The sequence below is a fragment of the Crotalus tigris genome, unplaced genomic scaffold (genome assembly GCF_016545835.1).
Source record: "Crotalus tigris isolate CLP2741 ecotype Arizona unplaced genomic scaffold, ASM1654583v1 scf7180000018941.1685476, whole genome shotgun sequence".
Classification (NCBI taxonomy): domain Eukaryota; kingdom Metazoa; phylum Chordata; class Lepidosauria; order Squamata; family Viperidae; genus Crotalus; species Crotalus tigris.
In genome coordinates, this window is record NW_024097285.1 from 1359795 (window position 1) to 1620919 (window position 261125).

Below are 261125 nucleotides of genomic sequence, written 5' to 3' on the forward strand. Positions count from 1 at the left end.
TCATCTCTTAATAAAGATGCCTGTTGGAAGAGATATTCCAAGAGTTCTGTCTTCTTAAGATGTAAAGTGGGGTGGATCCTTACATTAGGACACTATTATGATGGCCAAAGAAGTTACAATCTAATAGTCATGATTCCTGTGTTCCCAACCAAACCTGGCTGCAAAGATTAAACATTTATTGAGTTTTATATATTAACAAGTAGGAGTCCCATATTTAACTTCTTAGAGGGATATAAGTTGTGCAGGTATGGGAAAAGAGAATTTTGAGGTAAGCAGCAGTTTTGGGAAGAGAATTCAGACATGTACCGAAGACTCAACTTAGATTTTAGGGCCTTGTAACTTATTAGAGAGTGCCTTGCCTTCTTTTCACATTTACAATCTTATAAGTCATAAAAAGGAGGGTTTTGAGAAATTCTGAATTCAAATTTTCTACAAATTATACATGACTCCTGCTAGAGTACTTTTCTACCATGATCCAATCCCCATCATGTCAGATATGAGTTTCATGCAATGACATTCTCTTTCATAATTGACTGAGCATTCCCTCTCTATTTTTTCAAAAATAAAAAATGTTCCAAATCTTTCAAATACATTAAATGCTGGGACTTCCCTATTATCACACAGGATAGCATGTAAGAATGCTGCATTCTCATAAGATTTGTCAATTTTGCCAAGTTTAGCCATTGAAAATGACTTTAAATGACTTAAAAATGAATTAATTTTAGGTTGCTTGTGTCAAAGGTTTAGGCATTCCTGGTCAAATTCTATGTTTCAATGAATCCTTGAATGAACAAAAGCTGAGTGTCATGATTCCGATAGATGAAACCCATTAAAGACCTTCAAGGCAAGAATTCTTCCTTAAAGAACATTTTATTCAGGAAACAAAGTATCGGCACTACATAGATTCCCTTCCCCCAGATACAAATTGCAAATCCTGCCCCCACAAAGCAGTCATAAATCCTTCAGGTCCCGTCAGCCAGACAATGTCGGCTGGAGGGCCCTTGGGGAAGGGCCTTTTCTGTGGTGGCTCCGACCTGGTGGAATCAACTTCTCCCTGAGATTCGAACTGCTCCCACCTTGCCGGCCTTTAAGAAAGCCATTAAAACTCTCCTGTTCCGGCAGGCCTGGGGTTGATGTCCCCGGGGGGGGGGATACGATTGGGACATGCTGTATGAATGCACTTATTTTACTGTTTTATTGTTATATTTGTTGTTTTAATTTTGTACGCCACCCTGAGTCCCTAGGGATTGGGCGGCATATAAATTTTAAAAATAAATAAATAAATCACATTCTCCAATTAGCCAGGAGCACAGGCTCTCTCCCCAGCTCCTCAGCCCACCAAAACATTATCAGTTTGTGTCCTTGAGTTCTCACGGAGCTGTATTGTTATTATGGCTAGCTGAGCTCAAGCATTCACTCCATCCCCCCTTCAACACTTAATTTCCAAACAGAAGAAAAAGCATATTAAAAACAAAGTAAAAATGGCTGTAATTTCCATCAGTTGTCAAAGCAGGAACATCCAATGTTACAGCGTTGATACTGAGACAACCACTACATAGTACAAAAATACATTCTTCTGCAAATTTGAATGCATATTACTATTTTTATGTGTGGTTGTTTATAAATTCAAAATGTGAAAACTGAATATAGGAAGTGTGAAAGATTGAAGGGCATTTACAACATTGCAGTATGCACAGCAGTGTGCCTATCCTCTGGAATGAAGTTCTTCAAGAGATTTGGGTGATTCCCAACTTAATAGCCTTTAGGAAGCCTCAAAGACTTGACTCTTGATTCCCCTTGCAAGTTTTATTGTTGGTCAAATTTGCCATCTTGTTCTTCATCTGTTTTTACATATTATCTTTCTCTTTGAAAAAGAAATCTTGGATAGGCTTGGTGAAAACTGAAAATTTAGTTTTTCTCTTTAAAGACTTAAAAATCAGGTGAACTTGGGATGTAGCTGTATTTACAGATTTTTTGTTCTTTTCTTTATGTGTTTAAGTGTAGTAATGTTTTTTCCTTCCCTTTGGTGCTTGTTCATGTTTATTTTATTTTACATATGTTGGTTTGAAAATGGATTAATAAAAATTATTTTTTTTAAAAAAAAAATCCTCATTAGCTTCATTGAAGTAAATCAACTTTGACTTTGTGCCATTTTTTTTCTCCTTCCTTTTAGATGTTTAATCTAATTTTAATATAAGTAGTTACATTACCTAAGCTTCTTGTGTTAACCACCGGGGTCATTTTGAACTGAGCAGCCTTATAAATTTATAAACAAATTCAGTCATCTAGTAGTTAAAAATAAATGCCTTTAAAATGCCTTTAAAATTCAGTTTCAATTCAATGGATTAACATGATGTTACTGCAGTGACAGGAAGCTTGTCTATATCTTCCCAACATCAAATGGTTAAGGGCAAAAATCCATTGCTAAAAAAAAAAAAAAAAAAACACCTTTTCAGAAGCCCTGCAATTTTTTTCTTTTGAAGTCCATTTAGATCTTTGTTCTCTTGCAACATTTTACCAGGCTATAAAGAAAAGACTTTTGTTCAAAGGAGCTGGAACACTTGACACTTAATCTTAGTCAGACTTTGGACTGGTTGGTCAGGTTTATTTATAAACCAGAGACAAATGACAAGAATGTATTTGACTGATTGAAGGTATTCAACCACTTCTCAGCTGCATGAGACATCCGAGCAAGAGGAGACAGCACTGAACAAAAGGAATGGCTGAAGAAAATACAGTAATCTCTCTTGAGCTGAAAGAGAAAGAAGGCTTGGACAACAATGGCTTTCTTCAGGGTGAGGAGCTAGATCTCAAAGAAGCAGCTGAAGAAGGGTTACCAAGGGCTGATCCTCTCATCATGGAAGCAGAAGCACAGGAAGGATTAACTCAGCAACCTTATGCAGGAATGCCCAAAGAGGTGCTCCTTCAGTACTCCACGCAGGCACGCTACAGGATTACCAGAGAAATACTCTTCTGGTTGATCATTGCAGCTTCCTTGGTGCTTGTGGCAGCTACGGTCACAATTATTGCCTTGTCCCCCAAATGCCTTGATTGGTGGCAAGCCAGCTCAATTTATCAGATCTATCCCCGCTCATTTAAAGACACTGACAAAGATGGAAACGGTGATCTCAAAGGTGGGTACATCCAACTGTTTGAGGGATGGCAGCCTTGCTGTATTGTATGTTTTTAAAAGGAACTGAGTTTTAGAGCTCTTTTGTCTAACTATGTTATCAAATTCCCAATTTGGAGGGAGAAAGAAATTCTACAGTAAGAAACTTTGCAGAAAATGCCTTTAAAACAAAGGACCAAACTTGCACGCTCAAAGCTTCCCAAAGGCTTGAGGGTGATTCCAAAGATTCCTATGTTTATTAACAAATTGTAAGTTTTAAGATGAGAAGGGGGAAATTACTATCACATAACTGGAGAGTGGTCCTTATATTTAATGCTAATTCAATATAAATGTAAATGAAATCAAATTTAACTTTTGTCTGGGGCCCATCTGTTAATTTTGTGAAAAGCAACTTCCATCAGGCCATCTGAAATCTAAATATGAATCTCAGCCTAGGAAAGTTGTCCATTCCTGCTTACTAATAAAGGTTAATTGGAAATAACTTTTGAAAAATATTCATCTTAAGATAGGTAATGAAGTAATTTTCATATTCTCAAATGCTAGGTTGAAAACAGTATAAAAATCGTACAAGACATATGTTCACAACATGGATGTCAATTTCCTATCGGAATCTCTCCATTACTAAACTGTATTTCCCAACATCCTTTACTACTGACCAAAGCCCCTGGAGGTACTAGGAGTTGTGGTTCAGCAATATTTTGAGGTTGCATATTTTGTAATATTGCATCAATCCCTTGAGCATTTGGGGCATCCCATTTCTTGTTTAAGTTCATATCCAGTGAACAAATGTCAGTTTATGCTATATTAACTCAATTACCTTAAAATTAATCTTCCATTTTATGTAAGTGTGCTGAGGAAAATAACCCAAAGTGTGTGAGATATGTAGGCAGAGTAAGGGAAGGCTCAAAGAATCTGAAGTAATGACACAGTATAGTATCTATTTTCACATTTCACTAGAGGGCGTTAAGGAGGTCTAATATCCTTTAAGAAGCTCCTTCAACTTAGTTCTCGTGGCAATGCAAGGTGGATTACAGTTAAAACAGCTGCTTGTTCATCTTGATCAGTACCACCACTGTAGAAATTGGCAGGGATGGTTTCCTCAAGTTGTTTTAACTTCCCCATTCAGTATTTCTAAGCAGTCTGAACCACTGTTACATCTTATTTTCTTACAGAATTATTCTGGGTTACTATAATTGATTTTTATAATTAAGTAGTAAGAACAATGCTAACTTCATACATATTAGATTGAAAGGTTATTTCTTTGTAGTTTGATGTATGAATGTCACAACTGTGACTATTTAGTATTCTATAAGCCATGACACAATCTGGGAATCTAATTTCCCCAGTCTAATTGCATCTTCTATCTACTGGTAATGATTCAATTCTTTAGAAGAGCTTTGATTTGAGATTTACAGTATTGTTTCACTTTTTTCTTGATTAGGTATCCAAGAAAAATTAGATCATATACAGTATCTTAATATAAAAACAGTCTGGATCACATCTTTTTATAAATCACCTATAAAAGACTCTGGATACGGAATAGAGGATTTTCAAGACATTGATCCTATCTTTGGAAGCATGAAGGATTTTGAAGATCTGACTGCAGCAATTCACGATAAAGGTTGGCTTTATTGTTAAGAGAGAAGTACTACTTTCCATTCTTTTATGCCTAACTGTATACAAAGTTGGCTACACTCAGTTCCCCTTGCCACATCTCAAAAACCTTAGCTGGTTTCCATTCAATTAATACTTGGAAGAATGACTTGGTATACAAGAAGTGGGAGTTTTGCTTTCAAGTAGCAAATCATTTCCATAACACATCATGGATGTGTTCATAATAATTAGGGACAGAATTTGACTCAAAGGAGACTTCTTTATTATTATAAACAGTTAAAGCTCAACCTGAGTAATTTTTCATGTTTCTCCTGTGAATGGAAAAGGTAAAGATTCTCTTAGGTCAAGTTCATGTACAGGTCCATGTAATATTTTTGGCAAAAATGCAGAAGTGATGCTGTTTTTCCAGTTTTAGTCAACATTCAGGGATTTTTCCCCATTTAAATATTAACTAGGTTCAATCCTGCTTAGCATTTTCAAGATCACCCAAGATTTGATCAATACTATAACCTATGATATAGGATTGAATGCAAAAAGCCCATATTGTGAAGAAAGGTTTCTACAGGCATAACAAGTTATTATCTGCCTCTATCATCTTTTTTTAAAAATATATTATTTGTAGTGCCCACATCCTGCCATTCTAAAAGTCTTTCTGTTTTCTAGACTGGGTTTTTTTTTTAACAGAAGGATGGAGGAATGAAAGGCGCATTGTATTAACATGTTAAACTGCAAGAATTAATGATAATTAATTCCAGTTCTCCCCAGACTAGTAACACAACAAATCTTTTTTGAAAGGATGCTTACAATTCTTACTAACATCATTTACCATTTAGCCTTATTTCTAATCTCAAGTTTCTTCAGGTGCCTCACATGGATTAGTTCAGTAATCTGCAGCACACTTGTATAAGGGGCTTGTTGATCTCAATTTGCTATTGTGCATCTTTGCTTTTAAAATTAAAATATTTTACTTCTTTCTGAAACACAATGCAAGTTTATATATTGCTCGGCTGTTTGACATACTATTCTTTGTATCATGAATTGAAAGGTTTAAAAGTGATAATGGACCTAATACCCAATCATACTAGTGACAAGCACAAGTGGTTTCAGCTTAGTCGGAATCGGACTGGAAAATATACGGATTATTACATCTGGCATGACTGTGCTCATGTCAGTGGGATCACCACTCCTCCAAATAACTGGGTAAGTATAAAGTTTTGATCGCCTGGCAATCATATAGAAAAGTAATCCATCAAAGAAAGGGACTGAGTTACTTGGCAATAAACTCACAGAATTTCTGGAGGAATATTTAAACTAAACAACGGGGACAGTGAGTTAATTGATACAGAACATCCCTGTCCCCGGCAATCAAAAAATTATAGGGTTAGCAGTGCATGTAACATAGATGTGTGTGTGAACAAGAATATCAACTTTGCTGTCAAGCAAAATCAAGCTTTTAATAGCAAGTGCCACACAAAGTGGACTAACCAAACAGGTGGTAAGAAAATAGGAGAACTCAGGTACCACGCAGGTTATGTAGAAAGTAAACACAGAGTCAGTCACAAAGGACTCAACTGTCTATACACCAATGCACAGAGTATGAACAGTAAACAGGGTGAACTAGAAATTCAGGTTAATGAGGGCAGATATGATATTGTTGCCATTACGGAAACATAGTGGGATGAAACCTACAAATGGAACACACAGCTAGAGGAATTTAAATTATTTAAAAGAAACAGATCAAATAAAAGAGGAGGTGGAGTTGCTCTCTATATAAGAAATAACTACATCTCTACAGAAATAGAGCACAACAATGATGAAAAGTGTCTTGAATGCATTTGGGTCAATATAAAAGGGGAGGAAATGATATTGCCATAGGTGTATACTATAGGCCACCCAACCAAACAGAGGAAATAGATGAAGTTTTTGCTAGTCAGCTAACTTAGGTATGTAGGAAGCACATCAGAATAGTAATTGGGGACTTTAATTACCCTGACATCAACTGGGAGACAAACTCTGCACCAAGTGGAATATAAAACAGATTCCTGACAAACCTAGCAGACAACTTTGTCTCCCAAAAAGTAGAGAAGGGAACTAGGGGATTAGCCATATTGGATCTAATCCTCAGTAACAAGAGATGAAATGATAGAAGGTGTTGAAGCCACAGGAACCTTGGGGAGAAGTGATCATGCAATATTGGAATTTAACATTATGAAAGCACAAGCAATAGAACACAGTCAAACTAGAGTCTTGGATTTTAAGAGAGCTAATTTCAATAAACTTAGAGAGAGCTTGGGAAGGATTCCATGGATGAGAATCCTCAAGGGGAAAACAACTCAAGAAGCTTGGGAAATTTTGAAAAGTGAGATAATAAAAGTCCAGTCTAGCACAATACCAACAAAGAAGAAAAATAACAGCTCTCAAAAGAAACCAGCATGGCTGCACAAAGAACTCTCTGATAAATTGAAAGATAAAAAGGACTAGTATAAAAAGTGGAAAAAGGGGCACATAACTAAAGCAGAATATCAGCAAATAATCCAAGCCTGCAAAGATGAAGTGAGGAAAACTAAGGCTCAAAATGAACTAAGGCTTGCGACCAAAGTCAAAAATAACAAAAAAAGCTTCTTTCAACATGTAAAAAACAAGAAAAAAGTGAAGGAAATGATTGGTCCATTGGTGGGGGAAAGTGGCAAGGTGACAAGCAACAGGGAGAAAGCAGAACTATTTAACTCATTTTTAGCATCTGTCTTTACAGAAAGGGAAAAAACAGTCCAACCTATCAAAAACAGTACCATAAAAAACAGATTAGAAACACGTTAAGATAGGCAAGAAAATGGTACGTGAGCCTGTCCAGCCTAAACGAGTTCAAATCACCAGGACCAGATGGATTACACCCCAAAGTTCTCAAGGACCTGGCAGATGTGATCTCAGAACCATTGAATTATATTTTTCAAAGATCCTGGAGCACTGGGGAACTACCAGAGGATTGGAAAAGAGCTGATGTAGTTCCCATCTTCAGAAAAGGGGAAAAATAGATCCAGAAAACTACAGACCTATCAGCCTGACCTCAGTACCTGGGAAGATTCTGGAAAAGATAATCAAATAACGAACCAGTGAACACCTAGAAACAAACAAAGTCATTACTAAAAGCCAACATGTCTTTGTTAAAAACAGATTATGCCAGACAAATCTTATTGCATTCTTCGACCAAATGACAAAATTAGTGGACCAGAGGAATGTTGTGGATATAATTTACTTGGACTTCAGTAAGGCATTTGATAAAATAGATCACAACCTACTACATGATAAGATAGAAAAATGTGGGTTAGACAGCATCACCACCAGATGGATTCGTAGCTGGCTGACTGGCCCTACTCAGCATGTGGTCCTCAATGGAACCGCATCTACATGGAGGGAAGTGTATAGTGGGATGCCCCAGGGCTCTGTTCTAGGCCCAGTGCTCTTCAACATCTTCATCAATGATTTGGATGAGGGGATAGATGGGGAACTCATCAAATTTGAAGACGACACCAAGCTCGCAGGAATAGCCAAATCCAGAAGATAGGCTTAAGATATAGGAGGATCTGGACAGACTTGAACACTGGGTGCTATCTAACAAAATGAAATTCAATGGTGAAAAAAGTAAGGTTCTACATTTAGGCAATAAAAACCAAATGTACAACTATGGTATAGGTCAGGGGTAGGCAACCCAAAACACTCAAAGAGCCACTTGGACCCGTTTCCCACCAAAAACAAAACACCGGGAGCCGCAAAACCCTTTTGATATCTAAAATGAAGATAACACTGCATATATCCTTTTTTACCTTTATTATAGGTGTATGTGTGTGTGTGTGTGTGTGTGTGTGTGTGTATGTATGTGTATATATATATATATATATATATATATACACACATATACATACATACATACATACATACACATACACATACACACACACATTAAAAATAAAAGTAAAAATATCACTCTTGGGAATATCCATACTATTAAAACAATGATCACCAAGAGAATGCTTTAAGAGAATAAAATTACATACACACAAAGGTAAAAAAAGGATATATGCAGTGTTATCTTCATTTTAGATGTCAAAAGGGTCTCTCTCTGTGTGTGTCTCTCTCCCTCCCTCCTTCTCTATCTGACCTTGGTCTGCCACTCCTCTTCCCCCACTCTCTTTCTTTCTCTCTCTCTTTCATCTCTCTCTCTCTCTCTCTCTCCTTCCCTCTCTCTCTCTCTTTCTCCCCCCCCCCCTCCTATCTGCTGCTCACCTGGCAAGCTTCAAGCTGTTGTCCAACAAGCTCAGGGGTAAGCAACCTCGTCTCTTTTATGACTCATGGACTTCAACTCCCAGAATTCCTGAGTCAGCCTAGCTGGGCTAGCTAGCTCTCTCCTGCCCTTCCTGCTTCCTGCTTCCTGCAGAGACGCAGCAAAGGGAGGAGCTCCGTCCAGTAAGCTTTTCAGCTCCTCAGCACTCTCTTTTACACATACACACACACACACACAAAAAAAAAACACCACACACACACACACAGAGAGAGAGAGAGAGAGAGAGAGAGAGAGAGAGAAAGAGAGAGAGAGAGAGAGAGACAGAGAAGCAGGGAAGCGCAATTGCCTCTCTCCTGTCTCTGTCTCTCTCTGCAAAGGCAGAGGAGGCTGGGAGCCACAGGGGAAGGCTCAAAGAGCCGCATGCGGCTCCGGAGCCGCAGGTTGCCGACCTGTGGTATAGGTGGTACCTTGCTCAATAGTAGCAACTGTGAGAGGGATCTCAGAGTCCTAGTGGACAATCACTTAGATATGAGCCAGCAGTGTGCTGCAGCTGCCAAAAAAGCCAACACAGTGTTAGGCTGCATTAACAGAGATATAGAATCAAGATCACGTGAAGTATTAATACCACTTTACAATGCTTTAGTAAGGCCAAACTTGGAATACTACATCCAGTTTTGGTCACCACGATGTAAAAAAGATGTTGAGATTCTAGAAAGTGTACAGAGAAGAGCAACAAAGATGATTAGAGGACTGGAGGCTAAAACATATAAGGAACGGTTGCGGGAATTGGATATGTCTAGTTTAATGAAGAGAAGGATGAGGGGGGACATGATAGCAGTGTTCCAATATCTCAGGGGCTGCCACAAAGAAGAGGGAGTCAAGCTATTCTCCAAAGCACCTGAAGGCAGGACAAGAAGCAATGAATGGAAACTAAGCAAGGAGAGAAGCAACCTAGAACTAAGGAGAAATTTCCTGACAGTTAGAACAATTAATCAGTGGAACAACCTGCCTCCAGAAGCGGTGAATACTTCAACACTGGAAGTTTTTAAGAAGAGACTGGACAGCCACTTGTCCAAAATGGTATAGGGTTTCCTGACTTAGCAGGGGGTTGAACTAGATGACCCCCAAGGTCCCTTCCAACTTTATTATTGTTGTTGTTATTATTATTATTATTTAGGTGCTGTGACAGATCTGGGGTTGGCAATGTATTGGGTTCAAATATTAGCTTCAAATACAGAACTTACAAATGGGGTATTTTTGCCCTCCATTTCAGATTTTTCAAATTCAGTTTGTACCCCTATTTGTGAAGAAAATCAGGATAATGTGATTTTCGACAAAGCAACATAAATAAAATAGTAATTAGAAGCAAACCAGTTTTCTGTATACTCTAATACTTAAAGATACCAGGCTAGAAACCAAAAGGCAGCGTGTTCTAGACCCATATTAGGCATGAAGCCAGCTAAGTGACCTTGGGCGAGTTACTCTGCTTAGCTCTAGGAAGGAGACAATGGCAAATCAGTTCTGAAAAACTTTGGCAAGAAAACTGCAGATTTGTCCAGGCAGTTGCGTGGAGTCAGGATTGCACTGGCACCCACATACTAAAGATCACTGGGGATGATAATGGCTTTGATTAAGTAGTTAATAAATAAGCTTGTTATAACTGCAGGAAAGAAAAAATCAGGAAAAATATGCACCATAGAACTGTTGTGTATTGCTATATGCTGATATGCACTAATTACTAGGAAACAATATTTTCTTTTATGTCTCAGCAATAAATAAACAGTCATGGAAACAGTCTGTTTGTTCTTAACAGTTCAGCTTTGCTAATTTGATCACAGTTGAAGTAAAAACACTTACACTGATTATGTCTAAAACAGACAAAGTACCTAACTGCTTTACCATATACCAAATAGAACTAACCAATGGTGAAACAGTAAAGAGTTCATCTTGCTCCAAGAAAATGGTTATTTAGAAAAAGTCTACAGTTTTCAGTAGAATACATTATCAATTAATAGCCCAATCATTAAGGCAAAAAATAAGTGACTTGAATTCTACTTGTAGGCAAAGAGTGCACTGCTGTGTAATATAAGTAAGCCAGATGGAATGGTTTTTCAGAAGACACATCTGCAGTGACATTTTTAGTCATTACAAGCATTGATCTACAAACTTTCCAAAGAAGAAAAATGCAGAGTTCAGCTACTTTTGAAGTAATTTACCTTTCAAAAAATGCATATAGTCACTAAGTGGTTTGCTTAGTGAAGCATTAGCGTTGCTATTTTTCCTACTTTACTTGCTCTTAATGCTTTTTGTGCCTTTCTTGTTATGTTCCTCCTATCTCTGTGCAAACCACTCAGCAGGCAACAAGCCATGTCTCATGACTAATTCTTTGTGAGATGCCCCTTCATCTGTGGATATCTCAGCCCAGTGCCTTCACATCACAGCAGTCTCCTCTCTCCACTAGCCGTGACATCCAGAAGAAAATAAATCAACCCATTGTTAAATCATTCTTTTTTGTGTTCTAGAATGCTAATTTGTCAGAACATAGTTTCACTACTTTGAGAATGGGAAGTTCAGGAATGACAGTTTTGGAAAGCATTGTTCCATTTTTCTATAACATTTCCTTTTACAACATTGTTTAATGTCAGAGTATGCTGTAGCTTGTAGTATCAGGAATAGAATAGAATAGAATAGAATAGAATAGAATAGAATAGAATAGAATAGAATAGAATAGAATAGAATAGAATAGAATAGTTGGAAGGGACCTTTTAATCCAACCCACTGCTCAGGCAGGAAACCCTACACCATTTCAGACAAATGGCTGTCCAATCTCTTCTTAAAAACTTCCAATGTTGGAGCATTCACAATTTCTGGAGGCAAGTTGTTCCACTGGTTAATTGTTCTAACTGTTGGGAAATTTCTCCTTTGTTCTAGATTGCTTCGCTCCTTGATTAGTTTCCATCAATTTCTTCTTATTCTGCCTTTAGGTGCTTTGAAGAATAGGCTGCCCCCCCCCCCTTTTTTGTGGCAACCCTTAGATATTGGAACACTGCTATCATGTCACCCCTAGTTCTTCTTTTCATTAATGTAGACATACTCAATTCTAGCAACTGTTCTTTATATGATTAAACAACATGTTAAGAATATATTGTATTTCTTATGCAATCAGGTGAGCATACTGGGAAATACCAGTTGGCAGTATGATATTGTGAGGAACCAATGTTATTTTCATCAGTTTGGAAAAGATCAGCCGGATTTAAATTTTCGTAATCCTAATGTTCAGGAAGAAATGCATGTAAGTATCGATAATATTTTTATTGTTAAGATTTTCAGATGGTTTCCAATCAAACAATACAATTTGGAAGGACAGGGAGGAAGGCAACTGAAGACCACTCTAACGCTTTAGTCTTCTTTCCTCAATAGGTTGTTACCATTACTTGCTTAAGAAGCAGCTTCTTACAAAACAGGAGCTTTATCAGATTGGATGTCGTGGTCCCAAATCCTCTGCTTAAATTTGCCCACAGTTTTATTGAGGCCAAGAATGGATATTGCCATAACCAAAAATCACAGTATGCAAAATTATAGTTTATTTGGGAAAAAAGGAATTATCTAACGAAGTAAGTTGGATGTAATAGAAAAGAATATCTGAGGCTCAGGATTGGACCATGGGGTTTTTGCTGCTCTCTGGATTAGAATCTTTGCTTGTAGATGTTTCATTATCTGACTAGGTGACATTACTGGTAAAGTTATTGGGTAATGAAACATCTGCATGCAAACAAGCAAGCTCAGCAAGCACCAAGAACTCCATAAAATAAGAGGGATCAAAGAAGTTCCTCAAAGGATCTTCTGTGAGAAGTATCGAAGGTCTCAAGCAAGACCCAAAGGAAATGCAGCCTCGTTCTAGCCATCTGAGAACATTGAGTCGAATGAGGAGCATGTCTGATAGTTTTTAGGAATTTTAATTGGATGTTTCCAAATCTGTCTTTATAGAAGCACAAGATGCACAAGCACAAGTGAGCATACCATATAGGATCAAACTCAGATCTTTAGCTTTTTAGCTGCTTCAATCTACTTACTGCAAGGATGTAGTTGCTGCCATTTGACATGTATATTTGGTACTCTCAAGGGATGCTTCTTGAGCTCTTGTGTTAAACTCACTTGCCTAATTAATCCAGTAGTAGAAGATTGAAAATGAACACCTAGATATTTAAAGGTTTTAACAGGCTCGGTAAGTCTCTCATTAATTGGAGATGTAAAGCTGTTTTTTGAGAATACTACAATTAAATTGCCATTGAGACTGTCCTTTACTTAAGAGGTAGTTGTGCCATGATGGAGATCTATTATCAGTTTAGGTTAGGTTTAAAGGTTTCTCCTGTCCAGTCATGACTGACTCAAGGGGGTAGTGCTCATCTCTGATTCTCAGCCAAGGGAGCCTGCATTGCCTGAGAGACTTTTCCATCATCATGTGCCCAGCATGAAAATTCGCAACACTGTAACCTTCCCACTGAAGGAGTATCTATTTATCTACTCACATTTGCATGTTTTTGAACTGCTAGGTTGGCAAGAAGTGGGGCAACTAATGGGAGCTCACCCTGTTGCGCAGCACTCAGATCTCAAACATGGGCTGTCGGCTTTCCAGTCGACAAACTCTATGTCTTCAGCTGCTGAGCCATCTTGCTCCCTATCAGTTTAAGGAGACAATAATCAATCAATGTGGCAGTTAGTTTCCTCCAGAGCCTTCCAGGTAGTATGGAATCAAAGGCCAGCCTAAAGTTAATGAAAGCAACATAAAGAACTCTTTTTGATAGACTGAAGTATTTCTCTGCTGGATGTTGTTAAATTATAAATTGGTCCATTGTTGAATGTTCAGTGATGAATCTAACCTGCTCAAGGACCAAGATGTTCTCTGCATGCAATGCACTAGATTCATAGCCGCATGAGTCTGGAAAAAGAAATGATTGCTTTCAGAGTGGGACAGCATGTCTCTACATAACCAGTGTAGAGGAACAATGATGAGAGACAGGTAAGTCTCCATCTCCTGCTTTCAATCAGCCCTGAAGCATCTGGTTAGTCATAATAATGGTGGGCTATGATGGCCTACGTCCAATTCAGAAAGGCTATTGCTTCAAACAGAGGTACTTTCTATGGGCGCTTTCTATTACAAAGAGGCTGTTTTGATGCTAATTTTCCAAATGCAGAAACGTCTTCCCTGCAGCCTAAAGTAGTGTACTTTAAGAAAGCTAGTTTCACAAGTTCTTTTCTGGTGGAATAGAGTTTAAAATTAGAAAGGACCAATGAGTGAAATAAAAACCATTTTGGCATAGTGCTTAAAGGCAATTTGGAGACTGGGAGTTCCAGTCCTGCCTTAGACATGAAGCCAGCTGGTGACTTTAGGCCAATCACTTTCTCTAATCCCTAGGAAAAAGGCTTTTTCAAACCATGTTTGAAAATCTTGTCATGAAAACTGCACAAGCTTTTCCAGGAAGTTGCCAAGAGTCAGCACTGGCTCGAAATACAGACAAAAAGCCTGTGAAATAGATGTTCTTAAATCTCAGCTCAGCACAGTGGCCAATACAGAATGTTGTACAAAATTGCCAAGAAGCATTGAGGCTTGTTCCCTGAATCTAAGAAAAGAACGAGAACACAAATGAAAGAAAGCTAAAAATTGCAACGTTGGATATTTAGAACACAATAAGAAATGTTCTTGTAAGCATGGCAATGTAGAAATGAGCAAACCCACTAATTCTTCTTTTGCTTTTTATTTAGGATATTATTCAGTTTTGGCTTGGCAAAGGAGTTGATGGATTTACCATCAGTACTGTTAAATTCCTCTTAGAAGCAACACATCTGAGAGATGAGCCGCAAGTGAATAAAAATCTCCCACCGGTAACAGTTTTTCAGATTCGTCTTTCCATAAGGAACAAATGCTTAGATTTTATTGCATTTGCTGGGTGCTATATAATTCTTTATCAGTTGTTAGGCTTCTGTCAATATAATACAGTGATTTGCAATATATTAAGAATGATTGGAGTGTATTTGGGGGACATACAGTATGTGCAAATTATAAACTACAGGCTGATAAATGTCTGTGGAGATTCTTGGTCATCCAGGTCATGATTGTCTCAAAGGTGCTTTTTCAAAAGGCAACTGGATTTTCTTAGTTTTTCCTTGAAGACATCTCGCTTCTCATCCAAGAAGCTTCATTGCCTCTATTAGAGGATGGTGGATGATTTGTGATGACAGGAACACAGATTAATTGGTGATACAGAAACAGTAAAGATCAGCATGAGCTGTAAAATATTAGGGTGGGAAGATTTAAATAACAAACTTCTACCAAGAAGGAATTTAGACAATAGAATCAGGAAAAGCTACAGATAGATTTCTAGATAAATATATGCATCGATATACATGCATTTATTTTTTATTTGGTTTTCATGCCTGCCCCCCCCCCCAACTTATGAATACTCTGGGCACAGATGCATGTTTTTGAATATATCCTGGGAGACAAATAGCAAGAAATGGGTTGTTTCCAGTTGATAAATAAGTTCATGTCTCTGTCAGGCCAAGCTTGACTCCTGGGGAGTCCATGAAGGTTTTTACTTTGTCAGTGTTGGAAACAAATTGCTAAATAAGAACAAGCATTTTAGTCAAGTCCAGGAGGCCTCTTTTGTATTCTTATAATCTTTGTTTATGATTTTGAAGAGCCACAGCAAAAGCATTATTGCCTTTCAGTGGAAGGACCAACACTGAGGTTCAGCTTCACAGACTTATAGATTAAAAGCTAAAAATCCTAGAGAACCTTAAGGTTAAAGAGTCCAGCCCAAAACTATTTGGAGACAGAAAGTCATCTAGCTTATAAACATAGCATCCGACTTGCATTTCTTGCACAATATAGGAGATACAAACAGGTTTGCTGCAACTCTGGGTATATCATATGCTGCATTTTGTAAGACATTTTTTGGTTCTTATGAGACTTCTTTCAGAATATATTCCTGGAAAATTCTCAAACTAAACTTTCACAAGCAGGATTGTCAAGTGGGATTTTCTGAACCTACCAGAAGGTACTGTACACCTAGGAAGAGTAGTTCTTGGGCAGTTTAGGGTCATTGGTGGTCTACTACAGGAACGTCACTTCCCACACTGGGAAAAGTCCCACTTTCAAGCTATAAAAGTACAAGCAGTCCTTCAGTTACGACCGCTTGTTCTGTGATGTTCAAAATTACATTGGTGATGAACAAAGGAGTCTTACAATCGGTCCGTGAAGTTGCAGCTGTTGCAGCATCCCTGCAGTCATACTATTGTGATCCAAGTGCTCAAGACCCAGTTTGCCATTACGGCATGGCAGCAAACTGCAGTCATGTGATTGCCATTTGCAACCTTCTTTGCCAGCTTCCCACAAGCAAAGTCAAATTGCTCCTGCTGATTTTTCTCACAAGAAGCCCCGCTATGGAGTACGAGATCCCAAAGTAATTCCAAGGCTTATTTGTGCTCAGAAATACCTGCCAAGGGTCGCAACTGGCCTGCCCCATGGCCCTTGTGGCCTGCACATGCTTAGCCTGCCAGCCCACCTGTGGTCCCATTGGCCCACACACACTCTATGAATCTGCTGTAAAAGAGAAGTGGCCCTGATAGTGTGTATTTGGACTTTCAGTTTTAAAAGTGCTCATAATACAGTATAAAGCTCTCTGAGTTTTGGGAATTGAAAAACAGTATGGGTGTGTGCCAAATCCACCTTGTGAGCACTTCTTTGAGGTTATTATCACAGGAATAATTACAATATCCCATTGTTTTGTCAGGAAAACATCACAGCTTATGCTGAACTATATCATGACTACACTGCTACCCAAGTCGGCTTGCATGATATAGTTCGCACTTTTCGGCATACCATGAATAAGTTCAGCAGTGAACCTGGTAGATACAGGTAAGCCTATTCATTTTTTATCTGTTAGCCTCACCTTATTTATCTTGTATTACTCAAAGCTGCAACGTTCCCAGGTGTCAAGTTTCTCCTCAGCAAACTGAACAGATAAGCAGCCACACAAGGATGCCAAAATTTCTGTTTCTTATAGAAAAACTAAGAAACAAAACAGAATACCAGTGACTGTTGTATATCAAATATGAGTTCTATTTATACTGCAATTGATATTCAAATTCGTCTGCCACTCTCCTGTCTGGTTTGTGTTACGGAGCAGAAACCTCCCTCTGTTGGAAGGGACAGTTTCCATCTGCTCTGTGTGAGGCTCTTTGCTGTTGACTGTGGGAAAATTACCTTTCATACCCATGAAATAGGTTGATAATGTTAGTAGCAAAGTGCAGTGCTAAGGGAAACATTATAAGAAGGTGGGCTGGATTGTTTGGTAATTTTGGCCTTTCAGGCATTGGAGTACATCTCCCATAAACTCTTGACTATCACCATGCTCACTGGAGCTAAGTGTCTAAAGTTGTAGAAAGCAAATTCTATAATCTCAGCAGCATTTGATATTTTAAATTATGATTTCAACAGAGCTTACATTGTAACCTAAGTGGCATACTTGCTGCCTACCCAGCAAATATATACATACATACATACATATATATTTGGATTGCTAACAAAGAATTAAGGGAGAATGGAATAGCTATTTCGAACTTTGTAGTTCTCATCAACCAGACATACCCTTCTGAGATTCGAACCTGGGCTGTCTGCATGTTAAGCAGCTGTGTTAACCTCTAGGCCACAGGTTCTTTCTCACTTTGTCAGCTGTGTCAGGGAGGGAAGAGACAGGGGGAAGAATTACCTTGAGTGCTTTTTGAAATATATTAACAATTACACTAAAGATATGATCCCTGGGTATATCTGACTGAATTTGGCAAAGAGAAAACACCCAATGACAGCTACACAAGTAAAAAACGCAAGAAAGCAATCATTGCCAATAAGAAACCGGCAATTGAGAAACAGCCTATTGCATCAGACCCATTGACAAGATCTAGGAGCCGAGTGCAGACTCTGACCAATCTATAAAAGAGGACTCTCCCACTGACCGGCATTTTGAGCCCTGATGATGTCAGCAGTCGCTGACGAAAGCTAGGCGTTTTATTATTAATTTTTATGGTGATTTTATTGGTATTGTATTAAATTTTACTAAATTTTACTAAAAATTTTAAATACTCCCTGGTGCTCACGTTTATTTGCTTGATTATATATATATATATATATATATATATATATATATATATATATATATATATATAGTGTGATAAGAAATAAAATGAGCACCAGGGTAATATTAAAAACTATAAAAGATTTAATTAAAAAAGCGCCAAGCTTTCGCCGTCACCTGCCGGCATCCTCAGGGCTGGTGCGCCAGGAAGTGAGAGTCTCTTTATAGGTATGTCATTGCTTGCGCGCGGCTCCTCGACCTCGTCATCGGGGCTAGTTGGTCCAATTGCCTAGGGCTGATTTGTTTTTTTCTGTTCCTTTCAATTACGTGTTTCTCCTCATCCATTTTTTTGCCTTCTTTCAACTCCGGGGTAGTTAGGTGAGGGTCTCTATTACTTCGATGCTTCCTATATTGTGGCTCTTCCTTGGGGTTGGATGGTAATGCGTGTTTCATGCTCTTTTCACAATTATCCCTTATCCAATTGTCCTTTTGGTGATTTTCCCGTTTGATTTTATTGTTTTTACTTTTTACATTGCTCTCATCTGGGTGGACCTGTGAGTTGTTCCGAGTTAAATATGATCTGGTAACAGTCCGGGGTCGGGTAATAGGTTGTTTTGTTGTAGGGGGGGGGGCAGTTTCTTGGTTGTCATTATATCCAGCTGTTTTGCGCGCGTCCTACTGCGGGTAATTGGTCTGGGGGGGTCGTTGGTGAGATCGCGTTCATCCTGGTGACCGCAATGCTTCTTCTCCGCTTCCCTTTTCTTCTTTACGCTGTTAATGTCTATATGTACGTCAGGGAGGGCTTCGGGATTCACGGCTGTGGGGCGCAATGGTCCGTTCCTTTGCTCCTCGTCAGTCTCGCCAATCCCGTTCTTCCCGCTGATCTCCTCCCCCTGCCTCTCCCTTCGTTTCAATTTGCTCTTTTCCCTTTCCTTTTCCCCACTGACGTTCACAGGTCTATTGTTATTTACATTTTGTAAAACCTCCCCTCCCACTTCAGTTGTTCTGGTCGAGTGGGGAGGTCTCATTTTCCTCTCGGGATCAGTCACTGCATTCCTTTCTATGTGCGAGTATCTTGTCCCATTCTGGGACTCCTCCCCACTTTCATTGATCGTATCCTCTTTTACATTCATCCCGGTGCCTGTGCCTACGTCACGGGGGTCTTCGGGATTCACAGCTGTAGGGCGCGATGGTTTGATCCTTTGCGTCTCCTCAATCCCGTAGGTTTCATCCTTCTCGTGCGTTTCTCCCCCCTGCTTCCCCTTCCATGTCGGTTTGTTCTTTTCTTTTTCTTTCTCCCCAATGACGTTTGCGAATCTATCATTGATTACATTTTGTAAATTCTCCTCTCTCAATTCAAGTGTCTTGGTCGGGGAGGGGGGTTTTACTTCCCTCTCAAAGTCAATTAGTGCATTTTTTTCTATACGTGAGTAACCTATCGTATTCGGGAGTTCTTCCCCATTTTCACCAATTACATCCTCTTTTGTAGTCCTCTCAACATCTCGGGTGTTCATGAAGTCAAGGTTCTGGTTCTTGGTTTTTACTACCCCTTTGATCTTTTGAGGTTGTGGCACCATTGTCTCTTCTTCCCTGATATCACTGCGGTTGTTATTAGTTCGTCGGGGGTGTTGCTGCTGATTAGCTATATTCCACGATCTTAAAGCTGTATACGCCGGGCACAGGTCAACACGTCTATTAATGGAAGTGTCATCCGAGAGCCATGCCTCTTTAAGTAGGCGGCCTCCCTTGGTATTGTCAGTCGCCAGTACGCTAACCTCATTGAAGTTGAATCTGTGGTCCCATTCAGCCATGTGTGCCCATATCTGGGAGTACTGGTCTCCTCTTTTCACTGCTAATTTATGTTCATGGACCCTGGTCTTGATTCGTTTAGCTGTCTCCCCAACATAATTACATTGGCAGTCCATGCAATCAATCCTATAGATGGCTGCAGATTTTTCAGTGCTGGGGAGTGGGTCCTTTGGGCGCATTACAGCCGCCCGCAGTGTTTGATTCGGTCTATGGGCCACCTGTATATTGTATGGGGCCAAGATCCTTGCTGTAGCCTCTGAAACGTTGTGGATATAGGGGAGAGCAACACGTGTAGTTGTCTGGGGTGTGAGTTCTTGAGGTGTGAGGTTCCTTTGAGGTCTAGATGGTTTGTTGGCCCAATTAACAAACCTGGCCGGGTATCCATTGTGTTTGCACACTTGGAAGAGGTACTTCCTCTCTTCCCTCCTGGCTTTGGCAGTGCTGCAGTGTGTCTCCACACGTTTAAAGAGGGTTCTAACACAGCTGACTTTATGGGTCATCGGGTGATTACTCTCAAAGTGGAGAATCCTGTCTGTACATGTTGGTTTTCGGTATACCTTGGTAGTCAGACATCCGTTCGGCTGGCGCTGTACTAACACATCTAAGAACGCTAGGTTGCCCTGATTCTCCTCTTCCATGGTGAACTGGATGTCTGGGTATACCGAATTCAAGATACCCATAAAGTCAGTCTTGTGCCGCCTCTTGATAACCACAAACGTGTCGTCCACATAGCGGGCCCAAAATTTTGGTTGGTATTGGGCCATCGCTATGTGTTCTAGTTGTTGGAGCACTACCTCTGCAATAACACTGGAGATCGGTGACCCCATCGGTGTTCCTTTAATTTGTTCATATATGGTACCCTGAAAGGTGAAATAGGTATTAAGACAGATCCCCATCAATTTTATGAGATCTTCCGTTTGAAGGGAATCTTGATGTTGTCCCTGGTCTCCCTGATTCAGTCGGTCTCTTAAAATTGTGACCGCAAGTTCCTGCGGGATGGAAGTAAATAAGGACACTACATCAAAGGAGACCATGAGTTCGTCTTCTTCCACCTTCAGGGTCCTAATTTTACTGAGGAACTCTTCTGCCGATCTCACAGTTGTACTGCTCTCATTTGTCAAGTGGCCAATACGTATGCTCAGCCACTTGGCAAGTTCAAAGGTGGGTGTGCCCCTGAATGCGACAATGGGACGGAGGGGGACATTGGGTTTGTGTATCTTTGGCAACCCATAAAATCTGGCGAGTGAGGAGTCGCCAGGGCGCACTTTTCTCAGTGTGTCCTCCCCAATCCTCCCATTACGTTTGAGGCTATCAAGGAGCTTGTTAGTGCGATTCTTTAACGTAGTGGAGGGGTCTGTATTGGTTACTCTATAAGCAGCACTGTCTTGGAGTAGATCTAGGGCTTTACTCACATACACCTCTTTGTCTAAGACAACAGTTGCTCTCCCCTTATCAGCTGGAAGGATGACAATGGTGTCATCCTTTCTAAGTTGATTCAGGGCTACTCTTTCTTTCATCGACAATGTTTGGTAGCGCCTATGGCTCATGACTAGGCTTGTGACCTGTTGCCTGACCAAATTCCTATCCTCCTCTCCTACTCCCGTACGAAGTAGGGCGGGCTCTAATGCTGCCACAAAATCAAGCATACTCGCATCTGTGAGATTATAATTTATATCTCATTGTAGTAAGGAAAATTGTGGCTGGCTTAGTGCCTTTGAGGATAAATTATGCACCACTCTTCCCGGTGGGGTATTATTACGAGACTCACGTAATAGGTCAGGCAACAGGTCACAATTTGGTCAGGCAACAGGTCTACATTGGACTGCCAATGTAATTATGTTGGGGAGACAGCTAAACGAATCAAGACCAGGGTCCATGAACATAAATTAGCAGTGAAAAGAGGAGACCAGTACTCCCAGATATGGGCACACATGGCTGAATGGGACCACAGATTCAACTTCAATGAGGTTAGCGTACTGGCGACTGACAATACCAAGGGAGGCCGCCTACTTAAAGAGGCATGGCTCTCGGATGACAATTCCATTAATAGACGTGTTGACCTGTGCCCGGCGTATACAGCTTTAAGATCGTGGACTATAGCTAATCAGCAGCAACACCCCCGACGAACTAATAACAACCGCAGTGATATCAGGGAAGAAGAGACAATGGTGCCACAACCTCAAAAGATCAAAGGGGTAGTAAAAACCAAGAACCAGAACCTTGACTTCATGAACACCCGAGATGTTGAGAGGAATACAAAAGAGGATGTAATTGGTGAAAATGGGGAAGAACTCCCGAATACGATAGGTTACTCACGTATAGAAAAAAATGCACTAATTGACTTTGAGAGGGAAGTAAAACCCCCCTCCCCGACCAAGACAATTGAATTGAGAGAGGAGAATTTACAAAATGTAATCAATGATAGATTCGCAAACGTCATTGGGGAGAAAGAAAAAGAAAAGAACAAACCGACATGGAAGGGGAAGCAGGGGGGAGAAACGCACGAGAAGGATGAAACCTACGGGATTGAGGAGACGCAAAGGATCAAACCATCGCGCCCTACAGCTGTGAATCCCGAAGACCCCCGTGACGTAGGCACAGGCACCGGGATGAATGTAAAAGAGGATACGATCAATGAAAGTGGGGAGGAGTCCCAGAATGGGACAAGATACTCGCACATAGAAAGGAATGCAGTGACTGATCCCGAGAGGAAAATGAGACCTCCCCACTCGACCAGAACAACTGAAGTGGGAGGGGAGGTTTTACAAAATGTAAATAACGATAGACCTGTGAACGTCAGTGGGGAAAAGGAAAGGGAAAAGAGCAAATTGAAACGAAGGGAGAGGCAGGGGGAGGAGATCAGCGGGAAGAACGGGATTGGCGAGACTGACGAGGAGCAAAGGAACGGACCATCGCGCCCCACAGCCGTGAATCCCGAAGCCCTCCCTGACGTACATATAGACATTAACAGCGTAAAGAAGAAAAGGGAAGCGGAGAAGAAGCATTGCGGTCACCAGGATGAACGCGATCTCACCAACGACCCCCCCGGACCAATTACCCGCAGTAGGACGCGCGCAAAACAGCTGGATATAATGACAACCAAGAAACTGCCCCCCCCTACAACAAAACAACCTATTACCCGACCCCGGACTGTTACCAGATCATATTTAACTCGGAACAACTCACAGGTCCACCCAGATGAGAGCAATGTAAAAAGTAAAAACAATAAAATCAAACGGGAAAATCACCAAAAGGACAATTGGATAAGGGATAATTGTGAAAAGAGCATGAAACACGCATTACCATCCAACCCCAAGGAAGAGCCACAATATAGGAAGCATCGAAGTAATAGAGACCCTCACCTAACTACCCCGGAGTTGAAAGAAGGCAAAAAAATGGATGAGGAGAAACACGTAATTGAAAGGAACAGAAAAAAACAAATCAGCCCTAGGCAATTGGACCAACTAGCCCCGATGACGAGGTCGAGGAGCCGCGCGCAGGCAATGACATACCTATAAAGAGACTCTCACTTCCTGGCGCACCAGCCCTGAGGATGCCGGCAGGTGACGGCGAAAGCTTGGCGCTTTTTTAATTAAATCTTTTATAGTTTTTAATATTACCCTGGTGCTCATTTTATTTCTTATCATGAATACTCCCAGGGTTCATGTTTTTAAACTTCTCAAGCATATATATATATATATATATATATATATATATATATATATATATATATATATATAAAAGCAAATTGGAAGTGAAAACACCAGCCTGAAGATGAGAAATGGGACTTTGTCGAAACGTCGCCAAGACACATCCAATTTGACATGGGAAAAAACCCGAATAACCAAAGACCTACATATATATATATGTAGCAATTATCTCAAATCCTACAGTATTCACCTATTATACCTTCTTTGAAAGGAAAACATATTTAAATGAATAAATATTCAGCCAGCTAGTCATTGCATGTTGAACTTAGTGTCTCATTACTTATTTTTATAACATGTTTTATTACAATTTCAAGTCTCGTTCTACCTGATTTTTAAATTTTGCCAGGTCCAAAATTGTTGCTGATATTAATTTCAGTTTCAATTCACAGTCAATAAGAACACATATTTTAGCAGGATAACTGATTGATACCATGTGTTTCCAGTAAGAACATAGAACAAGTATGTCAAACTTGTGACGACGTATCGTGACTTTTTCCCCATTGCCAGCAATGGGGTGGGCGCGGTTTTTGGGATGATGCGTCTGGCCTGCGGGCTGACAGTTTGACATGCCTGACATAGAGGCTCTACCTCTTTAGGGAATTAGCTACTTGTCTAAACTGTTTCCTTTTTGGAGTTAGTTAAGCTAAATTCTTAGGAAGCCTCCTGTGCTGATTCAGAGGTTAGAACCAAAGGCAATTAAGCTAGTGATGGTAGCTGCTTTGGCCGGAAGCTGGAGGAAAAGGGCTGGCAGTGACAGGCATGTGGCTCATCATCTGTGACAGACATTGATGACATGCTTTCTGTCAGCATCATGACCCAGCATCTGTCAGGCTGGCAGCAGATGCTGTCCTGTCTGCTCCTTTGACTGTCTATGAAGATTCTCTATCATCCAGGTCATGATTGTCCGAAAGGTGCTTTTTAAAGGGCAACTGAAATTTCTTGTTTTTTTTCCTTGAAAATATTTTGCTTCTCATCCAAGAAGCTTCTTCACTTCTGATTGAATGGTGGGGTATGGAAGGATTTATACTCTGGTTGTTAGCAGCTAACGATCAGCCTTCAGTGTGCTAGTGACCCGATGACTGCAAAGAATATAAATCAGAATGTAAACAATATAAATCAGAGCAATACTCTAACCATTATAACTTTAACTCAGGGATTTTTTTTTTTTTACATAGAGGGTGTAACTATTCCAGTACTTTATCATGCAGATCATTTTCATGAGAATGCAAACTCTCCTCCTTTGCAGATTTATGGCTACAGAAACAATTGAGAACAAAACTGAAGATACTATGATGTATTATGGGACATCATTTATTCAAGAAGCTGATTTTCCTGTTAATTTCTACCTCAAGATCATGGAATCAGTTTCAGGAAATGATATTTCTGAAAGCATAGCTTTGTGGATGAAGAATATGCCACAAGGAAAATGGCCAAATTGGATGGTAAGTTTTTGGTTTGGAGGACTTTTGACATTTTTAGTTTGCAGTATAACCTTTTATGTTTTTTTAAATCAAGCAATATTTATTCATAGTAAGGATGCATAATCCTTTCTAAAACGAACAGTCCAAGATAAAGAGGACATAGGGGGAAAGTGCCAAAGCAAAACTAAAGTTTTATTTATGTATTAATCAAATTTATTTGACTGCCCATCTCACAGAAAGTTACTTTAAATCAAAATAAATATGCCTAAATTATATGGAGTATGCATATATTTGTGTCTATGTGCACACCAGATATATTTTCCCATGGTCTGTATTACATGTTTCCCTGTCAATGCCTCTATCACATTAAAGCTAACCAACAATTCAGCAAGAATTTTGGGCAGATGCCGAGAGTTGCACCCAACAATTTGGGGGGGGGTCATATATCATATATTGTATATACAATATTGTATATTGTATAAGGCAATCATTCTTTGTTTTCTATGTTGTGCCTTTGTGTAATGTAATGAGACAGTTTAGCATGTAGTTTGTAGCTTTGATAATTCAGTGGCATCTGACTCTGCTCGATAATTTGGGGACAATTTATGTCCTACCATCTATAGAGCAAAAGCCCTTTCAGTCGAAAGCAATACAAAAAAATAAGTTGTTGCAGATTTATTGTTTGTATAATTTTGGGATCTCTTATGTGGTGAATGAGGGAGAAGAGTCTCCCTTAATTTTATTCCCTAAACAGTTGTGTAGAGGAGGGTGATCTGATAGACAATAACTGGTCCAAACCTCAGTAAGGTCTCATAGCTGAGAGGGATCTAGGACAACTTGGCATAGCCAACTTGCCACGGAACAACTTGCTGCAGGACAAGAGTTACCCTAATGTCAAAGAGATCCTGGGATAGAATCATTAAAGAAAGGATGAAAAAGGAGGGACAGAATGAAATGTGAATGACAAAAAAATAAAATAACTTTTTAATTATTTTAAATACTTAAAATGAATTGTTGAATTGTCCCACAGCAAGTGGTCCTGTGGTGAGTTGGCCATAGCAAGTTGTCCCATTCTGAGCTAAGAATTCCTCTATCAGAGCAACACTTTAACCATTACATCAGTACTCAAGGAATTTTTTTCATAGAGGATGTAACTATTTAAATATTTTATGGTGCAGATCATTTTTATAAGAATGCAAACTTTCTTGGAAATCAGAAAATTCAAATATTAACTGCAAACTAAGATAAGAGAGAGCAAGATACAGTCTACTTCAGTTTTAGTTGTTTCCTTCTGGAAATAATTTACCCAAAACATATATTATAAGGCAATATTGTCTGCTTTCTTAAAAATATGAAATTATGCTTGAAAGGCACAATATGTATGATTTTATTGTATATTAATTACAACAACAATAACAATAATAGTTTTAAAACAGTTATATCCGGTGTAATGGTAGAGAAAGAGAAAAAAGTTGACATGAATCTGCTAATGATTGTACTTATGGTTTAGCACAGGGGTCCCCAACCCCCAAGCCTCGGCCCACTACTGGGACATGGCCCATTCACAACCGGGCTGCGCAAGTCGACCTGTGCAACTTGAGTTGTGCGCATGCATATGCGCTATCCTGCTGCTCACAATACCTGGTTCCACTCTCCTTCCCTCCGCTGGGCTGCAAAGCCACAAAGGTTGGGGACCACTGGTTTAGCATGTCCTAGCCAATTTTAGCCCATCAAGTGATAATGAATTCTAAACCTGCTGCATGAATAGTTTATATAATTTGAATTTCCATAAATAATACAAGATTGTACCCTAGGAATGAAATAATGTGTTATTTAATTTTAGGTTGGAGATTCCAACACTGCTAGAATATCCTCTCGGATTGGAAAAGAATATATAAATGTCATAAATATGCTTCTTTTAACCCTTCCTGGAACACCTGTAAGTTATTATGGCGAAGAAATAGGGATGGAAGATGCAACTTCAGGAACTGTGAGTTAAAAATTCTACTTTTTAGTCTCTTGAGAGGTTTGTTATAGAGGAGGTAAAATCTAGTAATGAAAAGGGCCTTTCCTCAGTCTTCTGCCCTTCAGCTGTTCAGGACTTTATCCCTCATGATCAACAGCTAACATGGTTGGCTATTATAGGATTTGTCTTAAACATTGAGGCCGCTGCCCCATCTGCCATAATTACTCCCCATGTCACCACTGAAATGCCCACACTTTCCCCCATTCAACAATTCCCTCTCCCCACTCCAAGCTGAAGGAACTTATGTAACCCAACACTAGCAAATAGGATATAAAAGCTGCCAACCAGGTTATATTTCTTCTGTAAACCATTCAGCATCCAGGCCCGAGCAGTGCCTCCATCTCACATCATCCACACTACCAATCCCCACTTCACTCTATTCCAGCCCCGCCCCTTCCCCCTGCATCCTGGTCTCATCTGAATCTCACATCTAATAGGCCTGGCAGGCAAAACCTTTTCTCACGTCAGTTCCCAAGATTGATACATAAGACTAGCCAATCTCGTCAATCCCACTGCAAAAAGTCAGCCTTGCCAGTACAGAACTTCTTACTCTGGTTTCCAGCAACCACAATGGAATCCGCATACATCAATCTTGAGAACCCAGCTCTGGATCCCAGGGAGAAGAGAAAGGAAAGTTACTGTTCTATCTGTTCTCCTACAAAACTACCAACTTGTTCCTCTCTCACTGCTGCCATTCACTGGAATTCTCAGTCCTAAATTTCTATCAAGGACTCTTGCTCCTAGCATGCTGAAATCAATGCCACCTTGTTGTGCCAAAATGCTTCCACAAAACAAAACCACTGCTCTTCAGACATTTTCCTCACTGAACCACTATGGCTCCAGGAACTGGCTAGATGCCGCTCATTAGATGAGCCAGAAACAGCTTCTGTAGACATTTGCATAGATTAATACCAATCTTGGCCTTGGAATGGATGGTGAAGTATGTGAAACTTAAAAGGTTTTTTACAGTTAATTTCAAAATCTTGATATATTCTTCTATAAAATTTTAAGCACCCAACAAGAAATATTCTTTGAAGTCCATCTAGCCCTTTAATTTAGTGTCTCCCTACCAGGAAATCTCAACCCTAATTGTCCTGGTTGGCAAAATACAGCTCAATCTCTAGAGGCATGGAGGCTACTGTAGGAACCAAGGTCAAAATGTGAAATAGATTTTCTAATATTTTTCTTTATCATACCTATTTGGGCAAACAATGTGTCCTAGATCAGGGGTCCCCAACCTATGGGCCACAGCCCACTACCAGGCTGCGGCCTATTGGCCACTGGGTCATGTGAGTGGCTGGCCGCTGCATGCCTGCATGCAGAGTCATGCTTGCATGTTTCTACAAGCATCATAGGCACTTGCGGCCCCACTCGTGCCTTGATCCCTCTCACGTGAGCGCTCATGGCCTCTCACACAAGCAACAGGTGTTTGTGCATGCACATGTGTGCAAGCATGCATTTACCCCTCCCACAAAACATCCCTTCTTTCCCCTCTCCCCTCCGCTCCAGGCTGCCAACCCGGAGAAACTCTGTCCTAGATGGCTCCAAATAGTATTCATTTTTGAGCTTTTCCAGCACAGATGATGGTAGCCTTTGCTGCTGGCTCTCTTACCCACCCCGTTTTATATTGTTTTAATGTATTTTATTAATATTTATGTAACTTCCTTTGATATATGACTATACAGTAAGTAAGATATAAATGTACATAATGGATAAATGCACATTCAATTTAGTACTGAATAGTTCCTCCTCTTTTTAGGCACCTTTTCTAGAAAAAGCACCAATGCAATGGGATGATAGCCTTCATGCTGGCTTTAGTGAGGGCAACTCAACATGGATAGCAGTAAATCCTGACTATCGAAATGTAAATGTGAAAGTGAGTATAACATCTGAACATCTACATATATCTATCCCAACATGCCCCCAAAATAGTTTTGGCTCAACTACCTCAGAACACTCCAGATGGTACAATATGGAATGCTTTGTTATGGTTTTGAGGGCCTCCAGCAGAACACTTGTCTCTAGAGTATCCAATAAATTCTGCAGAAATATTGTATTAGTCCCAAAGTGTACAATAATGGTGTGCTTTTATGCATTCATTTTATTCAAATTTATCTGTAGTATGAAGACAGGCAATAAATAAATAGAAAATCCTAAATAGTATTTATACTACCTGGTTTTGGTAGAGTTAAAGAATATAAAAAAACTTAGTAAGCCAAGCATTTGTTTGTCATTAAAAACTAAAATATCCTCTGATGTCTGAAATACAGTACAGTGTAGTTAAAAAAAACTTGATACAGGAACTTTAGGGGAGAATTAATAGAAGATAAAGTGGGGAGGATTTTTTAAATTAATACATTATCCAACTATAGGATGTCTTACAGTGGTACAAAAACAGTGTGTGTGTTCCACACACAAACACAATTTATTATTATAGCCAAAGGCCAACACAGTGTGTGTTCCAAAGTAATTTATATTCTAAAATAGAAAACACAGTAGAAAGTTTGCTAAAATACAGGATAGGAAGGATATACAAGTAGTCCTCAACTTAAGACCACAATTGAGCCCAGAATTTATGTTGCTAAATGAGAAATTTGTTAAGTGAGTTTTGCCCCATTTTATGACTTTTCTTGCCACATTTGTTAAGTGAATCACTGCAGTTGTTAAATTAGTAACACAGCTGTTAATTGAACCTGGCTTCCCCATTGACTCTGCTTGTCTGAAAGTCACAAAAGGGATCACATGATCCAGGGACATTGTAACCATCATAAATATGAACCAGTTGTCAAGCATCTGAATGTAAATCATATGACCATGAGGATGCAGCAATGATCATAAGTGTGAAGAATGGTCACAAGTCACTTTTTTCAGTGTTGTTATAGCTTCAAATGGTCACTAAATGAACTGTTGTAAATCGAGGACTACCTATAGTCAAGTTACACTATATGTTTGATTATAGAACCTTACCAAGACCCCAGTGAGGTTTATGTAACAACAAATGAATAAGGTTTCAGCATTTAATAAATTGCTAAATAATGATTTTCCTTTATTACAGATTCAACAAAATCATCCAGATTCCACACTCAACTTGTACCGACAACTCAATTCTCTTCGGTCCAGTGAGCTTCCCATTCACAGGGGATGGACATGTTACATATGGAATGATACCAATGTCTTTGTTTATGTAAGAGAACTTGATGGGTTGGATCAAGTGTTTATGATGGTTCTAAATTTTGGAGTGGGAACCGTAACAAATCTGCAATCTTTGGTTCCTGGTATTCCTTCAGAAGCTAGTATAAAGCTAAGCACTATTTTTAGTAATACTGGGAAAGTTGTAAACATGAAAAAAATTGAAACGCAACAAGGTGAAGGACTTATATTGGAATATAGGGCAAGCAAACCATTCCATGGGATGGACAACTTCAAAGAGAAGTGCTTCATTGCAGAAAAGGCATGCTATTCCAGTGTCTTTAATTTACTTTACATGTACTGTTAAATGTCATTATTTAATCCAAATCCATTAGTTCATGATTACATGTTATTTCTTTGCAAAAGATATGCCAGCTTATTCATAGATTTCTATAGGCTTGATCTAATTCTAATGGGAGAGTTAGAATTACTTAAAAAGTGTGAAAATTAACTCTCTAGTAGTTACAATGTACTGTTTACTGCAGACTTAAGTTTAAATGGTTGCTTGTAAAATTACTTTCCTATTAATTGTAAGCCCTTTGAAACGTTCTAGGTGGCTTTTCTAGTTCTCCCAATTCTCCCATTCTGCGAAATTGTGTGTTTCTATTAAATATATACCATATATTTTGTTTCTTATCTAATGAGGGGATAAAGATATGATGGTAACTTTAAACTTTAAAATAATAAATTCTCATATAATATTCATACTACCTTAGATTCTATAATATGCTAGATAAACCTGACCTTCAGGGCAGTCTGCTAATTTGGACTGGTCCAGACTGCAGGTGTTAGGATTCTTGAAGAATAGAGGACAATTTTGATAATATTTCGTATAAAGAGTTACTTATTTGGTCGGGTACTGATTGGCAACTAAAGTCTTCAGATGTGCTAAGGCAAGAAAATATTTTACAATCATGGTTTCAATATTTGCAAATAGTGGAGAGGTGGACCTTAGATAAGAAAGTGGGAATTACTTTAGCAGATGAAAATTTGGTAATTCAGATTAAAGATCAGAAATATGCTCATATTAAAAGAATTTACAATGAGTTAATAAAATTGGATTCGGAAACAGTTAGTAAAAGATTGTATGATTAAATGGGCCCAGAATATTCAGGAACCGATTTCATTGGATTTATGGGAGGTAATTTGGATTAGAAATGTTAAATTTACGCAGCCTCAAAATTTGAGGGAAAATTTTTATAAAATGTTTTATAGATGGCATCTGGATCCTAAAAAGTTGTCTTGTATATACCCGAACCTGCAACCTAAATGTTGGAGATGTGGTTGCTTGGATGCAACCTATTTTCATGTTTGGTGGACTTGTAAAAATATTAAAGCCTTTTGGATTATGATTTGGTGTAACATTCAAAAGGTTTTTAAAAGGAAAATTAAGTTTACTCCCCAGTTATGTTTTTTGGGGTATTTTTGTGGATTTTGATGCTAAAGAAACTATTTTAATGTTGAATTTAATAACAGCAAGATTATTGGTGGATCAATATTGGAAGAAGGACTCTCTTTCTTTAGAAGAATGGGTATTTAAGGTTTCTAATTTTGCAGAAACGGCTAAAATTTCTGCTTATTTACAGGACCATTCACAAGAGAGATATGTTATTGTATGGAGAAGATGGATAGAATATGTTCAGAAGAAATATGGAACTACAAAGTTTCATTTATTTTATGAGTAATGGATTTGTTTATAAAATTATGATGTTAAAGTTTGAAGAGAGTTAAGGGTTAGTATGATTTTGGTTATTGTATAATTAGTAAACTTAAATAGATTATGTTTAATATGTTTGTATAACCCTGTACTTGGCTCTGGGAAGTCGGGGAGGGAGGGGGGGTGGGGCGAGGATGGGTTGAAGGTTAAATAGCTCAGATAAGTAGAAATAGTTTTATTGTATATGTTTTATTTTGGAGAGAAGAATTGCTCGGGCATTTCTCCTGGACTGCATCTGGAATGAGAAGATAGGAGGAAGGGGAAGTAAGTAAGTAGGAAGGTTGAGGAGAAGGAGGAGAGGGGGAGAGTGAAGAAGAAGAAGGAAAGAGGGAAGTGAGAGAAGAGGTTAGAGGGTGGATGCGGTTTGGGGGGAAATGGGTGAGCAATACTGAAAGTTGTGTGTATAAATTTATTTTATCTGAAGTATTTTTTATGATGTAATGTAAAATTGAAAATAAAAATTTTTTTTACAAAAAAAAAAAAAGAAAAAAAAGAATAGAGGGCACTGGAACATACCACTTCAATCCTGTACTTGTCAGCTTCTTTCCAGGTTCATTTCATGATGTGTATTTGATCTTCAAATCAAAGAGTAATAAGATCAAGGAGTTTTTATTTCTTCTGTCTGCAAACCCTATTTTAGTATAGATAATAGTTCCTTGCATTTCACTCAACAGCAGAAAAATGGCTTTTTCAGTTATTTGCCATAGGTTTTCAAATAACGTTCCTAAAAGAACTTAGCCTTCACTGGCTGTTTTTCGGTAAATGATGAAAATAATTATATTCAAGCATTGTTTTAAATTGATCAGTTTTAACTGCTGATTTTTAGTCCCTTACTTTGGTTGTATTTTCTGCTTTCTGATTATTGCTTATGAGCCATCTGCATATATTTCAATATAGGAAAGGAAGACAAATTCAAACAATGATTTTATTGAGGTTAACAAATAGGAAAACACAGGATAAATTTAGTTTCAAAATAAAAGTTCTAGAGAAATCACATGGGCAAGTAATTCTGAATATTTAGCCAAATCATTTTCTTCTCCTTTGGGTAAAGGACAAAAATTCCAGCCTGACTTCACTCCTGCTTGTCAAGTCCAAGCTCACTATATAGAAATGCTAGCTGTGTTGCAACCTAAAACAATTAAAAATAGTTAGTAAAGAACACAGTACTCATAACTTTTTGCACACTTTAGAGCTGTATTTTCAGCAGCTCTTTCCATCCAAATAGATGGGCTTGAAGTGCTGTTCGTACTCCTGTAACACTGGGATAATCATGGGGGTTTGTCTGCAGTCTGAAGAGTAATCAGAGTTCTTCCTGCCAAATTCTCTTTAGAAAATGGCAGCTACTGTAATGGGCTTTTCACTGATATCAGGAAAGCTTTCTGTGAATTGAGCATTACTGTCAAGTATAACACAGCTTGTGACCAGAACAACAGCAGCAACGCTGAAGCTGGTGTCACAAAATGCTTTCAAAATTGCTTTGCTTCTATCATAGCTGTGGTTGAAGTACTTTCATGTGAGCATGAGTGTCTTCTATAGTAGGTAAAAAGTTCACAACTACACTTTAAAAATATTTAAACAGAATAAGAAAGAAAGAATGATGCATTATTTACATAAGCTGTGTTTTTACATACTGAAATCTATAAAAGACTGCAAGTTACAGTTTGGACACAATTTCTCATCCCCTTGCTCTTCTAGACATTCCATCAACCATCTCAACAGATTTTTCAAGAAACAAAGAAGACTGCTGTTGTGGAGAAATCAACATAGACCATTGCAGTATCTTTTCAACAGCATAATTTTTCTACTGAATATAAAGCTTTTATAGGCAGAAGGATCCTTTCTACCCCAAATGACAGATTCTGGATTTTACACTATATAAAGTGCAAAGTACAGTCCTGATATACTTGTAGAGAAGCCCTCATAAACTGTTACTACCAGCCAGTTAGTGGGAAGATCTTCCTCGGTCACTATAATATAATCCAAGAGGCTGAATTCCATCCAGCATCTCAAAGTCAAAATGATTTAACCAATTCACAGTTTCGTGGGAAGGAAAATGAATGAGTCTAATCTGTGTGCATCTTTCCTCCTCCATCCCAGCTGCCCCATCCCTTTTCCTGGTAATGATTAGTGCTATTGGTGATAATTTGATGTGTACAACACTGGATAGGGAATAACATTTCCCAAAAAATGTTTATTTCAAAAATATTTCATGTATTTCAGTTAGTAGATTGTGATAAAATAAATTTTTATGTTGGTGAAACCTAGAATCCTTTCTCCATGACTAGAACGTGTTCCTATTTATAAAAAAAGAGCTACACACCCTAAAGGGGGGGGGGATTATGATTTAGTAGGTGGAAAGACTTGTATATACAGGAAAAGATACAGTATCTCAGAGGACTAACAATTATCTTCACAGGTTATACTATAAATTTGTGACACTCTCCATTGTAAAGGATATCCCTACCTGTTTTAAAGAATCCTCATATGTTGGAGAACAATGGTTGCCTCCTGGTTGAACATCTAAGATAATATTAGACATCTGAGTTCCTGAAATCAAAATATATTAAATGCAATCTACATTAAAGGGACAAGAAAGATGCTATTCTGAAACATAATAACCATGCACACTGATAACACTGAAAGAAAAGTATTTTGCTATATGTTTATGGAGATTCTCCATCATCCAGATTATGATTTGTCAAAAGGCAACCAAACTTTCTTCTTTTTTTGAAAATGTTTAGCTTCTTATCCTTCTTCAGAACTGAAGAAGCTTCTTGGATTAAAAGCAAAATGTTTTCAAAGAAAAAACCAAGAAAGTTCAGTTGCCTTTTGAAAAGCACCTCTGGGTATTTTTCAATAGCTCTTTGAACAATAAGAGCCGAGGTGGCGCAGCAGTTAGAGTGCAGTACTGCAGGCCACTTTAGCTGACTCTGTTCAGCAGGTCAGCGGTTCAAATCTCACCGGCTCAAGGTTGACTCAGCCTTCCATCCTTCCGGGGTAGGTAAAATGAGGACCCAGATTGTTGGGGACAATGTAAATATATATATACATTGCTTACTGGTGTACACCGCTTAGAGAGTGCTTGCACTTAAAGCGGTATATAAGTCTCATAAATAAATAAACACTTACTGACTGGTGGTATGAAGGAAATAATTTACTAGTGTCCTCTACCTATTTATTCCAATTCATTTTTACAACAGAAGAGTGTTTCAGATACGTTTTGAGGCCAAAAATGTGATTCAGAGGATAAGGTTTCTCAATAACTACTATAGGTAGTCCTTTGAACGTTCATTTAGTAACTGTTCAAAATTATGATGGCGCTGAACAAAGGGACTTAAGGCCCCGACTGAAGCTGAGGCCGCTACACTGTTCCTACAGTCACATGAACAAAATTCAGGTGCTTGCAATCCGCCCTCCCTCATGACCAGAGGAATGTTGCAGCAGCCCCCCTGCCCATCTTGGTCTCCATCCCAGCCCACTGGGTCCCACACCCACCTCCCCACTCCCCATCACGGCTTAGTGCACTTATCTAGCCTATAGATCTCCTTTGAGAAGCAGCCACTCTGCCGTGTGACCTTGCTAAATAGATGCTGAGTGGTACCATCTGGGAAGCAGGCATAATTTTGGGAGTGGCTACAATGAATTGTGGCCACTCCGAAATGGTGCCTGCTTCTGGGATGGTGCCATGTAACCTCCATACTGTATAGGGAGGCCGAGGGGCAGATTGGCTGGATCTCTTTCCTCAACATTATCGCAGAGGTAAAAATTGATAAAATGACAAAGATTGAATTGAGCCAAAAAAAAAATCCAAGGAGGATTTTCAAAACTACTGGTCCCCCAAAGTGTAGGATGCATGGAAAACACCTTTTATACTTGTTCCCCTAGTTTAATATCTCACAATCATTTTTGTATAATTGAAATTATTGTGCTGTGTATTCTCACCTTGGAAAGAATGTGATTGGTGTTTATTTCTGAATAGAAATATGTTCCTGTTATTGTCCATAAGATTTTTATATTACTTTTCAATAATTCTCAAGCACTTCATATATGGAAACATATCCTTTATAATTGATAATCATGAGCATAGTTTGCTTATGCTAGTGGTTAGTATATGCTGGCTAGAAATTCTCCCCTCTTTTTAAACAGATGCACACAGTCAATATTCTTGATGAATCATTTGAAGTTAGATATTAGTTGAAGGATTAATTGAGGAAATCGTTCTATATTTATCTATCTATATCTATTTTTCAACTTTGAATTAAAATTGCATATCAATCAGGGAAAAACAATGGCATGCTAAGTATATTTGCAAACTACACGAATGTTTAAATGGGATATCTGCTTTAATACTGAAATTCTGTTTAAATATTAAGACAAATCTCAGGGGCTGCCACAAAGAAGAGGGAGTCAAGCTATTTTCCAAAGTGCCTGAAGGCAGGACAAGAAGCAATGGGTGGAAACTAACCAAAGAGAGAAGCAACCTAGAACTAAGGAGAAACTTCCTGACAGTTAGAACAATTAACCAGTGGAACAACCTACCTCCAGAAGCAGTGAATGCGCCAACATTGGAAGTTTTTAAGAAGAAATTGGACAGCCATTTGTCAGAAATGGTATAGGGTTTCCTGTCTGAGCAGGGGGTTGGACTAGATGACCTCTAAGGTCCCTTCCAACTTATTATTATTAATATTAATAATATTTAAAATTAATCAATAATTTGATTAATTTTAAATATTATTAATATTAATAATAATTAATAATTTGATTAATTTATCTATTTCTGTGTTAATAATTTCCTCTATGTATGCAGATTAATTTCTGGATGTTACAACTACTATATTTTATGTAAATATTAATTTATTGCATGTAACACATACTATCTTTTCCAATATAATCAATATATGTCAACATATCAGGGTATGTATATATACATCGATCCCTGTTCCAAAAGGAAGAAATATGCTGAAAAATCCAATCTAAAAAGAGTCACTTAAAGAAAACTATAATTCGTCTAATTTAGCATCATGACCCTAATTTGATAAATCATATTTCACTGAAGAAGAAAAAAAAGAGCATGAATATATATAGTCATTCCTTGCTTCATCCTGTGAAAGGTTTGCTAAATTTTATCTCGTTTCTTAACTCAAATTATCTGCTAGGAGGCCAATGAATTTTTTCCCTTTCTCCAATTCTTGAAAGAAGGGAATAATGTTGCAGTTTTGCTCTTACTCCTAAATTGGACTTTTAGTTTTATGGAAAACATATATATCATGACTACTTCCATTTGCTTCTTTCTGGTGGATTGGGCAAATGTGTGCAATTGTTTTATTAACCATATCCCAATGTGATCTAGAAATTAGTGCTACCTTTATAATCTGAATTGTTGGTTTCAGCATGATCTTGTAGAGCTTTTCTAAGTTTATTGATGTATCTTAACAATCCTGCCATGGGAACTCGTTGATCCTTTTCAGAAGCTGTGATAAAAAGAGAAGGATAATTCTAAAAAGAAAAAAAAAGTAAGAGCAGGGAAGAAAATGTCTGAGTTAGCAGGATGAAATTACTGATACCAATCTGTAAAGGCATTAATTTTTAACTCGGTGGAAGTTGCTTTACCATGTCTGCAGGAAAGAAGTATTAAACAGAGTTAATTAATCTATCTAGACTGTAGCTATAGCTGACAATTATGGGAAGATCTTATCTCTGACTTGATAAACAGCTGCCAGTTGTCTTCTATTGAATGTTCTCCATAAACTTTTTATCTGAGACTAGAAAGAAGTTAAAATATAACTTTGGCTCTGATTTTAGCTCTATCCTAGCTGCTACTCTTTCTTCATTTGGAAATAGATAACCAAGCAAGTCAGTTATCTGAGGGTAAAGCCAGACAGTGTTAAGCTTATGGTGCAGTCATACCTATTCACAATTGATATGGGAAAGTTACCTGTTTGCTCAGAGTTATACAGCCTCCTTAAATCCCTTCTATCAGTTTTGCCTGCATTGTCATTGCTACCCCTCTTGATTAGACTGTAGTCTGACCGCAGCATTGTAGTCCATTGTATTTTGGCCACAGTGATCTAGATAGCATTACCAAACCAGATATCCTGTACCTGTACATTTCATTTCTTTTTTATGAGTGATAAGCTTTCCATTTGTCTCTGTTAAATTTTACTATCACTTTTATTTATCAATTAATTTCTGCTTGTCTCTCAGATTTCTCTAGACTATTTTGAATTTTGTTTATATTTTCCAGGGTATTAGGTATTCCATCTTTAGGTATTCTGCCTAATTCTATATCATTAGCAGACTTGACTACCTTTCCTCTTCATGTAAATAATTAATCAAAATACTGAACAGCGGAGGATCCATAACTGATTTTTTTTAATCCCTACATTGGCTTCTTCTCGCCTCCATTCCCTTCTCTCCATTACTGAAACTGTTTGTAACTATGCTTTTGGTATCTTCTCCTTTAAGAACTCCCCCCTTTCTGACTTCCTTTTCCCATTAGTTACTCTTGCCACTGAATCCTACTTATTACTGCTTATTGAAATCTGCTTTTTAGAAATACAAGTTATATGCTTCATTATGCTTAATTTTAGTTTCTCTTCATTTTGAATGATTTCATTAAATTGTCTGAACAATTCTCTAAATTTAACATTTTAGTTATGTACAATGCAATAATATACTTAACCAGCACAAAATGCAATAGTACCTGTGGCTTAATATTTTGGTATGGACAATAACTTTTAATATATTCTTTGCAAGCCTCATCTCCCACTGGATCTCCCCATTCTTCTTGTTCCTCAATAGTTAAGGGGAGATAAGGGTCCAGCATTGTATTTAAAATATCCAGAAAAGGTGCCTATGAACAAAATAAAAACGTTTTTTCTTATATAAGTTTAACACGAGTGAAGCAGATAACAGAGATAAGCCTGGTATTTTCTAGTATATTTAATTTGTGAGAAGTTAAAGATAGAACTTTGGGATATTAGCAGTTAAAGATACAAGAAAAAAGGCAACTTCTTTAATCATACATAAAGACTAGAGTAATAATCAGCTAAGCCAAAGTGTTTTTAACCACGAGTAAAACATCTGCATTATTCCTCACTTGCTGTAATGTTCAATTGTCCTGACCCATGATTCAACTACAGATGATTCTGCCTGTCCTAGAACAGCATTACTTCACTTCTTTTATCAGTTTAATCTCTTAGTATTGTATCTCACACTCTAATTCTTTATTTCCTCAAATTTGAAGGAGCTATTTTCTCCTTGAAAATCTGGTTAAGCTCAATACTGCCAAGTCTAGATGTTGAGGGCACTTGGACTACTTCCTTCACTGTTTCTGCTAATGATTTGTCTTCCCATTACTTCCATGCCCAGTTTGCTCCTTATCATTGCCAAATTGCTTAGGGCTTAATAGAAAGAAACAAGAGGAGGAAAACAGCAGGGGCAGATGGTTTAGCAGGCCACCATTTCATAATGGCAAGAGTCTCCGTAGGTGGTGGAGAATGTCAAACCTGTCAATGTCAAATGTCAAGCTGGTCCTTTTTCTGGATATAACCATGAAAGAAATGGGGAATTGTAATAGATTATATAGAAAGTATTAGCTTCAGAAGAAAGCTGATGCAATCCATCTTGTTACCTACTGAGCCAAACACGCATAGGATACTACTGGAAGGCAAAACCTAAACTTTGTTTTGTTTTATATAGTGTGTGTGTGTGTGTGTGTGAGAGAGAGAGAGAGAGAGAGAGAAGAAAAAGGAGAAGTTTAATAACTCTTGATGTGAGAGGCAATGATTCTCAGGATTAGAGACGTTAATTATGTCAACAAGCAACCACTGCTCAGCTTCAAAGCCATGAAGTTCAGAAGAGAAAATCCACTGAGGCAGAAAGAAAAATTAATGGTTTGAAATTACTGTGAGTAAAGGAAGGAACAACAGCTTCACACTGATGGACAATAATCAGTTTTATGATGTTTTGATTCTAATAAACAACACTGTTATCAAATTGAGTCACACTATGGCTGATATACTTTAACCTGATCTGAACATGGCAGACTAATTAAAATATATCATGTCAGGGAATGTGACTTACATCCAAAGCCTGAACTTTGTAACAGCATCACTTTAAGTACCTCCCTTTGTCTGAATTGGTATAGGGTTTCCTTCTTGAGCAAGGGGTTGGACTAGAAAGACCTCCAAGGTCTCTTCCAACTCTGTTATTCTATTAATTTGCTTCAGAGAGTGCCCAGAGACTTTAACAACAAGAGCTGGCAATGGTCAAGAGCAGGAAAGTTGAAGAAAGAGACAGAGGCTAATTCTGACTGCACAAGGCCAAGTCTTAAGGACAATTGCATACAGAGCTAGAATTGAGAAGACATCAACAGACAGCAAATTCTGCCTATGGAAAGAAGTTGAAGAACAGTAGAAACCTGGTTAGCTACTGCGAGAAGATCACGCAGACTGACTACAAGCAATGGCATGACAAAGTAGCAACAATGGTGCATCGGAAGATCTGCAAGAAATATCATTTGCCTGCAAGCAAGAACTGGTGGGATCATAAAATAGAGAAAGTCATAGAAAATGAAGAAGCTAAATTGTTCTGGGACTTTAGAATTTAAATAGTCAGGCACCTGCCACTTAACACCCTAGACTTAACAAATGTTGATAAGAAAGACAAAAAAGTCTGGACAGTGGATGTGGCAGTAACTGGAGACAGTAGAATAGAAGCGAAAGAACTGAAGATCACAAAATACAAAGACCTGGAAACAGAAATAGAATGGCTATGGCAGAAGCAAGCAAAGGTAGTACCAATAGTAATAAGATGCCTTGGGTGCAATCCCAAAACAACTGGAGTATCACTTGAACACTGTCAAGCATTGACAATTTCACCATCCGTCAATTGCAAAAGGCAGCTTTATTTGGTAGTTTCTATCCTGTTCCGAGTAATACATCCATACAGACAATATCTGTAATACCATCAAACATTTACATCTGCCTATCCCAGGTCCTTGAAAAGGATTCGATAGGTAGATAAAAATGCCAAACCGTCTGAACATCTGGCTGAATGTGCGATGAATCTTAATTATAATAATTGCAGCAACCAGATTGGAAAAGAGTGGACCACAATATTACAATGGATATTTTGATACAATATTATGTCTATAATGAAAAATATGCATAGATTTCTAATTGCTTTTCAGATACAATTTAAGCTATTTGTTTTAATTTTAGACAGCACTAGACACATGTACTTGAGTGTTCCTGGACCTTGGTATGGCTTATCTGTCACTTAAAATAGTAGAAGAGACATTTTAAAAGATATTTCTGATGTCAGAGATTGTTCTATTATCACTATGATTTATACTTTATTGTATTTATTTATACTTCAATAGTTTATTGAAAAAAGTCTTTGAATATTAACCTGGAAAAAAGCAATATAGTGGATTTAAATCAAATATTAGTTATCTTACCTGTAAAACCACAGCTCTGATAAGATGAGGTGCAATATTGCAGATGGCCCCTGCAAGAATTCCTCCAGCACTTGTGCTCATTAAGGCTGTCTGCATAGGCTGAGAATATCCAAGTTCATGCAATAACTTGATGCAGGCCTGGAGGTCTTGGATACCATTATGTTTTTTCATCATACAACCATCTTTATGCCATCTCAAGCCTAATTCTCCTCCACCCCTGACAATGAAAATAAGAGTAACAGCAACAAAAAATCTGAGGCATTTTATTCTCATCCTAATATTTATCCAAGAATATTAAATATATATGTGATTTGATCAGAAATGCCTGTTTTAAGTGTTAATATTTTAAAAAAACATTAAGCTAAAGAAATAATAATCAAATTGGCTTGCACTCTCTGTTTCTGCAAATGGAGGACAACATAGCAACTGTTTTTGATTTTCTCTTGGATAAGAAATTATATCCCTTGCTATCAGTACCAAAAAAAGCCATGGATCTTGCAATTCCCAATGTATTGCTGATGGTGGAGAACACACATTCTTGCAAACAAGCTCATCACACTGGTCCTTTTTGTGATAAACAACATTACAGAAAGAAGTATGAAATAATAAAAAAGTAGAATATTCTTTATTGAATTGAATATTCTTTACTGGTCAAGTGTAATTGGATACAAAATGAATGTATCTCCGATGCATAAGCTCTCAGTGTACATACAAACAATGAAGTGATAAGTCACAGATCAGAAATTATAAGATACAAACAACAAGTGATCAATCATAAGGAGAAAGTAATAGGAAAGATAAGAAGATGAGAAAACGAGAAAGATAATAGCAATACAGCCCTACTACATGCATAAATATCTTAGGCATAAAACAGTGCGGTGTTTAGCAGTCTTATGACATGGGGGTAAAAACTATCTTTGTGTCTAGTTGTTTTGGCATGCAATGCCCTATAGTAGCATCCTGAAGGAAGAAGTTGAAATAGTTTATGTCCAGGATGTGAAAGGTTTTTCGATATTTTCTCAGCCTCTTTCTGGTTCGTGCAGTATACAAGTCCTCAATGGATGGCAGGCTGGTTACAATTGTTTAAGTAATGCACAAACTCCAGAGAACATGAAAAACATGAAGAACTATTAGATATTAAGTAGAACCAGAGATGTAAATGTGCCAGGTGGAATGTTATACAGCTTTCCCTCTTTGCTCAGTGCAAATTCTCATGCTTATTGGGTCTTCTATACATAACTTTATGGCTGCAATGTTAACAGATCATGTTTCTCCAACCTGGATCCAAAGGTGCTAATATATTTTTGGTGTTATACATGATCAGTTATAAAATAGAGTAAACCACTAGTAACATTTGGATAGAAGTAATTAAAGGAGTGAATACATTCAATTAAAAGCACATACATAATTTTATTTAAAAAAACTATTTAAATTTCAAAGTATCAGTTTTAGAGCAGGGCATAATCTTATTTTTAATACATTAAAATTATTACATTCTAGTATTTCTTTTAAATTGGATTAAGGATTAGGCATTCTGAAATATTCTAAGCATACTAATAAGAAAAAAATTTGTTAAAACATTATGTAGTTTTAAAATTTTAAAATATGGATAACATTTGCTTTGGAATTATTTTCCTTCAGTTGAACTATTTAGAATCAAGTAAAATAGCTGAAAGTTTACTACATGATATTAACCACTGGGACAGTATAATTTTTTTCAGTAAAAAGTAGAGAAGCTAAAAATAGAATTTACTTGTTATACTTGATATTTAAATAGTATTTAGAGGATAGCAAATATATCCTTTATAATTTCTGTGCTTAGCTGAATATAAATTATTGCTGCGAATGTACATTATAATATTTCTTAGAAATTAAAGACATGCTAAGAATTGAGTGACAGATATCAAAAAACTTTTAAACATGGTACTAAACCATAGAACTAAACTGTGTTCTGATGAAGTTAGAATTCATACAAAGAACATTACATTATTAGCAAATAGTATACCTGAAATGATCAGCAACAATGTACATTACAAATAACTGGCAAAAACATTTATGGGAAAAAATTGTGAATGGAATCAAAATTGTTGTGGCTGAAGGAAAAAGCTAAAACTTTAAACAATAACACCATCAGGCACAAACATATTCACAATGAAATATTAATAAGGAAATCAGTTTTATAATATTACAGACTTACCTAACATGACAAAAAGCTAATATCCACCCATCCTTGATTAACATTAGATTCTCTGCTTTAAATGTCATGTTCAAATCTATTCCATAAGCTCCATAGACATGAACCAAAAGTGGCATCTTGTGCAGCTGTGTAGAATTGTTTTTATAAAAAACTGTAATTGGCACCCAAGTTTCATCCTGCAAATGAGGAAACATTTCACAATAAAGCATATTTAGAAATTTGCAAATTATAAAATCAAAAGAAAAGTTCAATTTATATATTTGACATGTTTCATTTATCCTAGCATTCTTTGACATTTTGTACAAAACTCTCAGAAAATAAAAAGAAACTTGGGATTGCTACAGGATTTGTTTACCAATATAGAATATAAAGCTCTTTAAATACAAATCATGAGAAGTTTATAAAACATGAAAGCAGCACATTCCTTCTGCATCTTCTGCATTGTGATCTGAACAGCTTTACACTCTTCACACTAAATGTGAATAAAAACGTAAATGTCTGCTAGGAATTCTCTGCTATATGACTGAAAAATACAACAGATTGCACCATTATTTTTCTTATTTCATAAAAGCTCATGAAGAGATTCAGTGGGAGATTATTATCATACAGATTAAGATTTGTATATGTTAACACTTGCTTTATTTGGGGGAATTTTTCTCCGGAAAGCATGGAAAACAAGACCATTTCATTTGAAGTAAGGCTTATTGGGAAAAAGCATAACAACTTTGTCTTCATGTTTCTTAAATGTAGGTCTTACAAAAGAAATATTAACACTTCAGAAATAGCAATAGCTCTACTGATTAGGGCATCTAGTAGGGATTTTTTTTAAAAAAAATTTCCTTCCAAATCCTGTTTACAAGAGGCTAAGAAGACAAGAGCTTACCTTGCTCTTAGCTTCTAGACGTACAGTTTTACAATATGCTGTAATTGGTACTTCTTGCTCAGTAAATTCAATAAGGCTCTTTTCCATCAATGAATATGCAAAACGAACTGGAGATTGAAGAGGAGACATGAGCCAAAAATAGCAAGTGTTGGCACTAGAGTCGGAATTAGATTCCAATTCTAGTGAGCAGGCCCAAGCAGGTAGCTAGAAAACAACAGAAATTATTAATATTTACTCAGTCTTTTGATTTTTTTTGTTGAACTATATGCTATAGTTTCCAGCCCGATAATAGAATTTACTGGCCAAGAGGTGCTCCACTTGCCCCAGAAAAAAAGCTGGGCTGATGGCAGGACCCCATTATAACAAGTGCAACAATTCAATTATTTTCCCTAAAAGCTACTTAATGACATTCAAATAAATAATGCAAATGGAATTAAACATACTATTTTGAAATCATCAGAGGTGGCAAAATATTAGGCAATGTCACCAAAAGTGATATTTGGGCACCAAAAATGTATTTAAAATGCATGATTTATTTCTTATAAGGTTCCTCCTTGTACTCTTCTAGGTTATCATAAAGTTTTAAAAATCTTTTTTCCTGCCCCTCTGTCTGCTCGTTCACTCTATCCAACTTGAAATCCAGCCAAGTCAGTGTCTGTTATTGCACTGAGGCCTTGCATTGGCTTTGGGGTGCTCAGCCACTTACAATCCTTGCCTCTGACTCTGTTCCCAGCGTTAGCCATTGTGAAGAACAAAATTATTTTTTTGGCACAGCTATATTCGGAAACTCAGGGCTATTATGTTTTAAGACTTAACACTCCTAGAAATGAAAGGAATCAAGATTCATTCTCTGAGAGCAGCAGGGTCTCTTACCCACTGCTTACTTTCTTTTAAGAAGTTCTGGTTACTGGGTTGATAAAGGCTTTTGGAAATTGAGGCAGTCAGAGTCAAAAAGCTTTACACAGAAAAACTGCACTCTGTGTAATTGATTAAAACCTGAAGAGGATCAATCTAAAAAGACTAAAAAACCCTTATAAAATGGGCACTATATTTAACTTGACTGCTACAATTAGCAAAGTAGAGAGTGTATAAGTTTACCATCTTATTGAAATCATGCTAAGTGAAATTTAAAATATTTGCAGATAATTGAATAGTAAGGCAGGAGTTAACCTGTGTTTTCAAAAGAGCCCTTTGGTGTTTAAAGTTACAGAAAACCTGGCTAAGTAAGATGATGCTCTAGAGTCTAGACATAGAAATATAATGAATTTTAATTGATCCAGGTGTTAACAAAATGCTTTTTTAAAATGCTTAATTAAAATGTTTTTTCATGATTTGTCTATAATCGTATGCAAAATGTCTACAATTTATTGAGTAAAATTTTTATAAATCAAAGCCCACTAAGGTTTTATCTTATGTTTAATGTATGTATAATATACAATTATTTATTTTGTTTTTGCTGTAAAATTTGATGAGTATTGGGTAAGATTAATTTCTCAAAATGGTAATTGAGAAATAGGTCTGTTAACTAAGATTGTCAATTGTCAAAGTTGCAAGCCACAATCTGCTTGCTCTGTGTCGGCAAGTAGGAATGAACTAACAGAAAATATGCTATGGATTTGATAAGGATATGGATATTTTTTTATGCCATTACTACATTAGATTCTAAGGAACTAGGAAAGCTGATGGTATAGTCCCATTTTACAGAGTAGCTATTCTTTAGGACTGGTGCTGAGGAAATGTGATATTTTTGCTCAAGTAGCAAAATATTCTGACAAACGATAACTACAGAAACTGTAGATAATTTAGCCGTACTAATAACGATCCTCAAAGCATGCTTGGAATCTTAATTGTTACTCAACAATTATGATATTGATAGTCTAATGATAGTTGGGTATATGATCCAAGCCAGGGAAAAGCATGAAGAAAATAATAACCATATTAATGGCACAAATATCCTCAGCCTATTATGTCTACACCCCATCCAAAACACAATAGGTTAGTTCCCAAAGTATACTGTGTTGAAGATTATGACAGTTCTAATTTCAGAAGTTAGATACTTAATGTTTAAAAATGCAATGTGGGATAACTGCCTTACTCTATGAATCAGCACCCTCTAATTAGCAGCATATGTAAAGGACACAATTTATTTTTTTATTAAAATCCTTCTTCTCTGAAAACCTTAGGATAAATACTGTTTATCTTACCCTGAAGTTAACAAAAGAATTCATTTTGAAAATTATTACTATTAAAAGTAATACATGTAGTAATTTAAATATTTACCTTAACATTTTCAACTGTATTTGATACAAGAGAAATAATATCCAAATAGAGCTCACCACCAAGTTTTAGAAAGATAATGCAGTGATCTCTGAACATATCTAAGTCGATTAATTTGGCATTTTCATGTACTGTGTAAATGGGCTGCCAATTCTCCAAACTACATGAACCAACTGGAGCTTTCATCAGCTGTAAAACAAAGAAAGTCTGCATACATATATGAAAAAATGAAAATTTCCAACATTTAAACATTTTCAATCAAATTTCAATTTTCTTGTAAGAAAATGCTTCCATAAGCATTCAATAACTTGAGTAATTAGTTTACTACCAGCTTGGATAGTTTAGGATATTCTGGAGAAGGAACTACCTTAGCTTTTCTAAGGAAGGTAAGGAACTTACCTTCCTTAGAAAATAAGGAAATAAGATAAGTAATTTTCATATTTTCAGAAGAAAATGAACTTATGCTCTCTTTTATATTATCTTCTTAGTAGGTGAATGTCTATGCTTGCTAAATTTTGAGGAATAAAATAACCAACACAGTAATACATATTTTTCAATGTTGGCTTAAGTACCAGTCAGAAATCAAAAAAATATCCAGCTAAGCAATGCTGTATTTCTTTTCCAGTTTTTTGGTATTTTCCAAAGCTCCTGTACATCTCAGCAGGAAAGATAATAAAGAGATGAAGCGGAGGTCACACGGATATGAGCATTATGGAGAGAAATGATAGAATTTTTGTTTTAGAAACAAGCTATACAGTAAAAACAAATGTAATGATTACTTTGATACGATTTATCCAAACTATATATATCTCAAAGTTTCTGTTTTTGCATGAAGAATTTAAATAAAATGATCTTATGAATGCAATGCGATAATTGGGTACATTTTAAAAGCATATATAGGAAACATGAATATTATATGCAAGGTTTGACTATGAAACCAAGTACAGGCTTTTTTTTCCTTTGGAAATTAAAATAAAGGAGCCACTGTGGTATGGTGATTGTTGTTGGACTAGGAATGGTTATACATAGATTCCCTTAGACATGGAAGCTAGATGGGTGTCACTGGGCCAATCTTAGATAACTGAAAAACATCTATCTAACCATCACTGGATCAGCAATGAACTGATTTGGGCTGATAATAAATTATTAAAATATATAATGTGGTTGTTTGTCTGAGCCAAGCTTTCTAGTTCCCATACCTTGTACACCACAGGGTTTCCATATGTAGTAAGAATATATAGCTCATTGTTTCGATGCTCAACATGATAAATGATATTTTGGGTTCGTTTTTGCACAAGAACAGGAGATTTAAAAGGGCGACGACAATCTACCAACCATACTTCAGAGGTGGTCTTGCTATTACTATTTATAGTAATAAAATGTTTATCCTTTGTGCGGTAGAGATCCACGAAGTACCTTCAAACAAACAACACAGAGGCAATAAAATAAAATAACATGTCATGATGTCATAATTCTTTGGATGGCTTATGCCCGGGCCACAAATATTCAATTAAAAAACAACAAAACACCTCCTTGCTTAAGATAATACATGAACTTCAGCCTGTTTTGAGATGTTGCCCTTCAACAAGGGGCAACACAAGTAACTTCAACTAGTGAGAGGTCCTTGGTGCTCTCTGAGTTTTGTTTTCTTGCACATGTTTCAATACTGCAAACTAAGTAACATAATCAGTGCTGATAATGTTATCTGGTTTGAGTAATGAAATACTTGCAAGAAAACAATCAAGCTCAGAGAGCACCAAGAAACCCTTATTTTAACCCTGAGCTACAAATATTCTCCTTTATCAGGAAATGTCTATGGAGATTCTCAGTCATCCAGGTCATAGCTATCCCAAAGATGCTTTTTCACAAGGCAACTGGACTTTCTTGTTTTGCTTTGCTTCAAAGAAAAACAAGGAAGTCCAGTTGCCTCATGAAAAAGCATTTTTGGGATCCTTCTTTTGGAGCAGCTCAGAATTTAGTAAGAACCAAGGTTTGCCTCCATGCATGAGGCAGGATGCACAATTGTTTAGGTGTTCCTCAACAAGGATGAAAGCAAATTGTGGAGAAAGAACGCTTTAAAGAATTCTGTAATAGGGCACAACCAGATAGGGTATAGAACTGCTGGCACTTGTAATCGTAACAGTTACAGAGGTTGTACTGAAATGATTTAATCTGGGGGAAGGTTGGATCCGAAATGCCCCTTTCTACCTTCTAATCATGTTTTTAATCCTGATAAATGTAAGCTATAGTTTTTTGTTGTATTTAACAGGGAAAAATGAGGCATCGTTTTTAAAAATAGTCTGATTCTATTTCAAGTCCCATAATGAACTAACCTTTTAAAAATCTATTCCTTTGGAATTACCTCACATTGTGTTTAAACCATAGTTTGCTTAATTATGATTTGTTCAATAAGACAGAGTTGGCTGGATTCCTATCTCAATAAGCACAAACAGCTAATTATATTACTACATAACACTGGGAATCAGGCACCTAAGCTGGCACAGAAAAGAAGCTAGGCTACTTCCTATACTTAGCCGCTTGAACAAATTGAACCCAAGATTATTTAGCTAGAAATGGGTTTCAGATTAATCCATCACACCAGTTTTATTATTTATATACATGAATATGTTTTGTTGTTGTTGTTATTATTATTATTATGTACGCATTATTTATATACCTGAATGTGCAACACATTCTTACTAGGCTAATCCAAGTGATACACTCAACTTTATTAGCATCAATCCACAATGCTTTTTAAATGGAGCATGTGGCAGCAACGTAACCTAATTTTTTCTATTGTTGCACTAATGAATTTGCCACAAAAGACCATATGGGCAATAGCTTTGGGATAAACCAAATAATTCCCTTCTGCTCTCCTGACTGTTACTTCAAAGCAAAATATGCCCATTATAGTTAGGGAATAGATCAAGGATTTCTGACTACGTTAAAAATATATGTTTCCTGTTCTCTTTGCAATATTGGTTGTTTCACAATTATTCCATATGTGAGTAAAGTATTATAAAGGTGTAAGCCAGGGAATTTTCCCTTCAGTGAGAAATTTTTGCATTTACTGAGTTGCTACATAAAACTTTTCTAGTCAGTTTTCTTTTGACTATTATCAAAAAATAGCAGTTGCTTTCTGGATATTTCCCCTATCTATATTTATCAGGTTTAATACAGAATTATACATAGAGAAAGCAGTTAACTATATCCGACTTACCTTGCATCACTTTCTGTATACACCAGTCCAGAATGCTTTTTATTAAAATCAGACAAGTATACAGAATGACACTGAAGATTCTTTTGGATGGTATAGAACAGAATGTCATGTGTAGCCCATTCTAGACAAAAAAAGAAAGTTTACTTTTTGCTAACATAAGATATGATTAGGAACCATAAGGCTATTGTATTTAATAAATCCAATATAAAATAATAAATTGGAAATGAACATGTGAAAAATACCTATTTGGGGGATTCCTGGACATGCAATTGAGGGGATTTCTAAGGGGATGAACTTTGAAAAAATTCCGTATAAAGAATTACTTATTTGGTCAGGTACTGATTGGCAATTAAAATCTTTAGATGTATTAAGGAAAGAAAATATTTTACAGTCATGGTTCCAGTATTTACAAATAGTGGATAGGTGAACTTTAGATAAGAAAGTAGGAATAACATTAGGAGATGAAAATTTGGTAATTAAGATTAAAGATCAGAATCAGGCTCACATAAAAAGAATTTATAATGCGTTAATAGAATTGGATTCGGAAACGGAATTGGTTAAAGATTGTATGGTTAAATGGACTCAGAATATCCAGGAACCGATTCCATTGGATTTATGGGAGATAATTTGGATCAGAAATGTTAAATTTACACAGGCTCAAAATTTAAGGGAAAACTTTTATAAAATGTTTTATAGGTGGCATTTGGATCCTAAGAAGTTGTCTTGTATGTATCCTAATTTACAGCCTAAATGTTGGAGATGTGGTAGTTCTGACGCAACTTATTTTCATGTATGGTGGACTTGTAAAAATATTAAGGCTTTTTGGATTATGATTTGGTGGAACATTCAAAATATTTTTTAAAAGGAAGATAAAGTTTACTCCCCAATTATTTCTTTTGGGTTTAATTTTTTTTGTTAATTGTCAATAAAACTTTTTCAATAAAAAAAATCACCCATGCACAATTCTAGAGTTAATCATTGATTAAGATTAAATTTAAGATGAAAAACAATAAGAGATTAATGCAGTTTTTTTTTTAAAAAAAAATTCCTGCAGAATCAGTGTGCCGTAAGTACTACTGTGCAGGATGTGTTTCTTTCTGGACTGCAACTGTCAGTCTTTCTATTTCTTCTAGTGCCCCAACAACAGTATTTTACCACTGTGAAAATAAAGATGCCCAATATCTAGCACATTCATTACAGCTTGGAGTTGTATGAATTCCATTACTCTGATGGGCTATTAACATCTGTGATATCTCTAGTATCTCTAGTATCAATTGTCACAATGCTTTTCCCCATAATTATTTACAATAATTGTTACTGCTTGTTGTTTTTGCATATGATTTCTCTTTAAAATGTCCTTCCCAATATGTATATATGTTTCAGTTTAGGACATTTTCAATATTTAATGAAGTGGACTGAAATCCAAATAATAAGACAATATGAATGTTGGATTAGGATTAGGAAGATCAAGGTTTAAGTTTTTACTCAGCCATGAAAATTCAGTAGATGAAATTACGCCAGTTACTACATTTCTATCCAACCCAATTCACAGGTTTGTTATTAATGGCCCAAAACTGGAGAGTATTATATATAGTTCCTTGAATTCCGGACAGGCAGAATACAAAAAAACAAAAAAAACCCTCCAAAGTGTGTGTGAACGTATGGGAAAGGTATGTTTTATTATATTTACACTAGAACTTTACTCTGCTTTAACACCCTTCTGTACTGGCCTTTTGGTATTTTTTATAGGAATACTTAATACCTTAGCAAATAGAAATGCCAATATCCTTTGAAAAATGCCGTTTTAAGCAAGTTTGTTTCCATTGTTTGGAAGAAGAAAATTTCAGCTGCTCTTAATTTCAACACAAAACCAAAGTGTGGGTTTTATTATGGGGAATGATTCATTAAAACTAGTGAAACAGGCGGCTTCTTAATATAGGATTATACATATCCAGATTTAGAAATATCTGCAGAATCTGAGTGTTTCATGAGAATAATGAAATCAGCTTTGTGAACAAGCGCCTGCTCTTATGTATTCTGAAATCAAGATACATGTATAAAAAGTGTGGAACTTGAATTGGGATACTGTACTTGTTTTCCCATTTGCCCTACCTTATACCCCACCCCACTCCAACTTCAGGATATTTGGCAAATCTAAAAATTATGAAACCACAACCAAGTTGATTTAGTATATTGTAAAAGTCGTCATCAATTTGTTGCGAAGTATGAAAATTAAAGACTTACACATATGCAAGGAACCAGGTTTATGAAGGCTGCATTAGTCTGGCAAAACAGATTTATTCTAGGGTTATGCAAATCACTTGGCAAGACTCTAAGACAAAGGCTACTCCAAGAAGAGTTTAGGCAATAACTACCGCTGAAAGGCTTGATTCAGCACTTCCATATGGTTTCTGGGTTATTTCCCCATGTGCCTAAGATACTTTCACCAGGATGCCCATTCCCTTTTTACTAAATGCTTACCAAAACTAAATGCATTTGGGATAATACATTCCACTTTTGATATTGGATGTAGTTTCACAATAATACAAGCACATTCTTCAGAGCTTGCACTTTTAATTCCAGTAGCCATATATCCATGGTCTGGGGAAATTCGGATTTGCTGAATAAAAGAATTTTCAAAAGGTAGAGCTTCTGTGCTAAGTAATGCTTCATAGTTCTCTTCCTCTACAATATATAAAACAGTAATGTTAAAATGGGAGAATTAATACAAAGAATCATCTGTTGTTTTGATATACAGCTGAATGCGTTTATACATATAAAGTTTTGGGATTAGTCTTGTATATACAGGCCTTGATTGTGCTAAAGTTAATCAAATTCAATGGTAAGAATTTGTGACTAATTTAATTGTCACTGCTTTAATGGATGTGGATTGATTGATTAAGTGCCAAGATGGTATTGATTTTTAGCAACCACATCAATTTTCTCCATTAATCAACTGATTGATGGATAGATGGACCTTAACTACAGTGAAACTGGCAAGACTGTGGTCATATACTTTTTATTTCAAAAATTCTACCTTAAATTTTGTGCAAAAAATGAAAACAAAGAAACTGAGTTTGAATGTATTTTACTCCCTAATAACATCCAAATATACTGGCAAAGTAATGGAAGATATGACATCACTTTTTAAAAATATAACACAAAATCAATAGGTTATTTTAAGTACATTTTGTCCCATGCTCTTTATTTTTTAAAAAATAAAATGGCCACCATATGAATGTACGTGTATATATATGGTATATGCTTGTATGACTGGCTGGCTAAGGAATTCTGGGAGTTGAAGTACACACATCTTAAAGTTGCAAAATATTGTTCTATAATGTTTTAAAGGGATCTCCTATAGTTTATTGCTAAATAAAATTACAAACCTAAAAGACAGAATTGCATGGACATTTATGCTTACTTTTAAAAAACTACTTTGAGTGAAATTTACCCCTTAAAAACATTCCCTTGAAAATGGAGTTTGATTCCTGGAGTAAATGGAATTGGTTTAAGTGTCCAACTGTCCTCTCTGAGATTCACAATCGCTCAAGTTACTTACATAAATTCTGAATAAAACATAATTTTAAAATAAAAATAACTAACGCCCAAATGCAAGTTCTTACATTTTGTAGTATGAGACCTAAGATACATGGCCTCCTGCTCAAGCTTCTCTCTGACTGGTTGTGATTCTAACCAGTTTTGTTAAGAATAACATATTCTTTTTCCTGCCTAATGTAATACACTGTCTTAATAAGACCTCACTGAAAGTTTCTTTTAATTTATTAAAGTTACATACGCAGAGACTAAAAAAAATTAAATTTAGTAATATAATAATCGTACCTACTTCTCCTAGCTTTGAACGAAATATGCAGCCATTTTCTTCAAAGTAAATATAGTCTCCAAACTTTATCTGTTTAACATTAACATAAAGATGGATCCATTACAAAGAATGAAGAATTATGTCATTATCTGTAATTACGTTTTGTCAAATTCCTGCACAATAAACTGAGCTTTTTTGAGATCCATGGAATTAGAAGAAAAATATGCTCCTTCATATTCCTCATGTAACATGAAAACTATAAAATTTAGCACTTCTCTCCAAGCTGTCTTCCAGATATACTAGGACTACAAGTTTCAGTATCCTCAGTTACTGCCAGGTGAATATTCTGGGAGATGTAGTATTAGAATCATAGAATCATAGGGCTGGAAGGGACCTTAGAGGTCTTCTAGTCCAACCACCTGCTCATGGCAGATCTTATATCACCCCTGACAATTGGTGGTGCAATACTTTCTTGAAAACTTCCAGCGATAGCACACCCACAATTCTGGTGTGTGTGTGTGTGGGGGAAACTGTTCCACTGATTAATTGTTCTCACTGTCACTAAGTTTCTCCTTAGTTCCAGGTTGGATGCCTCTTTAATAAGCTTCCACTCATTGCTTCTTATCCTGCCCTCAGGAGTTAAATTGACCCCTATCTCTCTGTGACAGCTCCTCATGTACTACAAGACAACTATCATGTCACCCCTAATTCCTCTCTTTGTTAGGCTACATACACATAGTTCCCTTAACCTTTCCTCATATGATTTGAAGAAAGCTGCTGTAAAGATCTAGTAACTCAAAGAAAGTCTTTGTTTATACCACTGATTCTCAACCTTGACCACTTTGAGATGGGTGGACCTTAATTCCTAGAATTCCCCCATCAGCATTCTGAAAGTTGAAGTCTACCCATCTCAAAGAGGCCAAAGTTGGGAAATACTGGTTTATACCATTCTGAACACTTGATTTTTATTCCACTATCATCACATTTCAGTCAATAGCCTTTTCATCTCTCTCAATTCAGTAATAATCTTTATGGTAATACAGGTAGTCCCCAAATGACTGCAATTGGCACAGGAAATTCCATCACTAAGTGATGTGATTCTAAAGTTAAATGTTACGTGATGGTGCCATCATATCACATGCCTGCGGTTGTTAAGTGTAACATCACATGAACGCAAGTGGCAACTTCCATTGACTTGCTTGTTGGAAGCTGGTTGTCTAGTTCGCAAATGGTGATCACATCACTGTAGGACAATGTGACTGTCATAAATGTGCAATTGTTGATCTAGTCATATGATCACTGGGATACTGCAATGGTCACAACTTTGAAGACTGCAGGCTATTGTAATTTCAAGTGACCACTGAATGAGTGGTTGGTAAGCAAGGATTAACTAGAGTTGCAGAGTGTTAATCAAACCCACTCTATTGTCTATTATCCTAGGCGCCCTGATTTAAGGCATATATGGATGAACACAGGCATCGCTTCACTTTGTATCCATTGAAACATATATACCACGACCATTATTTGTTTGATTTGTATCCAGCTATCAAATGTATTTCATTTGCTTCTCTTATCCATCCTATCTAAAACATTTATTTTACTGTAGGAACTAATACATATATATAGCTGCTACTAATACTAATTTATGCTTAAATACTTCTCAGTTATTAGAGAGTGAGATAAAGTCCAGGACCGTGAATATATACTATTTTGATTAAGCTAAGCTTGATTCCTAACAATATCATGGACACAGCTATGTGGCTTCCTTGGCAAAAATATGAAACTGTTTGCCATTGCCTTCTTCTGGAATTTGTTTTTATTTATCAGTTATGCAACAAACCCAGTGTTTCAAGATATGGGTACATCTGACTCTGGTTAATTTTCCAAGATCATCCAAATTGTTTACAAATATTTCTATATTCTTGGTATAATTAACTCTGAGATTCCTTCAGATATAAATATAATGCAAGTTTCCATGTTATTTATTAGATTTATAATTTATTCATTCAGAAGCTCTAGGTCCCTCCTCCCATTTTTCCGTACAAGAATAATCATATAAAAAGACTGTGTTGAGAGCACAAAACTGGCTCAGAGTCAAACAATAAGTATCACATTTGCTCTTCATATATTCAGAACTTGGCAGAAACAAATGGAATACAAATGTACAGTATAATCATGAAATGTCTTAAAAACCAAACAGGCAAAAAAAAAAAACAAAAACCTCCTAGTGAAATGCAAGCCATTAAACTTCAATAAATATAAACGGATATTCAAACACTGGAATAATCATGATGGACACATGACAAAATTGTTTTATTTTGATGAAAAAAATCTTTGTCACATTGGTTTTAAATCCTGGTTTGAGGAAATGTATTAAATCTCAATTTCATTTTTCCAATGCACTCGGTAAATAGACCAATGCAAATTATTCTTTCAGTCTCTCAATGTGTAGAATTGGTTTAATAATAATATGTTATAAATTTTTGGTAAGGATAATATGGATGTAATGCACATAAATAACTTTGAAGGTTTAAAGAAGCTAGGTAAATGCAGACACTAACAAGACAAGCATTATCATAGGGACATCTCTTTAAATTATTTTCAAAATATTATTTGAATCAATAACATAAACAAATTAGCAACTTTTATAATACTTACCATCAGGCTATTTAATTCTAATGAATGATTGTCATAGTGTTTTTCTAATTTTTGTTTAATTCTCTCTCTCAAATCTGTGTAGTTTGCTGAACAAACTCTCCAGTTCTTTTGCTCCGATTTCAGAAGATCCTAGTAAAAGATATGAAATGCTAAATGTTAAGAAGCAGGATTTATTTTACAGTATGCAATCTGAAATTATATACCAACTTAATAATTTTGTATATCCTGTTCCAGAAAATTTAGTTAATAACCAAATAGGTTGGAAAACTATAAGAATATTTTTTAAATTGAATGAGTCTTCTTTATCAGTAATATGACAATTTCCTTTGAATTGCAAATAGCAGATTTGGAGAGGTGTTCTCCCCCTTCCTAATTCTAAAAGAATTAATCATTCTCTTCCTATGATCTCAATGCTGTCCAGAGCTACCACTGACTGCTATTGATAATATAAGAATGTGAATACGAATTGTATTTGTATTAGCAAAGTCAATGTTTAATTTGTTCCTAAAATTAAAAAACTTTCTCTATTTTTCCACACAGATAGTCTCACAATATGAGAGCTAAATATGAACAGTATTCAATTTGTTTCCTCATGGCAAGGAACTCTGTCCATTAAAAAATGATATGGAAACTTTGATCTATGGACAATTTATAATATTTTAATACTTGTATACAAATTTAAGGACCAATCAATTGGGTTGAAGTATTCTAAAGTAGAAAGTGAAGAGGAACTAAAGAGCCTCTTGATGCGGGTGAAGAAGGAGAGTGCAAAAGTTGGCTTGAAACTCAACATTAAGAAAACCAAAATCATGGCATCCGGCCCTCTCAATTCCTGGCAAATAGATGGGGAAGAAATGGAGGTAGTGATAGATTTTATTTTTCTGGGCTCCAAGATCACCTCTGATGGGGACTGTAGCTAAGAAATTAAAAGACGCTTGCTCCTGGGGAGGAAAGCTATGGCAAATCTAGACAGCATACTAAAAGCAGAGACATCACCCTGCAAACAAAAGTGCGTATAGTCCAGGCCATGGTTTTCCCAGTTCCAATGTATGGCTGTGAAAGTTAGACCATAAGAAAGGCTGAGCGACAAAGAATTGAGGCCTTTGAATTATGGTGCTGGAGACTCCTGCGAGTCCCTTGGACTGCAAGGCGTTCAAATCGGTCAGTCCTAGAAGAGATCAACCCCGACTGCTCTTTAGAAGGCCAGATCCTGAAGTTGAAACTCACAATACTTTGGCCACCTAATGAGAAGGAAGGACTCACTGGAGAAGGGCCTAATGCTGGGAAAGATTGAGGGCAATAGAAGACGGGGACAACAGAGAATGAGATGGCTGGATGGAGTCACTGAAGCAGTAGGTGTGAACTTAAGTGGACTCCAGAAGATGGTAGAGGACAGGAAGACTTGGAGGAACATTGTCCATGGGGTCACGATGGGTCGGACATGACTTCGCAATTAACAACAACAACAAAATTCTAAAGTAAACTTAATGTGTATGATAACATCATTTGCACATGCTACAATAGTAATGCATGTTATAATCTGCAAAAATTATCTATTCTTCTATTCTTCTGATACACTGCCAAATGGTAAGACTTAATCTATCCACATTAGACAACATAATAAATTAAAAATTAAAAATGTAAAATTATGGCAAAAAATTATATAAACTACTGTATAGCTGAAAAGATCTTAGTAATGTTAAGCAATTGCTTAGTAATAGCAATGCTACTGTATTTTATTTATCTATCTGTATCCCAGTTGTTACTGTTACACATAATTTAAGGTGGTGAATATATCCAACACACATTCATCCTCCTAGTTCCCATTATCAGTCTCTTTCTGATCTAATATAACATTTAAATTGGATTAGTCTCACTTAGTTCCATGTTTTTTATTTCTATAAGCTCCACAGAAGATGGAAACTTTATAGAGATCCCTTTTGATATTCCCCCAGTTCTTACTTCAACATTTTCATTCTATCAACACAAAATGCTGCTATTTGAATTAAATTTCTGACTACAGAATTTAGAAATTGTCTTTGGCAGAAATGAAAAATATATTTATTCTATTGAACTGTAATCTGTCACTGAATTTCCAGTGAATAAACAGTTTTTTAAACAGAGCTGGAATAGCAGAACCCAGTTTTTAAATATTTGTCAAATTTTTGTGTTGTCCATCTCATTGTCCAATTACAACTGAATCCAGAACAGAAGCCCCAAAAGTATCACGCCCTTATAAGCATATCTGAAAATGTATTTTCTGCCTTAATAACTTTAGTGAGTCACTAATACAAGGAAAAAGGCAGTTTTTATTGTGTAAGGGCCAAGATATTTATTGGGCTGAATGATTTATTCAAATAACTCACCTTGCAGGAAAAAAACCTCCATGACTGAATGCTTCCCTGGGAATAAGGAACAATGCATACATTTCTAAAACATGTTGTAAAGAAAAATACTTGTTGCTTTGTTTGGCTATAAAATCTTACAGATGAAGTGGAGGAATATTTAAAGCAGTTCATGAGGTGACCAATACTGCCTTCCAAAAAAGAAGGAAAATATTTAATGCCTGAATACATGATGACAAAATATTCATCTTGCTTGATTCTTCATGCTTATTTAGAATCCAAAGTAATAGCAAATCCAAGTAAACTAGTCGCAGCCAGCAGATGTTTCACTTTTAAATGTATAGACTTCAATTCTATTGGTTCAGAACTGGAAGAGAAAAAAGAAATTATAAAATTTAACGGAAGGGAAATTATAAACAAAACTGAGACTTTTTAGCCTTACTGGTTTCTAAAAACAGTACTTGCATAAAAAAAATAACATTTTAAGAATACTTAATATTATCAAAAGATGTTGCTTCAAATCACTGTTTATTCTTGGTGACTGCCTGGACAAGTCCCTACAGTTTTCTTGGCAAAATTTTGGAGTGGTTTGCCATTGCGTCCTTTCTAGGACTGAGATAATGATCGGCTCAAGGTCACACAGATAGCTTTGAGCTTAAGGTGGGACTAAACTCAGACTCCTGATTTCTAGTTTCTAACCACTACATCATATTGGCTCCTCATTTCCATTTGTCAAAAGATAGGTCATTATTTCACAATCAAAAATCCCAATATAATTTTATTGAATCTCCTTAAGGGTGGCAGAAGAATTGTACCAAGAACTTAAGGAGTAAATGCCAAGAGTCTTATTTGCTGAACAACCAAGGAACCTCACAAGTTCAAGAATTAACTGGCCCAATGTTTCCAATACTGTAATGTCATAATGGTACCAGTGAAAAGGAATGCTGCAGGCCATCAATGACTAGATTGATTCTTTATATCAACTATTTAACTTTATATAATTGTTATATTTGTTCTACAATACTCACAACTCAGATACTCATTTGTCTATCTTTAATCTGATTATTAAAATGTCCACAACATTTCCAGCTTTTGATTCTTGTTTCTTGTTTATCTAATTGAAGTCTGCAGTTCAGTTTTACATACTCTTGCTATCTATCCCTGACTGTTTAGAACCTTCTCTGTACTAGAACAGGAACCACTTTTGGCTATGGTCTGGTTAAAACTAAATGGCAATCATGGTATCCCTAAGGCAGGGGTTTTCAAACTTGGCCCTTTTATGAATTGTGGACTTCAACTCCCAGAATTCCTCAGCCAGTCATAAAAGGGCCACGTTTGAAGACCCCTGCTCTAGAATGGGAATGATCTTGGAAGATAGAAGGAAGAGCCACAACCATGACAACAATCTCATAAATGTGATTTGAATTCAAAAGAGGAGGGGTGGTGAAAACATCTTAGAAGGAACACCCTTTTTTCAGGAGAGTAAAAGTGAGAGACGGGAGGTAGTATTTCTAGATCTGCTTCTTGTTACTTGCAAAGCTGATAGGAAAGTAAATAATAATAATAATAATAATAATAATAATAATAATAATAATAATAATAAAAAATATGGTGAGACGTAAATTTCAGAATGCCATACCGGCTCGGACGTCGCCCGGGTTAACAAGGTCCGCACTAGATATTGGAGTTCCTGGATATCTGGTGAAAAATGGGTTACAGGACTCAGGACTGTTGGCTGAGCAACCAGGGCCAGCAGCTGCAGAACTACTGGAAGAAAAGGTGTTTACCCGTCGCAGATACACAGTGATGGAAAACAAAGAAATAATGATCTGTTACTACAGATCAAGTCCAACAAGACGAGGATATCTAAAACGAATGCACCAATTCTGGAAAGAACAACATCCAGAATCAGAAATAACAGAACAGAGACTAGCAGATCAACGCCGATTTATAACACGAAATAAAGTATTTACAGAAACAGAATTGGACGAACTGCAAAGGTTTACCCAGGGCAAAGAAATCAAAGCCTTACCAGAAGTAATTCAGAATGTAGAGGCAAACCAGGGGGAGTTGGCAGTGAAAGAATCCAGTAGAGATATACAACTGTTCTCATTTGGAAACCAGGCACCTCTTCCTCAGGAAGAACAAAACCCTCTAACTAAAGAAATAAAAGAATTGAAACAAAGAATAACTGAGCATCTAGAACAGCACAAAAACAACAGAATAAGGCTGCCTGCATTGAAGCTTGTTCCAAAGAAACAGCTAGCACAAGCATTAAAAGATGCAAATACTGCAATAGCAAGTATAAGCACCAATTCACTGCAAGAAACAAACCAACTAATGTACAGCACAGCTGCAGTTATAACAGAATACCTGGGATGTAAAATCAACAAAAAAGAAAAACAAACAAACAGTGCACCACAAAAATGGAAGGTTAGACTAGAAAATAAGATCAGCAAGTTAAGATCACATGCAAGCAAGCTAGAACAGATGAAAGAAAAGAAGCTGAAGAACAAGAAGACCAAAGAATACCTAATCAAGAAATACCACTTAGAAACAAGGAAGATCAAGGAAGCACTGGAAATAATAAAGCAACAAATAACAGCTATAGCCAGGAAAATCAGTAGATATGAAGCTCGAATTGCAAACTATAGGCAGAACCTCCAATTTCAATCCAATCAGAAACGTTTCTACCAATCCATCAATGGAGAAACTGCAAGGAATCAGTCAGTACCTGACAAGGAAGAAACAGTGCAGTTCTGGAAGCAGATATGGGATAACCCAAAGAAATACAACAAGGATGCGGCTTGGTTAAAAGAGGTGGATGCAAATAAAACAGAAGTTGAAATGAAAGAACTAGTAATAACAACAAAAATGGTAGAAAAAAGAGCAAAGAAAATCAAAAATTGGTCAGCACCAGGTGAAGATGAACTGCATGGGTTTTGGTTGAAACATCTAACTGTTATACACCCACTCATTGCCAAGCAATTCAACAATATACTACAAGGAGGAGAAATTGAAAAGTGGCTAACAACTGGGAAAACCTACCTAATAATGAAAAATCCAGCAAAAGGGGCAACACCAGGTAACTACAGGCCAATTACCTGCTTGCCAACAACATTCAAATTACTAACTGGTGTGGTAGCTGATGCAGTACAACAGCATCTAGTTGAAAACAATCTCTTTCCACCTGAGCAGAAAGGAAACCGCCCCAATAGCAGAGGAACAAAAGATCAACTCCTAATAGACAAAATGATCTTGGAAAACTGCAAGAGAAGGAAGACCAACCTGAATGTGGCATGGATTGACTACAAAAAGGCATTTGACTCTCTGCCACATGATTGGATAATCAAGTGCCTAGAAATAACAGGAGTAAGTAGAAACATCAGAAAATTTGTGCAAAGATCGATGGCACAATGGAAGACACAGTTGCAGATCAATGGTGAGAAGCTGGGAGAGGTTAATATCAAGAGAGGAATATTTCAAGGAGATTCATTATCACCATTACTATTTGTTATTGCACTGTTTCCTCTGTCAACAATACTGAATAACTCAGGACATGGCTATCAAACATCAAAAACATCTGCCAGACTATCCCACCTCCTTTACATGGATGATCTGAAGCTGTATGGAAAAACATCATCTGAAATAGAATCGCTGCTCAACACTGTCCGTATATATAGCCAAGATATTGTAATGGAGTTTGGCTTGGACAAATGTGCCACACTTACTATCAAACAAGGAAAAATAGTGAAAACTGAAGGAATCAAGATGCCCCACGAAAATAACATTAAGAGTCTGGATGAGGAAGAGTACTACAAATACTTGGGTATCCTTCAAGCTGACAACATCAAGCACACTGAAGTCAAGAAAAAGATTAGAGGTGAATACATCAAGAGAGTGAAGAAGATCTTAAAATCCAAACTCAATGGAGGAAATACCATAAAGGCAATCAACACCTGGGCAATCCCAGTCATTAGGTACACAGCTGGAATAGTGGACTGGACTCAAGCAGAACTAAAAGCAATGGATAGGCAGACCAGAAAAATAATGACAATGAATCATGCCCTTCATCCACGCAGTGACATTGATAGACTTTATCTACCAAGGCAAATAGGTGGGCGTGGAATGCTACAAGTACATCAGATGGTTGAAGAAGAAAAAATGGCTTTGGAAGAATATCTGAAGAACAATGATGAAGATGCACTGAAATTAGTATATCAGGAAGGCTTACTAACTACTGGAGAGACCAAACTGGCCTACAAGAAAGACCAAATGAAGAACAGAATAGAGGCATGGGAAGACAAAGCACTACATGGCCAATACATGAAAAAAATAGCTGGGAAAGCAGATAATAATAAAACCTGGCAATGGCTAAGAGCAGGAAAATTGAAGAAAGAGACCGAGGGACTAATTCTGGCTGCACAAGACCAAGCCTTAAGGACAAATGCATACAAAGTCAAAATTGAGAAGACAGCAACAGACAGTAAGTGCCGCCTATGCAAAGAAGCTGAAGAAACAGTGGACCACTTGGTAAGCTGTTGCAAGAAGATTGCACAGACTGATTACAAGCAGCGGCATGACAAAGTAGCAACAATGGTGCATTGGAAGATCTGCAAAAAATATCATTTGCCTGTAAGCAAAAACTGGTGGGATCATAAAATAGAGAAAGTCATAGAAAATGATAAAATTAAACTGCTCTGGGACTTCAGAATTCAAACAGACAAGCACCTGCAACATAACACCCCAGACTTAACAATTGTCGATAAGAAAGACAAAAAAGTCTGGATAGTGGACGTGGCAGTGCCTGGAGATAGCAGAATAGAAGAGAAAGAACTGGAGAAGATAACAAAATACAAAGACCTACAAATAGAAATAGAAAGACTGTGGCAAAAGCAAGCAAGGGTAGTACCAATAGTCATAGGCTCCTTGGGTGCAATCCCAAAACAACTGGAGCACCACTTGAACACCATTGGCATTGACAAATTTGCTATTAGTCAATTGCAAAAGGCGGCCTTATTAGGAACTGCTTCCATCCTGCGACGATACCTGTAATACCATCAAACATCCACATCTGCCTATCCCAGGTCCTGGGTAAGGACTCGATAGGTAGACAAAATGCCAAATCCAGTCTGAACATCTAGCTGACTGTGCGATGAATGATAATAGGAAATACCTGTCTTCATCCCAATCAAAAGATGGGCCAAGGTGTGAGAAGAGGTCTAAGACATCCACTTTCCCTATGATTCTCCCATTGCTAAAATGGGAATGCCCCTGAAATTTAACAAGCATTGATCACATAGGGGTATGTTTGCAGTAGCGACCAGGTGGCCAATAGTAGCCATGTAGGACTTCACTTCAAGACTTACCTTGATTTGTGGCACACTGACCACTCAGCACACTTGTGACAACAGTTCACTTCTGAAATAGAGCATGGACTGTTGGGTAGAACCTGCTTCTGCAATAGGCTGGGGATGGGCTGAGGATGTCATACTTTAATGTAATATTATGCATTAATGTTCTCGACCAATGTTACTGGAACATCTTCAGCTGTGAAAAGAATATGTAGGTAAATACACAAACTCAATCAGAGTGAATCAATGTAAAGATCTCTCTCTCTCTCTCTCTGTGTGTATCTATATATCTGTATTATTTTATTATTTAATTTATTTGCTACTCATCTCATCCAGAAGTAATTCTGGACAGCTTATTAAAAGCCAATACAACATGCAAGCAATAAATACTCATAATAATAGCAATAATTTACAATTAAAAAGATGGGGAGGAAGGGGGTAGAATGTAAATGGGGAAAATGTGGAATCTTGTCTTAATCCATCAGCCATCTCCAGCGTGATGCACCCCCATTGGGGCCACAGGCCAACTGGCTTTTATGGAAATTCAGAAGTGTGGGTGCAGATCTCAGGGGGACATAATATTACAAAGGGCAATAGCCACAGCAGAAAAGGCTCCTCTCCTGGATGCCACCAGCCAAAATTCCTTGACTGATGGGGTACGTAGCATGCCCTGTCTACTGGCATGAGTGAGGCGAGCCAATCCATTGAGGGTTGCTCAAATAGCCTGGCCATACCATGAAGGAGTTTAAAAGTGATAACCAACATCCTGAATTGCAATTCAGAAACAAACCAGCTGCCAGTGCAGCTCTCAGAACAGCAGTGTAATTATGTGCCACCCTAGGGACCCCAAGAACTGTCTGCACAACCACATTCTGCACCAGTTGGGTTATGAGAGAATGATTGGCCCAAAATCACACAGCCAGCCTTTAAGACAGGACTAGAACTCACCATCTCCTGGTTTCTAGGCAAACTCGTTAACCGCTGCACAAAACTGTTTGCAAGGGGGGTACATGTGTGTACAAATTTGGTACATGTATGTAAAAATAAATAAATACTGGTCCAACAAATTGCAAAAAATGCCTTTCCATTCTAAAAAATCAATAATATATTGGATTTGAGGATTTAGCAAGAGCCTCAAGGAAAAAAGGCATTTCATAAGATAGCAGGGTATAACCCATCTAACAACCTAGTATTGTATGTTTACTCTAAGTTAAGCCTCGAGGAATTTAGTGGACTCTAATACACATGCCTTGCTATAAGCAGTTCATTGTGCAGTACAGCACTGTAGAACTGCATACTTAGTCTCAACTTTTTTGCCCTTACAATTAAATTTATCATTTTGTACTTTATCATAACATTTTAATTCGTAGATACGGAGAAAGCCAGCCTTTTGGCTTGATTTCTCGTTTCAAACTGTTTTAAAGCAAAACAGCAGTTGTCTCTAGTCACTGGAATATATTAATTAAATCAATAGGAATATTACGACTATCTTTTTACCTTTTAATCACTCTGTAAGGAGAAACTTAACAACCCAGAATGAAACATGAATCTCAGGGAACGCGACAACAACTTCGATCATAGACAAGCAGCAACAGAAAAGGCGAACGACGATGACCTGTTAAGCCGGCGACTGAAACCTTCATCTGCGTATACCCCGATATGTTAGAAACGCAATGCTTGCCCACAACCAAGATGGCAGAAGGCAGCGGTTTTCCGGAGTCTTCGCTTTGCCCTTTATCAACATGTCGATTTCCTGTGCCCGCAAATAAAATACGAAATCTCCATTTTGGTCTGGGGCACTGCAACGCCTCTCCTGATTCGCGATCATGTGTGTTTGTTTGTTTTTTAACGTTCTGTTAAAAAAAATAGTTCTGTTAAAAATCGGGCAATACTTTTCCCCACCATGGCAATAAAAGAGATGAGATTAGCTCTGCAGCAAGAAATAATCCTTTACTAACTGCATTCTTTCACGTAGCCGTGCTGTCAAGCATCCTTCCTTGCCCGCATCAAAGATGATTCCGTCATCTTCTCATGCTCCTACTTGCTAAATGGAAGGTTTTAGCAACTCTTGCTATATAAGGTTCGGGCAAAAGCTTCCCATCCCTGACGACTGTTCCTTGTGCTCGGTCGCTACTTTCTAAGGAAGGCGGCCGATCCCTGAGTAAGTTTAGGGTTATTCTTTCTGGACTCCCTTCCCCCCCTTCATTTCTCACGATTTATTTTTTGGCGCGCTCGTTTAAGTTTGAGTTTAGAGCAGCAGAAGAAGAGAGAACTGGCATTAGCATGGCTACAGAGCCCTTCCCGAGCTCTTCTACTCCAGCTGACAGGGCTCAGGCGGAAAACGAAGAGGGAGACGCCGGGAAAAGGAGCAAGCAGGCAGCCGCCAAAGCCCGTTGGACGATTCTCAGACAGGTACGAAAAGTCAACGGCCAGAGCCGCTTGTTTGCCCCCGGGAACCCCGTTGCATCACCTGCCGTTTCTCTAGCATGCAGACGGGCAATGATTTCGCTTCGTTTGAATAAATTATTGCTGCCTCTGTTTGACTGGTGAGGCGGCAAAGCTGATCTCGAATGACGCCCCCAACGGCTTGCAAGCTAATAACTGGCCTTCAGGGCAAAGGAATTGAACCGACGTTATTCTCGTGCTGTTATGGGGATACAGTTCTCACATCTTTTCAGGGAGACCCTGCTATTGTCTGCGTTATTCTTTTTATATTTGATAAGCCCCGAGGAAAATGCATCTGACTGACAGATGAACTGGACCAACAAAGCTTCAGGACTGAATGGCGATTCTGTGTCAGGGGATTTCCTGCTCTGAAATTTGCTGTCACACCCTATTTGCTTTCTAGAATGAAAAGGCTTAACTTGGCAGTTTAAAATAATAATAATAATAATAATAATAATAATAATGATAATGATGATGATGATGATGATGATGATAGAATGACTGTGGCAAAAGAAAGCAAAGGTAATACCAATAATAATAGGAACCTTGGGTGCATTTCCAAACCGTGGAGTACCACTTAAACACCATCGGCATTGACAAAATCACCATCAGTCAATTGCAAAAGGCAACTTTACTAGGAACAGCTTACATCCTGTGACAATACCTGTAACATCTGTATATTTTAGGTCCTAGGGAAAGACTTGATAGATGGATAAAAATACCAAATCCAGTCTAAACATCTGTCTTTGTGACAGCCTGTTTTTATTCCTTTTATAAGTATCTCAAGGGGGCAAATATATCTAACAACAATTCTGTATGGTGGGTTGGGCTAAGAGAAAATGACTAGCCAAAGTCACACAGATGGTTTTTATGCCTAAGATGAGAGTAGAACTCATGGTCTTTTGTTTTCTAGGCTAGCACCTTCTAGGTTTTTCTTCCTTCTTGCCAGATGTTGCTCCATATTGCAAGGCATGCTATAATATATGGAGCAGCACTCATAGAATGTTGTATGAAATATAAGTTGTAAATAGTTCTAGAAGAGATTGGACAACTGTTTGTCTGAAATGGTATACGGTTTCCTGCTTGAGCAGGGGGTTGGACTAGAAGACCCCAAGGTCCCTTCTAACTCTTTTATTCTGTTATATACTGTATGTTTCACAGATCATGAAAGACATCGTCTAACAAAACAAGCATCACATTGCTCCTCAAAAGAAATGTCAAATGATACAGATTCTGGAAAATCCAATTATTCTCTCCTCAATACATTTTCAAACTAATGTTAACTGATTTTTTTACAGTATGTTTTCATTAAAACATTTAATGAAATGTTTATTAAAACATGGACAATGGTTATCCTGTTGCAGCTTCCTTAGTTTGTGACATGATGTTTTTCATTAAAGGTTTTGAAGCAAAAGCCCTTGGAGAATGCCGGCCTTCAGCAAATATCAATAAGACGATTTGCTTCATTTGGTCTCTTCTCAATAACTGAGGACAGTAACATGATAGAAGATGACTCAAGGTCTTGGGTTCAGTACAAAAGTATCTATTATCCTGACTGTATTATATCATTAAGGTAAATATTATTCCAGTTCTGAAAATATTTTCTGTGTCTGCATGTTGTTTATTTTTCTTTTTAAAGTTTTTATTCTTAATGACAAAATTGAATTATTTCAGCCAAGGCTGGATTCAATACTCTATCATCAGTTAAAGTTTTAAGTTGAATTGGACTTTAATTTCATATGCACTGTCTATTTCTAGGATAAATTATCTGTTGCCCTATCAGTTTGGAGTCCTTTCGTAGCTACAAGTGAACTAAATCCAACCCGCTTGATTGCTCTTTACTCTTTTCTAACTCTAACCAAGTGCTGTCCATTAGTTGAGAAGATTCGTGTGCATAGGCTTTTAACAATAAATCAATAAACTTTCACATGTGATTGTACCTGACAATAAGGTAATTTACTGTATCTGACTACTATATCTGAAAATGGAAAACTAAACAAAAAGGAAACAATACAGTTCTGGAAAGCTATATGAGAAACTCAAAAAAAGTATAAAAATGCCAGACAGATAAAAGAATTTGAAGATGAAATTTGGTAAAATCAAATGGAAGAATTAACAATAACAGCAGAAATAATTAAAAATTGAGTGAAGATTTAAAAATTGCATGGCTTTTGACTCAAATACCTGACTAGCTTACATCCAATTATAGCTGAACAATTTAATGAAGTATTGCATTAAGGAGACATCAGCGATTGATTAATTACTGGCAAAAGACCTAGTGAAAGGGACAACACCAGGAAACTATAGGCCGATAATTAACATTTAATTTACAATTAATGTTAGTACTAGAAAGCAAGGTTATTTTTTGATAAAGGTTTGGATGAAATTAAATTGTAATTTAATTACAATTATAAAGCCCTTTGTTTAAATGAAAAACTGTATTATATTCTGGAAATATTATTTCACTTAATCACCCTTTTCTGTTTATGTGCATATAGATTTACCCAATCAGTAAAGTTAATATCAATCATATTGATTCATAATGAGACTTTGCACTGGTATTAATTAATTGTAATTGTAATGCAACGAATCAAATTAAAGTAATTACTGTATATGCCGGCGTATTAGGCGACCCGGCATATAAGACGACCCCCGTCTTTGTTGCCGAGCCGCATTCCTAGAAAGTCGTCTTATACGCCGGAAACTACCAGTATTTCTGGCGTATAAGATGACTTGGCGTATAAGACGACCCCCGTCTTTGGCGCCGAGTTTAGCGCTTGTGGAAGTCGTCTTATACGTCAGCATATACGGTATTTGTATAAGTCTATATAGAGGACTTGTAACCCCACTCCTCTTTATGTCTTTGCTTCCTGGTTTCCAATACCAGACTTAGTAATAAAACAATTTGTGCTTCAATGCCATTGAATTTTTCTCCTTCACTATAAGTTCAGAAGCTAGTTAAACAGAAAACAGCAGTTCTCAGGTTAGACAGAATCAGTGGTGGGATTCAGTCAGTTCACACCAGATTGGCCGAACTGGTGGCTAATTTTTTGTTGTCCAGGCCCAGAATGGACTTCCGGAAGCGGCATCCACATAGAGAACTGGTTGTTCACATATTTGAATCCCACCACTGGACAGAACTGTACTGTAAATACTGAGTGTGTATCTCAACCCATTCTCAAAGTTGGGAAGAGAATTGGGATGGCAAAAGGCAGAAGGAAAAAGCATAAAATTTAAAACCTGTAAATCTACGTCTGGATTACTGTATTCTTCTGCATACGAGCAGCCTCTATCCCTTTTAGGAGATAGTAATTTATCTAGGTGGGTTATGTCTGTGAACACTGAAGCAAGTAAGTTTTTGCATACAGGGTTGAGTCCCCAGCGTGGAAATGTATTGTCATGCCTGGCCCTGGGACAATGTGCCTCTTTACTTTAAGGATCCTCCTCTCTGTACTGATCATGTTTGGGTGATATCTTCAATCTTTAACCTCTACAGAGAGTTCAAGAAATGTGTTTTTCATCTGCCTGTATTGAGTCATTTAGGTTATTACTGTACTATATTTTGTCAAAAAGAATTCAGATAGTAATTAAGGTAGTCCCCTTCCCCCTAGCACTTTCAGGGCTATGTAGTCTTTCGGCATTACCAATTTTTACTGTAAATTTGCTCCTAGTTTTGCTTCTGTAATTAGAATGAGGACTTACTCTACCAATGTGTGTTTTTTTTTAAATGGGATTCTATCTGTAAACAAAGCTTTTCTGATCACATGGATTTGGAACACTTACAGAATTCTTATAGGCTCATACAGCATTAGCTTCAGTGGGGTACATTTCTTTTTGATAGTTTAAATATTATATATTTTACATTCTTATCTTGCATAATATCTGTTAACAATGAAGTAGGAGAAAGAGACCTGAGATTTAAACCCTGGGCTTGACGTATACAACCAGATTCCTGTGTTATAAACTAGTTGATTTTCTTCACAAATGTGGCTTCTTCTAATACCAATAAAACTTTTATTTATTATGGTGAATGTATTGAAGAGTCATAAATCAGACTTTGCCTGTAGTGAAGTATGGCAACAAGTCTGGCTATTACTACTCCCAAGGCTATAACAGGAGGAAACCTTGTGTTACAACACCGGGATTTAAACAATAGCTGAACTCTTGGAATTCTGCTGACCATAGGCCAAGCACCATTTTTCTAGTGTCGCAAAAAAGTTGTAACTGAGAGGAACTAGTTAATTCAGACACTGAATCAACTAATGCAGCAAGTGGGGAAGATTTTACTGTAGCAGGTAGTTCCTACATCTTCCTCAGCCAGGACTGAGCAAACACAAACAAGTAAAGTGAAGCAAGACAAAATTTTAAATAATTTTAAATTTTAAATTAAAAAACCACACATTAACATGTATTTTCTGTCTGTTTATTCCTCCTTAAATGTATTTAAACAGCAGAAGCTATTTAAAATCTCTCTCTTCTTCCCCTATACTTCAAAAATTGAAGCCATATTCATAGGCATTAGCAGAGCTCTACTTTTTTCCAAGAAAAATTGTGATGTATGCAATGTCTACATTCATATTATAGTGAATATGGCCATTTTATAAAAGATGCACAGCTAAAAACATCTCCTTCCAGAACACCAACTAAATGGGTAAATTTAAGTAAGGCTTGAAATGTTCCAAGTCTAAACTATCAAAAAATGAGATTATAGAAACTATATATTTTCACAAAGTTTTCACAGGTTTTCACAATTACTGTGCCTTTTTACATAGTTATAATTTTTCTTGATACTGCAGCTTTAAGAAGCTTTTCTCATTTTCCTGTTTACTTCTTTTTTCATTGCTGTGCTACTTATGTGCTACCTTTGCTAATAGGTATCTTAGGGTTTAGAAAAAAACAAAACAAGCTAATCTCATATTTTTTTCCTTGTTATTCTATCCTTGAATTTCCCCTCTAGATTTTCCATTGTAATTCTAATGGGTTGTCAGCATTACTGGATCTTTTCTCCACCTCTGAAGAGATTCTTAAGAGGTTAAGTTTCTCAGAGCTAGGTTAAGATTGACCTTCACTTGCCTATAAGCATGCATTGTTTGAATTTCTTCCTGTTTACACTTATAAGGTTTGTTAAGTCCTTGTAATTCAATAAGTATTGTGAATAGGTTTGTCTAGCACTGTCCTTAATTGCTCTTAATAGCTCAGTCTTGTGACCATTAAAGCCTACCAAGATGTACTCTCTGGCATTGTTTGTATAATTTCCTCCTTTGTTTGCACTGTCCTATTGTCTTTAAGGCTTACCTATATGCAAAGAATATATTTGAATTTGAATAAAATGCTATAAAGGGGACAAGAGTATAACAAGACAAGAAAAATGTGCCTGTGGTGAGCTTCTCCCAATTATGGAATTTTAAAATAAAGTTCCATTACCTTTTGTCCTTGCTGCTAATTTCCTTAAGAAGATGATCCCACAGGGTCCGAAATGAGGCATTTAGACATTAAGTGGATCGCAAATGTTTGATGTGATGTCATTTAGTCATTCCTGTTACATTATAGACCAAAACAGAAATAGAACTTGCACCACTGAAAACTTAATCAATTATAAATAGGTTGTCCTCCCACCCCGGGAACCTGTTGATACTTCAGTTTGTTGAAACTATTCATGGTTGTTCTTATCTGTGTCTAAGTGCACTGATCCTCTCCTATTCACTATCAACAATCATTAGCAGTCTCTACAATTTTATTTAGCATCCTCATTAAATTTACTAATAGTCCTAGGAACTGACCAGTTTATCAATGCAAATATTCATTGGGACTGAAGAACCTAATCTTTGATTCTATGGCATGCAACACTTACACTTTGTTTGACCTCATGCTTACCTTGCTCATCACCCTGCAGCAGTCACTTCTTACCACAGTGTTGGCCAAATAAATGGATTTTGAAATAATCTTTGGGAAGAGGATTTTCTTGGTGTTTAAGGCTACTTCTCTATTGTACTCAAAAAGAACAGGACCCATATGTGTGGGGTTATATGATTTGTGACTTTCTGGTGTAAGCAAGTTTCTGAATAGAGGACTAGACCAGTTACTAACCTAGTGACTTAATGACTATACCATGACTATATAGTGGTTAAGTTACTAAGTTAAAAAGTGGGAGCGTGTGAATTCTAGTCCTGCCTTAGCCATGAAAGCCAGCTTGGACCAGTCATTCTCTCTCAGCCCAACTCAGCTCAAGAGTTATGGGGAAGATAGGAGGAGGAAAGTATGTTGGATATGTTTGCCACTTTGAATTATTTGCAAAAACTAATAAAGGCGGGATAAAAATAAAATGAATGGCTAGGGAGTTCAGGCTTATTGCTTAGAGTTAAGTCTGACTGGACTTCATAGAATGAATTTGATGAAATCCAAACTGACCTATTTAAAACACAAGCTGCTTATAGTGCTGTGTCAACAGTTCAGTTAAAAACTGTTCCATGCGCTAACCAAACTGGTTTCATGTGGCTTATGTCCAAATTTAATTATTCAGTCAATATACAGAACTAACTTGGATTTAATTATTAGACTAATATAATTATTAGAGTTTGAAATGTTTGAGTTGTGAGATAAGAACAGCAAAAAGCTAAGTGTATCAATGACAACTGAGGGAACACAGAAGAGGGAGGGAAAGAATGGCCCTGGGAATATCAGGAAGTGGGTGGGCCACTGGGATTTGCCACATTAGCAAAGCAGAAAAGGGAGGAAAGGTATAATAAGATGGTTTATGGATGTGGCATGCTTAGAACTGCTTGGGAAGGAGGGGAAATGCATAGCAGCTTTGCCTTCTCACTCCATAAACACCATTTGGGGATTTTGTTTTGGTTGAAGAGCCGAGGTGGCGCAGCAATTAGAGTGCAATACTGCAGGCCACTTTAGCTGACTGTGTTTAGCAGGTCAGCGGTTCAAATCTCACCGGCTCAAGGTTGACTCAGCCTTCCATCCTTCCGGGGTAGGTAAAATGAGGACCCAGATTGTTGGAGGCAATGTAAATATATATATACATTGCTTACTGGTGTACACCACTTAGAGAGTGCTTGCACTTAAAGCGATATATAAGTCTCATAAATAAATAAATAAATAAATCCAGTTTTGTTTCAGCTAAATCATGGCCGATCTGGATTGGATAAGCAGAACTTTTGCAATACATATCATTGTTTCAGGTTTGAAACAAAACACATTTTCCATTTCATGTACTTTTGTAATTCATATGCCACTTTTAAACGAGTTAAATAAAGAATTTAAAACGGAATGTGATTTTTCTTGGCAAAAAGTTGATAGATATCCAAAAGCAGAGAAATCTTTTATGTGTCACTTTACTCACACTAACAAGGCAAGAATGCATTTTCCAGAATGCAGAGGGTCAGATAAGTATATTTATTGCGACAAGATTGTGAAGCCCATATGAAAGAAATCCAGTGATTGCTATTTATCCAATGTGAGTACTGTTTGTAACAATAATTTTTCAAAAATCTTGTACCTCTTTTTCCTTCTACTTTGCTCAAAGGACTGGAAGCAAATTTCTTTTGGACAGTTTTGTTTCCCTGTGTTCCTAGTTTTTGGTAAAAGTCTATTCTAGTATCATGTGTATTTTTGATTATATGAAAACTGTCTACAGAAAATACAGTATACTTTGTACTGTCTATTAATACAATGTCCTTTTTATACAAAGTTTTAATTGTTCATAATTACACAATTATGAATTGTTTAATAATGAATAAATAGGAGATGGTACACAGTACTACCACTTTCCAGTGTTTAAGGCATGATGCAATAGGTAGTCCTTGCTTAACAATTCCAAACAAAGCTGGCAACCTTATCTCTAAGCAAAATGGCTGTTAAGCAAGACATCATGTGACTACAATAGATTTACAAACTCACCTCTGCTGCATAGTCATTAAATGAAACCACAACTTGCCATTTTACCTCCAGTTTTCTATTGATTCTACTTATTGGAAGTCTGAAGTGCAGAAATGGTGATCATGTGACCTTGGGATGCTGCAACTGTTTAAATGTCTACCAGTTGTGAAGTACCTGAATTTTGATCAGGTGACTGCGCGGATGCAATAATGGTTGAAAGTGCAGGGACCAGTCATAAAGTTACTTTTTCAACACGATCATAACCTTAAACAGTTGCTAAACAGAGCAGTCTTTAAGTGAGGACTACCTGTACAGGAAAGGAAACAGTAAGAGAGACAATAACTTCAATATAAAATCCAAAATATCAATCAGTGGAAGGAGCAGTACTAGAATTACTATGTAAAGGCAATGAAAGCCAAAGGAAAATATCAAGTTTTTCACCTTATATGTTGAAGCTGAGAAAATTGTTTCTAGATGAACTATAGAGGAATTCTCTGAAACTTCACTGTGGATACTACCCTGGCCTCACAGAAAGTAGAAAAACTCTTCTGGTCTGAACTGATTCATGTGGGAGCAGGCAGTCTTTTAAGTATGACTTAGCCATTTATGACTTTAAAAAACATAATCAGCACCTTGAATTGCATGTTACATATTCTATTTTTCTGAACCAGTTTTAAGGCAAATGAAAACTATGCATAATTAAATGTGTACTTTACACTTCAGGAAAACTGATACTCAAAACACAGTCAAAACAAGGACTGTGGTAAGATGATAGTGGTGATAGAGAAGGAAGACAACCATGGAACTTAATGTGATTGCACAAAGAATTTAAACAATTTAATTATTTGAAATCTTTTTAAAGTAGCATCTATTATTGGTTGCCCATCCCAAGTCCTGCTGTGATGCCTCATTGTGGTGGTGGTGGTTTTGGGTGTTCTGGAAGGGATTAGTGAAAAATATTAGGCATATTTTCTAGGCTGCCCTATCTATGTTTCCTGGTAAAATACATGGAAAAATCCTATTAGGGAAAATTCCACTTAGGGTTAGGGTTAGGTCACCATGAACTCTGAGAGAAAAATGGAAATTGCCAAGAAGCTCGGAATGCTTGGGAATGGTAAAAAGGAAACTGGCCTTTCTAGGCTGCCCTATCTATGTTTCCGGGAAAAATACACGGGAAAATCCTATTTGGGAAAATTCCACTTAGGGTTAGGGGAAGGTCACCATGAACACGAAGAGTAAAATGGACATTGGCAACAAACAGGGAGTGCTTGGAAATGGTTAGGAGGGTACTGAACTTTCTAGGCTGCCTTATCTATGTTTCCGGGTAAAATACATGGGAAAATCCTATTTGGGAAAACTTCTACTTAGGGTTAGGGTTAGGTCACCATGAACTCGGTGCGTAAACTGGACATTGGCAAAAAAGCTGGGAGTGCTTGGAAAGAGCAAAATAGACATTGGCAACAAACAGGGAGTGCTTGGAAATGGTTAGGATGGCACTGACTTTTCTAGGCTGCCCTATCTATGTTTCCTGGTAAAATACATGGGAAAATCCTATTTGGGAAAATTCCACTTAGGGTTAGGTCCCCATGGACACAGAGAGCAAAATGGACATTGGCAACAAACGGGGAGTACTTGGAAAAGGATAGGAGGGCTCTGACTTTTCTAGGCTGCCCTATCTATGTTTCTGGGTAAAATACATGGCAAAATCCTATTTGGGAAAATTCCACTTAGGGTTAGGGTTATGTCACCATGAACCTGGTGTGCAAAGTGAACATTGGCAACAAACAGGGAGTGCTTGGAAATGGTTAGGAGGACACTGACATTTCTAGGCTGCCCTATCTATGTTTCTGGGTAAAATACATGGGAAAATCCTATATGGGAAAATTCTACTTTGGGTTAGGGTTAGGTCACCATGAACTCCGAGAGCAAAATGGACATTGGCAAGAAACAGGGAGTGCTTGGAAAAGTTTAGGAGGCACTGACTTTTCTAGGCTGCCGAATCTATGTTTCCTGGTAAAATACATGGAAAAATCCTATTTGGGAAAATTCCACTTAGGGTTAGGGTTAGGTCACCATGAACTCTGAGAGAAAAGTGGAAATTGCCAAGAAGCTCGGAATACTTGGGAAAGGTAAAAAGGAAACTGGCCTTTCTAGGCTGCCCTATCTATGTTTCTGGGTAAAATACATGGGAAAATCCTATATGGGAAAATTCCACTTAGGGTTAGGGTTAGATCACCATGAACTCGGTGTGCAAAGGGGACATTGGCAACAAACAGGGAGTGCTTGGAAATGGTTAGGAGGGCACTGACCTTTCTAGGCTGCCCTATCTATCTTTCTGCGTAAAATACATGGGAAAATCCTATTTGGGAGAATTCCACTTAGGGTTACGGTTAGGTCCCTATGAACTCGGTGTGCAAAGTGGACATTGGCAACAAACAGGGAGTGCTTGGAAATGGTTAGGAGGGCACTGACCTTTCTAGACTGCCCTATCTATGTTTCCAGGTAAAATACATGGGAAAATCCTATTTGGGAAAATTCCACTTAGGCTTAGGGTTAGGTAACCATGAATATGGAGAGCAAAATGGTCATTGACAACAAACAGGGAGTGCTTGGAAATGCTTAGGAGGGCACTGACTTTTCTAGGCGGCCCTATTTATGTTTCTGGGTAAAATACATGGCAAAATCCTATTTGGGAAAATTCCACTTAGGGTTAGGTTTATGTCACCATGAACGTGGTGTGCAAAGTGGACATTGGTAACAAACAAGGAGTGCTTGGAAATGGTTAGGAGGGCACTGACCTTTCTAGGCTGCCCTATCTATGTTTCTGGGTATAATACATCAAAAAATCCTATTTGGGAAAATTCCACTTATGGTTAGGGTTAGGTCACCATGAACTCGGTGTGTAAACTGGACATTGGCAAAAAACAGGGAGTGCTTGGAAATGGATAGGAGGGCTTGGAAAAGTTTAGGAGGCACTGACTTTTCTAGGCTGCCCTATCTATTTTTCCTGGTAAAATACATGGGAAAATCCTATTTGGGAAAATTCCACTTAGGGTTAGGGTTAGAACACCATGAATATGGAGAGCAAAATGGTCATTGGCAAAAAACAGGGAGTGCTTGGAAATGGTTAGGAGGCACTGACTTTTCTAGGCTGCCCTATGTATGTTTCCTGGTAAAATACATGGGAAAATCCTATTTGGGAAAATTCCACTTAGGGTTAGGGTTAGGTCACCATGAACTTGGTGTGCAAAGGGGACATTGGCAAAAAACGGAGTGCTTGGAAATTGTTAAGAGGGCACTGACCTTTCTAGGCTGCCGTATCTATTTTTCCGGGTAAAATATGTGGGAGAATCCTATTTGGGAAAATTCCACTTAGGGTTAGGGTTAGGTCCCCATGAACACATAGAGCAAAATGGACATTGGCAACAAACGGGGAGTACTTGGAAAAGGATAGGAGGGCACTGACTTTTCTAGGCTGCCCTATCTATGTTTCTGGGTAAAATACATGGCAAAATCCTATTTGGGAAAATTCCACTTAGGGTTAGGGTTATGTCACCATGAACCTGGTGTGCAAAGTGGATGTTGGCAACAAACAGGGAGTGCATGGAAATGGTTAGGAGGGCACTGACCTTTCTAGGCTGCCCTATCTATGTTTCTGGGTAAAATACATGGGAAAATCCTATATGGGAAAATTCCACTTAGGGTTAGGGTTAGGTCACCATGAACTCCGAGAGCAAAATGGACATTGGCAAGAAACAGGGAGTGCTTGGAAAAGTTTAGGAGTCACTGACTTTTCTAGGCTGCCCTATCTATGTTTCCTGGTAAAATACATGGAAAAATCCTATTTGGGAAAATATCACTTAGGGTTAGGGTTAGGTCACCATGAACATGGAGAGCAAAGTGGAAATTCCCAAGAAGCTCGGAATGCTTGGGAATGGTAAAAAGGAAACTGGCATTTCTAGGCTGCCCTATCTATGTTTCCGGATAAAATACATGGGAAAATGCTATTTGGGAAAATTGCACTTAATGTTAGGGTTAGGTCACCATGAACTCCGAGAGCAAAATGGACATTGGCAACAAACAGGGAGTGCTTGGAAATGGTTAGGAGGGCACTGACCTTTCTAGGCTGCCCTATCTATCTTTCTGCGTAAAATACATGGGAAAATCCTATTTGGGAGAATTCCACTTAGGGTTACGGTTAGGTCCCTATGAACTCGGTGTGCAAAGTGGACATTGGCAACAAACAGGGAGTGCTTGGAAATGGTTAGGAGGGCACTGACCTTTCTAGACTGCCCTATCTATGTTTCCAGGTAAAATACATGGGAAAATCCTATTTGGGAAAATTCCACTTAGGCTTAGGGTTAGGTAACCATGAATATGGAGAGCAAAATGGTCATTGGCAACAAACAGGGAGTGCTTGGAAATGCTTAGGAGGGCACTGACTTTTCTAGGCTGCCCTATTTATGTTTCTGGGTAAAATACATGGCAAAATCCTATTTGGGAAAATTCCACTTAGGGTTAGGTTTATGTCACCATGAACTTGGTGTGCAAAGTGGACATTGGTAACAAACAAGGAGTGCTTGGAAATGGTTAGGAGGGCACTGACCTTTCTAGGCTGCCCTATCTATGTTTCTGGGTATAATACATCAAAAAATCCTATTTGGGAAAATTCCACTTATGGTTAGGGTTAGGTCACCATGAACTCGGTGTGTAAACTGGACATTGGCAAAAAACAGGGAGTGCTTGGAAATGGATAGGAGGGCTTGGAAAAGTTTAGGAGGCACTGACTTTTCTAGGCTGCCCTATCTATTTTTCCTGGTAAAATACATGGGAAAATCCTATTTGGGAAAATTCCACTTAGGGTTAGGGTTAGAACACCATGAATATGGAGAGCAAAATGGTCATTGGCAACAAACAGGGAGTGCTTGGAAATGGTTAGGAGGCACTGACTTTTCTAGGCTGCCCTATCTATGTTTCCTGGTAAAATACATGGGAAAATCCTATTTGGGAAAATTCCACTTAGGGTTAGGGTTAGGTCACCATGAACTTGGTGTGCAAAGGGGACATTGGCAAAAAACGGAGTGCTTGGAAATTGTTAAGAGGGCACTGACCTTTCTAGGCTGCCGTATCTATTTTTCCGGGTAAAATATGTGGGAGAATCCTATTTGGGAAAATTCCACTTAGGGTTAGGGTTAGGTCCCCATGAACACAGAGAGCAAAATGGACATTGGCAACAAACGGGGAGTACTTGGAAAAGGATAGGAGGGCACTGACTTTTCTAGGCTGCCCTATCTATGTTTCTGGGTAAAATACATGGCAAAATCCTATTTGGGAAAATTCCACTTAGGGTTAGGGTTATGTCACCATGAACCTGGTGTGCAAAGTGGATGTTGGCAACAAACAGGGAGTGCATGGAAATGGTTAGGAGGGCACTGACCTTTCTAGGCTGCCCTATCTATGTTTCTGGGTAAAATACATGGGAAAATCCTATATGGGAAAATTCCACTTAGGGTTAGGGTTAGGTCACCATGAACTCCGAGAGCAAAATGGACATTGGCAAGAAACAGGGAGTGCTTGGAAAAGTTTAGGAGTCACTGACTTTTCTAGGCTGCCCTATCTATGTTTCCTGGTAAAATACATGGAAAAATCCTATTTGGGAAAATATCACTTAGGGTTAGGGTTAGGTCACCATGAACACGGAGAGCAAAGTGGAAATTCCCAAGAAGCTCGGAATGCTTGGGAATGGTAAAAAGGAAACTGGCATTTCTAGGCTGCCCTATCTATGTTTCCGGATAAAATACATGGGAAAATGCTATTTGGGAAAATTGCACTTAATGTTAGGGTTAGGTCACCATGAACTCCGAGAGCAAAATGGACATTGGCAACAAACAGGGAGTGCTTGGAAATGGTTAGGAGGGCACTGACCTTTCTAGGCTGCCCTATCTATCTTTCTGCGTAAAATACATGGGAAAATCCTATTTGGGAGAATTCCACTTAGGGTTACGGTTAGGTCCCTATGAACTCGGTGTGCAAAGTGGACATTGGCAACAAACAGGGAGTGCTTGGAAATGGTTAGGAGGGCACTGACCTTTCTAGACTGCCCTATCTATGTTTCCAGGTAAAATACATGGGAAAATCCTATTTGGGAAAATTCCACTTAGGCTTAGGGTTAGGTAACCATGAATATGGAGAGCAAAATGGTCATTGGCAACAAACAGGGAAAATACACTGGGCTGCCCTATTTAAAAATACATGGCTATTTGGGAAAATTCCACTTAGGGTTAGGTTTATGTCACCATGAACTTGGTGTGCAAAGTGGACATTGGTAACAAACACGGAGTGCTTGGAAATGGTTAGGAGGGCACTGACCTTTCTAGGCTGCCCTATCTATGTTTCTGGGTATAATACATCAAAAAATCCTATTTGGGAAAATTCCACTTATGGTTAGGGTTAGGTCACCATGAACCCGGTGTGTAAACTGGACATTGGCAAAAAACAGGGAGTGCTTGGAAATGGATAGGAGGGCTTGGAAAAGTTTAGGAGGCACTGACTTTTCTAGGCTGCCCTATCTATTTTTCCTGGTAAAATACATGGGAAAATCCTATTTGGGAAAATTCCACTTAGGGTTAGGGTTAGAACACCATGAATATGGAGAGCAAAATGGTCATTGGCAACAAACAGGGAGTGCTTGGAAAAGTTTAGGAGGCACTGACTTTTCTAGGCTGCCCTATCTATTTTTCCTGGTAAAATACATGGGAAAATCCTATTTGGGAAAATTCCACTTAGGGTTAGGGTTAGGTCACCATGAACTTGGTGTGCAAAGGGGACATTGGCAAAAAATGGAGTGCTTGGAAATTGTTAAGAGGGCACTGACCTTTCTAGGCTGCCGTGTCTATTTTTCCGGGTAAAATATGTGGGAGAATCCTATTTGGGAAAATTCCACTTAGGGTTAGGGTTAGGTCCCCATGAACACATAGAGCAAAATGGACATTGGCAACAAACGGGGAGTACTTGGAAAAGGATAGGAGGGCACTGACTTTTCTAGGCTGCCCTATCTATGTTTCTGGGTAAAATACATGGCAAAATCCTATTTGGGAAAATTCCACTTAGGGTTAGGGTTATGTCACCATGAACTGGTGTGCAAAGTGGATGTTGGCAACAAACAGGGAGTGCATGGAAATGGTTAGGAGGGCACTGACCTTTCTAGGCTGCCCTATCTATGTTTCTGGGTAAAATACATGGGAAAATCCTATATGGGAAAATTCCACTTAGGGTTAGGGTTAGGTCACCATGAACTCCGAGAGCAAAATGGACATTGGCAAGAAACAGGGAGTGCTTGGAAAAGTTTAGGAGTCACTGACTTTTCTAGGCTGCCCTATCTATGTTTCCTGGTAAAATACATGGGAAAATCCTATTTGGGAAAATATCACTTAGGGTTAGGGTTAGGTCACCATGAACACGGAGAGCAAAGTGGAAATTCCCAAGAAGCTCGGAATGCTTGGGAATGGTAAAAAGGAAACTGGCATTTCTAGGCTGCCCTATCTATGTTTCCGGATAAAATACATGGGAAAATGCTATTTGGGAAAATTGCACTTAATGTTAGGGTTAGGTCACCATGAACTCCGAGAGCAAAATGGACATTGGCAACAAACAGGGAGTGCTTGGAAATGGTTAGGAGGGCACTGACCTTTCTAGGCTGCCCTATCTATCTTTCTGCGTAAAATACATGGGAAAATCCTATTTGGGAGAATTCCACTTAGGGTTACGGTTAGGTCCCTATGAACTCGGTGTGCAAAGTGGACATTGGCAACAAACAGGGAGTGCTTGGAAATGGTTAGGAGGGCACTGACCTTTCTAGACTGCCCTATCTATGTTTCCAGGTAAAATACATGGGAAAATCCTATTTGGGAAAATTCCACTTAGGCTTAGGGTTAGGTAACCATGAATATGGAGAGCAAAATGGTCATTGGCAACAAACAGGGAGTGCTTGGAAATGCTTAGGAGGGCACTGACTTTTCTAGGCTGCCCTATTTATGTTCTGGGTAAAATACATGGCAAAATCCTATTTGGGAAAATCACTTAGGGTTAGGTTTATGTCACCATGAACTTGGTGTGCAAAGTGGACATTGGTAACAAACAAGGAGTGCTTGGAAATGGTTAGGAGGGCACTGACCTTTCTAGGCTGCCCTATCTATGTTTCTGGGTATAATACATCAAAAAATCCTATTTGGGAAAATTCCACTTATGGTTAGGGTTAGGTCACCATGAACTCGGTGTGTAAACTGGACATTGGCAAAAAACAGGGAGTGCTTGGAAATGGATAGGAGGGCTTGGAAAAGTTTAGGAGGCACTGACTTTTCTAGGCTGCCCTATCTATTTTTCCTGGTAAAATACATGGGAAAATCCTATTTGGGAAAATTCCACTTAGGGTTAGGGTTAGAACACCATGAATATGGAGAGCAAAATGGTCATTGGCAACAAACAGGGAGTGCTTGGAAATGGTTAGGAGGCACTGACTTTTCTAGGCTGCCCTATCTATGTTTCCTGGTAAAATACATGGGAAAATCCTATTTGGGAAAATTCCACTTAGGGTTAGGGTTAGGTCACCATGAACTTGGTGTGCAAAGGGGACATTGGCAAAAAACGGAGTGCTTGGAAATTGTTAAGAGGGCACTGACCTTTCTAGGCTGCCGTATCTATTTTTCCGGGTAAAATATGTGGGAGAATCCTATTTGGGAAAATTCCACTTAGGGTTAGGGTTAGGTCCCCATGAACACAGAGAGCAAAATGGACATTGGCAACAAACGGGGAGTACTTGGAAAAGGATAGGAGGGCACTGACTTTTCTAGGCTGCCCTATCTATGTTTCTGGTAAAATACATGGCAAAATCCTATTTGGGAAAATTCCACTTAGGGTTAGGGTTATGTCACCATGAACCTGGTGTGCAAAGTGGATGTTGGCAACAAACAGGGAGTGCATGGAAATGGTTAGGAGGGCACTGACCTTTCTAGGCTGCCCTATCTATGTTTCTGGGTAAAATACATGGGAAAATCCTATATGGGAAAATTCCACTTAGGGTTAGGGTTAGGTCACCATGAACTCCGAGAGCAAAATGGACATTGGCAAGAAACAGGGAGTGCTTGGAAAAGTTTAGGAGTCACTGACTTTTCTAGGCTGCCCTATCTATGTTTCCTGGTAAAATACATGGAAAAATCCTATTTGGGAAAATTCCACTTAGGGTTAGGGTTAGGTCACCATGAACTCTGAGAGAAAAGTGGAAATTGCCAAGAAGCTCGGAATACTTGGGAAAGGTAAAAAGGAAACTGGCCTTTCTAGGCTGCCCTATCTATGTTTCTGGGTAAAATACATGGGAAAATCCTATATGGGAAAATTCCACTTAGGGTTAGGGTTAGATCACCATGAACTCGGTGTGCAAAGGGGACATTGGCAACAAACAGGGAGTGCTTGGAAATGGTTAGGAGGGCACTGACCTTTCTAGGCTGCCCTATCTATCTTTCTGCGTAAAATACATGGGAAAATCCTATTTGGGAGAATTCCACTTAGGGTTACGGTTAGGTCCCTATGAACTCGGTGTGCAAAGTGGACATTGGCAACAAACAGGGAGTGCTTGGAAATGGTTAGGAGGGCACTGACCTTTCTAGACTGCCCTATCTATGTTTCCAGGTAAAATACATGGGAAAATCCTATTTGGGAAAATTCCACTTAGGCTTAGGGTTAGGTAACCATGAATATGGAGAGCAAAATGGTCATTGACAACAAACAGGGAGTGCTTGGAAATGCTTAGGAGGGCACTGACTTTTCTAGGCGGCCCTATTTATGTTTCTGGGTAAAATACATGGCAAAATCCTATTTGGGAAAATTCCACTTAGGGTTAGGTTTATGTCACCATGAACGTGGTGTGCAAAGTGGACATTGGTAACAAACAAGGAGTGCTTGGAAATGGTTAGGAGGGCACTGACCTTTCTAGGCTGCCCTATCTATGTTTCTGGGTATAATACATCAAAAAATCCTATTTGGGAAAATTTATGACTTTTCTAGGCTGGTTAAAATACATGGCAAAATCCTATTTGGGAAAATTCCACTTAGGTTAGGTTTATGTCACCATGAACTTGGTGTGCAAAGTGGACATTGGTAACAAACAAGGAGTGCTTGGAAATGGTTAGGAGGGCACTGACCTTTCTAGGCTGCCCTATCTATGTTTCTGGGTATAATACATCAAAAAATCCTATTTGGGAAAATTCCACTTATGGTTAGGGTTAGGTCACCATGAACCCGGTGTGTAAACTGGACATTGGCAAAAAACAGGGAGTGCTTGGAAATGGATAGGAGGGCTTGGAAAAGTTTAGGAGGCACTGACTTTTCTAGGCTGCCCTATCTATTTTTCCTGGTAAAATACATGGGAAAATCCTATTTGGGAAAATTCCACTTAGGGTTAGGGTTAGAACACCATGAATATGGAGAGCAAAATGGTCATTGGCAAAAAACAGGGAGTGCTTGGAAATGGTTAGGAGGCACTGACTTTTCTAGGCTGCCCTATGTATGTTTCCTGGTAAAATACATGGGAAAATCCTATTTGGGAAAATTCCACTTAGGGTTAGGGTTAGGTCACCATGAACTTGGTGTGCAAAGGGGACATTGGCAAAAAACGGAGTGCTTGGAAATTGTTAAGAGGGCACTGACCTTTCTAGGCTGCCGTATCTATTTTTCCGGGTAAAATATGTGGGAGAATCCTATTTGGGAAAATTCCACTTAGGGTTAGGGTTAGGTCCCCATGAACACAGAGAGCAAAATGGACATTGGCAACAAACGGGGAGTACTTGGAAAAGGATAGGAGGGCACTGACTTTTCTAGGCTGCCCTATCTATGTTTCTGGGTAAAATACATGGCAAAATCCTATTTGGGAAAATTCCACTTAGGGTTAGGGTTATGTCACCATGAACCTGGTGTGCAAAGTGGATGTTGGCAACAAACAGGGAGTGCATGGAAATGGTTAGGAGGGCACTGACCTTCTAGGCTGCCCTATCTATGTTTCTGGGTAAAATACATGGGAAAATCCTATATGGGAAAATTCCACTTAGGGTTAGGGTTAGGTCACCATGAACTCCGAGAGCAAAATGGACATTGGCAAGAAACAGGGAGTGCTTGGAAAAGTTTAGGAGTCACTGACTTTTCTAGGCTGCCTATCTATGTTTCCTGGTAAAATACATGGAAAAATCCTATTTGGGAAAATATCACTTAGGGTTAGGGTTAGGTCACCATGAACACGGAGAGCAAAGTGGAAATTCCCAAGAAGCTCGGAATGCTTGGGAATGGTAAAAAGGAAAGTGGCATTTCTAGGCTGCCCTATCTATGTTTCCGGATAAAATACATGGGAAAATGCTATTTGGGAAAATTGCACTTAATGTTAGGGTTAGGTCACCATGAACTCCGAGAGCAAAATGGACATTGGCAACAAACAGGGAGTGCTTGGAAATGCTTAGGAGGGCACTGACTTTTCTAGGCTGCCCTATTTATGTTTCTGGGTAAAATACATGGCAAAATCCTATTTGGGAAAATTCCACTTATGGTTAGGTTTATGTCACCATGAACTTGGTGTGCAAAGTGGACATTGGTAACAAACAAGGAGTGCTTGGAAATGGTTAGGAGGGCACTGACCTTTCTAGGCTGCCCTATCTATGTTTCTGGGTATAATACATCAAAAAATCCTATTTGGGAAAATTCCACTTATGGTTAGGGTTAGGTCACCATGAACTCGGTGTGTAAACTGGACATTGGCAAAAAACAGGGAGTGCTTGGAAATGGATAGGAGGGCTTGGAAAAGTTTAGGAGGCACTGACTTTTCTAGGCTGCCCTATCTATTTTTCCTGGTAAAATACATGGGAAAATCCTATTTGGGAAAATTCCACTTAGGGTTAGGGTTAGAACACCATGAATATGGAGAGCAAAATGGTCATTGGCAACAAACAGGGAGTGCTTGGAAATGGTTAGGAGGCACTGACTTTTCTAGGCTGCCCTATCTATGTTTCCTGGTAAAATACATGGGAAAATCCTATTTGGGAAAATTCCACTTAGGGTTAGGGTTAGGCCACCATGAACTTGGTGTGCAAAGGGGACATTGGCAAAAAACGGAGTGCTTGGAAATTGTTAAGAGGGCACTGACCTTTCTAGGCTGCCGTATCTATTTTTCCGGGTAAAATATGTGGGAGAATCCTATTTGGGAAAATTCCACTTAGGGTTAGGGTTAGGTCCCCATGAACACAGAGAGCAAAATGGACATTGGCAACAAACGGGGAGTACTTGGAAAAGGATAGGAGGGCACTGACTTTTCTAGGCTGCCCTATCTATGTTTCTGGTAAAATACATGGCAAAATCCTATTTGGGAAAATTCCACTTAGGGTTAGGGTTATGTCACCATGAACCTGGTGTGCAAAGTGGATGTTGGCAACAAACAGGGAGTGCATGGAAATGGTTAGGAGGGCACTGACCTTTCTAGGCTGCCCTATCTATGTTTCTGGGTAAAATACATGGGAAAATCCTATATGGGAAAATTCCACTTAGGGTTAGGGTTAGGTCACCATGAACTCCGAGAGCAAAATGGACATTGGCAAGAAACAGGGAGTGCTTGGAAAAGTTTAGGAGTCACTGACTTTTCTAGGCTGCCCTATCTATGTTTCCTGGTAAAATACATGGAAAAATCCTATTTGGGAAAATATCACTTAGGGTTAGGGTTAGGTCACCATGAACACGGAGAGCAAAGTGGAAATTCCCAAGAAGCTCGGAATGCTTGGGAATGGTAAAAAGGAAACTGGCATTTCTAGGCTGCCCTATCTATGTTTCCGGATAAAATACATGGGAAAATGCTATTTGGGAAAATTGCACTTAATGTTAGGGTTAGGTCACCATGAACTCCGAGAGCAAAATGGACATTGGCAACAAACAGGGAGTGCTTGGAAATGGTTAGGAGGGCACTGACCTTTCTAGGCTGCCCTATCTATCTTTCTGCGTAAAATACATGGGAAAATCCTATTTGGGAGAATTCCACTTAGGGTTACGGTTAGGTCCCTATGAACTCGGTGTGCAAAGTGGACATTGGCAACAAACAGGGAGTGCTTGGAAATGGTTAGGAGGGCACTGACCTTTCTAGACTGCCCTATCTATGTTTCCAGGTAAAATACATGGGAAAATCCTATTTGGGAAAATTCCACTTAGGCTTAGGGTTAGGTAACCATGAATATGGAGAGCAAAATGGTCATTGGCAACAAACAGGGAGTGCTTGGAAATGCTTAGGAGGGCACTGACTTTTCTAGGCTGCCCTATTTATGTTTCTGGGTAAAATACATGGCAAAATCCTATTTGGGAAAATTCCACTTAGGGTTAGGTTTATGTCACCATGAACTTGGTGTGCAAAGTGGACATTGGTAACAAACAAGGAGTGCTTGGAAATGGTTAGGAGGGCACTGACCTTTCTAGGCTGCCCTATCTATGTTTCTGGGTATAATACATCAAAAAATCCTATTTGGGAAAATTCCACTTATGGTTAGGGTTAGGTCACCATGAACTCGGTGTGTAAACTGGACATTGGCAAAAAACAGGGAGTGCTTGGAAATGGATAGGAGGGCTTGGAAAAGTTTAGGAGGCACTGACTTTTCTAGGCTGCCCTATCTATTTTTCCTGGTAAAATACATGGGAAAATCCTATTTGGGAAAATTCCACTTAGGGTTAGGGTTAGAACACCATGAATATGGAGAGCAAAATGGTCATTGGCAACAAACAGGGAGTGCTTGGAAATGGTTAGGAGGCACTGACTTTTCTAGGCTGCCCTATCTATGTTTCCTGGTAAAATACATGGGAAAATCCTATTTGGGAAAATTCCACTTAGGGTTAGGGTTAGGTCACCATGAACTTGGTGTGCAAAGGGGACATTGGCAAAAAACGGAGTGCTTGGAAATTGTTAAGAGGGCACTGACCTTTCTAGGCTGCCGTATCTATTTTTCCGGGTAAAATATGTGGGAGAATCCTATTTGGGAAAATTCCACTTAGGGTTAGGGTTAGGTCCCCATGAACACAGAGAGCAAAATGGACATTGGCAACAAACGGGGAGTACTTGGAAAAGGATAGGAGGGCACTGACTTTTTTAGGCTGCCCTATCTATGTTTCTGCGTAAAATACATGGCAAAATCCTATTTGGGAAAATTCCACTTAGGGTTAGGGTTATGTCACCATGAACCTGGTGTGCAAAGTGGATGTTGGCAACAAACAGGGAGTGCGTGGAAATGGTTAGGAGGGCACTGACCTTTCTAGGCTGCCCTATCTATGTTTCTGGGTAAAATACATGGGAAAATCCTATATGGGAAAATTCCACTTAGGGTTAGGGTTAGGTCACCATGAACTCCGAGAGCAAAATGGACATTGGCAAGAAACAGGGAGTGCTTGGAAAAGTTTAGGAGTCACTGACTTTTCTAGGCTGCCCTATCTATGTTTCCTGGTAAAATACATGGAAAAATCCTATTTGGGAAAATATCACTTAGGGTTAGGGTTAGGTCACCATGAACACGGAGAGCAAAGTGGAAATTCCCAAGAAGCTCGGAATGCTTGGGAATGGTAAAAAGGAAAGTGGCATTTCTAGGCTGCCCTATCTATGTTTCCGGATAAAATACATGGGAAAATGCTATTTGGGAAAATTGCACTTAATGTTAGGGTTAGGTCACCATGAACTCCGAGAGCAAAATGGACATTGGCAAGAAACAGGGAGTGGTTGGAAAAGGATAGGAGGGCACTGACTTTTCTAGGCTACCCTATCTATGTTTCCGGGTAAAATACATGGGAAAATCCTATTTGGGAAAATTCCACTTAGGGTTAGGGTTATGTCACCATGAACCTGGTGTGCAAAATGGACATTGGCAACAAACAGGGAGTGCTTGGAAATGGTTAGGAGGGCACTGACCTTTCTAGGCTGCCCTATCTATGTTTCTGGGTATAATACATCAGAAAATCTTATTTGGAAAAATTCCTCTTAGGGTTAGGGTTAGGTCACCATGAACTCGGTGTGCAAAGTGGACATTGGGAACAAACAGGGAGTGCTTGGAAATGGTTAAGAGGATACTGACCTTTCTAGGCTGCCCTATCTATGTTTCTGCGTAAAATACATGGGAAAATGCTATTTGGGAAAATTGCACTTAATATTAGGGTTAGGTCACCATGAACTCCGAGAGAAAAATGGACATTGGCAACAAACAAGGAGTGCTTGGAAAAGTTTAGGAGGCACTGACTTTTCTTGGCTGCCCTATTTTTGTTTCCTGGTAAAATATATGGAAAAATCCTATTTGGGAAAATTCCACTTAGGGTTAGGATTAGGTCACCATGAACTCTGAGAGAAAAATGGAAATTGCCAAGAAGCTCGGAATGCTTGGGAATGGTAAAAAGGAAACTGGCCTTTCTAGGCTACCCTATCTATATTTCCGGGTAAAATACATGGGAAGATCCTATTTGGGAAAATTCCACTTAGGGTTAGTGTTAGGTCACAATGAACTCGGTGTGGAAAGTGGACATTGGCAACAAACAAGGAGTGCTTGGAAATGGTTAGGAGGGCACTGACCTTTCTAGGCTGCCCTATCTATGTTTCTGGGTAAAATACATGGGAAAATCCTATTTGGGAAAATTCCACTTAGGGTTAGATCACCATGAATATGGAGAACAAAATGGTCATTGGCAACAAACAGGGAGTGCTTGGAAATGGTTAGGAGGGCACTGATTTTCGTGGCCTTCCCTATTTATGTTTCTGGGTAAAATACATGGGAAAATCCTATTTGGGAAAATTCCACTTAGGGTTAGGTTTAGGTCAACATGAACTCGGTGTGCAAAGGGGACATTGGCAAAAAACAGGGAGTGCTTGGAAATGGTTAGGAGGGCACTGACCTTTCTAGGCTGCCCTATCTATTTTTCCGGGTAAAATATATAGGAGAAACCTATTTGGGAAAATTCCACTTAGGGTTAGGGTTAGATCACCATGAATATGGAGAGCAAAATGGTCATTGGCAACAAACAGGGAGTGCTTGGAAATGGTTAGGAGGGCACTGACATTTCTAGGCTGCCCTATCTATGTTTCCGGGAAAAAAATATGGGAAAATCCTACTTGGGAAAATTCCACTTAGGGTTACCGTTAGGTCAACATGAACCCGGTGTGCAACGTGGACATTGGCAACAAACAGGGAGTGCTTGGAAATGGTTAGGAGGGCACTGACCTTTCCAGGCTGCCCTATCTATGTTTCTGGGTAAAATACATGGTAAAATCCTATTTCGGAAAATTCCACTTAGGGTTAGGATTAGGTCACCATGAACTCTGAGAGAAAAATGGAAATTGCCAAGAAGCTCGGAATGCTTGGGAATGGTAAAAAGGAAACTGGCCTTTCTAGGCTACCCTATCTATGTTTCCGGGTAAAATACATGGGAAGATCCTATTTGGGAAAATTCCAGTTAGGGTTAGTGTTAGGTGACCATGAACACGGAGAGCAAAATGGACATTGGCAACAATCATGGTGTGCTTGGAAATGGTTAGGAGTACACTGACCTTTCTAGGCTGCCCTATCTATTTTTCCGGGTAAAATACAAGGGAGAATCCTATTTGGGAAAATTCCAGTTAGGGTTAGGGTTAGGTGACCATGAACACAGAGAGCAAAATGGACATTGGCAAGAAACAGGGAGTGCTTCGAAAAGTTTATGAGGCACTGACTTTTCTAGGCTGCCCTATCTATGTTTCTGGGTATAATACATCAGAAAATCCTTTTTGGGAAAATTCCACTTATGGTTAGGGTTAGGTCACCATGAACTCCGAGAGAAAAATGGAAATTGCCAAGAAGCTTGGAATGCTTGGGAATGGTAAAAAGGAAACTGGCCTTTCTAGGCTACCCTATCTATGTTTCCGGGTAAAATACATGGGAAGATCCTATTTGGGAAAATTCCAGTTAGGGTTAGTGTTAGGTGACCATGAACACGGAGAGCAAAATGGACATTGGCAACAATCATGGAGTGCTTGGAAATGGTTAGGAGTACACTGACCTTTCTAGGCTGCCCTATCTATGTTTCCGGGTAAAATACAAGGGAGAATCCTATTTGGGAAAATTGCACTTAATGTTAGGGTTAGGTGACCATGAACACAGAGAGCAAAATGGACATTGTCAACAAACTGGGAGTGCTTGGAAATGGTTAGGACGGCACTGACTTTTCTAGGCTGCCCTATCTATGTTTCCGGGTAAAATACATGGGAAAATCTTATTTGGGAAAATTCCACTTAGGGTTAGGGTTAGGTCACCATGAACACGGAGAGCAAAATGGACATTGGCAACAAATAGGCAGTACTTCAAAAAGGTTAGGAGGGCACTGACCTTTCTAGGCTGCCCTATCAATGTTTCTGGGTAAAATACATGGGAAAATGCTATTTGGGAAAATTGCACTTAATGTTAGCGTTAGGTCACCATGAACTCCAAGAGCAAAATGGACTTTGGCAAAAAACAGGGAGTGCTTGGAAAAGTTTAGGAGGCACTGACTTTTCTTGGCTGCCCTATTTTTGTTTCCTGGTAAAATACATGGAAAAATCCTATTTGGGAAAATTCCACTTAGGGTTAGGATTAGGTCACCATGAACTCTGAGAGAAAAATGGAAATTGCCAAGAAGCTCGGAATCCTTGGGAATGGTAAAAAGGAAACTGGCCTTTCTAGGCTACCCTATCTATATTTCCGGGTAAAATACATGGGAAGATCCTATTTGGGAAAATTCCACTTAGGGTTAGTGTTAGGTCACTATGAACTCGGTGTGGAAAGTGGACATTGGCAACAAACAAGGAGTGCTTGGAAATGGTTAGGAGGGCACTGACCTTTCTAGGCTGCCCTATCTATGTTTCTGGGTAAAATACATGGGAAAATCCTATTTGGGAAAATTCCACTTAGGGTTAGATCACCATGAATATGGAGAACAAAATGGTCATTGGCAACAAACAGGGAGTGCTTGGAAATGGTTAGGAGGGCACTGATTTTCGTGGCCTTCCCTATTTATGTTTCTGGGTAAAATACATGGGAAAATCCTATTTGGGAAAATTCCACTTAGGGTTAGGTTTAGGTCAACATGAACTCGGTGTGCAAAGGGGACATTGGCAAAAAACAGGGAGTGCTTGGAAATGGTTAGGAGGGCACTGACCTTTCTAGGCTGCCCTATCTATTTTTCCGGGTAAAATATATAGGAGAAACCTATTTGGGAAAATTCCACTTAGGGTTAGGGTTAGATCACCATGAATATGGAGAGCAAAATGGTCATTGGCAACAAACAGGGAGTGCTTGGAAATGGTTAGGAGGGCACTGACATTTCTAGGCTGCCCTATCTATGTTTCCGGGAAAAAAATATGGGAAAATCCTACTTGGGAAAATTCCACTTAGGGTTAGGGTTAGGTCAACATGAACCCGGTGTGCAAAGTGGACATTGGCAACAAACAGGGAGTGCTTGGAAATGGTTAGGAGGGCACTGACCTTTCCAGGCTGCCCTATCTATGTTTCTGGGTAAAATACATGGCAAAATCCTATTTCGGAAAATTCCACTTAGGGTTAGGATTAGGTCACCATGAACTCTGAGAGAAAAATGGAAATTGCCAAGAAGCTCGGAATGCTTGGGAATGGTAAAAAGGAAACTGGCCTTTCTAGGCTACCCTATCTATGTTTCCGGGTAAAATACATGGGAAGATCCTATTTGGGAAAATTCCAGTTAGGGTTAGTGTTAGGTGACCATGAACACGGAGAGCAAAATGGACATTGGCAACAATCATGGTGTGCTTGGAAATGGTTAGGAGTACACTGACCTTTCTAGGCTGCCCTATCTATTTTTCCGGGTAAAATACAAGGGAGAATCCTATTTGGGAAAATTCCAGTTAGGGTTAGGGTTAGGGGACCATGAACACAGAGAGCAAAATGGACATTGGCAAGAAACAGGGAGTGCTTCGAAAAGTTTATGAGGCACTGACTTTTCTAGGCTGCCCTATCTATGTTTCCGGATAAAATACATGGGAAAATGCTATTTGGGAAAATTGCACTTAATGTTAGGGTTAGGTCACCATGAACTCCGAGAGCAAAATGGACATTGGCAAGAAACAGGGAGTGGTTGGAAAAGGATAGGAGGGCACTGACTTTTCTAGGCTACCCTATCTATGTTTCCGGGTAAAATACATGGGAAAATCCTATTTGGGAAAATTCCACTTAGGGTTAGGGTTATGTCACCATGAACCTGGTGTGCAAAATGGACATTGGCAACAAACAGGGAGTGCTTGGAAATGGTTAGGAGGGCACTGACCTTTCTAGGCTGCCCTATCTATGTTTCTGGGTATAATACATCAGAAAATCTTATTTGGAAAAATTCCTCTTAGGGTTAGGGTTAGGTCACCATGAACTCGGTGTGCAAAGTGGACATTGGGAACAAACAGGGAGTGCTTGGAAATGGTTAAGAGGACACTGACCTTTCTAGGCTGCCCTATCTATGTTTCTGCGTAAAATACATGGGAAAATGCTATTTGGGAAAATTGCACTTAATATTAGGGTTAGGTCACCATGAACTCCGAGAGAAAAATGGACATTGGCAACAAACAAGGAGTGCTTGGAAAAGTTTAGGAGGCACTGACTTTTCTTGGCTGCCCTATTTTTGTTTCCTGGTAAAATACATGGAAAAATCCTATTTGGGAAAATTCCACTTAGGGTTAGGATTAGGTCACCATGAACTCTGAGAGAAAAATGGAAATTGCCAAGAAGCTCGGAATGCTTGGGAATGGTAAAAAGGAAACTGGCCTTTCTAGGCTACCCTATCTATATTTCCGGGTAAAATACATGGGAAGATCCTATTTGGGAAAATTCCACTTAGGGTTAGTGTTAGGTCACAATGAACTCGGTGTGGAAAGTGGACATTGGCAACAAACAAGGAGTGCTTGGAAATGGTTAGGAGGGCACTGACCTTTCTAGGCTGCCCTATCTATGTTTCTGGGTAAAATACATGGGAAAATCCTATTTGGGAAAATTCCACTTAGGGTTAGGGTTAGATCACCATGAATATGGAGAGCAAAATGGTCATTGGCAACAAACAGGGAGTGCTTGGAAATGGTTAGGAGGGCACTGATTTTCGTGGCCTTCCCTATTTATGTTTCTGGGTAAAATACATGGGAAAATCCTATTTGGGAAAATTCCACTTAGGGTTAGGTTTAGGTCAACATGAACTCGGTGTGCAAAGGGGACATTGGCAAAAAACAGGGAGTGCTTGGAAATGGTTAGGAGGGCACTGACCTTTCTAGGCTGCCCTATCTATTTTTCCGGGTAAAATATATAGGAGAAACCTATTTGGGAAAATTCCACTTAGGGTTAGGGTTAGATCACCATGAATATGGAGAGCAAAATGGTCATTGGCAACAAACAGGGAGTGCTTGGAAATGGTTAGGAGGGCACTGACATTTCTAGGCTGCCCTATCTATGTTTCCGGGAAAAAAATATGGGAAAATCCTACTTGGGAAAATTCCACTTAGGGTTACGGTTAGGTCAACATGAACCCGGTGTGCAACGTGGACATTGGCAACAAACAGGGAGTGCTTGGAAATGGTTAGGAGGGCACTGACCTTTCTAGGCTGCCCTATCTATGTTTCTGGGTAAAATACATGGGAAAATCCTATATGGGAAAATTCCACTTAGGGTTAGGGTTAGGTCACCATGAACTCCGAGAGCAAAATGGACATTGGCAAGAAACAGGGAGTGCTTGGAAAAGTTTAGGAGTCACTGACTTTTCTAGGCTGCCCTATCTATGTTTCCTGGTAAAATACATGGAAAAATCCTATTTGGGAAAATATCACTTAGGGTTAGGGTTAGGTCACCATGAACACGGAGAGCAAAGTGGAAATTCCCAAGAAGCTCGGAATGCTTGGGAATGGTAAAAAGGAAAGTGGCATTTCTAGGCTGCCCTATCTATGTTTCCGGATAAAATACATGGGAAAATGCTATTTGGGAAAATTGCACTTAATGTTAGGGTTAGGTCACCATGAACTCCGAGAGCAAAATGGACATTGGCAAGAAACAGGGAGTGGTTGGAAAAGGATAGGAGGGCACTGACTTTTCTAGGCTACCCTATCTATGTTTCCGGGTAAAATACATGGGAAAATCCTATTTGGGAAAATTCCACTTAGGGTTAGGGTTATGTCACCATGAACCTGGTGTGCAAAATGGACATTGGCAACAAACAGGGAGTGCTTGGAAATGGTTAGGAGGGCACTGACCTTTCTAGGCTGCCCTATCTATGTTTCTGGGTATAATACATCAGAAAATCTTATTTGGAAAAATTCCTCTTAGGGTTAGGGTTAGGTCACCATGAACTCGGTGTGCAAAGTGGACATTGGGAACAAACAGGGAGTGCTTGGAAATGGTTAAGAGGACACTGACCTTTCTAGGCTGCCCTATCTATGTTTCCGTAAAATACATGGGAAAATGCTATTTGGGAAAATTGCACTTAATATTAGGGTTAGGTCACCATGAACTCCGAGAGAAAAATGGACATTGGCAACAAACAAGGAGTGCTTGGAAAAGTTTAGGAGGCACTGACTTTTCTTGGCTGCCCTATTTTTGTTTCCTGGTAAAATACATGGAAAAATCCTATTTGGGAAAATTCCACTTAGGGTTAGGATTAGGTCACCATGAACTCTGAGAGAAAAATGGAAATTGCCAAGAAGCTCGGAATGCTTGGGAATGGTAAAAAGGAAACTGGCCTTTCTAGGCTACCCTATCTATATTTCCGGGTAAAATACATGGGAAGATCCTATTTGGGAAAATTCCACTTAGGGTTAGTGTTAGGTCACAATGAACTCGGTGTGGAAAGTGGACATTGGCAACAAACAAGGAGTGCTTGGAAATGGTTAGGAGGGCACTGACCTTTCTAGGCTGCCCTATCTATGTTTCTGGGTAAAATACATGGGAAAATCCTATTTGGGAAAATTCCACTTAGGGTTAGATCACCATGAATATGGAGAACAAAATGGTCATGAAACTAAACATGGGAGTGCTTGGAGGTGGTTAACACTGATTTTCGTGGCCTACTCTTTTCTGGTAAAATGACATCAAAATGGCTATTTGGGAGGGTCAACATGAACAAAGGGGACATTGGCAAAAAACAGGGAGTGCTTGGAAATGGTTAGGAGGGCACTGACCTTTCTAGGCTGCCCTATCTATTTTTCCGGGTAAAATATATAGGAGAAACCTATTTGGGAAAATTCCACTTAGGGTTAAGATCACCATCAAAATGGTCATTGGCAACATGCTTGGAAATGGTTAGGAGGGCACTGACATTTCTAGGCTGCCCTATCTATGTTTCCGGGAAAAAAATATGGGAAAATCCTACTTGGGAAAATTCCACTTAGGGTTACGGTTAGGTCAACATGAACCCGGTGTGCAACGTGGACATTGGCAACAAACAGGGAGTGCTTGGAAATGGTTAGGAGGGCACTGACCTTTCTAGGCTGCCCTATCTATGTTTCTGGGTAAAATACATGGGAAAATCCTATATGGGAAAATTCCACTTAGGGTTAGGGTTAGGTCACCATGAACTCCGAGAGCAAAATGGACATTGGCAAGAAACAGGGAGTGCTTGGACACTGACTTTTCTAGGCTACCCTATCTATGTTTCCGGTAAAATACATGGGAAAATCCTATTTGGGAAAATTCCAGGGTTAGGGTTAGGTCACCATGAACACGGAGAGCAAAGTGGAAATTTGGAATGCTTGGGAATGGTAAAAAGGAAAGTGGCATTTCTAGGCTGCCCTATCTATTTTCCGGATAAAATACATGGGAAAATGCTATTTGGGAAAATTGCACTTAATGTTAGGGTTAGGTCACCATGAACTCCGAGAGCAAAATGGACATTGGCAAGAAACAGGGAGTGGTTGGAAAAGGATAGGAGGGCACTGACTTTTCTAGGCTACCCTATCTATGTTTCCGGGTAAAATACATGGGAAAATCCTATTTGGGAAAATTCCACTTAGGGTTAGGGTTATGTCACCATGAACCTGGTGTGCAAAATGGACATTGGCAACAAACAGGGAGTGCTTGGAAATGGTTAGGAGGGCACTGACCTTTCTAGGCTGCCCTATCTATGTTTCTGGGTAAATACATCAGAAAATCTTATTTGGAAAAATTCCTCTTAGGGTTAGGGTTAGGTCACCATGAACTCGGTGTGCAAAGTGGACATTGGGAACAAACAGGGAGTGCTTGGAAATGGTTAAGAGGACACTGACCTTTCTAGGCTGCCCTATCTATGTTTCTACGTAAAATACATGGGAAAATGCTATTTGGGAAAATTGCACTTAATATTAGGGTTAGGTCACCATGAACTCCGAGAGAAAAATGGACATTGGCAACAAACAAGGAGTGCTTGGAAAAGTTTAGGAGGCACTGACTTTTCTAGGCTTTCCTGGTAAAATACATGGAAAAATCCTGGGAAAATTCCACTTAGGGTTAGGATTAGGTTCACCATGAACTCTGAGAGAAAAATGGAAATTGCCAAGAAGCTCGGAATGCTTGGGAATGGTAAAAAGGAAACTGGCCTTTCTAGGCTACCCTATCTATATTTCCGGGTAAAATACATGGGAAGATCCTATTTGGGAAAATTCCACTTAGTGTTAGTGTTAGGTCACAATGAACTCGGTGTGGAAAGTGGACATTGGCAACAAACAAGGAGTGCTTGGAAATGGTTAGGAGGGCACTGACCTTTCTAGGCTGCCCTATCTATGTTTCTGGGTAAAATACATGGGAAAATCCTATTTGGGAAAATTCCACTTAGGGTTAGGGTTAGATCACCATGAATATGGAGAGCAAAATGGTCATTGGCAACAAACAGGGAGTGCTTGGAAATGGTTAGGAGGGCACTGATTTTCGTGGCCTTCCCTATTTATGTTTCTGGGTAAAATACATGGGAAAATCCTATTTGGGAAAATTCCACTTAGGGTTAGGTTTAGGTCAACATGAACTCGGTGTGCAAAGGGGACATTGGCAAAAAACAGGGAGTGCTTGGAAATGGTTAGGAGGGCACTGACCTTTCTAGGCTGCCCTATCTATTTTTCCGGGTAAAATATATAGGAGAAACCTATTTGGGAAAATTCCACTTAGGGTTAGGGTTAGATCACCATGAATATGGAGAGCAAAATGGTCATTGGCAACAAACAGGGAGTGCTTGGAAATGGTTAGGAGGGCACTGACATTTCTAGGCTGCCCTATCTATGTTTCCGGGAAAAAAATATGGGAAAATCCTACTTGGGAAAATTCCACTTAGGGTTACCGTTAGGTCAACATGAACCCGGTGTGCAACGTGGACATTGGCAACAAACAGGGAGTGCTTGGAAATGGTTAGGAGGGCACTGACCTTTCCAGGCTGCCCTATCTATGTTTCTGGGTAAAATACATGGTAAAATCCTATTTCGGAAAATTCCACTTAGGGTTAGGATTAGGTCACCATGAACTCTGAGAGAAAAATGGAAATTGCCAAGAAGCTCGGAATGCTTGGGAATGGTAAAAAGGAAACTGGCCTTTCTAGGCTACCCTATCTATGTTTCCGGGTAAAATACATGGGAAGATCCTATTTGGGAAAATTCCAGTTAGGGTTAGTGTTAGGTGACCATGAACACGGAGAGCAAAATGGACATTGGCAACAATCATGGTGTGCTTGGAAATGGTTAGGAGTACACTGACCTTTCTAGGCTGCCCTATCTATTTTTCCGGGTAAAATACAAGGGAGAATCCTATTTGGGAAAATTCCAGTTAGGGTTAGGGTTAGGGGACCATGAACACAGAGAGCAAAATGGACATTGGCAAGAAACAGGGAGTGCTTCGAAAAGTTTATGAGGCACTGACTTTTCTAGGCTGCCCTATCTATGTTTCTGGGTATAATACATCAGAAAATCCTTTTTGGGAAAATTCCACTTATGGTTAGGGTTAGGTCACCATGAACTCGGGGTGTAAACAGGACATTGGAAAAAAACAGGGAGTGCTTGGAAATGGATAGGAGGGCTTGGAAAAGTTTAGGAGGCACTGACTTTTCTAGGTTGCCCTATCTATGTTTCTGGGTATAATACATCAGAAACTCCTTTTTGGGAAAATTCCACTTAGGGTTAGGGTTAGATCACCATAAACTCCGAGAGCAAAATGGACATTGGCAACAAACAGGGAGTCCTTGGAAATGGTTAGGAGGGCACTGACCTTTCTAGGCTGCCCTATCTATGTTTCCGGGTAAAATACAAGGGAGAATCCTATTTGGGAAAATTCCAGTTAGGGTTAGGGTTAGGTGACCATGAACACGGAGAGCAAAATGGACATTGGCAACAATCATGGAGTGCTTGGAAATGGTTAGGAGTACACTGACCTTTCTAGGCTGCCCTATCTATGTTTCCGGGTAAAATACAAGGGAGAATCCTATTTGGGAAAATTCCAGTTAAGGTTAGGGTTAGGTGACCATGAACACAGAGAGCAAAATGGACATTGTGAACAAACTGGGAGTGCTTGGAAATGGTTAGGACGGCACTGACTTTTCTAGGCTGCCCTATCTATGTTTCCGGGTAAAATACATGGGAAAATCTTATTTGGGAAAATTCCACTTAGTGTTAGGGTTAGGTCACCATGAACACGGAGAGCAAAATGGACATTGGCAACAAATAGGCAGTACTTCAAAAAGGTTAGGAGGGCACTGACCTTTCTAGGCTGCCCTATCAATGTTTCTGGGTAAAATACATGGGAAAATGCTATTTGGGAAAATTGCACTTAATGTTAGGGTTAGGTCACCATGAACTCCAAGAGCAAAATGGACTTTGGCAAAAAACAGGGAGTGCTTGGAAAAGTTTAGGAGGCACTGACTTTTCTTGGCTGCCCTATTTTTGTTTCCTGGTAAAATACATGGAAAAATCCTATTTGGGAAAATTCCACTTAGGGTTAGGATTAGGTCACCATGAACTCTGAGAGAAATATGGAAATTGCCAAGAAGCTCGCAATGCTTGGGAATGGTAAAAAGGAAACTGGCCTTTCTAGGCTACCCTATCTATGTTTCCGGGTAAAATACATGGGAAGATCCTATTTGGGAAAATTCCAGTTAGGGTTAGTGTTAGGTGACCATGAACACGGAGAGCAAAATGGACATTGGCAACAATCATGGTGTGCTTGGAAATGGTTAGGAGTACACTGACCTTTCTAGGCTGCCCTATCTATGTTTCCGGGTAAAATACAAGGGAGAATCCTATTTGGGAAAATTCCAGTTAGGGTTACGGTTAGGTCTCCATGAACTCGGTGTGCAAAGTGGACATTGGCAACAAACAAGGAGTGCTTGGAAATGGATAGGAGGGCTTGGAAAAGTTTAGGATGCACTGACTTTTCTAGGCTGCCCTATCTATGTTTCCTGGTAAAATACATGGGAAAATCCTATTTGGAAAAATTCCCCTTAGGGTTAGGGTTAGGGTTAGGTCACCACCATGAACTCGGTGTGCAAAGTGGACATTGGGAACAAACAGGGAGTGCTTGGAAATGGTTAGGAGGGCACTGACCTTTCTAGGCTGCCCTATCTATGTTTCTGGGTAAAATACATGGGAAAATCCTATATGGCAAAATTCCACTTAGGGTTAGGGTTAGGTCACCATGAACTGCGAGAGCAAAATGGACATTGGCAACAAACAGGGAGTCCTTGGAAATGGTTAGGAGGGCACTGACCTTTCTAGGCTGCCCTATCTATGTTTCCGGGTAAAATACAAGGGAGAATCCTATTTGGGAAAATTCCAGTTAGGGTTAGGGTTAGGTGACCATGAACACGGAGAGCAAAATGGACGTTGGCAACAATCATGGAGTGCTTGGAAATGGTTTGGAATACACTGACCTTTCTAGGCTGCCCTATCTATGTTTCCGGGTAAAATACAAGGGAGAATCCTATTTGGGAAAATTCCAGTTAGGGTTAGGGTTAGGTGACCATGAACACAGAGAGCAAAATGGACAATGGCAACAAACAGGGAGTGCTTGGAAATGGTTAGGACGGCACTGAATTTTCTAGGCTGCCCTATCTATGTTTCCGGGTAAAATACATGGGAAAATCTTATTTGGGAAAATTCCACTTAGGGTTAGGGTTAGGTCACCATGAACACGGAGAGCAAAATGGACATTGGCAACAAATAGGCAGTACTTCAAAAAGGTTAGGAGGGCACTGACCTTTCTAGGCTGCCCTATCAATGTTTCTGGGTAAAATACATGGAAAATGCTATTTGGGAAAATTGCACTTAATGTTAGCGTTAGGTCACCATGAACTCCAAGAGCAAAATGGACTTTGGCAAAAAACAGGGAGTGCTTGGAAAAGTTTAGGAGGCACTGACTTTTCTTGGCTGCCCTATTTTTGTTTCCTTGTAAAATACATGGAAAAATCCTATTTGGGAAAATATCACTTAGGGTTAGGGTTAGGTCACCATGAACATGGAGAGCAAAGTGGAAATTGCCAAGAAGCTCGGAATGCTTGGGAATGGTAAAAAGGAAACTGGCCTTTCTAGGCTGCCCTATCTATGTTTCCGGATAAAATACATGGGAAAATGCTAATTGGGAAAATTGCACTTAATGTTAGGGTTAGGTCACCATGAACTCCGAGAGCTAAATGGACATGGGCAAAAAACAGGGAGTGGTTGGAAAAGGATAGGAGGGCTTGGAAAAGTTTAGGAGGCACTGACTTTTCTAGGCGGCACTATCTATGTTTCCTGTAAAATACATGGGAAAATCCTATTTGGAAAAATTCCCCTTAGGGTTAGGGTTAGGTCACCATGGACTCGGTGTGCAAAGTGGACATTGGGAACAAACAGGGAGTGCTTGGAAATGGATAGGAGGGCTTGGAATAGTTTAGGATGCACTGACTTTTCTAGGCTGCCCTATCTATGTTTCCTGGTAAAATACAAGGGAAAATCCTATTTGGGAAAATTCCATTTAGGGTTAGGGTTAGGTCACCATGAATATGGAGAGCAAAATGGTCATTGGCAACAAACAGGGAGTGCTTGGAAATGGTTAGGAGGGCACTGACTTTTCTAGGCTGCCCTATTTATGTTTCCCGGTAAAATAAATGGGAAAATCCTATTTGTGAACATTCCACTTAGGGTTAGGGTTAGGTCACCATGAACTTGGTGTGCAAATGGGACATTGGCAAAAAACAGGTAGTGCTTGGAAATGGTTAGGAGGGCACTGACCTTTCGAAGCTGCCCTATCTATTTTTCGGGGTAAAATATATGGGAGAATCCTATTTGGGAAAATTCCACTTAGGGTTAGGGTTAGGTCCCCATGAACACAGAGAGCAAAATGGACATTGGCAACAAACAGGGAGAACTTGGAAAAGGATAGCAGGGCACTGACTTTACTAGGCTGCCCTATCTATGTTTCTGGGTAAAATACATGGCAAAATCCTATTTGGGAAAATTCCACTTAGGGTTAGGGTTATGTCACCATGAACTTGGTGTGCAAAGTGGACATTGGCAACAAACAGGGAGTGCTTGGAAATGGTTAGCAGGGCACTGACTTTTCTAGGCTGCCCTATCTATGTTTCTGGGTAAAATACATCAGAAAATCCTATTTGAGAAAATTTCTACTTAGGGTTAGGGTTAGGTCACCATGAACTCGGTGTGTAAACTGGACATTGGCAAAAAACAGGGAGTGCTTGGAAATGGATAGGAGGGCTTGGAAAAGTTTAGGATGCACTGACTTTTCTAGGCTGCCCTATCTATGTTTCCTGGTAAAATACATGGGAAAATCCTATTTGGAAAAATTCCCCTTAGGGTTAGGGTTAGGTCACCACCATGAACTCGGTGTGCAAAGTGGACATTGGGAACAAACAGGGAGTGCTTGGAAATGGTTAGGAGGGCACTGACCTTTCTAGGCTGCCCTATCTATGTTTCTGGGTAAAATACATGGGAAAATCCTATATGGGAAAATTCCACTTAGGGTTAGGGTTAGGTCACCATGAACTCCGAGAGCAAAATGGACATTGGCAATCAACAGGGAGTGCTTGGAAAAGTTTGGGAGGCACTGACTTTTCTAGGCTGCCCTATCTATGTTTCCTTGTAAAATACATGGAAAAATCCTATTTGGGAAAATATCACTTAGGGTTAGGGTTAGGTCACCATGAACATGAAGAGCAAAGTGGAAATTGCCAAGAAGCTCGGAATGCTTGGGAATGGTAAAAAGGAAACTGGCCTTTCTAGGCTGCCCTATCCATGTTTCCGGATAAAATACATGGGAAAATGCTATTTGGGAAAATTGCACTTAATGTTAGGGTTAGGTCACCATGAACTCCGAGAGCAAAATGGACATTGGCAACAAACAGGGAGTGGTTGGAAAAGGATAGGAGGGCACTGACTTTTCTAGGCTACCCTATCTATGTTTCTGGGTAAAATACATGGCAAAATCCTATTTGGGAAAATTCCACTTAGGGTTAGGGTTATGTCACCATGAACCTGGTGTGCAAAGTGGACATTGGCAACAAACAGGGAGTGGTTGGAAATAGGAGCACTGACTTTTCTAATCTATGTTTCTGGGTAAAATACATGGGAAAATCCTATTTGGGAACAGTCCACTTGAGGGTTAGCTTGGAATTTAGGTCACCATGAACTTGGGAAAATGGGTTAGGGTTAGGTCACCATGAGGAGAGATATTGGCAAAAAACAGGTAGTGCTTGGAAATGGTTAGGAGGGCACTGACCTTTCGAGGCTGCCCTATCTATTTTTCGGGGTAAAATATATGGGAGAATCCTATTTGGGAAAATTCCACTTAGGGTTAGGGTTAGGTCCCCATGAACACAGAGAGCAAAATGGACATTGGCAACAAACAGGGAGAACTTGGAAAAGGATAGCAGGGCACTGACTTTACTAGGCTGCCCTATCTATGTTTCTGGGTAAAATACATGGCAAAATCCTATTTGGGAAAATTCCACTTAGGGTTAGGGTTATGTCACCATGAACCTGGTGTGCAAAGTAGACATTGGCAACAAACAGGGAGTGCTTGGAAATGGTTAGCAGGGCACTGACTTTTCTAGGCTGCCCTATCTATGTTTCTGGGTAAAATACATGGGAAAATCCTATTTGGAAAAATTCCCCTTAGGGTTAGGGTTAGGTCATCATGAACTCGGTGTGCAAAGTGGACATTGGGAACAAACAGGGAGTGCTTGGAAATGGATAGGTGGGCTTGGAAAAGTTTAGGATGCACTGACTTTTCTAGGCTGCCCTATCTATGTTTCCTGTTAAAATACATGGGAAAATCCTATTTGGGAAAATATCACTTAGGGTTAGGATTAGGTCACCATGAACTCTGAGAGAAAAATGGAAATTGCCAAGAAGCTCGGAATGCTTCGGAATGGTAAAAAGGAAACTGGCCTTTCTAGGCCGCCCTATCTATGTTTCCGGGTAAAATACATGGGAAAATCTTATTTGGGAAAATTCCATTTAGGGTTAGGGTTAGGTCACCATGAATATGGAGAGCAAAATGGTCATTGGCAACAAACAGGGAGTGCTTGGAAATGGTTAGGAGGGCACTGACTTTTCTAGGCTGCCCTATTTATGTTTCCGGGTAAAATAAATGGGAAAATCCTATTTGGGAACATTCCACTTAGGGTTAGGGTTAGGTCACCATGAACTTGGTGTGCAAAGGGGATATTGGCAAAAAACAGGTAGTGCTTGGAAATGGTTAGGAGGGCACTGACCTTTCGAGGCTGCCCTATCTATTTTTCGGGGTAAAATATATGGGAGAATCCTATTTGGGAAAATTCCACTTAGGGTTAGGGTTAGGTCCCCATGAACACAGAGAGCAAAATGGACATTGGCAACAAACAGGGAGAACTTGGAAAAGGATAGCAGGGCACTGACTTTACTAGGCTGCCCTATCTATGTTTCTGGGTAAAATACATGGCAAAATCCTATTTGGGAAAATTCCACTTAGGGTTAGGGTTATGTCACCATGAACCTGGTGTGCAAAGTAGACATTGGCAACAAACAGGGAATGCTTGGAAATGGTTAGCAGGGCACTGACTTTTCTAGGCTGCCCTATCTATGTTTCTGGGTAAAATACATCAGAAAATCCTATTTGAGAAAATTTCTACTTAGGGTTAGGGTTAGGTCACCATGAACTCGGTGTGTAAACTGGACATTGGCAAAAAACAGGGAGTGCTTGGAAATGGATAGGAGGGTTTGGAAAAGTTTAGGATGGACTGACTTTTCTAGACTGCCCTATCTATGTTTCCTGGTAAAATACATGGGAAAATCCTATTTGGAAAAATTCCCCTTAGGGTTAGGGTTAGGTCACCACCATGAACTCGGTGTGCAAAGTGGACATTGGGAACAAACAGGGAGTGTTTGGAAATGGTTAGGAGGGAACTGACCTTTCTAGGCTGCCCTATCTATGTTTCTGGGTAAAATACATGGGAAAATCCTATATGGGAAAATTCCACTTAGGGTTAGGGTTAGGTCACCATGAACTCCGAGAGCAAAATGGACATTGGCAATCAACAGGGAGTGCTTGGAAAAGTTTAGGAGGCACTGACTTTTCTAGGCTGCCCTATCTATGTTTCCTTGTAAAATACATGGAAAAATCCTATTTGGGAAAATATCACTTAGGGTTAGGGTTATGTCACCATGAACCTGGTGTGCAAAGTGGACATTGGCAACAAACAGGGAGTGCTTGGAAATGGTTAGGAGGGCACTGACCTTTCTAGGCTGCCCTATCTATGTTTCTGGGTATAATACATCAGAAAATCCTATTTGGGAAAATTCCACTTATGGTTAGGGTTAGGTCACGATGCACTCGGTGTGTAAACTGGACATTGGCAAAAAACAGGGAGTGCTTGGAAATGGATAAGAGCGCTTGGAAAAGTTTAGGAGGCACTGACTTTTGTAGGCTGCCCTATCTATGTTTCCTGTAAAATACATGGGAAAATCCTATTTGGAAAAATTCCCCTTAGGGTTAGGGTTAGGTCACCATGAACTCGGTGTGCAAAGTGGACATTGGGAACAAACAGGGAGTGCTTGGAAAAGTTTAGGATGCACTGACTTTTCTAGGCTGCCCTATCTATGTTTCCGGGTAAAATACATGGGAAAATCTTATTTGGGAAAATTCCATTTAGGGTTAGGGTTAGGTCACCATGAATATGGAGAGCAAAATGGTCATTGGCAACAAACAGGGAGTGCTTGGAAATGGTTAGGAGGGCACTGACTTTTCTAGGCTTCCCTATTTATGTTTCCGGGTAAAATAAATGGGAAAATCCTATTTGGGAACATTCCACTTAGGGTTAGGGTTAGGTCACCATGAACTTGGTGTGCAAAGGGGACATTGGCAAAAAACAGGTAGTGCTTGGAAATGGTTAGGAGGGCACTGACCTTTCGAGGCTGCCCTATCTATTTTTCCGGGTAAAATATATGGGAGAATCCTATTTGGGAAAATTCCACTTAGGGTTAGGGTTACGTCCCCATGAACACAGAGAGCAAAATGGACATTGGCAACAAACAGGGAGAACTTGGAAAAGGATAGCAGGGCACTGACTTTACTAGGCTGCCCTATCTATGTTTCTGGGTAAAATACATGGCAAAATCCTATTTGGGAAAATTCCACTTAGGGTTAGGGTTATGTCACCATGAACTTGGTGTGCAAAGTGGACGTTGGCAACAAACAGGGAGTGCTTGGAAAAGTTTAGGAGGCACTGATTTTTCTTGGCTGCCCTATCTTTGTTTCCTGGTAAAATACATGGAAAAATCCTATTTGGGAAAATTCCACTTAGGGTTAGGATTAGGTCACCATGAACTCTGAGAGCAAAATGGAAATTGCCAAGGAGCTCGGAATGCTTGGGAATGGTAAAAAGGAAACTGGCCTTTCTAGGCTACCCTATCTATGTTTCCGGGTAAAATACATAGGAAAATCCTATTTGGGAAAATTCCACTTAGGGTTAGTGTTAGGTCACCATGAACTCTGTGTGCAAAGTGGACATTGGGAACAAACAAGGAGTGCTTGGAAATGGTTAGGAGGGCACTGACCTTTCTAGGCTGCCCTATCTATGTTTCTGGGTAAAATGCATGGGAAAATCCTATTTGGGAAAATTCCACTTAGGGTTAGGCTTAGGTCACCATGAATATGGAGAGCAAAATGGACATTGGCAATCAACAGGGAGTGCTTGGAAAAGTTTAGGAGGCACTGGTTTTTCTTGGCTGCCCTATCTTTGTTTCCTGGTAAAATACATGGAAAAATACTATTTGGGAAAATTCCACTTAGGGTTAGGATTAGGTCACCATGAACTCTGAGAGCAAAATGGAAATTGCCAAGAAGCTCGGAATGCTTGGGAATGGTAAAAAGGAAACAGGCCTTTCTAGGCTACCCTATCTATGTTTCCGGGTAAAATACATGGGAAAATCTTATTTGGAAAAATTCCTCTTAGGGTTAGGGTTAGGTCACCATGAACTCGGTGTGCAAAGTGGACATTGGGAACAAACAGGGAGTGCTTGGAAATGGTTAAGAGGGCACTGATCTTTCTAGGCTGCCGTATCTATTTTTCCGGGTAAAATATGTGGGGGAATCCTATTTGGGAAAATTCCACTTAGGGTTAGGGTTAGGTCCCCATGAACACAGAGAGCAAAATGGACATTGGCAACAAACGGGGAGTACTTGGAAAAGGATAGGAGGGCACTGACTTTTCTAGACTGCCCTATCTATGTTTCTGGGTGAAATACATGGCAAAATCCTATTTGGGAAAATTCCACTTAGGGTTAGGGTTATGTCACCATGAACCTGGTGTGCAAAGTGGACATTGGCAACAAACAGGGAGTGCTTGGAAATGGTTAGGAGGGCACTGACCTTTCTAGGCTGCCCTATCCATGTTTCCGGATAAAATACATGGGAAAATGCTATTTGGGAAAATTGCACTTAATGTTAGGGTTAGGTCACCATGAACTCCGAGAGCAAAATGGACATTGGCAACAAACAGGGAGTGGTTGGAAAAGGATAGGAGGGCACTGACTTTTCTAGGCTACCCTATCTATGTTTCTGGGTAAAATACATGGCAAAATCCTATTTGGGAAAATTCCACTTAGGGTTAGGGTTATGCCACCATGAACCTGGTGTGCAAAGTGGACATTGGCAACAAACAGGGAGTGCTTGGAAATGGTTAGGAGGGCACTGACCTTTCTAGGCTGCGTATCTATGTTTCTGGGTATAATACATCAGAAAATCCTATTTGGGAAAATTCCACTTATGGTTAGAGTTAGGTCACCATGAACTCGGTGTGTAAACTGGACATTGGCAAAAAACAGGGAGTGCTTGGAAATGGATAGGAGGGCTTGGAAAAGTTTAGGAGGCACTGACTTTTCTAGGCTGCACTATCTATGTTTCCTGTAAAATACATGGGAAAATCCTATTTGGAAAAATTCCCCTTAGGGTTAGGGTTAGGTCACCATGAACTCGGTGTGCAAAGTGGACATTGGGAACAAACAGGGAGTGCTTGGAAATGGATAGGAGGGCTTGGAAAAGTTTAGGATGCACTGACTTTTCTAGGCTGCCCTATCTATGTTTCCTGGTAAAATACATGGGAAAATCCTATTTGGGAAAATATCACTTAGGGTTAGGATTAGGTCACCATGAACTCTGAGAGAAAAATGGAAATTGCCAAGAAGCTCGGAATGCTTCGGAATGGTAAAAAGGAAACTGGCCTTTCTAGGCCGCCCTATCTGTGTTTCCGGGTAAAATACATGGGAAAATCTTATTTGGGAAAATTCCATTTAGGGTTAGGGTAAGGTCACCATGAATATGGAGAGCAAAATGGTCATTGGCAACAAACAGGGAGTGCTTGGAAATGGTTAGCAGGGCACTGACTTTTCTAGGCTGCCCTATCTATGTTTCTGGGTAAAATACATCAGAAAATCCTATTTGAGAAAATTTCTACTTAGGATTAGGGTTAGGTCACCATGAACTCGGTGTGTAAACTGGACATTGGCAAAAAACAGGGAGTGCTTGGAAATGGATAGGAGGGTTTGGAAAAGTTTAGGATGCACTGACTTTTCTAGGCTGCCCTATCTATGTTTCCTGGTAAAATACATGGGAAAATCCTATTTGCAAAAATTCCCCTTAGGGTTAGGGTTAGGTCACCACCATGAACTCGGTGTGCAAAGTGGACATTGGGAACAAACAGGCAGTGCTTGGAAATGGTTAGGAGGGCACTGACCTTTCTAGGCTGCCCTATCTATGTTTCTGGGTAAAATACATGGGAAAATCCTATATGGGAAAATTCCACTTAGGGTTAGGGTTAGGTCACCATGAACTCCGAGAGCAAAATGGACATTGGCAATCAACAGGGAGTGCTTGGAAAAGTTTAGGAGGCACTGACTTTTCTAGGCTGCCCTATCTATGTTTCCTTGTAAAATACATGGAAAAATCCTATTTGGGAAAATATCACTTAGGGTTAGGTCACCATGAACATGAAGAGCAAAGTGGAAATTGCCATGAAGCTCGGAATGCTTGGGAATGGTAAAAAGGAAACTGGCCTTTCTAGGCTGCCCTATCCATGTTTCCGGATAAAATATATGGGAAAATGCTATTTGGGAAAATTGCACTTAATGTTAGGGTTAGGTCACCATGAACTCCGAGAGCAAAATGGACATTGGCAACAAACAGGGAGTGGTTGGAAAAGGATAGGAGGGCACTGACCTTTCTAGGCTACCCTATCTATGTTTCTGGGTAAAATGCATGGCAAAATCCTATTTGGGAAAATTCCACTTAGGGTTAGGGTTATATCACCATGAACCTGGTGTGCAAAGTGGACATTGGCAACAAACAGGGAGTGGTTGGAAAAGGATAGGAGGGCACTGACTTTTCTAGGCTACCCTATCTATGTTTCTGGGTAAAATACATGGGAAAATCCTATTTGGAAAAATTCCCCTTAGGGTTAGGGTTAGGTCACCATGAACTCGGTGTGCAAAGTGGACATTGGGAACAAACAGGGAGTGCTTGGAAATGGATAGGTGGGCTTGGAAAAGTTTAGGATGCACTGACTTTTCTAGGCTGCCCTATCTATGTTTCCGGGTAAAATACATGGGAAAATCCTATTTGGGAAAATATCACTTAGGGTTAGGATTAGGTCACCATGAACTCTGAGAGAAAAATGGAAATTGCCAAGAAGCTCGGAATGCTTCGGAATGGTAAAAAGGAAACTGGCCTTTCTAGGCCGCCCTATCTATGTTTCCGGGTAAAATACATGGGAAAATCTTATTTGGGAAAATTGCATTTAGGGTTAGGGTTAGGTCACCATGAATATGGAGAGCAAAATGGTCATTGGCAACAAACAGGGAGTGCTTGGAAATGGTTAGGAGGGCACTGACTTTTCTAGGCTGCCCTATTTATGTTTCCGGGTAAAATAAATGGGAAAATCCTATTTGGGAACATTCCACTTAGGGTTAGGGTTAGGTCACCATGAACTTGGTGTGCAAAGGGGACATTGGCAAAAAACAGGTAGTGCTTGGAAATGGTTAGGAGGGCACTGACCTTTCGAGGCTGCCCTATCTATTTTTCGGGGTAAAATATATGGGAGAATCCTATTTGGGAAAATTCCACTTAGGGTTAGGGTTAGGTCCCCATGAACACAGAGAGCAAAATGGACATTGGCAACAAACAGGGAGAACTTGGAAAAGGATAGCAGGGCACTGACTTTACTAGGCTGCCCTATCTATGTTTCTGGGTAAAATACATGGCAAAATCCTATTTGGGAAAATTCCACTTAGGGTTAGGGTTATGTCACCATGAACCTGGTGTGCAAAGTAGACATTGGCAACAAACAGGGAATGCTTGGAAATGGTTAGCAGGGCACTGACTTTTCTAGGCTGCCCTATCTATGTTTCTGGGTAAAATATATCAGAAAATCCTATTTGAGAAAATTTCTACTTAGGGTTAGGGTTAGGTCACCATGAACTCGGTGTGTAAACTGGACATTGGCAAAAAACAGGGAGTGCTTGGAAATGGATAGGAGGGTTTGGAAAAGTTTAGGATGCACTGACTTTTCTAGACTGCCCTATCTATGTTTCCTGGTAAAATACATGGGAAAATCCTATTTGGAAAAATTCCCCTTAGGGTTAGGGTTAGGTCACCACCATGAACTCGGTGTGCAAAGTGGACATTGGGAACAAACAGGGAGTGTTTGGAAATGGTTAGGAGGGCACTGACCTTTCTAGGCTGCCCTATCTATGTTTCTGGGTAAAATACATGGGAAAATCCTATATGGGAAAATTCCACTTAGGGTTAGGGTTAGGTCACCATGAACTCCGAGAGCAAAATGGACATTGGCAAGAAACAGGGAGTGCTTGGAAAAGTTTAGGAGGCACTGACTTTTCTAGGCTGCCCTATCTATGTTTCCTTGTAAAATACATGGAAAAATCCTATTTGGGAAAATATCACTTAGGGTTAGGGTTATGTCACCATGAACCTGGTGTGCAAAGTGGACATTGGCAACAAACAGGGAGTGCTTGTAAATGGTTAGGAGGGCACTGACCTTTCTAGGCTGCCCTATCTATGTTTCTGGGTATAATACATCAGAAAATCCTATTTGGGAAAATTCCACTTATGGTTAGGGTTAGGTCACCATGCACTCGGTGTGTAAACTGGACATTGGCAAAAAACAGGGAGTGCTTGGAAATGGATAAGAGGGCTTGGAAAAGTTTAGGAGGCACTGACTTTTCTAGGCTGCCCTATCTATGTTTCCTGTAAAATACATGGGAAAATCCTATTTGGAAAAATTCCCCTTAGGGTTAGGGTTAGGTCACCATGAACTCGGTGTGCAAAGTGGACATTGGGAACAAACAGGGAGTGCTTGGAAAAGTTTAGGATGCACTGACTTTTCTAGGCTGCCCTATCTATGTTTCCGGGTAAAATACATGGGAAAATCTTATTTGGGAAAATTGCATTTAGGGTTAGGGTTAGGTCACCATGAATATGGAGAGCAAAATGGTCATTGGCAACAAACAGGGAGTGCTTGGAAATGGTTAGGAGGGCACTGACTTTTCTAGGCTGCCCTATTTATGTTTCCGGGTAAAATAAATGGGAAAATCCTATTTGGGAACATTACACTTAGGGTTAGGGTTAGGTCACCATGAACTTGGTGTGCAAAGGGGACATTGGCAAAAAACAGGTAGTGCTTGGAAATGGTTAGGAGGGCACTGACCTTTCGAGGCTGCCCTATCTATTTTTCCGGGTAAAATATATGGGAGAATCCTATTTGGGAAAATTCCACTTAGGGTTAGGGTTACGTCCCTATGAACACAGAGAGCAAAATGGACATTGGCAACAAACAGGGAGAACTTGGAAAAGGATAGCAGGGCACTGACTTTACTAGGCTGCCCTATCTATGTTTCTGGGTAAAATACATGGCAAAATCCTATTTGGGAAAATTCCACATAGGGTTAGGATTAGGTCACCATGAACTTGGTGTGCAAAGTGGACGTTGGCAACAAACAGGGAGTGCTTGGAAATGGTTAGCAGGACACTGACTTTTCTAGGCTGCCCTATCTATGTTTCCTGGTAAAATACATGGGAAAATGCTATTTGGGAAAATTGCACTTAATATTAGGGTTAGGTCACCATGAACTCCGAGAGCAAAATGGACTTTGGCAACAAACAGGGAGTGCTTGGAAAAGTTTAGGAGGCACTGATGTTTCTTGGCTGCCCTATCTTTGTTTCCTGGTAAAATACATGGAAAAATCCTATTTGGGAAAATTCCACTTAGGGTTAGGATTAGGTCACCATGAACTCTGAGAGCAAAATGGAAATTGCCAAGGAGCTCGGAATGCTTGGGAATGGTAAAAAGGAAACTGGCCTTTCTAGGCTACCCTATCTATATTTCCGGGTAAAATACATAGGAAAATCCTATTTGGGAAAATTCCACTTAGGGTTAGTGTTAGGTCACCATGAACTCTGTGTGCAAAGTGGACATTGGGAACAAACAAGGAGTGCTTTGAAATGGGTAGGAGGGCACTGACCTTTCTAGGCTGCCCTATCTATGTTTCTGGGTAAAATACATGGGAAAATCCTATTTGGGAAAATTCCACTTAGGGTTAGGCTTAGGTCACCATGAATATGGAGAGCAAAATGGACATTGGCAATCAACAGGGAGTGCTTGGAAAAGTTTAGGAGGGCACTGACCTTTCTAGGCTGCCGTATCTATTTTTCCAGGTAAAATATGTGGGGGAATCCTATTTGGGAAAATTCCACTTAGGGTTAGGGTTAGGTCCCCATGAACACAGAGAGCAAAATGGACATTGGCAACAAACGGGGAGTACTTGGAAAAGTTTAGGAGGGCACTGACCTTTCTAGGCTGCCGTATCTATGTTTCCTGTAAAATACATGGGAAAATCCTATTTGGAAAAATTCCCCTTAGGGTTAGGGTTAGGGCACCATGAACGTGGTGTGCAAAGTGGACATTGGGAACAAACAGGGAGTGCTTGGAAATGGATAGGAGGGCTTGGAAAAGTTTAGGATGCACTGACTTTTCTAGGCTGCCCTATCTATGTTTCCTGGTAAAATACATGGGAAAATCCTATTTGGGAAAATATCACTTAGGGTTAGGATTAGGTCACCATGAACTCTGAGAGAAAAATGGAAATTGCCAAGAAGCTCGGAATGCTTCGGAATGGTAAAAAGGAAACTGGCCTTTCTAGGCTGCCCTATCTATATTTCCGGGTAAAATACATGGGAAAATCTTATTTGGGAAAATTCCATTTAGGGTTAGGGTTAGGTCACCATGAATATGGAGAGCAAAATGGTCATTGTCAACAAACAGGGAGTGCTTGGAAATGGTTAGGAGGGCACTGACTTTTCTAGGCTGCCCTATTTATGTTTCCGGGTAAAATAAATGGGAAAATCCTATTTGGGAACATTCCACTTAGGGTTAGGGTTAGGTCACCATGAACTTGGTGTGCAAAGGGGACATTGGCAAAAAACAGGTAGTGCTTGGAAATGGTTAGGAGGGCACTGACCTTTCGAGGCTGCCCTATCTATTTTTCGGGGTAAAATATATGGGAGAATCCTATTTGGGAAAATTCCACTTAGGGTTAGGGTTAGGTCCCCATGAACACAGACAGCAAAATGGACATTGGCAACAAACAGGGAGAACTTGGAAAAGGATAGCAGGGCACTGACTTTAATAGGCTGCCCTATCTATGTTTCTGGGTAAAATACATGGCAAAATCCTATTTGGGAAAATTCCACTTAGGGTTAGGGTTATGTCACCATGAACTTGGTGTGCAAAGTGGACATTGGCAACAAACAGGGAGTGCTTGGAAATGGTTAGCAGGGCACTGACTTTTCTAGGCTTCCCCATCTATGTTTCTGGGTAAAATACATCAGAAAATCCTATTTGAGAAAATTTCTACTTAGGGTTAGGGTTAGGTCACCATGAACTCGGTGTGTAAACTGGACATTGGCAAAAAACAGGGAGTGCTTGGAAATGGATAGGAGGGTTTGGAAAAGTTTAGGATGCACTGACTTTTCTAGGCTGCCCTATCTATGTTTCCTGGTAAAATACATGGGAAAATCCTATTTGGAAAAATTCCCCTTAGGGTTAGGGTTAGGTCACCACCATGAACTCGGTGTGCAAAGTGGACATTGGGAACAAACAGGGAGTGCTTGGAAATGGTTAGGAGGGCACTGACCTTTCTAGGCTGCCCTATCTATGTTTCTGGGTAAAATACATGGGAAAATCCTATATGGGAAAATTCCACTTAGGGTTAGGGTTAGGTCACCATGAACTCCGAGAGCAAAATGGACATTGGCAATCAACAGGGAGTGCTTGGAAAAGTTTAGGAGGCACTGACTTTTCTAGGCTGCCCTATCTATGTTTCCTTGTAAAATATATGGAAAAATCCTATTTGGGAAAATATCACTTAGGGTTAGGGTTACGTCACCATGAACATGGAGAGCAAAGTGGAAATTGCCAAGAAGCTCGGAATGCTTGGGAATGGTAAAAAGGAAACTGGCCTTTCTAGGCTGCCCTATCTATGTTTCCGGATAAAATACATGGGAAAATGCTATTTGGGAAAATTGCACTTAATGTTAGGGTTCGGTCACCATGAACTCCGAGAGCAAAATGGACTTTGGCAACAAACAGGGAGTCGTTGGAAAAGGATAGGAGGGCACTGACTTTTCTAGGCTACCCTATCTATGTTTCTGGGTAAAATACATGGCAAAATCCTATTTGGGAAAATTCCACTTAGGGTTAGGGTTATGTCACCATGAACCTGATGTGCAAAGTGGACATTGGCAACAAACAGGGAGTGCTTGGAAATGGTTAGGAGGGCACTGACCTTTCTAGGCTGCCCTATCTATGTTTCTGGGTATAATACATCAGAAAATCCTATTTGGGAAAATTCCACTTATGGTTAGGGTTAGGTCACCATGAACTCGGTGTGTAAACTGGACATTGGCAAAAAACAGGGAGTGCTTGGAAATGGATAAGAGGGCGTGGAAAAGTTTAGGAGGCACTGACTTTTCTAGGCTGCACTATCTATGTTTCCTGTAAAATACATGGGAAAATCCTATTTGAAAAAATTCCCCTTAGGGTTAGGGTTATGTCCCCATGAACTCGGTGTGCAAAGTGGACATTGGGAACAATCAGGGAGTGCTTGGAAATGGATAGGAGGGCTTGGAAAAGTTTAGGATGCACTGACTTTTCTAGGCTGCCCTATCTATGTTTCCTGGAAAAATACATGGGAAAATCCTATTTGGGGATATTCCACTTAGGGTTAGGGTTAGGTCACCATGAACTCGGTGTGCAAAGGGGACATTGGCAAAAAACAGGGAGTGCTTTGAAATGGTTAAGAGGGCACTGACCTTTCTAGGCTGCCGTATCTATGTTTCCTGGAAAAATACATGGGAAAATCCTATTTGGGGATATTCCACTTAGGGTTAGGGTTAGGTCACCATGAATATGGAGAGCAAAATCGTCATTGGCAATAAACAGGGAGTGCTTGGAAATGGTTAGGAGGCACTGACTTTTCTACGCTGCCCTATCTATGTTTCCTGGAAAAATACATGGGAAAATCCTATTTGGGGATATTCCACTTAGGGTTAGGGTTAGGTCACCATGAACTCGGTGTGCAAAGGGGACATTGGCAAAAAACAGGGAGTGCTTTGAAATGGTTAAGAGGGCACTGACCTTTCTAGGCTGCCGTATCTATTTTTCCGGGTAAAATATGTGGGGGAATCCTATTTGGGAAAATTCCACTTAGGGTTAGGGTTAGGTCCCTATGAACACAGAGAGCAAAATGGACATTGGCAACAAACGGGGAGTACTTCGAAAAGGATAGGAGGGCCCTGACTTTTCTAGGCTGCCCTATCTATGTTTCTGGGTGAAATACATGGCAAAATCCTATTTGGGAAAATTCCACTTAGGGTTAGGGTTATGTCAACATGAACCTGGTGTGCACAGTGGACATTGGCAACAAAGAGGGAGTGCTTGGAAATGGTTAGGAGGGCACTGACCTTTCTAGGCTGCCCTATCTATGTTTCTGGGTAAAATACATGGGAAAATCCTTTATGGGAAAATTCCACTTAGGGTTAGGGTTTTGTCACCATGAACTCCGAGAGCAAAATGGACATTGGCAATCAACAGGGAGTGCTTCGAAAAGTTTAGGAGGCACTGACTTTTCTAGGCTGCCCTATCCATGTTTCCTTGTAAAATACAAGGAAAAATCCTATTTGGGAAAATATCACTTAGGGTTAGGGTTAGGTCACCATGAACATGGAGAGCAAAGTGGAAATTGCCAAGAAGCTCGGAATGCTTGGGAATGGTAAAAAGGAAACTGGTCTTTCTAGGCTGCCCTATCTATTTTTCCGGATAAAATACATGGGAAAATGCTATTTGGGAAAATTGCACTTAATGTTAGGGTTAGGTCACCATGAACTCCGAGAGCAAAATGGACATTGGCAACAAACAGGGAGTGGTTGGAAAAGGATAGGAGGTCACTGACTTTTCTAGGCTACCCTATCTATGTTTCTGGGTAAAATACATGGCAAAATCCTATTTGGGAAAATTCCACTTAGGGTTAGGGTTATGTCACCATGAACCTGGTGTGCAAAGTGGACTTTGGCAACAAACAGGGAGTGCTTGGAAATGGTTAGGAGGGCACTGACCTTTCTAGGCTTCTCTATCTATGTTTCTGGGTAAAATACATGGGAAAATCCTTTATGGGAAAATTCCACTTAGGGTTAGGGTTTTGTCACCATGAACTCCGAGAGCAAAATGGACATTGGCAATCAACAGGGAGTGCTTCGAAAAGTTTAGGAGGCACTGACTTTTCTAGGCTGCCCTATCCATGTTTCCTTGTAAAATACAAGGAAAAATCCTATTTGGGAAAATATCACTTAGGGTTAGGGTTAGGTCACCATGAACATGGAGAGCAAAGTGGAAATTGCCAAGAAGCTCGGAATGCTTGGGAATGGTAAAAAGGAAACTGGTCTTTCTAGGCTGCCCTATCTATTTTTCCGGATAAAATACATGGGAAAATGCTATTTGGGAAAATTGCACTTAATGTTAGGGTTAGGTCACCATGAACTCCGAGAGCAAAATGGACATTGGCAACAAACAGGGAGTGGTTGGAAAAGGATAGGAGGTCACTGACTTTTCTAGGCTACCCTATCTATGTTTCTGGGTAAAATACATGGCAAAATCCTATTTGGGAAAATTCCACTTAGGGTTAGGGTTATGTCACCATGAACCTGGTGTGCAAAGTGGACTTTGGCAACAAACAGGGAGTGCTTGGAAATGGATAGGAGGGCTTGGAAAAGTTTAGGAGGCACTGACTTTTCTAGGCTGCACTATCTATGTTTCCTGTAAAATACATGGGAATATCCTATTTGGAAAAATTCCCCTTAGGGTTAGGGTTAGGTCACCATGAACTCGGTGTGCAAAGTGGACATTGGGAACAAACAGGGAGTGCTTGGAAATGGATAGGAGGGCTTGGAAAAGTTTAGGATGCACTGACTTTTCTAGGCTGCCCTATCTATGTTTCCTGGTAAAATACATGGGAAAATCCTATTTGGGAAAATATCACTTAGGGTTAGGATTAGGTCACCATGAACTCTGAGAGAAAAATGGAAATTGCCAAGAAGCTCGGAATGCTTCGGAATGGTAAAAAGGAAACTGGCCTTTCTAGGCCGCCCTATCTATGTTTCCGGGTAAAATACATGGGAAAATCTTATTTGGGAAAATTCCATTTAGGGTTAGGGTTAGGTCACCATGAATATGGAGAGCAAAATGGTCATTGGCAACAAACAGGGAGTGCTTGGAAATGGTTAGGAGGGCACTGACTTTTCTAGGCTACCCTATCTATGTTTCTGGGTAAAATACATGGGAAAATCCTATTTGGGAAAATTCCACTTAGGGTTACGGTTAGGTCACCATGAATATGGAGAGCAAAATGGTCATTGGCAACAAACAGGGAGTACATGGAAATCGTTAGGAGGGCACTGACCTTTATAGGCTGCCCCATCTATATTTCTGGGTAAAATACATGGGAAAATCCTATATGGGAAAATTCCACTTAGGGTTAGGGTTAAGTCACCATGAACTCCGAGAGCAAAATGGACATTGGCAAGAAACAGGGAGTGCTTGGAAAAGTTTATGAGGCACTGACTTTTCTAGGCTGCCCTATCTATGTTTCTGGGTATAATACATCAGAAAATCCTTTTTGGGAAAATTCCACTTAGGGTTAGGGTTAGGTCACCATGAACACGGAGAGCAAAGTGGAAATTGCCAAGAAGCTCGGAATGCTTGGGAATGGTAAAAAGGAAACTGGCCTTTCTAGGCTGCCCTATCTATGTTTCCGTATAAAATACATGGGAAAATGCTATTTGGGAAAATTGCACTTAATGTTAGGGTTAGGTCACCATGAACTCCGAGAGCAAACTGGACATTGGCAAAAAACAGGGAGTGCTTGGAAATGGATAGGAGGGCTTGGAAAAGTTTAGGAGGCACTGACTTTTCTAGGCTGCACTATCTATGTTTCCTGTAAAATACATGGGAAAATCCTATTTGGAAAAATTCCCCTTAGGGTTAGGGTTATGTCCCCATGAACTCGGTGTGCAAAGTGGACATTGGGAACAAACAGGGAGTCCTTGGAAATGGATAGGAGGGCTTGGAAAAGTTTAGGATGCACTGACTTTTCTAGGCTGCCCTATCTATGTTTCGGGTAAAATACATGGGAAAATCTTATTTGGGAAAATTCCATTTAGGGTTAGGGTTAGGTCACCATGAATATGGAGAGCAAAATGGTCATTGGCAATAAACAGGGAGTGCTTGGAAATGGTTAGGAGGCACTGACTTTTCTACGCTGCCCTATCTATGTTTCCTGGAAAAATACATGGGAAAATCCTATTTGGGGATATTCCACTTAGGGTTAGGGTTAGGTCACCATGAACTCGGTGTGCAAAGGGGACATTGGCAAAAAACAGGGAGTGCTTTGAAATGGTTAAGAGGACACTGACCTTTCTAGGCTGCCGTATCTATTTTTCCGGGTAAAATATGTGGGGGAATCCTATTTGGGAAAATTCCACTTAGGGTTAGGGTTAGGTCCCTATGAACACAGAGAGCAAAATGGACATTGGCAACAAACGGGGAGTACTTCGAAAAGGATAGGAGGGCCCTGACTTTTCTAGGCTGCCCTATCTATGTTTCTGGGTGAAATACATGGCAAAATCCTATTTGGGAAAATTCCACTTAGGGTTAGGGTTATGTCAACATGAACCTGGTGTGCAACGTGGACATTGGCAACAAACAGGGAGTGCTTGGAAATGGTTAGGAGGGCACTGACCTTTCTAGGCTGCCCTATCTATGTTTATGGGTAAAATACATGGGAAAATCCTTTATGGGAAAATTCCACTTAGGGTTAGGGTTTTGTCACCATGAACTCCGAGAGCAAAATGGACATTGGCAATCAACAGGGAGTGCTTCGAAAAGTTTAGGAGGCACTGACTTTTCTAGGCTGCCCTATCCATGTTTCCTTGTAAAATACAAGGAAAAATCCTATTTGGGAAAATATCACTTAGGGTTAGGGTTAGGTCACCATGAACATGGAGAGCAAAGTGGAAATTGCCAAGAAGCTCGGAATGCTTGGGAATGGTAAAAAGGAAACTGGTCTTTCTAGGCTGCCCTATCTATTTTTCCGGATAAAATACATGGGAAAATGCTATTTGGGAAAATTGCACTTAATGTTAGGGTTAGGTCACCATGAACTCCGAGAGCAAAATGGACATTGGCAACAAACAGGGAGTGGTTGGAAAAGGATAGGAGGTCACTGACTTTTCTAGGCTACCCTATCTATGTTTCTGGGTAAAATACATGGCAAAATCCTATTTGGGAAAATTCCACTTAGGGTTAGGGTTATGTCACCATGAACCTGGTGTGCAAAGTGGACTTTGGCAACAAACAGGGAGTGCTTGGAAATGGTTAGGAGGGCACTGACCTTTCTAGGCTTCTCTATCTATGTTTCTGGGTAAAATACATGGGAAAATCCTTTATGGGAAAATTCCACTTAGGGTTAGGGTTTTGTCACCATGAACTCCGAGAGCAAAATGGACATTGGCAATCAACAGGGAGTGCTTCGAAAAGTTTAGGAGGCACTGACTTTTCTAGGCTGCCCTATCCATGTTTCCTTGTAAAATACAAGGAAAAATCCTATTTGGGAAAATATCACTTAGGGTTAGGGTTAGGTCACCATGAACATGGAGAGCAAAGTGGAAATTGCCAAGAAGCTCGGAATGCTTGGGAATGGTAAAAAGGAAACTGGTCTTTCTAGGCTGCCCTATCTATTTTTCCGGATAAAATACCTGGGAAAATGCTATTTGGGAAAATTGCACTTAATGTTAGGGTTAGGTCACCATGAACTCCGAGAGCAAAATGGACATTGGCAACAAACAGGGAGTGGTTGGAAAAGGATAGGAGGTCACTGACTTTTCTAGGCTACCCTATCTATGTTTCTGGGTAAAATACATGGCAAAATCCTATTTGGGAAAATTCCACTTAGGGTTAGGGTTATGTCACCATGAACCTGGTGTGCAAAGTGGACTTTGGCAACAAACAGGGAGTGCTTGGAAATGGATAGGAGGGCTTGGAAAAGTTTAGGAGGCACTGACTTTTCTAGGCTGCACTATCTATGTTTCCTGTAAAATACATGGGAATATCCTATTTGGAAAAATTCCCCTTAGGGTTAGGGTTAGGTCACCATGAACTCGGTGTGCAAAGTGGACATTGGGAACAAACAGGGAGTGCTTGGAAATGGATAGGAGGGCTTGGAAAAGTTTAGGATGCACTGACTTTTCTAGGCTGCCCTATCTATGTTTCCTGGTAAAATACATGGGAAAATCCTATTTGGGAAAATATCACTTAGGGTTAGGATTAGGTCACCATGAACTCTGAGAGAAAAATGGAAATTGCCAAGAAGCTCGGAATGCTTCGGAATGGTAAAAAGGAAACTGGCCTTTCTAGGCTGCCCTATCTATGTTTCCGGGTAAAATAAATGGGAAAATCTTATTTGGGAAAATTCCATTTAGGGTTAGGGTTAGGTCACCATGAATATGGAGAGCAAAATGGTCATTGGCAACAAACAGGGAGTGCTTGGAAATGGTTTGGAGGGCACTGACTTTTCTAGGCTACCCTATCTATGTTTCTGGGTAAAATACATGGGAAAATCCTATTTGGGAAAATTCCACTTAGGGTTACGGTTAGGTCACCATGAATATGTAGAGCAAAATGGTCATTGGCAACAAACAGGGAGTGCTTGGAAATGGTTAGGAGGGCACTGACTTTTCTAGGCTACCCTATCTATGTTTCCGGGTAAAATAAATGGGAAAATCTTATTTGGGAAAATTCCACTTAGGGTTAGGGTTAAGTCACCATGAACTCCGAGAGCAAAATGGACATTGGCAAGAAACAGGGAGTGCTTGGAAAAGTTTATGAGGCACTGACTTTTCTAGGCTGCCCTATCTATGTTTCTGGGTATAATACATCAGAAAATCCTTTTTGGGAAAATTCCACTTAGGGTTAGGGTTAGGTCACCATGAACACGGAGAGCAAAGTGGAAATTGCCAAGAAGCTCGGAATGCTTGGGAATGGTAAAAAGGAAACTGGCCTTTCTAGGCTGCCCTATCTATGTTTCCGGATAAAATACATGGGAAAATGCTATTTGGGAAAATTGCACTTAATGTTAGGGTTAGGTCACCATGAACTCCGAGAGCAAACTGGACATTGGCAAAAAACAGGGAGTGCTTGGAAATGGATAGGAGGGCTTGGAAAAGTTTAGGAGGCACTGACTTTTCTAGGCTGCACTATCTATGTTGCCTGTAAAATACATGGGAAAATCCTATTTGGAAAAATTCCCCTTAGGGTTAGGGTTAGGTCACCATGAACTCGGTGTGCAAAGTGGACATTGGGAACAAACAGGGAGTGCTTGGAAATGGTTAAGAGGACACTGACCTTTCTAGGCTGCCCTATCTATGTTTCTGCGTAAAATACATGGGAAAATGCTATTTGGGAAAATTGCACTTAATATTAGGGTTAGGTCACCATGAACTCCAAGAGCAAAATGGACATTGGCAACAAACAGGGACTGCTTGGAAAAGTTTAGGAGGCACTGACTTTTCTTGGCTACCCTATCTTTGTTTCCTGGTAAAATACATGGAAAAATCCTATTTGGGAAAATTCCACTTAGGTTAGTGTTAGGTCACCATGAACTCGGTGTGCAAAGTGGAGATTGGCAACAAACTAGGAGTTCTTGGAAAAGGTTAGGAGGGCACTGACCTTTCTAGGCTGCCCTATCTATGTTTCTTGGTAAAATACATGGGAAAATCCTATTTGGGAAAATTCCACTTAGGGTTACGGTTAGGTCACCATGAATATGGAGAGCAAAATGGTCATTGGCAACAAACAGGGAGTGCTTGGAAATGGTTAGGAGGGCACTGACCTTTATAGGCTGCCCCATCTATATTTCTGGGTAAAATACATGGGAAAATCCTATATGAGAAAATTCCACTTAGGGTTAGGGTTAGGTCACCATGAACTCCGAGAGCAAAATGGACATTGGCAAGAAACAGGGAGTGCTTGGAAAAGTTTATGAGGCACTGACTTTTCTAGGCTGCCCTATCTATGTTTCTGGGTATAATACATCAGAAAATCCTTTTTGGGAAAATTCCACTTAGGGTTAGGGTTAGGTCACCATGAACATGGAGAGCAAAATGGACATTGGCAACAAATAGGCAGTACTTGGAAAAGGTTAGGAGGTCACTGACTTTTCTAGGCTGCCCTATCTATGTTTCTGGGTAATATACATAGGAAAATCCTATTTGGGAAAATTCCACTTAGGGTTAGGGTTAGGTCACTATGAACTCCGAGAGCAAAATGGACATTGGCAACAAACAGGGAGTCCTTGGAAATGGTTAGGAGGGCACTGACCTTTCTAGGCTGCCCTATCTATGTTTCCGGGTAAAATACAAGGGAGAATCCTATTTGGGAAAATTCCAGTTAGGGTTAGGGTTAGGTGACCATGAACACGGAGAGCAAAATGGACATTGGCAACAATCATGGAGTGCTTGGAAATGGTTAGGAGTACACTGACCTTTCTAGGCTGCCCTATCTATGTTTCCGGGTAAAATACAAGGGAGAATCCTATTTGGGTTTAATTCTAGTTAGGGTTAGGGTTAGGTGACCATGAACACAGAGAGCAAAATGGACATTGGCAACAAACAGGGAGTGCTTGGAAATGGTTAGGACGGCAATGACTTTTCTAGGCTGCCCTATCTATGTTTCCGGGTAAAATACATGGGAAAATGCTATTTGGGAAAATTGCACTTAATGTTAGCGTTAGGTCACCATGAACTCCGAGAGCAAAATGGACATTGGCAACAAATAGGGAGTGCTTGGAAAAGTTTAGGAGGCACTGACTTTTCTAGGCTGCCCTATCTATGTTTCCTGGTAAAATACATGGAAAAATCCTATTTGGGAAAATTCCCCTTAGGGTTAGGGTTAGGTCACCATGAACTCTGAGAGAAAAATGGAAATTGCCAAGAAGCTTGGAATGCTTGGGAATGGTAAAAAGGAAACTGGCCTTTCTAGGCTGCCCTATCTATATTTCCGGGTAAAATACATGGGAAAATCCTATTTAGGAAAATTCCACTTAGCGTTAGGGTTAGGTCACCATGAACTCGGTGTGCAAAGTGGACATTGGCAACAATCAGGGAGTGCTTGGAAAAGTTTAGGAGGCACTGACTTTTCTAAGCTGCCCTATCTATGTTTCTGGGTAAAATACATAGGAAAATCCTATTTGGGAAAATTCCACTTAGGTTTAGGGTTAGGTCACCATGAACTCCGAGAGCAAAATGGACATTGGCAACAAACAGGGAGTGCTTGGAAATGGTTAGGAGGGCACTGAGCTTTCTAGGTTTCCCTATCTATGTTTCCGGGTAAAATAGAAGGGAGAATCCTATTTGGGAAAATTCCAGTTAGGGTTAGGTGACCATGAACACGGAGAGCAAAATGGACATTGTCAACAATGAGGGAGTGCTTGGAAATGGTTAGGAGGGCACTGACATTTCTCGGCTGCCCTATCTATGTTTCCGGGTAAAATACATGGGAAAATCCTATTTGGGAAAATTCCACTTGGGGTTAGGGTTAGGTCAGAATGAACATGGAGAGCAAAATGGACATTGGCAACAAAAAGGGAGTTCTTGGAATAGGTTAGGATGGCACTGACCTTTCTAGGCTGCCCTATCTATTGTTCCGGGTAAAATACATGGGAAAATCCTATTTGGGAAAATTCCACTTAGGGTTAGGGTTAGGTCACCATGAACTTGGTGTGCAAAGTGGACATTGGCAAAAAACAGGGAATGCTTGGAAATGGTTAGGAGGGCACTGACCTTTCTAGGCTGCCCTATCTATGTTTCTGGGTAAAATACATGGGAAAATCCTATTTGGGAAAATTCTACTTAGGGTTAGGGTTAGGTCACCATGAACACGGAGAGCAAAATGGACATTGGCAACAATCACGGAGTGCTTGGAAATGGTTAGGAGTACACTGACCTTTCTAGGCTGCCCTATCTATGTTTCCGGGTAAAATACAAGGGAGAATCCTATTTGGGAAAATTCCAGTTAGGGTTAGAGTTAGGTGACCATGAACACGGAGAGCAAAATGGACATTGGCAACAAACAGGGAGTGTTTGGAAATGGGTAGGACGGCACTGACTTTTCTAGGCTGCCCTATCTATGTTTCCGGGTAAAACACATGGGAAAATCTTATTTGGGAAAATTCCACTTAGGGTTACGGTTAGGTCACCATGAACACGGAGAGCAAAATGGACATTGGCAACAATTAGGCAGTACTTCAAAAAGGTTAGGAGGGCACTCACCTTTCTAGGCTGCCCTATCTATCTTTCTGGGTAAAATACATGGAAAAATGCTATTTGGGAAAATTGCACTTAATGTTAGCGTTAGGTCACCATGAACTCCGAGAGCAAAATGGACATTGGCAACAAATAGGGAGTGCTTGGAAAAGTTTAGGAGGCACTGACTTTTCTAGGCATCCCTATCTATGTTTCCTGGTAAAATACATGGAAAAATCCTATTTGGGAAAATTCCCCTTAGGGTTAGGGTTAAGTCACCATGAACTCTGAGAGAAAAATGGAAATTGTCAAGAAGCTTGGAATGCTTGGGAATGGTAAAAAGGAAACTGGCCTTTCTAGGCTGCCCTATCTATGTTTCCGGGTAAAATACATAGGAAAATCCTATTTGGGAAAATTCCACTTAGGTTTAGGGTTAGGTCACCATGAATATGGAGAGCAAAATGGTCATTGTCAACAAACAGGGAGTGCTTGGAAATGGTTAGGAGGGCACTGAGCTTTCTAGGCTGCCCTATCTATGTTTCCGGGTAAAATAGAAGGGAGAATCCTATTTGGGAAAATTCCAGTTATGGTTAGGTGACCATGAACACGGAGAGCAAAATGGACATTGTCAACAATCAGGGAGTGCTTGGAAATGGTTAGGAGTACACTGAATTTTATAGGGTGCCCTATCTATGTTTCCTGGTAAAATACATGGGAAAATCCTATTTGGGAAAATTCCACTTAGGGTTAGGGTTTGGTCACCATGAACTCCGAGAGCAAAATGGTCTTTGGCAACAAACAGGGAGTGCTTGGAAATGGTTAGGAGGGCACTGACATTTCTCGGCTGCCCTATCTATGTTTCCGGGTAAAATACATGGGAAAATCCTATTTGGGAAAATTCCACTGAGGGTTAGGGTTAGGTCACCATGAACTCGGTGTGCAAAGTGGACATTTGCAAAAAAGAGGGAGTGCTTGGAAATGGTTAGGAGGGCACTGACCTTTCTAGCCTGCCCTATCTATGTTTCTGGGTAAAATACATGGGAAAATCCTATTTGGGAAAATTCCACTTATGGTTAGGTTTAGGTCACCATGAACTCCGAGAGCAAAATGGACATTGGCAACAAACAGGGAGTGCTTGGAAATGGTTAGGAGGGCACTGACATATCTCGGCTGCCCTATCTATGTTTCCGGGTAAAATACATGGGAAAATCCTATTTGGGAAAATTCCACTTAGGGTTAGTGTTAATTCACCATGAACTCTGAGAGAAAAATGGAAATTCCCAAGAAGCTTGGAATGCTTGGGAATGGTAAAAAGGAAACTGTCCTTTCTAGGGTGCCCTATGTAGGTTTCCGAGTGAAATACATGGGAAAATGCTATTTGGGAAAATTCCACTTAGGGTTAGGGTTAGGTCACCATGAACTCGGTGTGCAAAATGGACATTTGCAAAAAAGAGGGAGTGCTTGGAAATGGTTAGGAGGGCACTGACCTTTCTAGCCTGCCCTATCTATGTTTCTGGTTAAAATACATGGGAAAATCCTATTTGGGAAAATTCCACATAGGGTTAGGTTTAGGTCACCATGAACTCCGAGAGCAAACTGGTCATTGGCAACAAACAGGGAGTACTTGGAAAAGTTTAGGAGGCACTGACTTTTCTTGTTGTTGTTAATTGCGAAGTCGTGTCCGACCCGTCGCGACCCCATGGACAACGTTCCCCCAGGTCTTCCTCTCATCTGCCATCTTCTGGAGTCCATTTAAGTTCACACCTACTGCTTAAGTGACTCCATCCAGCCATCTCATTGTCTGTCGTCCCCTTCTTCTATTGCCCTCAACCTTTCCATGCATTTTACCAGTAAACATAGATAGGGCAGCCTAGAAATGTCAGTGAGCTTCTAACCATATCCAAGCACTCCCTGTTTGTTGCCAATGTTCACTTTGCACACCGAGTTCATGGTGACCTAACCCTAACCTTAAGTTGAATTTTCCCAAATAGAATTTTCCAATGTATTTTGCCTGGAAATATAGATAGGGCATCCTAGAAAAGTTAGTTGCCTCCTAACCTTTTCCAAATACTCCCTGTTTGTTGCCAATGTCCATTTTGCTCTCCATGTTCATAGTGACCTAAACCTAACTCTAAGTGGTATTTTCCCAAATAGGATTTTCCCATGTATTTTACCTGGAAACATAGATAGGGCAGCCTAGAACGGTCAGTGCCTTCCTAACCGTTTCCAAGTACTCCCTGTTTGTTGCCAATGTCCATTTTGCTCTCCGTGTTCATGGTGACCTAACCCTAACCCTAAGTGGAATTTTCCCAAATAGGATTTTCCCATGTATTTTACCAAGAAACACAGATAGGGCAGCCTAGAAAAGTCAGTGCCTTCCTAACTTTTTCCAAGCACTCCCTGTTTGTTGCCAATGTCCATTTTGCTCTCGGATTTCATGGTGACCTAACCCTAACCCTAAGTGGAATTTTCCCAAATAGGATTTTCCCATGTATTTTACCAGGAAGCATAGATAGGGCAGCCTAGAAAGGTCAGTTCCCTCCTAACCATATCCGAGCACTCCCTGATTGTTGCCAATGTCCATTTTGTTCTCCGAGTTCATGGTGACCTAACCCTAACCCTAAGAGGAATTTTTCAAAAATGGATTTTCCCATGTATTTTAACCAGGAAACATTCATAGGGCAGCCTAGAAAAGTCAGTGCCTCCTAACTGTTTCTAAGCACTCCCTGTTTGTTGCCAATGTCCATTTTCCTCTACGTGTTCATGCTGACCTAACCCTAACCCTTAATGGAATTTTCCGAAATAGAATTTTCCCATGTATTTTACCAGGAAACATAGATAGGGCAGTCTAGAAAGGTCAGTGACCTCCTAACCATTTCCAAGCACTCTCTCTTTGTTGCCAATGTCCATTTTTTTCTTGGAGTTCATGGTGACCTAACCTTAAACCTAAGTGCAATTTTCCCAAATACGATATTCCCATGTATTTTACACAGAAACAAAGATAGGGCAGCCTAGAAAGGTCAGTTCCCTGTTAAGCATATCCAATCACTCCCTGATTGTTGCCAATGTCCATTTTGCTCTCCATATTCATGGTGACCTAACCCTAACCCTAAGTGGAATTTTCCCAAATACGATTTTCCCATGTATTTTACCAGGAAACATAGATAGGGCAGCCTAGAAAGGTCAGGTCCCTCCTAACCATATCCGATTACTCCCTGATTGTTGCCAATGTCCATTTTGTTCTCCGAGTTCATGGTGACCTAACCCTAACCCTAAGTGGAATTTTCCAAAATAGGATTTTCCCATTTATTTTACCCAGGAAACATAGATAGGGCAGTCTAAAAAGGTCAGTGCCCTCCTAACCATTTCCAAGCACTCCCTCTTTGTTGCCAATGTCCATTTTGCTCTTGGAGTTCATGGTGACCTAACCATAACCCTAAGTGGAATTTTCCCAAATACGATTTTCCCATGTATTTTGCCCAGAAACATAGATAGGGCAGCCTAGAAAGATCAGTTCCCTCCTAACCATATCCAAGCACTCCCTGATTGTTGCCAATGTCCATTTTGCTCTCCCTATTCATGGTGACCTAACCCTAACCCTAAGTGGAATTTTCCCAAATAGGATTTTCCCATTTATTTTACCAGGAAACATAGATGGGGCAGCATAGAAAGGTCAGTTGCCTCCTAACCTTTTCCAAATACTCCCGGTTTGTTGCCAATGTCCATTTTGCTCTCTGTGTTCATAGTGAACTAAACCTAACTCTAAGTAGAATTTTCCCAAATAGGACTTTTCTTGTATTTTACCTGGAAACATAGATAGGGCAGCCTAGAAAGGTCAGTGCCTTCCTAACCATTTCCAAGCACTCCCTGTTTGTTGCCAATGTCCACTTTACACACCGAGTTCATAGTGACCTAACCGTAACCCTAAGTGGAATTCTCCGAAATAGGATTTCCCCATGTATTTTACCTGGAAACATAGATAGGGCAGCCTAGAAAAGTCAGTGCTTCCTAATGTTTTCAAAGCACTCCCTGTTTGTTGCCAATGTCTATTTTGCTCTCCATGTTCATGGTGACCTAACCCTAACTCTAAGTGGAATTTTCCCAAATAGGATTTTCCCATGCATTTTACCCAGAAACATAGATAGGGCAGCCTAGAAAGGTCAATTCCCTCGTAACAATATCCAAGCACTCCCTGATTGTTGCCAATGTCCATTTTGCTCTCCATATTCATGGTAACCTATCCCTAACCCCAAGTTGAATTTTCCCAAATAGGTTTTTCCCATGTATTTTACCCAGAAAAACAGATATGGCAGCCTAGAAAGGTCAGTTCCCTGCTAACCATTTCCAAATACTTCCTGTTTGTTGCCAATATCCACTTTGCACTCCGAATTCATGGTGACCTAACACTAACCCTAAGTGGAATTTTCCCAAATAGGATTTTCCCATGCATTTTACCCAGAAATGTAAATAGGGCAGCATAGAAAAGTCAGTTCCCTCCTAACCATTTCCAAGCAATCCCTGTTTGTTCCCAATGTCCACTTTGCACACCGGGTTCATGTTGACCTAACCCTAACCCTAAGTGGAAGTTTCCCAAATAGGATTTTCTGAGGAATTTTACCAGGAAACATAGATAGGGCAGCCTAGAAAAGTCAGTGCCCTCCTAACCATTTCCAAGCACTCCCTGTTTGTTGCCAATGTCCATTTTGCTCTCGGAGTTCATGTTGACCTAACTCTACCCCTAAGTGGAATTTTCGAAAATAGGATTTTCCCATGTATTTTACCCAGAAACATAGATAGGGCAGTCTAGAAAGGTCAGTTTCCTCCTAACCATATCCAAGCACTCCCTCATTGTTGCCAATGTCCGTTTTGCTCTCCATATTCATGGTGACCTAACCCTAACCCTAAGTGGAATTTTCCCAAATAGTATTTTCCCATGTATTTTACCCGGAAACATAGATAGGGCAGCCTAGAAAAATCAGTGCTTCCTCACTTTTTCGAAGCACTCCCTGTTTGTTGCCAATGTCCATTTTGCTCTTCATGTTCATGGTGACCTAACCGTAACCCTAAGTGGAATTTTCCCAAATACGATTTTCCCATGCATTTTACCCGGAAACGTAAATAGGGCAGCCTAGAAAAGTCAGTTCCCTCCTAACCATTTCCAAGAACTCCCTGTTTCTTGCCAATCTCCATTTTGCTCTCGGTGTTCATGTTGACCTAAGCCTAACCCTAAGTGGAATTTTCCCAAATAGGATTTTCCCATGTATTTTACCTGGAAACATAGATAGGGCAGTCTAGAAAGGTCAGTTCCCCCCTAACCATTTCCAAGCACTCCCTCTTTGTTGCTAATGTCCACTTTGCACTCCGAGTTCATGGTGACCTAACCTGAACCCTAAGTGGAATTTTCCCAAATAGGATTTTCCCATGTATTTTACCCGGAAACATAAATAGGGCAGCCTAGAAAGGTCAGTGCCTCCTAAACTTTTCCAAGCACTCACTGTTTGTTGCCAATGTCCACTTTGCACACCGAGTTCATGGTGACCTAACCCTAAGTGGAATTTTCCTAAATAGGATTTTCCCATGTATTTTACCCGGAAACTTAAATAGGGCAGCCTAGAAAGGCCAGTTTCCTTTTTACCATTCCCAAGCATTCCGAGCTTCTTGGCAATTTCCATTTTTCTCTCAGAGTTCATGGTGACCAAACCCTAACCCTAAGTGGAATGTTCCGAAATAGGATTTTTCCATGTATTTTAGCAGGAAACATAGATAGGGCAGCAATGAAAAGTCAGTGCCTCCTAAACTTTTCCAAGCACTTCCTGTTTGTTGCCAATGTCCATTTTGCTCTCGGAGTTCATGGTGACCTAACCCTAACCCTAAGTGGAATTTTCCCAAATAGGATTTCCCCATGTATTTTAGCAGGAAACATAGATACGGCAGCCTAGAAAGGTCATTGCCCTCCTAACGTTTTCCAAGTACTGCCTATTTGTTGCCAATGTCCATTTTGCTCTCCGTGTTCATGGTGACCTAACCCTAACCCTAAGTGGAATTTTCCCAAATAAATTTTCCCATGTATTTTTCCCGGATCATAGATAGGGCAGCCTAGAAAAGTCAGTGCCCTCCTAACCATTTCCAAGCACTCCCTGTTTGTTGCCAATGTCCATTTTGCTCTCGGAGTTTAAGGTGATCTAACCCTAACCCTAAGTGGAATTTTCCCAAATAGGATTTTCCCATGTATTTTACCAGGAAACAAAGATAGGGCAGCCTAGAAAAGTCAGTGCCTCCTAAACTTTTCCAAGCCCTCCTATCCATTTCCAAGCACTCCCTGTTTTTTGCCAATGTCCAGTTTACACCCCGAGTTCATGGTGACCTAAGCCTAACCATAAGTAGAATTTGCCCAAAAAGGATTTTCTGATGTATTATACCCAGAAACATAGATAGGGCAGCCTAGAAAAGTCAGTACCTCATAAACTTTTCCAAGCACTCCCTGTTTCTTGCCAATGTCCATTTTGCTCTTGGAGTTCATGGTGACCTAACCCTAACCCTAAGTGGAATTTTCCCATATAGGATTTTCCCATATATTTTACCCAGAAACATAGATAGGGCAGCCTAGAAAGGTCAGTGCCCTCCTAACCATTTCCAAGCACTCCCTGTTTTTTGCCAATGTCCACTTTGCACACCAAGTTCATGGTGACATAACCCTAACCCCAAGTGGAATTTTCCCAAATAGGATTTTGCCATGTATTTTACCCAGAAACATATATAGGGCAGCCTAGAAAGGCCAGTTTCCTTTTTACCATTCCCAATTATTCCGAGCTTCTTGGCAATTTCCATTTTTCTCTCATAGTTCATGGTGACCTAACCCTAACCCTAAGGGGAATTTTCCCAAATTGGATTTTTCCATGTATTCTACCAGGAACTATCGATAGGGCAGCCTAGAAAAGTCAGTGCCTCCTAAACTTTTCCAAGCACTCCCTGTTTGTTGCCAATGTCCATTTTGCTCTCAGAGTTCATGGTGACCTAACGCTAACATTAAGTGCAATTTTCCCAAATAGCATTTTCCCATGTATTTTACCCATTAACATAGATCGGGCAGCCGAGAAAAGTCAGTGCCGTCCTAACCATTTCCAAGCACTCCCTGTTTGTTGCCAATGTCCATTTTGCTCTCCGTGTTCATGGTCACCTAACCCTAACCCTAACTGGAATTTTCCCAAATAAGATTTTCCCATGTATTTTACCCGGAAACATAGATAGGGTAACCTAGAAAGGTCAGTGTACTCCTAACCATTTCCAAGTACTCCCTGATTGTTGCCAATGTCCATTTTGCTCTCCGTGTTCATGGTCACCTAACCCTAACCCTAACTGGAATTTTCCCAACTAGGATTCTTCCTTTTATTTTACCCGGAAACATAGGTAGGGCAGCCTAGAAAGGTCAGTGCCCTCCCAACCATTTCCAAGCACTCCCTGTTTGTTGCCAATGTCCATTTTGCTCTCGGAGTTCATTGTGACCTAACCCTAACCCTAAGTGGAATTTTCCCAAATAGGATTTTTCTATGTATTTTACCCTGAAACATAGATAGGGCAGCCTAGAAAAGTCAGTGCCTCCTAAACTTTTCCAAGCACTCCCTGTTTGTTGCCAATGTCCACTTTGCACACCGAGTTCATGGTGACCTAACCCTAAGTGGTATTTTCCTAAATAGGATTTACCCATGTATTTTACCCGGAAACATAGATAGGGCAGCCTAGAAAGGCCAGTTTCCTTTTTACCATTCCCAAGCATTCCGAGCTTCTTGGCAATTTCCATTTTTCTCTCAGAGTTCATGGTGACCAAACCCTAACCCTAAGTGGAATGTTCCGAAATAGGATTTCTCCATGTATTTTAGCAGGAAACATAGATAGGGCAGCAATGAAAAGTCAGTGCCTCCTAAACTTTTCCAAGCACTCCCTGTTTGTTGCCAATGTCCATTTTGCTCTCGGAGTTCATGGTGACCTAACCCTAACCCTAAGTGGAATTTTCCCAAATAGGATTTCCCCATGTATTTTAGCAGGAAACATAGATACGGCAGCCTAGAAAGGTCATTGCCCTCCTAACGTTTTCCAAGTACTGCCTATTTGTTGCCAATGTCCATTTTGCTCTCCGTGTTCATGGTGACCTAACCCTAACCCTAAGTGGAATTTTCCCAAATAAATTTTCCCATGTATTTTTCCCGGATCATAGATAGGGCAGCCTAGAAAAGTCAGTGCCGTCCTAACCATTTCCAAGCACTCCCTGTTTGTTGCCAATGTCCATTTTGCTCTCGGAGTTTAAGGTGATCTAACCCTAACCCTAAGTGGAATTTTCCCAAATAGGATTTTCCCATGTATTTTACCAGGAAACAAAGATAGGGCAGCCTAGAAAAGTCAGTGCCTCCTAAACTTTTCCAAGCCCTCCTATCCATTTCCAAGCACTCCCTGTTTTTTGCCAATGTCCAGTTTACACCCCGAGTTCATGGTGACCTAAGCCTAACCATAAGTAGAATTTTCCCAAAAAGGATTTTCTGATGTATTATACCCAGAAACATAGATAGGGCAGCCTAGAAAAGTCAGTACCTCATAAACTTTTCCAAGCACTCCCTGTTTCTTGCCAATGTCCATTTTGCTCTCGGAGTTTAAGGTGATCTAACCCTAACCCTAAGTGGAATTTTCCCAAATAGGAGTTTCCCATGTATTTTACCAGGAAACAAAGATAGGGCAGCCTAGAAAAGTCAGTGCCTCCTAAACTTTTCCAAGCCCTCCTATCCATTTCCAAGCACTCCCTGTTTTTTGCCAATGTCCAGTTTACACCCCGAGTTCATGGTGACCTAAGCCTAACCATAAGTAGAATTTTCCCAAAAAGGATTTTCTGATGTATTATACCCAGAAACATAGATAGGGCAGCCTAGAAAAGTCAGTACCTCATAAACTTTTCCAAGCACTCCCTGTTTCTTGCCAATGTCCATTTTGCTCTTGGAGTTCATGGTGACCTAACCCTAACCCTAAGTGGAATTTTCCCATATAGGATTTTTCCATATATTTTACCCAGAAACATAGATAGGGCAGCCTAGAAAGGTCAGTGCCCTCCTAACCATTTCCAAGCACTCCCTGTTTGTTGCCAATGTCCATTTTGCTCTCTGTGTTCATAGTGACCTAAACCTAACTCTAAGTAGAATTTTCCCACATAGGACTTTTCTTGTATTTTACCTGGAAACATAGATAGGGCAGACAAGAAATGTCAGTGCCTTCCTAACCATTTCCAAGCACTCCCTGTTTGTTGCCAATGTCCACTTTACACACCGAGTTCATAGTGACCTAACCGTAACCCTAAGTGGAATTCTCCGAAATAGGATTTCCCCATGTATTTTACCTGGAAACATAGATAGGGCAGCCTAAACTTTTCCAAGCACTCTCTATTTGTTGCCAATGTCCATTTTGCTCTTGGAGTTCATGGTGACCTAACCCTAACCCTAAGTGGAATTTACCCAAATAAGATTTTCCCATGTATTTTACCCGGAAACATAGATAGGGCAGCCGAGAAAAGTCAGCGCCCTCCTAAACTTTTCCAAGCACTCCCTGTTTGTTGCCAATGTCCATTTTGCTCTCCGTGTTCATGGTCACCTAACCCTAACCCTAACTGGAATTTTCCCAAATAGGATTCTCCCTTGTATTTTACCCGGAAACATAGATAGGGCAGCCTAGAAAGGTCAGTGCCCTCCTAACCATTTCCAAGCACTCCCTGTTTGTTGCCAATGTCCATTTTGCTCTCCGTGTTCATGGTGACCTAACACTAACCCTAATTGGAATTTTCCCAAATAGGATTTTCCCATGTATTTTACCTGGAAATATAGATAGGGCAACCTAGAAAAGTCAGTGCCTCCTAAACTTTTCGAAGCCCTCCTATCCATTTCCAAGCACTCCCTGTTTTTTGCCAATGTCCAGTTTACACCGCGAGTTCATGGTGACCTAACCCTAACCATAAGTGGAATATTCCCAAAAAGGATTTTCTGATGTATTATACCCAGAAACATAGATAGGGCAGCCTAGAAAAGTCAGTGCCTTATAAACTTTTCCAAGCACTCCCTGTTTCTTGCCAATGTCCATTTTGCTCTCGGAGTTCATGGTGACCTAACCCTAACCCAAAGTGGAATTTTCCCATATAGGATTTTCCCATGGATTTTACCCAGAAACATAGATAGGGCAGCCTAGAAAGGTCAGTGCCCTCCTAACCATTTCCAAGCACTCCCTGTTTTTTGCCAATGTCCACTTTGCACACCAAGTTCATGGTGACATAACCCTAACCCCAAGTGGAATTTTCCCAAATAGGATTTTGCCATGTATTTTACCCAGAAACATATATAGGGCAGCCTAGAAAGGCCAGTTTCCTTTTTACCATTCCCAATTATTCCGAGCTTCTTGGCAATTTCCATTTTTCTCTCATAGATCATGGTGACCTAACCCTAACCCTAAGGGGAATTTTCCCAAATAGGATTTTTCCATGTATTCTACCAGGAACTATAGATAGGGCAGCCTAGAAAAGTCAGTGCCTCCTAAACTTTTCCAAGCACTCCCTGTTTGTTGCCAATGTCCATTTTGCTCTCAGAGTTCATGGTGACCTAACGCTAACATTAAGTGCAATTTTCCCAAATAGCATTTTCCCATGTATTTTACCCGGAAACATAGATCGGGCAGCCGAGAAAAGTCAGTGCCGTCCTAACCATTTCCAAGCACTCCCTGTTTGTTGCCAATATCCATTTTGCTCTCCCTGTTCATGGTCACCTAACCCTAACCCTAACTGGAATTTTCCCAAATAAGATTTTCCCATGTATTTTACCCGGAAACATAGATAGGGCAACCTAGAAAGGTCAGTGTACTCCTAACCATTTCCAAGTACTCCCTGATTGTTGCCAATATCCATTTTGCTCTCCGTGTTCATGGTCACCTAACCCTAACCCTAACTGGAATTTTCCCAACTAGGATTCTCCCTTTTATTTTACCCGGAAACATAGGTAGGGCAGCCTAGAAAGGTCAGTGCCCTCCCAACCATTTCCAAGCACTCCCTGATTGTTGCCAATGTCCATTTTGCTCTCTGTGTTCATAGTGACCTAAACCTAACTCTAAGTAGAATTTTCCCACATAGGACTTTTCTTGTATTTTACCTGGAAACATAGATAGGGCAGACAAGAAATGTCAGTGCCTTCCTAACCATTTCCAAGCACTCCCTGTTTGTTGCCAATGTCCACTTTACACACCGAGTTCATAGTGACCTAACCGTAACCCTAAGTGGAATTCTCCGAAATAGGATTTCCCCATGTATTTTACCTGGAAACATAGATAGGGCAGCCTAAACTTTTCCAAGCACTCTCTATTTGTTGCCAATGTCCATTTTGCTCTTGGAGTTCATGGTGACCTAACCCTAACCCTAAGTGGAATTTACCCAAATAAGATTTTCCCATGTATTTTACCCGGAAACATAGATAGGGCAGCCGAGAAAAGTCAGTGCCCTCCTAAACTTTTCCAAGCACTCCCTGTTTGTTGCCAATGTCCATTTTGCTCTCCGTGTTCATGGTCACCTAACCCTAACCCTAACTGGAATTTTCCCAAATAGGATTCTCCCTTGTATTTTACCCGGAAACATAGATAGGGCAGCCTAGAAAGGTCAGTGCCCTCCTAACCATTTCCAAGCACTCCCTTTTTTTTGCCAATGTCCATTTTGCTCTCCATGTTCATGGTGACCTAACACTAACCCTAATTGGAATTTTCCCAAATAGGATTTTCCCATGTATTTTACCAGGAAATATAGATAGGGCAACCTAGAAAAGTCAGTGCCTCCTAAACTTTTCGAAGCCCTCCTATCCATTTCCAAGCACTCCCTGTTTTTTGCCAATGTCCAGTTTACACCGCGAGTTCATGGTGACCTAACCCTAACCATAAGTGGAATATTCCCAAAAAGGATTTTCTGATGTATTATACCCAGAAACATAGATAGGGCAGCCTAGAAAAGTCAGTGCCTCATAAACTTTTCCAAGCACTCCCTGTTTCTTGCCAATGTCCATTTTGCTCTCGGAGTTCATGGTGACCTAACCCTAACCCTAAGTGGAATTTTCCCATATAGGATTTTCCCATGGATTTTACCCAGAAACATAGATAGGGCAGCCTAGAAAGGTCAGTGCCCTCCTAACCATTTCCAAGCACTCCCTGTTTGTTGCCAATGTCCACTTTGCACACCAAGTTCATGGTGACATAACCCTAACCCTAAGTGGAATTTTCCCAAATAGGATTTTGCCATGTATTTTACCCAGAAACATATATAGGGCAGCCTAGAAAGGCCAGTTTCCTTTTTACCATTCCCAATTATTCCGAGCTTCTTGGCAATTTCCATTTTTCTCTCATAGTTCATGTGGGACCTAACCCTAACCCTAAGGGAATTTTCCAAATAGGATTTTTCCATGTATTCTACCATGGAAACTATAGATAGGGCAGCCTAGAAAAGTAAGTGCCCCTAAACTTTCCAAGCACTCCTGTTGTGCCAATGTCCAATTTTGCTCCTCAGAGTTCATGGTGACCTAACCCTAACCCTAAGTGCAATTTCCCAAATAAGATTTTCCCATGTATTTTACCCGGAAACATAGATAGGGCAGCCTAGAAAAGTCAGTGCACTCCTAACCTTTTCCAAGCACTCCCTGTTTGTTCCCAATGTCCACTTTGCACACCGAGTTCATGGTGACCTAACCCTAACCCTAAGTGGAATTTTCCCAAATAGAATTTTCCAATCTATTTTACCAGGAAACATAGATATGGCAGCCTAGAAAGGTCAGTTCCCTCCTAACCATATCCAAGCACTCCCTGATTGTTGCCAATGTTCATTTTGCTCTCCATATTCATGGTGACCTAATCCTAACCCTAAGTGGAATTTTCCCAACTAGGATTTTCACATGTATTTTACCAGGAAACATAGATACGGCAGCCTAGAAAGGTCCGTGCCCTCCCACCCATTCCAAGCACTCCCTGATTGTTGCAAATGTCCATTTTAGCTATCCGTGTTCCAATGGTCACCTACCCTAACCCTAACTGGAATTTTCCCAACTAGGATCTCCCCTTTATTTACCGGAAACTAGATAGGGCAGCCTAGAAAAGTCAGTGCCTCCTAAACTTGTCCAAACACTCCCTGTTTGTTGCCAATGTCCACTTTGCACACCGACTTCATGGTGACCTAACCCTAAGTGGAATTTTCCTAAATAGGATTTACCCATGTATTTTACCCGGAAACATAGATAGGGCAGCCTAGAAAGGCCAGTTTCCTTTTTACCATTCCCAAGCATTCCGAGCTTCTTGGCAATTTCCATTTTTCTCTCAGAGTTCATGGTGACCAAACCCTAACCCTCAGTGGAATGTTCCGAAATAGGATTTCTCCATGTATTTTAGCAGGAAACATAGATAGGGCAGCAATGAAAAGTCAGTGCCTCCTAAACTTTTCCAAGCACTCCCTGTTTGTTGCCAATGTCCATTTTGCTCTCGGAGTTCATGGTGACCTAACCCTAACATTAAGTGCAATTTTCCCAAATAGCATTTTCCCATGTATTTTACCCAGAAAGATGGATAGGGCAGCCTAGAAAGGTCATTGCCCTCCTAACGTTTTCCAAGTACTGCCTATTTGTTGCCAATGTCCATTTTGCTCTCTGTGTTCATGGTGACCTAACCCTAACCCTAAGTGGAATTTTCCCAAATAAATTTTCCCATGTATTTTACCCAGATCATAGATAGGGCAGACTAGAAAAGTCAGTGCCCTCCTAACCATTTACAAGCACTCCCTGTTTGTTGCCAATGTCCATTTTGCTCTCGGAGTTTAAGGTGATCTAACCCTAACCCTAAGTGGAATTTTCCCAAATAGGATTTTCCCATGTATTTTACCAGGAAACAAAGATAGGGCAGCCTAGAAAAGTCAGTGCCTCCTAAACTTTTCCAAGCCCTCCTATCCATTTCCAAGCACTCCCTGTTTTTTGCCAATGTCCAGTTTACACCCCGAGTTCATGGTGACCTAAGCCTAACCATAAGTAGAATTTGCCCAAAAAGGATTTTCTGATGTATTATACCCAGAAACATAGATAGGGCAGCCTAGAAAAGTCAGTACCTCATAAACTTTTCCAAGCACTCCCTGTTTCTTGCCAATGTCCATTTTGCTCTTGGAGTTCATGGTGACCTAACCCTAACCCTAAGTGGAATTTTCCCATATAGGATTTTCCCATATATTTTACCCAGAAACATAGATAGGGTAGCCTAGAAAGGTCAGTGCCCTCCTAACCATTTCCAAGCACTCCCTGTTTGTTGCCAATGTCCATTTTGCTCTCTGTGTTCATAGTGACCTAAACCTAACTCTAAGTAGAATTTTCCCACATAGGACTTTTCTTGTATTTTACCTGGAAACATAGATAGGGCAGACAAGAAATGTCAGTGCCTTCCTAACCATTTCCAAGCACTCCCTGTTTGTTGCCAATGTCCACTTTACACACCGAGTTCATAGTGACCTAACCGTAACCCTAAGTGGAATTCTCCGAAATAGGATTTCCCCATGTATTTTACCTGGAAACATAGATAGGGCAGCCTAAACTTTTCCAAGCACTCTCTATTTGTTGCCAATGTCCATTTTGCTCTCAGAGTTCATGGTGACCTAACCCTAACCCTAAGTGGAATTTACCCAAATAAGATTTTCCCATGTATTTTACCCGGAAACATAGATAGGGCAGCCGAGAAAAGTCAGTGCCCTCCTAACCTTTTCCAAGCACTCCCTGTTTGTTGCCAATGTCCATTTTGCTCTCCGTGTTCATGGTCACCTAACCCTAACCCTAACTGGAATTTTCCCAAATAGGATTCTCCCTTGTATTTTACCCGGAAACATAGATAGGGCAGCCTAGAAAGGTCAGTGCCCTCCTAACCATTTCCAAGCACTCCCTTTTTTTTGCCAATGTCCATTTTGCTCTCCATGTTCATGGTGACCTAACACTAACCCTAATTGGAATTTTCCCAAATAGGATTTTCCCATGTATTTTACCAGGAAATATAGATAGGGCAACCTAGAAAAGTCAGTGCCTCCTAAACTTTTCGAAGCCCTCCTATCCATTTCCAAGCACTCCCTGTTTTTTGCCAATGTCCAGTTTACACCGCGAGTTCATGGTGACCTAACCCTAACCATAAGTGGAATATTCCCAAAAAGGATTTTCTGATGTATTATACCCAGAAACATAGATAGGGCAGCCTAGAAAAGTCAGTGCCTCATAAACTTTTCCAAGCACTCCCTGTTTCTTGCCAATGTCCATTTTGCTCTCGGAGTTCATGGTGACCTAACCCTAACCCAAAGTGGAATTTTCCCATATAGGATTTTCCCATGGATTTTACCCAGAAACATAGATAGGGCAGCCTAGAAAGGTCAGTGCCCTCCTAACCATTTCCAAGCACTCCCTGTTTGTTGCCAATGTCCACTTTGCACACCAAGTTCATGGTGACATAACCCTAACCCCAAGTGGAATTTTCCCAAATAGGATTTTGCCATGTATTTTACCCAGAAACATATATAGGGCAGCCTAGAAAGGCCAGTTTCCTTTTTACCATTCCCAATTATTCCGAGCTTCTTGGCAATTTCCATTTTTCTCTCATAGTTCATGGTGACCTAACCCTAACCCTAAGGGGAATTTTCCCAAATAGGATTTTTCCATGTATTCTACCAGGAACTATAGATAGGGCAGCCTAGAAAAGTCAGTGCCTCCTAAACTTTTCCAAGCACTCCCTGTTTGTTGCCAATGTCCATTTTGCTCTCAGAGTTCATGGTGACCTAACGCTAACATTAAGTGCAATTTTCCCAAATAGCATTTTCCCATGTATTTTACCCGGAAACATAGATCGGGCAGCCGAGAAAAGTCAGTGCCGTCCTAACCATTTCCAAGCACTCCCTGTTTGTTGCCAATGTCCATTTTGCTCTCCGTGTTCATGGTCACCTAACCCTAACCCTAACTGGAATTTTCCCAACTAGGATTCTCCCTTTTATTTTACCCGGAAACATAGATAGGGCAGCCTAGAAAAGTCAGTGCCTCCTAAACTTTTCCAAGCACTCCCTGTTTGTTGCCAATGTTCACTTTGCACACCGAGTTCATGGTGACCTAACCCTAAGTGGAATTTTCCTAAATAGGATTTACCCATGTATTTTACCCGGAAACATAGATAGGGCAGCCTAGAAAGGCCAGTTTCCTTTTTACCATTCCCAAGCATTCCGAGCTTCTTGGCAATTTCCATTTTTCTCTCAGAGTTCATGGTGACCAAACCCTAACCCTAAGTGGAATGTTCCGAAATAGGATTTCTCCATGTATTTTAGCAGGAAACATAGATAGGGCAGCAATGAAAAGTCAGTGCCTCCTAAACTTTTCCAAGCACTCCCTGTTTGTTGCCAATGTCCATTTTGCTCTCGGAGTTCATGGTGATCTAACCCTAACATTAAGTGCAATTTTCCCAAATAGCATTTTCCCATGTATTTTACCCAGAAAGATGGATAGGGCAGCCTAGAAAGGTCATTGCCCTCCTAACGTTTTCCAAGTACTGCCTATTTGTTGCCAATGTCCATTTTGCTCTCTGTGTTCATGGTGACCTAACCCTAACCCTAAGTGGAATTTTCCCAAATAAATTTTCCCATGTATTTTACCCAGATCATAGATAGGGCAGCCTAGAAAAGTCAGTGCCGTCCTAACCATTTCCAAGCACTCCCTGTTTGTTGCCAATGTCCATTTTGCTCTCGGAGTTTAAGGTGATCTAACCCTAACCCTAAGTGGAATTTTCCTAAATAGGATTTACCCATGTATTTTACCCGGAAACATAGATAGGGCAGCCTAGAAAGGCCAGTTTCCTTTTTACCATTGCCAAGCATTCCGAGCTTCTTGGCAATTTCCATTTTTCTCTCAGAGTTCATGGTGACCAAACCCTAACCCTAAGTGGAATGTTCCGAAATAGGATTTCTCCATGTATTTTAGCAGGAAACATAGATAGGGCAGCAATGAAAAGTCAGTGCCTCCTAAACTTTTCCAAGCACTCCCTGTTTGTTGCCAATGTCCATTTTGCTCTCGGAGTTCATGGTGATCTAACCCTAACATTAAGTGCAATTTTCCCAAATAGCATTTTCCCATGTATTTTACCCAGAAAGATGGATAGGGCAGCCTAGAAAGGTCATTGCCCTCCTAACGTTTTCCAAGTACTGCCTATTTGTTGCCAATGTCCATTTTGCTCTCTGTGTTCATGGTGACCTAACCCTAACCCTAAGTGGAATTTTCCCAAATAAATTTTCCCATGTATTTTACCCAGATCATAGATAGGGCAGCCTAGAAAAGTCAGTGCCGTCCTAACCATTTCCAAGCACTCCCTGTTTGTTGCCAATGTCCATTTTGCTCTCGGAGTTTAAGGTGATCTAACCCTAACCCTAAGTGGAATTTTCCTAAATAGGATTTACCCATGTATTTTACCCGGAAACATAGATAGGGCAGCCTAGAAAGGCCAGTTTCCTTTTTACCATTCCCAAGCATTCCGAGCTTCTTGGCAATTTCCATTTTTTCTCAGAGTTCATGGTGACCAAATCCCTAACCCTAAGTGGAATGTTCCGAAATAGGATTTCTCCATGTATTTTAGCAGGAAACATAGATAGGGCAGCAATGAAAAGTCAGTGCCTCCTATAACTTTTACCAAGCACTCCCTGTTTGTTGCCAATGTCCATTTTGCTCTCGGAGTTCATGGTGACCTAACCCTAACATTAAGTGCAATTTTCCCAAATAGCATTTTCCCATGTATTTTACCCAGAAAGATGGATAGGGCAGCCTAGAAAGGTCATTGCCCTCCTAACGTTTTCCAAGTACTGCCTATTTGTTGCCAATGTCCATTTTGCTCTCTGTGTTCATGGTGACCTAACCCTAACCCTAAGTGGAATTTTCCCAAATAAATTTTCCCATGTATTTTACCCAGATCATAGATAGGGCAGCCTAGAAAAGTCAGTGCCGTCCTAACCATTTCCAAGCACTCCCTGTTTGTTGCCAATGTCCATTTTGCTCTCGGAGTTTAAGGTGATCTAACCCTAACCCTAAGTGGAATTTTCCTAAATAGGATTTACCCATGTATTTTACCCGGAAACATAGATAGGGCAGCCTAGAAAGGCCAGTTTCCTTTTTACCATTGCCAAGCATTCCGAGCTTCTTGGCAATTTCCATTTTTCTCTCAGAGTTCATGGTGACCAAACCCTAACCCTAAGTGGAATGTTCCGAAATAGGATTTCTCCATGTATTTTAGCAGGAAACATAGATAGGGCAGCAATGAAAAGTCAGTGCCTCCTAAACTTTTCCAAGCACTCCCTGTTTGTTGCCAATGTCCATTTTGCTCTCGGAGTTCATGGTGACCTAACCCTAACATTAAGTGCAATTTTCCCAAATAGCATTTTCCCATGTATTTTACCCAGAAAGATGGATAGGGCAGCCTAGAAAGGTCATTGCCCTCCTAACGTTTTCCAAGTACTGCCTATTTGTTGCCAATGTCCATTTTGCTCTCTGTGTTCATGGTGACCTAACCCTAACCCTAAGTGGAATTTTCCCAAATAAATTTTCCCATGTATTTTACCCAGATCATAGATAGGGCAGACTAGAAAAGTCAGTGCCCTCCTAACCATTTACAAGCACTCCCTGTTTGTTGCCAATGTCCATTTTGCTCTCGGAGTTTAAGGTGATCTAACCCTAACCCTAAGTGGAATTTTCCCAAATAGGATTTTCCCATGTATTTTACCAGGAAACAAAGATAGGGCAGCCTAGAAAAGTCAGTGCCTCCTAAACTTTTCCAAGCCCTCCTATCCATTTCCAAGCACTCCCTGTTTTTTGCCAATGTCCAGTTTACACCCCGAGTTCATGGTGACCTAAGCCTAACCATAAGTGGAATTTTCCCAAAAAGGATTTTCTGATGTATTATACCCAGAAACATAGATAGGGCAGCCTAGAAAAGTCAGTACCTCATAAACTTTTCCAAGCACTCCCTGTTTCTTGCCAATGTCCATTTTGCTCTCGGAGTTTAAGGTGATCTAACCCTAACCCTAAGTGGAATTTTCCCAAATAGGAGTTTCCCATGTATTTTACCAGGAAACAAAGATAGGGCAGCCTAGAAAAGTCAGTGCCTCCTAAACTTTTCCAAGCCCTCCTATCCATTTCCAAGCACTCCCTGTTTTTTGCCAATGTCCAGTTTACACCCCGAGTTCATGGTGACCTAAGCCTAACCATAAGTAGAATTTTCCCAAAAAGGATTTTCTGATGTATTATACCCAGAAACATAGATAGGGCAGCCTAGAAAAGTCAGTACCTCATAAACTTTTCCAAGCACTCCCTGTTTCTTGCCAATGTCCATTTTGCTCTTGGAGTTCATGGTGACCTAACCCTAACCCTAAGTGGAATTTTCCCATATAGGATTTTCCCATATATTTTACCCAGAAACATAGATAGGGCAGCCTAGAAAGGTCAGTGCCCTCCTAACCATTTCCAAGCACTCCCTGTTTGTTGCCAATGTCCATTTTGCTCTCTGTGTTCATAGTGACCTAAACCTAACTCTAAGTAGAATTTTCCCACATAGGACTTTTCTTGTATTTTACCTGGAAACATAGATAGGGCAGACAAGAAATGTCAGTGCCTTCCTAACCATTTCCAAGCACTCCCTGTTTGTTGCCAATGTCCACTTTACACACCGAGTTCATAGTGACCTAACCGTAACCCTAAGTGGAATTCTCCGAAATAGGATTTCCCCATGTATTTTACCTGGAAACATAGATAGGGCAGCCTAAACTTTTCCAAGCACTCTCTATTTGTTGCCAATGTCCATTTTGCTCTCGGAGTTCATGGTGACCTAACCCTAACCCTAAGTGGAATTTACCCAAATAAGATTTTCCCATGTATTTTACCCGGAAACATAGATAGGGCAGCCGAGAAAAGTCAGTGCCCTCCTAACCTTTTCCAAGCACTCCCTGTTTGTTGCCAATGTCCATTTTGCTCTCCGTGTTCATGGTCACCTAACCCTAACCCTAACTGGAATTTTCCCAAATAGGATTCTCCCTTGGTATTTTACCCGGAAACATAGATAGGGCAGCCTAGAAAGGTCAGTGCCCTCCTAACCATTTCCAAGCACTCCCTGTTTGTTGCCAATGTCCATTTTGCTCTCCATGTTCATGGTGACCTAACACTAACCCTAATTGGAATTTTCCCAAATAGGATTTTCCCATGTATTTTACCAGGAAATATAGATAGGGCAACCTAGAAAAGTCAGTGCCTCCTAAACTTTTCGAAGCCCTCCTATCCATTTCCAAGCACTCCCTGTTTTTTGCCAATGTCCAGTTTACACAGCGAGTTCATGGTGACCTAACCCTAACCATAAGTGGAATATTCCCAAAAAGGATTTTCTGATGTATTATACCCAGAAACATAGATAGGGCAGCCTAGAAAAGTCAGTGCCTTATAAACTTTTCCAAGCACTCCCTGTTTCTTGCCAATGTCCATTTTGCTCTCGGAGTTCATGGTGACCTAACCCTAACCCAAAGTGGAATTTTCCCATATAGGATTTTCCCATGGATTTTACCCAGAAACATAGATAGGGCAGCCTAGAAAGGTCAGTGCCCTCCTAACCATTTCCAAGCACTCCCTGTTTTTTGCCAATGTCCACTTTGCACACCAAGTTCATGGTGACATAACCCTAACCCCAAGTGGAATTTTCCCAAATAGGATTTTGCCATGTATTTTACCCAGAAACATATATAGGGCAGCCTAGAAAGGCCAGTTTCCTTTTTACCATTCCCAATTATTCCGAGCTTCTTGGCAATTTCCATTTTTCTCTCATAGATCATGGTGACCTAACCCTAACCCTAAGGGGAATTTTCCCAAATAGGATTTTTCCATGTATTCTACCAGGAACTATAGATAGGGCAGCCTAGAAAAGTCAGTGCCTCCTAAACTTTTCCAAGCACTCCCTGTTTGTTGCCAATGTCCATTTTGCTCTCAGAGTTCATGGTGACCTAACGCTAACATTAAGTGCAATTTTCCCAAATAGCATTTTCCCATGTATTTTACCCGGAAACATAGATCGGGCAGCCGAGAAAAGTCAGTGCCGTCCTAACCATTTCCAAGCACTCCCTGTTTGTTGCCAATATCCATTTTGCTCTCCCTGTTCATGGTCACCTAACCCTAACCCTAACTGGAATTTTCCCAAATAAGATTTTCCCATGTATTTTACCCGGAAACATAGATAGGGCAACCTAGAAAGGTCAGTGTACTCCTAACCATTTCCAAGTACTCCCTGATTGTTGCCAATATCCATTTTGCTCTCCGTGTTCATGGTCACCTAACCCTAACCCTAACTGGAATTTTCCCAACTAGGATTCTCCCTTTTATTTTACCCGGAAACATAGGTAGGGCAGCCTAGAAAGGTCAGTGCCCTCCCAACCATTTCCAAGCACTCCCTGATTGTTGCCAATGTCCATTTTGCTCTCTGTGTTCATAGTGACCTAAACCTAACTCTAAGTAGAATTTTCCCACATAGGACTTTTCTTGTATTTTACCTGGAAACATAGATAGGGCAGACAAGAAAGGTCAGTGCCTTCCTAACCATTTCCAAGCACTCCCTGTTTGTTGCCAATGTCCACTTTACACACCGAGTTCATAGTGACCTAACCGTAACCCTAAGTGGAATTCTCCGAAATAGGATTTCCCCATGTATTTTACCTGGAAACATAGATAGGGCAGCCTAAACTTTTCCAAGCACTCTCTATTTGTTGCCAATGTCCATTTTGCTCTTGGAGTTCATGGTGACCTAACCCTAACCCTAAGTGGAATTTACCCAAATAAGATTTTCCCATGTATTTTACCCGGAAACATAGATAGGGCAGCCGAGAAAAGTCAGTGCCCTCCTAAACTTTTCCAAGCACTCCCTGTTTGTTGCCAATGTCCATTTTGCTCTCCGTGTTCATGGTCACCTAACCCTAACCCTAACTGGAATTTTCCCAAATAGGATTCTCCCTTGTATTTTACCCGGAAACATAGATAGGGCAGCCTAGAAAGGTCAGTGCCCTCCTAACCATTTCCAAGCACTCCCTGTTTGTTGCCAATGTCCATTTTGCTCTCCGTGTTCATGGTGACCTAACACTAACCCTAATTGGAATTTTCCCAAATAGGATTTTCCCATGTATTTTACCAGGAAATATAGATAGGGCAACCTAGAAAAGTCAGTGCCTCCTAAACTTTTCGAAGCCCTCCTATCCATTTCCAAGCACTCCCTGTTTTTTGCCAATGTCCAGTTTACACCGCGAGTTCATGGTGACCTAACCCTAACCATAAGTGGAATATTCCCAAAAAGGATTTTCTGATGTATTATACCCAGAAACATAGATAGGGCAGCCTAGAAAAGTCAGTGCCTCATAAACTTTTCCAAGCACTCCCTGTTTCTTGCCAATGTCCATTTTGCTCTCGGAGTTCATGGTGACCTAACCCTAACCCAAAGTGGAATTTTCCCATATAGGATTTTCCCATGGATTTTACCCAGAAACATAGATAGGGCAGCCTAGAAAGGTCAGTGCCCTCCTAACCATTTCCAAGCACTCCCTGTTTGTTGCCAATGTCCACTTTGCACACCAAGTTCATGGTGACATAACCCTAACCCCAAGTGGACTTTTCCCAAATAGGATTTTGCCATGTATTTTACCCAGAAACATATATAGGGCAGCCTAGAAAGGCCAGTTTCCTTTTTACCATTCCCAATTATTCCGAGCTTCTTGGCAATTTCCATTTTTCTCTCATAGTTCATGGTGACCTAACCCTAACCCTAAGGGGAATTTTCCCAAATAGGATTTTTCCATGTATTCTACCAGGAACTATAGATAGGGCAGCCTAGAAAAGTCAGTGCCTCCTAAACTTTTCCAAGCACTCCCTGTTTGTTGCCAATGTCCATTTTGCTCTCAGAGTTCATGGTGACCTAACGCTAACATTAAGTGCAATTTTCCCAAATAGCATTTTCCCATGTATTTTACCCGGAAACATAGATCGGGCAGCCGAGAAAAGTCAGTGCCGTCCTAACCATTTCCAAGCACTCCCTGTTTGTTGCCAATATCCATTTTGCTCTCCCTGTTCATGGTCACCTAACCCTAACCCTAACTGGAATTTTCCCAAATAAGATTTTCCCATGTATTTTACCCGGAAACATAGATAGGGCAACCTAGATCAGTGTACTGTACCAATATCCATTTTGCTCTCCGTGTTCATGGTCACCTAACCCTAACCCTAACTGGAATTTTCCCAACTAGGATTCTCCCTTTTATTTTACCCGGAAACATAGGTAGGGCAGCCTAGAAAGGTCAGTGCCCTCCCAACCATTTCCAAGCACTCCCTGATTGTTGCCAATGTCCATTTTGCTCTCCGTGTTCATGGTCACCTAACCCTAACCCTAACTGGAATTTTCCCAACTAGGATTCTCCCTTTTATTTTACCCGGAAACATAGATAGGGCAGCCTAGAAAAGTCAGTGCCTCCTAAACTTTTCCAAACACTCCCTGTTTGTTGCCAATGTCCACTTTGCACACCGACTTCATGGTGACCTAACCCTAAGTGGAATTTTCCTAAATAGGATTTACCCATGTATTTTACCCGGAAACATAGATAGGGCAGCCTAGAAAGGCCAGTTTCCTTTTTACCATTCCCAAGCATTCCGAGCTTCTTGGCAATTTCCATTTTTCTCTCAGAGTTCATGGTGACCAAACCCTAACCCTAAGTGGAATGTTCCGAAATAGGATTTCTCCATGTATTTTAGCAGGAAACATAGATAGGGCAGCAATGAAAAGTCAGTGCCTCCTAAACTTTTCCAAGCACTCCCTGTTTGTTGCCAATGTCCATTTTGCTCTCGGAGTTCATGGTGATCTAACCCTAACATTAAGTGCAATTTTCCCAAATAGCATTTTCCCATGTATTTTACCCAGAAAGATGGATAGGGCAGCCTAGAAAGGTCATTGCCCTCCTAACGTTTTCCAAGTACTGCCTATTTGTTGCCAATGTCCATTTTGCTCTCTGTGTTCATGGTGACCTAACCCTAACCCTAAGTGGAATTTTCCCAAATAAATTTTCCCATGTATTTTACCCAGATCATAGATAGGGCAGACTAGAAAAGTCAGTGCCCTCCTAACCATTTACAAGCACTCCCTGTTTGTTGCCAATGTCCATTTTGCTCTCGGAGTTTAAGGTGATCTAACCCTAACCCTAAGTGGAATTTTCCCAAATAGGATTTTCCCATGTATTTTACCAGGAAACAAAGATAGGGCAGCCTAGAAAAGTCAGTGCCTCCTAAACTTTTCCAAGCCCTCCTATCCATTTCCAAGCACTCCCTGTTTTTTGCCAATGTCCAGTTTACACCCCGAGTTCATGGTGACCTAAGCCTAACCATAAGTAGAATTTTCCCAAAAAGGATTTTCTGATGTATTATACCCAGAAACATAGATAGGGCAGCCTAGAAAAGTCAGTACCTCATAAACTTTTCCAAGCACTCCCTGTTTCTTGCCAATGTCCAGTTTGCTCTTGGAGTTCATGGTGACTAACCCTAACCCTAAGGGAATTTCCAATATAGGATTTTACCATATATTTTACCCACGAAAAATAGATAGGGGCAGCCTAGAAAGGTAGTGCCTCCTACATTTCCAAGCACTCCCTGTTTGTTGCCAATGTCCATTGCTCTCTGTGTTCATAGTGACCTAAACCTAACTCTAAGTAGAATTTCCCACATGGACTTATTCTTGGCTATTTTACCTGGAAACATAGATAGGGCAGACAAGAAAGGTCAGTGCCTTCCTAACCATTTCCAAGCACTCCCTGTTTGTTGCCAATGTCCACTTTACACACCGAGTTCATAGTGACCTAACCGTAACCCTAAGTGGAATTCTCCGAAATAGGATTTCCCCATGTATTTTACCAGGAAACATAGATAGGGCAGCCTAAACTTTTCCAAGCACTCTCTATTTGTTGCCAATGTCCATTTTGCTCTCGGAGTTCATGGTGACCTAACCCTAACCCTAAGTGGAATTTACCCAAATAAGATTTTCCCATGTATTTTACCCGGAAACATAGATAGGGCAGCCGAGAAAAGTCAGTGCCCTCCTAACCTTTCCAAGCACTCCCTGTTTGTTGCCAATGTCCATTTTGCTCTCCGTGTTCATGGTCACCTAACCCTAACCCTAACTGGAATTTTCCCAAATAGGATTCTCCCTTGTATTTTACCCGGAAACATAGATAGGGCAGCCTAGAAAGGTCAGTGCCCTCCTAACCATTTCCAAGCACTCCCTTTTTTTTGCCAATGTCCATTTTGCTCTCCATGTTCATGGTGACCTAACACTAACCCTAATTGGAATTTTCCCAAATAGGATTTTCCCATGTATTTTACCAGGAAATATAGATAGGGCAACCTAGAAAAGTCAGTGCCTCCTAAACTTTTCGAAGCCCTCCTATCCATTTCCAAGCACTCCCTGTTTTTTGACAAGTCCAGTTACACCGCGAGTTCATGGTGACCTAACCCTAACCATAAGTGGAATATTCCCAAAAAGGATTTTCTGATGTATTATACCCAGAAACATAGATAGGGCAGCCTAGAAAAGTCAGTGCCTTATAAACTTTTCCAAGCACTCCCTGTTTCTTGCCAATGTCCATTTTGCTCTCGGAGTTCATGGTGACCTAACCCTAACCCAAAGTGGAATTTTCCCATATAGGATTTTCCCATGGATTTTACCCAGAAACATAGATAGGGCAGCCTAGAAAGGTCAGTGCCCTCCTAACCATTTCCAAGCACTCCCTGTTTTTTGCCAATGTCCACTTTGCACACCAAGTTCATGGTGACATAACCCTAACCCCAAGTGGAATTTTCCCAAATAGGATTTTGCCATGTATTTTACCCAGAAACATATATAGGGCAGCCTAGAAAGGCCAGTTTCCTTTTTACCATTCCCAATTATTCCGAGCTTCTTGGCAATTTCCATTTTTCTCTCATAGTTCATGGTGACCTAACCCTAACCCTAAGGGGAATTTTCCCAAATAGGATTTTTCCATGTATTCTACCAGGAACTATAGATAGGGCAGCCTAGAAAAGTCAGTGCCTCCTAAACTTTTCCAAGCACTCCCTGTTTGTTGCCAATGTCCATTTTGCTCTCAGAGTTCATGGTGACCTAACGCTAACATTAAGTGCAATTTTCCCAAATAGCATTTTCCCATGTATTTTACCCGGAAACATAGATCGGGCAGCCGAGAAAAGTCAGTGCCGTCCTAACCATTTCCAAGCACTCCCTGTTTGTTGCCAATGTCCATTTTGCTCTCCGTGTTCATGGTCACCTAACCCTAACCCTAACTGGAATTTTCCCAACTAGGATTCTCCCTTTTATTTTACCCGGAAACATAGATAGGGCAGCCTAGAAAAGTCAGTGCCTCCTAAACTTTTCCAAGCACTCCCTGTTTGTTGCCAATGTTCACTTTGCACACCGAGTTCATGGTGACCTAACCCTAAGTGGAATTTTCCTAAATAGGATTTACCCATGTATTTTACCCGGAAACATAGATAGGGCAGCCTAGAAAGGCCAGTTTCCTTTTTACCATTCCCAAGCATTCCGAGCTTCTTGGCAATTTCCATTTTTCTCTCAGAGTTCATGGTGACCAAACCCTAACCCTAAGTGGAATGTTCCGAAATAGGATTTCTCCATGTATTTTAGCAGGAAACATAGATAGGGCAGCAATGAAAAGTCAGTGCCTCCTAAACTTTTCCAAGCACTCCCTGTTTGTTGCCAATGTCCATTTTGCTCTCGGAGTTCATGGTGATCTAACCCTAACATTAAGTGCAATTTTCCCAAATAGCATTTTCCCATGTATTTTACCCAGAAAGATGGATAGGGCAGCCTTAGAAGGTCATGCCCTACTAACGTTTTCCAAGGTACTGCATTGTTGCCAATGTCAATTTTGCTCTCTGTGTCATGGTGAACCAAACTCCTAACCCTAACGTCAGGGAATTTTCCAAATAAATTTCCCATGTATTTACCAGATCATATCTGGGGCAGCCTAGAAAAGTCGGGCCAGCCTAATCCTAACCATCAAGGGCACTCCCTGTTTGTTGCCAATGTCCATTTGCTCTCCGGAGTTAAGGTGATCCAACCCTAACCCTAAGGGAATTCCTAAAAATAGGATATTACCATGTTATTTTTACCCGAAACATAGATAGGCAGCCTAGAAAGGCCAGTTTCCTTTTTACCATTCCCAAGCATTCCGAGCTTCTTGGCAATGTCCATTTTTCTCTCAGAGTTCATGGTGACCAAACCCTAACCCTAAGTGGAATGTTCCGAAATAGGATTTCTCCATGTATTTTAGCAGGAAACATAGATAGGGCAGCAATGAAAAGTCAGTGCCTCCTAAACTTTTCCAAGCACTCCCTGTTTGTTGCCAATGTCCATTTTGCTCTCGGAGTTCATGGTGATCTAACCCTAACATTAAGTGCAATTTTCCCAAATAGCATTTTCCCATGTATTTTACCCAGAAAGATGGATAGGGCAGCCTAGAAAGGTCATTGCCCTCCTAACGTTTTCCAAGTACTGCCTATTTGTTGCCAATGTCCATTTTGCTCTCTGTGTTCATGGTGACCTAACCCTAACCCTAAGTGGAATTTTCCCAAATAAATTTTCCCATGTATTTTACCCAGATCATAGATAGGGCAGCCTAGAAAAGTCAGTGCCGTCCTAACCATTTCCAAGCACTCCCTGTGTGTTGCCAATGTCCATTTTGCTCTCGGAGTTTAAGGTGATCTAACCCTAACCCTAAGTGGAATTTTCCTAAATAGGATTTACCCATGTATTTTACCCGGAAACATAGATAGGGCAGCCTAGAAAGGCCAGTTTCCTTTTTACCATTCCCAAGCATTCCGAGCTTCTTGGCAATTTCCATTTTTCTCTCAGAGTTCATGGTGACCAAACCCTAACCCTAAGTGGAATGTTCCGAAATAGGATTTCTCCATGTATTTTAGCAGGAAACATAGATAGGGCAGCAATGAAAAGTCAGTGCCTCCTAAACTTTTCCAAGCACTCCCTGTTTGTTGCCAATGTCCATTTTGCTCTCGGAGTTCATGGTGATCTAACCCTAACATTAAGTGCAATTTTCCCAAATAGCATTTTCCCATGTATTTTACCCAGAAAGATGGATAGGGCAGCCTAGAAAGGTCATTGCCCTCCTAACGTTTTCCAAGTACTGCCTATTTGTTGCCAATGTCCATTTTGCTCTCTGTGTTCATGGTGACCTAACCCTAACCCTAAGTGGAATTTTCCCAAATAAATTTTCCCATGTATTTTACCCAGATCATAGATAGGGCAGCCTAGAAAAGTCAGTGCCGTCCTAACCATTTCCAAGCACTCCCTGTTTGTGCCAATGTCCATGTTGCTCTGGAGTTAAGTTTAAGGTGTTATCAACCCTAACCCTAAGGGAATTCCCAAAGAGCATTTTCCCATGTATTTTATCCGGAAACATAGATAGGGCAGCCTAGAAATGCCAGTTTCCTTTTTACCATTCCCAAGCATTCCGAGCTTCTTGGGAATTTCCACTTTGCTCTCCGTGTTCATGGTGACCTAACCCTAACCCTAAGTGATATTTTCCCAAATAGGATTTTCCCATGTATTTTACCAGGAAACATAGATAGGGCAGCCTAGAAAAGTCAGTGACTCCTAAACTTTTCCAAGCACTCCCTGTTTCTTGCCAATGTCCATTTTGCTCTCGGAGTTCATGGTGACCTAACCCTAACCCTAAGTGGAATTTTCCCAAATAGGATTTCCCCATGTATTTTAGCAGGAAACATAGATACGGCAGCCTAGAAAGGTCATTGCCCTCCTAACGTTTTCCAAGTACTGCCTATTTGTTGCATTTTGCTCTCTGTGTTCATGGTGACCTAACCCTAACCCTAAGTGGAATTTTCCCAAATAAATTTTCCCATGTATTTTACCCAGATCATAGATAGGGCAGACTAGAAAAGTCAGTGCCCTCCTAACCATTTACAAGCACTCCCTGTTTGTTGCCAATGTCCATTTTGCTCTCGGAGTTTAAGGTGATCTAACCCTAACCCTAAGTGGAATTTTCCCAAATAGGATTTTCCCATGTATTTTACCAGGAAACAAAGATAGGGCAGCCTAGAAAAGTCAGTGCCTCCTAAACTTTTCCAAGCCCTCCTATCAATTTCCAAGCACTCCCTGTTTTTTGCCAATGTCCAGTTTACACCCCGAGTTCATGGTGACCTAAGCCTAACCATAAGTGGAATTTTCCCAAAAAGGATTTTCTGATGTATTATACCCAGAAACATAGATAGGGCAGCCTAGAAAAGTCAGTACCTGATAAACTTTTCCAAGCACTCCCTGTTTCTTGCCAATGTCCATTTTGCTTTCGGAGTTCATGGTGACCTAACCCTAACCCTAAGTGGAATTTTCCCAAATAGGATTTTCCCATGTATTTTACCAGGAAACAAAGATAGGGCAGCCTAGAGAAGTCAGTGCCTCCTAAACTTTTCCAAGCCCTCCTATCCATTTCCAAGCACTCCCTGTTTTTTGCCAATGTCCAGTTTACACCCCGAGTTCATGGTGACCTAAGCCTAACCATAAGTAGAATTTTCCCAAAAAGGATTTTCTGATGTATTATACCCAGAAACATAGATAGGGCAGCCTAGAAAAGTCAGTGCCTCATAAACTTTTCGAAGCACTCCCTGTTTCTTGCCAATGTCCATTTTGCTCTCTGTGTTCATGGTCCCCTAACCCTAACCCTAACTGGAATTTTCCCAAATAGGATTTTCCATATATTTTACCCAGAACATAGATAGGGCAGCTAGAAAGGTCAGTGCCCTCCTAACCATTTCCAAAGCACTCCCTGTTTGTTGCCCAATGTCCATTTTGCTCTCTGTGTTCATAGTAGAACCTTAACTCTAAGTAGAATTTTCCCACATAGGACTTTTCTTGGATTTTACCGGAAAAAAGATAGGGCAGACGAGAAAGGTCAGGCCTTCCTGAACCATCTTCCAAACACTCCCTGTTTGTTGCCAATGTCCACTTTACTACACACCGAGTTCATTTGTGACCTAACCGTAAGTGGAATTCTCCGAAATAGGATTTCCCCATGTATTTTACCAGGAAACATAGATAGGGCAGCCTAAACTTTTCCAAGCACTCTCTATTTGTTGCCAATGTCCATTTTGCTCTCGGAGTTCATGGTGACCTAACCCTAACCCTAAGTGGAATTTACCCAAATAAGATTTTCCCATGTATTTTACCCGGAAACATAGATAGGGCAGCCGAGAAAAGTCAGTGCCCTCCTAACCTTTCCAAGCACTCCCTGTTTGTTGCCAATGTCCATTTTGCTCTCCGTGTTCATGGTCACCTAACCCTAACCCTAACTGGAATTTTCCCAAATAGGATTCTCCCTTGTATTTTACCCGGAAACATAAATAGGGCAGCCTAGAAAGGTCAGTGCCTCCTAAACTTTTCCAAGCACTCCCTGTTTGTTGCCAATGTCCACTTTGCACACCGAGTTCATGGTGACCTAACCCTAAGTGGAATTTTCCTAAATAGGATTTTCCCATGTATTTTACCCGGAAACTTAAATAGGGCAGCCTAGAAAGGCCAGTTTCCTTTTTACCATTCCCAAGCATTCCGAGCTTTTTGGCAATTTCCATTTTTCTCTCAGAGTTCATGGTGACCAAACCCTAACCCTAAGTGGAATGTTCCGAAATAGGATTTTTCCATGTATTTTAGCAGGAAACATAGATAGGGCAGCAATGAAAAGTCAGTGCCTCCTAAACTTTTCCAAGCACTTCCTGTTTGTTGCCAATGTCCATTTTGCTCTCGGAGTTCATGGTGACCTAACCCTAACCCTAAGTGGAATTTTCCCAAATAGGATTTCCCCATGTATTTTAGCAGGAAACATAGATACGGCAGCCTAGAAAGGTCATTGCCCTCCTAACGTTTTCCAAGTACTGCCTATTTGTTGCCAATGTCCATTTTGCTCTCCGTGTTCATGGTGACCTAACCCTAACCCTAAGTGGAATTTTCCCAAATAAATTTTCCCATGTATTTTTCCCGGAAACATAGATAGGGCAGCCGAGAAAAGTCAGTGCCCTCCTAACCTTTTCCAAGCACTCCCTGTTTGTTGCCAATGTCCATTTTGCTCTCCGTGTTCATGGTCACCTAACCCTAACCCTAACTGGAATTTTCCCAAATAAATTTTCCCATGTATTTTTCCCGGATCATAGATAGGGCAGCATAGAAAAGTCAGTGCCCTCCTAACCATTTCCAAGCACTCCCTGTTTGTTGCCAATGTCCATTTTGCTCTCGGAGTTTAAGGTGATCTAACCCTAACCCTAAGTGGAATTTTCCCAAATAGGAGTTTCCCATGTATTTTACCAGGAAACAAAAATAGGGCAGCCTAGAAAAGTCAGTGCCTCCTAAACTTTTCCAAGCCCTCCTATCCATTTCCAAGCACTCCCTGTTTTTTGCCAATGTCCAGTTTACACCCTGAGTTCATGGTGACCTAAGCCTAACCATAAGTAGAATTTTCCCAAAAAGGATTTTCTGATGTATTATACCCAGAAACATAGATAGGGCAGCCTAGAAAAGTCAGTACCTCATAAACTTTTCCAAGCACTCCCTGTTTCTTGCCAATGTCCATTTTGCTTTTCGAGTTCATGGTGACCTAACCCTAACCCTAAGTGGAATTTTCCCATATAGGATTTTCCCATATATTTTACCCAGAAACATAGATAGGGCAGCCTAGAAAGGTCAGTGCCCTCCTAACCATTTCCAAGCACTCCCTGTTTGTTGCCAATGTCCATTTTGCTCTCTGTGTTCATAGTGACCTAAACCTAACTCTAAGTAGAATTTTCCCACATAGGACTTTTCTTGTATTTTACCTGGAAACATAGATAGGGCAGACAAGAAAGGTCAGTGCCTTCCTAACCATTTCCAAGCACTCCCTGTTTGTTGCCAATGTCCACTTTACACACCGAGTTCATAGTGACCTAACCGTAACCCTAAGTGGAATTCTCCGAAATAGGATTTCCCCATGTATTTTACCTGGAAACATAGATAGGGCAGCCTAAACTTTTCCAAGCACTCTCTATTTGTTGCCAATGTCCATTTTGCTCTTGGAGTTCATGGTGACCTAACACTAACCCTAAGTGGAATTTACCCAAATAAGATTTTCCCATGTATTTTACCCGGAAACATAGATAGGGCAGCCGAGAAAAGTCAGTGCCCTCCTAACCTTTTCCAAGCACTCCCTGTTTGTTGCCAATGTCCATTTTGCTCTCCGTGTTCATGGTCACCTAACCCTAACCCTAACTGGAATTTTCCCAAATAGGATTCTCCCTTGTATTTTACACGGAAACATAGATAGGGCAGCCTAGAAAGGTCAGTGCCCTCCTAACCATTTCCAAGCACTCCCTGTTTGTTGCCAATGTCCATTTTGCTCTCCGTGTTCATGGTGACCTAACACTAACCCTAATTGGAATTTTCCCAAATAGGATTTTCCCATGTATTTTACCAGGAAATATAGATAGGGCAACCTAGAAAAGTCAGTGCCTCCTAAACTTTTCCAAGCCCTCCTATCCATTTCCAAGCACTCCCTGTTTTTTGCCAATGTCCAGTTTACACCGCGAGTTCATGGTGACCTAACCCTAACCATAAGTGGAATTTTCCCAAAAAGGATTTTCTGATGTATTATACCCAGAAACATAGATAGGGCAGCCTAGAAAGGTCAGTGCCCTCCTAACCATTTCCAAGCACTCCCTGTTTGTTGCCAATGTCCATTTTGCTCTCTGTGTTCATAGTGATCTAAACCTAACTCTAAGTAGAATTTTCCCACATAGGACTTTTCTTGTATTTTACCTGGAAACATAGATAGGGCAGACAAGAAAGGTCAGTGCCTTCCTAACCATTTCCAAGCACTCCCTGTTTGTTGCCAATGTCCACTTTACACACCGAGTTCATAGTGACCTAACCGTAACCCTAAGTGGAATTCTCCGAAATAGGATTTCCCCATGTATTTTACCTGGAAACATAGATAGGGCAGCCTAAACTTTTCCAAGCACTCTCTATTTGTTGCCAATGTCCATTTTGCTCTTGGAGTTCATGGTGACCTAACCCTAACCCTAAGTGGAATTTACCCAAATAAGATTTTCCCATGTATTTTACCCGGAAACATAGATAGGGCAGCCGAGAAAAGTCAGTGCCCTCCTAACCTTTTCCAAGCACTCCCTGTTTGTTGCCAAAGGCACCGTGGATATTTGGGGTGCCTTTGGTCCTGGCTACCGGATGGATCCTGGCTACGATTTTTGATTTCTATTATAGTAACCATTTTGATATTATTTGTATTGCTATGTTGTTTCATTCAATGTATTCCCTCCATCCTGCAAATGTGCAAAAATGTTACGCCCTCCACTAGGAAGGACGCCTTAATCAGTGAATCAAGATCCCTTCTGGAACTGAAAGTGAGTAACATTAAAGAAAAAACAGAAAAGGAGGAGATGTGGGATTAATTGCATCTGCCCATGGACATCTCCCACAAGGGCCTGAGATAACTGTTTCAGACACAGGATACATTCATCAGCCTTTTGGACAGACTCTGATAAGAACACCTGCAGTAGCCTTGCATCTGGAGAGTGTCTGTTATTTGATATATTGTAACCACCCCTATATACGTCTTTTGATTATGCTGTGTGATGTAAAAACCTTAGTAACAATAAAAGAGGGTGCTGGAGTCAGGTCTGGGCTCTCATTCCGAGATACCTGTCTGCGTGTCTCATTCTCCATGGGAGACCACCACAGCAACAAACAGGGAGTGCTTGGGTATGGTTAGAAGCGCACTGACTTTTCTAGGCTGCTATATCTATGTTTACTGGTAAAATACATGGGAAGATCCTTTTTGGGAAAATTCCACTTAGGGTTAGGGTTAGGTCACAATGAACATGGAGAGCAAAATGGACATTGGCAACTAACAGGGAGTGCTTGGAAATGGTTAGCAGCACACTGACTTTTATAGGCTTCCCTATCTATATTTCCTGGTAAAATACATGGGAAAATCCTATTTAGGAAAATTCCACTTAGGATTAGGGTAAGATCACCATGAAATCCGAGAGCAAAATGGACATTGGCAACAAAGAGGGAGTGCTTGGAAATGGTTAGGAGGGAACTGACTTTTCTAGGCTGCCTTATTTACGTTTCTGGGTAAAATGCATGGGAAAATCCTATTTGGGAAAATTCCACTTAGGGTTCGGGTTAGGTCACCATGAACTCGGAGTGCAAAGTGGACATTGGCAACAAACAGGGAGTATTTGGAAATGGTTAGGAGGGAAGTGACCTTTCTAGGCTGCCGTATCTATGTTTCTGGGTAAAATACATGGGAAAATCCTATTTTGGAAAATTCCACTTAGGGTTAGGGTTAGGTCACCATGAACTCTGAGAGCAAAATGGACATTGGCAACAATCAGGGAGTGCTCGGATATGGTTAGGAGGGAACTGACCATTCTAGGCTGCCCTATCTATGTTTCCTGGTAAAATACATGGGAAAATCCTATTTGGGAAAATTCCACTTAGGGTTAGTGTTAATTCACCATGAACTCTGAGAGAAAAATGGAAATTCCCAAGAAGCTTGGAATGCTTGGGAATGGTAAAAAAGAAACTGTCCTTTCTAGGCTGCCCTACGTATGTTTCCGAGTGAAATACATGGGAAAATCCTATTTGGGAAAATTCCACTTAGGGTTAGGGTTAGGTCACCATGAACTCGGTGTGCAAAGTGGACATTTGCAAAAAAGAGGGAGTGCTTGGAAATGGTTAGGAGGGCACTGACCATTCTAGACTGCCCTATCTATGTTTCCTGGTAAAATACATGGGAAAATCCTATTTGGGAAAATTCCACTTAGGGTTAGGGTTAGGTCACCATGAACACCTAGAGGAAAATGGACATTGGCAACAAAGAGGGATTGCTTGGAAATGGTTAGGAGGGCACTGACCTTTCTCGGTTTCCCTATCTATCTTTCTGGGTAAAATACATCAGAAAATCCTATTTAGGAAAATTCTACTTAGGGTTAGGGTTAGGTCAACATGAACTCGGTGTGCAAAGTGGACATTGGCAACAAACAGGGAGTGCTTGGAAATGGTTAGGAGGCACTGACTTTTCTAGGCTGCCCTATCTATGTTTCCGGGTAAAATACATGGGAAAATCCTATTTGGGAAAATTCCACTTAGGGTTAGGTTATATCACCATGAACTCCGAAAGCAAAATCGGCATTGGCAACAAACGGAGTGGTTGGAAATCGCTGGAAGGGCACGGACTTTTCAAGGCTGCCCTATCTATGTTTCCTGGTAAAATACATGGGAAAATCCTATTTGGGAAAATTCCACTTAGGGTTAGGGTTAGATCACCATGAACTCCGAGACCAAAATGGACATTGGCAACAAATAGGCAGTACTTGGAAAAGGTTAGGAGGGCACTGACCTTTCTAGGCTGCCCTATCTAGGTTTCCGGGTAAAATACATGGGAAAATCCTATTTGGGAACATTCCACTTAGGGTTAGTGTTAGGTCACCATGAACTCGGTGTGCAAAGTGGACATTGGAAAAAAACAGGGAGTGCTTGGAAATGGTTAGGAGGGCACTGACCTTTCTAGGCTCCCTATCTATGTTTCTGGGTAAAATATATGGGAAAATCCTGTATGGAAAAATTCCACTTAGGGTTAGGGTTAGGTCACCATGAACTCCAAGAGCAAAATGGACATTGGCAAGAAACAGGGAGTGCTTGGAAAAGTTTATGAGGTACTGACTTTTCTAGGCTGCCCTATCTATGTTTCTGGGTATAATACATCAGAAAATCCTTTTTGGGAATATTCCACTTATGGTTAGGCTGAGGTCACCATGAAGTCGGGGTGTAAACTGGACATTGGCAAAAAACAGGGAGTGCTTGGAAATGGATAGGAGGGCTTGGAAAAGTTTAGGAGGCACTGACTTTTCTAGGCTGCCCTATCTTTGTTTCCGGGTAAAATACATGGGAAAATCCTATTTGGCAAAATTCCACTTAGGGTTAGGGTTAGGTCACCATGAACTCTGAGAGCAAAATGGACATTGGCAACAATCAGGGAGTGCTCGGATATGGTTAGGAGGGAACTGACCATTCTAGGCTGCCCTATCTATGTTTCCTGGTAAAATACATGGGAAAATCCTATTTGGGAAAATTCCACTTAGGGTTAGTGTTAATTCACCATGAACTCTGAGAGAAAAATGGAAATTCCCAAGAAGCTTGGAATGCTTGGGAATGGTAAAAAAGAAACTGTCCTTTCTAGGCTGCCCTATGTATGTTTCCGAGTGAAATACATGGGAAAATCCTATTTGGGAAAATTCCAATTAGGGTTAGTGTTAGGTCACCATGAACACGGAGAGCAAAATGGACATTGGCAACAAACAGGGAGTGTTTGGAAATGGTTAGGAGGGCACTGACCTTTCTAGGCTGCCCTATCTATGTTTCCGGGTAAAATACAAGGGAGAATCCTATTTGGGAAAATTCCAGTTAGGGTTAGGGTTAGGTGACCATGAACACGGAGAGCAAAATGGACATTGGCAACAAACAGGGAGTGCTTGGAAAAGGTTAGGAGGGCACTGACTTTTCTCGGCTGCCCTATCTATGTTTCCGGGTAAAATACATGGGAAAATCTTATTTGGGTAAATTCCACTTAGGGTTAGGGTTAGGTCACCATGAACTCCGAGAGCAAAATGGACATTGGGAACAAATAGAGAGTGCTTGGAAAAGTTTAGGCTGCCCTATCTATGTTTCCAGGTAAAATACATGGGGAAATCCTATTTCGGAGAATTCCACTTAGGGTTACGGTTAGGTCACTATGAACTCGGTGTGTAAAGTGGACATTGGGAACATACCGATTTTGCAAAACTACTTCCCTTATTTCTCCCATTTCTTGATTAATCATTTTAATGCTGTTAATTGTTTCATGAAACATATGAACAGTCCAATTGTTAAGCAAATGAAGGTCTCTATAGTTCATGGCAACTCCTAGATTGGGTAGAATCCCTCTGCTGATTTGAGTCTCTAAACTACCACCCAATGTTAGGGGTGGATCCGAGGAACCAGTATCATGTTTGTTCCGCAGGCCTCCATCAGGGAGATGAGGCAAAGCATATACAGCAGGAGTCAAAAGACCCAGTGTACAGGTGCCTTTCCAATCCTTAGGCACCTGGCGATAGGCTCTACGGCCACATAGTAGCCACATATCGGGTAACTCATAATAACCCTGGTGAGACTCATTAGCAAATGGTATTATGGATTCCATGTCAAGGCAAGCCATGTAGGTACTGATGTTTGTCCATTGATTGCTTTGATAAGTGTCATTTACCTTAGTAAGGTTACTTTTGATGGATTTGCATCTCTTTGCTGAATTCCATCATTGAAAGGAATGGCATGGAAAATGAGGCCACCACGACTGTCACCAGGAATTTGCATGCAGATCCAACAGTTCGTCGACGTTAAGTGTAAGAGCAGTGCGCCTGGCATCCCGTACAAAAGCATTAAAAGCCCACAGTCCCTGATCCTCATATGCCTGGCTGAGGTGGTGTACGTTGAGCCATATAAGGACGAACACAACGAGCTGGAGTCCAAATGATCTCGCCATGGTCGTCTATTGCAGCATAGCCTCGACCCCAAGTAATGAGAGAGGCAGGCCCTTTCCAGGTGGGATCAGGCAAACGTCGATAGTATACCTGGGGGCGTGAAGAATCTGTGGGAGAAGCAGAAAAATGCCTGCTTGCGGCAGTTGAGCCAGGGGTGCCAGAAACATTCAAAAAGTTTAAGGTAAAAAGTACAAGATTAAGAGTGTTTTGTATCCCAGGCAAGCCGGGGGTATTTTCTCCTTTCTTTTTTGCATGCATGTCTAGAGCCCTTTTTACGGTCTGATTGGCTCGTTCCACGATCGCTTGACCAGTGGAGTTATATGGAATGCCAAATTTATGAATAATAGACCAGCGAGAGCAAAACTGCGCAAAGGAGGTGCTGGTATAAGCAGGAGAGTTATCAGTCTTAATTTCTTTTGGATTGCCCAGGGTAGAAAAAGTACAAATACAATGATTAATAACATGTTTAGCAGACTCACCCCTTTGAGGGGTGGCCATAATAAAACCTGAATAGGTGTCAATGGAAACATGCAAATATTTCCAAGGGGCAAATGGTAAATATTGCATAACATCCATTTGCCAAAGTTGACAGCTCTGCGTCCCTCTTGGGTTGACCCCTTGAGGAACAGAGTGTGCTTGGAGGCTGCAGGTGGGACATTGTTGTATGATAGCCGCAGCCTCCGTAGCTGTTAAAGAAAATTGTTTCATTAAAGCCTTCTTATTTTGATGAAAATATGAATGGCTGTCCCATGGAGTTATGGGAGATAAAACAAGGACGGAAACGTCCTGTTGAGTGGAGGCGGCCGAAGCGGCAGCATCCGCCTTGGCATTGCCTTCGGAGATAATACCAGGGAAAGGTTGGTGACTTCTAATATGAGCAGGAAAAAAACAAGTAGAGCGGGAATGAAGAAGGGATTGGAGTGTGAGAAATAGACTGAGGAGAGAGTCATCCAGTGAGGGTGACACATATGAATCAGATAAAGAGGTGAGAACTTTATATACATAAAGACTATCTAAAATAAGATTAAAAGGTTCAGAAGAAAAAGTTTGTAAGGCCAATATTGTAGCAGCAAGTTCAGCACGCTGAGCAGAAGTTTGAGGAGGAGTAATTTTTGTGTGCCATTGTTCACCCTTCTTCCATACACATGAACCATAAGTCTTGCTGCCATCAACATACAGGGTGACAGCGTTAGGAATGGGAGAGGAGGAAATGGGAGAATGCAGAGAAATTGAAACATTATTAAGGAGTTGGAAGCGAGGGTCAAAGGGAATATGACAGGAAACAGATACTGCCCAGTCAGCAAGAGAAAGTTGCAATACATCTGAAGAGTACAATTGAAACAAGTGCCTTGGGGTTGATTCCCCTTTTGGATTGCAGCTGCAAGAGTGTCCATTTGAAAAGCATTGGTTCCCACAATGTGACAGGCTTTAAGAAAGTCTGCCAGAGTGGCCATGGGACTGGAAACAATTGGTTTAAGAATGGACTGGCAGTCTGCATTTGCATATTCATAAGCCAATTTTATGAGGATTTCATTTGCTGCATCTGTGTTTGAAATTTGATGCTCAATGGCAACTTGCAGGCAATTCACAAAGTCTGCATAGGATTCAGTTGCAGTTTGGTGAATGGCAGAAAAAGATTGAATCGGGGTGCCAGACTCATCAACACGAGCCATGGCAGAAAGAACACAAGCATTAATGATAGGAAATGCAAAGGGAGTAAAAGTTAGAGCTTGAGCATTGAGGGTAGTAAAATTGCCTTCTCCAAAGAGTTGTTCTGCTGTGTATTGTGAACCTGGGTGATTAGCTCTCTTTTGTGCCTCTCTTTTATATTCAGATTCAAAGACTACGTATTGTGTTCCGTTAAGAAGCATGCGGAACAGATCTTTCCAATCTTGAGGCAACATTCGATATGCACTAGCAATTGAATGTATTAGTCCTCTAGTATAGGGACTGGTTATGCCATAATCTTTTGTAGCCTTTTTCAATTCTCGGATCATAGCCAGGGGAAGTGTTTCCCAATTAACAATTAAGCCTGTAGCAGTCTGTTGGTAAGTAACAGGGAACAACTCTGTCTCGGATAGTTCAGAAACGCTTAAATCACCATTATTTAAAGCCTTTTGAAAAGCACCACGGATGATTCCAGGCTGGGAGAGAGGAGGCAACGTGGCAGGAACAGGAGAGGCTGTAGAATTTGCAATGGCAGAGGGAGGGTTAAAACCTGCTCCAGGGGGCAAGGGAGTGGCTAGCATAACAGACGGATTTTTATACGGTGGAGGATCTAATAAAGGCTGATGAGGCAATTCAGCATAGGTTTGAATCAGAGTATAGGCAATTTTCCAAAGGCACAAAATCTCTACAGGGGCTCTTGGAGACTGGTGGAGAACAGTACCAATTTTCCTCCATGTATTTACTTTTAAAGATCCAGACTCCGGATAGGATGAGCAGTTAGCCCATACATAAGCAAGCAATTTAACAGCCTCAGATTTAGAAAGGTGACGGGTTAATTTCTGTTCCTGATCAGTAAGATATTTTTTCCTGCCAAGTAGCCTCAGCTCTTCCACATGCTGCTTTTGAGCGTGAGACATTCCACCCCCCATACTTACGAAGAGGAGTCAGTTGCCAGCAACTTCGTCGGGTGCATCAAGCCTATTCCAGGCAATAAGTAAAGGGTTGGCAGGGACGTATCCTTCAGTGGATCACGTCGGGGTCACCAGATGTGGTGGTCTCCCATGGAGAATGAGACACGCAGACAGGTATCTCGGGATGAGAGCCCAGAACTGACTCCAGCACCCTCTTTTATTGTTACTAAGGTTTTTACATCACACAGCATAATCAAAAGACGTATATAGGGGTGGTTACAATGTATCAAATAACAGACACTCTCCAGATGCAAGGCTACTGCAGGTGTTCTTATCAGAGTCTGTCCAAAAGGCTGATGAATGTATCCTGTGTCTGAAACAGTTATCTCAGGCCCTTGTGGGAGATGTCCATGGGCAGATGCAATTAATCCCACAGTTGCCAATGTCCACTTTGCACTCCGAGTTCATGGTGACCTAACCCTAACCCTTAGTGTAATTTTCCCAAATAGAATTTTCCAATGTATTTTATCTGGAAACATAGATAGGGCATCCTAGAAAAGTCAGTTCCCTCCTAACCTTTTCCAAGTACTCCCTGTTTGTTCCCAATGTCCATTTTGCTCTCCTTTTCATGGTGACCTAATTCGAACCCTAATTGGAAATTTCCCAAATAGGATTTTCCTATGTATTTTACCAGGAAACATAGATAGGCAGCCTAGAAAAGTCCGTGCCCTCCTAACGATTTCCAAGCACTCCCTGTTTGTTGCCAATGTCCATTTTGCACACTGAGTTCATGATGACCTAACCCTAACCCTAAGTGGAATTTTCCCAAATAGAATTTTCCAATGTATTTTACCTGGAAACATAGATAGGGCATCCTAGAAAAGTCAGTTCCCTCCTAACCTTTTCCAAATACTCCCTGTTTGTTGCCAATGTCCATTTTCCTCTACATGTTCATGGTGACCTAACCCTAACCGTAAGTGGAATTTTCCCAAATAGGATTTTCCCATGTATTTAACCAGGAAACATAGATAGGGCAGTCTATAAAGGTCAGTTCCCTCCTAACCATTTCCAAGCACTCCCTGTTTGTTGCCAATGTCCACTTTGCTCTCGGAGTTCATGGTGACCTAACCCTAACCCTAAGTGGAATTTTCCCAAATAGGATTTTCCCATGTATTTTACCCAGAAACATAGATAGGGAAGCCTAGAAAGGTCAGTTCCCTCCTAACCATATCCAAGCACTCCCTGATTGTTGCCAATGTTCATTTTGCTCTCCATATTCATGGTGACCTAACCCTAAACCTAAGTGGAATTTTCCCAAATAGGATTTTCCGATGTATTTTACCAGGAAACATAGATACGGCAGCCTAGAACGGTCAGTTCCCTCCTAATCATTTCCAAATACTCCCTGTTTGTTGCGAATGTCCACTTTTCACTCCGAGTTCATGCTGACCTAACCCGAACCCTAAGTGGAATTATCCCAAATAGGATTTTCCCATGCATTTTACCCGGAAACGTAAATAGGGCAGCCTAGAAAAGTCAGTTCCCTCCTAACCATTTCCAAGCACTCCGTGTTTGTTGCCAATGTCCACTTTGCACACCGGGTTCATGTTGACCTAACCCTAAGTGGAATTTTCCCAAATACGATTTTCTGAGGTATTTTACCAGGAAACACAGATAGGGCAGCCTAGAAAAGTCAGTGCCCTCCTAACCATTTCCAAGCACTCCCTGTTTGTTGCCAATGTCCATTTTGCTCTCGGAGTTCCTGTTGACCTAACCCTAACCCTAAGTGGAATTTTCCCAAATAGGATTTTCCCATGTATTTTACCCGGAAACATAGATAGGGCAGCCTAGAAAGGTCAGTTCCCTCCTAACGATATCCAAGCACTCCCTGATTGTTGCCAATGTCCATTTTGCTCTCCATATTCATGGTGCCCTAACCCTAACCCTAAGTGGAATTTTCCCAAATAGGATTTTCTGAGGTATTTTACCAGTAAACATAGATATAGCAGCCTAGAAAAGTCAGTGCGCTTCTAACCATATCCAAGCACTCCCTGTTTGTTGCCAATGTCCACTTTGCACTCCGAGTTCATGGTGACCTAACCCTAACCCTTAGTGTAATTTTCCCAAATAGAATTTTCCAATGTATTTTATCTGGAAACATAGATAGGGCATCCTAGAAAAGTCAGTTCCCTCCTAACCTTTTCCAAGTACTCCCTGTTTGTTCCCAATGTCGATTTTGCTCTCCTTTTCATGGTGACCTAATTCGAACCCTAATTGGAAATTTCCCAAATAGGATTTTCCTATGTATTTTACCAGGAAACATAGATAGGGCAGCCTAGAAAAGTCCGTGCCCTCCTAACGATTTCCAAGCACTCCCTGTTTGTTGCCAATGTCCATTTTGCTCTCGGAGTTCATGGTGATCTTACCCTAACCCTAAGTGGAATTTTCCCAAATAGGATTTTCACATGTACTTTACATGGAAACATAGATAGGGCAGCCTAGAAAAGTCAGTGCGCTTCTAACCATATCCAAGCACTCCCTTTTTGTTGCCAATGTCCACTTTGCACTCTGAGTTCATGGTGACCTAACCCTAACCCTAAGTGGAATTTTTCCAAGTAGGATTTTCCCATGTATTTTACCCAGAAATATAGATAGGGCAGTCTAGAAAGGTCAGTGCCCTCCTAACCATTTCCAAGCACTCCATGTTTGTTGCCAATGTCCACTTTGCACACTGAGTTCATGATGACCTAACCCTAACCCTAAGTGGAATTTTCCCAAATAGAATTTTCCGATGTATTTTACCTGGAAACATAGATAGGGAATCCTAGAAAAGTCAGTTACCTCCTAACCTTTTCCAAGTACTCCCTGTTTGTTCCCAATGTCCATTTTGCTCTCCGTTTTCATGGTGACCTAATTCGAACCCTAATTGGAAATTTCCCAAATAGGATTTTCCCATGTATTTTACCCGGAAACATAGATAGGGCAGCTTAGAAAAGTCCGTGCCCTCCTAACGATTTCCAAGCACTCCCTGTTTGTTGCCAATGTCCATTTTGCTCTCGGAGTTCATGGTGATCTTACCCTAACCCTAAATGGAATTTTCCCAAATAGGATTTTCACATGTACTTTACATGGAAACATAGATAGGGCAGCCTAGAAAAGTCAGTGCGCTTCTAACCATATCCAAGCACTCCCTTTTTGTTGCCAATGTCCACTTTGCACTCTGAGTTCATGGTGACCTAACCCTAACCCTAAGTGGAATTTTCCCAAGTAGGATTTTCCCATGTATTTTACCCAGAAATATAGATAGGGCAGTCTAGAAAGGTCAGTGCCCTCCTAACCATTTCCAAGCACTCCATGTTTGTTGCCAATGTCCACTTTGCACACTGAGTTCATGATGACCTAACCCTAACCCTAAGTGGAATTTTCCCAAATAGAATTTTCCGATGTATTTTACCTGGAAACATAGATAGGGAATCCTAGAAAAGTCAGTTACCTCCTAACATTTTCCAAATACTCCCTGTTTGTTGCCAATGTCCATTTTGCTCTCCGTGTTCATGGTGACCTAAACCTAACTCTAAGTGGTATTTTCCCAAATAGGATTTTCCCATGTATTTTACCCGGAAACATAGGTAGGGCAGCTTAGAAAAGTCAGTGCCTCCTAACCATTTCCAAGCACTCCCTGTTTGTTGCCAATGTCCACTTTGCACACCGAGTTCATGTTGACCTAACCTTAACCCTAAGTAGAATTTTCCCAAATAGAATTTTCTGATGTATTTTACCCAGAAAGATAGATAGGGAAACCAAGAAAGGTCAGTGCCCTCCTAACCATTTCCAAGCAATCCCTGTTTGTTGCCAATGTCCATTTTCCTCTACATGTTCATGGTGACCTAACCCTAACCCTAAGTGGTATTTTCCCAAATAGGATTTTCCCATGTATTTTACCAGGAAACATAGATAGGGCAGTCTATAAAGGTCAGTGCCCTCCTAACCATTTCCAAGCACTCCCTCTTTGTTGCCAATGTCTACTTTGCTCTCGGAGTTCATGGTGACCTAACCCTAACCCTAAGTGGAATTTTCCCAAATAGGATTTTCCCATGTATTTTACCCAGAAACATAGATAGGGAAGCCTAGAAAGGTCAGTTCCCTCCTAACCATATCCAAGCACTCCCTGATTGTTGCCAACGTTCATTTTGCTCTCCATATTCATGGTGACCTAACCCTAACCCTAAGTGGAATTTTCCCAAATAGGATTTTCCCATGTATTTTACCAGGAAACATAGATAGGGCAGCCTAGAAAGGTCAGTTCTCTCCTAACCATATACGAACAATCCCTGATTATTGCCAATGTCCATTTTGCTTTCAGAGGTCATGGTGACCTAACCCTAAGTGGAATTTTCCAAAATAGGATTTTCCCATGTATTTTACCGAGAAACATAGATACGGCAGCCTAGAACGGTCAGTTCCCTCCTAATGATTTCCAAATACTCCCTGTTCATTGCGAATGTCCACTTTGCACTCCGAGTTCATGGTGACATAACCCGAACCCTAAGTGGAATTATCCCAAATAGGATTTTCCCATGCATTTTACCCGGAAACGTAAATAGGGCAGCCTAGAAAAGTCAGTTCCCTACTAACTATTTCCAAGCACTCCCTGTTTGTTGCCAATGTCCACTTTGCACACCGGGTTCATGTTGACCTAACCCTAAGTGGAATTTTCCCAAATAGGATTTTCTGAGGTATTTTACCAGGAAACACAGATAGGGCAGCCTAGAAAAGTCAGTGCCCTCCTAACCATTTCCAAGCACTCTCTGTTTGTTGCTAATGTCCATTTTGCTCTCGGAGTTCATGTTGACCTAACCCTAACCCTAAGTGGAATTTTCCCAAATAGGATTTTCCCATGTATTTTACCTGTAAACATAGATAGGGCGGCCTAGAAAGGTCAGTTCCCTCCTAACGATATCCAAGCACTCCCTGATTGTTGCCAATGTCCATTTTGCTCTCCATATTCATGGTGCCCTAACCCTAACCCTCAGTGGAATTTTCCCAAATAGGATTTTCCCATGTATTTTACCAGGAAACATAGATAGGGCAGCCTAGAAAGGACAGTTCCCTCCTAACCATATCCGAGCACTCCCTGATTGTTTCCAATGTCCATTTTGTTCTCCGGGTTCATGGTGACCTAACCCTAACCCTAAGTGGAATTTTCCCAAATAGGATTTTCCCATGTATTTTACCAGGAAACATAGATAGGGCAGCCTAGAAAAGTCAGTGCCCTCCTAACCTTTTCCAAGCACTCCCTGTTTCTTGCCAATGTCCATTTTGCTATCGGAATTCATGGTGATCTTACCCTAATCCTAAGTGGAATTTTCCCAAATAGGATTTTCCCATGTATTTTACCAGGAAACATAGATAGGGCAGCCTATAAAAGTCAGTGTGCTGCTAACCATTTCCAAACACTCCCTGTTTCTTGCCAGTGTCCACTTTGCACTCCGAATTCATGGTGACCTAACCCTAACCCTCAGTGGAATTTTCCCAAATAGAATTTTACAATGTATTTTATCTGGAAACATAGATAGGGCATCCTAGAAAAGTCAGTTCCCTCCTAACCTTTTCCAAAGTACTCCCTGTTTATTGCCAATGTCCATTATGCTCTCCGTTTTCATGGTGACCTAACCCTAACCCTAAGTGGAATTTTCCCAAATAGGATTTTCCCATGTATTTTACCAGGAAACATAGATAGGGCAGCCTAGAAAGGTCAGTTCCCTCCTAACGATATCCAAGCACTCCCTGATTGTTGCCAATGTCCATTTTGTTCTCCGGGTTCATGGTGATCTAACCCTAACCCTAAGTGGAATTTTCCCAAATAGGATTTTCCCATGTATTTTACCAGGAAACATAGATAGGGCAGCCTAGAAAGGACAGTTCCCTCCTAACCATATCCGAGCACTCCCTGATGTTGCCAATGTCCATTTTGTTCTCCGGGTTCATGGTGATCTAACCCTAACCCTAAGTGGAATTTTCCCAAATAGGATTTTCCCATGTATTTTACCAGGAAACATAGATAGGGCAGCCTAGAAAAGTCAGTGCCCTCCTAACCTTTTCCAAGCACTCCCTGTTTGTTGCCAATGTCCATTTTGCTATCGGAATTCATGGTGATCTTACCCTAATCCTAAGTGGAATTTTCCCAAATAGGATTTTCCCATGTATTTTACCAGGAAACATAGATAGGGCAGCCTATAAAAGTGAGTGTGCTGCTAACCATTTCCAAGCACTCCCTGTTTCTTGCCAGTGTCCACTTTGCACTCCGAGTTCATGGTGACCTAACCCTAACCCTAAGTGGAATTTTCCCAAATAGAATTTTACAATGTATTTTATCTGGAAACATAGATAGGGCATCCTAGAAAAGTCAGTTCCCTCCTAACCTTTTTTAAGTACTCCCTGTTTATTGCCAATGTCCATTTTGCTCTCGGAGTTCATGGTGATCTAACCCTAACCCTAAGTGGAATTTTCCCAAACAGGATTTTCCTATGTATTTTACCCAGAAACATAGATAGGGCAACCTGGAAAGGTCAGTGCCCTCCTAACGTTTTCCAAGTACTGCGTATTTGTTGCCAATGTCCATTTTGCTCTCCGTGTTCATGGTGACCTAACCTTAACCCTAAGTGGAATTTTCCCAAATAGGATTTTCCCATGTATTTTACCAGGAAATATAGATAGGGCAACCTAGAAAAGTCAGTGCCTCCTAAACTTTTCGAAGCCCTCCTATCCATTTCCAAGCACTCCCTGTTTTTTGCCAATGTCCAGTTTACACCGCGAGTTCATGGTGACCTAACCCTAACCATAAGTGGAATTTTCCCAAAAAGTATTTTCTGATGTATTATACCCAGAAACATAGATAGGGCAGCCTAGAAAAGTCAGTGCCTCATAAACTTTTCCAAGCACTCCCTGTTTCTTGCCAATGTCCATTTTGCTCTCGGAGTTCATGGTGACCTAACCCTAACCCTAAGTGGAATTTTCCCATATAGGATTTTCCCATGGATTTTACCCAGAAACATAGATAGGGCAGCCTAGAAAGGTCAGTGCCCTTCTAATCATTTCCAAGCACTCCCTGTTTGTTGCCAATGTCCACTTTGCACACCAAGTTCATGGTGACATAACCCTAACCCTAAGTGGAATTTTCCCAAATAGGATTTTCCCATGTATTTTACCAGGAAACATAGATAGGGCAGCCTAGAAAAGTCAGTGCCCTCCTAACCTTTTCCAAGCACTCCCTGTTTCTTGCCAATGTCCATTTTGCTATCGGAATTCATGGTGATCTTACCCTAATCCTAAGTGGAATTTTCCCAAATAGGATTTTCCCATGTATTTTACCAGGAAACATAGATAGGGCAGCCTATAAAAGTCAGTGTGCTGCTAACCATTTCCAAACACTCCCTGTTTCTTGCCAGTGTCCAGTTTGCACTCCGAGTTCATGGTGACCTAACCCTAACCCTAAGTGGAATTTTCCCAAATAGAATTTTACAATGTATTTTATCTGGAAACATAGATAGGGCATCCTAGAAAAGTCAGTTCCCTCCTAACCTTTTCAAAGTACTCCCTGTTTATTGCCAATGTCCATTATGCTCTCCGTTTTCATGGTGACCTAACCCTAACCCTAAGTGGAATTTTCCCAAATAGGATTTTCCCATGTATTTTACCAGGAAACATAGATAGGGCAGCCTAGAAAGGTCAGTTCCCTCCTAACGATATCCAAGCACTCCCTGATTGTTGCCAATGTCCATTTTGCTCTCCATATTCATGGTGCCCTAACCCTAACCCTAAGTGGAATTTTCCCAAATATGATTTTCCCATGTATTTTACCAGGAAACATAGATAGGGCAGCCTAGAAAGGACAGTTCCCTCCTAACCATATCCGAGCACTCCCTGATTGTTGCCAATGTCCATTTGGTTCTCCGGGTTCATGGTGATCTAACCCTAACCCTAAGTGGAATTTTCCCAAATAGGATTTTCCCATGTATTTTACCAGGAAACATAGATAGGGCAGCCTATAAAAGTGAGTGTGCTGCTAACCATTTCCAAGCACTCCCTGTTTCTTGCCAGTGTCCACTTTGCACTCCGAGTTCATGGTGACCTAACCCTAACCCTAAGTGGAATTTTCCCAAATAGAATTTTACAATGTATTTTATCTGGAAACATAGATAGGGCATCCTAGAAAAGTCAGTTCCCTCCTGACCTTTTTTAAGTACTCCCTGTTTATTGCCAATGTCCATTTTGCTCTCGGAGTTCATGGTGACCTAACCCTAACCCTAAGTGGAATTTTCCCAAACAGGATTTTCCTATGTATTTTACCCAGAAACATAGATAGGGCAGCCTGGAAAGGTCAGTGCCCTCCTAACGTTTTCCAAGTACTGCGTATTTGTTGCCAATGTCCATTTTGCTCTCCGTGTTCATGGTGACCTAACCTTAACCCTAAGTGGAATTTTCCCAAATAGGATTTTCCCATGTATTTTACCAGGAAATATAGATAGGGCAACCTAGAAAAGTCAGTGCCTCCTAAACTTTTCCAAGCCCTCCTATCCATTTCCAAGCACTCCCTGTTTTTTGACAATGTCCAGTTTACACCGCGAGTTCATGGTGACCTAACCCTAACCATAAGTGGAATTTTCCCAAAAAGTATTTTCTGATGTATTATACCCAGAAACATAGATAGGGCAGCCTAGAAAAGTCAGTGCCTCATAAACTTTTCCAAGTACTCCCTGTTTCTTGCCAATGTCCATTTTGCTCTCGGAGTTCATGGTGACCTAACCCTAACCCTAAGTGGAATTTTCACAGATAGGATTTTCCCATGGATTTTACCCAGAAACATAGATAGGGCAGCCTAGAAAGGTCAGTGCCCTCCTAATCATTTCCAAGCACTCCCTGTTTGTTGCCAATGTCCACTTTGCACACCAAGTTCATGGTGACATAACCCTAACCCTAAGTGGAATTTTCCCAAATAGGATTTTCCCATGTATTTTACCAGGAAACATAGATAGGGCAGCCTAGAAAAGTCAGTGCCCTCCTAACCTTTTCCAAGCACTCCCTGTTTGTTGCCAATGTCCATTTTGCTATCGGAAATCATGGTGATCTTACCCTAATCCTAAGTGGAATTTTCCCAAATAGGATTTTCCCATGTATTTTACCAGGAAACATAGATAGGGCAGCCTATAAAAGTCAGTGTGCTGCTAACCATTTCCAAGCACTCCCTGTTTCTTGCCAGTGTCCACTTTGCACTCCGAGTTCATGGTGACCTAACCCTAACCCTAAGTGGAATTTTCCCAAATAGAATTTTACAATGTATTTTATCTGGAAACATAGATAGGGCATCCTAGAAAAGTCAGTTCCCTCCTAACCTTTTCCAAGTACTTCCTGTTTATTGCCAATGTCCATTATGCTCTCCGTTTTCATGGTGACCTAACCCTAACCCTAAGTGGAATTTTCCCAAATAGGATTTTCCCATGTATTTTACCAGGAAACATAGATAGGGCAGTCTAGAAAAGTCCGTGCCCTCCTAACGATTTCCAAGCACTCCCTGTTTGTTGCCAATGTCCATTTTGCTCTCGGAGTTCATGGTGACCTAACCCTAACCCTAAGTGGAATTTTCCCAAATAGGATTTTCCTATGTATTTTACCCAGAAACATAGATATGGCAGCCTAGAAAGGTCAGTGCCCTCCTAACGTTTTCCAAGCACTGCCTATTTGTTGCCAATGTCCATTTTGCTCTCCGTGTTCATGGTGACCTAACCCTAACCCCAAGTGGAATTTTCCCAAATAGGATTTTCTCATGTATTTTACCCGGAAATATAGATGTGGCAACCTAGAAAAGTCAGTGCCCTCCTAACCTTTTCCAACCACTCCCTGTTTGTTGCCAATGTCCATTTTGCTATCGGAATTCATGGTGATCTTACCCTAATCCTAAGTGGAATTTTCCCAAATAGGATTTTCCCATGTATTTTACCAGGAAACATAGATAGGGCAGCCTATAAAAGTCAGTGTGCTGCTAACCATTTCCAAGCACTCCCTGTTTCTTGCCAGTGTCCACTTTGCACTCCGAGTTCATGGTGACCTAACCCTAACCCTAAGTGGAATTTTCCAAAATAGAATTTTATAATGTATTTTATCTGGAAACATAGATAGGGCATCCTAGAAAAGTCAGTTCCCTCCTAACCTTTTCCAAGTACTCCCTGTTTATTGCCAATGTCCACTTTGGACTCCGAGTTCATGGTGACATAACCCGAACCCTAAGTGGAATTATCCCAAATAGGATTTTCCCATGCATTTTACACGGAAACGTAAATAGGGCAGCCTAGAAAAGTCAGTTCCCTCCTAACTATTTCCAAGCACTCCCTGTTTGTTGCCAATGTCCACTTTGCACACCGGGTTCATGTTGACCTAACCCTAACCCTAAGTGGAATTTTCCCAAATAGGATTTTCTGAGGTATTTTACCAGGAAACACAGATAGGGCAGCCTAGAAAAGTCAGTGCCCTCCTAACCATTTCCAAGCACTCCCTGTTTGTTGCCAATGTCCATTTTGCTCTCGGAGTTCATGTTGACCTAACCCTAACCCTAAGTGGAATTTTCCCAAATAGGATTTTCCCATGCATTTTACCTGGAAACATAGATAGGGCAGTCTAGAAAGGTCAGTGCCCTTCTAACTATATCCAAGCACTCCCTGTTTGTTGCCAATGTCCATTTTGCTCTCGGAGTTCATGTTGACCTAACCCTAACCCTAAGTGGAATTTTCCCAAATAGGATTTTCCCATGTATTTTACCTGTAAACATAGATAGGGCAGCCTAGAAAGGTCAGTTCCCTCCTAACGATATCCAAGCACTCCCTGATTGTTTCCAATGTCCATTTTGCTCTCCATATTCATGGTGCCCAAACCCTAACCCTAAGTGGAATTTTCCCAAATAGGATTTTCCCATGTATTTTACCAGGAAACATAGATAGGGCAGCCTAGAAAGGACAGTTCCCTCCTAACCATATCCGAGCACTCCCTGATTGTTGCCAATGTCCATTTTGTTCTCCGGGTTCATGGTGACCTAACCCTAACCCTAAGTGGAATTTTCCCAAATAGGATTTTCCCATGTATTTTACCAAGAAACACAGATAGGGGAGCCTAGAAAAGTCAGTGCCCTCCTAACCTTTTCTAAGCACTCCCTGTTTGTTGCCAATGTCCATTTTGCTATCGGAATTCATGGTGATCTTACCCTAATCCTAAGTGGAATTTTCCCAAATAGGATTTTCCCATGTATTTTACCAGGAAACATAGATAGGGCAGCCTAGAAAACTCAGTGTGCTGCTAACCATTTCCAAGCACTCCCTGTTTCTTGCCAGTGTCCACTTTGCACTCCGAGTTCATGGTGACCTAACCCTAACCCTAAGTGGAATTTTCCCAAATAGAATTTTACAATGTATTTTATCTGGAAACATAGATAGGGCATCCTAGAAAAGTCAGTTCCCTCCTAACCTTTTCCAAGTACTCCCTGTTTATTGCCAATGTCCATTTTGCTCTCCGTTTTCATGGTGACCTAACCCTATCCCTAAGTGGAATTTTCCCAAATAGGATTTTCCCATGTATTTTACCAGGAAACATAGATAGGGCAGTCTAGAAAAGTCCGTGCCCTCCTAACGATTTCCAAGCACTCCCTGTTTGTTGCCAATGTCCATTTTGCTCTCGGAGTTCATGGTGATCTTACCCTAATCCTAAGTGGAATTTTCCCAAATAGGATTTTCCCATGTACTTTACATGGAAACATAGATAGGGCATCCTAGAAAAGTCATTGCCCTCCTAACCATTTCCAAGGACTCTCTGTTTGTTGCCAATGTCCATTTGCTCTCCGAGTTCATGGTGACCTAACCCTAACCCTAAGTGGAATTTTCCCAAGTAGGATTTTCCCATGTATTTTACCCAGAAATATAGATAGGGCAGTCTAGAAAGGTCAGTGCCCCCCTAACCATTTCCAAGCACTCCATGTTTGTTGCCAATGTCCACTTTGCACACTGAGTTCATGATGACCTAACCCTAACCCTAAGTGGAATTTTCCCAAATAGAATTTTCCGATGTATTTTACCTGGAAACATAGATAGGGAATCCTAGAAAAGTCAGTTCCCTCCTAACATTTTCCAAATACTCCCTGTTTGTTGCCAATGTCCATTTTGCTCTCCGTGTTCATGGTGACCTAAACCTAACTCTAAGTGGTATTTTCCCAAATAGGATTTTCCCATGTATTTTACCCGGAAACATAGATAGGGCAGCTTAGAAAAGTCAGTGCCTCCTAACCATTTCCAAGCACTCCCTGTTTGTTGCCAATGTCCACTTTGCACACCGAGTTCATGTTGACCTAACCCTAACACTAACTAGAATTTTCCCAAATAGAATTTTCTGATGTATTTTACCCAGAAAGATAGATAGGGAAACCAAGAAAGGTCAGTGCCCTCCTAACCATTTCCAAGCAATCCCTGTTTGTTGACAATGTCCATTTTCCTCTACATGTTCATGGTGACCTAACCCTAACCTTAAGTGGTATTTTCCCAAATAGGATTTTCCCATGTATTTTACCAGGAAACATAGATAGGGCAGTCTATAAAGGTCAGTGCCCTCCTAACCATTTCCAAGCACTCCCTCTTTGTTGCCAATGTCTACTTTGCTCTCGGAGTTCATGGTGACCTAACCCTAACCCTAAGTGGAATTTTCCCAAATAGGATTTTCCCATGTATTTTACCCAGAAACATAGATAGGGAAGCCTAGAAAGGTCAGTTCCCTCCTAACCATATCCAAGCACTCCCTGATTGTTGCCAACGTTCATTTTGCTCTCCATATTCATGGTGACCTAACCCTAACCCTAAGTGGAATTTTCCCAAATAGGATTTTCCCATGTATTTTACCAGGAAACATAGATAGGGCAGCCTAGAAAGGTCAGTTCTCTCCTAACCATATCCGAGCAATCCCTGATTATTGCCAATGTCCATTTTGCTGTCACAGGTCATGGTGACCTAACCCTAACCCTAAGTGGAATTTTCCAAAATAGGATTTTCCGATGTATTTTACCCAGAAACATAGATACGGCAGCCTAGAACGGTCAGTTCCCTCCTAACCATTTCCAAATACTCCCTGTTCATTGCGAATGTCCACTTTGCACTCCGAGTTCATGGTGACATAACCCGAACCCTAAGTGGAATTATCCCAAATAGGATTTTCCCATGCATTTTACACGGAAACGTAAATAGGGCAGCCTAGAAAAGTCAGTTCCCTCCTAACTATTTCCAAGCACTCCCTGTTTGTTGCCAATGTCCACTTTGCACACCGGGTTCATGTTGACCTAACCCTAACCCTAAGTGGAATTTTCCCAAATAGGATTTTCTGAGGTATTTTACCAGGAAACACAGATAGGGCAGCCTAGAAAAGTCAGTGCCCTCCTAACCATTTCCAAGCACTCCCTGTTTGTTGCCAATGTCCATTTTGCTCTCGGAGTTCATGTTGACCTAACCCTAACCCTAAGTGGAATTTTCCCAAATAGGATTTTCCCATGTATTTTACCTGTAAACATAGATAGGGCAGCCTAGAAAGGTCAGTTCCCTCCTAACGATATCCAAGCACTCCCTGATTGTTGCCAATGTCCATTTTGCTCTCCATATTCATGGTGCCCTAACCCTAACCCTAAGTGGAATTTTCCCAAATAGGATTTTCCCATGTATTTTACCAGGAAACATAGATAGGGCAGCCTAGAAAGGACAGTTCCCTCCTAACCATATCCGAGCACTCCCTGATTGTTGCCAATGTCCATTTTGTTCTCCGGGTTCATGGTGACCTAACCCTAACCCTAAGTGGAATTTTCCCAAATAGGATTTTCCCATGTATTTTACCAGGAAACATAGATAGGGCAGCCTAGAAAAGTCAGTGCCCTCCTAACCTTTTCCAAGCACTCCCTGTTTGTTGCCAATGTCCATTTTGCTATCGGAATTCATGGTGATCTTACCCTAATCCTAAGTGGAATTTTCCCAAATAGGATTTTCCCATGTATTTTACCAGGAAACATAGATAGGGCAGCCTATAAAAGTCAGTGTGCTGCTAACCATTTCCAAGCACTCCCTGTTTCTTGCCAGTGTCCACTTTGCACTCCGAGTTCATGGTGACCTAACCCTAACCCTAAGTGGAATTTTCCCAAATAGAATTTTACAATGTATTTTATCTGGAAACATAGATAGGGCATCCTAGAAAAGTCAGTTCCCTCCTAACCTTTTCCAAGTACTCCCTGTTTATTGCCAATGTCCATTATGCTCTCCGTTTTCATGGTGACCTAACCCTAACCCTAAGTAGAATTTTCGCAAATAGGATTTTCCCATGCATTTTACCTGGAAACATAGATAGGGCATCCTAGAAAAGTCATTACCCTCCTAACCATTTCCAAGGACTCTCTGTTTGTTGCCAATGTCCATTTGCTCTCCGTGTTCATGGTGACCTAACCCTAACCATAAGTGGAATTTTCCCAAAAAGTATTTTCTGATGTATTATACCCAGAAACATAGATAAGGCAGCCTAGAAAAGTCAGTGCCTCATAAACTTTTCCAAGCACTCCCTGTTTGTTGCCAATGTCCACTTTGCACACCGGGTTCATGTTGACCTAACCCTAACCCTAAGTAGAATTTTCGCAAATAGGATTTTCCCATGCATTTTACCTGGAAACATATATAGGGCAGTCTAGAAAGGTCAGTGCCCTTCTAACCATATCCAAGCACTCCCTGTTTGTTGCCAATGTCCATTTTGCTCTCGGAGTTCATGTTGACCTAACCCTAACCCTAAGTGGAATTTTCCCAAATAGGATTTTCCCATGTATTTTACCTGTAAACATAGATAGGGCAGCCTAGAAAGGTCAGTTCCCTCCTAACGATATCCAAGCACTCCCTGATTGTTTCCAATGTCCATTTTGCTCTCCATATTCATGGTGCCCAAACCCTAACCCTAAGTGGAATTTTCCCAAATAGGATTTTCCCATGTATTTTACCAGGAAACATAGATAGGGCAGCCTAGAAAGGACAGTTCCCTCCTAACCATATCCGAGCACTCCCTGATTGTTGCCAATGTCCATTTTGTTCTCCGGGTTCATGGTGACCTAACCCTAACCCTAAGTGGAATTTTCCCAAATAGGATTTTCCCATGTATTTTACCAGGAAACATAGATAGGGCAGCCTAGAAAGGTCAGTTCCCTCCTAACCATTTCCAAACACTCCCTGTTTGTTGCCAATGTCCATTTTGCTCTCGCAGTTCATGGTGACCTAACCTTAACCCTAAGTGGAATTTTCCCAAATAGGATTTTCCTATGTATTTTACCAAGAAACATAGATAGGGCAGCCTAGAAAAGTCAGTGCCTCCTAAACTTTTCCAAGCACTCTCTATTTGTTGCCAATGTCCATTTTGCTCTCGGAGTTCATGGTGACCTAACGCTAACATTAAGTGCAATTTTCCCAAATAGCATTTTCCCATGTATTTTACCCAGAAACATAGATAGGGCAGCCTATAAAGGTCAGTGCCCTCCTAACAATTTCCAAGCACTCCCTGTTTGTTGCCAATGTCCATTTTGCTCTCCATGTTCATAGTGACCTAACCCTAACCCTAAGTGGAAATTTCCCAAAAAGGATCTTCCCATGTATTTTACCAGTAAACATAGATAGGGCAGCCTAGAAAAGTCAGGTCCCTCCTAACCATTTCCAAATACTCCCTGTTTGTTGCCAATGTCTACTTTGCACTCCAAGTTCATGGTGACCTAATCCTAACCCTAAGTGGAATTTTCCCAAAAAGGATCTTCCCATGTATTTTACCAGTAAACATAGATAGGGCAGCCTAGAAAAGTCAGTGCGTTTCTAACCATATCCAAGCACTCCCTGTTTGTTGCCAATGTCCACTTTGCATTCCGAGTTCATGGTGACCTAACTGTAACCCTAAGTGGAATTTTCCCAAGTAGGATTTTCCAATGTATTTTACCTGGAAACATAGATAGGGCAGCCTATAAAAGTCTGTGCGCTGCTAACCATTTCCAAGCACTCCCTGTTAGTTGCCAATATCCACTTTGCACACCGAGTTCATGGTGACCTAACCCTAACCCTAAGTGTAATTTTCCCAAATAGAATTTTCCAATCTATTTTACCAGGAAACATAGATACGGCAGCCTAGAAAGGTCAGTTCCCTCCTAACCATATCCAAGCACTCCCTGATTGTTGCCAATGTTCATTTTGCTCTCCATATTCATGGTGACCTAATCCTAACCCTAAGTGGAATTTTCCCAACTAGGATTTTCCAATCTATTTTACCAGGAAACATAGATACGGCAGCCTAGAAAGGTCAGTTCCCTCCTAAACATATCCAAGCACTCCCTGTTAGTTGCCAATATCCACTTTGCACACCGAGTTCATGGTGACCTAACCCTAACCCTAAGTGGAATTTTCCCAAATAGAATTTTCCAATCTATTTTACCAGGAAACATAGATACGGCAGCCTAGAAATGTCAGTTCCCTCCTAACCATTTCCAAGCACTCCCTGTTTGTTTCCAATGTCCACTTTGCACACCGGGTTCATGTTGACCTAACCCTAACCCTAAGTGGAATTTTCCCAAATAGGATTTTCTGAGGTATTTTACCAGGAAACATAGATAGGGCATCCTAGAAAAGTCAGTGCTTCCTAACTATTTCAAAGCACTCCCTGTTTGTTGCCAATGTACATTGTGCTCTCCGTATTCATGGTGATCTAACCCTAATCCTAAGTGGAAAATTCCCAAATAGGATTTTCCCATGTATTTTACCCAGAAACATAGATAGGACAGCCTAGAAAGGTCAGTGCCCTCCTAACAATTTTCAAGCACTCCCTGTTTGTTGCCAATGTCCATTTTGCTCTCCATGTTCATAGTGACCTAACCCTAACCCTAAGTGGAAATTTCCCAAAAAGGATCTTCCCATGTATTTTACCAGTAAACATAGATAGGGCAGCCTAGAAAAGTCAGTTCCCTCCTAACCATTTCCAAATACTCCCTGTTTGTTGCCAATGTCTACTTTGCACTCCAAGTTCATGGTGACCTAATCCTAACCCTAAGTGGAATTTTCCCAAAAAGGATCTTCCCATGTATTTTACCAGTAAACATAGATAGGGCAGCCTAGAAAAGTCAGTGCGTTTCTAACCATATCCAAGTACTCCCTGTTTGTTGCCAATGTCCACTTTGCACTCCGAGTTCATGGTGACCTAACTGTAACCCTAAGTGGAATTTTCCCAAGTAGGATTTTCCAATCTATTTTACCTGGAAACATAGATAGGGCAGCCTATAAAAGTCTGTGCGCTGCTAACCATTTCCAAGCACTCCCTGTTAGTAGCCAATATCCACTTTGCACACCGAGTTCATGGTGACCTAACCCTAACCCTAAGTGGAATTTTCCCAAATAGAATTTTCCAATCTATTTTACCAGGAAACATAGATACGGCAGCCTAGAAAGGTCAGTTCCCTCCTAACCATATCCAAGCACTCCCTGTTAGTTGCCAATATCCACTTTGCACACCGAGTTCATGGTGACCTAACCCTAACCCTAAGTGGAATTTTCCCAAATAGAATTTTCCAATCTATTTTACCAGGAAACATAGATACGGCAGCCTAGAAATTTCAGTTCCCTCCTAACCATTTCCAAGCACTCCCTGTTTGTTTCCAATGTCCACTTTGCACACCGGGTTCATGTTGACCTAACCCTAACCCTAAGTGGAATTTTCCCAAATAGGATTTTCTGAGGTATTTTACCAGGAAACATAGATAGGGCATCCTAGAAAAGTCAGTGCTTCCTAACTTTTTCAAAGCACTCCCTGTTTGTTGCCAATGTACATTGTGCTCTCCGTATTCATGGTGACCTAATCCTAACCCTAAGTGGAATTTTCCCAAAAAGGATCTTCCCATGTATTTTACCAGTAAACATAGATAGGGCAGCCTAGAAAAGTCAGTGCCTCCTAAACTTTTCCTAGCCCTCCTATCCATTTCCAAGCACTCCCTGTTTTTTGCCAATGTCCAATTTACACCGCGAGTTCATGGTGACCTAACCCTAACCATAAGTGGAATTTTCCCAAAAAGTATTTTCTGACGTATTATACCCAGAAACATAGATAGGGCAGCCTAGAAAAGTCAGTGCCTCATAAACTTTTCCAAGCACTCCCTGTTTCTTGCCAATGTCCATTTTGCTCTTGGAGTTCATGGTGACCTAACCCTAACCCTCAGTGGAATTTTCCCAAATAGGATTTTCCCATGTATTTTACCTGGAAACATAGATAGGGCTGTCTAGAAATGTCAGTGCCCTCCTAACCATTTCCAAGCACTCCCTCTTTGTTGCCAATGTCCATTTTGCTCTCGGAGTTCATGGTGACCTAACCCTACCCCTAAGTGGAATTTTCCCAAATAGGATTTTCCCATGTATTTTACCTGGAAACATAGATTGGGCAGTCTAGAAAGGTCAGTGCCCTCCTAACCATTTCCAAGCACTCCCTCTTTGTTGCCAATGTCCATTTTGGTCTCGGAGTTCATGGTAACCTAACCCTAACGCTATGTGGAATTTTCCCATGTATTTTACCGAGAAACATAGATAGGGCAGCCTAGAAAGGTCAGTTCCCTCCTAACCATATCCAAGCATTCCCTCATTGTTGCCAATGTCCATTTTGCTCTCCATGTTCATGGTGACCTAACCCTAACCCTAAGTGGAATTTTCCCAAATAGGATTTTCCCATGTATTTTACCTGGAAACATAGATAGGGCTGGATAGAAATGTCAGTGCCCTCCTAACCATTTCCAAGCACTCCCTCTTTGTTGCCAATGTCCATTTTGCTCTCGGAGTTCATGGTGACCTAACCCTAACCCTAAGTGGAATTTTCCCAAATAGGATTTTCCCATGTATTTTACCAGGAAACATAGATAGGGCAGCCTAGAAAGGACAGTTCCCTCCTAACCATATCCGAGCACTCCCTGATTGTTGCCAATGTCCATTTTGTTCTCCGAGTTCATGGTGACCTAACCCTAACCCTAATTGGAATTTTCCCAAATAGGATTTTCCCATGTATTTTACCAGGAAACATAGATAGGGCAGCCTAGAAACGTCAGTGCCCTCCTAACCTTTTCCAAGCACTCCCTGATTGTTGCCAATGTTCATTTTGCTCTCCATATTCATGGTGACCTAACCCTAACCCTAAGTGGAATTTTCCCAAATAGGATTTTCCCATGTATTTTACCAGGAAACATAGATAGGGCAGCCTAGAAAGGTCAGTTCTCTCCTAACCATATACGAACAATCCCTGATTATTGCCAATGTCCATTTTGCTGTCAGAGGTCATGGTGACCTAACCCTAAGTGGAATTTTCCAAAATAGGATTTTCCCATGTATTTTACCGAGAAACATAGATACGGCAGCCTAGAACGGTCAGTTCCCTCCTAATGATTTCCAAATACTCCCTGTTCATTGCGAATGTCCACTTTGCACTCCGAGTTCACTGTGACATAACCCGAATCCTAAGTGGAATTATCCCAAATAGGATTTTCCCATGCATTTTACCCGCAAACGTAAATAGGGCAGCCTAGAAAAGTCGGTTCCCTCCTAACCATTTCCAAGCACTCCCTGTTTGTTGCCAATGTCCACTTTGCACACCGGGTTCATGTTGACCTAACCCTAACCCTAAGTAGAATTTTCGCAAATAGGATTTTCCCATGCATTTTACCTGGAAACATAGATAGGGCATCCTAGAAAAGTCAGTTCCCTCCTAACCTTTTCCAAGTACTCCCTGTTTATTGCCAATGTCCATTATGCTCTCCGTTTTCATGGTGACCTAACCCTAACCCTAAGTGGAATTTTCCCAAATAGGATTTTCCCATGTATTTTACCAGGAAACATAGATAGGGCAGTCTAGAAAAGTCCGTGCCCTCCTAACGATTTCCAAGCACTCCCTGTTTGTTGCCAATGTCCATTTTGCTCTCGGAGTTCATAGTGATCTTACCCTAACCCTAAGTGGAATTTTCCCAAATAGGATTTTCCCATGTACTTTACATGGAAACATAGATAGGGCATCCTAGAAAAGTCATTGCCCTCCTAACCATTTCCAAGGACTCTCTGTTTGTTGCCAATGTCCATTTGCTCTCCGTGTTCATGGTGACCTAACCCTAACCCTAAGTAGAATTTTCGCAAATAGGATTTTCCCATGCATTTTACCTGGAAACATAGATAGGGCATCCTAGAAAAGTCATTACCCTCCTAACCATTTCCAAGGACTCTCTGTTTGTTGCCAATGTCCATTTGCTCTCCGTGTTCATGGTGACCTAACCCTAACCATAAGTGGAATTTTCCCAAAAAGTATTTTCTGATGTATTATACCCAGAAACATAGATAAGGCAGCCTAGAAAAGTCAGTGCCTCATAAACTTTTCCAAGCACTCCCTGTTTGTTGCCAATGTCCACTTTGCACACCGGGTTCATGTTGACCTAACCCTAACCCTAAGTAGAATTTTCGCAAATAGGATTTTCCCATGCATTTTACCTGGAAACATATATAGGGCAGTCTAGAAAGGTCAGTGCCCTTCTAACCATATCCAAGCACTCCCTGTTTGTTGCCAATGTCCATTTTGCTCTCGGAGTTCATGTTGACCTAACCCTAACCCTAAGTGGAATTTTCCCAAATAGGATTTTCCCATGTATTTTACCTGTAAACATAGATAGGGCAGCCTAGAAAGGTCAGTTCCCTCCTAACGATATCCAAGCACTCCCTGATTGTTGCCAATGTCCATTTTGCTCTCCATATTCATGGTGCCCTAACCCTAACCCTAAGTGGAATTTTCCCAAATAGGATTTTCCCATGTATTTTACCAGGAAACATAGATAGGGCAGCCTAGAAAGGACAGTTCCCTCCTAACCATATCCGAGCACTCCCTGATTGTTGCCAATGTCCATTTTGTTCTCCGGGTTCATGGTGACCTAACCCTAACCCTAAGTGGAATTTTCCCAAATAGGGATTTCCATGTACTTTAACCAGGAAACATTAGATAGAGCAGCCTAGAAAGGTCAGTGCCCTCCTAACCATTTCCAAGCACTCCCTGTTTGTTGCCAATGTCCATTTTGCTCTCGGAGTTCCTGTTGACCTAACCCTAACCCTAAGTGGAATTTTCCCAAATAGGATTTTCCCATGTATTTTACCCGGAAACATAGATAGGGCAGCCTAGAAAGGTCAGTTCCCTCCTAACGATATCCAAGCACTCCCTGATTGTTGCCAATGTCCATTTTGCTCTCCATATTCATGGTGCCCTAACCCTAACCCTAAGTGGACTTTTCCCAAATAGGATTTTCCCATGTATTTTACCAGGAAACATAGATAGGGCAGCCTAGAAAGGACAGTTCCCTCCTAACCATATCCGAGCACTCCCTGATTGTTGCCAATGTCCATTTGGCTCTCCCAGTCATAGTGACCTACCCTAACCCTAAGTGGGAATTTCCAAAAAGGATTCCAATGGTATTTTACAGTAAACATAGATAGGGCAGCCTAGAAAAAGTCAGTCCTCTTAACCATTTCCAATACTCCCTGTTTGCCAATGTCTCTTGCACTCCAAGTTCATGCGTTGGACCTAATCTAACCCTGTAAGTGGAAGTTTCCCAAAAAGGATCTTCCATGTATTTACCAGGTTAAACATAGATGGGCAGCCTAGAAAAGTCAGTGCGTTTCTAACCCATATCCAAGCAACTCCTGTTTGTGCCAATGTCCATTTGCATTCGAGTTCATGGTGACCTAACTGATAACCCTAAGTGGAATTTTCTCAAGTAGATTTTCCAGTATTTTACCTGGACAAAATAGATTAGGGCAGCCTATAAAAGTCGTGAGCTGACCTAACATTTTCCAAGCACTCCCTGTTAGTTGCCAATATCCCTTTGCACACGAGTTCATGGTGACCTAACTGTAACCCTAAGTGGAATTTTCCCAAATAGAATTTTCCAATCTATTTTACCAGGAAACATAGATACGGCAGCCTAGAAAGGTCAGTTCCCTCCTAACCATATCCAAGCACTCCCTGATTGTTGCCAATGTTCATTTTGCTCTCCATATTCATGGTGACCTAATCCTAACCCTACGTGGAATTTTCCCAACTAGGATTTTCCAATCTATTTTACCAGGAAACATAGATACGGCAGCCTAGAAAGGTCAGTTCCCTCCTAACCATATCCAAGCCCTCCCTGTTAGTTGCCAATATCCACTTTGCACACCGAGTTCATGGTGACCTAACCCTAACCCTAAGTGGAATTTTCCCAAATAGAATTTTCCAATCTATTTTACCAGGAAACATAGATACGGCAGCCTAGAAAGGTCAGTTCCCTCCTAACCATATCCAAGCACTCCCTGTTAGTTGCCAATATCCACTTTGCACACCGGGTTCATGTTGACCTAACCCTAACCCTATGTGGAATTTTCCCAAATAGGATTTTCTGAGGTATTTTACCAGGAAACATAGATAGGGCATCCTAGAAAAGTCAGTGCTTCCTAACTTTTTCAAAGCACTCCCTGTTTGTTGCCAATGTACATTGTGCTCTCCGTATTCATGGTGATCTAACCCTAATCCTAAGTGGAAAATTCCCAAATAGGATTTTCCCATGTATTTTACCAGTAAACAGAGAGGGCAGCCTAGAAAAGTCCGTGCTTCCTAACTTTTTCCAAGCACTCCCTGTTTGTTGCCAATGTCCATTTTGCTCTCCATGTTCATAGTGACCTAACCCTAACCCTAAGTGGAAATTTCCCAAAAAGGATCTTCCCATGTATTTTACCAGTAAACATAGATAGGGCAGCCTAGAAAAGTCAGTTCCCTCCTAACCATTTCCAAATACTCCCTATTTGTTGCCAATGTCTACTTTGCACTCCAAGTTCATGGTGACCTAATCCTAACCCTAAGTGGAATTTTCCCAAAAAGGATATTCCCATTTATTTTACCAGTAAACATAGATAGGGCAGCCTAGAAAAGTCAGTGCGTTTCTAACCATATCCAAGCACTCCCTGTTTGTTGCCAATGTCCACTTTGCACTCCGAGTTCATGGTGACCTAACTGTAACCCTAAGTGGAATTTTCCCAAGTAGGATTTTCCAATGTATTTTACATGGAAACATAGATAGGGCAGCCTATAAAAGTCTTTGCGCTGCTAACCATTTCCAAGCACTCCCTGTTAGTTGCCAATATCCACTTTGCACACCGAGTTCATGGTGACCTAACTGTAACCCTAAGTGGAATTTTCCCAAATAGAATTTTCCAATCTATTTTACCAGGAAACATAGATACGGCAGCCTAGAAAGGTCAGTTCCCTCCTAACCATATCCAAGCCCTCCCTGTTAGTTGCCAATATCCACTTTGCACACCGAGTTCATGGTGACCTAACCCTAACCCTAAGTGGAATTTTCCCAAATAGAATTTTCCAATCTATTTTACCAGGAAACATAGATACGGCAGCCTAGAAATTTCAGTTCCCTCCTAACCATTTCCAAGCACTCCCTGTTTGTTTCCAATGTCCACTTTGCACACCGGGTTCATGTTGACCTAACCCTAACCCTAAGTGGAATTTTCCCAAATAGGATTTTCTGAGGTATTTTACCAGGAAACCTAGATAGGGCATCCTAGAAAAGTCAGTGCTTCCTAACTTTTTCAAAGCACTCCCTGTTTGTTGCCAATGTACATTGTGCTCTCCGTATTCATGGTGACCTAATCCTAACCCTAAGTGGAATTTTCCCAAAAAGGATCTTCCCATGTATTTTACCAGTAAACATAGATAGGGCAGCCTAGAAAAGTCAGTGCCTCCTAAACTTTTCCTAGCCCTCCTATCCATTTCCAAGCACTCCCTGTTTTTTGCCAATGTCCAATTTACACCGCGAGTTCATGGTGACCTAACCCTAACCATAAGTGGAATTTTCCCAAAAAGTATTTTCTGACGTATTATACCCAGAAACATAGATAGGGCAGCCTAGAAAAGTCAGTGCCTCATAAACTTTTCCAAGCACTCCCTGTTTCTTGCCAATGTCCATTTTGCTCTTGGAGTTCATGGTGACCTAACCCTAACCCTCAGTGGAATTTTCCCAAATAGGATTTTCCCATGTATTTTACCTGGAAACATAGATAGGGCTGTCTAGAAATGTCAGTGCCCTCCTAACCATTTCCAAGCACTCCCTCTTTGTTGCCAATGTCCATTTTGCTCTCGGAGTTCATGGTGACCTAACCCTACCCCTAAGTGGAATTTTCCCAAATAGGATTTTCCCATGTATTTTACCTGGAAACATAGATTGGGCAGTCTAGAAATGTCAGTGCCCTCCTAACCATTTCCAAGCACTCCCTCTTTGTTGCCAATGTCCATTTTGGTCTCGGAGTTCATGGTAACCTAACCCTAACGCTATGTGGAATTTTCCCATGTATTTTACCGAGAAACATAGATAGGGCAGCCTAGAAAGGTCAGTTCCCTCCTAACCATATCCAAGCATTCCCTCATTGTTGCCAATGTCCATTTTGCTCTCCATGTTCATGGTGACCTAACCCTAACCCTAAGTGGAATTTTCCCAAATAGGATTTTCCCATGTATTTTACCTGGAAACATAGATAGGGCTGGATAGAAATGTCAGTGCCCTCCTAACCATTTCCAAGCACTCCCTCTTTGTTGCCAATGTCCATTTTGCTCTCGGAGTTCATGGTGACCTAACCCTAACCCTAAGTGGAATTTTCCCAAATAGGATTTTCCCATGTATTTTACCAGGAAACATAGATAGGGCAGCCTAGAAAGGACAGTTCCCTCCTAACCATATCCGAGCACTCCCTGATTGTTGCCAATGTCCATTTTGTTCTCCGAGTTCATGGTGACCTAACCCTAACCCTAAGTGGAATTTTCCCAAATAGGATTTTCCCATGTATTTTACCAGGAAACATAGATAGGGCAGCCTAGAAACGTCAGTGCCCTCCTAACCTTTTCCAAGCACTCCCTGATTGTTGCCAATGTTCATTTTGCTCTCCCTATTCATGGTGACCTAACCCTAACCCTAAGTGGAATTTTCCCAAATAGGATTTTCCCATGTATTTTACCAGGAAACATAGATAGGGCAGCCTAGAAAGGTCAGTTCTCTCCTAACCATATACGAACAATCCCTGATTATTGCCAATGTCCATTTTGCTTTCAGAGGTCATGGTGACCTAACCCTAAGTGGAATTTTCCAAAATAGGATTTTCCCATGTATTTTACCGAGAAACATAGATACGGCAGCCTAGAACGGTCAGTTCCCTCCTAATGATTTCCAAATACTCCCTGTTCATTGCGAATGTCCACTTTGCACTCCGAGTTCACTGTGACATAACCCGAATCCTAAGTGGAATTATCCCAAATAGGATTTTCCCATGCATTTTACCCGCAAACGTAAATAGGGCAGCCTAGAAAAGTCGGTTCCCTCCTAACCATTTCCAAGCACTCCCTGTTTGTTGCCAATGTCCACTTTGCACACCGGGTTCATGTTGACCTAACCCTAACCCTAAGTAGAATTTTCGCAAATAGGATTTTCCCATGCATTTTACCTGGAAACATAGATAGGGCAGTCTAGAAAGGTCAGTGCCCTTCTAACCATATCCAAGCACTCCCTGTTTGTTGCCAATGTCCATTTTGCTCTCGGAGTTCATGTTGACCTAACCCTATCCCTAAGTGGAATTTTCCCAAATAGAATTTTCCAGTCTATTTTACCAGGAAACATAGATACGGCAGCCTAGAAAGGTCAGTTCCCTCCTAACCATATCCAAGCACTCCCTGATTGTTGCCAATGTTCATTTTGCTCTCCATATTCATGGTGACCTAATCCTAACCCTAAGTGGAATTTTCCCAACTAGGATTTTCCAATCTATTTTACCAGGAAACATAGATACGGCAGCCTAGAAAGGTCAGTTCCCTCCTAAACATATCCAAGCACTCCCTGTTAGTTGCCAATATCCACTTTGCACACCGAGTTCATGGTGACCTAACCCTAACCCTAAGTGGAATTTTCCCAAATAGAATTTTCCAATCTATTTTACCAGGAAACATAGATACGGCAGCCTAGAAATGTCAGTTCCCTCCTAACCATTTCCAAGCACTCCCTGTTTGTTTCCAATGTCCACTTTGCACACCGGGTTCATGTTGACCTAACCCTAACCCTAAGTGGAATTTTCCCAAATAGGATTTTCTGAGGTATTTTACCAGGAAACATAGATAGGGCATCCTAGAAAAGTCAGTGCTTCCTAACTTTTTCAAAGCACTCCCTGTTTGTTGCCAATGTACATTGTGCTCTCCGTATTCATGGTGATCTAACCCTAATCCTAAGTGGAAAATTCCCAAATAGGATTTTCCCATGTATTTTACCCAGAAACATAGATAGGACAGCCTAGAAAGGTCAGTGCCCTCCTAACAATTTCCAAGCACTCCCTGTTTGTTGCCAATGTCCATTTTGCTCTCCATGTTCATAGTGACCTAACCCTAACCCTAAGTGGAAATTTCCCAAAAAGGATCTTCCCATGTATTTTACCAGTAAACATAGATAGGGCAGCCTAGAAAAGTCAGTTCCCTCCTAACCATTTCCAAATACTCCCTGTTTGTTGCCAATGTCTACTTTGCACTCCAAGTTCATGGTGACCTAATCCTAACCCTAAGTGGAATTTTCCCAAAAAGGATATTCCCATTTATTTTACCAGTAAACATAGATAGGGCAGCCTAGAAAAGTCAGTGCGTTTCTAACCATATCCAAGCACTCCCTGTTTGTTGCCAATGTCCACTTTGCACTCCGAGTTCATGGTGACCTAACTGTAACCCTAAGTGGTATTTTCCCAAGTAGGATTTTCCAATGTATTTTACCTGGAAACATAGATAGGGCAGACTATAAAAGTCTGTGCCCTGCTAACTATTTCCAAGCACTCCCTGTTAGTTGCCAATATCCACTTTGCACACCGAGTTCATGGTGACCTAACCCTAACCCTAAGTGGAATTTTCCCAAATAGAATTTTCCAATATATTTTACCAGGAAACATAGATACGGCAGCCTAGAAATTTCAGTTCCCTCCTAACCATTTCCAAGCACTCCCTGTTTGTTTCCAATGTCCACTTTGCACACCGGATTCATGTTGACCTAACCCTAACCCTAAGTGGAATTTTCCCAAATAGGATTTTCTGAGGTATTTTACCAGGAAACATAGATAGGGCCTCCTAGAAAAGTCAGTGCTTCCTAACTTTTTCAAAGCACTCCCTGTTTGTTGCCAATGTACATTGTGCTCTCCGTATTCATGGTGATCTAACCCTAATCCTAAGTGGAAAATTCCCAAATAGGATTTTCCCATGTATTTTACCCAGAAACATAGATAGGACAGCCTAGAAAGGTCAGTGCCCTCCTAACTTTTCCAAGCACTCCCTGTTTGTTGCCAATGTCCATTTTGCTCTCCATGTTCATAGTGACCTAACCCTAACCCTAAGTGGAAATTTTCCAAAAAGGATCTTCCCATGTATTTTACCAGTAAACATAGATAGGGCAGCCTAGAAAAGTCAGTTCCCTCCTAACCATTTCCAAATACTCCCTGTTTGTTGCCAATGTCTACTTTGCACTCCAAGTTCATGGTGACCTAATCCTAACCCTAAGTTGAATTTTCCCAAAAAGGATCTTCCCATGTATTTTACCAGTAAACATAGATAGGGCAGCCTAGAAAAGTCAGTGCCTCCTAAACTTTTCCTAGCCCTCCTATCCATTTCCAAGCACTCCCTGTTTTTTGCCAATGTCCAATTTACACCGCGAGTTCATGGTGACCTAACCCTAACCATAAGTGGAATTTTCCCAAAAAGTATTTTCTGACGTATTATACCCAGAAACATAGATAGGGCAGCCTAGAAAAGTCAGTGCCTCATAAACTTTTCCAAGCACTCCCTGTTTCTTGCCAATGTCCATTTTGCTCTTGGAGTTCATGGTGACCTAACCCTAACCCTCAGTGGAATTTTCCCAAATAGGATTTTCCCATGTATTTTACCTGGAAACATAGATAGGGCTGTCTAGAAATGTCAGTGCCCTCCTAACCATTTCCAAGCACTCCCTCTTTGTTGCCAATGTCCATTTTGCTCTCGGAGTTCATGGTGACCTAACCCTACCCCTAAGTGGAATTTTCCCAAATAGGATTTTCCCATGTATTTTACCTGGAAACATAGATTGGGCAGTCTAGAAAGGTCAGTGCCCTCCTAACCATTTCCAAGCACTCCCTCTTTGTTGCCAATGTCCATTTTGGTCTCGGAGTTCATGGTACCTAACCCTAACCCTAAGTGGAATTTTCCCATGTATGTATTACCGAGAAACATAGATAGGGCAAGCCTAGAAAGGTCAGTTCCCTCCTAACCATATCCAAGCATTCCCTCATTGTTGCCAATGTCCATTTTGCTCTCCATGTTCATGTTAACCTAACCCTAACCCTAAGTGGAATTTTCCCAAATAGGATTTTCCATGTATTTTACCTGGAACATAGATAGGTCTGGATAGAAATGTCAGTTGCCCTCCTAACCATTTCCAAGCACTCCCTCTTGTTGCCAATGTCCATTTTGCTTCTCGGAATTCATGGTGACCTAACCCTAACCCTAAGTGGAATTTTCCCAAATAGGATTTTCCCATGTATTTTACCAGGAAACATAGATAGGGCAGCCTAGAAACGTCAGTGCCCTCCTAACCTTTTCCAAGCACTCCCTGATTGTTGCCAATGTTCATTTTGCTCTCCATATTCATGGTGACCTAACCCTAACCCTAAGTGGAATTTTCCCAAATAGAATTTTACAATGTATTTTATCTGGAAACATAGATAGGGCATCCTAGAAAAGTCAGTTCCCTCCTAACCTTTTCCAAGTACTCCCTGTTTATTGCCAATGTCCATTATGCTCTCCGTTTTCATGGTGACCTAACCCTAACCCTAAGTGGAATTTTCCCAAATAGGATTTTCCCATGTATTTTACCAGGAAACATAGATAGGGCAGCCTAGAAAGGACAGTTCCCTCCTAACCATATCCGAGCACTCCCTGACTGTTGCCAATGTCCATTTTGTTCTCCGAATTCATGGTGACCTAACCCTAACCCTAAGTGGAATTTTCCCAAATAGGATTTTCCCATGTATTTTACCAGGAAACATAGATAGGGCAGCCTAGAAACGTCAGTGCCCTCCTAACCTTTTCCAAGCACTCCCTGATTGTTGCCAATGTTCATTTTGCTCTCCATATTCATGGTGACCTAACCCTAACCCTAAGTGGAATTTTCCCAAATAGAATTTTACAATGTATTTTATCTGGAAACATAGATAGGGCATCCTAGAAAAGTCAGTTCCCTCCTAACCTTTTCAAAGTACTCCCTGTTTATTGCCAATGTCCATTATGCTCTCCGTTTTCATGGTGACCTAACCCTAACCCTAAGTGGAATTTTCCCAAATAGGATTTTCCCATGTATTTTACCAGGAAACATAGATAGGGCAGCCTAGAAAGGTCAGTTCCCTCCTAACGATATCCAAGCACTCCCTGATTGTTGCCAATGTCCATTTTGCTCTCCATATTCATGGTGCCCTAACCCTAACCCTAAGTGGAATTTTCCCAAATAGGATTTTCCCATGTATTTTACCAGGAAACATAGATAGGGCAGCCTAGAAAGGACAGTTCCCTCCTAACCATATCCGAGCACTCCCTGATTGTTGCCAATGTCCATTTTGTTCTCCGGGTTCATGGTGACCTAACCCTAACCCTAAGTGGAATTTTCCCAAATAGGATTTTCCCATGTATTTTACCAGGAAACATAGATAGGGCAGCCTAGAAAGGTCAGTTCCCTCCTAACCATTTCCAAACACTCCCTGTTTGTTGCCAATGTCCATTTTGCTCTCGCAGTTCATGGTGACCTAACCTTAACCCTAAGTGGAATTTTCCCAAATAGGATTTTCCTATGTATTTTACCAAGAAACATAGATAGGGCAGCCTAGAAAAGTCAGTGCCTCCTAAACTTTTCCAAGCACTCTCTATTTGTTGCCAATGTCCATTTTGCTCTCGGAGTTCATGGTGACCTAACGCTAACATTAAGTGCAATTTTCCCAAATAGCATTTTCCCATGTATTTTACCCAGAAACATAGATAGGGCAGCCTAGAAAGGTCAGTGCCCTCCTAACCATTTCCAAGCACTCCCTCTTTGTTGCCAATGTCCATTTTGGTCTCGGAGTTCATGGTAACCTAACCCTAACCCTAAGTGGAATTTTCCCAAATAGGATTTTCCCATGTATTTTACCTGGAAACATAGATAGGGCTGGATAGAAATGTCAGTGCCCTCCTAACCATTTCCAAGCACTCCCTCTTTGTTGCCAATGTCCATTTTGCTCTCGGAGTTCATGGTGACCCTAACCCTAACCCTAAGTGGAATTTTCCCAAATAGATTTTTCCATGTATTTTACCAGGAAACATAGATAGGGCAGCCTAGAAAGGACAGTTCCCTCCTAACCATATCCGAGCACTCCCTGATTGTTGCCAATGTCCATTTTGTTCTCCGAGTTCATGGTGACCTAACCCTAACCCTAAGTGGAATTTTCCCAAATAGGATTTTCCCATGTATTTTACCAGGAAACATAGATAGGGCAGCCTAGAAACGTCAGTGCCCTCCTAACCTTTTCCAAGCACTCCCTGATTGTTGCCAATGTTCATTTTGCTCTCCCTATTCATGGTGACCTAACCCTAACCCTAAGTGGAATTTTCCCAAATAGGATTTTCCCATGTATTTTACCAGGAAACATAGATAGGGCAGCCTAGAAAGGTCAGTTCTCTCCTAACCATATACGAGCAATCTCTGATTATTGCCAATGTCCATTTTGCTGTCAGAGGTCATGGTGACCTAACCCTAAGTGGAATTTTCCAAAATAGGATTTTCCCATGTATTTTACCGAGAAACATAGATACGGCAGCCTAGAACGGTCAGTTCCCTCCTAATGATTTCCAAATACTCCCTGTTCATTGCGAATGTCCACTTCGCACTCCGAGTTCACTGTGAGATAACCCGAACCCTAAGTGGAATTATCCCAAATAGGATTTTCCCATGCATTTTACCCGGAAACGTAAATAGGGCAGCCTAGAAAAGTCAGTTCCCTCCTAACCATTTCCAAGCACTCCCTGTTTGTTGCCAATGTCCACTTTGCACACCGGGTTCATGTTGACCTAACCCTAACCCTAAGTAGAATTTTCGCAAATAGGATTTTCCCATGCATTTTACCTGGAAACATAGATAGGGCAGTCTAGAAAGGTCAGTGCCCTTCTAACCATATCCAAGCACTCCCTGTTTGTTGCCAATGTCCATTTTGCTCTCGGAGTTCATGTTGACCTAACCCTAACCCTAAGTGGAATTTTCCCAAATATAATTTTCCAATCTATTTTACCAGGAAACATAGATACGGCAGCCTAGAAAGGTCAGTTCCCTCCTAACCATATCCAAGCACTCCCTGATTGTTGCCAATGTTCATTTTGCTCTCCATCTTCATGGTGACCTAATCCTAACCCTAAGTGGAATTTTCCCAACTAGGATTTTCCAATCTATTTTACCAGGAAACATAGATACGGCAGCCTAGAAAGGTCAGTTCCCTCCTAACCATATCCAAGCACTCCCTGTTAGTTGCCAATATCCACTTTGCACACTGAGTTCATGGTGACCTAACCCTAACCCTAAGTGGAATTTTCCCAAATAGAATTTTCCAATCTATTTTACCAGGAAACATAGATACGGCAGCCTAGAAATGTCAGTTCCCTCCTAACCATTTCCAAGCACTCCCTGTTTGTTTCCAATGTCCACTTTGCACATCGGGTTCATGTTGACCTAACCCTAACCCTAAGTGGAATTTTGCCAAATAGGATTTTCTGAGGTATTTTACCAGGAAACACAGATAGGGCATCCTAGAAAAGTCAGTGCTTCCTAACTTTTTCAAAGCACTCCCTGTTTGTTGCCAATGTACATTGTGCTCTCCGTATTCATGGTGATCTAACCCTAATCCTAAGTGGAAAATTCCCAAATAGGATTTTCCCATGTATTTTACCCCGAAACATAGATAGGACAGCCTAGAAAGGTCAGTGCCCTCCTAACAATTTCCAAGCACTCCCTGTTTGTTGCCAATGTCCATTTTGCTTTCCATGTTCATAGTGACCTAACCCTAACCCTAAGTGGAAATTTCCCAAAAAGGATCTTCCCATGTATTTTACCAGTAAACATAGATAGGGCAGCCTAGAAAAGTCAGTTCCCTCCTAACCATTTCCAAATACTCCCTATTTGTTGCCAATGTCTACTTTGCACTCCAAGTTCATGGTGACCTAATCCTAACCCTAAGTGGAATTTTCCCAAAAAGGATATTCCCATTTATTTTACCAGTAAACATAGATAGGGCAGCCTAGAAAAGTCAGTGCGTTTCTAACCATATCCAAGCACTCCCTGTTTGTTGCCAATGTCCACTTTGCACTCCGAGTTCATGGTGACCTAACTGTAACCCTAAGTGGAATTTTCCCAAGTAGGATTTTCCAATGTATTTTACATGGAAACATAGATAGGGCAGCCTATAAAAGTCTTTGCGCTGCTAACCATTTCCAAGCACTCCCTGTTAGTTGCCAATATCCACTTTGCACACCGAGTTCATGGTGACCTAACTGTAACCCTAAGTGGAATTTTCCCAAATAGAATTTTCCAATCTATTTTACCAGGAAACATAGATACGGCAGCCTAGAAAGGTCAGTTCCCTCCTAACCATATCCAAGCACTCCCTGATTGTTGCCAATGTTCATTTTGCTCTCCATATTCATGGTGACCTAATCCTAACCCTACGTGGAATTTTCCCAACTAGGATTTTCCAATCTATTTTACCAGGAAACATAGATACGGCAGCCTAGAAAGGTCAGTTCCCTCCTAACCATATCCAAGCCCTCCCTGTTAGTTGCCAATATCCACTTTGCACACCGAGTTCATGGTGACCTAACCCTAACCCTAAGTGGAATTTTCCCAAATAGAATTTTCCAATCTATTTTACCAGGAAACATAGATACGGCAGCCTAGAAATTTCAGTTCCCTCCTAACCATTTCCAAGCACTCCCTGTTTGTTTCCAATGTCCACTTTGCACACCGGGTTCATGTTGACCTAACCCTAACCCTAAGTGGAATTTTCCCAAATAGGATTTTCTGAGGTATTTTACCAGGAAACATAGATAGGGCATCCTAGAAAAGTCAGTGCTTCCTAACTTTTTCAAAGCACTCCCTGTTTGTTGCCAATGTACATTGTGCTCTCCGTATTCATGGTGATCTAACCCTAATCCTAAGTGGAAAATTCCCAAATAGGATTTTCCCATGTATTTTACCCAGAAACATAGATAGGACAGCCTAGAAAGGTCAGTGCCGTCCTAACAATTTCCAAGCACTCCCTGTTTGTTGCCAATGTCCATTTTGCTCTCCATGTTCATAGTGACCTAACCCTAACCCTAAGTGGAAATTTCCCAAAAAGGATCTTCCCATGTATTTTACCAGTAAACATAGATAGGGCAGCCTAGAAAAGTCAGTTCCCTCCTAACCATTTCCAAATACTCCCTGTTTGTTGCCAATGTCTACTTTGCACTCCAGGTTCATGGTGACCTAATCCTAACCCTAAGTGGAATTTTCCCAAAAAGGATCTTCCCATGTATTTTACCAGTAAACATAGATAGGGCAGCCTAGAAAAGTCAGTGCCTCCTAAACTTTTCCAAGCCCTCCTATCCATTTCCAAGCACTCCCTGTTTGTTGCCAATGTCCAGTTTACACCGCGAGTTCATGGTGACCTAACCCTAACCATAAGTGGAATTTTCCCAAAAAGTATTTTCTGATGTATTATACCCAGAAACATAGATAGGGCAGCCTAGAAAAGTCAGTGCCTCATAAACTTTTCCAAGCACTCCCTGTTTCTTGCCAATGTCCATTTTGCTCTTGGAGTTCATGGTGACCTAACCCTAACCCTAAGTCGAATTTTCCCAAATAGGATTTTCCCATGTATTTTACCTGGAAACATAGATAGGGCTGTCTAGAAATGTCAGTGCCCTCCTAACCATTTCCAAGCACTCCCTCTTTGTTGCCAATGTCCATTTTGCTCTCGGAGTTCATGGTGACCTAACCCTACCCCTAAGTGGAATTTTCCCAAATAGGATTTTCCCATGTATTTTACCTGGAAACATAGATTGGGCAGTCTAGAAAGGTCAGTGCCCTCCTAACCATTTCCAAGCACTCCCTCTTTGTTGCCAATGTCCATTTTGGTCTCGGAGTTCATGGTAACCTAACCCTAACGCTATGTGGAATTTTCCCATGTATTTTACCGAGAAACATAGATAGGGCAGCCTAGAAAGGTCAGTTCCCTCCTAACCATATCCAAGCATTCCCTCATTGTTGCCAATGTCCATTTTGCTCTCCATGTTCATGGTGACCTAACCCTAACCCTAAGTGGAATTTTCCCAAATAGGATTTTCCCATGTATTTTACCTGGAAACATAGATAGGGCTGGATAGAAATGTCAGTGCCCTCCTAACCATTTCCAAGCACTCCCTCTTTGTTGCCAACGTCCATTTTGCTCTCGGAGTTCATGGTGACCTAACCCTAACCCTAAGTGGAATTTTCCCAAATAGGATTTTCCCATGTATTTTACCAGGAAACATAGATAGGGCAGCCTAGAAAGGACAGTTCCCTCCTAACCATATCCGAGCACTCCCTGATTGTTGCCAATGTCCATTTTGTTCTCCGGGTTCATGGTGACCTAACCCTAACCCTAAGTGGAATTTTCCCAAATAGGATTTTCCCATGTATTTTACCAGGAAACATAGATAGGGCAGCCTAGAAACGTCAGTGCCCTCCTAACCTTTACCAAGCACTCCCTGATTGTTGCCAATGTTCATTTTGCTCTCCATATTCATGGTGACCTAACCCTAACCCTAAGTGGAATTTTCCCAAATAGGATTTTCCCATGTATTTTACCAGGAAACATAGATAGGGCAGCCTAGAAAGGTCAGTTCTCTCCTAACCATATACGAGCAATCCCTGATTATTGCCAATGTCCATTTTGCTGTCAGAGGTCATGGTGACCTAACCCTAAGTGGAATTTTCCAAAATAGGATTTTCCCATGTATTTTACCGAGAAACATAGATACGGCAGCCTAGAACGGTCAGTTCCCTCCTAACGATTTCCAAATACTCCCTGTTCATTGCGAATGTCCACTTTGCACTCCGAGTTCACTGTGACATAACCCGAACCCTAAGTGGAATTATCCCAAATAGGATTTTCCCATGCATTTTACCCGGAAACGTAAATAGGGCAGCCTAGAAAAGTCAGTTCCCTGCTAACCATTTCCAAGCACTCCCTGTTTGTTGTCAATGTCCACTTTGCACACCGGGTTCATGTTGACCTTACCCTAACCCTAAGTAGAATTTTCGCAAATAGGATTTTCCCATGCATTTTACCTGGAAACATAGATAGGGCAGTCTAGAAAGGTCAGTGCCCTTCTAACTATATCCAAGCACTCCCTGTTTGTTGCCAATGTCCATTTTGCTCTCGGAGTTCATGTTGACCTAACCCTAACCCTAAGTGGAATTTTCCCAAATAGGATTTTCCCATGTATTTTACCTGTAAACATAGATAGGGCAGCCTAGAAAGGTCAGTTCCCTCCTAACGATATCCAAGCACTCCCTGATTGTTTCCAATGTCCATTTTGCTCTCCATATTCATGGTGCCCTAACCCTAACCCTAAGTGGAATTTTCCCAAATAGGATTTTCCCATGTATTTTACCAGGAAACATAGATAGGGCAGCCTAGAAAGGTCAGTGCCCTCCTAACCATATCCAAGCACTCCCTGTTTGTTGCCAATGTCCACTTTGCACTCCGAGTTCATGGTGACCTAACTGTAACCCTAAGTGGAATTTTCCCAAGTAGGATTTTCCAATGTATTTTACCTGGAAACATAGATAGGGCAGCCTATAAAAGTCTGTTCGCTGCTAACCATTTCCAAGCACTCCCTGTTAGTTGCCAATATCCACTTTGCACACCGAGTTCATGGTGACCTAACCCTAACCCTAAGTGGAATTTTCCCAAATAGAATTTTCCAATCTATTTTACCAGGAAACATAGATACGGCAGCCTAGAAAGGTCAGTTCCCTCCTAACCATATCCAAGCACTCCCTGTTAGTTGCCAATATCCACTTTGCACACCGAGTTCATGGTGACCTAACCCTAACCCTAAGTGGAATTTTCCCAAATAGAATTTTCCAATCTATTTTACCAGGAAACATAGATACGGCAGCCTAGAAATTTCAGTTCCCTCCTAACCATTTCCAAGCACTCCCTGTTTGTTTCCAATGTCCACTTTGCACACCGGGTTCATGTTGACCTAACCCTAACCCTAAGTGGAATTTTCCCAAATAGGATTTTCTGAGGTATTTTACCAGGAAACCTAGATAGGGCATCCTAGAAAAGTCAGTGCTTCCTAACTTTTTCAAAGCACTCCCTGTTTGTTGCCAATGTACATTGTGCTCTCCGTATTCATGGTGATCTAACCCTAATCCTAAGTGGAAAATTCCCAAATAGGATTTTCCCATGTATTTTACCCAGAAACATAGATAGGACAGCCTAGAAAGGTCAGTGCCCTCCTAACAATTTCCAAGCACTCCCTGTTTGTTGCCAATGTCCATTTTGCTCTCCATGTTCATAGTGACCTAACCCTAACCCTAAGTGGAAATTTCCCAAAAAGGATCTTCCCATGTATTTTACCAGTAAACATAGATAGGGCAGCCTAGAAAAGTCAGTTCCCTCCTAACCATTTCCAAATACTCCCTGTTTGTTGCCAATGTCTACTTTGCACTCCAAGTTCATGGTGACCTAATCCTAACCCTAAGTGGAATTTTCCCAAAAAGGATCTTCCCATGTATTTTACCAGTAAACATAGATAGGGCAGCCTAGAAAAGTCAGTGCCTCCTAAACTTTTCCAAGCCCTCCTATCCATTTCCAAGCACTCCCTGTTTTTTGCCAATGTCCAGTTTACACCGCGAGTTCATGGAGACCTAACCCTAACCATAAGTGGAATTTTCCCAAATAGGATTTTCCCATGTATTTTACCTGGAAACATAGATTGGGCAGTCTAGAAAGGTCAGTGCCCTCCTAACCATTTCCAAGCACTCCCTCTTTGTTGCCAATGTCCATTTTGGTCTCGGAGTTCATGGTAACCTAACCCTAACGCTATGTGGAATTTTCCCAAATAGGATTTTCCCATGTATTTTACCGAGAAACATAGATAGGGTAGCCTAGAAAGGTCAGTTCCCTCCTAACCATATCCAAGCATTCCCTCATTGTTGCCAATGTCCATTTTGCTCTCCATGTTCATGGTGACCTAACCCTAACCCTAAGTGGAATTTTCCCAAATAGGATTTTCCCATGTATTTTACCTGGAAACATAGATAGGGCTGGATAGAAATGTCAGTGCCCTCCTAACCATTTCCAAGCACTCCCTCTTTGTTGCCAATGTCCATTTTGCTCTCGGAGTTCATGGTGACCTAACCCTAACCCTAAGTGGAATATTCCCAAATAGGATTTTCCCATGTATTTTACCAGGAAACATAGATAGGGCAGCCTAGAAAGGACAGTTCCCTCCTAACCATATCCGAGCACTCCCTGATTGTTGCCAATGTCCATTTTGTTCTCCGAGTTCATGGTGACCTAACCCTAACCCTAAGTGGAATTTTCCCAAATAGGATTTTCCCATGTATTTTACCAGGAAACATAGATAGGGCAGCCTAGAAACGTCAGTGCCCTCCTAACCTTTACCAAGCACTCCCTGATTGTTGCCAATGTTCATTTTGCTCTCCATATTCATGGTGACCTAACCCTAACCCTAAGTGGAATTTTCCCAAATAGGATTTTCCCATGTATTTTACCAGGAAACATAGATAGGGCAGCCTAGAAAGGTCAGTTCTCTCCTAACCATATACGAGCAATCCCTGATTATTGCCAATGTCCATTTTGCTGTCAGAGGTCATGGTGACCTAACCCTAAGTGGAATTTTCCAAAATAGGATTTTCCCATGTATTTTACCGAGAAACATAGATACGGCAGCCTAGAACGGTCAGTTCCCTCCTAACCATTTCCAAATACTCCCTGTTCGTTGCGAATGTCCACTTTGCACTCCGAGTTCATGGTGACATAACCCGAACCCTAAGTGGAATTATCCCAAATAGGATTTTCCCATGCATTTTACCCGGAAACGTAAATAGGGCAGCCTAGAAAAGTCAGTTCCCTCCTAACCATTTCCAAGCACTCCCTGTTTGTTGCCAATGTCCACTTTGCACACCGGGTTCATGTTGACCTAACCCTAAGTAGAATTTTCGCAAATAGGATTTTCCCATGCATTTTACCTGGAAACATAGATAGGGCAGTCTAGAAAGGTCAGTGCCCTTCTAACTATATCCAAGCACTCCCTGTTTGTTGCCAATGTCCATTTTGCTCTCGGAGTTCATGTTGACCTAACCCTAACCCTAAGTGGAATTTTCCCAAATAGGATTTTCCCATGTATTTTACCTGTAAACATAGATAGGGCAGCCTAGAAAGGTCAGTTCCCTCCTAACGATATCCAAGCACTCCCTGATTGTTTCCAATGTCCATTTTGCTCTCCATATTCATGGTGCCCAAACCCTAACCCTAAGTGGAATTTTCCCAAATAGGATTTTCCCATGTATTTTACCAGGAAACATAGATAGGGCAGCCTAGAAAGGACAGTTCCCTCCTAACCATATCCGAGCACTCCCTGATTGTTGCCAATGTCCATTTTGTTCTCCGGGTTCATGGTGACCTAACCCTAACCCTAAGTGGAATTTTCCCAAATAGGATTTTCCCATGTATTTTACCAAGAAACACAGATAGGGGAGCCTAGAAAAGTCAGTGCCCTCCTAACCTTTTCTAAGCACTCCCTGTTTGTTGCCAATGTCCATTTTGCTATCGGAATTCATGGTGATCTTACCCTAATCCTAAGTGGAATTTTCCCAAATAGGATTTTCCCATGTATTTTACCAGGAAACATAGATAGGGCAGCCTAGAAAACTCAGTGTGCTGCTAACCATTTCCAAGCACTCCCTGTTTCTTGCCAGTGTCCACTTTGCACTCCGAGTTCATGGTGACCTAACCCTAACCCTAAGTGGAATTTTCCCAAATAGAATTTTACAATGTATTTTATCTGGAAACATAGATAGGGCATCCTAGAAAAGTCAGTTCCCTCCTAACCTTTTCCAAGTACTCCCTGTTTATTGCCAATGTCCATTTTGCTCTCCGTTTTCATGGTGACCTAACCCTATCCCTAAGTGGAATTTTCCCAAATAGGATTTTCCCATGTATTTTACCAGGAAACATAGATAGGGCAGTCTAGAAAAGTCCGTGCCCTCCTAACGATTTCCAAGCACTCCCTGTTTGTTGCCAATGTCCATTTTGCTCTCGGAGTTCATGGTGATCTTACCCTAACCCTAAGTGGAATTTTCCCAAATAGGATTTTCCCATGTACTTTACATGGAAACATAGATAAGGCATCCTAGAAAAGTCATTGCCCTCCCAACCATATCCAAGCACTCCCTTTTTGTTGCCAATGTCCATTTTGTTCTCCGGGTTCATGGTGACCTATCCCTAACCCTAAGTAGAATTTTCGCAAATAGGATTTTCCCATGCATTTTACCTGGAAACATAGATAGGGCAGTCTAGAAAGGTCAGTGCCCTTCTAACCATATCCAAGCACTCCCTGTTTGTTGCCAATGTCCATTTTGCTCTCGGAGTTCATGGTGACCTAACCCTAACCCTAAGTGGAATTTTCCCAAATAGGATTTTCCTATGTATTTTACCCAGAAACATAGATAGGGCAGCCTAGAAAGGTCAGTGCCCTCCTAACGTTTTCCAAGTACTGCCTATTTGTTGCCAATGTCCATTTTGCTCTCCGTGTTCATGGTGACCTAACCCTAACCCTAAGTGGAATTTTCCAAAATAGGATTTTCCCATGTATTTTACCAGGAAATATAGATAGGGCAACCTAGAAAAGTCAGTGCCTCCTAAACTTTTCCAAGCCCTCCTATCCATTTCCAAGCACTCCCTGTTTTTTGCCAATGTCCAGTTTACACCGCGAGTTCATGGTGACCTAACCCTAACCATAAGTGGAATTTTCCCAAAAAGGATTTTCTGATGTATTATACCCAGAAACATAGATAGGGCAGCCTAGAAAAGTCAGTGCCTCATAAACTTTTCCAAGCACTCCCTGTTTCTTGCCAATGTCCATTTTGCTCTCGGAGTTCATGGTGATCTTACCCTAACCCTAAGTGGAATTTTCTCAAATAGGATTTTCCCATGTATTTTACCAGGAAACATAGATAGGGCAGCCTATAAAAGTAAGTGTGCTGCTAACCATTTCCAAGCACTCCCTGTTTCTTGCCAGTGTCCACTTTGCACTCCGAGTTCATGGTGACCTAACCCTAACCCTAAGTGGAATTTTCCCAAATAGAATTTTACAATGTATTTTATCTGGAAACATAGATAGGGCATCCTAGAAAAGTCAGTTCCCTCCTAACCTTTTCCAAGTACTCCCTGTTTATTGCCAATGTCCATTTTGCTCTCCGTTTTCATGGTGACCTAACCCTATCCCTAAGTGGAATTTTCCCAAATAGGACTTTCCCATGTATTTTACCCAGAAACATAGATAGGGCAGCCTAGAAAGGTCAGTTCCCTCCTAACCATTTCCAAGCACTCCCTGTTTGTTGCCAATGTCCATTTTTTTCTCGGAGTTCATGTTGACCTAACCCTACCCCTAAGTGGAATTTTCCCAAATAGGATTTTCCCATGTATTTTACCTGGAAACATAGATTGGGCAGTCTAGAAAGGTCAGTGCCCTCCTAACCATTTCCAAGCACTCCCTCTTTGTTGCCAATGTCCATTTTGGTCTCGGAGTTCATGGTAACCTAACCCTAACCCTATGTGGAATTTTCCCAAATAGGATTTTCCTATGTATTTTACCCAGAAACATAGATAGGGCAGCCTAGAAAGGTCAGTTCCCTCCTAACCATATCCAAGCATTCCCTCATTGTTGCCAATGTCCATTTTGCTCTCCATATACATGGTGACCTAACCCTAACCCTAAGTGGAATTTTCCCAAATAGTATTTTCCCATGTATTTTACCCGGAAACATAGATAGGGAAGCCTAGAAAAGTCAGTGCTTCCTCACTTTTTCCAAGCACTCCCAGTTTGTTGTCAATATCCATTTTGCTCTTCATGTTCATGGTAACCTAACCCTAAGTCGAATTGTCCCAAAAAGGATCTTCCCATGTATTTTACCCGGAAAAATAGATAGGGCAGCCTAGAAATGTCAGTGCGCTTCTAACCATATCTAAGCACTCCCTGTTTGTTGCCAATGTCCACTTTGCACACCGAATTCATGGTGACCTAACCCTAACCCTAAGTGGAATTTTCCTAAATAGAATTTTCCAATGTATTTTACCTGGAAACATAGATAGGGCATCCTAGAAAGGTTAGGTGCCTCCTAAACTTTTCCAAATACTCCCTGTTTGTTGCCAATGTCCATTTTGCTCTCGGAGTTCATGGTGATCTAACCCTAAGTGGAATTTTCCCAAATAGGATTTTCCCATGTATTTTACCAGGAAACATAGATAGGGCAGCCTAGAAAAGTCCGTGCCTCCTAACGATTTCAAAGCACTCCCTATTTGTTGCCAATGTCCACTTTGCACACCGAGTTCATGGGGACCTAACCGTAACCGTAAGTGGAATTTTCCCAAATAGGATTTTCCCATGTATTTTACCCGGAAACATAATTAGGGCAGCCTGGAAAGGTCAGTGCCCTCCTAACCTTTTCCAAGTACTGCCTATTTGTTGCCAATGTCCATTTTGCTCTCCGTGTTCATGGTGACCTAACCCTAACTGGAATTTTCCCAAATAAGATTTTCCCATGTATCTTACCCAGAAACACAGATAGGTCAGCCTAGAAAATTGAGTGCCATCCTAACCATTTCCAAGCACTCCCTGTTTGTTGCCAATGTCCATTTTGCTCTCCGTATTCATGGTCACCTAACCCTAACCCTAACTGGAATTTTCCCAAATAGGATTCTCCCTTGTATTTTACCCGGAAACATAGATAGGGCAGCCTAGAAATGTCAGTGTACTCCTAACCATTTCCAAGCACTCCCTGATTGTTGCCAATGTCCATTTTGCTCTCCGTGTTCATGGTCACCTAACCCTAACCCTAACTGGAATTTTCCCAAATAGGATTCTCCCTTGTATTTTACCCAGAAACATAGATAGGGCAGCCTAGAAAGGTCAGTTCCCTCCTAACCATTTCCAAGCACTCCCTTTTTGTTGCCAATGTCCATTTTGCTCTCGGAGTTCATGTTGACCTAACCCTACCCCTAAGTGGAATTTTCCCTAATAGGATTTTCCCATGTATTTTACCGGGAAACATAGATAGGGCAGCCTAGAAAGGTCAGTTCCCTCCTACCCATATCCAAGCACTCCCTCATTGTTGCCAATGTCCATTTTGCTCTCCATATTCATGGTGACCTAACCCTAACCCTAAGTGGAATTTTCCCAAATAGGATTTTCCCATGTATTTTACCAGGAAACATAGATAGGGCAGTCTAGAAAAGTCCGTGCCCTCCTAACGATTTCCAAGCACTCCCTGTTTGTTGCCAATGTCCATTTTGCTCTCGGAGTTCATAGTGATCTTACCCTAACCCTAAGTGGAATTTTCCCAAATAGGATTTTCCCATGTACTTTACATGGAAACATAGATAGGGCATCCTAGAAAAGTCATTGCCCTCCTAACCATTTCCAAGGACTCTCTGTTTGTTGCCAATGTCCATTTGCTCTCCGTGTTCATGGTGACCTAACCCTAACCCTAAGTAGAATTTTCGCAAATAGGATTTTCCCATGCATTTTACCTGGAAACATAGATAGGGCAGTCTAGAAAGGTCAGTGCCCTTCTAACCATATCCAAGCACTCCCTGTTTGTTGCCAATGTCCATTTTGCTCTCGGAGTTCATGTTGACCTAACCCTAACCCTAAGTGGAATTTTCCCAAATATAATTTTCCAATCTATTTTACCAGAAACATAGATAGGGCAGCCTAGAAAGGTCAGTGCCCTCCTAACGTTTTCCAAGTACTGCGTATTTGTTGCCAATGTCCATTTTGCTCTCCGTGTTCATGGTGACCTAACCTTAACCCTAAGTGGAATTTTCCCAAATAGGATTTTCCCATGTATTTTACCAGGAAATATAGATAGGGCAACCTAGAAAAGTCAGTGCCTCCTAAACTTTTCGAAGCCCTCCTATCCATTTCCAAGCACTCCCTGTTTTTTGCCAATGTCCAGTTTACACCGCGAGTTCATGGTGACCTAACCCTAACCATAAGTGGAATTTTCCCAAAAAGGATTTTCTGATGTATTATACCCAGAAACATAGATAGGGCAGCCTAGAAAAGTCAGTGCCTCATAAACTTTTCCAAGCACTCCCTGTTTCTTGCCAATGTCCATTTTGCTCTCGGAGTTCATGGTGATCTTACCCTAACCCTAAGTGGAATTTTCTCAAATAGGATTTTCCCATGTATTTTACCAGGAAACATAGATAGGGCAGCCTATAAAAGTAAGTGTGCTGCTAACCATTTCCAAGCACTCCCTGTTTCTTGCCAGTGTCCACTTTGCACTCCGAGTTCATGGTGACCTAACCCTAACCCTAAGTGGAATTTTCCCAAATAGAATTTTACAATGTATTTTATCTGGAAACATAGATAGGGCATCCTAGAAAAGTCATTTCCCTCCTAACCTTTTCCAAGTACTCCCTGTTTATTGCCAATGTCCATTTTGCTCTCCGTTTTCATGGTGACCTAACCCTATCCCTAAGTGGAATTTTCCCAAATAGGACTTTCCCATGTATTTTACCCAGAAACATAGATAGGGCAGCCTAGAAAGGTCAGTTCCCTCCTAACCATTTCCAAGCACTCCCTGTTTGTTGCCAATGTCCATTTTTTTCTCGGAGTTCATGTTGACCTAACCCTACCCCTAAGTGGAATTTTCCCAAATAGGATTTTCCCATGTATTTTACCTGGAAACATAGATTGGGCAGTCTAGAAAGGTCAGTGCCCTCCTAACCATTTCCAAGCACTCCCTCTTTGTTGCCAATGTCCATTTTGGTCTCGGAGTTCATGGTAACCTAACCCTAACCCTATGTGGAATTTTCCCAAATAGGATTTTCCTATGTATTTTACCCAGAAACATAGATAGGGCAGCCTAGAAAGGTCAGTTCCCTCCTAACCATATCCAAGCATTCCCTCATTGTTGCCAATGTCCATTTTGCTCTCCATATTCATGGTGACCTAACCCTAACCCTAAGTGGAATTTTCCCAAATAGTATTTTCCCATGTATTTGACCCGGAAACATAGATAGGGCAGCCTAGAAATGTCAGTGTACTCCTAACCATTTCCAAGCACTCCCTGATTGTTGCCAATGTCCATTTTGCTCTCCGTGTTCATGGTCACCTAACCCTAACCCTAACTGGAATTTTCCCAAATAGGATTCTCCTTTGTATTTTACCCAGAAACATAGATAGGGCAGCCTAGAAAGGTCAGTTCCCTCCTAACCATTTCCAAGCACTCCCTTTTTGTTGCCAATGTCCATTTTGCTCTCGGAGTTCATGTTGACCTAACCCTACCCCTAAGTGGAATTTTCCCTAATAGGATTTTCCCATGTATTTTACCGGGAAACATAGATAGGGCAGCCTAGAAAGGTCAGTTCCCTCCTACCCATATCCAAGCACTCCCTCATTGTTGCCAATGTCCATTTTGCTCTCCATATTCATGGTGACCTAACCCTAACCCTAAGTGGAATTTTCTCAAATAGTATTTTCCCATGTATTTTACCCGGAAACATAGATAGGGCAGCCTAGAAAAGTCAGTGCTTCCTCACTTTTTCCAAGCACTCCCTGTTTGTTGCCAATGTCCACTTTGCACAACGAATTCATGGTGACCTAACCCTAACCCTAAGTGGAATTTTCCTAAATAGAATTTTCCAATGTATTTTACCTGGAAACATAGATAGGGCATCCTAGAAAAGTTAGTTGCCTCCTAACCTTTTCCAAATACTCCCTGTTTGTTGCCAATGTCCATTTTGCTCTCCGTGTTCATGGTGACCTAAACTTAACTCTAAGTGGTATTTTCCCAAATAGGATTTTCCCATGTATTTTTCCAGGAAATAGATAGGGCAGCCTAGAATGGTCAGTGCCCTCCTAACCATTTCCAAGCACTCCCTGTTTGTTGCCAATGTCCATTTTGCTCTCGCAGTTCATGGTGACCTAACCTTAACCCTAAGTGGAATTTTCCCAAATAGGATTTTCCTATGTATTTTACCAAGAAACATAGATAGGGCAGCCTAGAAAAGTCAGTGCCTCCTAAACTTTTCCAAGCACTCTCTATTTGTTGCCAATGTCCATTTTGCTCTTGGAGTTCATGGTGACCTAACGCTAACATTAAATGCAATTTTCCCAAATAGCATTTTCCCATGTATTTTACCCAGAAACATAGATAGGGCAGCCTAGAAAGGTCAGTGCCCTCCTAACCTTTTCCAAGTACTGCCTACTTGTTGCCAATGTCCATTTTGCTCTCCGTGTTCATGGTCACCTAACCCTAACCCTAACTGGAATTTTCCCAAATTGGATTTTCCCATGTATTTTACCAGGAAACAGAGAGGGCAGCCTAGAAAAGTCCGTGCTTCCTAACTTTTTCCAAGCACTCCCTGTTTGTTGCCAATATCCATTTTGCTCTCCATGTTCATGATGACCTAACCCTAAGCCTAATTGGAATTTTCCCAAATAGGATTTTCCCATGTATTTTACCAGGAAACATAGATAGGGCAGCCTAGAAAGGTCAGTGCCTTCCTAATGATTTCCAAGCACTCCCTGTTTGTTTCCAATGTCCACTTTGCACACCGAGTTCCTGGGGACCTAACCCTAACCCTATGTGGAATTTTCCCAAATAGGATTTTCCCATGTATTTTACCCGGAAACATAGATAGGGCAGCCTAGAAAGGTCAGTGCCCTCCTAACCATTTCCAAGTACTGCCTATTTGTTGCCAATGTCCATTTTCCTCTCCGTGTTAATGGTGACCTAACCCTAACCCTAAGTGGAATTTTCCCAAATAAGATTTTCCCATGTATCTTACCTAGAAACATAGATAGGGAAGCTTGAAAAGTGAGTGCCGTCCTAACCATTTCGAAGCACTCCCTGTTTGTTGCCAATGTCCATTTTGCTCTCCGTGTTCATGGTCACCTAACCCTAACCCTAACTGGAATTTCCCCAAATAGGATTCTCCCTTATATTTTACCCAGAAACATAGATAGGGCAGCCTAGAAAGGTCAGTGTACTCCTAACCATTTCCAACACTCCCTGATTGTTGCCAATGTCCATTTTGCTCTCCGTGTTCATGGTCACCTAACCCTAGCCCTAACTGGAATTTTCCCAAATAGGATTTTCCTATGTATTTTACCAAGAAACATAGATAGGGCAGCCTAGAAAAGTCAGTGCCTCCTAAACTTTTCCAAGCACTCTCTATTTGTTGCCAATGTCCATTTTGCTCTCGGAGTTCATGGTGACCTAACGCTAACATTAAGTGCAAAATTCCCAAATAGCATTTTCCCATATATTTTACCCAGAAACATAGATAGGGCAGCCTGTAAAAGTCAGTGCGCTGCTAACCATTTCCAAGCACTCCCTGTTAGTTGCCAATGTCCACTTTGCACACTGAGTTCATGGTGACCTATCCCTAACCCTAAGTGGAATTTTCCCAAATATAATTTTCCCATGTATTTTACCTGGAAACATAGATAGGGCATCCTAGAAAAATTAGTTGCCTCCTAACCTTTTCCAAGTACTGCCTATTTGTTGCCAATGTCCATTTTGCTCTCCGTGTTCATGGTGACCTAAACTTAACTCTAAGTGGTATTTTCCCAAATAGGATTTTCCCATGTATTTTACCAGGAAACATAGATAGGGCAGCCTAGAAAGGTCAGTGCCTTCCTAATGATTTCCAAGCACTCCCTGTTTGTTTCCAATGTCCACTTTGCACACCGAGTTCCTGGGGACCTAACCCTAACCCTATGTGGAATTTTCCCAAATAGGATTTTCCCATGTATTTTACCCGGAAACATAGATAGGGCAGCCTAGAAAGGTCAGTGCCCTCCTAACCATTTCCAAGTACTGCCTATTTGTTGCCAATGTCCATTTTCCTCTCCGTGTTAATGGTGACCTAACCCTAACCCTAAGTGGAATTTTCCCAAATAAGATTTTCCCATGTATCTTACCTAGAAACATAGATAGGGAAGCTTGAAAAGTGAGTGCCGTCCTAACCATTTCGAAGCACTCCCTGTTTGTTGCCAATGTCCATTTTGCTCTCCGTGTTCATGGTCACCTAACCCTAACCCTAACTGGAATTTCCCCAAATAGGATTCTCCCTTATATTTTACCCAGAAACATAGATAGGGCAGCCTAGAAAGGTCAGTGTACTCCTAACCATTTCCAACACTCCCTGATTGTTGCCAATGTCCATTTTGCTCTCCGTGTTCATGGTCACCTAACCCTAGCCCTAACTGGAATTTTCCCAAATAGGATTTTCCTATGTATTTTACCAAGAAACATAGATAGGGCAGCCTAGAAAAGTCAGTGCCTCCTAAACTTTTCCAAGCACTCTCTATTTGTTGCCAATGTCCATTTTGCTCTCGGAGTTCATGGTGACCTAACGCTAACATTAAGTGCAAAATTCCCAAATAGCATTTTCCCATGTATTTTACCCAGAAACATAGATAGGGCAGCCTGTAAAAGTCAGTGCGCTGCTAACCATTTCCAAGCACTCCCTGTTAGTTGCCAATGTCCACTTTGCACACTGAGTTCATGGTGACCTATCCCTAACCCTAAGTGGAATTTTCCCAAATATAATTTTCCCATGTATTTTACCTGGAAACATAGATAGGGCATGCTAGAAAAATTAGTTGCCTCCTCACCTTTTCCAAATACTCCCTCTTTGTTGCCAATGTCCGTTTTGCTCTCCGTGTTCATAGTGACCTAAACCTAACCCTAAGTGGAATTTTCCCAAATAGTATTTTCCCATGTATTTTACCCGGAAACATAGATAGGGCAGACTAGAACAGTCAGTGCTTCCTCACTTTTTCCAAGCACTCCCTGTCCCTAACCCTAAGTCCAATTTTCCTAAATAGGATTTTCCCATGTATTTTACTAGGAAACATAGATAGGGCAGCCTATAAAAGTCAGTGTGCTCCTAACCATTTCCAAGCACTCCCTGTTTGTTGCCAATGTCCATTTTGCTCTTCATGTTCATGGTGACCTAACCCTAACCCTAAGTGGAATTATCCCAAAAAGGATCTTCCCATGTATTTTACCAGTAAACATAGATAGGGCAGCCTAGAAAAGTCAGTGCGCTTCTAACCATATCCAAGCACTCCCTGTTTGTTTCCAATGTCCACTTTGCACACCGAGTTCATGGTGACCTATCCCTAACCCTAAGTGGAATTTTCCCAAATAGAATTTTCCAATGTATTTTACCTGGAAACATAGATAGGGCATCTTAGAAAAGTCAGTTCCCTCCTAACCTTTTCCAAATACTCCCTTTTTTTCCCAATGTCCATTTTGCTCTCCGTGTTCATGGTGACCTAAACCTAACTCTAAGTGGTATTTTCCCAAATAGGATTTTCCCATGTATTTTACCAGGAAACATAGATAGGGCATCCTAGAAAAGTCAGTGCTTCCTAACTTTTTCAAAGCACTCCCTGTTTGTTGCCAATGTACATTGTGCTCTCCGTGTTCATGGTGATCTAACCCTAATCCTAACTGGAATTTTCCCAAATAGGATTCTCCCTTGTATTTTACCCGGAAACATAGATAGGGCAGCCTAGAAAGGTCAGTGCCCTCCTAACCATTTCCAAGCACTCCCTGTTTGTTGCCAATGTCCATTTTGCCCTCGCAGTTCATGGTGACCTAACCTTAACCCTAAGTGGAATTTTCCCAAATAGGATTTTCCTATGTATGTTACCAAGAAACATAGATAGGGCAGCCTAGAAAAGTCAGTGCCTCCTAAACTTTTCCAAGCACTCTCTATTTGTTGCCAATGTCCATTTTGCTCTCGGAGTTCATGGTGACCTAACGCTAACATTAAGTGCAATTTTCCCAAATAGCATTTTCCCATGTATTTTACCCAGAAACATAGATAGGGCAGCCTAGAAAGGTCAGTGCCTCCTAACCTTTTCCAAGTACTGCCTATTTGTTGCCAATGTCCATTTTGCTCTCCGTGTTCATGGTCACCTAACCCTAACCCTAACTGGAATTTTCCCAAATTGGATTTTCCCATGTATTTTACCAGGAAACAGAGAGGGCAGCCTAGAAAAGTCCGTGCTTCCTAACTTTTTCCAAGCACTCCCTTTTTGTTGCCAATATCCATTTTCCTCTCCGTGTTCATGATGACCTAACCCTAAGCCTAAGTGGAATTTTCCCAAATAGGATTTTCCCATGTATTTTACCCAGAAACATAGATAGGACATCCTAGAAAGGTCAGTGCCCTCTTAACCATTTCCAAGCACTCCCTGTTTGTTGCCAATGTCTACTTTTCATTCCGAGGTCATGGTGACCTAACTGTAACCCTAAGTGGAATTTTCCCAAGTAGGATTTTCCAATGTATTTTACCAGGAAACATAGATAGGGCAGCCTATAAAAGTCAGTGCGCTGCTAACCATTTCCAAGCACTCCCTGTTAGTTGCCAATGTCCACTTTGCACTCCGAGTTCATGGTGACCTATCCCTAACCCTAAGTGGAATTTTCCCAAATATAATTTTCCCATGTATTTTACCTGGAAACATAGATAGGGCATCCTAGAAAAATTAGTTGCCTCCTCACCTTTTCCAAATACTCCCTCTTTGTTGCCAATGTCCGTTTTGCTCTCTGTGTTCATAGTGACCTAAACCTAACCCTAAGTGGAATTTTCCCAAATAGTATTTTCCCATGTATTTTACCCGGAAACATAGATAGGGCAGACTAGAACAGTCAGTGCTTCCTCACTTTTTCCAAGCACTCCCTGTTTGTTGCCAATGTCCATTTTGCTTTCGGACTTCATGGTGATCTAACCCTAACCCTAAGTGGAATTTTCGTAAATAGGATTTTCCCATGTATTTTACCAGGAAACATAGAGAGGGCAGCCTAGAAAAGTCAGTGCCCTCCTAACCTTTTCCAAGCACTCCCTGTTTGTTGGCAATGTCCATTTTTCTCTCGGAGTTCATGGTGATCTTACCCTAACCCTAAGTCGAATTTTCCCAAATAGGATTTTCCCATGTATTTTACTAGGAAACATAGATAGGGCAGCCTATAAAAGTCAGTGTGCTCCTAACCATTTCCAAGCACTCCCTGTTTGTTGCCAATGTCCATTTTTCTCTTCATGTTCATGGTGACCTAACCCTAACCCTAAGTGGAATTATCCCAAAAAGGATCTTCCCATGTATTTTACCAGTAAACATAGATAGGGCAGCCTAGAAAAGTCAGTGCGCTTCTAACCATATCCAAGCACTCCCTGTTTGTTTCCAATGTCCACTTTGCACACCGAGTTCATGGTGACCTATCCCTAACCCTAAGTGGAATTTTCCCAAATAGAATTTTCCAATGTATTTTACCTGGAAACATAGATAGGGCATCCTAGAAAAGTCAGTGCTTCCTAACTTTTTCAAAGCACTCCCTGTTTGTTGCCAATGTACATTGTGCTCTCCGTGTTCATGGTGATCTAACCCTAATCCTAACTGGAATTTTCCCAAATAGGATTCTCCCTTGTATTTTACCCGGAAACATAGATAGGGCAGCCTGGAAAGGTCAGTGCCCTCCCAACCATTTCCAAGCACTCCCTGTTTGTTGCCAATGTCCATTTTGCTCTCGCAGTTCATGGTGACCTAACCTTAACCCTAAGTGGAATTTTCCCAAATAGGATTTTCCTATGTATGTTACCAAGAAACATAGATAGGGCAGCCTAGAAAAGTCAGTGCCTCCTAAACTTTTCCAAGCACTCTCTATTTGTTGCCAATGTCCATTTTGCTCTCGGAGTTCATGGTGACCTAATGCTAATATTAAGTGCAATTTTCCCAAATAGCATTTTCCCATGTATTTTACCCAGAAACATAGATAGGGCAGCCTAGAAAGGTCAGTGCCCTCCTAACCTTTTCCAAGTACTGCCTATTTGTTGCCAATGTCCATTTTGCTCTCCGTGTTCATGGTCACCTAACCCTAACCCTAACTGGAATTTTCCCAAATTTGATTTTCCCATGTATTTTACCAGGAAACAGAGAGGGCAGCCTAGAAAAGTGCTTGCTTCCTAACTTTTTCCAAGCACTCCCTGTTTGTTGCCAATGTCCATTTTGCTCTCCATGTTCATAGTGACCTAACCCTAACCCTAAGTGGAAATTTCCCAAAAAGGATCTTCCCATGTATTTTACCAGTAAACATAGATAGGGCAGCCTAGAAAAGTCAGTTCCCTCCTAACCATTTCCAAATACTCCCTGTTTTTTGCCAATGTCCACTTTGCACTCCAAGTTCATGGTGACCTAATCCTAACCCTAAGTGGAATTTTCCCAAAAAGGATCTTCCCATGTATTTTACCAGTAAACATAGATAGGGCAGCTTAGAAAAGTCAGTGCGTTTCTAACCATATCCAAGCACTCCCTGTTTGTTGCCAATGTCCACTTTGCACTCCGAGTTCATGGTGACCTAACTGTAACCCTAAGTGGAATTTTCCCAAGTAGGATTTTCCAATGTATTTTACCTGGAAACATAGATAGGGCAGCCTATAAAAGTCTGTGCGCTGCTAACCATTTCCAAGCACTCCCTGTTAGTTGCCAATGTTCATTTTGCTCTGCATATTCATGGTGACCTAATCCTAACCCTAAGTGGAATTTTCCCAACTAGGATTTTCCAATCTATTTTACCAGGAAACATAGATACGGCAGCCTAGAAAGGTCAGTTCCCTCCTAACCATATCCAAGCACTCCCTGTTAGTTGCCAATATCCACTTTGCACACCGGGTTCATGTTGACCTAACCCTAACCCTATGTGGAATTTTCCCAAATAGGATTTTCTGAGGTATTTTACCAGGAAACATAGATAGGGCATCCTAGAAAAGTCAGTGCTTCCTAACTTTTTCAAAGCACTCCCTGTTTGTTGCCAATGTACATTGTGCTCTCCGTATTCATGGTGATCTAACCCTAATCCTAAGTGGAAAATTCCCAAATAGGATTTTCCCATGTATTTTACCCAGAAACATAGATAGGACAGCCTAGAAAGGTCAGTGCCCTCCTAACAATTTCCAAGCACTCCCTGTTTGTTGCCAATGTCCATTTTGCTTTCCATGTTCATAGTGACCTAACCCTAACCCTAAGTGGAAATTTCCCAAAAAGGATCTTCCCATGTATTTTACCAGTAAACATAGATAGGGCAGCCTAGACAAGTCAGTTCCCTCCTAACCATTTCCAAATACTCCCTGTTTGTTGCCAATGTCCACTTTGCACTCCAAGTTCATGGTGACCTAACCTTAACCCTAAGTGGAATTTTCCCAAGTAGGATTTTCCCATGCATTTTACCAGGAAACATAGATAGGGCAGCCTAGAAAGGTCAGTTCCCTCCTAACCATATCCGAGCACTCCCTGTTTGTTGCCAATGTCCATTTTGCTCTCGGAGTTCATGTTGACCTAACCCTAACCCTAAGTGGAATTTTCCCAAATAGGATTTTCCCATGTATTTTACCTGGAAAGATAGATAGGGCAGTCTAGAAAGGTCAGTTCCCTCCTAACCATTTCCAAGCACTCCCTCTTTGTTGCCAATGTCCATTTTGCACTCCGTGTTCATGGTGACCTAACCCTAAGCCTAAGTGGAATTTTCCCAAATAGGATTTTCCCATGTATTTTACCCAGAAACATAGATAGGACATCCTAGAAAGGTCAGTTCCCTCCTAACCATTTCCAAGCACTCCCTGTTTGTTGCCAATGTCCATTTTGCTCTCCAAGTTCATGGTGACCTAACCCTAACCCTAAGTGGAATTTTCCCAAAAAGGATCTTCCCATGTATTTTACCAGTAAACATAGATAGGGCAGCCTAGAAAAGTCAGTGCGTTTCTAACGATATCCAAGCACTCCTTGTTTGTTGCCAATGTCCACTTTGCACTCCGAGTTCATGGTGACCTAACTGTAACCCTAAGTGGAATTTTCCCAAGTAGGATTTTCCAATGTATTTTACCAGGAAACATAGATAGGGCAGCCTATAAAATTCTGTGCGCTGCAAACCATTTCCAAGCACTCCCTGTTAGTTGCCAATATCCACTTTGCACACCGAGTTCATGGTGACCTAACCCTAACCCTAAGTGTAATTTTCCCAAATAGAATTTTCCAATCTATTTTACCAGGAAACATAGATACGGCAGCCTAGAAAGGTCAGTTCCCTCCTAACCATATCCAAGCACTCCCTGATTGTTGCCAATGTTCATTTTGCTCTCCATATTCATGGTGACCTAATCCTAACCCTAAGTGGAATTTTCCCAACTAGGATTTTCCCATGTATTTTACCAGGAAACATAGATACGGCAGCCTAGAAATGTCAGTTCCCTCCTAACCATTTCCAAGCACTCCCTGTTTGTTTCCAATGTCCACTTTGCACACCGGTTTCATGTTGACCTAACCCTAACCCTAAGTGGAATTTTCCCAAATAGGATTTTCTGAGGTATTTTACCAGGAAACATAGATAGGGCATCCTAGAAAAGTCTGTGCTTCCTAACTTTTTCAAAGCACTCCCTGTTTGTTGCCAATGTACATTGTGCTCTCCGTGTTCATGGTGATCTAACCCTAATCCTAAGTGGAATTTTCCCAAGTAGGATTTTCCCATGTATTTTACCCAGAAACATAGATAGGACAGCCTAGAAAGGTCAGTGCCCTCCTAACCGTTTCCAAGCACTCCCTGTTTGTTGCCAATGTCCATTTTGCTCTCCATGTTCATAGTGACCTAACCCTAACCCTAAGTGGAAATTTCCCAAAAAGGATCTTCCCATGTATTTTACCAGTAAACATAGATAGGGCAGCCTAGAAAAGTCAGTTCCCTCCTAACCATTTCCAAATACTCCCTGTTTGTTGCCAATGTCCACTTTGCACTCCAAGTTCATGGTGACCTAACCTTAACCCTAAGTGGAATTTTCCCAAGTAGGATTTTCCCATGCATTTTACCAGGAAACATAGATAGGGCAGCCTAGAAAGGTCAGTTCCCTCCTAACCATATCCAAGCACTCCCTGTTTGTTGCCAATGTCCATTTTGCTCTCCGTGTTCATGGTGACCTAACCGTAACCCTAAGTGGAATTATCCCAAATAGCATTTTCCAATTTATTTTACCTGAAAACATAGATAGGGCATCCTAGAAAAGTCAGTTCCCTCCTAACGTTTTCCAAATACTCCCTGTTTGTGGCCAATGTCTGTTTTGCTCTCCGTGTTCATAGTGACCTAAACCTAACCCTAAGTGGAATTTTCCGAAATAATATTTTACCATGTATTTTACCCGGATACATAGATAGGGCAGCCTAGAACAGTCAGTGCTGCCTCACTTTTTCCAAGCACTCCCTGTTTGTTGCCAATGTACATTGTGCTCTCCGTGTTCATGGTGACCTAACCCTAAGCCTAAGTGGAATTTTCCCAAATAGGATTTTCCCATGTATTTTACCCAGAAACATAGATAGGACTGCCTAGAAAGGTCAGTGCCCTCCTAACCATTTCCAAGCACTCCCTGTTTGTTGCCAATGTACATTTTGCTCTCCATGTTCATGGTGACCTAACCCTAGGTGGAATTTTCCCAAAAAGGATCTTCCCATGTATTTTACCAGTAAACATAGATAGGGCAGCCTAGAAAAGTCAGTGCGCTTCTAACCATATCCAAGCACTCCCTGTTTGTTGCCAATGTCCATTTTGCTCTCGGAGTTCATGGTGACCTAACCCTAACCCTAAGTGGAATTTTCCCAAGTAGGATTTTCCCATGTATTTTACCCAGAAATATAGATAGGGCAGTCAAGAAAGGTCAGTGCCCTCCTAACCATTTCCAAGCACTCCCTGTTTGTTGCCAATATCCACTTTGCACACCGAGTTCATGGTGACCTAACCCTAAGCCTAAGTGGAATTTTCACAAATAGGATTTTCCCATGTATTTTACCAGGAAACATAGATAGGGCAGTCTAGAAAAGTCAGTGTGCTGCTAACCATTTCCAAGCACTCCCTGTTTGTTGCCAATGTCCATATTGCTCTCCATATTTATGGTGACCTAACCCTAACCCTAAGTGGAATTTTCCCAAATAGGATTTTTCCATGTATTTTACCAGGAAACATAGATAGGGCAGCCTAGAAAGGTCACTGCCTTCCTAACCATTTCCAAGCACTCCCTGTTTGTTGCCAATGTCCATTTTGCTCTCCGTGTTCATGGTGACCTAACCCTAACCCTAAGTGGAATTTTCCCAAAAAGGATTTTCCCATGTATTTTACCAGGAAACATAGATAGGGCAGCCTAGAAAAGTCAGTGCCCTCCTAACCTTTTCCAAACACTCCCTGTTTGTTGACAATGTCCATTTTGCTCTCGGAATTCATGGTGATCTAACCCTAATCCTAAGTGGAATTTTCCCAAATAGGATTTTCCCATGTATTTTACCAGGAAACATAGATAGGGCAGCCTGTAAAAGTCAGTGTGCTGCTAACCAATTCCAAGCACTCCCTGTTTGTTGCCAATGTCCATTCTGCTCTCCATATTCATGGTGACCTAACCCTAAGCCTAAGTGGAATTTTCCCAAATAGGATTTTTCCATTTATTTTACCAGGAAACATAGATAGGGCATCCTAGAAAAGTCAGTGCTTCCTAACTTTTTCAAAGCACTCCCTGTTTGTTGCCAATGTACATTGTGCTCTCCGTATTCATGGTGATCTAACCCTAATCCTAAGTGGAAAATTCCCAAATAGGATTTTCCCATGTATTTTACCCAGAAACATAGATAGGACAGCCTAGAAAGGTCAGTGCCCTCCTAACAATTTCCAAGCACTCCCTGTTTGTTGCCAATGTCCATTTTGCTCTCCATGTTCATAGTGACCTAACCCTAACCCTAAGTGGAAATTTCCCAAAAAGGATCTTCCCATGTATTTTACCAGTAAACATAGATAGGGCAGCCTAGAAAAGTCAGTTCCCTCCTAACCATTTCCAAATACTCCCTGTTTGTTGCCAATGTCCACTTTGCACTCCAAGTTCATGGTGACCTAACCTTAACCCTAAGTGGAATTTTCCCAAGTAGGATTTTCCCATGCATTTTACCAGGAAACATAGATAGGGCAGCCTAGAAAGGTCAGTTCCCTCCTAACCATATCCGAGCACTCCCTGTTTGTTGCCAATGTCCATTTTGCTCTCGGAGTTCATGTTGACCTAACCCTAACCCTAAGTGGAATTTTCCCAAATAGGATTTTCCCATGTATTTTACCTGGAAAGATAGATAGGGCAGTCTAGAAAGGTCAGTTCCCTCCTAACCATTTCCAAGCACTCCCTCTTTGTTGCCAATGTCCATTTTGCACTCCGGGTTCATGGTGACCTAACCCTAAGCCTAAGTGGAATTTTCCCAAATAGGATTTTCCCATGTATTTTACCCAGAAACATAGATAGGACATCCTAGAAAGGTCAGTTCCCTCCTAACCATTTCCAAGCACTCCCTGTTTGTTGCCAATGTCCATTTTGCTCTCCAAGTTCATGGTGACCTAACCCTAACCCTAAGTGGAATTTTCCCAAAAAGGATCTTCCCATGTATTTTACCAGTAAACATAGATAGGGCAGCCTAGAAAAGTCAGTGCGTTTCTAACGATATCCAAGCACTCCTTGTTTGTTGCCAATGTCCACTTTGCACTCCGAGTTCATGGTGACCTAACTGTAACCCTAAGTGGAATTTTCCCAAGTAGGATTTTCCAATGTATTTTACCAGGAAACATAGATAGGGCAGCCTATAAAATTCTGTGCGCTGCAAACCATTTCCAAGCACTCCCTGTTAGTTGCCAATATCCACTTTGCACACCGAGTTCATGGTGACCTAACCCTAACCCTAAGTGGAATTTTCCCAAATAGAATTTTCCAATCTATTTTACCAGGAAACATAGATATGGCAGCCTAGAAAGGTCAGTTCCCTCCTAACCATATCCAAGCACTCCCTGATTGTTGCCAATGTTCATTTTGCTCTCCATATTCATGGTGACCTAATCCTAACCCTAAGTGGAATTATCCCAACTAGGATTTTCCCATGTATTTTACCAGGAAACATAGATACGGCAGCCTAGAAATGTCAGTTCCCTCCTAACCATTTCCAAGCACTCCCTGTTTGTTTCCAATGTCCACTTTGCACACCGGTTTCATGTTGACCTAACCCTAACCCTAAGTGGAATTTTCCCAAATAGGATTTTCTGAGGTATTTTACCAGGAAACATAGATAGGGCATCCTAGAAAAGTCTGTGCTTCCTAACTTTTTCAAAGCACTCCCTGTTTGTTGCCAATGTACATTGTGCTCTCCGTGTTCATGGTGATCTAACCCTAATCCTAAGTGGAATTTTCCCAAGTAGGATTTTCCCATGTATTTTACCCAGAAACATAGATAGGACAGCCTAGAAAGGTCAGTGCCCTCCTAACCGTTTCCAAGCACTCCCTGTTTGTTGCCAATGTCCATTTTGCTCTCCATGTTCATAGTGACCTAACCCTAACCCTAAGTGGAAATTTCCCAAAAAGGATCTTCCCATGTATTTTACCAGTAAACATAGATAGGGCAGCCTAGAAAAGTCAGTTCCCTCCTAACCATTTCCAAATACTCCCTGTTTGTTGCCAATGTCCACTTTGCACTCCAAGTTCATGGTGACCTAACCTTAACCCTAAGTGGAATTTTCCCAAGTAGGATTTTCCCATGCATTTTACCAGGAAACATAGATAGGGCAGCCTAGAAAGGTCAGTTCCCTCCTAACCATATCCAAGCACTCCCTGTTTGTTGCCAATGTCCATTTTGCTCCTGTTCATGGTTGTAACCCTAAGTGTCCATTTTGCTCTCCGTGTTCATGGTGACCTAACCGTAACCCTAAGTGGAATTATCCCAAATAGGATTTTCCAATTTATTTTACCTGAAAACATAGATAGGGCATCCTAGAAAAGTCAGTTCCCTCCTAACGTTTTCCAAATACTCCCTGTTTGTTGCCAATGTCTGTTTTGCTCTCCGTGTTCATAGTGACCTAAACCTAACCCTAAGTGGAATTTTCCGAAATAATATTTTACCATGTATTTTACCCGGATACATAGATAGGGCAGCCTAGAACAGTCAGTGCTGACTCACTTTTTCCAAGCACTCCCTGTTTGTTGCCAATGTACATTGTGCTCTCCGTGTTCATGGTGACCTAACCCTAAGCCTAAGTGGAATTTTCCCAAATAGGATTTTCCCATGTATTTTACCCAGAAACATAGATAGGACTGCCTAGAAAGGTCAGTGCCCTCCTAACCATTTCCAAGCACTCCCTGTTTGTTGCCAATGTACATTTTGCTCTCCATGTTCATGGTGACCTAACCCTAAGTGGAATTTTCCCAAAAAGGATCTTCCCATGTATTTTATCAGTAAACATAGATAGGGCAGCCTAGAAAAGTCAGTGCGCTTCTAACCATTTCCAAGCACTCCCTGTTTGTTGCCAATGTCCATTTTGCTCTCGGAGTTCATGGTGACCTAACCCTAACCCTAAGTGGAATTTTCCCAAGTAGGATTTTCCCATGTATTTTACCCAGAAATATAGATAGGGCAGTCAAGAAAGGTCAGTGCCCTCCTAACCATTTCCAAGCACTCCCTGTTTGTTGCCAATATCCACTTTGCACACCGAGTTCATGGTGACCTAACCCTAAGCCTAAGTGGAATTTTCACAAATAGGATTTTCCCATGTATTTTACCAGGAAACATAGATAGGGCAGTCTAGAAAAGTCAGTGTGCTGCTAACCATTTCCAAGCACTCCCTGTTTGTTGCCAATGTCCATATTGCTCTCCATATTTATGGTGACCTAACCCTAAGCCTAAGTGGAATTTTCCCAAATAGGATTTTTCCATGTATTTTACCAGGAAACATAGATAGGGCAGCCTAGAAAGGTCACTGCCTTCCTAACAATTTCCAAGCACTCCCTGTTTGTTGCCAATGTCCATTTTGCTCTCCGTGTTCATGGTGACCTAACCCTAACCCTAAGTGGAATTTTCCCATAAAGGATTTTCCCATGTATTTTGCCAGGAAACATAGATAGGGCAGCCTAGAAAAGTCAGTGCCCTCTTAACTTTTTCCAAGCACTCCCTGTTTGTTGCCAATGTCGATTTTGCTTTCGGACTTCATGGTGATCTAACCCTAACCCTAAGTGGAATTTTCCCAAATAGGATTTTCCCATGCATTTTACCAGGAAACATAGATAGGGCAGCCTAGAAAAGTCAGTGCCCTCCTAACCTTTTCCAAACACTCCCTGTTTGTTGACAATGTCCATTTTGCTCTCGGAATTCATGGTGATCTAACCCTAATCCTAAGTGGAATTTTCCCAAATAGGATTTTCCCATGTATTTTACCAGGAAACATAGATAGGGCAGCCTGTAAAAGTCAGTGTGCTGCTAACCAATTCCAAGCACTCCCTGTTTGTTGCCAATGTCCATTCTGCTCTCCATATTCATGGTGACCTAACCCTAAGCCTAAGTGGAATTTTCCCAAATAGGATTTTTCCATTTATTTTACCAGGAAACATAGATAGGGCAGCCTAGAAAGGTCAATGCCCTCCTAACCATTTCCAAGCACTCCCTCTTTGTTGCCAATGTCCATTTTGCTCTCCGTGTTCATGGTGACCTAACCCTAAGTGGAATTTTCCCAAATAGGATTTTCCCATGCATTTTACCAAGAAACATAGATAGGGCAGCCTAGAAAAGTCAGTGCCCTCCTAACCTTTTCTAAGCACTCCCTGTTTGTTGACAATGTCAATTTTGCTCTCGGAATTCATGGTGATCTAACCCTAATCCTAAGTGGAATTTTCCCAAATAGGATTTTCCCATGTATTTTACCAGGAAACATAGATAGGGCAGCCTATAAAAGTCAGTGTGCTGCTAACCATTTCCAAGCACTCCCTGTTAGTTGTCAATGTCCATTTTGTTCTCCATGTTCATGGTGACCTAACCCTAACCCTAAGTGTAATTTTCCCAAATAGAATTTTCCAATGTATTTTACCTAGAAACATAGATAGGGCATCCTAGAAAAGTCAGTTCCTTCCTAATCTTTTCCAAGCACTCCCTGTTTGTTGCCAATGTCCATTTTATTCTCGGAATTCATGGTGACCTAACCCTAACCCTAAGTGGTATTTTTCCAAATAGGATTTTCCCATGTATTTTACCAGGAAACATAGATACGGCAGCCGAGATAGGTCAGTTCCCTCCTAACCATTTCCAAATACTCCCTGTTTGTTGCCAAAGTCCACTTTGCACTCCATGTTCATGGTGATCTAACTCTAACCCTAAATGGAATTTTCCCAAATAGGATTTTCCCATGCATTTTACCGGGAAACGTAAATAGGGCAGCCTAGAAAAGTCAGTTCCCTCCTAACCATTTCCAAGCACTCCCTGTTTGTTTCCAATGTCCACTTTGCACACCGGGTTCATGTTGACCTAACCCTAACCCTAAGTGGAATTTTCCCAAATAGGATTTTCTGAGGTATTTTGCCAGGAAACATAGATAGGGCAGCCTAGAAAAGTCAGTGCCCTCCTAACCATTTCCAAGCACTCCCTGTTTGTTTACAATGTCCATTTTGCTCTCGGAGTTCATGGTGACCTAACCCTAACCCTAAGTGGAATTTTCCCAAATAGGATTTTCCCATGTATTTTACCTGGAAACATAGATAGGGCAGTCTAGAAAGGTCAGTGCCCTCCTAACCTTTTTCAAGCCCTCCCTCTTTGTTGCCAATGTCCATTTTGCTCTCGGAGTTCATGGTGACCTAACCCTATCCCTAAGTGGAATTTTCCCAAATAGGATTTTCCCATGTATTTTACTAGGAAACATAGATAGGGCAGCCTATAAAAGTCAGTGTGCTCCTAACCATTTCCAAGCACTCCCTGTTTGTTGCCAATGTCCATTTTTCTCTTCATGTTCATGGTGACCTAACCCTAACCCTAAGTGGAATTATCCCAAAAAGGATCTTCCCATGTATTTTACCAGTAAACATAGATAGGGCAGCCTAGAAAAGTCAGTGCGCTTCTAACCATATCCAAGCACTCCCTGTTTGTTTCCAATGTCCACTTTGCACACCGAGTTCATGGTGACCTATCCCTAACCCTAAGTGGAATTTTCCCAAATAGAATTTTCCAATGTATTTTACCTGGAAACATAGATAGGGCATCTTAGAAAAGTCAGTTCCCTCCTAACCTTTTCCAAATACTCCCTTTTTTTCCCAATGTCCATTTTGCTCTCCGTGTTCATGGTGACCTAAACCTAACTCTAAGTGGTATTTTCCCAAATAGGATTTTCCCATGTATTTTACCAGGAAACATAGATAGGGCATCCTAGAAAAGTCAGTGCTTCCTAACTTTTTCAAAGCACTCCCTGTTTGTTGCCAATGTACATTGTGCTCTCCGTGTTCATGGTGATCTAACCCTAATCCTAACTGGAATTTTCCCAAATAGGATTCTCCCTTGTATTTTACCCGGAAACATAGATAGGGCAGCCTGGAAAGGTCAGTGCCCTCCCAACCATTTCCAAGCACTCCCTGTTTGTTGCCAATGTCCATTTTGCTCTCGCAGTTCATGGTGACCTAACCTTAACCCTAAGTGGAATTTTCCCAAATAGGATTTTCCTATGTATGTTACCAAGAAACATAGATAGGGCAGCCTAGAAAAGTCAGTGCCTCCTAAACTTTTCCAAGCACTCTCTATTTGTTGCCAATGTCCATTTTGCTCTCGGAGTTCATGGTGACCTAACGATAACATTAAGTGCAATTTTCCCAAATAGCATTTTCCCATGTATTTTACCCAGAAACATAGATAGGGCAGCCTAGAAAGGTCAGTGCCCTCCTAACCTTTTCCAAGTACTGCCTATTTGTTGCCAATGTCCATTTTGCTCTCCGTGTTCATGGTCACCTAACCCTAACCCTAACTGGAATTTTCCCAAATTGGATTTTCCCATGTATTTTACCAGGAAACAGAGAGGGCAGCCTAGAAAAGTCTGTGCTTCCTAACTTTTTCCAAGCACTCCCTGTTTGTTGCCAATATCCATTTTGCTCTCCATGTTCATAGTGACCTAACCCTAACCCTAAGTGGAAATTTCCCAAAAAGGATCTTCCCATGTATTTTACCAGTAAACATAGATAGGGCAGCCTAGAAAAGTCAGTTCCCTCCTAACCATTTCCAAATACTCCCTGTTTGTTGCCAATGTCCACTTTGCACTCCAAGTTCATGGTGACCTAATCCTAACCCTAAGTGGAATTTTCCCAAAAAGGATCTTCCCATGTATTTTACCAGTAAACATAGATAGGGCAGCTTAGAAAAGTCAGTGCGTTTCTAACCTTATCCAAGCACTCCCTGTTTGTTGCCAATGTCCACTTTGCACTCCGAGTTCATGGTGACCTAACTGTAACCCTAAGTGGAATTTTCCCAAGTAGGATTTTCCAATGTATTTTACCTGGAAACATAGATAGGGCAGCCTATAAAAGTCTGTGCGCTGCTAACCATTTCCAAGCACTCCCTGTTAGTTGCCAATGTTCATTTTGCTCTCCATATTCATGGTGACCTAATCCTAACCCTAAGTGGAATTTTCCCAAGTAGGATTTTCCAATCTATTTTACCAGGAAACATAGATACGGCAGCCTAGAAAGGTCAGTTCCCTCCTAACCATATCCAATCACTCCCTGTTAGTTGCCAATATCCACTTTGCACACCGAGTTCATGGTGACCTAACCCTAACCCTAAGTGGAATTTTCCCAAATAGAATTTTCCAATCTATTTTACCAGGAAACATAGATACGGCAGCCTAGAAATGTCAGTTCTCTCCTAACCATTTCCAAGCACTCCCTGTTTGTTTCCAATGTCCACTTTGCACACCGGGTTCATGTTGACCTAACCCTAACCCTAAGTGGAATTTTCCCAAATAGGATTTTCTGAGGTATTTTACCAGGAAACATAGATAGGGCATCCTAGAAAAGTCAGTGCTTCCTAACTTTTTCAAAGCACTCCCTGTTTGTTGCCAATGTACATTGTGCTCTCCGTATTCATGGTGATCTAACCCTAATCCTAAGTGGAAAATTCCCAAATAGGATTTTCCCATGTATTTTACCCAGAAACATAGATAGGACAGCCTAGAAAGGTCAGTGCCCTCCTAACAATTTTCCAAGCACTCCCTGTTTGTTGCCAATGTCCATTTTGCTCTCCATGTTCATAGTGACCTAACCCTAACCCTAAGTGGAAATTTCCCAAAAAGGATCTTCCCATGTATTTTACCAGTAAACATAGATAGGGCAGCCTAGAAAAGTCAGTTCCCTCCTAACCATTTCCAAATACTCCCTGTTTGTTGCCAATGTCCACTTTGCACTCCAAGTTCATGGTGACCTAATCCTAACCCTAAGTGGAATTTTCCCAAAAAGGATCTTCCCATGTATTTTACCAGTAAACATAGATAGGGCAGCCTAGAAAAGTCAGTGCCTCCTAAACTTTTCCAAGCCCTCCTATCCATTTCCAAGCACTCCCTGTTTTTTGCCAATGTCCAGGTTACACCGCGAGTTCATGGTGACCTAACCCTAACCATAAGTGGAATTTTCCCAAAAAGTATTTTCTGATGTATTATACCCAGAAACATAGATAGGGCAGCCTAGAAAAGTCAGTGCCTCATAAACTTTTCCAAGCACTCCCTGTTTCTTGCCAATGTCCATTTTGCTCTTGGAGTTCATGGTGACCTAACCCTAACCCTAAGTGGAATTTTCCCAAATAGGATTTTCCTATGTATGTTACCAAGAAACATAGATAGGGCAGCCTAGAAAAGTCAGTGCCTCCTAAACTTTTCCAAGCACTCTCTATTTGTTGCCAATGTCCATTTTGCTCTCGGAGTTCATGGTGACCTAACGCTAACATTAAGTGCAATTTTCCCAAATAGCATTTTCCCATGTATTTTACCCAGAAACATAGATAGGGCAGCCTAGAAAGGTCAGTGCCCTCCTAACCTTTTCCAAGTACTGCCTATTTGTTGCCAATGTCCATTTTGCTCTCCGTGTTCATGGTCACCTAACCCTAACCCTAACTGGAATTTTCCCAAATTGGATTTTCCCATGTATTTTACCAGGAAACAGAGAGGGCAGCCTAGAAAGGTCCGTGCTTCCTAACTTTTTCCAAGCACTCCCTGTTTGTTGCCAATGTCCATTTTGCTCTCCATGTTCATAGTGATCTAACCCTAACCCTAAGTGGAAATTTCCCAAAAAGGATCTTCCCATGTATTTTACCAGTAAACATAGATAGGGCAGCCTAGAAAAGTCAGTTCCCTCCTAACCATTTCCAAATACTCCCTGTTTGTTGCCAATGTCCACTTTGCACTCCAAGTTCATGGTGACCTAATCCTAACCCTAAGTGGAATTTTCCCAAAAAGAATCTTCCCATGTATTTTACCAGTAAACATAGATAGGGCAGCTTAGAAAAGTCAGTGCGTTTCTAACCATATCCAAGCACTCCCTGTTTGTTGCCAATGTCCACTTTGCACTCCGAGTTCATGGTGACCTAACTGTAACCCTAAGTGGAATTTTCCCAAGTAGGATTTTCCAATGTATTTTACCTGGAAACATAGATAGGGCAGCCTATAAAAGTCTGTGCGCTGCTAACCATTTCCAAGCACTCCCTGTTAGTTGCCAATGTTCATTTTGCTCTCCATATTCATGGTGACCTAATCCTAACCCTAAGTGGAATTTTCCCAACTAGGATTTTCCAATCTATTTTACCAGGAAACATAGATACGGCAGCCTAGAAAGGTCAGTTCCCTCCTAACCATATCCAAGCACTCCCTGTTAGTTGCCAATATCCACTTTGCACACCGAGTTCATGGTGACCTAACCCTAACCCTAAGTGGAATTTTCCCAAATAGAATTTTCCAATCTATTTTACCAGGAAACATAGATACGGCAGCCTAGAAATGTCAGTTCCCTCCTAACCATTTCCAAGCACTCCCTGTTTGTTTCCAATGTCCACTTTGCACACCGGGTTCATGTTGACCTAACCCTAACCCTAAGTGGAATTTTCCCAAATAGGATTTTCTGAGGTATTTTACCAGGAAACATAGATAGGGCATCCTAGAAAAGTCAGTGCTTCCTAACTTTTTCAAAGCACTCCCTGTTTGTTGCCAATGTACATTGTGCTCTCCGTATTCATGGTGATCTAACCCTAATCCTAAGTGGAAAATTCCCAAATAGGATTTTCCCATGTATTTTACCCAGAAACATAGATAGGACAGCCTAGAAAGGTCAGTGCCCTCCTAACAATTTCCAAGCACTCCCTGTTTGTTGCCAATGTCCATTTTGCTCTCCATGTTCATAGTGACCTAACCCTAACCCTAAGTGGAAATTTCCCAAAAAGGATCTTCCCATGTATTTTACCAGTAAACATAGATAGGGCAGCCTAGAAAAGTCAGTTCCCTCCTAACCATTTCCAAATACTCCCTGTTTGTTGCCAATGTCCACTTTGCACTCCAAGTTCATGGTGACCTAACCTTAACCCTAAGTGGAATTTTCCCAAGTAGGATTTTCCCATGCATTTTACCAGGAAACATAGATAGGGCAGCCTAGAAAGGTCAGTTCCCTCCTAACCATATCCGAGCACTCCCTGTTTGTTGCCAATGTCCATTTTGCTCTCGGAGTTCATGTTGACCTAACCCTAACCCTAAGTGGAATTTTCCCAAATAGGATTTTCCCATGTATTTTACCTGGAAACATAGATAGGGCAGTCTAGAAAGGTCAGTTCCCTCCTAACCATTTCCAAGCACTCCCTCTTTGTTGCCAATGTCCATTTTGCACTCCGAGTTCATGGTGACCTAACTGTAACCCTAAGTGGAATTTTCCCAAGTAGGATTTTCCAATGTATTTTACCAGGAAACATAGATAGGGCAGCCTATAAAATTCTGTGCACTGCTAACACTTTCCAAGCACTCCCTGTTAGTTGCCAATATCCACTTTGCACACCAAGTTCATGGTGACCTAACCCTAACCCTAAGTGGAATTTTCCCAAATAGAATTTTCCAATCTATTTTACCAGAAACATAGATACGGCAGCCTAGAAAGGTCAGTTCCCTCCTAACCATATCCAAGCACTCCCTGATTGTTGCCAATGTTCATTTTGCTCTCCATATTCATGGTGACCTAATCCTAACCCTAAGTGGAATTTTCCCAACTAGGATTTTCCCATGTATTTTACCAGGAAACATAGATACGGCAGCCTAGAAATGTCAGTTCCCTCCTAACCATTTCCAAGCACTCCCTGTTTGTTTCCAATGTCCACTTTGCACACCGGGTTCATGTTGACCTAACCCTAACCCTAAGTGGAATTTTCCCAAATAGGATTTTCTGAGGTATTTTACCAGGAAACATAGATAGGGCATCCTAGAAAAGTCAGTGCTTCCTAACTTTTTCAAAGCACTCCCTGTTTGTTGCCAATGTACATTGTGCTCTCCGTGTTCATGGTGATCTAACCCTAATCCTAAGTGGAATTTTCCCAAGTAGGATTTTCCCATGTATTTTACCCAGAAACATAGATAGGACAGCCTAGAAAGGTCAGTGCCCTCCTAACCGTTTCCAAGCACTCCCTGTTTGTTGCCAATGTCCATTTTGCTCTCCATGTTCATAGTGACCTAACCCTAACCCTAAGTGGAAATTTCCCAAAAAGGATCTTCCCATGTATTTTACCAGTAAACATAGATAGGGCAGCCTAGACAAGTCAGTTCCCTCCTAACCATTTCCAAATACTCCCTGTTTGTTGCCAATGTCCACTTTGCACTCCAAGTTCATGGTGACCTAACCTTAACCCTAAGTGGAATTTTCCCAAGTAGGATTTTCCCATGCATTTTACCAGGAAACATAGATAGGGCAGCCTAGAAAGGTCAGTTCCCTCCTAACCATATCCGAGCACTCCCTGTTTGTTGCCAATGTCCATTTTGCTCTCCGTGTTCATGGTGACCTAACCGTAACCCTAAGTGGAATTATCCCAAATAGGATTTTCCAATTTATTTTACCTGAAAACATAGATAGGGCATCCTAGAAAAGTCAGTTCCCTCCTAACATTTTCCAAATACTCCCTGTTTGTTGCCAATGTCCGTTTTGCTCTCCGTGTTCATAGTGACCTAAACCTAACCCTAAGTGGAATTTTCCGAAATAATATTTTACCATGTATTTTACGCGGATACATAGATAGGGCAGCCTAGAACAGTCAGTGCTGCCTCACTTTTTCCAAGCACTCCCTGTTTGTTGCCAATGTACATTGTGCTCTCCGTGTTCATGGTGACCTAACCCTAAGCCTAAGTGGAATTTTCCCAAATAGGATTTTCCCATGTATTTTACCCAGAAACATAGATAGGACTGCCTAGAAAGGTCAGTGCCCTCCTAACCATTTCCAAGCACTCCCTGTTTGTTGCCAATGTACATTTTGCTCTCCATGTTCATGGTGACCTAACCCTAAGTGGAATTTTCCCAAAAAGGATCTTCCCATGTATTTTATCAGTAAACATAGATAGGGCAGCCTAGAAAAGTCAGTGCGCTTCTAACCATTTCCAAGCACTCCCTGTTTGTTGCCAATGTCCATTTTGCTCTCGGAGTTCATGGTGACCTAACCCTAACCCTAAGTGGAATTTTCCCAAGTAGGATTTTCCCATGTATTTTACCCAGAAATATAGATAGGGCAGTCAAGAAAGGTCAGTGCCCTCCTAACTATTTCCAAGCAATCCCTGTTTGTTGCCAATGTCCATATTGCTCTCCATATTTATGGTGACCTAACCCTAAGCCTAAGTGGAATTTTCCCAAATAGGATTTTTCCATGTATTTTACCAGGAAACATAGATAGGGCAGCCTAGAAAGGTCACTGCCTTCCTAACAATTTCCAAGCACTCCCTGTTTGTTGCCAATGTCCATTTTGCTCTCCGTGTTCATGGTGACCTAACCCTAACCCTAAGTGGAATTTTCCCATAAAGGATTTTCCCATGTATTTTGCCAGGAAACATAGATAGGGCAGCCTAGAAAAGTCAGTGCCCTCTTAACTTTTTCCAAGCACTCCCTGTTTGTTGCCAATGTCGATTTTGCTTTCGGACTTCATGGTGATCTAACCCTAACCCTAAGTGGAATTTTCCCAAATAGGATTTTCCCATGCATTTTACCAGGAAACATAGATAGGGCAGCCTAGAAAAGTCAGTGCCCTCCTAACCTTTTCCAAACACTCCCTGTTTGTTGACAATGTCCATTTTGCTCTCGGAATTCATGGTGATCTAACCCTAATCCTAAGTGGAATTTTCCCAAATAGGATTTTCCCATGTATTTTACCAGGAAACATAGATAGGGCAGCCTGTAAAAGTCAGTGTGCTGCTAACCAATTCCAAGCACTCCCTGTTTGTTGCCAATGTCCATTTTGCTCTCCTTATTCATGGTGACCTAACCCTAAGCCTAAGTGGAATTTTCCCAAATAGGATTTTTCCATTTATTTTACCAGGAAACATAGATAGGGCAGCCTAGAAAGGTCAATGCCCTCCTAACCATTTCCAAGCACTCCCTCTTTGTTGCCAATGTCCATTTTGCTCTCCGTGTTCATGGTGACCTAACCCTAAGTGGAATTTTCCCAAATAGGATTTTCCCATGCATTTTACCAAGAAACATAGATAGGGCAGCCTAGAAAAGTCAGTGCCCTCCTAACCTTTTCTAAGCACTCCCTGTTTGTTGACAATGTCAATTTTGCTCTCGGAATTCATGGTGATCTAACCCTAATCCTAAGTGGAATTTTCCCAAATAGGATTTTCCCATGTATTTTACCAGGAAACATAGATAGGGCATCCTATAAAAGTCAGTGTGCTGCTAACCATTTCCAAGCACTCCCTGTTAGTTGCCAATGTCCATTTTGTTCTCCATGTTCATGGTGACCTAACCCTAACCCTAAGTGTAATTTTCCCAAATAGAATTTTCCAATGTATTTTACCTAGAAACATAGATAGGGCATCCTAGAAAAGTCAGTTCCTTCCTAATCTTTTCCAAGTACTCCCTGTTTGTTGCCAATGTCCATTTTGCTCTCTGTTTTCATGGTGACCTAACCCTAACCCTAAGTGGAATTTTCCCAAATAGGATTTTTCCATGTATTTTACGCAGAAACATAGATAGAGCAGCCTAGAAAGGTCAGTGTCCTCTTAACCATTTCCAAGCACTCCCTCTTTGTTGCCAATGTCCATTTTGCTCTCCGTGTTCATGGTGACCTAACCCTAACCCTAAGTGGTATTTTCCCAAGTAGGATTTTCCCATGTATTTTACCAGGAAACATAGATACGGCAGCCGAGATAGGTCAGTTCCCTCCTAACCATTTCCAAATACTCCCTGTTTGTTGCCAAAGTCCACTTTGCACTCCATGTTCATGGTGATCTAACCCTAACCCTAAATGGAATTTTCCCAAATAGGATTTTCCCATGCATTTTACCGGGAAACGTAAATAGGGCAGCCTAGAAAAGTCAGTTCCCTCCTAACCATTTCCAAGCACTCCCTGTTTGTTTCCAATGTCCACTTTGCACACCGGGTTCATGTTGACCTAACCCTAACCCTAAGTGGAATTTTCCCAAATAGGATTTTCTGAGGTATTTTGCCAGGAAACATAGATAGGGCAGCCTAGAAAAGTCAGTGCCCTCCTAACCATTTCCAAGCACTCCCTGTTTGTTTACAATGTCCATTTTGCTCTCGGAGTTCATGGTGACCTAACCCTAACCCTAAGTGGAATTTTCCCAAATAGGATTTTCCCATGTATTTTACCTGGAAACATAGATAGGGCAGTCTAGAAAGGTCAGTGCCCTCCTAACCTTTTTCAAGCCCTCCCTCTTTGTTGCCAATGTCCATTTTGCTCTCGGAGTTCATGGTGACCTAACCCTATCCCTAAGTGGAATTTTCCCAAATAGGATTTTTCCATGTACTTTACCCAGAAACATAGATAGGGCAGCCTAGAAAGGTCAGTTCCCTCCTAACCATATCCAAGCACTCCCTGATTGTTGCCAATGTTCATTTTGCTCTCCATATTCATGGTGAGCTAACCCTAACGCTAAGTGGAATTTTCCCAAATAGGATTTTCCCATGTATTTTACCCGGAAACATACATAGGGCAGCCTAGAAAAGTCAGTGCTTCGTCACTTTTTCCAAGACCTCCCTGTTTGTTGCCAACGTCCATTTTGCTCTCGGAGTTAATGGTGACCTAACCTAAAAGTCAGTGCCTCCTAACTTTTTCCAAGCACTCCCTGTTTGTTGCCAATGTCCATTTTCCTCTACGTGTTCATGGTGACCTAACCCTAACCCTAAGTGCAATTTTCCCAAATAGGATTTTTCCATGTATTTTACCAGGAAACACAGATAGGGCAGCCTAGAAAGGTCAGTGCCTTCCTAACTTTTTCCAAGCACTCCCTGTTTGTTGCCAATGTCCATTTTTCTTTCGAACTTCATGGTGATGTAACCCTAACCCTAAGTGGAATTTTCCCAAATAGGATTTTCCAATGTATTTTACCTGGAAACATAGATAGCGCAGCCTAGAAAGTTCACTGCCCCCCTAACCATTTCCAAGCATTCCCTCTTTTTTGTCAATGTCCATTTTGCTTTCAGACTTCATGTGATCTAACCCTAACCCTAAGTGGAATTTTCGCAAATAGGATTTTCCCATGTATTTTACCAGGAAACATAGATAGGGCAGCCTATAAAGGTCAGTGCCCTCCTAACCATTTCCAAGCACTCCCTGTTTATTGCCAATCTCCACTTTGCACACCGAGTTCATGGTGACCTAACCCTAACCCTAAGTGGAATTTTCCCAAATAGGATTTTCCCATGTACTTTACCCAGAAACATAGATAGGGCAGCCTAGAAATTTCAGTGCCCTCCTAACCATTTCCAAGCACTCTCTGTTTGTTGCCAATGTCCATTTTGCTCTCGGAGTTCATGGTGATCTAACCCTAACACTAAGTGGAATTTTCCCAAATAGTATTTTCCCATGTATTTTACCAGTAAACATAGATAGGGCAGCCTAGAAAAGTCAGTGCGCTTCTAACCATATCCAAGCACTCCCTGTTTGTTGCCAATGTCCATTTTGCTCTCGGAGTTCATGGTGACCTAACCCTAACCCTAAGTGGAATTTTCCCAAGTAGGATTTTCCCATGTATTTTACCCAGAAATATAGATAGGGCAGTCAAGAAAGGTCAGTGCCCTCCTAACCATTTCCAAGCACTCCCTGTTTGTTGCCAATGTCCATATTGCTCTCCATATTTATGGTGACCTAACCCTAAGCCTAAGTGGAATTTTCCCAAATAGGATTTTTCCATGTATTTTACCAGGAAACATAGATAGGGCAGCCTAGAATGGTCACTGCCTTCCTAACCATTTCCAAGCACTCCCTGTTTGTTGCCAATGTCGATTTTGCTTTCGGACTTCATGGTGATCTAACCCTAACCCTAAGTGGAATTTTCCCAAATAGGATTTTCCCATGCATTTTACCCGGAAACATAGATAGGGCACCCTAGAAAATTCAGTGCTTCCTCACTTTTTCCAAGCACTCTCTGTTTGTTGACAATGTGCATTTTGCTTTCGGACTTCATGGTGATCTAACCCTAACCGTAAGTAGAATTTTCGCAAATAGGATTTTCCCATGTATTTTACCAGGAAACCTAGAGAAGGCAGCCTATAAAAGTTAGTGCCCTGATGACCCTTTCCAAGCAGTCCCTGTTTGTCGCCAATGTCCATTTTGCTTTTCATGTTCATGGTGACCTAAGCCTAACCCTAATTGGAATTTTCCCAAAAAGGATCTTCCCATGTATTTTACCAGTAAACATAGATAGGGCAGCCTAGAAAAGTCAGTGCCCTCCTAACCATTTCCAAGCACTCCCTGTTTGTTTCCAATGTCCATTTTGCTCTCGGAGTTCATGGTGACCTAACCCTAACCCTAAGTGGAATTTTCCCAAATAGGATTTTCCCATATATTTTACCTGGAAACATAGATAGGGCAGTCTAGAAAGGTCAGTGCCCTCCTAACCTTTTTCAAGCCCTCCCTCTTTGTTGCCAATGTCCATTTTGCTCTCGGAGTTCATGGTGACCTAACCCTATCCCTAAGTGGAATTTTCCCAAATAGGATTTTCCCATGTACTTTACCCAGAAACATAGATAGGGCAGCCTAGAAAGGTCAGTTCCCTCCTAACCATATCCAAGCACTCCCTGATTGTTGCCAAGTTTCATTTTGCTCTCCATATTCATGGTGAGCTAACCCTAACCCTAAGTGGAATTTTCCCAAATAGGATTTTCCCATGTATTTTACCCGGAAACATACATAGGGCAGCCTAGAAAAGTCAGTGCTTCGTCACTTTTTCCAAGACCTCCCTGTTTGTTGCCAACGTCCATTTTGCTCTCGGAGTTAATGGTGACCTAACCTAAAAGTCAGTGCCTCCTAACTTTTTCCAAGCACTCCCTGTTTGTTGCCAATGTCCATTTTCCTCTACGTGTTCATGGTGACCTAACCCTAACCCTAAGTGCAATTTTCCCAAATAGGATTTTTCCATGTATTTTACCAGGAAACATAGATAGGGCAGCCTAGAAAGGTCAGTGCCTTCCTAACTTTTTCCAAGCACTCCCTGTTTGTTGCCAATGTCCATTTTTCTTTCGGAGTTCATGGTGATCTAACCCTAACCCTAAGTGGAATTTTCCCAAATAGGATTTTCCCATGTATTTTACCCAGAAACATAGATAGGGCAGCGTAGAAAAGTCAGTGCTTCGTCACTTTTTCCAAGCACTCCCTGTTTGTTGCCAAAGTCCATTTTGCTTTCGAACTTCATGGTGATGTAACCCTAACCCTAAGTGGAATTTTCCCAAATAGGATTTTCCAATGTATTTTACCTGGAAACATAGATAGCGCAGCCTAGAAAGTTCACTGCCCCCCTAACCATTTCCAAGCATTCCCTCTTTTTTGTCAATGTCCATTTTGCTTTCAGACTTCATGTGATCTAACCCTAACCCTAAGTGGAATTTTCGCAAATAGGATTTTCCCATGTATTTTACCAGGAAACATAGATAGGGCAGCCTATAAAGGTCAGTGCCCTCCTAACCATTTCCAAGCACTCCCTGTTTATTGCCAATCTCCACTTTGCACACCGAGTTCATGGTGACCTAACCCTAACCCTAAGTGGAATTTTCCCAAATAGGATTTTCCCATGTACTTTACCCAGAAACATAGATAGGGCAGCCTAGAAATTTCAGTGCCCTCCTAACCATTTCCAAGCACTCTCTGTTTGTTGCCAATGTCCATTTTGCTCTCGGAGTTCATGGTGATCTAACCCTAACCCTAAGTGGAATTTTCCCAAATAGTATTTTCCCATGTATTTTACCCGGAAACATAGATAGGGCACCCTAGAAAATTCAGTGCTTCCTCACTTTTTCCAAGCACTCTCTGTTTTTTGCCAATGTGCATTTTGCTTTCGGACTTCATGGTGATCTAACCCTAACCGTAAGTAGAATTTTCGCAAATAGGATTTTCCCATGTATTTTACCAGGAAACCTAGAGAAGGCTGCCTATAAAAGTTAGTGCCCTGATGACCCTTTCCAAGCAGTCCCTGTTTGTCGCCAATGTCCATTTTGCTTTTCATGTTCATGGTGACCTAAGCCTAACCCTAAGTGGAATTTTCCCAAATAGGATTTTCCCATGTATTTTACCCAGAAACATAGATAGGTCAACATAGAAAAGTCAGTGCCTCCTAACTTTTTCCAAGCACTCCCTGTTTCTTGCCAATCTCCATTTTGCTCTCGGACTTCATGGTGATCTAACCCTAACCCTAAGTGGAATTTTCCCAAATAGGATTTTCCGATGTATTTTACCCGGAAACATAGATAGGGCAGCCTAGAAATGTCAGTGCTTCCTAACTTTTTCCAAGCACTCCCTGTTTGTTGCCAATGTTCATTTTGCTTTCGGACTTCATGGTGATCTAACCCTAACTCTAAGTGGAATTTTCCCAAATAGGATTTTCCCATATATTTTACCAGGATATATTCTCAGCAAGATCATCCAAAGCTTGAAGGTCATCCCAACTGCCAGTTAAAGAAACCAAGCATTTATATTGGGAAACAGCAATATAGGAAGATGCTGGAGCAAAAGGTCACAGTGGCAATGGAAAAGGCATCAATTAATAGTGGCCATGTGAAGGCAATGGTAAACCACTTTTTATTTATATCAAAAAACCACATTGATAAAAATCAGCCTAGTTTTCTTACTAGGGCACAAATAATAAGAAATATTATGTGAAGACCTACGTCTCTGAGAGAAAGGTGGAAGGAAAGAGGAGAAGAGGATGACCAGCAGGAGATGTTTCACTTATAGTGGTAATGGGTAAACTAATGGAACACTTGAAAGACCAGTTTCGGGACAGATCAATATGGAGAAAATCCAGAAGAGAATATATGTAGCTCAAGGTTAAGCATCGGAGTTGTTTGTGTTCTGCTTGATTAGGATATTCTTTTCTGCTAGATTCATTGATTAATGTGACTCCCTGCTTATTTGGATATTGTTTGTTGGTGAGGAACAGTTCTGGTCTTTTTATTTCTTTCTTAGCTTTTTTAATTGTCTCTTTTGAATGACATGTAAATGTGGTTTATCTCTATGAGTTTATTGTTGGCTGATTTGTCTGAATGCAAAACTTTCAGGAATTCGCTAGCATTTTTAGGTTTAGGTTGGTTTAGAATACTCAGTTTCCCAATTGAAACTATGGCTGAATCTATCTATGTATTGTGAGATTTAAAAGTTTTCATCTGTCTGATAGTTGCTATTGATGGATGCCCTCTGCTAATTTTCTTCCTGTCTGTCCTACATTGTGGCTGTTATAGTCTTTACACTGCATGTTGTAGATGACTCTTGTTTTTTGTTCTTGTGTTAATGGTTTTTTTTTGTTTACTTAGGATGTTTTCAATTGTTGAAGGAAAAATCTTCATCAGTGTCCAGTTCAAGCTGGGAATAAACAACATGGAGACTGCTTTAGAAAGAAGGTTGTAGTTTATTGAAGAGCAGAGCCAGACAGAAAGATGGCTCTGGAAAAAAGGTGACCACATGTAGCAGGGAAGGGTTTTTATACCTCTGGGGCTCTTGAGGTTGTTTCCTGTTCCTGTTTGAGGCTTTGTATTTCCTGTGTCATGTACTTTGAACTGAGTCTGAGTGTGTCTTTCTGGTATTCTGATGGTGGTGGGTTAATCCTATTATGTTTTCTGTCCTTAGAATTTGGGTGGGATATGTAGATTTTAAGGGTCTTTGTCTTCCTAATTTCTTCAGTTTCTAGCTGGAAGGCTCCAACCTTCTTGAATGGATTATTACATCTGCATTTCTAAAAGCTGGTTTCTGCTGAGTTGTCTGGCTGAGCTGGTGATAAAGTTTCTGCCTTTTTAAAGATCTTCTCCATTATTCCTCTGGGAAAATATATTCTGTCTTTTTAATATTTCCCAAAATATTTCTTTCTCTGGATTCTTCCCACAATCCCCCCTTTGTGCCATAAGGGTGCGGATGACACCATTGTACTTGCACAAGATTAAAATTGATCTGGTCAGGGAGATTTGGTAAACAAGCTTTTAAACTGTTAATGCAAAAAAAAAAAGGGGGGGGAAGACACTAATAGAGGCAGCAGAAAAAGATCCCTGCAGTGGTTCCCAAAAGGGGAGCTTCCAACCCATAAAGTTCTAAAAGTCAGGGCAAAAGTTCTGTTAGATGGAAAAGAAATTTATAGTGTCCAATATTCAGTGCTAATTATTTCCAAATGTTGGGTGTCACTTTTAACTTCCAGTCAGGTTTGCACATTCCTCCAAAATTTTTCACAACGATGTTTTTCCTCAGTACATAACCACTGGCTGCCCATTTTCAAGGGTTGTTTCTTGAGCCTGCCTTAGCTCTTAGTTCAGGGCATCCAGGTTTGCGATGTCCAACTGAGGTTAGCTAGTGTGCAAGCCAATCTATTAAATTACACACAGTGAGCCCTAGGACTCTCACTCTGAGTCCACCAGTGCAACATATTCAGGGCTTGGGTTTTGGAGATCTCTTTCCTGCTACCTCCTCAGTGCGAGCATATGACTTGCAAATCACCTGAGGAGGCCTGGTTTCCTCCCCCTTGGAATTTGCATTGCAAAACAGGCAATGCTGTACAAGCATCCTGGACAATTTTCCCTCCCACCAGACAGAAGTCCAAGGTGTTCAGTACTTGCTATGCCAGCTATTCCCAAATGCCATCTCTCCATAAATACATTCAACTGCCTTATTACAATACAAATGGGATAAGAAAGAAAACCTTACAATGAGTTTCTTCCCCCCATAGTCTTTCCTAGTTTTCTTCTGAGGCTTCATGTGAGGACCAATGGTTCCAGGACTCCTTCCTCTCTCTGCAGCATTTGGGTGATGTAGCACTGGGAAGATCTATTCCACTCTGGTTGCTTAGTGACTTTTTAGTGGATGGTTGGATTCAAACCCAATTCCATTGCTCAAATGAATGGAGGCAGCTTCTGGGTCAGTGTGCTCTGCTTCCCAAAATGTTATTGAGTCATCTGGGCTGGGGTGAAAGACATGAGAACAAAATCTCCTCCCCCTTTTCTGGGTGGACTCTCCCAGTTGAGGCTTTGCTGATCAGACAAAGGCATGGAGAACAGAAGATAAGAAATGGAGAAGTAGATGGGGGGGTAAATTACAGGCTGAGTTCGAAAAGACATTACTGCAGTTGTTAAAGAAACAGATAAGCAGACAAAATGGTGACACCACAGATGAGGACAAAAGAGAGCTGGATTCTGGTAAGAGAACAACAAATGAAAGGTCTCACTTCTGAAATTGAATATTTGCAACATGTTAGAGAGGACTTAAGGACTTGCAGCTTGAAAATGCTGGGCAGCTTGAAAATGCTGAAAGCTCCAAATAATTTTAAAAGCCTAATATTTTAAGGTGTGAAATTTGCCAGGGGCAGGAGAATCTACCTTTAACATTTATTCTAAATAGACCACATTATTTTAGAGATTTAAAAAATGCTTATATGTTCCAGGATTAGTTTCATAGTAGTTTCACTGATTAGCGATAGGATAAGAAAGGTAACTTAAGAAGATTATTTCCCTACACAAGCAAACATGAGCTCATGAGGCTCGTATGGGCGGACATACATCATGTTTCACTATGATAGACAGATAAAACCCATTTACAACACATATAGAAAATTCACAAATAAACTTTTTCCTCTAAATGAGCTTAAAACATTCCCTCCTAACAAGGGAAAGCAAAATGGAACTCAATTTTCTTCACTTCACTCTATTTTGTTGGCCAGATAAAATAAGAGTGAAGGTATTTTCTTTTTGGTGGCTTATTTTAAGCAGAATTTCTAGCAGAATTTTAAAATTCTTTTATCTTTGGATTAGAGACAATTAACAGTCACATTTACCTCACACACAAAGACTTTGACATACTTATACACACAAAGACAAGAAAAAGAGAACAGAAAAGGGAAGCAGAAGTCTTAGTTTTACACATCCTGGTCATTCCCACCATAAATCTCAGTTAACTCAAATTAGGGAAGGCACAAATCTTAAACATATCATGTGGTTTCAGAGAGAGAGAGAGAGAGAGAGAAAGAGAGAGAGAGAGAGAGAGAGAGAGAGAGAATCACTATTCCTATATTTTAATTTCCTTTTAAGTACCTTTATTTAGCTGAATTGGTTTCCCAGCAAAGCTCTGTGCAAAGCCCGTTCTTCACAAATTTCCCTTTATCATTTTTCATACCTGCGTGGATGGGCAATTGCCTCCTGTCCCAGATGTCAAGCAAGTCTTCCAATGGGGAGCTTACCTTGACCTTCGAACTAGAGCATCCCATGTTCCCCTTCTGATGTAGGGGTTCACTTCGACCCTGCCGGGTTCTGGCTATTTGAAACCTCCTAATGAGATTTCCACCTACCACCGAGGTTTTGGACAAAAAGGGGTCCGGGAGGACTCTAGTTACCTAACAGAGTATGGGACGCTTCTTTAGGAATTCTCCTGCCACAGTTTCAGACCAAAAAGAGGTCTGTGAGGACTCTATTGCGCCCTGCAGAGAGTACGGCTGCTCTTCCACCAGCTTTTCCTTTCCTTTCACTTTTCCTCAGTTTGCGGACTTCCAGTGTCCGGGAGGACCTCTGCTTGCTTTCCAGAAGTACGGGATGCTCCTAGTCCGGGGCTTAATTTTCTGATGCAGGGCTTTGCTTACAGGGCCTTACCAGCTGGTTGCCCAAATCCAATTCTTTCATTCTCTCATTCCATTCCATTTTCACACAGCCTCTCCCTTTTCCCTAACAAAAGGTCCTGCGCTCTGGCCAAACACCATGCTTTCCAGTGTCTGTTGCTTGAACAGATCTTTTGGTGGTTAGGAAAGACCAGAGGAAGAAATATCCAATTGTGATTGGGAAAATGGTCTTCTCACTCTCACACACAGACATACACACATTTCTCTCACTCCCCTGGGCTTTAAAGTTAAAATTTAGAGGTACTCACCTTCATCTTCTTTCCAAAGCAGCCCTTGAACTCAAAGGAGTTTTGAACTCAAGTCAAAACTCCCTTTAGTATCCTTACTTCACATGGGCAGGGCCTGGGAAACTCATCCACAGACACAAGGGATCTGCTGCAGGCAAGATTGGGCTTACCAGTCTCAGTCCATTGGAGATATTAGTTTGGAGTCCCATCTGGGGTGCCAAATTATTGAAGGAAAAATCTTCATTAGGTGTCCAGTCCAAGCCAGGAATAAACAACAATTGGTGAACAGTGTGTTGTCTGGGTTACATTTGTAAAACAATCATTAACAATTGATTTCTATAATCCATAATCCACATAATGGTTTTAGTTGATTTCCTCTTTTCCCAAAATATCCTCTTTTGCAAACATTGAGTTAATACAATTCTTATTGTTTTGATAGATAACAATTAAATATATATTTTTCCCAATATTCCTAAAAATAATCACATCAATATAATATTTCTTTTTTATCCAATCATTCTGGTTGCCTTATCATAAATCCTGTTACAGTCCTTATTTTAATTTGTTTCTCCCCTCAAATTCTAGGTATTCTTACTGGTTAAGATTTTCTCAAAAATTAATTACATTTAAGAATTTAACTTTATTTTTCCATATGAACCATCTCACACTTTTACATTTCTTAAGGAATAGATAAAACAATGAAAAAAAGAAAGGAGAGCAAGAGTAAAGAAACATAAAAAATAACATACTACTTAATATATATATCTCTCCTAAGCTAATATATATTTATTTCCTAAATTTCTTTTTCTTTTTAACCGTAATTAAAAATATGTTTAATCTTTAAACATTCCATTTAATACATCTAGTCATTTAGTTCTTTAACTCTTATTCAAAACATTTTTATCCATTATAATTTTCTTAAATTCAATCACATTTAAGTATCTAAAACATTTCCTTTATCTAAGTCATTTCAACTTTTTTATATTACTCATATCAAGAAAGAGAACAAAAAGGGGAAAAAGCATATTATATTATTTATGGAATTCATCCTTCTTAGAATGACATATATATTCCAAAACTTTTCTATTTCTTTAACCATATTCAAACAAATGTTTCTTTTTTTAAGTATTCTCTCTGGTAAATCCCATCATCTATTTTCTTGGTTTCCACTTTAGTCTTTTCCCTTTGCCCAGTATCTTTCTTAATCAATGTATTTTGCTGAATCAAAAAATGTTTCCATAAATGTTGCTGTAGATATAAAAAGTAAATCAGGTGAAGTGTCTTTGTATGAGGCATCTGCCTTTCCACGTTTGTTGAAAATCTTTTTCTTTTTCTTTCTCTCCACTTCTCTTATCATTTCCTTTCTCTGCGATGTTCCTGACATCTCTACAGTCCATTTTATCCAATCTGTTTTCTTGTCCTCAGATTTATTTTGTAGTCTTAAGGGATAAGTTGTTTTTTCCAATTCTTGTAAATTGTTTCCACTAGGATTAAATCATGTTTCCTTGTTTTGTTAAGTTCCATCTTTAAGTCTCAATTCTCAATTCTATATCCATTTATCTGTTTTATCTGCTCCTTCTCTGTTGTTGTTTTCTGGGAATTTTTTTGTTGTAGAGGTAACTTAGAAATAGATTGATTTATATTTTCAAAGTTATTTTGGATTTCTTTGTAGTTTAAAGTCATTGTTGTTTGAATTAATTGCAGTATACTAGATACTGTACCTCCTCCTGTGAAATATTTATGTTTTTTTGATATGTTCTTTCTACATGTCTCTGATCCATGATGGCCAAGAATTTGAGTTTTTCTCTTCCTTTCTTTTCTCTGCAAATAGCTTTAGCGTCCCAATTAAATAGATATTTGTAATCCAAATAGTTCAAAAAATATTTTTTTCTGAAATTTATAATTCTCTCTTTGTCTACAGCCCAGATTATTGTCTTTTTTTGTCACAGCTGTTCTTTGTTGTTAAAACTTTGAAGGTCACAAACACAGATTAGCTTTTCCCAGGTTTTGCCAAGTTTATATTAGAGTCATAGCTGTCATAATCTTCATCCACCAGTTGGTGTCAGCTACTATTTGTTTTTCAATTTTATATATTTTGATCCTCCATAAAAAGATTAATTTGCTGCTTCCGTTAGTATAAGGGTGGGGCAGAAATAAGGGTGAAATAAGGGTGAAATTAGCCGTGTGGATGCAGAGAATCCACAAGCCCGCGACCAGTCACTACCGCCCAAAACCGGAAGTTTCTATTCTGCCTTTTAAATATTTCCCAAAATATTTCTTTCTCTGGATTCTTCCCACAGAATCTTAAGGAGATTAAGACTGAGCTATTTTACGTACTGTGTAGATTTTGAATTCTTAACATCTAACAATATATAGGACAATGAACATTGACTACATTTTACTGTTCATTTGAAAATATACATCTGAGTGAACAGTTCTAGATTGCCATGCATATTATTCATGGAAACAGCTCAATTTTACATAGTTCTTATTTGTTGATACATATCTGTGATCCAGAAAGAGATGAAGGTTTGATCATATCCACTTTGCAAAATAGATATAGTTGCTATGGTGACTTGTATTAATAATGGTGTATTGCTGATCTTGCACTGAGAGTAGAAGAAAGGTAAGAAGTCAAGAATCTATTTGTCACTGAGTGAGAGATTTTGCATGTGCAACCATTTCTAATGAAAACATTAGAAATGATTCAGCTGGAATAATAGTTACAGTTTTGTTTTGTATTCTGAAGTCTTGATATGGTTGTGCCTTATAATAACAAAAAGAACCAATGTGAATCAGCAGCTGTGTTACACAAACCACAAATGGATGAAGAAAAGTTCAAGGAAAGAGTAAATGAGACAAGGAGCCCAGAACAGAAAGGAAGAAAAAAAAAACTTAGATGGAAAAAATGAGAACACAAGTCTATTGCCTATTAAAATGGCTCATTTTATCTTCAGGTTCTACCCTTTCACAAAGGGAACCTTCCCTTTACATTTCAGTGGTTAATGAGTTATAATTTGATCACAGAGTAATAGGATATGGACATTTTCCTTTTCTCCCTCTAGTGGTAAGACTTAAAAAAAATGTGATGGCTGTATATATGATGTTGTCTTTTTTTTGCACTGATAATGGTAGTGGTTTTTTTTTTCTTAGATGCAACAGAAGATTATTAAATGTTGAAGATGTTCTGACAAGTTTTGACAACACAGGAAATGTTTGTAAGTAAACACTTTGGTTCTTGATTTCATTAATAAAATCTAGCATATATCCCAGTACAAAAATCTGTGCCAAGGTATTTTTTCAACGGGAATATCCCAGAAGAAAAACCTGAACTAAAATCAGACAAAGCAGAGAAAACAACTTAAGTGCTAGTAAGAAATAAGGTATTGTGTGGAAGCCAGGCACTATAACAGGACTATAAAATCAAATTAAATATAAACCTATACAATTCTATACATGTAAAAATCTGCATGTCTTAAACAAAATATGGTAAAATTAATGTTTAGCACAAGTTATTTAAAAGTGAACACAAAGAAGGTATATAGTAAACTAAATGTTTTATCATCTTTTTTAAAAAATATAGCAATAGCAAGCACAAGATGTAACGAATAATTTAATAAATGCTTATATTGAATAGCTATGACTTTAATTGTATTTGTAACATTTTTCTTCCTTGTGTGATGATCTTAGTTGAAATATCTGCTTCACGCGGAGCCTTGAAAACTGATTATAATATCTTATATTTATATATTGCAATGTATTGCAAGAACAAGTTTGGGAAATAGGAGGAAGACCTGCAGCCTAGATAATGATATGTTAAACAAAATCTGAGTTGAAAAGAGGAATGGGGTTGGAGCAGGTATCTTAGAACAGGGCTTTTCAACCTTTCCACAGACTGTACCACCTTTAGGACATGACAATATTCGAGTACCACCAGTGGCTTAGCAAGGTGTCAAAAACTTAATGACCAAAAAAAAAGAGGAAAACATTGATAAAAGTACACCCACTTACCACACTTTTTTTGGAAAATATTTTATTAGTTTTTTAATTTTTAAGAAAAAGTACTCAGGATACACCGTGGTGTTTGGGTAATCAGACATTCCAAAGTAAAAACATAAACAACTCAACTCAATACATTCACTGTCTCCTCTCTATTTCTCTCAAATAACATAATACGTTTAAAATATTTCATTTCTAAATTATATTTCTATTATTACTAAACCTGTTTTAAAACTTTATCAGTTTACAATTACCAAAATCAAATTTCACTTTAACTCAACAAATTATCAGTTCAGGTATCCCTTCCAGATATATTCTAGTTCTTAATTTCTCTCATCCCTCCTTTTATCACCAATCTCATTTATTTCTTCTTCCATTACACAATAGCTATCTTAATTAAAAAATAATGTTAATTCACTTCAATTCATTACAGAAACTTCAAATTTCATCCAATTGATTGTCATACCTTATCACATCTATGTTATTGTACAAAAAATCATCTTAAGTTAAAACACTCCATTAATTATTAAAACCATCCCAATCTAAAAAATCAACATTTTTTCAATTCCAATACATAATTTTCATCAAATAAATCTGTTATTCCAAGAAGTATTCTTAATCTATTTAAAATATCTTTTCTAAAATCACCCTCATATATATATGTTTATATTTTTTCTTGCTTCTAACTCTAAATCATAATCTTTAAAACAAACATAAATCAAAAATTGCCTTTAAATCCATTACACAATTTTAAATTTCTCTTTTCAATCTAATTCTGCCTTTTTTCCTGTGCCAAACAGGTTTCCATAGGGACGCTTCCCTTTCAGCCAGTAGATCTGTCTTTGTTGCTTGCAGTAGGCTTTGCAGTAATAGCAATCCCATCCTCTGTATTGGACATCTGTATCTCTCCTCCTTGAAGGGTCGTTGCTTTGTAGTTTGAAGTCTCAGTCTTTGCTTCTTCAGTTCCTCTAAGTTGCAGATGCTCTCCTCCTTGAAGCGTTGTTGCTTTGTAGTTTGAGATCTCAATCTTTGCTTCTTCTGTTCCTCAAAGTTGCAGATGGAAGGTTTGTAAAATAGAATAAGTTCCTCTTTTATCCCTGTTGATTCCTCTTCTAATATATTTTGATTTATACCATAGTCAGATATAGCCTGGACGTCCATTTGAACATTTGAAGTGAAATCCCTAGATCTTAGTTCTGTAGTAAACTTTTTCATTGTAGCACATATTTCTGCAGTAGCCTCATAGATCTTTTCCAATATAAGTGTACAGTTTAAATGTGACTGAGGTTTCTCCATTTTGATAGTAATTAAAAAGAATCTCTTTTTTCTTTTTTGTGGAGGCTATATTTAATATAATTTAGGCAATATCCACCTCCACAGTTCCCACAGTTACCCAGCTTATCTTTCCTCTTCAAAAGTATTTTGAAGGTCAGCTGTCTTCAAACCAAGTAACCAGAGGCTGCAGTATTAAATTTTCACCAATAGATGTCCTCAGTAAGTTAAAAAAGGTCTTTTCCAAACACCATTTTCCTTTTTGTATCTTTTAAAGTATAATGTGAAAAAGAAATAATCTTCCAGCATAGGATGATAGTACAGTTCTTAGAAAAAGAGGAAAAGAACAGATTTTTTTTTCTGTACCCCCAAAAATATAAAAGTAAATATAGTCTTTAAAATTTTGTTCTATTTTTATAGAATGCCTTTCTTCCCAAAAAAATGTAGAAGCTGCCTTTTCAAGCCAGGGAAATAATTCTAAAAAGGCTCTTTCAGATAGCAAAACAAAATAGAATAGAGAGAATAACAAAGAAAAGTCTCAACCGGATTCACCACGGGGGTTCTTACAGCTTAGATGTTCTTTGACTTGCGGTTTGAAGCAGCAGGGTGATCGGCCATTTTACTGGCTGATCTTCTTCTCCTTCGGCCCTCAGAGATGGCTCAGATAGCTGAGGGAGCCGCCGCTTCTCAGCAGCCGAGCAGAGCCTCCTCGACAGAAGTCGCACCCTCCAGGGTGACTTTGGACCCGCATAAAGGTCTGCCGGCAGAGGGAAAGCTAGCCAACGAGGAGAGAAGTCTCCCCGTGTGACTAGAGATGCCGCGAACCAGAACCGGAAGTCCCACTTACCACACTTTTAATAGGAAACTTACGCCTGCTTCTCTGCCATTAATCTTTGCACTCATGGCTGGAGAGTGCTTACTGACAGACTTAAGTCAGATTCCAGCTGAAGACAATTCCTTTCCTTAGTTTTTATACATGTTGATGAAGAAAATGCCTTCTTGCATAAGTATGTGGAACCAAATAGCAGTAAGTCTGCGATAGCTTTCCCCTCCACTTCCAGGTACAGTTTTGCAACTTGGCTCCAGAACTCGGTCAGTGTTTTTTCATTAAAAAGTTCATTCAAGTTGTGGTTTGATGTCAATTCCAGAAGTGCTTCTTGCTCTGGAGAGGAAAGGTCAGAGTTCACAACATTTTCCATGATGAAGGGTGATGCAAACGAGCAAATTCTAGTATCACATCCTCTTGACACAAATGGAAAATACAACACAAACTCTGTATGCAATGTTTCCAAATGATTTTTGATGGCAGTTTCAATGCCTTCAATGTCAACAATAGAATTTAGTTCAATAAAGTCTGACACATTGGGAAATGATGCAATATTTCCTTTTTTTACTTGTCCTATCCACAGGGAGATTTTTTTTGTGGAAGGCACAAACTTTTTCTTCCATAACAAACATGTTATGACCATGGCCTTGCAGCGACCGACTAAGTTTATTTAGCTTTTTAAATATGTCAGCCAATAGGCAAAGCAGAATACCCAGAAGATATTTTCAAACTTTTCTGCTAAGAGTGATGAAACATTTGTCAGGAACAGGTGTGTTTCATCTTGTAGTTTGAATAATCTGGATAATGTTTCACCTCTTGACAACCAACGTACTTCTGTATGAAAGAGAAGAGTGCTATGCTCAAAATCCAAATCCTTGCATAATTGCCAGAATAAATATCCATTCAATGGCTGGCTTTTGATGAAATTTATTGTTTTTGCAGCATCCTCCCTAGTCTCATGTAACACTGGGCTCATCCATTTAGAAGCAAGTGCATGTCTATGCAAGATGCAATGATTTGAAACAATGGAACTTTTCCTTGCCTTAGCTCATGCTATCACCCTCGAAGCTCTTCCTGTAATAGTTGCTGCGCCGTCAGAACAAATTCCTACACACCAAGTCCATAATATTCCATATTCACTGAAACAAATGTTGATTATTGTGAATATTTCTTCCCCAGTCATTCTGCCAGGTAGTGGGTGGCAAAATAATATGTGTCCAGTATATTGTCCGAATCAGGAACACACACAAAGACACTTAATTGCACTTCACTAGCGATGTTAGTGCTTTCCTCCAATTGAAATGCAAATTTTTCTGCTGCTGTGATCTTTTCCACCTCTTGTTGAATAACATCTGTGGCCATATCTTGTATTCGTCTTTGGACGGTGTTATCAGAACATGGAATATTACGAATAGCATCAGCCATTTTTCCCTCAGAGAATTGAAGCAATTATAATGGCAGAAGGAACCATGGCTTCTTCAATGATTGTGTGAGGCTTATTGCGTTTAGCTGCTATCAACATGTAAAAAACAAGAAAAAGGTTAAGGAAACGATTGGTCCATTAGTGGGGGAAAGTGGCAAGAAGGTGACAAGCAACAGGGAGAAAGCAGAACTATTTAATTCATTTTTTACATCTGTCTTTACAGAAAGGGAAAAAACAGTCCAACCTATCAAAAACAGTACCATAAAAAATAGATTAGAAACACAAGTTAAGATAGGTAAGAAAATGGTAAGTGAGCACTTATCCAGCCTAGGCGAGTTCAAATCACCAGGACCAGATAGATTATACCCCAAGGTTCTCAAGGAACTGGCAGATGTGATTTCAGAACCACTGAACTATATTTTTCAAAGATCCTGGAGCACTGGGGAGCTACCACAGGATTGGAAAAGAGCTGATGTAGTTTCCATCTTCAAAAAGGGGAAAAAAATAGATCCAGGAAACTATAGACCTATCAGCCTGACCTCAATACCTTGGAAGATTCTGGAAAAGATAATCAAACAACAAATCAGCAAACACCTAGAGGCAAACAAAGTCATTACTAAAAGCCAAAATGTGTTTGTCAAAAACAGATCATGCCAGACAAATTGTCACCTCCGTCCGTCGTCATCCAATGAAACAAAGTCCAGGTATGCAGGTACAAGGTGGTTAGCAAGGGTTTTAATCTCAACAAAAGAAAAGTCAGCAAAGGGAGTGGTTTGCTCCCAGTGCTTTACATAGCCGTGCCTCACCCTACAGCCTCACCCCCAGCATCAAACCAGCAACCACCCAGAGCGTATAGAACCCCCAGGTCTCTTTCCGGCCTTTCCTCGGCCTGGCCACGCCTTGCTGGCCCTCTGACCAGCAGCTTCAGTCAAGTCCTTCTGCCGGCTTGCCAGGCTCTCCGTGCTGTCCACACCCCGGTTGTCCCCTCTGGCCTCCCGTAGACCCGTCAGGACGTCAGCAGTCTCCTCCTGGAGCCCTTCACATCATCCAGAGGCTTTTTGCAGCGGCCGGAGGCTTTCCCGACGCCCGGCTGCTGTGGCTGACGGCAGGCGTCCTTCCTGGCTGACGGCGAACCTCCGCAGCTGGCTGGAGTCAGGTGATGGGCTGCAGGGATTGATGGGGAGGGGGGAGGCCTGTCCCTGTCTTCCCCTGGGCCTGTTCGGCGGCTGGCAGCTGGCCCAGACTATGGGCGGCGTCTGCTGCTCGGCTGGCTGCTCCGGTTCACCCCCCCACCTCGGTGAATGGCAAGCCCTGTGGGGCTTGACACAAATCTTATTGCATTCTTTAACCAAGTGACAAAATTAGTGGACCAGAGGAATGGTCCTATGGATATAATTTATTTGGACGTCAGTAAGGCATTTGATAAAGTAGCTCACAAACTACTACTTGATAAGATAGAAAAATGTTAGTTAGATAGCATCACCACCAGATGGATTCATACCTGGCTGACCAGCCCTACTCAATGAGTGGTCCTTAATGGAATTGCATTTACATGGAGGCAAGTGTGCAGTGGGGTGCCCCAGGGTTCTGTTCTAGGCCCAGTGCTCTTCAATATCTTCATCAAAGATTTGGACGAGGGGATAGATGGGGAACTCATCAAATTTGCAGACGACACCAAGCTGGCAGAAATAGCCAATACTCCAGAAGATAGGCTTAAGATATAGGAGGATCTGAACAAACTGGAACACTGGGCGCTATCTAACAAAATGAAATTCAGTGGTGAAAAAAGTAAAGTTCTACATTTAGGCAAGAAAAACCAAATGTACAGGTATAGTATAGGTGGTACCTTGCTCAATAGTAGCAAGTAGTGGACAATCATTTAGATATGAGCCAGCAGTGTGCTGCAGCTGCCAGAAAAGCCAACACAGTATTAGGCTGCATTAACAGAGGAATAGAATCAAGATCACGTGAAGTATTAATATCACTTTACAATGCCTTGGTAAGGCCACACTTGGAATACTGCATCCAGTTTTGGTCATCACGATGTAAAAAGGATGTTGAGACTCTAGAAAGAGTACAGAGAAGAGCAACAAAGATGATTAGAAGTCTGGAGGCTAAAACATATAAGGAATGGTTGCTGGAATTGGGTACTGTATGTCTAGTTTAATGAAGAGAAGGATGAGGGGGGACATTATTGCAGTATTCCAATATTTCAGGGGCTGCCACAAAGAAGAGGGAGTCAAGCTATTCTCCAAAGCGCCTGAAGGCAGGACAAGAAGCAACGGATGGAAAATAATCAAAGAGAGAAGCAACCTAGAACTAAGGAGAAACTTCCTGACAGTTAAAACAATTAACCAGTGGAACAACAATGCTCCAACACTGGACGTTTTTAAGAAAAGACTGGACAGCCACTTGTCTGAAACGGTATAGGGTTTCTCGCCTGAGCAAGGGATTGGACTAGATGACCTCCAAGGTCCCTTCCAACTTTATTATTATTATGGATCATCGCACAGTCAGCCAGATGTTCAGACTGGATTTGGCATTTTGTATACTTATCGAGTCCTTACCCAGGACCTGGGATAGGCAGATGTGGATGTTTGATGATATTACAGATATCGTCGCAGGATGGAAGCAGTTCCTAGTAAGGCCGCCTTTTGCAATTGACTAATAGAGAATTTGTTCAATGATGTTCAAGTGGTGCTCCAGTTGTTTTGGGATTGTACCCAAGGCACCTATTACTATTGGTACTACTCTTGCTTGCTTTTGCCACAGTCTTTCTATTTCTATTTGTAGGTCTTTGTATTTTGTTATCGTCTCCAGTTCTTTCTCGTCTATTCTGCTGTCTCTAGGCACTGCCATGTCCACTATCCAGACTTTTTTGTCTTTCTTATTGACAATTGTTAAGTCCGGGGTGTTATGTTGCAGGTGCTTGTCTGTTTGAATTCTGAAGTCCCAGAGCAGTTTAATTTTATCATTTTCTATGACTTTCTCTATTTTATGATCCCACCAGTTTTTGCTTACAGGCAAATGATATTTCTTGCAGATCTTCCAATGCACCATTGTTGCTACTTTGTCATGCCGCTGCTTGTAGTCAGTCTGTGCGATCTTCTTGCAGCAGCTTACCAGGTGGTCCACTGTTTCTTCAGCTTCTTTGCATAGGTGGCACTTACTGTCTGTTGCTGTCTTCTCAATTTTGACTTTATATGCATTATTATTATTATTATTATTATTATTATTATTATTATTATTATTAAGGATAATTCATAAGATGCTTCCAGACATTTTTTCAAGATGGCTGTGGACTTCACAAAAGCAGCACAGCATTTTATAAATTCATCTCTCTTCACAAAAAAATGCTACTGGCTTTTCAGTGAGCTCTTTATGTTTTGTTGTAAAATGTCTGGAGCAAAGAAGGCTTCATGGAATGCTTGGATAATACTTCACTGCAGATAACACAAACAGGAAGCTGCTGATTCTTCTCTTCCAGGAAATAAAATCCAGACTTCAAATAATCTTCACTGTATTTTCAATTTGGTGCCAGTTTTAATTTCTTCGGTGGTGATTCCTTTGTTGAATCACTTTTCTTTTGCACTGATGAACGTATGATGAATTTCTCCATATTTAATAATATGTACCACTACCTTGATGGTCAGATGGCTGGTCAGCTGTTCTTTCTCTCTCTCTCTCACCTTTCGAAAACAGGCCGCTCGCCCTTCCTACGAAAACACACCGCTGTGTTGTCCTCTGAATCAAAACAGTACATAGGAAAATGAATTGGAGATTGCTTCAGAGCAACTCCCATCATATCTCACCTTGGCTCTCGCTGCCTGAGAACAAATGCTCCACATTTGAAAAGCTTTTCAGATAGATTTACTCTACCTGGTCAGTCATTCTGAAAATATCTACACTTTTGGTTTTGACAATACAGATATCCACAATTACCATCCGCATTTGGAACTGGTTACTTGGTCATTAAGTAAGGTAGTAGCTAAGAGATTCCACTGCTCTGCTTTGAACTCTGCTCAGCTTTACAGACCTGCAAAGATTCTAAATGCAAGGATAGGTTGCCCAGTTATTTTTTCCATCAGTTGTTAACTCTGAACAGTTGCTAAATGAGGCAGTCACTAAATGATGACTACTTTTATCTGTAATGTATACTTAATCCCTAGTAATGATTACCTTACCACAGAAATATTCATATGTCTAATAATTTAGCTGTTGTGCGACCAACTTCCACGTGCAAGGTGTTCAGTGAGCTGCCTACCAGTCAGAGCTCATTTTTCAATTAAAGCAATGCTGCTTCAGACCTTTTACTGATGTGGCTGCCTAGCTACATAGGAGCATCTGCTCCCACCCACAAAACTGCACTAAAGAATTTTACATATTTTATTTAAGTTGAGAGCGCCTTTCTAAGTACTTTTCAGAAAGCAATGTATATCCTTCTTCAAAACCACCTGATTTACATAGAGATCATCCATACCCCTCCCCTCCCTGCTTTTCTCAGAGAAAAGAAATCCTAGAGAGGATCAATTCTCACAGACAGGCCAGCTGCAACCCTCTCAAATTAATGTTATAACATTTGTTGTTGTTGAACTCCAATACCACAGCCACAAGTAGAAGGAACATATTGGGTAGATTGAGGGGAAATATACTCCAGTAAATATGATTGGGTAGAGATTCCCAATTCATCTTAAGGCAACAATAAAAAAAACAATAAAACATACTGTTTTATTGAAATAAAAAATTCTGGACCAATGAGCAAACTCTGAGCCTTAGCAATAACTCAACAATAGTTAATAAAACAGGAAAGGCAACAGGGTCCTTCTGAAGAATCCAGATATCTTTCCAGGGTTTCTACAAGTCCATTTTTCAAGACAAAAATGAGCAGTCCATAATTAGAGATGACTCCCAGCACCTTCATTTGTATTCCCAGGAGATTAGCAGCCTGTTTTCCCCATTTTAATCCTTAGAACCTCCACTCTTCTCCCCACAAAAGGTCACCAAAAGCCACATCCAATGGAACCTCTCTGTCCCCCAAACAAAAAAAGATTTTCCTATACCTCCTCAGCCTGATATCTACAGAAGGAACAAGGAAGCCCTCCTATTTGAAGCTTTCTAAACTTCCTTCATCCAGATTTGGAAAATAAACGGTGGCTGCCTTAAATATTTACCCCAAACTAACCCAAATTCCAGAAATGTGGTTTTACATCCAGCTTAACTAAACAGGTCACTCGCTAACTCACCCTTTGCCCCTAAACATGCCGCTCGCTCATGCGTCCTTCCCCCCAAAACATGCCGCTCGCTAACTCACCCTTTGCCCGAAAACACGCCGCTCGCTAAATAGGCTGCTCACTAATTCACCCTTTGCCTGAGAACATGCTGCTCGCTAACTCACTTTTCACCTGAAAACATGCAGCTCACTAAACAGGCTGCTCGCTAATTCACCTTTTGCCCAAAAACATGCCACTCACTAAACAGGCCACTCGCTAACTCACCCTTCGCTCGAGAACATGCCGCTCGCTAACTTACCATTCACCCGAAAGCATGCCACTCACTAAACAGGCCACTTTCTAACTCATCCTTCGCCCAAGAACATGCCGCTTGCTAACTCACCCTTTGCCCAAAAACATGCTGCTCACTAAACAGGCTGCTTGCTAACTCACCCTTCACCCAAGAACATGCTGCTCGCTAACTCACCCTTCGCCTGAAAACATACCGCTCACTAAACAGGCTTCTTGCTAACTCACCCTTCGCCCGAAAACATGCCGCTTGCTAAACAGGCCACTCGCTAACTCACTCTTCGCCCAAAAACACATTGCTCGCTAACTCACCCTTCGTCTGAAAACACGCCGCTCGCTAAAGATGATGCTTGCCTATGCGCCCTTCCCCCCAAAACACACCACTTGCTAAACAGGCCGCTCACTCACCCTTCCCCCCAAAACACATCGCTCGCTCACTCACCTTTCCTCCAAAACTGGCTGCTCTCTCTCTCTCTCTCTCTCTCTCTCTCTCTCTCTCTCTCTCTCTCTGTCTCTCTCTCTCTCTCTCTCCTGCTTTGGTAAGAAAAGCCTCTTCTCTTCTTGTTCTGCCCCTTTTATACTTCTCTCCGCCCTCCTCCTCCTTTTCTCTTCTGGGTATGCCAGAAGGTCCAATTACCATGTCACCATGTGAGCCGATCTTGGGGCTTCTGCGAAGCTCTGCAGCTCCAGCTGATCTCCTTCAGGTCTCTGTAGCGCCGCTTTAGCTGGTTCCCTCCCTGCTACACATGGCTAGGGGTTGCATACCACCTGCCAGGTGCTAAAGTACCACAGGTGGTACACGTACCACTGGTTGAAAAGCCCTGTCTTAGAAGGTGCCCTCCCTAATTATCTGGAAAGTAAAGACAGGGGACAAGGGAAATGTTTTCAGAGTTTCAAGATTCTATTATTGTAATCTTACAATAAAAGCAGTGTTAGTACTCATAGTTTTGGTTTCTTGTCTGGACTACGTTATATATATAGTGCATGGTAATACTTGTAAGTATATTGCTATGCATAGAACATATTTTAGAACAGGGGTGTCAAATTCAATTTCATTGAGGGCTGCATCAGCATTGCGGTTGCCCTCAGGGAGCCGGGTGGGTGTGGCCAGAGTGGGTGCGGCCTACTGGGTGGGTGTGGATGGAATGGGTGTGGCCTACTGGGTGGGTGTGGATGGAATGGGTGTGGCCTACTGGGTGGGTGTGGCCAGCTCTATGTCGTTCGCGTCAAGGGTGCCTGTGGGGGCCTGGGCAGGAGTGGGACAGATCTGAGGGTCTCTGGCAGAAGGGGGTGGGACTGGGGTAAGTGCCAAGGCATGGTCCACTGGGGCAAGTGCCAAGATGGCCACCACAAAATTATACATTGGCTCCCGGCTGGCCTGGGCCAGGGCCAAGGCAGCGGGGGCTGTTCCCTCACTGTTTCCAGGATGGCTTCACAGGCCACATGAAACCACTTCGCGGGCCGCATCCGGCCCCCGGGCCTTGTGTTTGACATGTCTGTTTTAGAAGAATGGGAAGTCTTTTATCTATGTAATAAAAATAAGTTCTTTACATTTCTAGAGTGTTATTAGCTATTTATCTTCCAGGCTAAAAAGACCATTTGGTTTTTGTTTTCAAAAATGTTTTGCAATATCATTACAGAAAGATACTCAGTGGTTTATAATGCCGAAATTGACAGTGATGATGAATTGTCATTAGCCACTAATACTTCTGTTTAAAACTCCTTTTCCCCAGAATTAAGTGTCTTTGTATATATAAGAAAAGTCGGGTATGCTCAATAGTTGATGTTATATTGCCTCTTATATTTTTCTCCCAAGCGTTTGTAGAGTGAATGTCACCCAGCATCCTATACAGACTCAGATATTTACAAGTTGCTTACCAAAAATATTTGAAAGGGAGAAAAGTTATCTCTGTCATATAGGCATGAATATACAGTATAGCCCCAATCCCTTTCTCAGTTAGAAGTAGAAACACTGAGTGCTTTTTTTAAAAAGGTAGGGGAATGAAGAAGATATGTATTGGGGCTAGGAACAGGAATAAACTAGGACCATTCTTCTTTATTCATTAAAATGGACTTTCCAGGAAAAAGGGATTTTCAGATGAATTAAAGCAGAAAGAACTATTTATTAATAAAGGAGAATATTTGTAGCTCAGGGTTGACATGAGAGGTTCTTGATGCTCTTTGAACTTGCTTGTTTTCTTGAAGACTTTTTATTACCCAAACATCATCAGTGCTAGTAAGGAGAGCAGTTTGCTGTCAGAAAGTAAACTGACAGCAAACTGCACTCCTTACTTGCACTGATGATGTTACCTAATGTGGTTAATGAAACATCTGCAAGAAAACAAGCAAGCTCAGAGAGCAGCAAGGACTGCTCATGTCAACCCTGAGCTGCAAATATTTTCCTTTATATTTTTCCTCTATATTCTGAATATAAACTAGCTAGTACTCTTTACTAGCACTGATGATGTTACCTAGCTTGGGTAATGAAAAGTCTTCAAGAAAACAAGCAAGCTCAGAGAGCACCAAGGACTCTTCAGAACAACTATTTAAAAGTCTTATACTTTTATAGAAGTAATTCAATATTTAGCTAGAATTTGTACCGGGATTTTTTAATTTATTTCTGTCCTCTGCGTTGCTAGAAGACTGGGTACTAAATGTCAGCTTTTGTTATCTATTACTCTTTCCCCTCCCATTTTCTCCACAACAACCCAGTGAGGTGGGTTGGGTTGAGAAAGAATGACTAGTCACCCAGCTAGCTTTCATGCCTAAGGCGGCTCTCATAAAGTTAAAAAGGGGTTTTGCATT

General features: G+C 40.7%; 4 protein-coding genes across 8 annotated transcripts; 3 read left to right on the top strand and 1 right to left on the bottom strand.

Annotated features, from left to right (window-relative positions):
- The first annotated feature begins 2532 nt into the window (after positions 1-2532).
- Positions 2533-31251, top strand: SLC3A1 (solute carrier family 3 member 1). The gene is made up of 10 exons (XM_039357745.1): positions 2533-3134; positions 4572-4751; positions 5790-5944; positions 12190-12315; positions 14787-14906; positions 16817-16941; positions 24923-25118; positions 26941-27087; positions 28883-28999; positions 30179-31251. Exons 1-10 carry the CDS (start codon positions 2720-2722, stop codon positions 30617-30619), a joined length of 2022 nt encoding a protein of 673 aa, XP_039213679.1. The 5' UTR covers positions 2533-2719; the 3' UTR covers positions 30620-31251.
- Positions 19912-23569, top strand: LOC120314535. The gene is made up of 2 exons (XM_039357746.1): positions 19912-20558; positions 22431-23569. The coding sequence occupies exons 1-2, from the start codon at positions 20458-20460 to the stop codon at positions 23482-23484; spliced, it is 1155 nt and encodes a 384-aa protein (XP_039213680.1). The 5' UTR covers positions 19912-20457; the 3' UTR covers positions 23485-23569.
- A 1685-nt stretch (positions 31252-32936) lies between the features above and the next one.
- On the bottom strand, positions 32937-65902 carry PREPL (prolyl endopeptidase like). Of its 5 annotated transcripts, XM_039357730.1 has the most exons (16): positions 65747-65902; positions 64265-64445; positions 58917-59262; positions 56551-56679; positions 53913-53982; positions 52551-52754; positions 50070-50190; positions 48049-48265; positions 46853-47038; positions 44573-44776; positions 43690-43865; positions 41493-41709; positions 38733-38882; positions 37393-37525; positions 34494-34576; positions 32937-33158 (listed from the first exon to the last, which is right to left on the bottom strand). In XM_039357730.1, exons 3-16 carry the CDS (start codon positions 59124-59126, stop codon positions 33102-33104), a joined length of 2157 nt encoding a protein of 718 aa, XP_039213664.1. In that variant the 5' UTR covers positions 59127-59262; positions 64265-64445; positions 65747-65902; the 3' UTR covers positions 32937-33101. The 5 variants fall into 5 exon arrangements, 4 of the variants coding, with proteins under 4 accessions (XP_039213664.1, XP_039213665.1, XP_039213666.1 ...); XM_039357731.1 differs by lacking the exon at positions 44573-44776; XR_005558467.1 differs by lacking the exon at positions 32937-33158 and having other exon boundaries at positions 37393-37500.
- A 151-nt stretch (positions 65903-66053) lies between these two features.
- On the top strand, positions 66054-241776 carry LOC120314528 (calmodulin-lysine N-methyltransferase-like). Its single transcript, XM_039357734.1, has 4 exons — positions 66054-66661; positions 68095-68267; positions 240814-240979; positions 241723-241776. The coding sequence occupies exons 1-4, from the start codon at positions 66533-66535 to the stop codon at positions 241738-241740; spliced, it is 486 nt and encodes a 161-aa protein (XP_039213668.1). The 5' UTR covers positions 66054-66532; the 3' UTR covers positions 241741-241776.
- Positions 241777-261125: the final 19349 nt, after the last annotated feature.

Bases quoted from the DNA above. Each gene is read 5' to 3' on its own strand.
- SLC3A1 (XM_039357745.1), top strand. From the start codon at position 2,720: ATGGCTGAAGAAAATACAGTAATCTCTCTTGAGCTGAAAGAGAAAGAA. The intron at 25,119-26,940 runs GTAAGTTTTTGG...ATTTAATTTTAG, and splicing joins GAAAATGGCCAAATTGGATG to GTTGGAGATTCCAACACTGC. The intron at 27,088-28,882 runs GTGAGTTAAAAA...TCCTCTTTTTAG, and splicing joins AAGATGCAACTTCAGGAACT to GCACCTTTTCTAGAAAAAGC.
- LOC120314535 (XM_039357746.1), top strand. From the start codon at position 20,458: ATGGGTCATCGGGTGATTACTCTCAAAGTGGAGAATCCTGTCTGTACA. The intron at 20,559-22,430 runs CTAACACATCTA...AAAAGAAAAGAA, and splicing joins TCCGTTCGGCTGGCGCTGTA to CAAACCGACATGGAAGGGGA.
- PREPL (XM_039357730.1), bottom strand. From the start codon at position 59,126: ATGTATTCAGGCATTAAATATTTTCCTTCTTTTTTGGAAGGCAGTATT. The intron at 44,777-46,852 runs GTAAATATTTAA...GTTGTTTTCTAG, and splicing joins ATACAGTTGAAAATGTTAAG to CTACCTGCTTGGGCCTGCTC. The intron at 41,710-43,689 runs GTAAGTCTGTAA...TTTCATTGTCAG, and splicing joins TTAGCTTTTTGTCATGTTAG to GGGTGGAGGAGAATTAGGCT.
- LOC120314528 (XM_039357734.1), top strand. From the start codon at position 66,533: ATGGCTACAGAGCCCTTCCCGAGCTCTTCTACTCCAGCTGACAGGGCT. The intron at 66,662-68,094 runs GTACGAAAAGTC...TTTTCATTAAAG, and splicing joins GTTGGACGATTCTCAGACAG to GTTTTGAAGCAAAAGCCCTT. The intron at 68,268-240,813 runs GTAAATATTATT...ATATTTTACCAG, and splicing joins GACTGTATTATATCATTAAG to GATATATTCTCAGCAAGATC.